General features: G+C 45.6%; 1 protein-coding gene across 1 annotated transcript; it reads left to right on the plus strand.

The window, feature by feature from the left end:
• The first annotated feature begins 20,978 nt into the window (after positions 1–20,978).
• LOC142765971 (uncharacterized) lies at positions 20,979–235,915 on the plus strand. The gene is made up of 15 exons (XM_075867779.1): positions 20,979–21,122; positions 23,401–23,448; positions 97,315–97,362; positions 109,250–109,288; positions 115,124–115,159; positions 126,674–126,721; positions 136,212–136,250; positions 136,945–136,980; positions 154,100–154,150; positions 162,915–162,953; positions 165,258–165,305; positions 184,022–184,069; positions 216,273–216,320; positions 221,807–221,984; positions 235,757–235,915. Exons 1-15 carry the CDS (start codon positions 21,033–21,035, stop codon positions 235,783–235,785), a joined length of 825 nt encoding a protein of 274 aa, XP_075723894.1. The 5' UTR covers positions 20,979–21,032; the 3' UTR covers positions 235,786–235,915.
• The last annotated feature ends 18,738 nt before the right edge of the window (positions 235,916–254,653 follow it).

Genomic DNA, 254,653 nt, shown 5'->3' on the forward strand with positions numbered 1-254,653 from the left:
CCCGGTACCTTTCAATAGTTCCGTGTTCACACAACAGCACGTTAAGAAACAAGCTGAAAAAACCTGCTACAGCAAACTCTTTGAGTATATATGTTAGTAGCAAAATAAAGGTTAACTATAGGCAAAAAGAAAGCAAAAATCTATCTTTTCCTGCTTTTTTACAGCTTATACGCATTTCTAAAAGTCATCGTGATTCATGTGGTCCCCTAAAACGTGTGTATAAGTTAGGGCAGTTAAACCAAATTAGTGATTTAGGCTTTGTTTCTCTATTTTTTTTACCGTGCCAAGGTGCTTTATGCTGGAGACACGCACTACATATTCAGAAGCGTGCACAATTGCCTTTGTTGTTATATCATGCTTCAAAATCAAATAGAGCACAATGTACACAGAAAAGAGAGAGCGTTCTGCTCATTGTATACTGTTTTTTTGTGCTGTAAAATAAAACTGATCCCATTATTCAAATCAATTTTCTTTGTGCAAGTGCTGCTGCGAAACACTCTTCATCATGCCTGTGGCTGATGATGTGGCACTCCAAACAGGAGCCTTCTTCACAATCACAATCTACAAAGCTCCTGTTCTGGGTGCCAAAACGTTGACGCATTTTAATTCTGATCTCATTGGTGTCCTTATCTTTTAAATAATTTCTTTGCGTACTGCAAGAACTTTTGGCGTCTACCTAAGTGCCTATGTCTCTATCTAATTACGCGCTTACGTCTGGGTGCTCTCGTCTGGTTGTCCTTGCCTTGTCGTGAACCAAAATTAGTATTATAATGTAAGATGGTTTGACAAACATGACGAACTGGTCAAGACATAAGTGATGTCACAATACCATGACGTGCATTGTCAAACACTTCACCCCAGACAGTTGAGCATAACCGCAGGTGCGTGTACCTAGTATGCGAGTACTTGCCACAGGTGATTGACACCTAGCATCTACCCTGCAACGGCGACTACGTGCATGGCTAATTTTAACGTGTGAGCGTTGCGATAAAGCTGACATCGGCAACGTTGACACGAAAAATACAAAAAATAAATGGCCAGGACCCAGAACTAAACCATTGTGTGTGGCAATCAAACATTCTACCACAGAGCCACACCAGGTCTCATGATCTATTTTAAAAGTAGTTCCAATGTTCGTGAAATATCAATAGACCCTTTCTGATATTTAGCGCCACCTACGGAATGAAACCGAAATTATCTTTTTTTTTTCGCCGTGTCTTGTTAACCCACCGTGATGCGTGCTTCTGATACCAGCACGCGGTTATCACTGCGTAGGTGGGTTTGTGGTTGGCAGCGGGTTGGCCACCCGAGAGGACTCACAGCAGGCACTTCAGTGAGAGGTGCCACTGCAGCTTTTGCGTGATCTCTAAGGACGGCGGATGGGCTGATATGACCGGCAGAGCAAAGACATGGCATCCAAGGGACGCTCAGTGGCGTATCGACCAAACGCGGTACACCTCCTGCTGGAACGCAAGCGGTTTTTGTGTATGCTGTAGGGAACGCTCATCGGCGTCGCTGGAACACACATCCCGCCAGCTCGCATCAGTTAATAGAATATGGCGGCAGAGCTCTGTTGCCAAACTGAGTATTCTAAAGGGTCTATTGTGTTTTAAGTACAGGCTATCCAATTTGATAAGCATTACGTATGCACTGCTGAGATACAGCCACCCAATTGTGCTAACATAGGTTCAATTTTACATTTATTAGATATTTCATTGTTCCTGAAATGTTTTATGTTTTATATATTGCACTTTTTGTATTGCCCTCCTGCTACGCTCTCAGATGAGAGCAGCAGTATTGGAAATAAATAAATAAATAAATAAATAAATAAATTACGTAGCAGTGTGCAGGGAATTCGGTTACCCACCCGTTACCTAATTTGCAATGTTTGACTACTGGTTGCTACTCTGCTGTTCTCAAAATGTTTATGACTCAATCTTACGCATTTCCTTCCCAACATCAAGCCTGCTTAAGGCAAGTTTTCAACGAACGGTTACGGACACCGGCGGAGATGGTGGGCGTAACCAGCGCTGCACGCTGACGCTTCCTTGTTGTGATCTCATAACAGCTTTCGTTGTAGAAGAGTACGAAGGTACGGGGTCACATCGCAGATCAAAACAGCACTTCCAAACGAGGTTATGCTTGAAGATCTTGTTGAAAAGAAGTCACCAATCAAGGTGACAGAGTTTAAGTGCTTTATTGGGATAAGGTCGCCAAATGGTTAACGCAAAGAAATATTACCGGGATAACCGCAATCGCATTGCACTTCATTCCCAGTTTCGGTTGCATCACACACACACTGAATAATATTTTGCACATGCCCAGCTATTTTATCAATGATGTCTAAAAAAACAAGGTTTTTCAAGAGAATAAAAAAACCTCAACTTAGAAACCGTCCTACCACGTTATCACCCACCGCAACTACTCATCGTTTCATCAGTTTCCTCAAACAAAGCCTGTGAGCAGTTCTGTTCTAAAAAGACTGCCACAAAAATTGGTGGCCAGTACCGCACGCTTCAAAAACGTTGACCTTAGCCAGGCTAATTTCAAATCAATAAAGTAGCTTTCGGAATAACATGATATGTGTAAAATTTTAGGAGGACTTCATCGGGCTTGATTTAAGGTGGATACTGATCGCAAGCCTTTGGTGTCAGTTGTTCCTACTGAATCTTTCGACAGCCTAAGATCAAGACTTCAGCCTCTTGGTTTACACATAATGTAGTATGACTGCGAGACCATCTTTATAGCAGACAAGCAGCTCATTAGAGCTGATGCTCCATCTCGTCAGTCACTCACAGCTCAGGACTCAGAAGGCGAAGTATCAACCTACGCAAGAGTTGTATTGGAATGTTTGTCAACAGCAGTGTCAAGCATTTAAAATCTGCCACGGCGAACACATGAAATCTGACCTGTGATGCTATAAACCCTTAACGACGATTGGGTTGCCCACGCTCAAGCGCAAGACTTCGAAAGACTACCGTACATACTGGCAATCGTAGCGCGTGGTCACAGTACATGACGATGTGCAATGATGGGCAATCGGCGTGTCATTCCCCAAGATTCATGGAATGCATCACCGAACGCCATGTAAGAGAGACGTGAGCGAGAAGTCAAGTGCTCGCTATTTTTCCAACAGACTTAATATGGACCTGGGATCATTAGAGCCACCAACTAACATATAGACCTCTGGCCCAATTGCATAGAGCATCGATAAAAAGAGTGAACTGTCGATGCCAACAGCACGTCCAAACCGACTCTGGCAGTAACATGATGTGGAGCTCTACTGCGCGAAAATTTTCACAGATTTCCTAGTGGCAGACTACTACTGCCGCTATTTCGAAATTGCGCTTCTCGAAGATGATTAACCTGCAAAAAGCATACAGAAGATGAAATTAATTTTTGCACGCCGTGGAATTCTAAATACTGTTGTATCTGACAGCGGGCCACACTTTCATTCTAGCAAATATGCGAGTTTTCAAAATTTCGAATGCGCAGCATCAAGCCAGAACTTCCCGCAGGGTGATGAATTCGCCGGGGCAGTATTTAAAATCGCCAAACAGAAGGCTTCTCTAGCGTTCCGTGGAACACCTCTTCAAAACGGCTATATTCGAGCACAGATATTATTCAACTGGCGTGTTCGCACCATAATTCTGATTTCTCTATAAACCCTGAAACCAACGCCCGCAAATTATCAGGGAATTCAAAAGACCAAGCAAGTAATGAAGCAGCGCCACGCAAAAAACAAACGTCGCCGCAGTGTTCGTCGTTTACCAACCCTGAAGCCAGGGCATGAAATCTGCCTAAAATACCTCAGATGCAGAGGTACAGTTATAAGACATGCTCACTTGCCGTGCTCATATTGGACCAGTAGGAAACGGGCAGTGTTGGTCTAAACAGAAGACGTCTCGTGAAAAACAGCGCAGCTGTGGTGTTGGAAAATTATCCGGCAAAACTTCACATGCCGTCTCAACAGTCTGCTTATGCTCCAAGCATGAGCAAGAGAGAATGACGTAGTCAACACCGGCCACACCACCCCCTCCGTCACCACGCACGGGAGAACTCTGTGACCTCTGGCACGGTTAATGGTACGTGTAGTGGCAGGAGTCACCTTAGTGCTCCGGTTTGCTTACAGGCGCCATCTCTGACGGCCGACGCAAACAGCTGATGGTCTTTATTCCTACTGTTTCTATGCGCCGGGTGAAATGTGAAAAGAGCGACACCCACAAACTCGCATCTGAGCTTGCACTGTTTTCGAGGATTGCAAGTATCTAGGAGACACGTAATCTACTAGGAGGCATTGTACGTTCCACACACATTGACGCATATAGGGCGTAGCCCACACATATAGCGTGCAAATCGAAATAAACCAGTTCAAATTTTAAGAATTTGCCCCGAAACTTCGCGGTTTGTCCTGCGGCCGCGGGCTATGAAGTACACCAGTGTTGCTAGTGTACTTTTCTGCGGTCGTCGCTAAAGGACACCGCTCCGGTCTGCTCTCCGGGAAATTCTATAAAGCTCACTAGAAGTTGCACCGCCACCCAAGGCATCGGGTTTCGAAGGCCCACGCTTTCGCCACCTCGCGACTACGTCCACTTCTTTCTCTTTGCTTTGTAGGCACCACAGAACGTGACAAGTTCCCATGATGAGTGTTACGCACGGCCACTGCTATCCTCCCAAGCCCCCTCACCGGCCTGCTCTCAACAGCGTTGCAGGACGCCTGATTACCTCCACGTCTGCCATTTATGAGGGTTAGTAATTTTCTAATAGCAACGGTGAGTATGGCATAAATTGGCATATTGTTAGTTTGCTGATCTACGTAGACGGAGTGGGCGTTTTGGTCTCCCAAAAAATTCGTCTTGCGGAGAAACGCCCCAAGCTTTTTCGAGCGAGCTCCTATAACATCAATCGCATTGTAAAAATCGCATTGATTTTTAAAGACGCAAAAACTTTGGTCTGTCTGTCTGTTCATTCGCCTATTTGTCTGCCCTTAACCCGAAACGGGTACTCGAAACAGCACCAGCCGATACCCGTAACGGCAGACCCCATCCGCAGCACCCACTAGTGTTGCTCAAAATTCAGCGTTTACACTTGTGTGATTGTCAATAAAAAGCAATTATTGCGTATATCTGAGACACGATAACAACATGTATGTATTCCGCATGTGCATCTTTTACTAGCAAACCCCACCGCGGTGGTCTAGTAGCTAAGGTACTCGGCTGCTGATCCGAAGGTCGTGAGATTGAATCCCGACTGCGGCGTCTGGATTTTCGATGGAGGCGCAAAAGTTGTAGACCCGTGTGCTCAGATTTGAGTGCACGTTACAGTACTCCAGGTGATCTAAATTTCCGAAGCCTTCCACTACGGCGTCTCTCATAGTCGTATAGTGGTTTTGGGACGTTAAACCCCACATATCAATTAATCAAATTTTCACTAGGAAAAGCATAGACAAGTAATTCTAAGAACCGTACCAATTATCACGCTTCGCTGACCATGCAAAGTTTGCACGAAGAAGCGAGTGTTTCCAACGCTTTGCTAAGGTGACACGTTGATGGCACCTACCCGTCGCCTTGCGTTCTACACCTTATTTCCTCTGAGACGGGCGCGCATGTCTGTCTCAGGGCCACGCGCATCATTTTCCAAAAAAAAATTGGCCCCGTATATGCATGTAATCTGCAAATGTCGTCAAAAGACGATAGTCTTGGGTGTGGAGAGAGCGAACAAAACATTTATTTGATGTTCTGCGCTAGAAAATCGGTGATTGGCATTCCGGAGGCGCTGCGTTGGAGTGCCTTGAGCGGGCAGCGAAGGCAAACGAGCGCATCGATGCACGTGAGCCACGAGCGCCATCTGACAGTTATCTCCAAAAACGAAGGCAGGCCTGCGTGCTATGCAGAAAGATGGGTGCATTCTCGAAGGCGATAAGATGTAAAACGCAAAGCGACGGGCAGGTGCCACCACCGTGTCGTTTTAGCAAAGCGTTGGTAAAACATTCATTTTTCAGCCCCGCGTGGCACTGTCAGGGCAGCGTGTTTAACGCTACAGTCCTTAGAATTGCTTGTGTGTGCGTTCTCTTGTATAAAGGCACACATACAAAACATCGACGTGTGGTTTTAGTACCTCAGATATGCGCAATTATTGCTTTTTAATTTAAAACTGCATACGTAAGAACGCTAATCCTTGAGCAGCATTGGTTACTGCTGCGCCGATAGGGTCGGCCACTCGGGGTATCGGTTGGTGCTGTTTAGAGTAACCGGTTCGTGGTAACGGTGGACAAACAGACAAATGTAGACTGACAGACCAAAATTTTTTCGTCGAAGGTCCCCAAAAAGACTATCGTCTTTAAAAAAACTGCCAGATGGCGCTCATGTCTCACGCGTGACGTGCCTTGATGCGCTCGTTCGCCTCCGCTGTACACTCGAGGCAGTCTAACGCAACGCCTCCGGAATACCCTCCACCGACGTTCTTGCACAGAACATCAAATAAATGTTTTGTTCACTATCTCCACACGCAAGAATATTGATTTTCGACGACCTTTGCAGATTACACGCAGATACGGGGCCAATTTTTTAACCCGATGGCGCATTCATAAAAAATATTGTTCAGGTAGCGGCGTTTGCAGTGGTTTGCGTAAAGTGTCATGTCCGTGTTTGCCCACCCTCTTTTTTTTAAAGCACAAGAACAACCTCTGAAATTGCAAAACTCAACGTATTATTTTCTATCGGCTTGCCCTGTTTTTTTCATTTGTGTTTTTTTTGTTATTCGTGACGTCAGAGTGGTGAGTCGCCTGACAACATTAGGGCAGAAACTCTTGATTGGTTCATGTATGGGAAATGTCAGTTCTCAATTTTATGCCACCAGGCTTTGCCATGCATTGGAACCTCTGCGTCCTGAAAGCGAGGCGTTAACTACTGAGCCACCCCGGAGCACATTTGCCATGCCTTGGCCCACGATCAACAGATTTCGCTTCATTTTGTGGATTTCTGACTGCGCAAGCAGAAGTAACAAAGTGTAGCCGACAAGTCCGAAATCCTGAAGCGCTAAGGGCTTAGCGATAGTATTGTATACTGTTTTTAAGAAGGCAAAATGCTTGAGGAGACGTCGCCTTTAACAATTTTAGTGAAAGCGGGAACGAAACCGACTGAAGACGCACCATGCATGTTCGATTCTGTTAACAGGTGAGCTCTACAGCGAAGGCTATGTAGCTGTCCAGAAAGAAAGCCAGAGTGCTTCCACACTTTCTGTGAAATTTTTTTATTGCGATAACAATGATAAGGAAACTCTGTATATGCTCGCATAGTCGCCGTTTTGCTCTCTATAAACTCCACAATTACAACTTTGTGCGCGCATTGCATACTGTACCCTCGAGTGAAAGCTTGTGACTTCTAGTGAGGAACACGGCTGAAGTCTAGCATTCGGCTAGACAGAATTTTTTTCAAAGATGAGTAGAGGAGCGCCTGCTTCATTTCGTGGTGCAGAGAGGTTGGTCACCCCATTAAAGGGTCATTTTTGTTCAGTATGCTATGGTAAAGTAATTTATTATTTTGGGTGGGGGGGGGGGAGGTGGCATGGGCTTGGGGTGCTACTTTCTGGCTACTCCATTTAAGCATAGATGAATGAACCTGCCCACCTCCACGTACCGCACGGAGGGCGTGTGCGATAACATCCCTCCATGTGAAAGACCTCCAGTAGATTGCTCCTCAATCAAAAAGAAGCAGCTTGCCCGCCTCTCGTTCGTTATAGAGACATAAAGGGACGCCAGGGTGGCCGTGTGGTGGTGCTCGAGCTGCTGCTGTGGACTTTGCCTATGACGGAGCGGCTGTGAGCGCTGGCGCACGAGCTGAATCGGTGGCCAACAACAAGTAGCTTTTACGCAAACGATCCTAATTCATTCCCTGGTGACTTTTGCACATGGAACGCTATCCGGGAGCACTTCGATCAGCTCAGCAACCGAAACAAAATACTTACCTCTACTGAAAAGTCTTATTATTTGATACTCTTTTAAAAGTAGAGGCTGTGGCAGCTAGAGTGGGGCTACCTACTACCGAAGGGTGCCACAAGACGCATTAGTCAAGATTGAAAGGCGCGTCAGAGACGAAAACCCTTGCAGTAGAAACGTTTCTCAAAGCTTCAAAGGCTTACTCGGGTGCGTTTTTCTAACGAATTGGCCAGACTGCGCAAGCTATACGACCAATTCGGATTGGAGTCTCTTGGCATTAGCAGGTGATTTTCGCATTAATAAAATGTTGCCTTCTGCTAAGGGCTTTACCACAAGACATATTTGTTGCCTACCACAGATCTTGCGCATCAGTGCCTGCGTTGTCCACTATTGACAACTATTAGGTTCAGTGCGCCACAGAAATATGTCGGCTTCTCCAGTTTGTCTGTATAAAATGGAGAGCCTCGAAAAGGGCCAATTTGTGGAGTATAAAGGATAAAATGATTCAGCTGATTCGAGATACCAAGATAAGCCCAACTTTCACTACACGATTTCTACGCCGTCATTGTCGAGTTTCTACTACACCCATGAAGTGCAGCTGCATCTTTTGTAAATCGACGCAGCACTTGACACACTTCCGTTTTATAGACCAACCACTATCAGATAAAAAGAGGCTTCGCCCCACTGACATGAGGTCCTTTCGTTGCACCAGTAAATTTTCCCACGCAAGATATTGCAGATGGAGAATTGAGTGCCTTGGCTGCAGAGGTCGCCATGCCTCACGCATATGCGACTCAGACAAGCTAAGATGAAAGCCTGCTGAAGAATTCAGTGGGACCTGTGAACTCACCAGACCAAATCAAGAGGAAAACACTAACTTAGAAACCAAGATGGGCAAGTCACAATTGGAGCTGCGCGAAGAACAGACTGCTTTCAAGTCGGAATAGAGTACCACGCCAGCATGGTAATAAAACTGCAGTGCATGGTTATGGATGACCGACTCATAGTGAAAACGTCAATTCCAAACTTGCAGAAACCACGAGTGCTGGGTTTCAGCACCAAATATAAAATATGTGGCCATCTGAACAGCTGACACAAACTCGAGAACTCAGACAGACGTTTATTAGCGTCTGCATTTATTCAGAACGTAAAGCCTACATCTCACCTTCTTCGAACAAGCTCAAGCGCTCGTTGGTACGGTGGCGCAAATCTCGTAGCTCTTTTTAGGGATGAAGTTCTTTACAGCTGCACCCGTTCGTCTCTCGTAGCCGTTTCAGTGTGTAATAAGTATAACATTTTGACCTTCAAGGTGCTGCCGGTGAGAGATTTCTACTGTTCGTTGTTGAACAATAAAGATAGTGCTCAATGTGCATGCTCACGGCTGCTAAGGGAGAATGACAGACAGAAGCATTCGGCTTTTAGGTAACGCGCACGCTGCGATCCCCATTAGCAGCCATTGGCATGTACAAAAACACTATCTGACAAGAAAGGTTGCTACATTATACTCGCTGGGTGTAACCTCCTTAGTCTTAGAAAGGTTTAGGGAGCGTTGAGCCGCAGTGCCTCGAATACAATGAACTGATATATACCATGAACTCGACGTGGTTAAAGGTGGGAAGTAGACACGAAGCGCAATTTTTAAGAAAGGAAAAGCCGAATTTTCCTGTCTCTCATTTCTCATTACCAGCCATTGGCATGTACATTGAGCACTATCTGACAGGAAAAGGTTGCTACGTTATACTCGCTGGGCGTAACCTCCTTGGTTTTAGAAATGCTCAGCGAGCGTTGGGCCGCAGTGCCGTGAATACAGTGAACTAGTATATACCATGAACTCGAGGTGGTTAAAGGTGGGAAGTAGACCCGAAGCGCAAGCCCTAAAAAAGTGTGCGTGTGCCACCTCTCGTTTCGCCCTTGGAATGTCCGCTGGATGGTGGTGCTTCTATATGGGGAATATATGATGAAAAGATGCGAGATGGTGGTCCTTGGAGTATTGAATAGATGGACGAACGGACACACAGACAGATGCATGGATGGACGCATGAACGGACGCAGGGGCGGTTGCATGGACTAATGCAGAGACGGACGCACGAACAGACGCACGAACGGACGAGCGGATAGACGCATGGACGGTCACACAGACGGATGCATGGGCGGACGAATGATTCGCCCCACTCTCTAATAATCACTCCGTCGATATGCTGCCATTTTTTTCGCAGGCTGGAAGAGGGAAATTCAAGAGGCCTCAACGCGCAGTGATCTCAAAGGTTTGTGCTTTGACCATTGATACGGCAAACTGCACAACAATCCTGTTTTGCAGGGAATGGGCGTATTCGCACACTCTAACGTTCTTGCAGTTTTGTAAGATCGGATGATGTTACAAAACTGCAAGAACGCTAGTTTGTGCGAGCACGATCATTCCCTGCCATAATAGGATCATTCCCTGCGAGCATTACTAAGTTACATTGTGACATCTTGCTATCGCATTCACTGCTTCGCCTTTTTAGGAAAAGGTAGTTTGGCCTTCAATGTTTTTTCAAAATTCAAGGACAAATTTTATCTGCCCACCAAATGTTGCATTTTTGATCCATCCCGCTCCCCCTCCCCTCTCAACTGCACCCACGCCAATGCGATAAAACCCGCACCATTTATGCACCGCCGGTTGAAGTGCAAACACCAGCCTGTCGTCGTCAGTGATTTTGGAACCGGCGCAGAGTTGTAGATCGTAATATTTATGTTGCCATTGACATTATTCGCAACTGTAAATAGCTGGATATAAAATACATATTCGCCTGCGTGGAGTAGCATGCTAGAGAATACTATCGCTCGGGGTGACCTTCACTGGTTTTCTTTATTTATTTTATTTTATTTATTTAAAAATACCTTACAGGCTCCATTACGGAGCATAGAGTAAGGGGGGTAGATAGGAAAGAATGCTAGTGGGTGATACTTCTGCCACAATACAAAGCAACTACAAAGCAAAGCAACTACAGAGCAACTAATAACTAATAACTAATAAAAATACAAAGCAAGTAATAACATTGGAACTAATAACAGTGGTTGCACAAACGACAAAGAGGGGCTTCAAGCAACAACAAGAATTTCCCAGCCGCAAAAAAGCACAAAGAACAAAAACAGAATTCTGGAGATTATACAATGCTATTGAGATAGATGTATCATTAATTGCTCGCAAAAATTTTCATGATTAGTTAAATTGACAATGACGTCGGATAGGTCATTTCAGAGTGCTATGGCACGAGGAAAAGCCGATGAATTGAATGATATTTTTTTCGAAAGATGCGTGTGATGCTTCGCTGATTGTGAAGTGGTTTAGACATGCGCAATCGTGCCGTTAGTGGGAAGGGTGGTGGCCTGGACGCGTGATTATATTTATCAAGCAAAGACAGGAGGGCAACTGTGCGCCGTATGTATAGATGCTGTAATGAAAGGTCATGTTTTATTTGTGTGACGCTCGAGGGGCGACTGTAAATATGTGAAATGAACCGTGCCGCCCTGTTTCGCACAGCTTTTAGCTGGTTAATGAGATAGGCTTAGAAGGGGGGACAATATGGGTGATGCAAATTCCAGCTGTGGGCGAACAAAGGTTAAGTAAGATTGTTTGCGGACGTTATTTGGCGCGTTTCGTAGGTTTCGACGTAAGTATCCCAGTGTTCTTGATGCGTTTGCAGATATGTAGGTTACATGTGCCCCTCAAGTATGAATAGAAGTGAAATGAACGCCGAGGTACTTATACGAAGACGACCGTGACACGTTGGAATTATTTATGGAGTAATCAAATTCAACAGTTAATTTTTTTCTACAAAAGGATATTACGTTACATTTTGATAAATTTAAAGTCATTTGCCGTGCACCACACCAGTTGTTAATGAGATTAAGGTCTTTTTGGAGAGCAAGGTGGTCATCGGTCTTAGTTATAGAACGGTATAGAATGCAATCGTCAGCAAAAAGCCGTATTGACGAAGAAATATTAGTTGGAAGATCATTAATGTAGATTAGAAAAAGTAGTGGCCCCAAGACGCTACCCTGAGGCACTCCAGAGGTGACATCGGAAATTGGGGAGGAAGAGGTATTAACCAGAGTGAACGGCTTTCGAAAAGACAAAAAGTTACGGATCCACGATAAGGTTAGCGAATCTAAACGGAGTTCTGTTAAGTTTTAAATCAGACGGGAATGAGGTACGCGGTCAACTGCTTTAGAAAAATGTAGTAAAATGCAGTCAGATTGTAAATTATTATCCATATTGAAGTGAAGATCAGTGGTAAATTCCAGTAATTGGGTGTCGCAAGAAAAACCTCGCCTAAATTCATGCTGATTCTCAAAAAAGAAGTTATTGGTTTCCAAATGACAATAAATGTGCGAAGAAATGATATGCTCAAGCATCTTGCAGCAAATGCATGTTAGTGATATGGGGCGATAGTTTTCTGGTGAGTATCTATTGCCACTTTTAAATAAGAGAACTACTTTACCTATTTTTCAATCAGCTGGCAGTTGTCCTGTCGATAAAGATTGCGTGAAGATGTGGTACAGGATTTTACTTTAGCATCATGACGTGTTTTTGAGCACCTTAGAATTAATGCTATCAATGCCTGAAGAAGAAGATAATTTAAGTTTTCCAATAAGCTTCGCAATCCCTTCAGTGCTGACGGCAATAGGTTCCATTAATGTATAATCAAATTCGGGAACTTCGGGCACTCTGGAATGATCTTCACACGTGAACACAGACGAAAAAAATGAGTTCAACACTGAAGCGCTATCTACAGCTGATAGAGGCATATGGTTAGCATCTTGTATACTGACAGATGTGGTAGCATTGTGAGGGGAAATTACTTGCCAGAATGTTTTCGGATTAGTATTTAACATGGAAGGCAAATCGTGTGTAAAATATTTAGATTTCGCTTTGCTTACAAGAGACCAGTACTCTTTCAAAGAACCCTTGTACTTTTCCTAATCTGAAGGGCTCGAAGTGCGTTTTGCAATTTTGTAGAGCCGCTTCTTCCTTGATCTATGAGACTTAAGGGTTTTGTTAAACCAAGGATTTTTATTGTCGTTTGAGATAGAAATTAGCGGAATATAGTTATCAACCAAAGTAATGATTTTGTTTCTGAAGATAATCCAGTTTTCGTTGACTGATCGGTACGGGAAAGATGGAAGAAAAACCTAATCGTAAAAAGCTTCCCATTCATTATCTATACCTTCGTAATCACCTCTGTTATAGTCCCGAATTTTTTTAACAATGCTATGTAATACGTGGGTTTGGAGGCTGTGAGTAAAGCTCCTATAAATATCTCTGGTGCTACTTCATAACGTCTTGCTCAATAAGAGAATTACAACACAGTGACCTTCTTTCTGCATGCTTCGCATAACATAACCTTTGCAAAATATCTCGCACTCGCTTTTAGGCTGCTGTACAATGGTGGTTCCTTTTTGCATACACAGTGTTATATGGGCAAGATAAAAGAGCAGACGGGTAATGGTTCCATCGGGCGAATGCTGCTTATTGAGTTTCGGGCGGTCAGATGGCAACTAGCAAGACGGTCTGCAACCTTTGCAGTAACTCAAATGATTATGGAAATGGCAAGCAAGTGTCACTGCCAGCGAAGTTTTTAAAGAGCTGTCCTGTTGAGCAGCTGAACCAAACCATATTACATTTTTCAGAAGAGGGATAACGTAATTTGACCTAGAAAGACAAAAACTTTGATTTACTAACCTATAATTTAGAAATTTACACACAGACATTTTATTGTATATAAATGTTAGCCACTGCAATATTGGGATCTATAAGTATCATTTTGCGAATGTATGCGAAGACTGTAAGATACAACTGGCAAGTATCCTATCGCATACAATTCTTACTCTAGTGTCTTGTATATGCATCACCAATACTTCTTGCCCGAGTGTCTTCTATTGTATCCTGATACAATTTCAAAGGACAATTTTCAAGCTTTGAGTGCAACAGACGAGCTTCAAGACGTATGCGTAGTATGTTTTTTCAATTGCGTATGAGTAGATGTCATAAAAGGGAGTAATGTGGCGTTTCTGTAGCCAATGTTCAGCTAGCCTGTACAAATATTTGTAAGTGTTACATCATCCCAATTTTAATTAATTATGTTAAACAATAGCTAATTGAGCATACGGAAAGTTATGAAAGAAAATAAACCACCGACCAAACATATGGTAAAAACTGGGGCACCCTTAAGCCTAATCCTTCAAAACTGTACGCGATGGCAATATGCTGTCCCTAGAGCGTGCTTCAAACACTAAGTGCATGAAATTTTTTCGAACCTGTTGTGCATTTACTACGTGGCCTCGAGGGAATCGATGCATAAAATTTATTGCGTTTTGTAGGGATTGATTGATTGATTGATTTGTGGGGTTTAACGGCCCAAAACCACCATATGATTATGAGAGACTACGTAGTGGAGGGCTCCGAAAATTTCAACCACCTGGGGTTCTTTAACGTGCACCCAAATCTGAGTACATGGGCCTACAACATTTCCGCCTCCATCGAAAATGCAGCCGCCACAGCCGGGATTTGATCACGCGACCTGCGGGTCAGCAGCCGAGTACCTTAGCCACTAGACCACCGTGGTGGGGCTGCGTTTTGTAGTGAGCGACCCTCTTTGAACCAGGATATCATTATAACCTTCACGTGTACTCTCACCCAATGAAAGTGTATGCCTGTACCACGCATTATTACTGCATCATTTCATGTTCAATTGGGAAGCATGTATACAAAACGCCTGTGTTCCTAAAGCATGAAGGTTACTTTCACATCAATTCTAATCATAATTTATTTTCACTCTATTTAAGAGCAGACACGTATTACCCGTTTTTCATTCAAATGACACGGGTTCAATCCCCACTCCGCCAAAGAACAATATTTTATTTAAATTTTTCATCATAATCAATTTTTTGGTGATGCACAACATGATGATTTTTCGCGCACAACCAACATAACGGACACCAACGCCGGAAATTTGGCAAAACGAGCGCTTGAACGCTGTCGAGTTGATAAAAATGAATGCAGTGCTCTATGGTATTCAACTTCTTATATTACCCCTTTCAGTCATGGAGTCTATATTTGGAGACGCTAATTTCAAAGGGACGTCACACACCACCTGTTTCTTCAAATGGCTTTGAGCTCGGCACGCATATTTCTGCAGTCTTCCCGAAAGGACAACTTGGGACCATTTTATTTCATTGTGCTCTATATTGCTCCAGAAAATCTCTTTGCACGAGGCACCTCCATGTTTGGCCATCAATCGACGTGCCGCGGTCCAGGACCAACGTGAAAAGTATTTTCCTCGCTCAACACAAACAAATACATGAAAAAAAAACAATCTTTATGCACTTCGGGCCTAACATTTGAGTTTTTAAAGCAAGTAGTGAAGCTAACTTGTAGAATCATGTAAGATAAATAGTATCCCACACATTTACATGAATCTGTGAATCTCACACAAATAACACATTCACTCATTTTTTTAGCGGTATGTAATAAAACTGTGTGCGTTTGAATATTGCCACGTGAATAAGACGTCTTTCTGACAATGACATAATTTCTATCTGAAAAATTTTTACCACGTATATGGCTCGAGAAAAACGCAAGTATTGTAATATATATGTTTATTGGTGACGTTTCGATTTCATACTGATCTTCATCAGACCCTTAGAAGATCAGGCAGCCATTTCTTGGTGTGCCAATAATGATCAAACTTGCTTCACCACTGCACATTCTCAAAATAGCTTCCTTAAATGTGTGATAAGGATAGGTCTCTGATCAAAACGCAACAATGAACACTTTTTCAGAAGCGTATACTTATTTTCCACTATATATATCCAATGTTGCTGTTTCGGAATACTTCTTGAGCACGACTTGATAAGAAAGTACGGCTCTGCAATCAATAGGATTTGAACAACTGTCAAAAGAATTGGTCCTCAAGCACTAGGGAAGATTGTAGTTGCCATACTCAGTCTGTGATTTCATACTCCAGCTGCGGGAGAATGCCTACAGCAGGTCGAGCAGCATTCTTTGCTTTTAAGCAAGCTATTGTGAGAATGTGCGGTGATAAATCATGTTTGATCATCATTACCACGCCGGGAATGGTTGTTACAACTGCTGACGATAGCGATGACGTACACAATATAAGATATACCAGGCGTAGTACTTGCTTTTCATAACACTGTCATGTGGAACTGAGGCGCAAATGATTAGCTCCCGTCAGTCTATCGTGCATAAATGAAGTATAATAGGATTACATCATACTTCATAAAATAAGTAAATGTAGAATCGCCAGGTTTAGAACCAAATGGTACAGAATTAAAAAACATCGAACCTACAAGAAGTAGACTAAGTGCTATAGATCTTGCTACTACTGTATATAGAAATAAATGAAAATGTTCACCAATGTCACTAGCCATCTACGAACTACTGTATTGAGGTGAGCAGATGATTACAAGAAGCATAACATAATAAAATAAATAACATGCAGGCAATATTGCCCGAAATAAATTGTCTCCTAAAGCGTCATTGTGTTTTTTATACAACCTTTTTTAAACGTAGTGGTAATGCGTATGTGGCGGCTATAAGTTGACATTTTGCCGAAAATGTGATGAATTTGCATTGTCATATCTCTGTGTAAGCCTTGAAACTCCTAATAATAGGTGGATGTGGCCAATTGTGCATTTTTAGCAAAAAATGTGGGGTTTATCATTTGATAAAAACTGTCCCATAGAAATTTCGTTGTTTTTATTAGCGGATCTACTTAGATGCTGCTGTCTTGACTTGACTGTCACCACTTGTCATGAAATACGAAGTGATATACAATGTCTAAATTCTTCCATGAGGATTTTCTAATTTCAAGTGACTCAATTAGGAACGCGTATACTCCCTTGAGCACATAATGCGTTCAAACTCTCATGTAATTCTCTTCTCGCAAAAAGACAACGTTTTATAAAGAAATATTTACAAAGAAACTTCCAGCGTTGTTGTCGCCGTTTGATTTTTTACCAATCACTCGCTACGGCATATTCATGGCACCTGCTAAAGCCAACATAGAAATTTTTTGGGAAACATTAAATGAATTGTGAACAGAAGATAGAAAGTTTACAAATTAGGTTTGAGAAAATGTTGGTAAAGGAATGGGCCACTTAGCGCGCATGATTAGAAAGTGTGCAAGTCTGCAATGAATTACGAAGTGGTTGTGGGTTCATTATTATGTGACGTCATCTACGCTACACTCTTTATTGTGTCGAACTTTTGTTGATTATGATGTGTTGTTTTACGTCCCAAAATCACCATAATATTATGAGAGACACCGCAAGGGAGGGCTCCAAAAATTTCAAACACCTAAGGTTCTTTAACGTGCACTGAGATCTGAACACATGCGTCAGCATTTTTGCCACCAACGAAAATTCAGCCGCCGCAGCCGGGATTCAATCCCGCGTTCTTCGGGTCAGCAGCCGAGTACCTTAGCCACTAGAGCACCGCGGTAGGGTGTAGAACTTTTTGTGGGTATTAGTGGGACGATTTCTAGTTTCCGGAAGAGTCTGCATAATTTGGTGCAAAGTGATGTTGCTTCTGAGTCAGGGCGACTTAACACTGCGTCCAAATTTCGTCCAATATTCATGATTCCAAAAATTATTACATAATTCTACCAATTCAGCTTTTCGGCTGCTACTGCTGAACTTCGTGTGCAATGATCTAGAGATACGGACACTGCATCTTAATCAGAATGATACCTCAAAATCACTCGAACACTTTTCCAAGATCAACCACTCATTATGAAGCAGCCATGCCTGCGTGGTTGGATGCAACTATATTAGTGCCCACGACTTCGTGTCTAAGCTAAATGAATTAAAAAATAAACTGAACAGTGGGATATAGGAAAACAAATTGATAAAGGTACACAAACAATCACGACGTCGTTGCGGAATCGGACAAAAGCACTGGTGAGTGGGTTCAGCAATCTTCAGTAATAAAGCACTTTCTCTGGAGTAAAAGCTAGTCCCATCCCCGTTCTCTGAGTTTTGTTGGAACCATGTATGGAAGAGATAACCGTTTTTTATAGAGGCGTGTTGAATCATAACAATACAGTGATTCTGACTTCTAAGCATCGTACGTCCTTATGTTCCAAAGTGCTGAAGATAGACTCTCTTCGCTGCCCAGTTACATTCGCAGGCAGGCACTGTTTTTCGCCCAGACCACTAGTAAAGACGCAAGAAAACAAAAGGAACACGGACGAGTGCTGACTCACGATTGTTTTTTCCCCAAAGAACGTATGTATGTAAAAAGCCATAAAAACAAGAAAACGTATCAACATGCGTAGAAGTGTTAAAATTGGATGCAAAAAGTTACGCAACATATCTCCTGATGGCACACGTTTTGAGAAGGTCAGCTAATTTGAAGGCTCGATGACGTCCCATGGGTGGGTCACCCAATCGGTAAATCTGGATTGCTTCTATCACTCATCTAGTTATCCTTGAATTATGCTATGAAAAAATGTCGTAATCAGTAGAACTAGATGAGCACCCTCACCCATTGAAAATGCGATGTCCGAGACGAAGCATTTGGATTTTTGATCAGTTTTTCGCCCTGGCTTAAGCACACATAATCGCATCAGCCCCTCTGGCCCATGTATGCCCTCCATCGTGCGCAAAGCGGATATATTTCTTATTGCTTTTACGTTCATGTGTTCTTCTAATGAAACTCTTTCATTTGTGAGTCGCTGTTCTCATCGTTCAGTTTTTGCTGAGTCCTTCAATACTTTTTCTGGTCTTCAAGCTCCGCCATAACTCCTGTGAACTTTGTACTCTCTGAGTGGAGGCCAAGACGCAGCGCTGCGCACTCGCAGTAAGCATCAGATCGCTGCCGGTGTGCCTGCTAAATACCGTTGAATGTCACTGGACACTTCTTACCGATGTCTGGTATTTTGTTTACTGTACTACAATTTAAGATTGGAAACGATGCCAAGTACCTGCTTCGTAGCTGGATGTCCATGCAGTCGTTGGAAAAATTACGAAAAAAGTGCCTAGATGTGACGAACGGTAAGAAAAGTGAAAACGTGGTATGCCGCGACAAGAAACTTGTGCTTTAACGACTGTTTTCCCGCGTTCGATTGCGCGTGAAAGGCACTTCATTGAAAGCGACGTCCTTAGAAGGGACATGTAGCTAATCATATGTGTTGTTGTGAAGTCTCTGTGCGGCGTTACGGAAATTTTCTGTGGTCTCCTGTCAATTTTCCACAGAGAGCTGGCGCATTTGTCGAGTGCAAAAAGGTCCAGAGCTCACCCACTCACCAAAGCGTGGCCGAGAACCATCCGCTAGGCTGAAAGCGACGTCCTTAGAAGGGACATGTAGCTAATCATATGTGTTGTTGTGAAGTCTCTGTGCGGCGTTACGGAAATTTTCTGTGGTCTCCTGTCAATTTTCCACAGAGAGCTGGCGCATTTGTCGAGTGCAAAAAGGTCCAGAGCTCACCCACTCACCAAAGCGTGGCCGAGAACCATCCGCTAGGCTGAATACAGTTCAGACCATACCGACACTTTACGAGCCCCTTTGACACGTCTACGGCGGAGAACAGCGTTGAGAATATAGGGGATAATACTGAAAAACACCACCAAAATCAGTTCGCTTACAGAAGCAGCCGCATTTACGAAACGATCATGCTGTTTACACACGACGAAGTAAGAATTGCCACTGTTTGGAATTCTGTGTATAATTGTGCGTTAATATTGTACGTCTCTCTTTGTGTTTGAGCAGCGCACATTATTATCGAGACGCGACAATCGCTGGCCCGCGATCTCGCTCTGTAAGCTCAATTTGTCTCTGATTTCTATTTGAGGTGACCACTGCAAGTTTAGAGCTGCTTGCCGATCTTTGCATGATATTCGAATCCGGTGCTGAAGCGTTAAATCCTTCACTCTCCTGGCAAAACTGCGCACAATGAAGTCTCGAGTCCCTTTGTGAAGCCACGTTTCATTATCTTGTTACAAAGATTTCTCGAGATAGGTATCATCAATACTTTCTCTTTTTCTCGTGTTTTTGCGATTATTTATTTGTTTTTTTCTCATGTTTACTGGCAGTATTCTGATATTTTTTCTTGGGTGATCTATTTGTATAGGCTGAATCACCGCCACTATTTATTGTTTCTTTAATTATTTGGTCCCTATTTAGCCGCTGTTATCTTCAAATGACCATTCGCATTGCACTTCCCATTTATTTATGCCAACATCACAAGCAGCGTCAGTGACACAACATAGCAAGTGTGCGACATGCAAAAAATGACGAAGTGCATTCGGCAAGCGAATGTCTTTTGATAGAGACATCAAATATATGTTGTCTGAAAAACTTAGTGTTGTTCATGTGACCTATTGTACACTATCTTTTTCTTTCAATGTCGGGCTAACTCTACTTTAGACCTCGATGTATCTTAGTGTATTACGGGTGCTTTTAAATGAAAATTTTTATTCTGTTGCACACAATATTTGACTGCCCGACTCTATAGTAAACCACCAAGTCAGAAATGTGTGCGTTTATAGATTTTCCAGTTTTTTCTTTTTATTAATATTTCCGTTTCGCTGAGCAATCACATCCAGAACGTATGACCGTATGGGCTTCATCAAAGTACCCTCAAGTAGGTGAGAAAACAAGCTGACTGAGCAAGCATTACCCACAAAAACTTCTGTTGAAATATTGATCTACTGAATTAGGCTACATTCAATGCATTTCTGCTTACGAGGCAATACAGTCTTTAAAACGTAAATATTTCGAAGATATGCGCCAACTTCCTGATGTTGCGGATATGTGCGCGGCTACATTGATCAAGTTTATTGCTGAAAGCACAATAAGAATAAAATAACTGCTCAGGAAACGTCTACTATCACGTTTTATGTCTCGAGCGATTCTCATTAAGATCACAGAGGTGATTCTTTTGCATCAATCAGCACAGTGCGACATATATATATTTTATTAGAAAGCACAGATGTCGGCCTAAGCTGGCGTGCTCTCGCGTGCGTTCCATGGGGAGTTTCGCAACAAGATTCTTATAAATACCTCTCAATAGATTATTTTTAGCTAAATATGAGCTCTAACGTTCGCTTCCTTGCATTTTACTTCACCATAATATGGCTGGAAAGCCTGGTGGGAAACACTTCGTGCTCAAGGAGAAGTGTAAGTATGCTTGAAAAACAAAAAGTAGGAAGCGCTAAGTGAATTCTTCCGCCCCTAATTATTGTTACGAGATGGAAACTGACTCGGAAGAGTTGACAGAGATATACATGTATACAGCTGCTTAAGCGAGCAGCGCCAGCGATAGAGATTAGGTCGCACCAGTTCATCGTCTTTGTCCTCTTCTTTTTAATGCCACTTGTACGCAGCATGACCCCAGGGGCAGAGGCACCATCCCAGAGCTTCAAAGGTTGCTATAAGATGCACTCTTGTAGGGCTTGAGCCGCGAGACGTTAACAACACCACTGGACTGTACAGCAAATGATGATGGGCACACATGCTTATCTCATTGGCTACAGGTGTAAGTTGACACAATACGCAATAAGGTCCCGTGTAACGAGATGGAAAGATCTTTTGATAGGCGAACCCGACATTAAGGAGACCAGGTTAACAAAAACGAACCCAGAAGCGAACCACCGACTCCTTTTTTTCGTCTGCGACGCCATTAGCCGAGTGGGGACGAGCTGATGGCCATGATTGGCTCGTATGATAGCGTCATGAGCATACTCGTTGCTGAACAAGATATGAGCTAAGATGACTGTGTCCAGCGGTAACGTCGACCCTCTTCTGTACATTAGGTAAAATGACAAAAAGCCCGCTGTGCCGTGAAGTGATTAATTGTACGCTAAAATAGCATAGCAAAGGTCAAGATCTCAGTCTCCGTGGTCGGGTGACACGTATGTATAGCGAGAATTATCGTGAGAGCATGGTTAAAGGATTCCGACAGTTCATTGGTATGGGGATGGTAACCTGTGGGGCTAAGTGAATTCACAAATATATCAGTGTGTGTTGCGTGGAATAGGAACGTAGGATGTAGACGATGTGTTGAGATAGAATGTATGGCCCAGGCCTGTGAGAAGTTGTTTTGTGGCGCCCTGCATTAATTGAAAATTCCGTAACAAGGAGTCAGCGACATCGGTTGCTCAGCTTGTCGGTAGAACTCGCGTAGTATCATAGCATGTGCATAATCTGTAGTCACGGCTATCCATTTGTTTTGCCATATTGATGTAGAAAGAGGACCAAGCAGGTTCAACGCAACTGGGTAAAATGGTTCCGTAGGTAAGTCGATTATTTGAAGATGGCCAACGAGTAGTGGCGATGAGGTTTTACGACGTAGACGCAACTCACGCGAGGTGCCGTATCGGCGTATAGAGCAGGTAAGGTCTGGCCAGAAGAAACGGTGCCTTACGTGCTCGTATGTGTGAGATACGCCAAGATGTCTGGCTGTGGGCGCGTCATGATGTTCAGTGAGGACACGGCGCCGAATGGCGAACATAAGGGACAGACCCTAACGTTGAACTCGTGACATGCATGTCATGTAAGTCATGATTGCACGGCACGCTTATGGTGCCCTCTAAATCGTTCCGTTTTTGTTACATATACCAAATTTGGTGGTACGTGATGTGAATGGACGACTAAGGTAGATGACACGTCTAAACATAGTAATCATGATATGCGGGTCATGTAAGACATTACTGCATGCTACGCTCACAGAACGCTGGCAGCCGCCTCGCTATCTTTACACGTACCAAATTTGTTAACACGTGACATTTTCAGACGAAAAAGGTAAATGGCATGCCGAAACATGATAATCATTACATAGAAAGTATGCATGGGATATTTTACGTCCGTCTCAAACGCTGTGCTGATTTTAAACTCACATATCCACTTTCCTCATTTGCACCTCGCATATTATCGATTCGCACTGTACGTGAGATCCGCCATTTTTTCTCTTATCTGTTTTTGTACCAGCTGCTTTCTATCTGCTTTTCTACCAATTTCTGCATTTTTCATTTTTATTAGTTTTTTGTTATTGCCTGTCTCTTCTTACTTCTAATTCATGTGTTTTTTGAAATCGTTCAGTTTTTTTTAATCGTTATACCTTTTAATTCTTGTAATTTCTTTTTCTATTTCCTTCTTGTCATCATTTTGGTCTGTGTCACTAAAGTGTGTAATGAGGTCCTCTTGGCCGAGCAAAGTTTTTTTTTGTCAACGTTCGCACCTGCTGTTTGTGGCGGTAGGATTTCCATACTCTTGTAGCGCCTACCCGTTTGTGTTTATCTTTTTTTTTGGACATGAAGTTACTGACAGTCGATTTCAACAGCTGCGCTATAGAAAAGTTGCTGTGGTAAATTTGTGGTAATATTTACTGCGCATACCGTCTTGTCCTTTGTAGACAAATTTCGCGGGTCCTGCGCATGAATTTTCTTTTCCTTTTCAGCGAGGTCGAGGCCGAGTCCGTTTACCTAGCCCTCTTAGCGATAGTCCGGTAAGTCTTTACTCCTAATGAAAATTGCGTTATGATTTAGGACCAAACTTCTTTCTTTAGTAGTTCCGTGAGTGGGCATGCGACGTCAGCAAAATTCCGCACAAATGTGTGAAATTGAGAGCAGAGGCCAGAAAACTTCGAAGGTCGTTCGCGAAGGTCGGCAGAGAGAAATATTTCACTGCACAATTTTTTTCAAGGTCAGGGTGAACACCAGAAGAATAAACAAGGTGACCGAGAACATTGAGTTGGCGGAGACAGAAGTGATATTTTTACAAGGTTATCTGAAGCCCTGCCTGCAGATGACAAAAAAAAAATAGTCGAGAGGCGCTAGAGGTGGGTCGCGAAAGTCGGCGAGAAAAAAATTATGTCATAAATGTAGCACACACAAATTGATCATACAAAATCATGAAGGAGAGCATTCATGATTCGTTCGAATGTACCTGGGACATCGCAAAACCTGAATTGCATTACTTTAAACTGATAGAGTTCGTCGGGAGTTGTAAACGCTGTATTTTCACGGTTCATGTCATCAACTGCTATCTGCCGGTAGCCGCAACGAAGATAAATGGAATAAAAATAATTTTCTCTCCTAAGACAATCAAGGGCATCATGTATTCGTGGCAGGGAATACACGTGTTTTTTCGTTACTTTGTAAGATTCCGGTTGTCGACACAGAAATGCGAGCTGTTATCCTTCTTTTTGACGAGGACGACAGGCGAAGCCCAAGGGCTCGAAGAAGGCTCACTGATGTTCCGAGCAAGCATTTTTCAGTTTCTTTTTTTTGGATTACGCGCCCCGCCGCGGTGGTCTAGTGGCTAAGGTACTCGGCTGCTGACCCGCAGGGCGCGGGTTCAAATCCCGGCTGCGGCGGCTGCATTTCCGTTGGAGGCGGAAATGTTGTAGGCCCGTGTACTCAGATTTGGGTGCAGGTTAAAGAACCCCAGGTGGTCAAAATTTCCGGAGCCCTCCACTACAACGTTTCTCATAATCAAATGGTGGTTTTGGAACGTTAAACCTCACAAATCAATCAATCAATTAATCTTTTTGGATTACGTGACATTCGGTGAACGATATCCGATAGGGCCGCCCATGTACCGGATATGCATCGCTGCTGTTAATCGGCCACTCACCATCCCACGTTTGAAGATGTTGGGGTGAATTTCTCCTCTCCTTCATACACACGATATATCCTCCTCACCCCTTAGTTCTTCGATGCCCGTGAACAATAACAGCACTGAGCGCTAGAGCTTATCAGGATTTTCCGCTTCTCCGCTGCACGCTGTTATGGCCGCTTGCGCAGTTAAAAACGCAAAAACTGAAGTTTGATTTATTGATTGCGCACAATGTTTGCATGAAACAAATAATAACGGATGAGCAGCTGCATGGCAAAGCAGTGTAGGAGACAAATCACATGTTATATTTCACGTATATCAGTCAATCGAGAGCATGTACGCTGTGGACGTCACGGGAACGTCGGACGCTACAGTAGTGCGCCAAAACGGACAAAACATATCAGAACAGTCTATTGCGCTTTTTTGTATTTTGGAAATTTGGTGAGTGGCCCTTTAATCTCAAAGTTTACGACGGTCGTTTGGCTTAGTGGCTGGTCGCGGAGATCAAAGACGTCTTGATACGATACAAGGAGGCCGCGAAGCGCGTTCCCGTGCTCGGTCGAGAGATCAGAGGCTATCACTTTTGTTATGCTATCTGGTGGAGTGCCCGACTCAAGACTGGCAGGTGACGGTGCATCCTCTGTTAAAGTGGAAATATGGTAGTCGCTGGCCTGGGAAAGGGTTGCAAGGCATATCTCTTGGGGCAGTACTTGTTATCAAAGAACAAAGTTCAGAATAGGGAGACGTGCCACGTTGTCCTTCATAGTCATAATCGTGTGCGGGAACGTTACACTGAGCGAATAGGGGACAGTAGGGTTAGGTGACACGACATATCTCTGTCCGCCACAGGCAGATAGAAAGAGACGTATATATACGTGACAGCTCGATGGAATAGGCAAATGTAGTTGACGGAGCATAGCTTTGGCGGCGCAGAAGCAGGAGGGTTAACGGCATATGGCAGAGCGAGTTGAACAGCACCAGCAGAACAATCAATTAAGACGGAATGCTCCGAGAGAAAATGTTCTCCCGGAATGATTTCATGTGGGCAGTGGTCCAGGACGTAAAACAGAACAGAAGTATGACATCCAGCCAAAGTGACGCAGGCTGCACATATACCAGTGACAGCTGCTGTTGCTCCATCGGCTACTCGGACTATAGTGATAGAAGCAGGAGTGAGCACTTTTTAGCCGAGCACGAAGGCTGGAGTTCATTACTGACGTGTGAGCGACGGTGCCAATAAGTGCTGTTGCAGGTGTGCCATCTACATTTGTGCTGATCTAATTCTTGTGACCGGGTAGCATGTGCAGAGGAATTTAGGGCCGGGTCGCCAAAGAAGGCTCAACTCTAGGAGCAGCACCCTTTAATTTTCCGAGGACTGGTGGTGGTAGGAGGTCTGGGAGAGCGACAAAGGGTAGGTGAGTGGAACAGGAGTCCGGATGGCAACCGCAAGTGGTTTGGTCAAGTGGGCATGGGTAGTAGAGCGTTGTCATGGTCAACGTGCATTTGCATGCGGAAACCATTACGTGGGAGCCGGGTGTTGGCGTATTGTGGCCAAGGCTGCAAATTTCAGGAATTACGGCAATGACGTGAATTGTGACCCACTCGTCCGCAGCAAAAGATCAGTCTGTCATCGGAGGTTCGCACTTCAGCCGTATTATTTTAACGGGGACAGTTGTTCCCGCCGCGGGACATATTAAGTACACTGGTCGGTTTTGTTAACTGCTCAGAGCGTCTGTACTCGGGCGTTGGCCAGTTCTTGGCGCACAACGGTCTGAATTAAAGAAATCGTTACATGAGAAATGTCAGCGGCACTGGCATGATCAGTAAGAGGAGAGGCGGCTTCGATTTCACGGCAAACAATGCACAACATATTGTCGGAAGCTGCAGTGGCAGGTTGAACACGGGCTTCTTCGCTGGTAGATGTGGCAGCTGTGTTGGGAAGATGCCAAACTAGGGAATTAATACGACGATTTTTTACATTATCAAAGCGTCGGCATTCACTGATGACGTCGTCTACCGTCGGAAAGTTGCGGAACACGAGATGATTCAAAGCATCATCCGCAATCACTTCAAGTATGTGCGCGAACATTTCGAATTCCAGCACCTAGTCGTCAACTGTGCGGCAGAGGGCGAGCAAATCCTGAATGTATCTCACGTATGACTCGGTGAAGGATTGCAGTCGCCACGCGAGTTTTTTCCGCGCTGAACGACGACGCCCAACAGGCTTGCCGAAGAGATCGATGAGTTTGCGTTTTCAAATGTCCCAACTGGTGACCTCTTCCTCGTGGTTGGAAAACCAAACATTGGCCATGCCTTCAAGGTAAAATATAACATGGCAAACATGAGAGTCGGGTCCCAGTTTATAGTGCAATAACCCGTTTGTATAGCTGAAAACATTTTCAACATCCTTGTTGTCGTTGCCGAAAAAAGATGCCTGAGTCATGTGGTTGGGTCAGAACGACAGTGTAGTTCGTGACGGCTAGACGCAACGCTCTCGGACGCTGTGTGGTGGGACGAGGCACAATTAGTGAAGTTTCTGACGATTCCTCGTTCTCGTCGTGATCAGGCATCGCAGACGCACGCAAGGAACATCCACTGCGCAGAATTGTCGTGGATGTTGATTCTGAAAAGAACCGCACCTCCACCAAAATGTTACGCGGAAAAAGTGCCTGAATAGTATATTTACTAAAGATAACCAGACAGGCATACAAGATACAGCCTAATCTTGTCTTGTCTTGTTTTGTCGCCTAGAATATCTTGGCTCATACCCACATGGGGGATTTGCCACACTGTACCTCATATTTGATAGTTTTTTTACAACGCTTGCTAAAAAAAGAAAGAGAAATTAGATAGGAACAATAATTATGTTACTTTAAAAAAACGTGAAAAAGTGCAGAAGAATGCGATAAACGAGAATATATAAAACAAATTAACAAGAATGAGGAAGGGGGACAAAGAATTGGATATATCTGACAGTACCACTAGCAGCGTATCCTTCCGGTTGCCTGAATGAATTTATGTAGCGCTGACAGAATAGCGCTGTGGCCCACACCCAACTGACTGGCTCCAAACGATAATAGGGTGGATGCATTGACTGGCAATCTGAGCATACTAATCGGTCTTTCATGAATTATTAGTCGCAGTGAGGCGAAGCGGCGGCATATGAGAAGAAAGTTATCTATTGTTTCTGGTTCATTGCAAACTGCATATAGGTTAGTTAGTGAAAATCCTGATTTGTTGAAAGAAAAATTTAACCGAGGAACTCTGCAGCGAAAGCTTGTGAGCGTCACCTCACATTGACGGAAAAGGCATTTTGCGGTGTTCCATGTGAATTGCAAGCACCGAAATTCTTCAGATTGTAGGAGAGATGTTTCGTTGATTTTTAAGAATAACAGGCGTTTGAATCGTTCGGCAGTAATAAAAGGAAATTGTGGGGCTACTGGCGCCACCGGGAAATTTGAAGATGCCGAAGTGAGCAAATCAACAATTTCATTTAGTACAATTCTAGCATGCCCGGGGACCCAAACAAACCGAACTTCTGATAGGCTACGCGGTACGAGAGACCAAAATATCCTGAGAAGAGGAGACTGCTTTGCGGACGTTAGATGTGTACATACAGACAAAAAGTCCGAATTAATAATAGCTTTTGATTGCTGATGAGCCTAATCTCTACGAGAGCTCAAACATCGTCTTCTTTGCTGTCAAGTTCATCTGTTGCGCCCGGTACGAATATCGATAAATTGCAACAGCTTACCTACAATAAAACAGGGATGAAGAAAAAAAAACATGAAGGGCCATTAAAGAGGCTACAACATTTTTTTATTGTAACTCCCAAAGAATCTCACTAAATTGTGTATAATGCTGAGGAGATACCGTGTTGTGATTGTCGTAACCTATATTTTCAAAAAAAAACTTTTGCGTCCATCAGTAGCGCATGCATAATCATCCTCACGCGTGAAGTGGCGCAATCATACCCACACATTGCTCTTACAAATTAAGTCTCTTTCAACAAACTGAGTCTACAACGCAAGCAAACTTACTCTAATATCGCTGAGCATAATAAAAGCGTTCTACGCATGTCACAAAAAGAACACAAGTACGTCAGTTGATTTAGCTCAGAGAACTTTATTAGAACCAGGTCCAGGGTAATTGGTCCAGGCTTATTGAAAAACTATGAGCATAAGCGCGTATGTGTGACAAAGTTGAGTAAATTCCACCACATACAACTTCCACTAAGCCTCGAGGACCAAGGCAAGAGTTTGTTCATTGAATGGCGTACACGTAAAGACAGTTGCACTATTGTCATGTGATACATTATCATAAAATGGTCGGGGAGATATACTATGTCAGCCCGATAGACCCTTATCTGCAGCACACACGGTGGAAGCAGGGCGAAGAGAACACACATGCATTGCCCATGCACAGAACGAGCGTCAGTGTCCGAAGAGGCCACAGAAGGTAAAAAAGTGCTGCCCGATGAAGAGGTAGGCGAAACGAGCACTTGGATTTTTCAGTGGCATGGCAGAGATAGAATACCGTGTCGTATCGGTCACGCTAGGCGCTATAGTTTTTTTTTTTGTCCGTGTGTGCTACAGAGCAGAGGCCCAGCTGGTTTGGGGCATCCGACAAGGCGAGTGACTGGCTCATATTCTACGGCCAGTTACTTCTGAGTTCGCTTTCCTGTTTTTACGTTGCGCATCGGCTTTCTTGCCGTTATGTTTTACGCAGTATGTTCCATTAATCGCCATTCTGCGGGGATTGCTCGTTCCGGCTATTTGGCCCTCCTGTGTGTGCTGGCGCATTCTTGTGCCGGTTCCGAAGGTTGGTTGTGATTCTCTTGGGTCGTGACTTGGAGGTGCTTTCCCAGCGTTGCTGGCTCTTGTCTTGCGAACTTAGGCTCACTGACATCCTAAGCCTTCACATCGCACCCCACATTGGACCCCAGCCCACGGCCCTAAGTTGAAGTCTGATGCTCTACCGACTTAGCTAGCCGGGCATGATATTGTCATGGGGTCATGACCAGAACGAAGGGATTAGACTCGAAGTCGAAGAAGGAACTGTTATTGTGAAACCGATGAAAAACCGATATTGTGGCTACGCAAAAGGTAAGTAGGACACTGGTACAGATAGCGGCGAACAGAGCGTCAGTCGTCGATTAACTGACAAGCGGCGAAGCGTTTCAGCATTTTTACACTTGCCATCGAACATTCTAGTGTTATCGCTCGCGGCGACGTAGGTTCCAGAATAATTTTAAAGGTTTACGAAGTGGGCGTAACCTCAACAAAACGATCGCCTAGAGCCGCGAAGCTTCTTGAAAACCGTAGGTGCGGACCCCACCGCGGTGGTCTAGTGGCTAAGGTACTCGGCTGCTGACCCGCAGGTCGCTGGATCAAAGCGCGGATGCGGCGGCTGCTTTCCGATGGAAGCGGAAATGCTGTAGGCCCGTGTGCTCAGATTTGGGTGCACGTTAAAGAACCCCAGGTTGTGGAAATTTCCGGAGCCCTCCACTACAGCGTTTGTCTTAATCATACGGTGGTTTTGGGATGTGAAACCTCACATATCAATTAATCACCGTAGGTGCGGTTTGCGCCGAACATAGTGTAACGAGGCGATAACAAAACGGGGGGAAAAGAATGTGGCACTGACCCTCTCTAAAAAAGGCATCATCTCGATGCTTTACCAAAGATCAAAGTACGAAAATCTAATGCAAGAAAGAGCAAGCAATAAATCGCGATAGAGCAATAACAACAGCAACAACAATAACAAAATGTACTGTTTCAGATTTTTGGCCTGTACAAAACGGCTTCAGGCGTGCGACTTGGACGACTTCAGGTCGCGATTACCGTCATTGAGAGTTCGCGATGCTGTCACGGGCAACCTCGTAATCCAGTTGGCAAAGACGTCGAGTTATCCTGTATGATCCAAAATACCGTCCCAGAAAATTCTCACTGAGTCCACGTCAGCTTATCGGCGCCCATACCCACTAATGTTCACCGGGCTCGTATTCCGCGAAGTAACGTCGAAGATTGTGACGGCGGCAATCTGTCGTCTGTTCGTTCTTAATAGGGAAGTGGACAAGTTGTTGGGGCCCTTCGGCGCGCTGAAGGTACTCGCTAACATCGATGTTTTCTTCGTCGGTGGCGTTGGTTGAAGTGCCGTTGAGCGCCGTTGCTGGGGTCTTTCCATTGTCCAAGTTGTACGGCGTCATCTGCGTCGTTTCTTGTATGTCGTTGTATGCGAACGTCACGTACAGAAAAATCGCACACCACGTTTTGTGTTCAATGTTGACGTACATGGCCAGCATGTCGGCAATGGTCTTGTTCAGGCGCTTGTTCAGGCGCTTGTTGAGGCCATCGGTCTCAACAAGCGCCTTCTCAACAAGTGGTACGCTTCGTAGGGTGGTGGCTTGTTTGGCTGTATGCTAAAATCGCTTGAGCTAGCTCAGCAGTAAATGCCATACCTCGGTCGGTGATGACAACCTCCGGAGCGTCGTAACGCGGGACGATCTTTTCGACAAAAAAATTGCCTACCACAGATGCAGTACCTTTGGGCAGGGCTTCTGTTTTGGCGTAGCTGGTAAGGTAGTCGGTAGCTACGACGATCCATATTTTTACCAAATTCAACGTCAAAAATGGCCCAAGTAGGTCCATCGCGATTTGTTTGAACGGTCGTTGAGCTAATATATTCCGCTGAAGAAAACCTTCTGGCACTGTCGGTGGTGTTTTGCGCCGCTGGCAGTACCGGTATGTCATCACGTAACGAGTGACGTCGGCGGTAAGGCATGGTCAGTAGTATCTTTCTCGTATTCTCGTGAGCTTGCGGGAAACACCAAGGTGTCTCGCCGTCGGGTCGTCGTGTAAGGCCTCAAGCACCTATGGTCTCACTGCTGAAGAAACCAATAGGAGGCGGTCGGCTGGAAGGGGTGAGAACTCCTTCGGAAAAACTCCATTTTGCATGAAGAATGACACCAGTCTCCTGTTGAAAACATTTGAAGCAGTCATGCTGTTTGTTACCCTCGAGGTATTCCACAAAGCTTCTGAGTTCCGGGTCAGCTCGTTGTTGCTCGGCGAAGTATTCGGCAGCTATTCTTCCTAAGAAGCTGTTCTTAACCAGGCCATCGGGCGTTGTTGGTTCGACGGGTGCACAAGACAAGCAGTCAGCGTCAGAGTTTTTTCTGCCAGACTTGTAAGTGACGGTAATGTCGAATTCTCGAAGTCTCAGGCTCTGCTTTGCGAAGTGACCCGTAGTATCTTTCAAGTTGGCTAGCCAACACAAGGTGAAGTGTTCGCTCACAACTTTTAAAGGCCTGCCGTAGAGGTAGGGGCAAAACTTTGACGCTGCCCAGATGATGGCAAGGCACTCCTTTTTTTTGTAGAATAGGTGGATTCGATCTCGCATACCTACCGGCAAGCATAACCGATAATCCTTTCCACGCCGACAGTCCTTTGCACAGAATGGTGCCGAGTCTTGCGCTGCTTGCGTAGGTTTTTACTTCTGTTTTGGCGTGCGCATCGAAATTCGCAAGTATCGGTGCCGCCTGGAGGTGTCATTTAGGTTCATGAAATGCTTGCTCTTATGCCGCTCTGACCATAAATTTGACGTTGCTTTTTGTCAGGTGGGTTAGCGGATCAGCGATCTGTGAAAAGCGTTTGACGAAACACCTGTTATAGGCGCACAATTCAAGGAATCGGCATAAAGCCTTCTTGTCAGTTGGGCGCAAGAATTCAGAGATCGGGGGTGTTTTCCGCGGGTCTGGATGGACTCCACAGTTACTTATCACGTGTCCGAGAAACAACAGCTCCTCGTACTCAAAGCGGCATTTTTCTGGCTTGGGGGTTAGTGCAGAAGTGTCGATAGCTTGAAGTACCGCTTCAAGGCGCCGGATATGCTCGTCGAAGGTCGAGGAAGACACGTCAACGTCATCCAAGTACACAAGGCAAGTCGGCCATTTCAGTCAAACCAGCATGGTGTCCATAACGCGCAGGAAAGTCGCAGGCGCTGAGCAAAGACGAAATGACATGACCCTAAACTCGTAGAGGGCGTCTGGTGTCAAAAAAGCCGTCTTCTCTTGATTTTTCTCGTCAATTTGCCAACAGCCTATTTTGAGGTACATCAAATGAAAATATTTCGCGCTGTGGAGTCGGTCCAGGTCGTCGTCTATACGTGGAAGAGAGTACACGTCCTTTTTTGCGACATTGTTAAGGCGGCGGTAATCGGTAATCAGCGCAAAAGGGCAGGGCTTTATCCTTCTTCTTCACTATTACCACTTTTGACGCCCACGACTCATGGACGGCTGAATGATGTCGTCGCTTAAAACTTTGTAGACTTGTTTCTTGACGGCGTCGCGTTCGCGTGTCGCAATTTGTTACGGGCTTTGTCGAACTACTCGGGCACTTTCTTTTGTTATGATGTGATGTCTCGCGACTGGGGCTTGTCGAATTGTCATATATGACCAAAAGCACGATTTGAATCTCAAAAGCCGGGACTTGAGCTGGTCTTGCTTGCACTTTCAAAGACTCTGGTTGACGTCGAAATTTAGTTCGGGACCTCGATTTGTCGAAGCAGCGTCAGCAGCATCGAAGAGAGCGAATCAATCGCCAACCTTTGCGAATTCATCGATGTAGGCGACTATCGTATCGTAGTTGAGGTGCCTGTATTCGTGACTGAAGTTTGTAAGCACCACCTCTGCTTTGCGTCACGCAGCTCAGCCATGCCTCTTGCGACGCAAATATGGTGGTTTAGAAAAACGGGCTGATAACCCTCGACGATGCCTTCAAGGTTTTCGGCTTTTTTGGTACCAACGCTGGAAAAGGGCGGCGCGTTGACGTGTTTTTCAAGCACATTCAGTGGGTGATTCCTTGGCAATATAAGGGTTACATGGTGTTTTTTGAGGTTAGTGTCATTGACTCAGACCTCCGGTGAATGACTGCGCTGTGTTGACTTAGAATGTTCACCCCAACTATCACATCCCTGTAGCAATTTTGTAAGATTACACAGCTCGCAGGATGAGTATGATCATTATGGTGACTCTTGATGTGCAGATTTCGATCGGCGTTATTAATTGACCTCCAGCAGTCCGAATGTCGGGGCGTTGCCATGCAGCCCTCACTTCTTTGAGCTTCATCGCTAAAGGTTCACTTATGACAAAATAGTCGGCTCCACTATCGAAGAGAGGAGTGACGAGGTGGCCATGGAATATTACGTCAAGTTCTTTTGTTCGTCATCGTGTGTTGCATTTGGGTCTTGGCGTCGGGTCACGGCTTCGCCTATTTTTTCAAATGCTTCCACGTTGTTAAGTCATGTCGTCTTCATGTTGCGAAGGGTCGATGTCAAGATCCTTTTTTTTTGCGGCGAATGCTTTCAATTTTGTTGCGGCATTGTCGTCAAAGGCGGTAGAGGGTTTTCGGTAGATCGTCGTACAGCAACAGCACCTTCATCGGGTGCTGCCCTTTTTTCCGGGTAATGGCTCGTCGATCAGCCACTAGCAGGGCCGGTGTAGTTCCCGTGTTTTGGTGAGGCGTAGTGACCTGGCGACGGCCAAAAGTCAGGTCGTCGGGGTGATGAATGCGCTCTCGCGAGGTAGTCGGTGATGTCATGCGGTCTTCCGCCACGTTGTGGACACGGCGCGTTCATGTCAAAGTGCCGTAGGCCCATCTGGCGGTAGTAGCAACAGCGGTAGGGGTCCTCGGCCTCGCCGCAGTGGTAACTGAGTGGGCGATTGTCAGGTGCGCGCAAAGCATCGGTTTTCCTCGGTGCGCTGCGCTGTCCCGCTGGCGGACGGTAGGACGGCGGTGGTGGCGTCTGTCAACGGAAGTGCGACAGAAAGGCGTTTTTGCGTGGGCGTCGGGGAAGGGCGTGAGCTGCAGCAGCATAGCTCATTAGTTGCAGCTGCGGTTTCGGAGGCTGAGTGTCACGAATGACAAGAAAAAAGAAAGAAAAAAAGAAGAAAAATGCAAGGCACGTAAATGAGAAATCGAATTTGAGAAATCGAACAGAGTCCATCGGTGCACAAGAGATTGGACGAGCGTGCGCACAGGAGAAGGTTGGCGAGGACGACGGAGAAGACGGGAGATATTCGAGGCAGCCTGGGTCCTGCCCCAGGATGGCAATGTGTTGGAGGCCGCCCGACTTTGTACCTCGGTGAGCTACCGTCCTCGTGGCTTCAGTGGTCCAGCTGGCGGGTGGTGCAGAGAATGGCTTGTATCGGTCAGTGTCACACCGCTGACCTTCAGCGAACCTGGGCTTGTGGACAGCCGTCTGCAACGTTAACGGTGCATGGGCCAGAGGAGCCTGGGACGTACCCGAAGTACCAGCCCGTACTACTTCGACCACTGAATGAGAACGACGTTCTCACACTTTTGAGCGTTTGCGGCTGGCTTTTTCAGTTCAGTAGGAACACCTAGCACGGACGCACGACGTCACCTACGCTCGTGTGTCAGCGCGACTGATACTTGTCGTAAGCTCCGGACACCGTACACTTTGTTCATCCGAGAGACGTTAACCGCTGAATGTGAATATAGGGACGTGCCTAGGACATGGCCTTAGAGGGACGTGTTAACTGTTGTAGGTTGGGAGACCGAATTGGTTCTAGTGACTGTAAGTTATCTGTGTATACTCTGTGTGTTCGAGTGTGTAATGAAAGGTCTTTTTGTGTCGCACCCCGTGCCCACTTCCAGCGTTCATTCCGCTTTACTCAAACAAAACTGAGCTGGGCGACATTATAACGTGACAATATGGCGAGCCTGCCAGGATTAATTACTTTTCGTCATGTGCCCTGGACCCTCTTGAGCAGGGGGATGAACCTTGAATGGTTGCTTGCGGCTGGAGATGCCGTGGATTTATCCCCAGTATCCATTATTGAGCTTTACCGCCAGGAGCAAAGTAGAATAAAAGAAGAACGTGCTAAGGCACGGGAGACTGCAAAAAAGCAGGCGGAGAACGCTAGAGCAGATGATGATGACGACGATGATGCTTATAGGCATTTTTTCATCATCATCATCATCATCATCAGCAGCAGCAGCAGCAGCCTGGCTACGTTCGCTGCAGGACAAAGGCCTCTTCCATGTTCCACCAGTCAACTCGGTCCTGTGCTTGCTGCTGCCAATTTATACCCGAAAACTTCTTAATCTCACCTGCCCACCTAACCTTCTGTCTCCCCTTAACCTTTTTGCCTTCTCTGGAAATACAGAGAAGGAGTTTTACAGAGATCTGTACAGTAGCCGGGACAACCACGGCTTTATACTATAAGAACTGGCAGTATCCTAGATGACACCCCACCAGTAATGATAGAAGAAGTCAGAAAAGCCTTGGAAAGCATGCAAAGAGGCAAAGCTGCTGGTGAGGACTAGGTAACATCAAATCTGCTGAAAGATTGAGGACAGATTGTGTTAGAATACAAGCCACCCTGTTTACAAGGGTCTCCTGACGGGAAGAGTACCACAGTCTTGAAAGAATGCTTACATCACACAAATGCATAAGAAAGGAGATGACAAGGACTCGAAGAATTACCGGCCGATCAGCTCGCTCTCTCTAGTATACAAGCGATATACAAAGGTAATTGCTAACAGAGTTAAGAAAACATTACAATTCAATCAACCAAATTAACAAGCATCATTTCGAACAGGTTACTCGACAATCAACCACATTTAATACAATCAATCCGGTGTTAGAGAAACGCTCAGTCCATAACCAACCACTATACATCGCCTTCATAGATTACGAAAAGGCGTTTGCATCAGTAGAAATATCAGCAGTCATGCAGACGCTGTGAAATCAGGGCGTTCACGAAACATATATAAACATCCTGGAAGAAATCTACAGGGGACCAACGGCAACCATAGTGCTTCATAAACAAAGCAACAAAACACCAATCAAAAAGGATGTAAGGCAAGGGATTACAATCTGCCCAATGCTATTGACCGCATGCCTCCAGGAGGTTTTCAGAGGCCTATAAGGGGAACAGTTGTCTGCCACGTCGCCGTCTGCCACGTCAACGGCACATGAACCAGAGGAGCCTGGGATGTGCCAGGAGTACCTGTCGGTACTAGTTCGACATCTGCATGAGAACGACGTCAACACACTTCGGAGCGTTTGAGGCGGGCTTTTCCAGTTCACCAGAATCAACTAACATGAACGCACGCGGTGAGCTACGCTCGGGTGTCGGCGTGACTGATATTCGTCGTGAGCTCCCAACACCCTACATCCTGTTCGTCCGAGAGACGTTAGCTGCTGAATGTGAATATAGGGACGCACCTAGGACGTGGCCTTAGAGAGACGTGTTAACTGTTGAGTGTTGGGAGACCAAATTGGTTCTAGATATTGTTCGTCTTCTGTGGTACTCTAGGTGTTTGAGTGTGTAATGAAATGTGACACCCCAGGCCACCTTCTTGCGTATAATCTGCTTGACCTAAACAAAAATGAACCGGGTGTCATCATAACCTGACACTGAGAAACACCTAGTGATTACTGGATCTCCTGACGTACGACGTCCGGGATGGAGTCCACGCGAGGCTGCGCTGACGAAAGCAATTTGCATGATCGCTCGATCGTGCAAATTGCTTTCTTGCATGATCGCTCCTCGCACGATCGCTGAGATCGTCTCACGCAAGTGAGTGGTTCTTAGCGCTTAGATGTCGGCTTGGCTTATAGACGAGAAGCTACGGTTGTATTGCCGTGTGTGCATCTCGAGCGTCTTCTTTATCGTTAATGCTTCCGAAATCAATTCGGCAACCGGCATTTGGGTGGTCCTGATCAGCCCAGCAAAGAGTCCTTGCTTGCCTCCTCACACGAGCAGATGGACCTCTTTCCTCTCGGACATGTCGGGGTCATCGTGGCTTAACAGGTGGTTCATTTCTCCCAGTAAAATGAGGATATTTTCATTGGGCAGCTGCGTCCGTGTCTCGAGCAATGCAGCGACCTTCTTTAGGCGAGCGACGCCCGTGATTGTTTGCAGAAATGTGCCGTAAAAACGTTCGCGCGTTTGAAGTGCCAGCTCCCTATTCTTGAACCACGTTCTTGCCGCGTCTTCCAGATAAAAAAGACTCGACGGAGCTGCTCTTCCGCGTTCCTTTGGTTGAGGGCCAGGTGTCCGGGACATTAAACGATGGCCCATTAAAAATCGGTTGTTCCTTGGCTACTGCATTACAATCGCAGGCTGTGGCGTAGCAGTCGTCATCGTTGCCCCGGTCACGGTCATGGCCTTGGACTTCCGAGCCTTGTCTTGTAGAGGCCCATACTCCAGAGGTAAACGCTGCTACCTGTGACTTATTCGGGGCTCGTGGCTGGTGTCGGTGTCTTCTTTGCGAGGTGGGCTGAATTCACAGCTTGACGCGGGTGTCCAGTAAATTAACGAAGCAGCACCTCTACCAGATGTCATGGGTCGTGACGAGAACAAAGGGGGGAGACTCCATGTCGAAGAAGATAGTGTTTATTCGGGCCGAACTTATGGCCATGCAAAAGGAATGTAAGACACTAGCACTGATAGCGGCGAATAGAGCTTCAGCCGTCAATCAACTGAAAAGCAGCGAAGCGTGTCGGCATTGACACACTTGCCATCGAACATTCTAGTGTTATAGAGCTAGCGGTGACATAGTTTCTGGAATAATCTGAAATGTTCACAAAGTGGGCGTAACCTTAACAAAATGATGGATTACAGCTTCGAATCTTCTCCAACACCGTAGGCGTGGCTGGCGCTGAACGTAGTGTTACGGGGCGATAACAAAACTTGGGTAAAAGAACGTGGCAATATTACGCTGTAGGTCCATAGGATTTTAGATGCAAAGCAGCTCTTTGGCTAGCCCGCGTAACGCTGTCCCTCCATCCACTTCCCTTTCCGCAGAAGGAGCGGTGCCTAGCCGCTCATGCCCTCCTAGCAGTGTGCGCTGCCATCTCTCTGTCTCACCTACCGCGCGCTGGCCGCGTGTCAGCTCACTCGCTTCCCTCTCTTTACCACTCTCAACGCTCGAACCTACTCCTTACTTAGCCATCGTTACAGCGGCTAGAATAGAGAAGTGTGATGAGTGGCAACGGCGCCTACGGAGCGCACTGAAGCCTCTTCAAAGGAGCCACATGGGGGCGCGCGCAGTCATTTATACGTTGTTTGCGCGTTCCCGACAGTTTCGTCGGGCGCGTTTGCCCTCGTTTCTTTTTGTGCGGTGACACTCTGTATTAGTGCTTCTGTATGCCCTCTCTTGGCACCAAAACAAAGTCACTGCTTCGTTCCGGGATGCACTAGAGGCTACAAGTCAGCTAAACAGAAGCATGCGTTGTTCGGCGTTCCGAAGGATGAAACCTTGTTAGCGCAGTAGCGGAGAGCAATATGCCGCGTCCTGACAAGCTGCTTCAAGAAAACTTGGCAGTGTGCAAGCAGCACATCAACGAGAGGCATGGCACTTAGAGCACACGGTGAACAGTAAAATTGCTGTTGTCCGTATTGAAAGGGATAGGCGTGCGCAGAATTCCCGTTCAGGAGGGTGAGGGTTGAATTTCATTGCAGCGCCCCTCGCTCCCTATTATATCGATGTATGGTACCCCCTTCCCCTCTTTTAGATGAATAAAAGAGGGCTCCACTGCCTACTCAATGTATAGAGCAGATTTAGCGCCCCCCTCCCAGTTGGGTGACTAAAAGGGGCTCCAGCCCCCTCTGCCCCCACGTGCCAACCCCTATGGGAAGGCCTTTCGGAGAAGGTCTTCGCATTTATAGACACCCTTAAAATCACTTGCTCAATGTTGTTTAGATACCATGAGCTTCTTAGTGACAGCTTGAAAAAGCTTGTTTTCTGTTTGCAAAAAAATATGGCAGAATGGGCTGTGCCCAACACGGTCCGAGCCTCAACAATCCAGTGACCAAGCTTTTTTCTGCGCTTCTGCGCACCCATTTGCGTTTTTACACAAAGGCGCTCCACAAGCGGCGAGCATCTTCCCGTGAAAAGAAGTACCTGACGCTCTGGCACGTCACCTGGCCAAGGGAAACGATATTCTTTGGTGCGCTTGTGAACTCTAAAACTTTCTTTCTGTGGATAAAAAAAGACGCGCTACCATATAATGAGAATGTAAAAAGGTAGTGAGTCGCTACTCGAAACGCGTTGTATGACTAGTGCACAGAAAATAAAATTTTTTCATGCAGATATCTCTTGTGATTCTCGCCTCAAAGTTTATGCTTGAGCCAAAGGTATTATAGTATGAAACTGTATGGCGTTAGCAGAAGTAGCTGTACCGAGCTATGCATGTCACGAATAATAAGGCTTTATTCACAGATTAGTGCTTGAGTAAATGATGGTTTACCGTGAAATGTGTTGCAAGCAATGACTCACAACTGAGTTCATCGTTCCAATTCACATCAATAAAATCTTTTATTCAGTCATGGACTCACTTTTTGCACCCTGCAGATATTTCATTTCAGTCGCGCACCCGCTTACACACAGACAGACACTGAACTTTATTGAGGACCTGAGGAACACCACCTGAAGCAGGTAGAGCATTGGGCCGCTCCCACCTCAGAACGGATAGGTCGAGCCTCACCGCCGCGTCATGGGCCCTCTGGACAGCCCAGCGGTGATGTGCAAGTTCTGAGCTCCTGAGCGCAGAGCTCCATTCCACTGCGGTCATGTCCCGAGAATCGCGTGATTAGGGGCACTGACAGAGAATGTGTTCTAACATGGATACGGCGCCACAATCCGGGCATGTTGGATCAGTGCTTTCAATAAACTGGCTGTGGGAACGAAGACTGGGGTACGACCTGGTTTGAGGCATGCAGAGGGTAGATGCCTGGGCCCTACAAGAGTTGCTTATGAGGAAGGGGGAAAATCCTGTCCAGCTGATAAGGTTGGGTCACTTCTTTGAAAGTAAGAACATCCCTAAAGACTATTAGGTTGGAGTGTGAAGGTCCCGCAGGCTGCCCAACACGGTGAGTTAGTTCGTGTGCTCGGGCGTGGGCGATCTCGTTTAGGTTTGCCATGGAGGCCAGATGTGATGCTAGGTGAGCCGGAAACCAAATATTGGCGTGTTTTGAACTATCCCTATTACCTAAGATGCGAGCTACTTCCGCGGATACCGATGCGAAGGCTCGCACTGCCGCTCGTGAGTCTGTATAGATGTGTTGCCGGTAGTCGTCAAGAAAAGCGAGAGCTATGGCTACCTGTTAAACTTTAGCGGGAGTGGTGTTTTTGATAGACGTGTAGTGAATAACACAACCTGCGTGGTCAACTTCAATGACCGAAAAGTTGGCTGTTCGACCGTATTGCGCCGCGTCTACGAAGCATGCTGACTCCGGGTTTGCAAGAACACTCTTGAGCAGTGCTTTACTCATGGCCTTCCGCCTGTTCGCGTTGTGCTGCGGATGTAAGTTGCGGGGGACAGGATGACCATTATATTGGCCCTTTGCTTCTTAGTGAGCGACTGACTACGTTCGTCTTTTACCACACTATACCCTAGGATTGTCAGAATGCTTCTTCCTGCAGCCGAGGAGGATAGCCTGGCCATCTGAGCCGTATGCTGTGCTTCTATGATCTCTTTCAACATGTGTTTACTCAACTGCTTGAGGCGTTCCGTACTTGTACCTGAAGGGACCCCTAGCACTCTTTTGATGCTCTTGCGGATGAGGAGATTAATCTTGGCCTTTTCATGACTTTGCCTGCAGTGCATGGCAGCAACTTAAGTAATATGGCTTATTAAGAAAGCGTGAACTAGCCTTAGTAAATTGCCCTCTCTCAAGCCACCTGTAGTGTTAGAGGCCCTAAGGATTAGCCGCATCAAGCTGGCCGTTTCAGCTGTGAGCTTGCTTATGGTCTGTCTATTCGTGCCATTCACCTCTATTAGCATTCCAATACTCTGATTACATCTACCCTTGGGTTGATATAACCAGAGCTGGTGCGAGTGATATCTGGAAGGGGGAACCCAGCCTCGAGGCTGTACACCTCTTCTATTAGGTCTGTGATGCAAAAGTTCCGACTTGGTTGGAGAGAGTCGTAGTCAAGTACCACCAAGAAAAGCTTCGGTGTAGTCTACATCTTTTTGAATGCCTCTTCTACTCTGCCCTCACTGCCACCCATGCACCAGACATTAACGTCTTCGACGCAAAGGGTATGACATATGCCTTGTGTTTGCGAGAGCCTCTTGGAAAGCTCACAGATAGCAATATTGAACAGAAGGGGCGAGGCCACCAAACCCTGTGGCGTACTTTTAGAGCCAAAAAACAAAGGATTCTGATTTCAGATCTTCTATCTTAATCATGGCCTTTCTGCTTTACGGAAAGAGCTGATGAATGCGTGGAATTTATGCCCTAAGCCAAAACTAGAGATGGATCTGAGAATATGGGTATTGAAGATATTGTCAAAAACTTTCTCTAAATCTAGTCGCAAGATGGCACAGAAATCTCTCGTTTGAACGTCGATAATCTTGTGTTTATAGAACTTCATTGCATCTTGAGTCGATTATGCCGGTTGGAAGCCAATCGTGTTGTACGGAAATAAGCCATGGGCCTCAATGTGTTGAGTAATGCGTCTATTAATGACGTGTTCAGCCACCTTTCCTATGCAGAGTGTAAGCGATATGGGCCTTAGAATACAAAGGTTCAATGAACGTCACGGTTTTGGGATAAAGATGACTGATGCAGCTTCCACGATTCCCGCTCAGTGCCCTGTTCCCATACCTTATTGATCTCGTCCTAGAGTATTTTTATTGGAAGCGTCGTCGAGATTACGCAGAATTCAATTTCAGATACCGCCCGAGCCTGGGGCTGATGGACTATTCAGTTTCATGAGAACCTCCCTCACATCAGCCATGCTGAAAGGTTCGTCTAAAGACTCCGCGTGTGTACCCTCGTAAGGGGTATAGTCGGCATTACACGATAGATCAACTGGCAGATAACTTTTCGCAAGGCGTTCGGAAGCTTTTTGTTCTGAGTGTTCTTGTTTGGCCATAAGGAGGTTTTTGTCTATTGCCACCCTCTGGTTGAAGTTCGAGTTCGATTCTTTTAACAAATGCTTCTGGAAGTTCCACCTGCCTTTTGTGTGCATCTAGTCATCGACCGAATTGCGAACTTCAACCCAATGATGTCAAAAGAGCGTCTGACAGTGTTCTTCAATCTGGGGATGCAGCTCAGAGATTTTTTTCCGCAGCCTACAGTGCAGTTTCGATCCCTTCCATCTGCGAAGAGGGGCGTTTTCAGCTTCGAGCAAATGCGCTAGATGGCAGTCCATTCTGTCATCCCTAAGATCAGTAACTATGGACTTGGTAGCTGCAGCTACACCCTGCTTGAGCTGTGCCACCCAGTGATTGATATAGTCTGGGGACTCCTCGTTCTCACTCTCCGGCGCCCTGATTTCGCGGAAACAATCCTAATGAGTGAACTGAAATTCCCTTGAAGGTCTGCTCTGTATTTCCATCGAAGTGACAAGACTTTCGTTGAGATTGTGGCAGGTTACCAACCCTGAGTTTGCCATGAAGGCTGGGTCTGGGGTAGTATCCTTGTAGCATGAATTTCCGATTCTAGTAGGGAATGAAGGATCCATGAGTAAAGTTAGGTTGTAGTCTGAAGCAGCTTGCCAGTGATCTCTACCTTTTGCGTTAGTCTGGTGATATCCCCACTCCTGATGTGAGGCATTGAAGTCCCCGGCAATATTGAGTGGGTCCCCAACTCGCTTTTCTACTACCCTGGATATTAGCGTCGTGAAGGGCTGTCTCATGTCCCAAGGAGTACTGTAAATGTTCAGAATGAAGAGGCGGTTTCAAAGCTGCCCGCTTGGTATACCCTCGACAAACAATTGATCAGTCTTACTATCACTCATGAAAAGATCGTGAAATATGGTGGTAAACTTCGTCGAGACAAGGGTGCAGATACCCCTCGTATCTTGCCGAAATAAGCAGTGGGACCTATAGCCTGATAGGGTAAATGAGTCCGTCAATGTTTCTTGGAGTAGGTAAATCTCCGGCTTTTAGTATGAGACCGAATTATTGCTGAAGGACCGGCTTCTTACACAGGGATTCTCAACTGTTCCACTCCCAAACAACCATGTTACTACTACTAGTCGGACCCTACATGATTGCGAATTTAGTTTCATTAGCCTTGCGGCACACTACGTATAAGGGCCTGTTTCAAGTCCTTTAGAGTGGCCCTAGCTTTAGAGATAGCCGATGAAAATGAAGGACTTGCCACTATCGAACCTGATGACCCACTATTACTCTTGAATTCAAGTGTTAAAACCCTCATGCTTAAAGCTAAGAACGCTCCGCGAAGGGATATGAGGTGTTCCTCAATTTGGCCTGAAATTCTTTCATGTCGTTTTTAAACTCGTTAGAGTCAGATTTAGGATCTTCCAGCCACTTATCTCGAAAAGGCTCGGACAGAGCTCTCTTCTTTGCGGGACTTTCGTTTGCAGGTGCCTCAGACGGCATCTCAATGGGCACGTCTGCTGTTCCCGATGAGGGACGCGACAGTGAGGGCGACGACGCAGTCTCAAATTTTAGTTCAGCTACCTATGCTTGAAGACGCTCAAAAGCGCTCCTTAGCAAAGCGTTTTTGCGTTCGAGTTGTGCAATTCTAGCCACGCCACGCTCTGACAGTGCACCCACTCCCCTCGTTGCCATGAGTGGCGTTCTCTTGACACAGTCGGCCCAGTGAGTAGCCCTGGCGGGCGGCGTTTGTAGTTGAACAGCAGATGGGTCCTTGGATCGCGAGTGTCCCTGTGATCTGGAGTGACCGATCTTAGATGATGACGGTAACGCTGGTTGTCCAGTGCGCCCTCTCGACGCTGATCTGCTGCAGCTCCGCAGGTGCTCGGTACCGGTCGGCGCTAGGGACTTGGTGCATTGACGTTCACGTCTTCGTCAGCGCACTACATATGGTATTTGAAAGCGTTGCCTGCATAGCCTGTCCGCTGTAGGGTGAGGCCCTCCACATAGGGCACACTCGGGGGATGCACACGTGATCCTTGGACGGCGACGCCTCGCCGCCACTTCTGCAAATCACAATTTATGCTGCCGGGCACGTGTCGGCGTGATGGCCAAGCCTTCCACATGCATAGCACACATCAGTTTCTCTTCGGTAAAGCGTGCACTGTAACATACTTCGCCCAGACATCACGTGGTTAGGCACTTTCTAGCCGTCAAAGAGAACTATGACTATTGTGGTGTTGTTTATGCGCTTGACCTCTAGTGCTCTCGGATTTTTTGGTTGCACAATCGTGCTGCTCAGATGGTCATGATTGAAGTCTAGGTCGACGTCTCTGACGACCCCCTTACAAGTGTTGTCTGGTGCGGCCAAGCGTGAGCTGACCTCATAGCTGGCCATCTCGACTGTGATTGCTTCGACTCTTGAATATGCTCGTGCGTTCTTTTCAGTCGGTGTACTCACGTCGAAAATGTTCTGCGTAGGGTTGGGGCACACAATGTCATCGTCCATCTCAGCCGGGCAGAGTTGTGATGCCAACGTCAAAGCATGGGCCACTTTTTGACTAACAATCTTGACGTTCATGCCTCCTCGGGGTCTGACAATGACTGTGCAGTGCTCCCTTGGTAGGCGAGGCAGTCTCGATGCAGCGATGAGACGCTTCTTTACGCTGGCAAGTGCACGACTTCCGCCGGAGATGCCACCACGTTGTACCGAACTTGCATGCGCGTCTTGCTCGGACGCACCGTGTTGCTTGCGCTTCCAAATGGCCTTTGTCCAGCCAGACTGAAGGTACTCTTCAGGGGAAATGTCCACCCCTTCTACACCAGCTTGCATATACATGTTTTTGTTCACAAAAGCATGGCCGTGCAAGAGGCCGCGCGAGGCGTGGCACGAGAGGCACGGGATGTGTTCAACGTGGCCTGGCAGAAAAGTTCCAGAAATTCCTCAGTGCGATCACTCACCGAGAGAATTCAGGTATCGGTGTGATCGGTAGAGCATAACTGCGTCGAAGGACTTGAAGCTCAGCAACAGGGACCGGAAAGTTATATCCTAAAATATTTAGTGAAACAGGAGCCGACGTTCACACAACTGCACTTCTCGGGGCCCCCTGCCGGACTCCCCGCACCCGCTTAGGCATCCAGTAATTCCAGAAGCTAATTAACATATTGGCTCGGTCGCCATTTGAAGCCGTGCACGAGCAACGAAATACACTTTAAATGCTTCACAATGCCCGCGCGCGTGTTTGATTCCCATCTCTGGGCAGCGCATCACCGCTGTGTGTGACGTGGATATATCGAAGGATGGATGGATGGATGGATGGATGGATGGTGGATGGATGGATACGGATGTACCCTTATATTAGGCGGTGGCTAGCGCCACCAAGCTGTAATACCTAATGAACCTAAAGCTAGATTTATTTTTTCCCTTAAATAGCGAGGCTGAGAATTCGTACTTTGCAGTGAATGGTTTAATTTTCAGTCGTGCCTTGACTTTAGCCACCAATCAGATAACCTCCTTCTAGTTAATTCTACCCGCCTAAAGCCAATTTCGCCCTCACTGTGCCTAAACTCCTGTGCTTTGAAAAACTCTGCGCCATCATCCACAACTCTAGGGTAAAGCCCTTTACAGAACATTATCAAGTCTTCGGCAGTTTCTTCTTCTCCACACGCACTGCATACCGTGTCTACCCCTTCGTATTTGGACCGATATGTCTTGGTTCACATTACTCCCGTCCTGGCCTCAAACAGTAGAGAACTACCCCGAGTATTATCATAGATTCTTTCCTTGGCAGTTTCCTGCCTAAAATATTGATAGATCTCTAGTGCGGACTTCTTAATCATGTCGATTCTCCACATATTGGTCTCAGCTTCCTTCACCTTCTTCTTAACCGATAATTTTTTTGGTTTGGCCCCCTGCATTTTTCTAAGTATTTACCAGTCAACTTTCTGGTTCGCATCCGCCATTTGGTATCGACATTTTTCGTGTACAAGTGCTCAATACCTTTCTAGCCCAACGCTCATCCCCCATGTCTCTCAATCGCTTCTCAAATTTTATCTTGCTGCTAGTTTCCCTGCCCTCAATTGATGTTCATCCCATATCACCTTGTACTCCCTGATTTGGTGTATTGTCGTGAGCTCCTAAGGGAAGCCTGCCTATTCCAAGTTGCTTAATTTCTAATCTTGCTTGAACTTCTGATCTCATGCGCAAGACAGCATTGCCGAACGTCAGACCAGGAACCATGACCCCTTTCCATATTCCTCTCACAACATCATACCTACTGCAAATCCACAGTGCCCTGTTTTTCATTACCGCTGCATTCGTGTTACCATGTCGACACGTATATTTCGTGTTCTCTTAGGTACTCGGCCCCATCGCTTATTCATACGGCCAGACATTTGTATTTATCTGTTAACTCTAGCGTGAGCTCCCGTATTCTAAATACACTATCTTCATTGTCACTAAAAATCATGACTGCTGATTTTTCCTTACTGAATCTGAAATCTAACCTATCTCCCTCATTACCGCAAATGTCCACCGATCAACCGTTCAAACGTGTGCCAGCGCTACCTAATGGTTTCCTCCCAAGGCACTACGCGCTAGCCGGCGCGTTCATCACACTCCCCTATTCTAACCACTGTACCATCGTCTCACCTGCGCCACCCCTCTTCATCTGCCAGCGAGAAGCCAGAAGCCATTGAGTGCGTGCGCCTCGCGCGCATCGGAAATGTCGTGGCGCCGACATTGTGGACAGCGCGCCGATGCATGCCGCGCGGCCGCGCCGACGGGTGTAACGCCTTCGTGGCTGCTTCCCCCTAGTGTGCGCGTACCATTCCCAGCTGTCGCCGGCGTGGAGAAGGTTAGGGAAGCCAGTGAGTGCGTGCGCCTCGCGCGCATCGGAAATCTCGTGGCGCCGACATTGTGGACAGCGCAACGATGCTTGCCGCGCGACGGCACCGACGGGTGGGACGCCGTCGCGGCATGCTTTCCGCTAGTGTGCGCGTACTATTCACAGCTATCGGCGGCGTGGTGAGGGTTAGGGAAGCCGATCGCGTTCATGTATGGCGACGTCAAAACCGACAGCGCGAACCAGGAAAGCCTAACGCAAGCGTCAGCAGTGGAAGACCAGCGACACTGACAAGGTGCGAGTCAAGAACACCGGTCGCGTTCGAGAATACAGTCAGTGCGCGGGTAGCACTGACGAACAGTTAGCCAAAGAAGCCGAGCACAAGCGTCTTCACGGCATCCCACCTCAAGTGTCCTTGCATTTCAAAAGACGCGTTTCCTCGTGTGTACACCACACCGAGTTTCGCTTCAAAGCGTTCTTCCAGCACCCAAAAGCCCGTTTCAACCAGGTCGATGCCATGCGCACCGCTTCTGCTTTGCATTTTATCAGGATTCTTTTAGGGGAGATTATTCATACTTTCATGCACTAAAGCAGGTACTGTACTAGATAACTAGTAAGTGCGTTTCCTTGAAAACAGTGACTGGTGTGTTTAACAATTTACGAGCTGTAATTTTACCGGAACAAAAGAGCATTCAGGTGAGCATAAGATATTGCGTTTCAGATAGGAAAACTGTACGAGTGCCTTTTGCGCACGGTTCACGTGATACCAAAGCGAGCTGCAAGTAAAAAAGTGAAAACTGAAAAAAACCTTGTAGAAATGAAGGACGAGTAGGTCAACTAAACGAGAAAACCAGGTAGGGCGGCAGATGAAGGCCCGTCTCAGCTCAGGGGGGTCAGTGAACTCAAATTTGCTGGACACTTCAACTACCACGTTAAAGGTACACAAAGAGTGTTTAAAAGTGGCCACTGATTCAACACATCGAAACATCTTAAGGAAAAACTTCTGCGGGTCGGTGCATAAGAAGGGTCAACATCTTCTCTCCAAGCTCAACAAAGCTTTGAAAGGCCTATTTCGTATGACAATGTACTCTTTGAAATTGTTAATAAAACATAATTATTATAAAACGAACTGTTAGATGTGGAGCAGATTTAGGCGAAGCTTCTTCTGGTTTGCGTAACGTGCCTTCCAGCGCACGTGCGACAACTGGCCCAAGAATTGCCTCAACACGCCCGCGCGCTCACGCCTGCGTCAATGGTTGTGTAAGAAGCTGTGGTCTCGCTTCTATACACTCTCTCTACAATCACGTGATTGCGTTGGTTATCAAGATTGTGCGGACGCGCGCTAAACCAAAGCGGTCGTGCGCGGTGGGGCAGTGACCCACTTGGTGTGCTCCCACAAAAGTACGGGAAGAGTAATAGCACCATACTCTACAGTGAATTCGTGATGTGCTGTTATGCCTGCGAGTCCACACCCAACGTCCATGCCTCTGAAAAAGGCAATCTGTGTCAAGGCCAGCATGCGAGCCCGCCTGACGCCAACAACTCAACCGCGTCCATCACGCGGCGGTGCCTTTCTGTCGCGCGCGGACAGCGAGCCCGTCGAAGCAATCGGCGCCTTCCTGTCTGCCGAGTCTGACGCAATGCGTGGTGACGTCACTGGTCCTTGGGTGCAGCCATGTGCAGCGCAGCGGCTCCAGATTCGATGACAATGACGCTGCCCAGCGGCGACCTCATTGGAAGATTCTGACGTCACGGCCAGCGGCGCTTCTGGTTGGACATTTGGTTACTGAAAGAATCCTCGCGCTGCATTTAAAAAAGCCCTGGGGCACGTCACGAGGGAGACCTATGCGTTAGAGAGGAGATCTCGGCTCTTCGGATCTCTAAGCTGTCCGCCCCAGTGCTGAATTTGTAACGCCTCTGTATATATGCTGTACATAAACCTTGTTTAACTCAACGTCGCCTCGTCCGCTCGTCTATCAGCTCTGCACAGAAGTAGTCGCGAGCTAAGAAACCTACGCTACCAAACGGCTGGTGACAGTGTCGGCGGAGATCAGAGCAGTGTCGCCTTCGGGACCGTGTTGGCGTCGCCGTCTTTCGTAACAGTGGTGGCAGCGGTGGGATTTCGTGGCGCCCTTCGTAACGTCGTCGGAGCCGCGCTTCGTAACAATGGTTGGCAGCTGCGGAATCGGCCGGTCTCAGTGACTTCGATGCGGTGAGTGCCTGATGGTTTCCCTTCAGTTCACCAGACTACTCTAGCTCTGGTTATAGTAGTTTAGAGAAGGGCTGTGTGAAGCATTAGAGTGAGCTTTGATCATTTCAAGCAAAGTCGAAGCGATTTGACACAAAATATTTGCGGAGGGGGTAAACACGGGATTGTTAAAAATTGCTTGCGCGTCTTGCTAGTAGACTTATATTGGGTACGGCAAGTAGATCCGTAGCAGGGCAAACAGCAACAAGCTAGTGTGAACGATGGGGAACTTTAAAGTGAAGGAACTCATCAAAATTTGTGAGGAACGCTGCATTACTTTGGGCCGTGCGAAACGAAAGCAAACGATCCTTGAGGTTATGAAGGATGAAAAAGTTTCGGCTGAGGAAGTCGATGAGGCTTGGGCGGATATCAAAGCACGCCGCGAGGAAGCTCAAAAGCGCGAACGCCGTGAGCAGGCCGAGAGACAGGAACGCCTCGAGTGGAAACGAATAGAACTGGCAATCCTACAGTGTTCGCAGGAACCTAGCGTAGCTTCTCCGACAGTTCAGGTCAGCGGTTTCAGAATTCGGGACCAACTGCCACCGTTCGTAGTAGGCAAGGACATGGCGAAGTATCTCGTCAAGTTTGAACACGTCTTTGAGCGAAATGCTTTAGAGCGGTTTCTTTGAGCGCAGAACCTGTTAGCTCTTCTTTCCGGCGAAGTGTCTGATGCGATAACTTGCGTGTCGAGGGAAGCGTTTGATAGCTATGACGAGGTCAAGGAAGTGCTCTTGAGACGTTATAAGTTGTCACCCGAGGCTTTTAGGCAAAGGTTCCGGTATGCGAAAAAGAGAAATGAGTCACACGTTGACTTCGCGTTTCTTCTTAAAGCCAATTTATTTGAATGGCTCAAGGGCGAAGGTGTTTGTGACGATCGCGATAAAGTGGTGGAATGCATTGCATTGGAGCGATTCTACCGCTCCATCGAGGAGAATGTCAAGCTTTGGCTGCAGGACAAATTTGGTGAAGTACAGCAAAACAAGGCAACAGAGTTAGCTGGGGAATATTATACTCACCGAAAGTTGCATAGCAGGGCAGTAGGCGTTGAAAAAGAAGAAAGGAAAGAGGGCTCTTCAAAGAAACCTGATCAATGGAAACCCACTCCACACCGTAATTTCAAGAAGAACCCTTCTCTTGCAAAGAACACTTTAGGGGAAGGGCAAAGAGAAGCGGAAAAATCGAGTGAGGTTCCTAAACAACGCACGGGAGTTTGAATCACGGTAGCCGCTAATCTGCTACAATTGCAAAAAAGAAAGGGCACATCGCGGTAAACTGTAAGGAAAAGTTTTCTTTTGCAACAATCCGAGAATCGGGAAAGAACATGCGGTTGTTAGACCCGTATCTCCAAGAAATTTGTGTGTATGGGAAAACGTTTCGAGCACTTAGAGACTCAGCGGCAACCGTGGACGTTGTCCATCTTTCATTGGAGTCTCCGGATAACTTTACAGGAGAATGCGCGTGGATCAGGCAAGTCGCCGAGAAGCAGAGTGCTTGCTTAACAATCGCTACGGTTGTCATTGAAGGCCCGTTCGGTAAGCTTCGTACCAAATTGGCTGTGTCTGTCGCGCTTCCCGATCGTTTTGCTTATCTTTTCTCTAACAACTCAGGGCAGCTTGTCAAAGAGCAGGGTAAATCGTTCTTCCCCAACTTAGCGTACATGGCCCTCACATGATCGCAAGCGCGGAAGCTTTCGCAGGAGCTTGATCTTGTTCAATGTGGTAAACCATCAAGTGACCTTGGCGATGAGTGGACGGAACCTCAGAGAGGAAATTCTGCGTAAGAGTCTTGTGAGCAGTCACTCGAGCGGCCCGTAGCCGAAGCGACTGGAGCGGTTTCCGTAGCAGGGGGAGACGACATGGCGCCATTGAGTCAGATTGAGAGAGGTGCAACGCTCTCGCCTATAGCGGAAAGTTGGAGTAAGCTGTCGAGGGCTGATCGAGAAACGCTCATTCGAGAGCAGCGTGAGTACCTCTCGATTAAAGCGCTAATGGAAAGCGTAAACATGGGAAAAAAAGACTGTTTCTTTTCTTTAGAAAGCAGGGCTCCTGTATTGGAGCTACACAAATGCGCAAGGTCGCAAGTATGAGCATCTCTTGGTGCCACAAAAGTATCGTAGCCAACCATTGGAACTGGTGCATGAAAACGCGTGGGCAGGGCATCTCGGCATAAAGAAGACCAAGGCTAGAGTTTCCCTTGAGTTTTATTGACCGAAATGCTGGAAGGATATCGAAGACTTTGTACGCTCATGCGACACTTGTCAGAGAGCGGGGAAATCCACGGACAAGTGGAAGGCACCCATGAATCTTGTGCCAATTATCACAGAAGCTTTTCGGCGCCTAGCAATTGATATTGTCGGGCCATTGCCAGAGTCAAGGCGAGGTTTTAGGTACATCCTGACGGCGCTCTGTGTAGCCACAAAATTTCCGGAAGCGATACCACTTAAGGAGCTCAATTCCTCCCATGTCGTGGATGCACTGCTATGTGTATTTGCACACGTCGGATTTCCTTCTGAAATCCAATGCGACAATGGTAGTGTCTTCACCAGCTGCCTTGCGTCTACCTTTATGGATAAATGTGGAATAAAAGTAGTGCACAGCTCGATCCATCACCCGCTAACTAATCCGGTAGAGCGTATACATTCTGTTCTGAAACGGATACTGAGAGCTCTTTGCTACGAGCACAAATCCGACTGGGCAGCGTGTATTCCTGCCGCTATGTTCGCTTTGAGATCAGTTCCTCATGAGAGCACTGGTTTTAGCCCTGCAGAGCTTGTGTATGGCAGGAGTTTGAGAATACCATTGCGAATGCTACACGAGTCCTCGGAGGGATTCGATGACGTTCCTAATGGGGTTACGTATGTTCTAGACCTCCTTCAGAGGCTTGGGAAAACGAAATATCTTGTAAAAAGCCACATGAAAGCTACACAAGTGTTTCGAAGGAGTACTACGACAAATCGGCGAAGAAGAGTGCTTTTGAAGTAGTAAACCAGGTAATGCTGCTGCGGCCGTCCAAAAAAAACAAGATTGAGGTTTATTGGGGAGGGCCCTTTAAAGTAATATTGAAGCTTTCTGATACAAATTATGAAGTGAAATTAGGAAGGTGGCCAAACAAAATTTACCACAGTAACTCGATGAAACCATACCTTCAACGTCAAGCGGTCGTAAATCTGCTGTTGAATGCTTCAGAGGAAGAAGGAGAAGAAATTTTGAGTTCTAGTGATGTATTCGAAAGGGGATCAGACGTAATCTTGGAGCAGTTTAACCTGGAGCCTAGGTTAAGTGAAGTCCAGATGGAGGACCTGAGAAGGATTGTTTCTGAGTTTCAAGACGTGATTTCGGACCGTCCCGGAAACACGACAGTGATCGAGCATGATATCGAGCTAACTCGTAAGGAGCCAATCCGTAGCAAGCTGTATTGTTGTTCCCCTATGCAAAATAACATTACGAAAAAAGAGATCAATAAAATGCTGGTGTTGGGAGTCATAGTACCGGGCTAGAGTGAATATACATCCCCTCTAATATTGGTTCAAGTGCCAGGAAACGATCTGAGGCTATGCAACGATTATCGGCGTCTTAACGCCATAACTTGAGACCAAACTTACCCGATACCAAACCTAGAGGAGAGGGTAGAAACTGTGTCACACTCCAGCTATATTTCCACGTTAGACCTCTTGCGAGGATATTAGCAAGTTACCCTTACGGAGCGTGCTAGTCGCTATGCCGAATTGGTTTCTCCATTTGGAACGTATCGTCCACTTAAGCTGAGCTTTGGATTGAAAAATGCGCCCTTTTGTTTTTCAGGCTTAATAGACCGCGTTCCTAAAGGCCTCTTTGAGTTCGCTCTGCCGGATCTTGACGATGTCGCCATCTTCTCAAACAACTGGGAAGAACATGTCGAGCATTTAGGCGTCGGGCTGAACAGGTTGAAAGAGGCTGGCGTTAACGCGAAAGTTACTAAATGTCACCTAGGGTGCGGCAATGTGTCTTACTTTGGACACGTTGTGGGGCGTGGCTGGCATAGACCTTCAGAAGCTAGGGTAGCCGCTGTCGTGAACTCTCCACGATGAACCACAAAATCTGAGATAAGGGCATTCTTGAGCCTTGCTGGATACTATCAGCATTACGTGCAAAAAACTCTAGCATTGCCAGCCCTCTAACTGACGCACTTCGAAAATCCGAGCCGGTTAAAGTAGTATGAGACTCAGAAAAGGAGAATGCGTTTTGCCAGCTAACGCAGGCGCTAAGCGAAAAGCCCGTTCTCATGGCACCCGATTTCTCTAAGAGATTTGCGATTCAATGCGGCGCGAGTGATCGCGGCATGGGAGCTTTATTGTGCCCGGAAGACAGTGCTGGTAACGAAGTGCCAGTTTTGTATTTACCTCAAAAACTCAGTAGCAGGGAAGAGGCATAAAGTACTTCTGAAAAGGAATGCGCTTGCCTCGTGTGGGCCTTTCAAAAGCTAGCTAGTTATGTCTCCGGTTCGAGGTTTTTGGTCGAAACGGAGCACTTTCCTCTAACCTGGTTGAATAACATGTAGCCTAAAATTGGCCGGTTACTGAGGTGGAGCATGATACTCCACCAGCACAACTTTGACGCTCACTACAAAAAAGGAACGCTAAACGCTAATGCAGACACATTGAGCAGTGCGTTTAGTTAGTACTTTCTCCACTTTTTGGTTTCTCGCCGGCGATTCAGGGCAAAATTTTGTCCTCATCAAGGCCTTACTGAGCGCTCTCGTCTAGAATGAGCTCAAGGAGCCAACTTTATGCTCTATTCTATTTCGTTACGTTGTTGTACGTGAAAAAAATTGAGTTCTCATTTTAAGAGTCTTGTGTTCCACATGTGCCTCTTGATGTAGAGGGAACGAAGTTCTGATAGACACGTAGCTACGTATATGTTGTAATATACTTTTTCTGGTGTCCTGTCGGTTGACCGAGCGCACTTCCTTGTGTCGTGTGTTGTCTGTTGTCGAACTGTTCTTGACAAGTTGCAGAACCATCGACAAGTGCTAAGACCAAAGATCGTCAGAAGAGACGAGCGAAGCTGGTCGACAAGTTGTGGCAACAAGCCAGTGAAGCTGGGATCCGTCCTCAAGAATGAGATGTGTTCCCGGAACAGAGTCTGGAGCTGCATTCTCCCCATGACCCTGGAGGTCAACCTGGAGGGACCTGGCGAACGAGCGGGCCTGACATCCAAGCCACGTGGAAGCAGCTCGTCTTTCCGGCGCATTGTCTGGCGGCGGGGGTGCTGTTATGCCTGCGAGTCCACACCGAACGTCCATGCCTCTGAAAAAGGCAATCTGTGTCAAGGCCTGCTCGCGAGCCCGCCTGACGTGAACAAATCAACGGCGTCATCACGCGGCGGTGCCTTTGTGTCGCGCATGCACAGCGAGCCCGTCGAAGCAATCGGCGCCTTCCTGTCTGGCGAGTCTGACGCAATGCGTGGCGACGTCACTCGTCCTTGGATGCTGCCACGTGCAGCGCAGCGGCTCCAGATGCGATAAAAAGGACGCGGCGCAGGGGCGACCCCACAGGAGGATTCTGACCTCACGGCCAGCGGCGCTTCTGGTTGGACATTTGCTTACTCAAAAAATATTCCTGGTGCATATAAAAAAAAGCCCTGCGGCGCGTCGCGAAGGAGACCTATGTGTTAGAGAGAAGAGCTCGGCTCTTCGGGTCTCTAAGCTGTCGGCCCCAGTGCTGAATTTGTAACGCCTCTGTATATATGCTGTACATAAACCTTGTTTAACTCACCGTTGTTTCGTCCGCTCGTCTATCAGCTCTGCGCAGAAATAGTCACGAGCTCAGAAACCTACGCTACTAAACGGCTGGCGACCATGTCGGCGGAGTTCGCAGCAGTGGCGCCTTCAGGACCGCATTGGTGTCGCCTTCTTTCGTAACAGTGCTCCGCTTGCAAGGGTGCGTTTGCATAGAAGAAGGTGCCCGTGATCAGTGAAACTTTATTTTGGCCTTCGCATAGTTTTTAGCGGGAAATGGTGTAATTGGACTCCGACATCAAAGAGCAAGAAAAAGTGTTTATTTTATTATTTAGAAGCAATCAACCAATATATCTGAAATGCTTACAAAGTATAGAATCGACTTTGCATGAAGAAAGGAGCGCCATCATCTTCATTATTTAAAGAATGTGTTTGCAGCGAGTTGGTGTAACACTGACGAAAAATTCACCAACGAACCAAAAAAAGCTACCGAGACACGAGCACAATGTACAGTTTGCCAACTTATGCTATAAATAGATAAAGTTGTTCAAGATAGTGATGAGGGCACTTGAATATCTCAAACTGTAAGCTATCAAATACATCCCCCAAACTCTGTTTAAGAGCAAGTACTAATAAATATAGTGCCGAGAATGCTACAAATGTCAAAGGGGGTCTTTTAACGTCATTGAAACAAAAGAAATCAATGGTTAACAATGCGACCAATGTGGATGTCGTACTTATAAACTGTATGGCGTCACAGCATGGGCATGGCTTTTCATGCTCTTGAGATTTCGTCTCATAACAGAAAATTATCACTGAGTACCCGCTGATAAAACTTTCACGAACATTAGTTTAACGGTACATTATTTGCCCTTCAATGCTAAGCCTTACAAAAATTTGCGCTCATTTCTTGATAATGTATCACTGAGGAATACTTTTCAAAAATACCATTGAACTCTCAATATAAACCGCTTTTTCATATCTAACATTAAATTTAGTATCTTCATGACCGTATATACGTGTTTGCGCTCGGTTTGTTTGTCGCCGGTTTTAAGGTTCGCGTGAACGTATCGTTGTGTACGTGCGTTGTATCCAGAGTTGTGTGGGTCTATATAACTTCAAGATGCCGTTATGTTGTGAGTGATGCAAACACGTCATTACTTTAGTACGGAGTTTCTTGGCTTTCTCCGCTCTGTAGAGCTAGAAATATATCGCTTGTAACCTCGACATCCACTATTTTACATTATTTAGCAAGCCTCAGATGTAAATATTATTACGTATATCTGACTCCCAAGTAAGGGTAAGGATCATCGTTCTCTACAATATCTATATACCAGAGTTTTCATTACTACTCAAAACGGCAACAAAATTAGATACTGCCTTAAGGGCTGTGCCCGTCTATTCTTTAGCACTTACAAGCTTTTCGCGTTTAATTTTCATGCAGTGAAACCGCCCGCGACCTATACGCTCGACGTGAGAAACACATGAATGTAGCTGATTAGCTTGCGAAAAGCAGCACGCTTGTCAGCTGACAGGAAATGTCAAGAGTTGGAGTACCATGAATGAAAATCAGACAAATGAGCGAGATTGATTGATTTACATGTGGGGTTTAACGTCCCAAAACCACCATATGATTATGAGAGACGCCATAGTGGAGGGTTTCGGAAATTTCGTCCACCTGGGGTTCTTTAACGTGCACCCAAATCTGAGCACACGGGCCTACAACATTTCCGCCTCCATCGGAAACGCAGCCGCTGCAGCCGGGATTCGAACCCGCGACCTGCGGGTCAGCAGCCGAGTACCTTAGCCACTAGACCACCGCGTCGGGGCACAAATGAGCGAGAGAAGAAGCTGTTATGAGAGAATACACAAGTAAGAAGGAGGCCTTTCAGAGCACTAAGCCGGCCTAACATCACAAGCTCAAAAGTTCGAAGCCACACCGGGTCAGTTTTAAAGACGATAGTCTATCTTGGCGACCTTCGACGCAAAAATTTTGGTCTGTGTGTCTGTCTGTAGAATTGTCTGTTTGTCCGCCCTCAACCGAATCAGTTACTCTAAACGGCACCAGCCGATATCCCAAGGGCTGACCCCATCCGCAGCGCCCACCAATATTGCTCAAGGTTCAGCGTTCATACTTGCGCGATTGTCAATTAAATATTATTATTGGAGACATTCGAGGCACCATAAAAACAAGTATATATTCTGCATGTGCCTCTTTTACTAGAAAAGGCATACAAAATACATACAAATAAGGGCCGTAGTGCTTATTGTAGTGTTCCTACTTAAAATAACGGAACAGCATTATAGAATGAGTATGAAACTGGCGTTAACATTATTCTGGTTTATTTTTAATTTCACCCTTCTCTTCTTTCCTGGCCCGGATCTCGTGCTTCTTCTCCTGTCCCAAGGCTTATACCACTTCACCCTTGCGGTTTCATTTGGTTACTCCTCTTAGGGTAATATTTAAAGACATTTCCAATTGGAGCACAGTAAACTGATCCACAATAACCAGTGTACCAGGCAGTCTCCGAAATTCTGTTCTGCGTGGCAGTCTTGGGCACAGAGTAAGTACCGTAAAAATTGGCACTGTCATGTCTTATTCCTCTTTTAACTTGAACGAGGTCGGTGACTTGAATGTCTGGTATGTCTGCTCGATGCTTCTTGTCAAAATTCTTCTTCATTCGTTTTCGGTATCCCTTCTGTGATTTTTCTTGCCTCTCCTGGACGATCTTGATGATTTGCAAGAGTCCCAACTCACGGTCTGCCTTCAGAATAGGGGTTTCACATGAAGAAGCGTACTGTGGACTGCACCCCAAGCCACTTGTATTGGATCGATTATGATGTTTCACGGTGGCTTCCAAAGAACATATCCATCTACCAGGAAAACTATCGCACATCTTGATGTACTGTTACATGTCCCGTATGACACGTTCTGTCAGCCCATCTGCTGCAGGATGGTATGGAGCACAGAACTTGATCGATATATTGTGATTCCGAGACCATCTTGCTAGCTTATCGCTCTTGAACGCAGGGCCGTTATCGCATACAATGGAACGCGTAGTCTTAAGCATGTCTCTTTCGAGGACGGTTATGACGCTCTTTGCATCTTCTTTTCCTGATAGTGCAGTCTTCTAATGCCAGAAGAAAAGCTTGCGTTTTATTGACTCCTTTTCGTTTCTTAATTAGTTCGGCGAAATCTAGGTGAACTACTTCAAAAGACATGTTCGAGGGGCAAGGTAGTATCACAGACTCTGTAGGCTGTTTATGCTTCACTTTAAGTACTTGACACACATGACAGAAACGAACGTACTGGCTGACCTCTTTCTTCATTTGAGGCCATGTAGATATCCTGACCAATTTGTTGTAGGTGCGCCAAAAATCCGTCGTGTCCTCCAGATTCTGGGCTATCATGGTACAAATAAAGGACTCTGGAAACAAGTGTTAGTGGGACTTCATACCGACCTTCAGTAAAAACCAGTTGTTCGGAACCTTCACACAACTGCACTTGATTGATTTCTTCAGACTGTTCTGTGTTGCTTCGTACCATCGGCTTTGATAGAGCATCTGCATATTTCACGTTCCTTGCTACGGCCTTGACTATTATACGTTGATCTTTAATTTCTTTATATCTGGTCTTGATAGTAAAAAGCCGTAAGTCACCCCCTCTACCACCAACATGTCGCTACCTGTTTTCTGACCCTTGAACTCTATGTTTACAAAGACCCTACTGATCATGTAACGTTACTTTTCCATCATAACCTTGTACCCGTATGACCTTTTTACTATGAACGCGACGTGCATCCACCATCTTGGCATGGATAATGGGCACAGATGCTGCGCTGTCTATGAGAGCCATCATTGGCTTGTGTGATGTAGTACCTTAAAATGCGAGCATAGCAGACGACAGCACCACATCATTTAGAAAATGAGAAGAATGAAGAGGCATTGCAGCGCCCCCATTGAAATAAAAAAATTGCCCGCAGCTTCCCTCGGGGGAACACTGAGGAGGATGCGGAGCATATAATTGGTTAACGGGGTGTTAAAGTGCGACTTACTTGGGTCGATGGCTAAATTGGTTAACGTGGTTGTGAAATGGGGTGTTAAATTGCGACTTACTTGGGTCGATGGCTAAATTGGTTAACGTGGTTGTAGGAGGGGGTGTTAAATGAGTGAACACGTACACACGTATGCGAAAGGACGGCGCTGGTCGAAGGGACGTCGATCATTGTGTTTGTGGATTCGTTGGAATTCATTTCACCGCGACCTTGGACGTCGACGCGCCGTACAAACCAACCGACGAGCGGCAACTGAGCGAGCGAGCGCCGACCTTGAGTATATATACAGCGCGACGGCGCATGCACTGTCAGCTGTTGAATGTTCTCGAAGGAGAAGCGCGCGCGCGGCACAGATGGCGACGGCGCGACGGCGCATGCGCTGTCAGCTGTCGAATGTTCTCGAAGGAGAAGCGCGAGCGGCACAGATGGTGGGCGACGGCGCGACGGCGCATGCGCGCGCGTCAGCTGTCGAATGTTCGAGAAGCGGTGCGGACGGCGCGGACGGCGCGGACGGCGCACTACAAGGCGCGAGTATAAGATGCTTCCGCATCTAAAAAGAAGAGGAGACGCTCGCGGAGAACGAAGCCGTACGGACGCCAGCAAGACGACGCAAGGGAGCCTAGGGCGAACCCGCAACTACGCGCGAGGTTCCAAAGGCCGGGTTCCTGTTCTCGAGCCATTGACGTCCTCGGGGCACGGCGTGTCGTCGTCGCCAAGCTCGAGGTCTCGGTGAGTGGTCCTGTGGACATCTCCGGTACGACGAGCGCCTTCGAAAGACCGGAGCTGCTGACCATGTCCACCGAGCCGACGTCGCTGACAGTGTGCGGCTACGCCTAGACCTGGTGATGGCCCTTACAGTGGTATGCTGACCTGTAACGCAAGCGGCGAGAACATCCGAGCACGCAACGGGTCCCACTTCAAGGCACCGGGCTACGGCGCAGACTGTGAGACTGTTTACTCTTTTCTTTCGTGTGTGAACTGCGTGCGTGTACGACTTATAGTACTGTATGTGCAATAGTTTTTTTTGTTCGTTCAATATAACTCCCGTTTGTTTTCCTCACTGTCTCCATCTTCCTCGCGTCACACGCCTTGCTATGTGACAAACATAACACACGACATATCTGGCGTCCGCGAGACAGGACTACTCTTGTTACATCTAAGGAGAGTATCACATCGCATATGTGTGTGTGACGGTCGATGATGGAGGCAGATAAGCTGACGGCGATCGGAAAGGAATTGGGGTTAAGTGGCTCAGCACTAAAAGAATGAATGGACCAAGAACGCGCACGCGAAAAAGAGGCACGTGATGCTTGTCTGGCTGAACAAAATGCCGCGAAAGAAGCCGAGGCAGAGGCAGTCGCTAAATTACAAGCAGAAAAGGAAGTTCTAGAGCTCAAGTTAAAGTTGCATCAGTTAGGTGCGACAGCAGGTAGCACAACTAATGGGCAGCTTACCGAGGGTGCGCAGGTAGGCAACACGCAGAGCTACCAAAGTCCACATAAACTCAACCCAGCCTTTAACGAGGAACGCGATGAGCTGGACGCATATATACAGCGATTTGAGCGCGTCGCTGCTAGTCAAGACTGGCCGCAAGACAAATGGGCCCTATCACTAAGCCTTTGCTTGACCGGAGAGGCCTTGAGTGTAGTTGGTAGGATGGCACCAGAACATGCCACGGACTACGTAACGTTGAAAAAAAACGCTACTACAACGCTTTAGGTTCACAGAAGAAGGCTATCGGACAAAATTTTGATCAGCAAAACCAGATAATTCTGAAACGGGCACGCAGTGTGCCGGGCGTCTATTAGGTTATTTTGACCAGTGGCAAGAAATGGCCAAGACAGACCGGACCTACGATGCTCTGCGGGACAAAATTGTCTCGGAGCAGTTTCTCGCACAATGCCATGAGAAACTCGCTGTGTTTCTTAAACAAAGAAACTGAGAAAGCCTTGAAAAACTTGCGGAGGCTACAGACCACTACTTGGAGGCCCAGGGGTTGATTAACCTTGGCAAATGTAAAGGCGATATCTTGAGCAAGCCTCCAGGTCAAACAAGAACGTCTGAGTGGCAAGATGACAAAGAGAAACCGCAGTGTTTCCTTTGCAACAAAAAGAGTCATAGAGCTGGTGATCGCTGGACCAACACAAATGGTCCAGGTACAAAGCCACCCTTTTGTGGAAAATGCCGCCGCACTGGGCATAAAACAGGTGACTGCTCCAAAAGGGCCAACAGCATTGAGAAGGCCTCATACTCTTTTCAACAAAGAGATGGAGCCAAGATAATCAATTTAGAGTCGCAGGCTTCGCTTGGTGTTCCTGATAGTCCGGAGTGCGCAGAAACGCACCCAGCCAAGCTGAAGGAAAAATTGATGCCCACGGGCGAAGGTGTACTCGAAGGATATCCTGCAATAGTACTGCGAGATACCGGATGTGATTCAGTCATTGTCAAAAGGTCTCTTGTGGCGGATAGCAAGCTGACTGAAAAGATTTCCTCGATTTACCTCCTGGACGGACGGTTGATGAAGATGCCTGAAGCACACGTGGAAATTTTTTCACCGTTCTTCACTGGCAAAACTCGAGCCCTTTGTATGGATACTCCTTTATATGATGTTGTCTTGGGAAACGTGGAAGGCGTTCGAGATGCTCACAATCCTGATAACGAATGGAAGAGCCGTCTTTACACCCAGAACCCTGCAGAAGAGTATTCTGGCGCAGAAAAATTTGGTTCTGCGCACGGACCCTTGTATGCAAAGACTTCAACAACGGCTGCAAGGAAAACACGTTTTAAGACAAAAGTTGCTGCAGTAAACCGACAGGCAGGAAATCCACATCTACTTCCGGCTCCAGTTATTAACCCCTTAGGCATCAGCCCACAGGACTTTAAAACCAAACAGGAGGAAGACAGCAGCCTGAGGAAATGCTTCGAAGCCGTTGACAAAGAGGCCAAGACAAGGTTTGGTAAAATATTGTTATTCACGAAGGACGGAATGCTCTATCGCAAGTACACCATTCACTCTAAGAGGCAGGTGAATCAGCTTGTGGTACCAAGGTGCCTTCGACAATTTGTTATGAAAATGGCCCACGAAGGCATCCTTTCGGGCCATCAGGGAATTAAACAAACTACCGACCGGGTACTCGAAGAGTTCTACTGGCCAGGGGTTCAGTCAGACCTCACACGATTTGTTAAATCGTGTGATATATGTCAAAGAACTATTCCCAAGCACTTGGTGGGTCGTGTATCTCTCGGCAACACTCCTATAATTGACACCCCTTTCAAGAGAGTAGCCATTGATATAGTGGGTCCATTATCCACGATATCAGAGGGCGGAAACAAGTACGTACTGACAATGGTGGACATGGCAACGCGTTATCCCGATGCTGTAGCACTGCCGAGCATCGGGACAGAGAAAGTCGCTGAGGCACTTCTGGAGATGTTTTCTCGTGTAGGTGTCCCATGGGAGATATTCAGTGACAGAGGCACGTCATTCTCGTCACGCCTAATGAAGGAGCTAAGCCGACTTCTCTCCTTAAAACAATTGCCAACAACCCCATATCATCCCATGGCTAATGGCCTTGTAGAGAGGTTCAACGGCACCCTGAAACAAATGATAAGAAGAATGTGTCAGGAGTGTCCAAAGAAATGGGATCAGTACCTGGCACCCTTACTCTTCGCTTATCGCGAAGTTCCCCAGTAAAGCTTAGGCTTCTCCCCGTTCGACTTGCTCTACGGCCGTTACGTCAGAGGTCCCCTGGCGATATTGAAAAAAATATGGGCCGCTGATCATCTTGATGATGATTTAAAAACATCCTACGGGTACGTAGTCGAACTGCGGAATCGTCTTTAAGACACCTGCCGTCTAGCAAAGGAGGAGCTTCAGAAAGCGTAGCTAGTACAAAAGAAGCATTATGACCAAAAGGCTAGACCACGTCAATTATCCCCTGGAGACAAGGTTCTGCTTCTGCTTCCACCGGATACCAACAAATTGGTTCTGACGTGGAAGGGACCCTTTAATGTCCTTGAGAAGAGAAACGATGTCGACTATTTATTTGACCTCGGTACCAGAAGCACGCTATTTCATATAAACCTACTGAAAAAGTATGAGGAACGGCCACCTGCACCACCGCATGAAGCATCAGCTGTTGGCCAGGCGGATGACACTGAAAGTGACGAGCTACCATGCGTACCATTCCAACGAAAGGAATCGTCTGCTGGCGTAAGCATATCGGAGTCACTTTCTCCTACCCAGCACGTGCAAGTCACAAACTTATTGACCAGGTACGACAACGTATTTGCGGATGTTCCTGGCAATACACACCTCGTACAGTGCAAGCTAAGATTGACCACGGATAGACCCGTAAACATATGGCCATACCCTATGCCATTTGCTACCCAAGAAGCGATACAGAAAGAAATAGCAGACATGCTGCGACGAGGGATCATAGAACCATCGGAGTCTGCTTACAATTCACCTGTAGTAGTTGTGAAGAAGAAGGACGGAACGATGTGTTTGTGCATCGATTTCAGACAACTTAACAAGATTATAGTCAATGATAACAAGCCTATACCCCGTGTAGACATCATCTTTGGTAAACTTGGACAAGCAAAATACTTTTCAAAGTTTGACTTCGCTAAAGGCTACTGGCAGGTTCCCATGGAACAAGACTCAAAACCAATGACTGCTTTTTCGACAGAATCAGGACTGTATCAATTTAGATTCATGCCAATTTATGCCGTTTGAAATTAAAACCGCCCCAGCTCTGTTTAACCGCCTCATGAGGAAAGTGGTAGCAGACATACCGCACGTTTATTACTACTTTGACGATGTGCTCATTGCTACTGAAACCTGGGCGGAACATACAGCTATGCTTGAGTCTTTTCTCAAGCGAGTTCGCGACGCTGGTTTGACCATTCGGCCAGCAAAGAGTGAGATTGGTCAAGAGTCAATCAAATTTCTCGGTCATCTCGTTGGGCAAGGCGTTATTCGACCGCGGGTCGAAACGCTCGACAAAATACAGGCTGCGAAGCGTCCACAAACTAAAAAAGAAGTACGCTCGTTCTTAGGCCTTACAGGTTATTACAGAGATTTCGTGCACAACTACTCTGAAGTTTCTTACCCACTGACCGAATTGACCAAGAAGAGGGCCAAACAAAGTCCTCTGGGGAGAACGAGAACAGAAGTCTTTTGATGAACTCAAGGTTTTGCTATCTACGCCACCCATTCTAAAAGCACCTGATTTTTCAATATCGTTTCTACTCCGCACCGATGCATCATCGAGAAGTGTAGGTGCCATACTCATGCAGCGTCACGAAGGAATACTGCATCCAGTGTCATACGCAAGCCATAGACTACAACCACGTGAAGCTGCTTACGCTACTGTAGAGCGAGAGGCCCTTGCTCTTACGTGGGCGGTTCGCAAATTTCACATCTACCTACTTGTACGCACATTCATTCTACAGAGTGACCACAAACCGCTTGTGTACATCAAGTCGGCCAAGCATGTGAAAAGCCGCGTGTTACGGTGGAGCCTCATTCTTATGGAGTACGACTTTTCGGTCGAGTATATCAAAGGCAGAGACAACATAGGCGCAGATTACATGAGCCGTTTGCCAACTCTGTGAGCAACATCTGTATAAAGAATCGATGCTCAGTGGTAATAATAGCTTATGATGTGAACCTTACAGCGCGATACAAGTATCATGACGCTTTAGTTCTGTGACTTGTTTCTATTTTTTTGTTGTTGATATGTGGGGTTTAACGTCCCAAAACCACTATATGATTATGAGAGACGCCGTAGTGGAGGGCTCCGGAAATTTAGACCGCCTGGGGTTCTTTAACGTGCACCCAAATCTGAGCACACGGGCCTACAACATTTCCGCTTCCATCGGAAATGCACCCGCCGCAGCCGGGATTCGAACCCGCGCCCTGCGGGTCAGCAGCCGAGTGCCTTAGCCACTAGACCACCGCGGCGGGGCTCTATTGTTTTTCTTTTTTTTCTAGTTTGTACTTCTGTGACCGAATGTGCCGAGTGTGCGGGGCTCGGAACTGCTATAGTGTGCAGTGGTGCTTACGTGTGTGTTTCCGTCTGCATACCAACGTGTCGCCGTGCCCCGTGCCCCAGTGCCCCCAAGTTCTTCTACCGGAAGAACTTTCTTAAGTGGGGGGTGATGTGATGTAGTACCTTAAAAATGCGAGCATAGCAGACGACAGCACCACATCATTTAGAAGATGAGAAAAATGAAGAGGCATTGCAGCGCACCCATTGAAAAAAGAAGAGGAGACGCTCGCGGAGAACGAAGCCGTACGGATGCCGGCAAGACGACGCAAGGGAGCCTAGGGCGAACCCGCAACTACGCGCGAGGTTCGAAAGGCCGGGTTCCTGTTCTCGAGCCATTGTTGTCCTCGGGGCACGGCGTGTCGTCGTGGCCAAGCTCGAGTTCTCGGAGAGTGGTCCTGTGGACATCTCCGGTACGACGAGCGCCTTCGAAAGACTGGAGCTGCTGACCATGTCCACCGAGCTGACGTCGCTGACAGTGTGCGGCTACGCCTAGACCTGGTGATGCCCCTTACAGTGGTATGCTGACCTGGAATGCAAGCGGCGACAGCATCCGAGCACGCAACGGGTCCCACTTCAAGGCACTGGGCTACGGCACAGACTGTGAGACTGTTTACTCTTTTCTTTCGTGTGTGAACTGCGTGCGTGTACGACTTATAGTACTGTATGTGCAATAGTTTTTTTGTTCGTCCAATATAACTCCCGTTTGTTTTCCTCACTGTCTCCATCTTCCTCGCGTCACACGCCTTGCTATGTGACGAACGTAACAAACGACAGCTTGTTTCTTACTTTGACAGGAACGTGAAGTGGGCTATAGCAACTTAAAGAAACAGTCTCAGTTGGAGTCATCGGGTGGGAATGACCACCCTCATTTAATAATTTTTTTCTGTGGATTCCTCCTGAGTTTCAGTGTCGATATGATTCACTCGGCCTCTTGGAGTAAGCCAGGTCAAGCTATTCGTGCTACTTGCGAGGTGGCTCGGTTCTCGCTGATCGCGGCTTGACCAGTCCACTTTACTCCGACTAAAAAACCTTGTTGAATTATCGGTTATTCTTGTTTCCGAAGTTGACGGTATGTTCTGAAGACACTCCAGGAGGTCATCTAGAGCTTTTGGTGACCGTATGTGTACCTGCTTCAAGACTTCAGTGTTTAATCCATGTATTATTAGGGTACTACGGCCGTAGATGGAAGCAAAGGGTCAGCTAGCTTTAAAAGATGGCGTTTCTTGAAGAAGTACTTGACAAGGGAGCTTTGCTTGGAATTCAAATTAAGTGCTGTACTCCATATCTGCTGAATCGCTTACGAATGCCGTCAAAACTTTCTATTTCCTCTGACTGCAAGAGTCAAAACTGTCTTCCTTAATGCATATTTCATACCACTTGAGCGCAACACCTCTCAAGTAAACAAGCATGTTAGTGATTTCATCCTCGTCAGAGAGCCACCTGTTTTTCTCAGTGGCGTATTCGTAGAGCTCAAGCGAAATTTTTGGACTTAAAGACATACCGTCGAAGGCATCAGGCTCTACGATATTAGGCACTGGTTTCTCAGCATTTAGAGAGCTTATAGGGATGACATATTTTGGTTCTGTTGCACAATCTGTTCATGTTGCAGCTGAAGGGCTTTGAATACGATGCTCACCTCTTCCGTCGAAGACCTTGATCCTGAGTCTCTTCGATGCGATGTTTCAAGGACTAGGTTGTAGAAGGTCGCCACACACAAGTTCACTTTTACAGAACCTTCCCGTTGTATTTTAGTAATGTCCACGGCTGCCTTTCCCACAACCAGGTTCACAAGTTATTCTAAGCAGAGCTTACGAGGTAGGTCCACCGCTGCTTCATCTTGAGCTTGGTACTTAGAAAAGATGATCTTGTCCACGGAGTTCTTTAAACGAAGAAAGTCACCCACGTGTTTGATATACGGCTGCGAAGACGTCATTAACATTCCTACCAGAATAACTAGCAGATTAGAAACCTTTATTGATCCCTGTTTCACTAATTTATCACCCGACAATCATCCAGCCGGAGCATTCAGCTCAGGAATAAGTGACCAGCTGCCTTGTTTGCAATATTAAGAATGCCTGAACTGCAGAATTCCCCCAAATATACGCGTAGAGACATAAACAATAGAACTGTCTTTCAATTTCGCTCACTAATGCTTCACTGCAACTGGGTTGACTTGTATCGAGAAACTTATCCATCTAAGACATATAACCTGTTCATAGCGATAAACGTTGGCAATTACAATACTGCTTTTCCATACGCTGTTGTAAAGAAACAGAAGAGAGCAAGAAAGGAGTGAATCACGCCGTTACTTCTTTAACGGATAAATGTGAAAAACACTTTTTCAGTGGTTATGAAAAACAAAAGATCAAACTGCTCTCACCGAATTTAAAAAGCTCCTAAACATTCTAAACAAGAACCTAAAGAAAGCAAAATAGATTTCTAATCCTACAAGTTTCCTACAATAATTGAGAATTCAAAAATGGTTTGAAATTCAGTTAATAAATTGATTGCAAAAAAAAAACAGGCCACCGTTCCTCACGATATAACGATAATCAATATTTGCTTTAGTGGCAAAGCGCTAGCGGACAAATTTAATCTTTACTTCATTGATGCGGGATCAACAAGTACTATCACGCAAATGTCTGACCTTAAACCGGCCAAATCCTGTATTCAATGTCCACGCGCTCATTCATTGTTTTTATCACACGTTACTGAGGAGGATGTAGCCACTGCTATATGCTCACTGAAGAATAGATCATCAGGTAAAGATGGTGTTGCCGTAACACCTATTAGGGCAATTACTGATATTTTTGTCGCTCTATTCGCTTATATATGTAACAGGGTCTTTTTGACGGGAATTTTTCCATCTTCTATTAAAATAGTTCGCGTAACAATTATTTTTAAAGGAGGCAATAAAATGAACTTCAAAATTATCGCCCTATATTCATACTACCCCTTTTCTCAAAGACCGCTGTACGCTTGATTTATGAGAGGGCGTATGTTTTTACAGCAAACGAAAATATAACTTTTGAAGAACAATTTGGATTTCAGCCAGGTGGATCAACCCAGACTGCCTTACTCCGTATTAGGGACAGCCTACTTCAAAACTTTGAAAAGAAGCTTTACACGTTAGGAATATTTCTTGACTTCTGTAAAGCTTTTTATTCAATAAAGCATGATATAATAAATAAAAAGTTATGTATGGAACACGCGGGATTGCGCTTAACCTATTGCAAAGCTGCCACTGGCAAGAAAAATAATAAGTGCAGCTTCATAATTTTAAATCTGACTTGGGTATAATTAAGTGTGATGTTCCACAAGGATCAATACTGGGTCCTTTACTTTTATATTGTACATCAACGACATTGTAAGCATTCCTTCTACACCAAATAGTCATGTACGGCGATGATACCAATGTATTCTTGTCTGGTTTACATCTCTCTGATGTTGAGATAACTGCAAATTATTCGTTGGATGAACTAAAGTTTGGTATGCAGTGAACCAGTTAGAAATAAATATGAAAACTACTAAATTTATGCTCTTCAAGCAGAAAAATAGATTTGCAGATCATACTACTACTTTATTCTTTAATGGTGAGAGTATTTTTCAGGTAAACAAAATTCAATTCCTGGGCGTTTGCTTTCAAAGCGACCTTAGTGGGTCCGATTATGTGAATAACCTTCGATTGAAGATATTGTGAGCGCGGCAAGCGAATGACTCTTCATTCTATTTAGATATCATCATCACTTGTACATTTTCATTCAACAATCAACATTTGACATTGTTTATTTGCAGGGAAAAATACAGAATTTTTTACTGCGGGAGGCAAAGACTAAGGGCTAAAAGCCTGACGATCTTTCACCCCCTATTAGCCAAAAAACAGTCTGCATTGCTGACATACACATTTACACATCAGCAAAATACTACTGTATACATCGGTTGCATATTTCATTGGTAGAAAATACTGGCATGTCATAATATATTTCTTTTATATAATAAAAAAAATCAAACATTCAGAACTTGCATTTTTGGTATATACTAACAGAAGAACATATTTTAAACTACGCTTCGTTCCACACACTGTTGGAGCAAATCCCTTATTACAATCACAGTGAACATTCATGAAAATACATAGAAAGAGAGCGTACCATTACTTCTACGTGTACAACAACTGTTTCCACTCTGTTTTTACAAAAGATGACGGGAAAATTCCGCAGCTTGCACACATGAATAATATTGGATTCAGCCCTATAGATGTAGTTGAGGAAGAAATATTTTCTCTTTTGCTCGACCTAGAACCCAAAAAATCTTCGGGGCCATATGACATCCCCAATCCCTTTCTTAAGCGATATGTCGAATGGTGCAGCAAACACCTTAATATGGTTTTCCGCAAATCTCTCGCCGTAGCAAAACTTCCAGACGACTGGAAAAAAGATAAAATAGCACGAATTCCCAAAGCAGAAAATAGCGATAATCCTTCAAACTTTAGGCCAATATCTTTAACCAGCACGTCATTCAAAATATTAGAACATATAATATTGAAACACTTAACCGTTTTTTTAGAAGGTAATGGCGCTTTGTCATCTTGCCAGCACGGGTTTCGCAGCGGATTATCGACTACCACGCAACTAACAGAAGTTGTGCACGATTTAGCATTACCTATTAACAACTGCACGCAAACGGATATCATACTATTAGACTTTGCAAAAGCGTTTGATTCCGTATGCCACAACAAATTAATTGCAAAACTTCGAAGTATTATTGGAGATGGAATATTAACAAATTGCGTTAAGGACTTCTTAACTAATCGTTCACAATATGTCCTGTATGACCAAGTACCATCAGAAAACTTGCCTGTTACGTCCGGAGAACAACAAGGCTCCGTTTTGGGGCCTTTGTTATTTCTTGTTTTTATTACGATATCACAGACAGTATCTCTTGCACCATTAGGCTTTTCGCCGACGACTGCATTTTTTACAAAGAAATTAACAGTCATTCAGATCACCTTGCACTAAGCGATTCTTTACACCATCTTTCCAACTGGTGCGACATGTGGCAAATGTCGATTAACCCCCAAAAAAACACAGTGTGCATGACGATAACCCGAAAAAAAGAAGCTATCCGGTATGACTACAGCATTAAAAGCACCAGGCTTGAAAAAGTGAATGCGCACAAATATTTAGGCGTCACGATAACGTCAAGCCTCAGATGGGATGCGCACATTTCTAACATTACTTCGGTTGCTCTGCGCAAGCTTTTTTATCTTCGCAGATGCCTTCGGTTGGCCCCTCACTCAACCAAGCATTTAGTCTATACTACTTACGTAAGACCGGTATTAGAATATGCTAACACAGTATGGTTTCCTTATACAGTCATAAGCATTCAAAAGCTAGAAAATGTACAGAGGAAGGCAGCAAGATTCATCTGCAACAAATATAAGCGCACTGATTCTCCTACAAATATGTTAGCAACCTCTGGCCTCCAAACACTTGCGATTCGAGCAAAACAAGCGCGCCTTAAATTTCTTTTTCAGCTACTTAACAATCATTATAAAATTGACCCATCATTGTACACCCGTCCGTCAGACTCCCGCGTTATTAGGCACAAACATTCACACACACTGAAAGAGTACTCTTACCGCAATGACACGTTCAAGCACTCCTTTTTTTCACTTGCCATAAGGGAATTGAACTGTTTGGATTCCTCCATAACTAGTGCGAAATCGGTATCCGACTATGCACTAAAATTAGACAATATGTTCTCTTCATGTGGCAATACTCGCATTACCAGAAGCATTGCGCCACCAGTGAAAGCGTATTAGTGGAGTGTACAATTGTTAACTGGAGTGTTTGGAAGTTTGCTATTTGTTTGCCTGTGTACCACTGCACTTCATGCAAAATTTCTCTTCTTTTTGGTGATGGTTTCTTTGTCTTTGCAGATGTAAACAATTTGTATATTTTTCGCTGTTGTACTTTGTGATGAGTGTCATTTCACTACATTGCTGTTTCTGTTTTCTGCGCTGTTAATATACCACCTGCATGTACAATCTGTACGCCCACCTGCTATGGTCTCGGAATGAGACTGGCAGTATTGAAAATAAATAAATAAATAAATGACTTTGGGTCTACAATGACGTCATTCGAAAAAAGAAGTGTTTAAGCTGACGTTTAAATGGTTCAGATTTCAGTGTAATATCAATGTTCGATTCGTGAAAGGTTAGTGATCATCTGTAAATATCATCACCAGTGTGATTTAGCTCGAGCCTGGCTGAATAAACCGGTTCCTCACAAGCGGTGTACGGTGCTTTTCGTTCCCTCAAGTCCTCTCGCCCGGTCTCGCTGGAGCTCCCCTCGGGTCGTCACATACAACCCCCAGCTATGGCGGCCCAAGAAAACCCTGGCCCATCCAACGTCGCCATCCTACTGCAGCCACCACCACCCGCTCCGCTCCACAACATTCGCCTGCGTGATCCACCTGTGTTTTTCAGTCTCTGAGGCGATGTTATCGAAGACTGGATCAAAAACTACGACCTCGTCAGGGATTTGAACTAGTTGGACAGTCCAAAAAGTTGCGCAGCGTCCCATTTTACTTGTCCGATGTTGCAAAAACTTGGTTTTGGAACCACCACCCGGATCTTCCCGACTGGGACACTTTCGAGCAGCAAATTTGTCAAATATTTTGTGCCCCTACAGTTCGGACTGAGGCAGCAAAGAAGAAGCTCGCTGAACGCACGCAGCTGCCGGGTGAATCTTACATCTTTTATATTGAGGGTGTCCTTGATCCATGCAAGCGCGTTAACATCGGCATGTCTCAGAACGACTAAATACGCCATGTTAATAAAGGTATTAACACCGTTGCCTTTAACGCCTTCGCCACGCAAAATCCTGCCACCACCCAGGATGTGATAACCATCTGTCAGCGACTTGACGAGCTTCAGTCTCTTCGCCTCTGCCACGATGCTACCGACATTCGTTTGCCTGCACCCCTCGACTTGCGTGCGCTCATTCGCGACATCGTTCGTGAAGATCTTCACAAGCGCTGCTCTTCCTGCGCTACGTAACTTCTCTCCCTTCTGAAAAAGATAGCTTGCGAGATCTGATTAAACAAGAGATCGCGTCCGCATCGCGTCCCACGTGTTCCGACGGTCCCTGCGTGCGCCAGACGCGCACGTACGCCGAAGTTGCCGTGCTCTCTGCCGCACCCACCAGTTCTGTGCCTACACCAGAAGACCATATGTCTGTGGCTTCGTTGTGACCGCCAGTGCGTGCACCGCCTTACTACGCACCTCAGCGCCCACCTCGACCAATCTGTTACTACTGCGGCTATCGAGGACAGATCGCTCGGTTTTCTCGAAGGCGCATCAAGACGAGCAATGCGGCTACACTCCTGAAGAACATCGAAGCTTCCATCCGTCCATGAACTACCTACGACCACCCTACCGGTCGTCCTATTAACGTTCACCGTCTCCTACCTACCACACTGACATGCCTGGAAATTCCCGTACGTCTCGCCGCAGGTCTTCTTCGCCAGGTCGCCATTCAGTGTCGCCTCTGCTGCCCGACTCCCGTTCAACGAACGCCCACGCGGAAAACTCCCCAATACAGTTTTTGGAGGGGAAACCGCGTCCACCAGACAGCTAACAATTCCTCCATAGCGGCCATCGAATTTGATAGTAGTGTTTGTAGAAGATGTACGCGTTGAGGCTCTTGTAGACACTGGCGCTGCCGTTCCGATGATTCGTGCTGATTTTTGTTTCCACCTTCGAAAAGTCACTTCGCCTTATGGCAGCCCACCTCTCCGTGCGGCGACCAACGCTCTAATTTGCCCACTTACACAGTGTACCTTTTGTGTCTGCATCGAAGTCACTCGCTATCACAACGCTTTCGTGGTACTTAGTGAGTGCACCTACGCTCTCATTCTGGGGTGGGAATTCTGGTCTTCTGCGTCGGCTTTCAGATCTTGTCATCAGCGCCCCTTGCATCTAAATGCCACCGAATCTTCTCCGCTTGATCACGAGGGACGCATGTCGCTTGGCAGGTGGGTCCCTAAACTTCACCTTGCATATAGTGATTTCGTTATTACCGGTGACTGCACTGGAATGTCTTGCTTGTGTTCATCACGTACCAAGCCTGTCGAAGGCTAATTCTTGGTGTGCTCGAGTTGTAAAGCAAGCTTTAAGCTAGGAAAAAACTGTTCCGCGATCACTGACAGTACTTATATCAAAATGTCTAGGTTAAGCGTAAAACGTGGGCGTGTCAAATGTGCAAGTCTGGCATGGGTTCGGGTCATAGCAATGGTTCTTTTGTTCCCATGTTATCTACTCTTAATACGAAATTCAACCATCTGACCAGCACTGTCGAGATGCTTGTGTCGAAAGTTGAGGAACTGCTCTCTTTCAAAGAAACCTGTGAAAAGATGGTGGGCACAGTGACAGAAATTCAAACATCTATTGACTTCCTGTCGGAAAAACACGATTCCATGCTCTCTACTATGACTTGTAACCAAGCCGAAATCTCTCATCTAAGATCTCAGGTGGAATCTGTTACGTTACAGTTGCCCATCAAGCTGAAGTTCTTGACAGAACGACAGTGCAAATAAATGAACTAGAGCAATATGGTAGACGTTGTAACTTTGAAATCCATGGTCTCCCTTTTAAACCAAGTGAAAACCTGAGGTCCTTTATTAGTGACTCAGCTGGACGTTTGAACGTAGTAAACCTTCAAGAAGATGAAATATGCAAGGTACGACGTTTGCCAACCTACGATAATTCTACACGCAGGCCACCCATTTTTGTGCAAGTACAGAACACTTCAATAAAAGAAAAATGGCTTCGAGCTCGAAATGGCCTTCGTGATCTTACCCAGTCTGATAACTTTCCTCGCTCGTACATTAATGAAAATTTGACATGGTTGAACTGAGGACTCTTCCGATTGACCCGCTCGAAAAGAAAAGAAAAAGGTTGTAACTTCGTGTGGACGAGGGACGGAAAGGTGCTAGCAAGAAAAGCGGAAGGAGCACCTACCATTCGCATTGAAAAACTATCGGATTTGGATAAGCTGTCCTAAACATGGCGGATATGAAAAGTATCACCTGAACCGACTTCGCGAATGCAGCTAAATTCTTGTCTGGTGTCTTACCCGCCGGCTTCAAAGTAGTGCATGTCAAAATTCATAGTCTTCGGAAACATTGGAATCAGTTCTGTGTCATCTCTTCATCATCTCGCCTAACTTTCGATGCTTTCGTCCTTACTGAAATCAACATTTCATCCGAACAATTCTCACAGTTTGCTCTGCCGGGTTACCAAGCCTTTTCATACACACGCCCAACAAGAAACAAATCCCCAGGTAGGCCCGTGCACTTTACGTCACAGTGTTAGAGAATCGGCCTATATACCTTCAATATCACATGAGGACTTACGATCCATCATTTTCAGTTTGAAGTGTAAAAAATCTGCTATATTGATGGTGTTTCTATAACTGACTTGCACCGTACATTTGAATACACCCATGACGTTCTGCTAGCACTACTAAATCACATTTTTTCTAGTGGAGAAGTTCCCATAAACTTGAAAACATCAATAGTTATACCTCTACACATATGCGGTGCGCGTGATAAACTTGATAATTATCGCCCGGTATTATATCTGCCTTCTATAGCACAAATCCTAGAAAAACATTTGTTGTCAACGATGACAAGCTTTCTCGATAGCCACAACATCTTATCGCCTTGCCAGTATGGTTTTCGACAGGGGAAAAGCACTCAGACGCCATTGGAAGACTTCTCTGATCGGTTGAATGAGGCGTTCGATAACAACAAAGTTGCCTGTGCGCTCCTTCTAGACTGCAGCAAGCTTTCGATAGTGTCCATCACACCTTGTTATTCGATAAACTTTTTCGGTTAGGGTTTAGGGGTGTTTCTGGTCTTTGTTGCATATTTCCTCCGAGGCAGGCGTCAACTTGTATCCGTTGAACAATCTCACAGCGCGTTCCAAATCATCAAAACCGGCGTTCCATAGGGATCATTTCTTAGTCCGCTGCTATTCAATATTTTTGTTAATGGCCTTCACAGAGCAATACCGGTTTCTCTGTATCAATACGCCGACGACACTGTGATCGTGACGACTGCAAACAACGTTTATGAGGCGATTACTTTGCTTCAGTCAGCTGCCACTAAAGTCATGGATTGCTTTCGAGATAACCTTTTTAATAGAAATGTGTCTGAAACTAATCTAATCTGCCTCCATAATCCATTGAAGAATGTAACCCTAGACTATCCTTTCATTTTGCATTGTTCTGACTGTTCATCCTGCTCTTGTAGTCCATTGCAGTATTCATCTGTTGTGAAATACCTTGGCTTATACATTCACAGCGACGTTTCCTGGAATAGTCATCTCGCCTATGTTTGAAAAAGACTTCGCGCTCTGTCACGTCTATTATATAACATAAGATACAACATGCTGTTTTCAGTACGTAAGATGATAGCACACGCTTTAGGTTACAGTATACTGCGCTACGGAATAACCATTTACGGACACTGTGATGTCCGATGGCACAAAAGAATAAACAGAATATTGCGTTCGATTTAAAAAAAGTATATCTTACTACCTGAACATTAATTCTGAGAAAGACATTTTCAAAACGCTCTTTATGCCAAACTTAAATGAACTGTAGTTCAAACGGTTGTTTTGAAACATTTGTGGTTCAAAGAATTTTTGGTTCCTTATGTTACTTCTTGTTCTTTAAGGCCTAAAGTACGTTACTGAAGGCCGCGGTGTTCAACAAAGTATGAAACTAGAATACAAGCCCATTATGTACCAACCTATTTCAAGGTACTTCACCCCAGCATTTTTTGAACAAAAACAAAATACAACTTAAAGAAACTGCTACGGCGTATCTGTCAACAATTTTAATGCATGTCGTGTTTTATTTCACATACACTCACTCGCAAGCATGATGCTGCACAATCATCCAGTGTGGTACTTTGCTTAAGAAGCATTTGCTATAATTCTTTCTCTTTTCCTTTACACTTTCTCACTTTCAATTGCTGTAACTATTGTATAATGCTTGTACCTGCTGCTTGTATGCCCTGTTGTTTCTAATCTTATATGCACGTTGTTTTTTGTCCTATCATTCCTCTTAGGCCACGAAATACAATCTTGTAACGCGTCCGGTTTGTTTTGCTGTCTGCCAGGCTCTGCCACTCAAGCCACCAATTGGCTTTGGCAGGCCTAGTCACATGTACTCTTTTATTTGAAGAAATAAAAGGTAATATTTTATTATTATTATTATTTATTATTATTAATATTATTATTATAACTATTATTATTATTATCAGCGCCTCCTGCATTTTAATGCCACCGACTTTTCTCCGCTTGAACATGAGGGACGCATGCGCCTTGTCACCACGTCAGATTATGTACTTCGGCCATACATCGAAGAAATCATAATGTTAATTGCACTGACATTGTGGATGGTGACGTACTAATTCTCCCTTACGGCCATATCATACGTAGGGGCACTTTGATCAAACCAGGGCTTATTCGCTTCTTCGATGGGTCTACCTACCTAACCGCCATAAATCAAACACACGAGTGTGTACTGCTCCCCTGTGGCTCAACAGCATCTTGCGCGGTCGACATTGAGCCTGTTTCGATTGTTACTCTTCCGAACAACAACCACAACGATGTCCCAAAGTCACAATCCCTGCCATACAATGCCTCTTCCACACATGTGTCGGCAACCATAAGCACTGATTTAACACCTGATCAAACTGAAGATTTGCTCGCACTTTTTAATAGACACCGTTCTCTATTTGACGTGAATACACCCGCCCTCAGCATGACTACCACCGCTACTCACACCATCCAGACTGACGGCTCTTGAAGTGTACGTCGGCGTCTATATGGCGTGTCTCAGACAGAACGCAGAATCATTGATGAAAACGTCTCAGACATGCTACGACGCAACATCATACGACCCTCCTCGAGTCCCTGGTCATCCCCAGTTGTTCTCGTTCAAAGGAAAGATGGGAGTGCGTTTCTGCGTTGATTACCGTGCGCTAAACAAAAGAACGCGCAAGGATGTTTATCCTCTCCCTCGGATCGACGGTGCACTGGATTCATTAAAGGGCGCAGAGTATTTCTCTAGCTTTGACCTTAGATCAGGCTACTGGCAGATATCAATGTCGGAGGCTGATAAAGAGAAGACCGCCTTTTCAACGCTAGGTGGGTTGCCTTTTGGACTCTGTAATGCGTCCGCCACCTTAGAACGCATGATAGACGGCGTATTGCGTGGTTTTAAATGAAAAACGTGTCTGTGCTATCTCGATAACATAGTAGTGTTTTCATCCACGTTCTTGCAGCAGCTGCAGCGTCTTGACGAAGTCCTCACATGCCTTGCAAAAGCCGGTTTACAGCTTAACACCAAGAAACGTACCTTTACAAGCAAGACAATCAATGTTCTCGGCCACCTGGTCAGCAAAAAGAAAAAAATACGGCCGGACCCCGAGAAGCTTGCCGCCGTCCTTGATTTTTCGCGTCCACTACGTCAAAAGGACCTGCGCAGCTTTTTGGGGTTATCTTCTCACTTCCGGCGCTTCATACGTGGCTTCGCAGAACTTGGGTCTCCGCTTCATCAACTCCTCGCAAGGGCTTCCCTTCATTTGGTCCGAAGACTGCGAAAGCACTTTTACGGCACTGAAGCAAGCCCTCACGTTGGATCCAGTACTGTGCCACTCCGATTCCACCGCACCCACCATCCTTCACACCGACGCAAGTAGTCATGGTTTAGGTGTGTTACTCTTGCAGTATGACAAAAACTCTCGAGAACGCGTCGTTGCTTACGCAAGTCGCGCTTTTACCGCTCTAGAAACGAACTACACTATCACCGAACAGGTGTGCCTTGCTGATGCTTGGACAGTGCGAAAATTCCGACCATATTTTCACGCCCGTCATTTTACCGTCGTTACCGTTCATAACGCCCTATGCGGCTTTCACCGCTGAAAAACTTATCGGGTCGCCTGGGTCGCTGGGCGCTTCGCTTGCAGGAGTATGATTTCGAAGTCACCTACAGATCTGGCAAGAAGCATCAAGATGTTGATGCTCTATTGCGCTGTACTTTTGCCTGCAGAAGCCACTCACCATTGATACTGCAAACTGACAGCACCTCTCCAATCGCAGCGCTAAGTTCATCACCTGCCACCCTACCCATGCTTGTCTCACAACAACGTGTCGACCCATACTGCCGCATCATTGTTGACTGCTTGACCGGCTCTACTACTCCTCCAAAAACGAGACTTCGTCGACAACCTAAACATTTTAAGCTTGGCGGTGGTGCTTCATACCGCTATATTTACCACATCGATGGCAACAAGTAGGTACCCTTCATCCCACATTCTCTGCAACGTGAAGTTCTGGAAGCCTTTCTTGATGATCCATCCGCCGCTAACCTAGGCTTTCACAAGACGTACGATAAAATACGAAGTCGTTGTTTTTGGCCTGGCCTCTCCTCAGCCGTCGGTAAGTACGTCGCCTCACGTATCCATTGCCAACGGCGAAAACGACCGACTGCTGCTCCGGCTGGCCTAATGCAACCTTTTCCTTGTCCGCCTTGCCTTTTGAAGTAGTTGGAATTGACTTGTAGGGCCCTCTTCCTATATCATACAATAGGTATCACTGGATTGTCACGGCCGTCGACCACCTTACCCGCTACGCAGTAACAGCTTCTATACCATCTGGAACTGCCACTGAGGTCGCCGATTTCTTTCTTCGCCACATCTTTTTGCGTCATGGAGCTCCACGCATTCTCCTGAGGGATCGTGGCAAAGTCTTTCTCTCTTCCATTGTCAAATAAGTTTTGCGTGCTTCGAACCCTGTTCACAAGACCACTTCTAGCTACCCCCGCAGACCGACGGATTGACTTAACGGTTTCGTCGGACGCTATCGACATGATCGCCATGTACATTCACCCCAACCACACCAACTGGGATGCAATTCTAACCTTTGTGACATTCACCTACATTACGGCTGCTCAACACACTACCGACTTTTCTCCATTTTTTTCGTCTATGGTCGCTCCCAGAGTATCGCTCTGGATGTCTCTTTCCTTTCGGTCCGGCTTCTCGACGGCTCCTTTCTCTGAAGAATTTTTATCTCGTCTCACACTGCCGTTACCAGGCCCATGTTAACAGCGGCCTCTCTAAAGACCCTCGAAAATCTCGCTATGACTCGTCTCGCCGTGTTGTGAGTTTTCCCCTTGGGGACGAAGTTCCTCTATGGACTCCACTAAGCGTCCCCGGCTCATGCGACAAATTCATGAGTCGCTTTATTGGGCCGTACACGATGGTCAAACATACATCCCCTGTCAATTACCGCTATTCTCCTCTTAGTGCTAATTATGATCATTGTTGCTGAGGAACAAAGATAGTGCACGTATCTCGTTTAAAGCCTTATGCCCAACGCATTGCATAATACTGTCAAGTGAGCAGGCAGCCGCTTTCAGCGCCCGGGGGAATTAGTGTGAGCGCGACAAGTGAACGACTCTTCATTCTCTTTAGATATCATCCTCACCTGTACATCTTGATCACCTGTATATATCATCACCAGTGTGATTGCCACAGGTCCCGTTAATTAGGGAGGCGATCGCCGGGCTAATTCCAAGGGCCGAAGTATCGGCCCCCCGAACCGCACCACGAAAGCGTGGACAATTTAGAAGTGGTCCTATTTGGAGCGCCAGCGGACGCCGGCTGTGGCCCAAAGAACAAGTCACTGCCGAGAGTTGATAAACAAAACAAAATTATATTCTCAGTTATGGCAGATAAAAACGATACACAAGTATACACACTCGACAATAGTTGAATACACTGTGTCACCAATCAAACAATGTACTACACAGTACAATCAGCCACACTCGAAACAACACAAAAAGACAACAATATGCCCTACAATGCAATCGCATGCATCGAACAACCAATACACTTAAAGACTAAAGAGTTAGGAAACTTATTCAGTCCAAAGTGCTTGGAGCAAAAGTCTGGATGATACTCTTCCGAGAATCACTCACTCAAAGTCCAGCGTTGTTGTTGTTCCGCTGCCCCCGAAGTTTCTCTTCCGGGAAACCTCGCGTCTTCAATTGACCGCTCTCCAAGCTCCAAACTTCTTCGCCGGAAACACGTCGGCTTCACACATGCAGCTGTTGCCACGCGTCTTCGCTCGATAGCAGTAGACACACACTCTTGCCTGTAGCTCGAGTCTTCACCCACCAGTGGAAATCCTCTTGTTCTCTTCCTTTGTCACGGAAGACAAAAGGCTTCGCCCACAAGGCGGAACACCCTACGCACTCTGGCGCATACTTTCTTCTTCTCCTCCTTTGTCACTAAGGACAAAAGCTTCACTGACAGACGCGGCGGAATACCCCACGCACACTGGCGCTAACTTCCTTCTTCTCCTGATCTCCCATCTCTGCTGCTCGGTTAAACACCTTCCGCGCGAGATTCCAGAAAATTCTCATCATTTTGTCGGCGCGATGCGCAGCGAAGGCTGGGGGATAGGGCGAGACTGTACGAGGGCCGTCCGCGACGGATGACGCAACCCTGCATCACCACGCCCCTTTCCATCGAGAACGTTCTAGGGCTGGCTCGGCCGCTGATGCCAGGAGGTTCGACGGTGAACCTACGCTTCCAAGGGGAGAGGGACGCGCGCTCGGGGAGTCTTTGAATGCTTGTTTTCTTTTTTTATCGTTCACCTCGACGAATCTCTACGGCCCCTTGTCGCGACAATTTGGCGGCACGCCCCTTTTGAGCGCTCGTTTTGTGACACTGCCCCCCACTTTAAGAATATTATCTCATATTATTCAAAACCACACAAACAAGCTCGAACAGTCCCCGCACTCTAAAAGACTGTAACCTAGTCCGTCGCTCATGCCACGTCACACTTACAATAGATCACTCAATACAATTGTAGATTGCAATTCAGTCTCACAACACATAGAAAATAGACACAGGTACGTCAATACAATACTCCATCACATACTTCAAGCAATACAAATGTACAAAAGTCTGTCTTTACAACAATTGTACCATAATATTGCCGCGAGGCGTATTGCGGATAGTGTTGCGCATGCCGATACCGCCGGCACGCGGCCTTATCGTGGTCCAGGATGCACCGCGACTCATCTGCGAAGATTATGGCCCGCACGTCGACCATTCGTTGATAACGAGATAGCGCCAGACGCTACGACGACTGTATCTCGGATGGTGAACGCGCCTTGCGTTCCAGTGGGACATTTCTGTTACCCGACGGCCGTCGAACGCGCCTTGCGTTCAAGTGGGACATTTTCTGTTACCCGACGGCCGTCGAACGCGCTGTTCGCCTCCCGCAAGGCCGGTGTGTCTGTTTTATTTCAGTGGGCGCAAGTCCGCCAAATAAACGGATCTCCTTCTATTTCTACTAACCTCCCGGTCTCCTGTCTTCGGGCTATCCTCACTCTTACGTGACATCTGGTGGAGGTGCGGGGTATGATCTTCGCAGATGAGGCGCAGATGGATCAAGCCATAAATTCATACTCGGCACCACACAATCGCGCAGCCCTCCGTGTGCTCGAGAATGACGTGAGCGTCCCACCCCGATCAACGACCCTAATCCCCGTAACCACTGGTACTGCCGAAAATGCTCATGGCGTCGTCGAATGTAACATACAGCTTTTGCTTGGCCGTGATATCGCAATCGCAAGAGGCATTGCGGACTTCCGGAATGGACAGGGCCCAGTGCTGCTAACAAATTTCAGCCAAGAACACCGTCACCTGGCCAAAGGCACGACCACTGCCTTTCTCGATGAAATCGCGGAAGTCAGTGACACCCTCGCCCTCTCGAATCCAGCGACCATCACCCCACAGACCCACAACTCGCAGCTGTCATTCGACATTAACCCTTCCTTGCCTCAATGCAAGAAGCAACTGCTCCAGAACCTCCTTCGACGTTATGACGACTGTTTCGCCACTTCTTCACAGGTCCGACACACTTCTCCGGCAAAGCATCGAATCATAACACAAGAAGATATCCGCCCTCTCCATCAAAGCCCTTATCGTGTGTCGGCACGTGAACGTCAGGCCATCCGAGAGCAAGTTGAGGAAATGTTACACGACGATGTAATTCAGCCATCGAAAAGCCCATGGGCGGCACCAGTCGTCCTTGTCAAAAAGAAAGACGGAAGTCTTCAGTTTTGCGTCGATTACCGACGGTTGAATAGTGTAACCAAGAAGGACGTGTACCCTTTACCAAGGATCGACGATACCCTAGATCGTCTTAGTGATGCAAGGTACTTCTCGTCCATTTATCTGAAGACAGGGTATTGGCAAATTCAGGTTGATGAAAGAGACCGAGAAAAGACCGCCTTCATCACGCCGGATGGATTGGATGAGTTCAAAGTGATGCCATTTGGACTTTGTTCCGCTCCAGCAACCTTCCAGTATCTAATGGACACAGTACTGGCAGGTCTCAAGTGGCAAATATGTCTCGTATACCTGGACGATGTGGTCGTCTTCGCCTCCAACTTTAGCGACCACCTGAAAAGACTCCGGACGGTACTGGACGCAATTAAGTCATCAGGGCTGACACTGAAGCAAAAAAAAATGCCATTTTGCCTATGAAGAACTATAGTTCCTTGGCCACGTTATAAGCAAGGATGGCGTAAGACCAGATCCCGAGAAGACAGCCGCTATCGCACAGTTTTCTCAACCGCAAGATAAGAGAGCAGTGCGCCGATTCTTATGACTGTGCGCCTATTACCGACGCTTCGTCAAGAACTTCTCACACATTGCTGCCCCTTTGACGCAGCTCACCAAGTCGGACGCCCCTTTCGAATGGGAAGCTGAGCAACGCGAGGCATTCAAAGAACTTCAATAACGTTTACAGTCGCCGCCTGTGCTGGGTCACTTTGATGAAAATGCCGAAACTGAGATACATACAGACGCCAGCAGCATCGGCTTAGGTGCCGTTCTCGTTCAGAAGCACAAGGGCTGCGAGCGCGTCATCGCGTATGCAAGCCACTCACTGTCGAAAGCGGAAGTGAACTATTCCACCTCTGAGAAGGAGTGTCTTGCGATAGTATGGGCCACCTCGAAATTCCGCCCTTACTCATATGGCAGACCCTTCAAGGTCATAACGGACAATCATGCGTTGTGCTTGTTGGCCAGTTTGAAAGACCCTCCTGGCCGCCTCGCTCGATGGAGCCTACGGCTTCAGGAGTTTGACGTGAAGGTAGTCTACACATCTGGTCGTAAGCACTCCGACGCAGACTGCCTCTCAAGAGCCCCTGTCGGCGCACCACCAAGCCATGAAGACGATGATGCCTTTCTTGGACCTATCAGCAGCAGCACCTTTGCATTACAGCAGCGCTCAGACCCGATCCTACAACAGTTGATCAACTACATCGAAGGAAAGGCCTCCATACCGCCTGCATTGTTCAAGCGCGGGATATCCTCCTTCTGTGTGCAAAACGGGGTGGTAATTAAAAAGAACTTCGCACCGAATAAGGCAGCTTACCTTCTTGTCGTCCCAAGCAGCCTCAGAGAAGAAATTTTACAAGCGTTGCATGACGAACCCACTGCAGGCCACCTCGGTTTTACACGCACACTCCACAGAATTCAAGAACGATACTACTGGCCCCACCTCTCCTCAGATGTTGCGCGGTACGTCAAGAGTTGCCGCGAATGTCAGCGCCGGAAGAGACCTCCAACAAAACCAGCTGGATTTCTCAAGCCAATTGAACCCCCATCAAGACCATTCCAACAGATTGGTATGGACCTGCTTGGACCTTTCCCCACGTCAACATCTGGTAACAAGTGGATCATAGTGGCCACTGATTACCTTACCCGATACGCTGAAGCTAAGGCCCTCCCGAACGGCACATCCGTAGAAGTTGCCAAATTTTTCGTCGAATCAATTCTCCTCCGTCATGGCGCGCCTGAGGTACTAATAACAGACAGGGGAACAGCGTTTACGGCTGATCTTACTCAGGCAATCTTACATTACAGTCATACAGATCACCGAAGAACAACTGCGTACCATCCGCAGACAAATGGTCTCACGGAACGCTTGAACAAGACCATTGCCGATATGCTCGCTATGTACGTGGACACAGAACACAAGACCTGGGACTTAATTCTGCATTACGTGGTCTTCGCCTACAACACCGCGGTGCAGGGGACCACTAAAATGACACCATTTAATCTCGTCCATGGGAGGGATGCCGTTACTACCCTGGACGCCATGCTGCCTAATTTCACCAATGAAAACAACCTAGACGTGGCCGCCTACTTTCAGCGCGCAGAAGAAGCCCGGCAGCTTGCTCGTCTGCGCATAAAAGACCAACAGCGAAACGACGCAAGACGCTACAACCTGCGGAGACGCGATTTAACATACAGGCCAGGTGACAAAGTCTGGGTTTGGACGCCCGTTCGCCGCCGAGGATTAAGCGAAAAACTCATGCGCCGTTATTTCGGCCCATACAAAGTCATCCGTCAAGTGGGTGAAGTGGACTATGAAGTGGTCCCTGATGGGGCTAGCTCATCCCAACGACGCCGCGCACGACAAGAAGTGGTACACGTCGCCCGTTTGAAGCCCTATCATGCGCGCTAAAGGAGGCTCCCTGTTTGCATCTCTTGTTTTCTTTATGTGTGCGTGATTCGTGCTTATTTGCCATTTACTTTCGCACAGGCTGTCCTTTTGTTTTGGTTTTATTTTAAACAAAGCATCGGGTCGATGCTTACGTTGAGGAGAGGAGCAATGCCGTGAGGCGTATTGCGGATAGTGTTGCGCATGCCGATACCGCCGGCAAGCGGCCTTATCGTAGTCCAGGATGCACCGCGACTCATCTGCGAAGATCATGGCTCGCACGTCGACCATTCGTTGATAACGAGATAGCGCCAGACGCAACGACGACAGTATCTCGGATGGTGAACGCGCTTTGCGTTCCAGTGGGACATTTCTGTTACCCGACAGCCGTCGAACGCGCTGTTCGCCTCCCGCTAGGCCGGTGTGAATGTTTTCCTTTAGTGGGCGCAAGTCCGCCAAATAAACGGATCTCCTTCTATTTCTACTAACCTCCCGGTCTCCTGTCTTCGGGCTATCCTCACTCTTACGTGACAATATACATCACATCACCGTAACAAAAATTTTGATTCACTCGACACACAGTTGTGACACAGGACAACAACCACATTAACTTAACATATAGCACTGTCAAACACATTCCGATTCAACCTCAATACCTATACCGTGTACATCGAGCTACGCTTGCATCCTTTCTAGCGGTGCTCGCTCGATCTCTTCTTCTTTTTTTTCCTTTTTCCTCGTTTTGTTCTGGCGAGCCCTTTTCACCGATGGTATCTGAGGCGGCGTCTCAGCCATCGTTGTCACTTCCAACATTGTTAGCGGGTCATAACGCTCAACCGATCTTGTCACCCGCTTGTTCATGTCAAGACATTGGGCCTGTGTGGCCGACTCCGTAACCTTTACACTGTCGGTCGGTTGAGGTCGTTGCGACGTATGTCCAGCTGCCCAGCACGTAAACTCATTCAACACGATCATTTTCTCATACACTGCCTCTTGCACCGCGGCTTCACCTTGGGCTCGAGTGAGATTCGTCATGGGATGCTCCTCCACTGTATCTCGCGGTCGCTGGGTTGGCGAAGACTCTATCTTAGGGTCTTTTGCCAAACGTTCTGGATCAATCGGCCCTCGCGCCCCGTCGATGTTTTTAATGACGATGTCGTTAAGGGGGTTCGTCATGCATAGAGCAGTAACCTTCCCGCTGAAGTACGGGGTTTCAACCTCAATTTCTGCTTCGGGAAGCATCCGAACCGTACTGTCAATTAGGCAAACCGGTTTCTTTCTGCCTGTCAACTCACTTTCCCGTAGCAAATTTCTCCGAACGATAACCGTGGAGCTACCGGTGTCTCTTAGAACAGTAATCTTCAAGCCCGCTACTTTTCCTGCATCGTTGGCATTCCCTTCGTAACACCGGTCAGCTGTTTTGTCAATACAGCACCCACAATAGGAAGTTTCTCCCCAGTGTTCAACTCCACGAATCCGTCGGTGACGGTATTATCATCGGATTTCGGTGCTGCTAGCACACAGGATACCTGGTGAGTTTGACTCGCTGCGTTACGACATGCGTCTGCTTTGTGCCCAGTCTGACCGCACTTGAAACATTTTTGACCGTGGGACTCGCAAAGTTGGTTCGACATTTGCTAGCGCGATGACCCACTCGGTTACACAGAAAACATCGTGGAACACTCTCCGGTGCACGCTTCTTTTGTTCGGGCGTCGATTTCTTCGAATCTTTGGGACTCCTTCTGGACTCTGGCCAAACTTGTGGCACCTTGCGCTTCCAAGAATTGATCAGCTAATTCAGGCATGTCTTCAAGTGACTTAGCTCTCATCTCTTTCAAGTACAGCGACAGGCTTGGGTGGCAACTAGTAAGAAATTGTTTTCTAATTAGGAGCTCTCTAAGCTCATCGTACTCGTGTTTTGTCCCTGAAAGTTCAATTCATTTGTCGAAATGATGGCAAAGTCGGGCGGCATACTGCGTAGCCAATTCACCATCAGCTGGCTTTTCTGTCCGAAATCTGTCCCGGAATACTTCCACAGTAAATCTAAACTGCTTCAGCAAAGCAGCTTTCACCTTTGTATAGTTGGCTGCATCGGTCGGCGTCAGCCTACCGTACACACTGAGCGTTTGACCACTCAAGCAAGTACTCAAAGCAGTTGCCCAGTTGCCCATTGATGTTCTGGCCACTTCTGGCTCCTCGCAATTGTCTCAAATCTGTGAAGGTGCGCGTCAAGATCGTCCTTCCTTTCATCAAACACTACGAGCAGCTTGCTTGGGTTCAAGCGGAAGCCGTGGTCCTCCCGTTCGCTGCTTTCAACTCTAGCTTGGACCAGACCTTCACTTCGCTGTTGCAAACGGAGCCGCTAGAGTTCCATCTCGTGCTGTCACTGCCGTTCCCTTTCCTCTCTTTCTTTTTTCGCCCTCTCGGCTGCCAGTCTTTCTCTGTCCAGCTCCAACTTCAATTACTGCTCTCTTTTTTCGCCCGCTCAGCTGCCTACCTCTCTCTCTCTCCAACTCAGCTGCTTTTTAGCCTTGGCTCTCTCAGCTGCCAACCTCTCTTTCTCTCCAACTCAGCTTCTTTTTCCGCTTTGGCTCTTTCGACCGCCAACCTTTCTTTTTTCAGCTCAGCAGCCTTTTCTTCTTTGGCCCTCTCTTCCGTAGTTTGGCGCCAGAAAGACCCATCTTCTCACCAAGAGCAACAAACTTTTCGCGATCCATTGTGTCTTGCGAATAAAACCTTGCCGCATGCAAAAAATATCTGTCTAAATCAGTCTATTCGAACACTCTCTTGCACTCGTTAACGAGAACACTGAGCAACACACAAAATCGTTCCGATAGCAATATCAATACCTCGAGGCTCTTCCTCACTACTTAGGACACACTGTGCACCAAAAGGTCCTTGTCGCGGGCGACAGAATAATTGTCACAGGTCCCGATAATTAGGGAGGTGATCGCCGGGCTAATTCCAAGGGCCGAAGTATCGGCCCCCCAAACCGCACCACAAAAGCGTGGACAATTTAGAAGTGGTTCTATTTGGCGCGCCAGCGGACGCCGGCTGTGGCCCAAAGAACAAATCAGAGCCAAGAGTTGATAACAAAACAAAATTATATTCTCAGTTATGGCAGATCAAAACGATAAACAAGTATGCACATTCGACAATAGTTGAATACACTGTGTCGCCCCGCCGCGGTGGCCTAGTGGCTAGGTACTCGGCTGCTGACCCGCAGGTCACGGGTTCAAATCTCGGCTGCGGCGGCTGCATTTCCGATGGAGGCGGAAATGTCGTAGGCACGTGTGCTCAGATTTGGGTACACGTTAAAGAACTCCAGGTGGTCCAAATTTCCGGAGTCCTCCACTACGGCGTCTCTCATAATCATATAGTGGTTTTGGGACGTTAAATCCCACAAATCAATCATCTGTGTCAACAATCAAACAGTGTACTACACAGTACAATCAGCCACGCTCGAAACAAGAGACACAGACAACAATACGCCCTACAATGCAATCGCATGCACTGAACAACCAAGACACCTAAAGACTAAAGAGTTAGGAAACTTATTCAGTCCAAAGTTCTTGGAGTGAAAGTCTGGATGATACTCTTCCGAGAATCACTCACTCAAAGTGCAGCGTTGTTGTTGTTCCGCTGCCCCCGAAGTTTCTCCTTTAGGAAACCTCGCGTCTTCAATTTACCGCTCTCCAGGCTCCAAACTTCTTCGCCGGAAACATGTCGGCTTCACAAACACAGCTGTTGCCACGCGTCTTTGCTCGATAGCGGTAGACACACAGTCTTGCTTGTAGCTCGACTCTTCCCCTCTATGGTGGAAATCCTCTTCTTCTCTTCCCTTTTCACTGAAGACAAAAGGCTTCGCCCACAAGGCGGAACACCCTACGTACTCTGGCGCATATTTTCTTCTTCTCCTGCTCTGTCACTAAGGACAAAACCTTCACCGACAGACGCGGCGGAATAACCCAAGCATAATGGCGCTAACTTCCTTCTTCTCCTGATCTCCCATCTCTGCTGCTGGGTTAAATACCTTCCGCGCGAGATTCCAGAAAATTCTTATCATTCCGGAAATTCTCATCAGAAAATTCTCAGATTTCAAGAACATCGTAAGGCAGGGTTGCGTCGTCCGACGCAGACGGACGACCCAACCCTGCCTCACCATGCTCTTTTCCATCGAGAACGTTCTAGGGCTTGCTCGGCTACCGATGCGAGGATGTTCGATGGCGAACCTACGCTTTCGAAGGGAGAGGGACGCGCGCCCGGGGAGTCTTTGAATGCTTGTTTTCTTTTTTTTTATCGTTCACCTTGAGGCATCTCTACGGCGTCTTGTCGCGAGAATTTGGCGGCACGCCCTTTTTGAGCGCTGGTTTTGTGACAGTGATTTATCTCGAGCCTGGCTAAATGAACCGGTTCGTCACAATATCAAGCGTTATCGGTTTAATTCGACGATTGCAGCATCTACTTCCAGGGAGTGTGAAACGACAGCTGTACTTTTCTTTTATCCACTCGAACATCATGTATTCCAGTCTCGGGTACGTGTAACAAAACAAACAGTTAAAATAGTATTCTTCTTGAAAAACATGCACTACGTCTGCAAACTCCCTCGGTCCCCCCAAATGCGTTCCTTTTTCGTCTGCACAACGTGATACCATTCCCCGAGTGCTACAAGGTACAACTAGCCATGTTAATCTATAAAATGTTTAAGAACGACTTTCAGAGTTTGTTTTTTACATACTTCCGCAGAGACCTTGCATACAATCTACGTACTGTGGCGTTGGTGGGGCCGATGTGCGATGTGTTGGACAAACTGTGGCATACAGTAAAACTAAATTGTTTTATTGTGCAACAAGATTCCTGAAGTAACAGAATACGTTAGGGAAACGAAAAACTGTACAAAATTTAAGAAGCAAATTAGGAATGTAATAATTCAAACCCACTTATATGGTGTGTGTGCTGAAGATTGGTAATGTATCAAATATATCTGTTGTAATCCTTGTTTCGTTATCATTGTTTACCATGAACACACAAATTGTATGTATTTCAATAAATATTAATAGTGCTGATAACGTCTTTGTATTTATCGCTAAGGAAGAGCTTTGTTTGAATCTTTAACCGATACTTTCTGTGCTTGTTTTAATGATAATTGTTTTTTATATTTTTTCTGTATAATCTTGAATATCCTATGTACTCTTTTGTTGTACTTACCCGAGGTGGCTCACGAAGAATGGGCCTAGTCAGGAGACGCTCTCTTTTTTGCCCCCTTCGTTGGCATTTTTGTAAAAAATGCCCAAATAAAATAAACAAATAAATTTAAAAAGTGTTGGTTCGATGGTTGGCTGCGCCAAAATATTGTAGTGTTCCTACATAAAATAACGAAAGAGCATTATAGCTTGAGTATGGAACTGGCGTCCTAATTAATCTGCTTTATATTTAACTTCATCCTTCTCGGATTTTTCTGCCTCGGCTCTCGTGCTACTACTTCTCTTTTCCCGAGGCTCATACCGCTTTTCGCGTTTATTTTCATTCAGTGAAACCGCCCGTGACCTCTACGCTCGACGTGAGAAACACATAAAAGTTGCTGATTTGTTCGCGAAAAGGAGTGCGCAAGTTGTCAGCTGACAGGAAATGTCGAGATTTGGAGTACCTTGAATCCAAATCAGACACTTTGAAGCCACCAATGTCGAAATTGAGCGAGAGAAGAAGCTGGTATGAAAGAATAAACCAGTGCGAAGGAGGCCCTGCAGAGCACTAAGCCGGCCTAATATCAAAAGCTCAAAAGTTCGAAGCCACACCGGGTCAGTTTAAAGACGGTAGTCTATCTTCGGGACCTTGCACGCGAAAATTTTGGTCAATGTGTTTGGCTGTACTTTTGTCTGTTTGTCCACCTTTACCGAATCGGTTACTCTAAACGGCGCCAGCCGATATGCCAAACGGCCGACCCCATCTGCAGCGCCCACCAATGTTGCTCAAGATTCAGCGTTCATACTTGTGCGATTGTCTATTAAAAATCAATTATCGTGCATATTTGAGGAAACATAAAACACGTATATATTCTGCATGTGCCTCGTTTACTAGAAAAGGCATACAAAAGACATACACATAAGGACCGTAGTGTTTTGTCCGCTCCGCTGACCATGCAATGCTTGCACGAAAAGGCGAGTGTTGCCAACGATTTGCGAAGACGACACAGTGATGGCACCTACCCGATGCCTCGCGTTCTACACCATAGCACCTCTGAGACGGGTGGGCGCGCACGCCCGTCTCAGGACCATGCGCTTCATTTGCCAAGAAAACTGCCGAACGGCGCCTATGCCTCACGTGTGACGTGACTTGATGCACTCGTTCACCTCCGCTGAACGCTCGAGACACTCTAAAGGCTGGTGCACACCGGCGACTAGCAGTGGTCGCGTGCCCATTTGCGACTGGTGACCAAAAAGCGACTCATGTTCACACCGGCAGGGGCTGTATGCGAGCGACCTGAAGGCGCAAAAGCGGAGAGTCATGTCCGGATCTCGTTATCAGCGAGAACTCCAGAGACGGGCGCCGATCAGCTGATCACTGCCAGCTGAGTGAGCAGAGTGAACCGGGCGCGCCGCATTTATTGTTTTCGTTCGTTCTCGCAACAGCGTTCCCAACAGCATCAAGTTCCATTCAAGCGAAGAACAAGACGTTGTCATGGTGCTGATGCACTGTGCCATGGTGTCAGCGCTCGCATCACTGATGCCTCAAAAAAAAAAAGACAGTAGTGGGTGTGATCGTCCTTTCGATCGCGGGAGTTGGCCGACCATGCAAGGCGCCTACCTCCCGAGCTGCGCTGAGATGACGAGGAGTATTTCCGAGAGTCGTACGTATTCACAAATGGTCCTTGAATTTAAATTGACTCGCCACAGCCTACAATATTGCCCAAACGCGTCTCGAACGCGGAGTCTCAAGTCGTTGCCAAGGCATGAAGCAGAAACGCGTTCCAAATGCGCTGCATTGAAGGCGGTGACAAATCAAGTTCAAGACAATATATTGGTTCTAAATACGGGGAAAAGATAGTGCACAATTTATTTCTCTTTACTTTGATGATGTTTACCTTCTTGCGAATACCACCACGCATGTAAATTTGACACTTTGCTCGAGCTGCTAGGCCCGGCCACCTCCAAGCCAAGTATTTCGTGGTGGCCTTGGTGCTACAGACCGAGAGGAACGCACTCATTTGTATCTAGCGGCAGGAAGACAGCGCAATGAAAAAAAACTCCCAAGCATTTTCCCGAGGGTGAACATGGTTAAGTGCGAATGCACGGGGTGATGCTATGAGGGGGAGTAAAGTTAAAATCCGTTGGCGGCGCTGATATCGGTGTCAATAACGCGCCTTATATCCAGATGGTAGCGTTGCCTCCGGGACATCCATCGTACGACCCGCTCTCGACGTAAGACTGAGAGAGAAGGCGGGCGCGCGAGAGAGAGGGGTGCGCGCGCAGCTGCAGCGAGCGAGGAGAGCGGAGGAGCGACACCGATATCAAGGTCGCGTCCGTGGCTTATTCGGTTGAGCGTCACGCTGCGGCCCGCCAAGTCCTCTTTCTTTTAAAGATAGAGAGAAAACTGCGGACGCCGCCGACGGCGGTGGATGGTTTGAGGTCGGTTATAAAGTGTATTCACACTTAAAAAACAACATAATTTGAGGATCGCTGATTAGTTCCAGCAGCTTTGCGACTGCAGTCACGCGACTGAAAAGTTGGTCAGGAAGTGACTAGTCAAAGCAGTCGCTTCACGACCCTTTGCGACCGTTCGCGTCTGTTTGCGACCAGTAGCAAATGGTCGCGCGACCGCTGCTAGTTGCCGATGTGCACCAGCCTTTACCCAGCTACTAGAGAGCTGGAAACGCTGATACCGTGTTTCTCGCGGCAGCAAAACGCAACGCGCGCTCGCGGCATGCACTAGGGGGTGGACGCTGCCACTTTGTCGGTTCTCTGCCTAACTGAGGTTGCCAAGCTCGGTTTCTTAAAACCGTGGTTAGCGGCATAACAGCAGTTTCGTGTGCCATGTAACAACAGCGAACCGTGGTTAGCGTACCCACGGTTTATAGGCTGGCTGTGCAAGAAGGGATTCCGATATCACTTTTTACGGTATTGTAAGAAGCATTAATAGCGCAGAAGTATTGTACACCTTACCAGAAACGACCATGGCAATATGCAAAGTCTTGGAGGAAGGAAAAAAAGCAAAGTCACGTCTGGTGAGAAAATGTAACGGCAGACCTGCTGAAAGATGGTGAAGATATTGTGTTTGGAGAAAATAGCCCACTTGTATACAAGAGTCTCTTGACGGAAAGTCTGCCGAATTCTTGGAAGAACGCCAACATCACCTTAATTCATAAGAAAGGAGACTTAGACGAATTGAAAGATTAGAGGCCTGATTGGGCTTGATTGCAGATTATGCTATCAATTTTATTTCATGCATATTTATTGATGTCAACTAGAAATTGCTATTGTGCGGTAGGCCCAGCAGCTCTATAGGGACTTCACGCTTTTTTGTTAAGAGGTGTGGCTGACCTACATTTTGCTAAATGCATCTCAATTATCGAAACAGAATTTATTCTAACGACAAGTGTTACGGCTAGTAAAAACATCGGACCCCGATTGTTGGCGCGAATCGCTCCGTCATTCATAATAGTAGCGTACCTAATATCATTACTCATTCGGAAAAATATGTTAAATTACGAGAACAAGCTAATTGCAAAGTTTCTCAATTTAGCAACACAAATTAGAGCCAGTCTCGTGTCTGTGTAACCTGATGAAACACCAGAGCGCGGTTAAGGAATTACTCCTATCTGGTGAACGCGCTGTGTTCTTTTTTATCGTCTTTCATCATTTCTTTTTTAATTATAGTTTTCTAATATAATTTGATATCTTATTCTGAACTTATTATTTCTTTTGGTATTAATGAACCTCTTTGTATAAAGGCCACTAGCCTTCTTTTCCTTTACGTAAGCCTCATATCACTCCCCCTCACCCTCACTTTGCGTTTCCGCACCTTGCTGTGTTATACTCTACATGTCTATGCTACGGTTCACCACCTCACCATTTCCTCTTCCTCAGTTTTTTTTCTCTTGTGTATATTCACATCCCTGTTTATCCCCTTGCAAAACTTGATTTACGTGTGCGGTTTAACGTCCAAAAACCACCATTATATAATGAGAGACAACATAGTGGAGGGCTCCGGAAAATTTGACCACCTGGGGTTCTTTAACCTGCACCCAAACCTGAGCACACGGGCTTACAACATTTCTGCCTCCATCGGAAATGCAGCCGCCGCAGCCGAGATTCGATCCCGTGACCTGCAGGTCAGCAGCCGAGTACATTACCCACTAGACCACCGCGGCGGGGCCCCTTGCAGAACTACACAATGGTAGTCTTTATTATGCTCTAACCTCCCTTTCCCTCTTTCTAGCCCAAACGCCATCATTTTTTTTCCCGCCCCCTTACTATACCTCTCAATGCACGCCTGTGGTAAAGTAGGAGTTTTCGTTTTCAACCTCCATTCCATTCTTCTATCTCTCACAAACCTTTTTCACAACCCTGCTGTACTATACCAGGCATGGTTCTGCTATTCTGGGAGTTGATTCATACATCATTGTTTTGTGTACCCTTCAACCGTTCTGTTTTCGAGAACGCTGTGCTTGTTACCGCTTGGGTAAAAACACCACTGCAGAAAAATATACATTTAAACAAACGCAAGATAAACATTTCCAAAAGAGGATCGACTAACGTCAAACGGTTAAAATTTGCTGGAAAAATTGTTGTCACCTGCAGTGCCATACACAAAATTGCTTAAGATATCAGTATGAAGACCAGCAAAGAGTTGCTTCCATGGTTGCTAATAAAGGACGTTTGACTTGCCCCCAAATAATTGCCGCAGCTATCGTACGCAATATTCATGTTTGTTTTTGCGTTCGTGAAATGTCGTATCGCAATATTGTGTGGCGACGACCATTATACAATGTAAACAAATTAGCTACGTACATAGCTTCAATACGCACTAAACAGCCCAACGCGCTTCTCTAGTCACCTCGTTAGAACATCTCTACGATAAATTGCAAAACGATGATCACCATCGGGGAAGTACCAATCTGTATTTGATGGGTGCACTGTCAAAAAGCGGAATTTTGTTTTTGCGCTCGCTGGTGGAGGACTGTAGCTGTACGCCACTAACGCGTTCTTTGAGTAACTGCAAGCTTCGCTTCAAAAATTCACTGGCTACCTCGAGCATCCACATAAGGCGGCGATACAAAACTCATCTAGGGTGGGATGGGAGGGATATTTGAACGCACGCTTTTTAGTTTACGTCTAACGAAGACTAAGCTTTCACGAATATCACCTTCGCTTTTTGAATTTCAATAAGGAACTGAGTATTGAGCAAACGTCCTTTGGTGATTAGTCATATTTACGTGCAGTGGTTCCGATCTTGTTACTTGTCTTTAACGCTGAACTTTAATATCTCATTACTAACAAAACAACTTTTTATAATGGTCATGTTATGAGCATTCAGCCAAGAACTCGTACTGCTAGGCTGCTTGTTTTATTAGTTACCATGAAGCCAGCACTGGTCCTCAGAAAACTTGAATGAGATGTGCTCGTAAGAAACAAAGCTCCAACGTATACGCGCTGCACTAGTGAATTGCCTATGCTTCACCTATTTCTAGACATGAAGGAGGAGGCGGGTGAATGCAACTTTTCAATCCCTCGGTGTCCGCAAAGTCGCACTGAACACAAAGCCGTCGGAACTGGAACAATGAAGCTGGGAATTTTTAAGTTCACATTACCAGTTTTGATAAAACGCGCACTATTTCGCAGTTCATAGAACTTGTAGCGAATACGCACAACCTAAACCTATTCGCCTCTCTTATGCTGCGGTTTTCTGGTACTCATGTGTCTTGCTCTTCGACATGCTGGCTTCTCGCCACGTGATATTTCTTACAAAGCAAGTACGGTTTTCACCTTAATTAGGAATAGTTGACAGCATGTATTTGCTTTTGTTCGTCATTTTTCATCGTGTGCTAAACACTTTCCAGTTTGGCAGCCTTCCTGGAGTCGGTGGTCCCGCCTTCAGCTCGCCAAGTTATTTTCTAGTGAACGGACTGCTTAGTGGTATAGTAAAAATTGTATTATGACGGTATGACATGCATCGGATACCGAAAAACGGTAGTGGATAAATTGAAGACCGCTCTACAGTAAATTTTTAATCGATTGTTTATGGGATGTTGAATACACAGGCCGTCTTACAATAACAAAGAGACCAAAAAGCTTTAGAGAAGGTGTACCAATGAAATTTCGTTTGGAATAACTCTGCAACTCTTCACAACAAATGGAGTGCATGAAACAGGACAGGTCAAGAAGCTGCTCTGTAGTTATGTATCTTGTTTTGCACATTTCCTTCTTTTACAGAATGGAGTCTTTAAGGGCTAGTCGATCCACGGTTGGGCACGCAAACTGCGTCAAGACGATCATAAGTCGAAGAAACAACTGCCTTCGTTGTTGTCTTGCACTACCTAAGCTGCGTGTTCCCTCGACTAAGTTCCGTCCGCGTTATTTTTACTCGGAGTATTGCTTTTTAGGCATATGACTCATGTTTAGAGCTTACTGCCCAAAGGATTAGCTAAAAATATACTTCAGGCTTCTGAATGATCATGTTATTTTTTAAATATTTTCAGAAGTTTTGTAAAATTTTCCATCCATAAGTTTGATATCAAGAGAATTGTGTGAAGTTCCAAAGCACGACACAGCACATTCTTGAGGCGCATAAAACTCATCACGATGAAATACAATACTTTAGGAAAGGTTGCCGAAAATGCGTTACGTGCTCAAATAATAGAAGCGCCAATAAACTGATAAATAGTCACTGACATTATAAACGCTTACTTATCAACATAAACACTAGAAACTGCTGGGGGCATCGCATTAAAATTCCGTCACCTTTAAAATAAAAGGAACGCGAATGAGTGCTCGTAACACGACCTACATAATTGAATGAAAATAATGCACCACGGGCTCAGAGACCCTGTGACAAAAAAAAAATCCCCAGGTAGTGCAACTACACCATCAAAAGTACACTATGAAAGTACTTACCGACAGTGGCCTTCAAATTTTATCAATATTTTCATTGAAATGAAAAATATCAAGCGTAACAATTGCAGTTGCAAATACTTTGTTTATGAAATGAGGCTTTTCAATAATATTGAGGATAGCACAAGTACTACAGCTTCTTCGTAAGTGGCTTTGTTCAAACAAGTAATCAGCTTAGATGTATTTCTTGTTAACGTCCACTTACTGTGCCCCCTGCGATCCCCTTTTCAGCCTTCTAGCCTACCAAGATTGGGCACTGTCGTCGTTCGTGGACATCCGGTAAGTGTTTCAGAGCAATACCAACACTACGACGAAGCACTCCACAATGAAAATAAAATGATGCTTCAGCTCCATCACGTGTAAGCTAGGGAGTGGCGAGGCACGTAATGTGCACTAGTTTTTTCCACAGCAAACTTCGACAACGCATCATCAGTGTTCCTACAAGTTTCAAGAAGGGAAGATTGAAACAGGGGGCTTAACAATATACGCGCTTTTGTGTCACTGGTTTTTCATAGGAAGCTTGAGTGGCTTGGTGAATTTTGTTGGCGTTGTCGAAATTGTCGCCACTGAGCAAAATGTTTTATGCAGTAGCAATGAACCAATACCATATGATATGCATGGTAGAAAGTGCTGGCGGGTACTGAGATTCACCCTTTCATGGCGCATAATTTTTTTTTGATGGACCTTCACCACACCACACGCCGACCACGGGTAGCATATTTTGGATGGCGGCCGTATGCTACCCGTGGTCTAGAACAGAAGTATTATATACCTTCTACCGGGTATTCAAATGAAAAAGTGCCCTATGCCAAAAGCAAAATAACTACTTTAGCTATATGGATGTCTGGTTTATAAATTATTGTGCGCATCACTTTACCTCACTGAAAAAGACGGTACACACCCTCGCTCTTGAAAGAGCAATAATAAAGAAGACACAGGAGTGATTTTCTATTCAAACACCTGAATGCCGACTTTCTATACCAACTAAAAAAAACAAAATAAAGACAGCAAAGGGTTAAGATCTGCTCCCACCTCTATAACATGCTTCATTGCGTCAAACCCCTTGTTTAAAGAGACTATGTAGTACCAAGCGCTAAACACAATAGAACATTCCATATTTTAACACACCAGTGACAAAGAATAAATAAATATATTGGGAACTGTAGAAGGTCATACAGGGAACGCTGAGGTAATTGGAATCAGGCAAACACATAGGAAAGGCTTGCGGCGACTTGCGAGTTGCAGTGTTTTCTCGAGAGGCTGTTTCAGTGGGCACTGCAGCTTGTATATTCGTAGAGGGAAGCTGACGTCTAGATACACAGCCGTCTGGTTTCGAGCAATTGCTTTATGAGCTATCGATAAACCTAAATAACGTTTGGTTATTTCCATCTCAAAACAATGGTAGGAATATGAGTGACGGAAGGTCTCCGAAAATTTTAGCCTTATGGGGTTTTATAACAATGTATCTTGACGAGAAAGTATTACTTTTATTCGGTAGAGGAAATCATCGAACAAGGAAAACGAAAACAGGAAAACAGAACAGCCAAACAGGATGAAAATAGTAAAACAGACTGGAAATGAAACAGGACTTAGCCGAATTTTCGTAAAAAAATTCCCCCATCTCCCACTGAAGGGGATCATGTGTAGATGCGAAGCAGAGGGCGCCAGTGCTTACACTGGTGCCAGCGTCGACGCTGGCGCTCACTGCGGCGTTGCATAGGAAAAATTGGCAGATCCACGTAGAGTAGAAATCAACGATATGCGAAGCACGAATGAGAAATGTAGATATGTTACTTTGAAACCAGCAGTAACGAGGTGAAGGTAAATGATGCCGTACATGTCTTCCGTGTCATGATTATCATGCTTGGATGTGTCGTTTACCTTCGTCATCTATTCACGTCTAGTGATACCCAATTTAGTATATGTTGAGGAAGCAAAACAGCCGCGTAGAAGAAAGGTGTAGAATAAAGTCGTGTTGGCTAGTTCATCTTTAACGTTCACGAGTGCTGTTGTGAAAGCTCGTTTATTTGACACGAAAGCCATGTCAACAAATGAGCGATTCTCAGCTTGACTTCTTAATATTTTTTTCAACCGAGAAGCTCGCTAGAAGACGCAGCCTGCGTAGGCAGTGCGGGGTGAGAAAGTGGAGCGTAAGGGAGGAGAGAGAGGAGAGGTTACGCGCATACGCAATGGAGGGGTAAACGCCGTGGGGAGGAATGTCTAGAGGAGGGAGAGGGGAGAGTGAGCGTAGGTTAGCAGACGCTGGCTCCTTCGGCGTTGAAGGCGTGAGAGAGGAAGGCGAAATGTGCGTGTGATATGGGTGTGAATGCCATAGGGAGGGCTGTCTAGAGATAGAAGAGAAAGCGAGCCTAGGTTAGGGGACCCTCCATGCGTCTGCGTTGCGAGGTGAGAGAAGGGGAGCGTAAGAGATTAGAGAGAGGGCGAGCGTGCGTGCTGGCACATTAGGAACGGTCACGACGCACATCGGACTAAACTCGACCCAAAGCTGCATCGCATTTATTATTTTCCGCAGACTTACACTCATGCACAAGCAGCGTATTGGTAAGCTGGCCGTGTAAGCCACACGACAGTTGCGAAACAGCAAAGCGGCACCCTTTTACTTTCCAACCATATCTGTATCCATATCAACTTGCTTAAACAGAAAGAAAGCCAATCTCTTAGCCAAAAAGAGCTAGTTAGGTGCTCTGTGTTGTTACACTTGACTTCCAATATTGATCCGAACAGCACTTCTGTTGAAACGAGAAAGTGATAATTTCACAGTAGCTGCTGCAATCGAGACGCCATTTTGAGAACTTCGTACCAAGTAAGGAGTGCAAATATTTTCTTAGTCATTGTCTTGTTTACAATTTTTAAGTGCTTCTGAGTGCAACAAATATTTTCATGTATTTTGCCTGTTTCACGCTTCTAACTGCCAACATGGAATTTGTCAGGTTTTGTAATAAAGTCATCTGTTCTGGCATCACAAGTGCTAACTCAATTATGCAAACCTACAGAGCTTCATAAATTTCAAAAAAAATGTGTCATAGTTTGACAAAATATTACTCACGTGTTGGCAAAATAAAATGAACTACACAAAACAACTAATGCAGAGAAATGAACACTTCATAAACTAAGGAAGGCACTTAAGCATCTCCAGCTTTCAGTGAAACTATACTATGTAAGTGCCACTGTCACAGAACGAGCACTCAAAAAGAGCTCGCCGCCAACTCCTCGCGACGAAACGCCGGAGTGACGTCGCGAGGTCAATGATAAAAAAAAAGAAAACAAACATCCAGACTCCCCGGGCGCGACTCTCTCCCTCGGAAGCGTAGATTCGCCGACGAACCTTCTCACCCTACAACGGCGGCCCAGCAAGCACTCGAACTTTCTAGATGGAAAGGGGCGTGGTGAGGCCGGGTTGAGTCATCCGTCACGGACGACCTTCGTTTCGTCTCGCCCTCTCCCCAGCCTTTGCTGCGTATCGCGCCGACGAAATGACAAGAACTTTCTGGAATCTCGCGCGGAGGGTATTTAATCGGGCAGCCGAAACGAAAGATCAGGAGAAGACGGAAGTTAGCGCCAGAGCGCGTAGGGATTCCGCCGTGTAGTCGGCGAAGGCTTTGTCCGTAGAGACAAAGCAGGAGAAGAAGATGATTTCCACCTGAGGGGGGACGACTCGAGCTACAGGCAAGAGTGTGTGTTTACCGCTATCGAGCGAAGACGCGTGGCAACAGCTGCGTGTGTGAAGCCGACGTGTTTCCGGCAAAGAAGTTTAAAGCTTGGAGAGTGGCCAATTGAAGACGCGAGGTTTCCCGGAAGAAAAACTTCGGCGAAATTTCCTGGAAGAGAAACTCGGGGGCAGCGGAACGACAACAACACTGGACTTTGAGTGAGTGATTCTCGGAAGAGTATCATCCAGAGTTTTGTTCCAAGAACTTTGGACTGAATAGGTTTTCTATCTCTTTAGTCTTTAAGTGTCTTGGTTGTTCAATGCATGCGACTGCATTGTAGTGCGTGCTGTTGTCTGTGTCTGTTGTTTCGAGTGTGGCTGATTGTACTGTGTAGTACGTTGTTTGATTGGTGACATATTGTACTCAACTATTGTGGAGTGTGCATACTTGTGTATTGTTTTTGATATGCCATTATTGAGAATATAATTTTGTTTTGTTTATCAACTCTCGGCTCTGACTTGTTCTCTGGGCCACCACCGGCGTCCGCTGGCGCGCCAAAAAGGACCACTTCTAAATTGTCCACGCTTTCGTGGTGCGGTTCGGGGGGCGATACCTCGGTCCTTGGAATTAGCCCGGCGATCGCCTCCCGAATTAACGGGACCTGTGACAATTAATCTGGCGTCCGCGACAGGACCTTTCGGTGCACAGTGTGTCCAAAGTAGTGAGAAGGAGCCTCGAATGTTGATAGTGCTATCGGAACGATTTCGCGTGTTGTTCAGTGTTCTCGTTAACGAGTGTAGTGGAGTGTTCCGATAGACTGATTTAGGCAGATACTTTTTGCACGCGGCAAGGATTTATTTGCGAGACACCATGGATCTCGAAAAGTTAGTAGCTCTTGGTGAGAAGATGGGTCTTTCTGGCGCCGAACTACGGAAGTGGGTAAGCCAGAAGGGGAAAGAGGCGGGGGAGAGAGAGAGGTTGACAGCTGAGAGAGCCAAGGAAGAAAAAGCAGCTGAGTTGGAACGAGGGAGGTTGGCAGCTGAAAGGGCCAAGGAAGAAAAAGCAGCTGAGTTGGGGAGAGAAAAGTTGGCAGCCGAAAGGGCGAGAGAAGAAAGAGAGGCAAAGGAGCGACAGCTGAAGGAAGAAAGAGAACAACAATTGAAGTTGGAGCTGGAGAGAGAAAAGTTGGCAGCCGAAAGGGCGAGAGAAAAAAGAGAGGCAAAGGAGCGACAGCTGAGAGAAGAAAGAGAGCAGCAATTGAAGTTGCAGCTGGAGAGAAAAAGACTGGCAGCTGAGAGGGCGAAAGAAGAAAGAGAGGAAAGGGAACGGCAGCGACAGCACGAGATAGAACTCGAGCGGCTCCGTTTGCAACAGCGAAGTGAAACTCCCGTCCAAGCTAGAGTTGAAAGCAACGAACGGGAAGAGCATGGCTTCCGCTTGAACCCAAGCAAGCTGCTCGTGGCGTTTGATGAAAGGAAGGACGACCTTGACGCGTACCTTCACAGATTTGAGACGATTGCAAGGAGCCAAAATTGGCCGGAACATCAATGGGCAACTGCTTTGAGTACTTGCTTGAGTGGTGAAGCGCTCAGTGTGTACGGTAGGCTGACGCCGACTGATGCAGCCAACTACACAAAGGTGAAAACTGCCTTGCTGAAGCGATTTATATTCACTGTGGAAGGATTCCGGGACAGATTTAGGACAGGAAAGCCAGCTGATGGTGAGACGGCTACGCAGTATGTCGCCCGACTTTGCCATTATTTCGACAGATGGATTCAACTTTAAGGGACAGCGCAGGAGTACGATGAGCTTAGAGAGCTCCTAATTAGAGAACAATTTCTTACTAGTTGGCACCCAAGCCTGTCGCTGTACTTGAAATAGAGGAAGGCTGAGTCACTTGAAGGCATGCTAGAATTGGCTGTTCAATTCGTGGAAGCGCAAGGTGAAACTAATTTGGCGAAGGTCAAGAAGGAGTGTCCCGAAGATTCGAAAAATTCGGCACCAGAACAAAAGAAGCGTGCACCGGAGAGTGTTCCGCGATGTTTCCTGTGTAATCGAGTGGGTCATCGCGCTAGCAACTGTCGTACTAACTTTACGAACCCTACGCTAGTAAAATGTTTTAAGTGTGGTCAGACTGGGCACAAAGCAGACGCATGTCGAAACGGAGCGAGTCAAACTCACCAGGTATCCTGTGTGCAAGCGGCACCGAAATCCGGTAGTAATGCTGTCACGGATGGATTCGTAGAGTTGAAAAATGGGGAGAAAATTCCTATTGTGGGTGCTGTATTGACAAAACAGCCAACCGGTGTTTCGAAGAGAATGCAAATGCTGCCTGGAAAAGTTGCGGACAAAAAGATTACGGTGTTAAGAGACACCGGTAGTTCCACGGTTATCGTGCGGAGAAATTTGGTACGGGAAAGTGAGTTGACAGCCAGAACGAAACTGGTTTGCCTAATTGACCGTATGGTTCGGATGCTTCCCGAAGCAGAGATTGAGGTTGAACCCCGTACTTCAGCGGGAAGGTTATGGGTCTATGCATGACGACCCCCCTGTACGACCTCGTCATCGGAAACATCGACGGGGCGCGAGGGCCGAATGATCCAGAATGTTTGGGGGAAGACCCGAAGATGGAGCACCCGCCGACACAGGGACCGCGAGACACAGCGGAGAACAATCCCGCGAAGGATTTCACTCGAGCCCTATGTGAAGCCTGGGCGCAAGAGACAGTGAATGAGAACATCATCGTATCGAATGAGTTCACGTGCTGGGCAACTGGGCTTACTTCGGCTCGACCTCAACTGACCGATAATTTAAAGATGACGGAGTCGGCCAGCCAGGCCAAATGTCGGGACATGAACAAGAGGCTGAATAACCGGACGGGATCGGTTTAGCGTTATGACCCGCTAACAATGTCGGAAGTGACAACGATGGCTGAGACGCCGCCTCAGATACCGTCGTTGGAAAGGGCTCGCCGAAAAAGAACGAGGAAAAACAAGAAGAGGTCGAGCGAGCACCACAAGAAAGGGCGCAAGCGCCGTCCGAAATGCACAGGATAAGTGTTGAGGTCGAACCGGAATGTGTTTGACAGTGCTGAGTGCAATATGTTAAGTTACTGGAGTTGTTGTCCTGTGTCACAACTGTATGTCGAGTGAATCAAAATGTTGTTGCAGTGATGGGATGTATAGTATTGTACAATTGCTGTAATGAGAGAAGTTTGTACATTTCTATTGTTTGGAATATGTGATGGAGTGTTGCATTCATGTACCTGTGGCTATATTTCATGTGTTGTGGAATTGAATTACAATGTCCAGTTGTATTGAGTAATCTATTGTGAATGTGAAGTGTCATGAGCGACGGATTGTGTTACAGTCTGTGAGAGTGTTTGGTGACTGTTCGCGCTCGTTTGTGTGGTTATCAATATTATGAGATAATAATCTTTAAGTGGGGAGCAGTGTCACAGAACGAGCGCTCAAAAAGAGTGCGCCGCCAACTCCTCGCGACGAAACGCCAGAGTGACGCCGCAAGGTCAACGATAAAAAAAAGAAAACAAACATCCAGACTCCCCGGGCGCGACTCTCCCCCTCGGAAGCGTAGATTCGTCGACGAACCTTCTGACCGCACAACGGCGGCCGAGCACACTCGAAATTTCTAGATTGAAAGGGGCGTGGTGAGGCCGGGTTGAGTCATCCGTCGCGGACGGCCTTCGTACCATCTCACCCTCTCCCCAGCCTTCGCTGCGTATCGCGCCGACGAAATGACGAGAACTTTCTGGAATCTCGCGCGGAGGGTATTTAATCGGGCAGCCGAAACGAAAGATCAGGAGAAGACGGATGTTAGCGCCAGAGCGCGTAGGAATTCCGCCGTGTAGTCGGCGAAGGCTTTGTTCTTAGAGACAAAGCAGGAGAAGAAGATGATTTCCACCCGAGGGGTGACGTCTCGAGCTACAGGCAAGAGTGTGTGTTTACCGCTATCGAGCAAAGACGCGTGGCCACAGCTGCGTGTGTGAAGCCGACGTGTTTCCGGCGAAAAGTTTAAAGCTTGGAAAGTGGCCAATTGAAGACGCGAGGTTTCATGGAAGAGAAACTTCGGCGAGATTTCCTGGAAGAGAAACTTCGGGGGCAGCGGAACCACAACAACGCTGGACTTTGAGTGAGTGATTCTCGGAAGAGTATCATCCAGAGTTTTGTTCCAAGAACTTTGGACTGAATAGGTTTTCTGTCTCTTTAGTCTTTAAGTGTCTTGGTTGTTCAATGCATGCGACTGCATTGTAGTGCGTGCTGTTGTCTGTGTCTGTTGTTTCAAGTGTGGCAGATTGTACTGTGTAGTACGTTGTTTGATTGGTGACATATTGTACTCAACTATTGTGGAGTGTGCATACTTGTGTTTTGTTTTCGATCTGCCATTACTGAGAATATAATTTTGTTTGTTTATCAACTCTCGGCTCTGACTTGTTCTTTGGGCCACAGCCGGCGTCTGCTGGCGCGCCAAAAAGGACCACTTCTAAATTCTCCACGCTTTCGTAGTGCGGTTCGGGGGGCCGATACTTCGGCCCTTGGAATTAGCCCGGCGATCACCTCCCTAATTAACGGGACCTGTGACAGCCACTTACCCTAATAGGTGGGACTTCACTTCTATAAACAAAGATATTATCAGAGATGCGGAAGTGAAAGGGTTCACAAGTTAAGACTACCTGGTCTCAGCGTCACTGACTAAATATTCAGGGGCAAAACAAATATATTATTATTATAAGTACGTCACCTTCTTTTCAGACATGCTGCCTGCGCCTAGATATGACGTAGCAAAAAGTTTGAACTCCTGTAGAATATTGTTAACCAAGGCAGATTTAATGCAACTTTTCAAACACACCTTCCAATCACGATTGGGTGGGCGGTTCTGGTTTTGCCCTTGTAGGCATATATCACTCCAACTTGCCATCCTTTACTGTTTACATCCTTGTAGACCATTTGACACAACTCCTGGTCAGAGAGGGTTATGCATGCCATTTTTATCAATATATAAAAATATTTTGCTTCAAAAAACGTAGCACATACCATTCAACAATTTGACCGCACGAAAAACACACACACAAGATGATAGAGAGAGGTACGACGACTCAGGCAGTAAACATGCCACTTGTTTATTCATTGAAAGACGTCACGGTAGAGAGAGAGAAAAAAACAAGAGGAAAGACAGGGAAGTTCACCAGATAAGTGGCTGGTTTGCTACCCTGCACTTCAGGTTGGGAATGGGGATTAAGTAGAAAAACAGAGGAAAGAATTAGAGCTCTGCACATACAAAGATGCACAATCAGTCAGTCACTGGGGCCGGATAATTTTCTGACTAAACGACATTAGCATTCAGACATGTGAGAGGGAAATTGTGGCCTTGGAGAGGGTCGCGGGCTATCCGTGGTGACTATTTATAGTGAAGCGCTGAAATATTGAATTGAGCGCCTTTACCTGTGTCAGGGCCTTTCATATTGACGGAGTATTTAGCTTATTCCAAAGCGCAAATATGGTGTCCAGGAGAGATGGTAGTGTCGCAGCGATGTCCTGGTCTTCTTCAGGCATAGTATTATTAACCAGCACTATCGTTGACTCAGCCGATGTAGGCTTGGTCTGCTGCGATTGTTTGATTCGCTTTGGATCGCCCTATGGCTTTGACTGTAGCTGTGGTTCTTTCTGTGGTCGTCACTCTAGCTGCAGCCTTAGCAATGCTGGACAAATATGAGTTTCCATGTGCTCTATGGGCGCCTTGTCCGCAGACATTGACGGGCACACTTATGGTCTTGGACGCAAAGGACATCGTGTCAGCTGTGAACTAAGTTTCAAAGAGTCTCTTGAACCACGATGGTGCCGGAAGCGCCGAATCTGACGACAGCAACAAATTCCCGACGAGACGAACAGTCTCACACCATATGCTTAAGAATGTTTTCTTCATTCTGTATCTTGGGGCAGACATTTGACGAAGCGTTATGGGACCCCAAGTAATTGCGGTATTTGAGTACCATGGTGGCCAGGAGTTTGCACGTGTGGTTTGGCACAGTGCGAGCAAATTATTGTGCTTCAACTCACGGCGCTGACGTGTACAAACCTCAAAGCATTGTGGCGTTCAAGTGGCTTTAGTCTTAATGGTCGCATAGGATGCCGAAACTGGCCCACCTCTACTTGCGAGGGCAGAAATTCTTTTTTGAATGTAAGTTTTATAAAACGCGTAGTGCCCATGCGAGACATATGTATGATATCAATGCCTGTGGTGAGTAAAAGGTTTACTCATTTGGATCAGGTCATCAGATGCACTCAAGATAGCCTTATTAATACAAAGAATATATTTAGAGGGGACGAGAACTGCATATCACACAAACGATCATCACAATGATACGAGGTCAAAGAGGGTATACCGGGAAGTTCCTGTCTACGCGAGACTACGTCTACATCTTAACACTCAGCCCTTTTCACTCCCGTGCCACGAAGGTTTCTAGACAACGCTGACATGCACCGTCGCTCCGGTTATCGTAGCAGAAGGAAACCTGGCATTGAGTCCGTTGCTGTAGCGTCCACGATAGAAACACGCCTTTTCGTGTAGCTCACTGGCTTGAGCGTACGTTGATCTCCCGCACCCTGACGTCTTGTTGGCGTCCAAGGCATGCTAGACCGGGGCGAGTGCCCAAGACACGGGGTCCAAAGCCCCGCCAACCATTGAAGCTGGTTGGTTCGTTGAACCCAAGACGAATGGCTCAACCCATTAGGGGGACGATGGTCACGCACGCTTCCTGCACCACTCTTCTTTTTTGTCTTCCAGTCAGTTTCCCACTCCGAACTGGCCCCACTGTCGCACTCGTCATAATTGTCATATTCTTCCCTCCTATTTCAGATAGTAGCACGCTTTTTGATTGGTCCTGCTGAAGTAGTTCAGATAGCGTGCAACTTCACGGTGCAGATGTGTCGAAGAATGTAGGGATGCATTCAGATCGGTACCTTTGTTGCTGATATGCATCAACTTCGAAGTACATAGTCGGGTCACAGTTCAGTTCAGAATTGGTCAACCAGGTTTGTAATATTCGTGCTTTTCTTCCATGTACTAGCGCAGAACCAGAGTTCTCTTTCCTATGTGCTCCTGTGTATCGTGGTGGCGTCTTGATGTTCATACCGATGGAGCAGTATTCAATCCTAAAAACGGTGTCTGAGTGCCAAGCTACGTAGTACAAAACTCCCACCAACTTACGGTCATCTCGAAGTTCATTTGGCTCCGAACGGTACGAAGTACCATGTTTCAGGCTCACAGCGTTCCTAGCTGCACTAGTACTGGGGGGTTACGGCTGCTTTTGCCCGAGTCATGATCTTCTGTCTCTATTTTAGGGTCTGTCGTTGCCACTCGCTTTGGGTTGGGCTTTGAAGCAAATCTTAGATACGCTTGACGTGCTCTTCGTTCGGCCGAGAGGTTCAAACTGACGACTGCAGAGACCACGCTGCTCCATACTGCTTTCACCTTCGATCCCGTTACATTTCTGCTTAACACATTCACCTGCAGACCATACACCCAGCGCAACATTATCACGTTTTCTAAAGTACACTTTTTCGAGTGTACCTGACAAAATTGTGTCAGCATCATGGTTGTCTTCTTGTCTTTGTGAGGCTTATCTTGGTTTTCTTCATTATTCTCAATAAGTGCTACCTTATTTTTTGCATCTCTTGGCTTCCCAAGAGAGCTGTGCTAATCTCAGACAACAGCTTCTCTCCTTCCCGTCACACATGCACACGCTCATTGTCATTTTTGCACATGTACCGCAGCTCAAAATAGTTCCTTTTCGAAGTCTTCTTGCAACATTCGTTCTAAGTCGTAGCAACACCACCGACTTAAAGTAACATAGCTTTCTAATATATTTCCAGGTCATCAATCGTGGTTTCTGCTCAAAATATTTATGCCCTGAAACTATTCTTCACATACGCAGCTTTACATTGCGTAGACAGGTGCTCCGAAATGTCATTCCTGAATTGTCGTCTGCGTGTTGTGGCTCGATCAATCAGGCACCACCTCGTCTGGCCTATGTAGGCCTTGCGGTTTGTCAGTGGTATTTCGAACATAACTCTTGTAGAGAATTCGGTGTAGGGCGTTGCATGGTTTTTATCACAGCCCCGCCTTCTTTCTCATTCCCTGGAAGTACAGGGGTAAACCACGAACCAGTTTTAAAGGCACTGAAAGTGCAGGGCGGAAACCATATCGTCTTGGTTCCACCCTTAAGTTGTGAATAACCTCATGTATGTAGGGCACAACTTTAAAGTGAAAAGTTGTCCCTACATCTAAACACAAGAAAATTTTTAAACACGCATTTCTTCTAAATGTCTCCTGAAATGCTTTTTTAAATGAAACCTAGAAAGAAAGTACACCAAAGCGTCACTTTCTAAATATTTTTCCCATACAATATAAGGTATGCGGCACTGATTATGTCAATGTAGCCAACTACACAGTAGATTTTTGTGGTATACTTTTTATAGCCTCGTCGTCCATTCAGCCCAACGCCTGGTCCAAGTGGAGTAAGTATGCCTTTTTGAGCCTTGCTATATTATTATTGAGGTTCACAAAACGTGTTTCATATCATTCGAAATACTCACTGCTTGAAAAAGCCGATAACAAAAGAAGGTACGATGACACGGACACTAAATTTTCATATTAATTATTCATAGAAAGACCTGGCAATATATACTGAGATATGAAATATGCGTAGGCGTGGTAGTGTAGTAAACATCGAGAAAGGTATATTTGTTTCGCACGCACTCATTAATTATTTTGATTTACATGCACCTAAAACAACACAATAGTAACTGCAGTCGAGATAGTGTGGGGAATACATTATCACATGCGGATGAAAACACAAATAAATAGAACAGCACAACAAAAACAAGCCATGGCACATAAGAAAAATATTGGAGCGCTAATAATGTTGCGTGAAGGTACACGCGAAACTGGGCGTTTGAACATATAATTACACAGCGCCAACGCGCAAGCCAAGATAGAGAACGAGTGCTGTGCCCTACACCAAAATCACGTCGTCTTTCTGCACTCCTATCTAACCGTTTTTGTGGGACGTTAACTCATAACATAACCCTGGGTGCTGAAGCACCGTCTCGGTGCTTTCTATGATGTTGCCGAGTGGTAACGCTTAAGGCGAGATACATGAACAATGCCTGTAGACAGTGCAGGGGAAGGAGGAAGAAGACTAGAGCGGGGCTATCTCGTAGGTCACATCTGTCACCTGGTGCAATACGCGGTAGGGTCCTGAGTAGTGGGAAAGCAGTTTTTTAGAAAGTCCAACTCACCTGGACGGAGTCCACAATAGCCCAAGAGAACCCGGAGTAAAGGAAACTTGGCGATGATGGGAGTTGTAACGCTGCCGCTGCTGATCTTGCGATGCTAAGAGGCGCTTATGGGCAACTTTTCGTGCTTTTCGAGCTATGGTAAGAGCATTGCGGGCGTATTCGGTCGCCGAGTCGACGGCTATCGGAAAGATGGTGTCAAACGATAAAGTTGGATCACAGCCAAACGCGAGATAAAAAGGTGAAAAACCAGCTGCATCGTGGCGTGAGGAATTATAGGCAAACGTAACGAAAGTCAATGCAACGTCACAGTCCTGGTGGTCGGACGATAAGTACATGGCGAGCATATTGGTAAGAGTTTGGTTGAATCGCTCAGCCAGTCCGTCAGTTTGCGGGTGGTAGGCTGGCGTAAATTTATGTTTTGTCTCGCAGGAGCGAAGAAGGTCGTCGGTAAACCAGGAATAGAAATAGCGCCCGCTATCTGTGAGGAGTTGGCCTGGTGCGCCATGATGAAGTATGACGTCGTGCAGGAGAAAATCGGCAACGTTCGTGGCACAGATAGTTGGTAGAGCCTGTGGAATGGCGTACCGGGTTGTGTGATCCGTCGCAACAGCTATCCACTTATTCCCAGAAGTGGACGCAGGGAAAGTGCCTAGGAGGTCAAGACCAAGTCGAAAGAACTGATCAAAGGAAACGGCATGTGGTTGGGGGAGTCCAGCAGGGCTAACCGAAGGTTTTTTTCGGCGTTGACACTCGTCGCATGAGGCGACGTAGCTGCAGAGCGAGCGATAAAGAGTGGGCCAGTAAAATCGACTGGCGCAGTCTTCGACCGAGACAGTCCGAGGTGACAGGCAGTGGGGGCATCGTGGAGTTGGCCGATTACGCTCGCACGTAAGTGGGAAGGTACCACAAGGAGCAGTTCGTTTCTATCAGGGCGGACGTTGTAACGGTACAATGTGCCATCGTTGAGCACGAACAATTGAATAGATGAATCGGGTGCCGCAGAATGAAGCTTCTCGATGATGTTACGTAAGACAGGGCCTCGGCGCTGTTCCTCACGGATGTTGCGTAAAGCGGAGAGAGACAGGACACATGGCGCTTCATAGAACGCCTCAGGTGGGTCCACTGGATTTCGAGGTAAGCTGTCAGCGTCATGGTGTAAGCGGCCAGATTTCTAGGACACCGAGTAGTTATACCCTTGGAGTCGTAATACCCATCGACCAAGTCGCCCGATGGGGTCCTTCAAGGATGCGAGCCAGCACAGTGCGTGGTGATCAGTTGTGACGGTGAAGTGTCGACCGTGTAATTAGGCTGAAATTTCGCTACTGCCTAAACGAGAGCAAGGCATTCCCTTTCGGTGATTGAATAATTCTTTTCCGCCTGCAAAAAAAGACGGCTGGCATAGGCGATAACGCGGGCGCTGCCGGTTTGATGCTGGACCAAAACAGCACCGACTTCGTGGCAACTGGCATCGGTGCGGACTTCTGTAGGAGCGGCATTGTCAAAATGGGCTAGAACAGGTGGTTCTGTTAGCAATGCAATAAGTGTAGAAAACGCTGTATCCTGCGCAGCAGCCCATGTGAATGAGACATTTTTTCTCGGTACATTTGTGAGTGAACGGGCTACTTCCACATAGTTGTTCACAAAACGTCGAAAGTACGAGCGCAGACCGAGAAAGCTGCGGACTTCCTTGGTGGAGGTCGGAATGGGGAAGTTCCGCACGGCTCGCACTTTATCGGGATCCGGGCGTACACCAGAGGAGTCAACAAGGTGGCCCAACATGGTTATTTGCTTGCGTGTGAAGTGGCATTTGACGAGTTCACTTGGAGACCGGCATTGCGAAAACAGCCAGTATTGAGGATAGGTGGTCGAGGTGCGCCTCAAAAGTCGGAGAAACGATGATAACGTCGTCAAGGTAACATAGACAAAATGGTCATTTGAACTCACGCAAAAGAGAGTCTATCATCCGCTCGAAGGTGGCCGGGGCATTGCATAACCGTAAGGGCATGAGCTTAAACTGGTAAAGACCATCGGGTGTGACAAAAGCGGTCTTTTTGCGCTCCATGTCGTCGTCGAAAATTTGCAAGTACCCTTATCTTAGATAAATGGACGAAAAATACTTAGCGCCGTGAAGACAATCCAGGGCGTCGTCTATGCGCGGTAGCGGGTAGACGTCCTTTTTAGTAATCTTGTTCAGATGTCACTAGTCAACACAGATTCACCAAGTGTTGTTCTTCTTTGTGACAAGGACTACAGGAGAAGCCCATGGACTACATGATGTCTCAATTATCTCTCTGGCGAGCATTTTGTCGACTTCTGCTTGAATTATGTGGCGCCAGGTTGGAGTTACGTGGTATTGCCGTTGATGGACAGCGGAGTCATCACCGGTGTCATTGCGGTGCTCTAGAGCAGTGGTTTGACCTAGCGGATGATCGCGACAGTCAAGTACGTCTGAGTATGACTCAAGGAAGTGAAGGAGTGCGTCAGCTTCATGTGGCAAAAGGTCTGACACGCTCATTTTTTTAACGTCAGTAGACGGGCTTGCTTGCGACGATCGAGCATGCGTGTAGCTACAGTGTCCAACATCGTTTGAAGACAGAGCTGAGATGATGCATTCGTCAGAGGGAGTCAGCATGGCGAGGGCAATTTCACGTGGGAGCACTTGTGGACAAAGAGAAAAGTTGAGCACAGCAATCAAGGCGTGGTTTGCACGTAACTGAATAACAGTGTGTGGTAAGGTAACACTGTGAGTCAAAAGAATGAATGTAATGGGCGCGAACACATAGTCGCCTTCGCATACAGGTGGTGAGGGCATAACGGTGATGCAGGTCACACTTTGCGGTGAAAAACGGACATCCTCAGCTGAGCACTGACGAGCTTGGGGTGGACTGGGCGGATCAATCGGACACAGTAGATCAAGTTGCACAGTACCAACTGAGCAGTCGATGAGGGCGGAATGAGTGGACAAAAAGTCAAGACCGAGGATCACATCATTGTTGCAATGAGAGAGAACAGTGAAGAGAAGTGAAGTTTGACAGCCGGCGATAGTGACGCGTGCAGTACAGACGCCAATAACAGAAGCTGTACCACCATCAGCAACACGAACACTGTGTGAGTGGCTGGAGTAAGGACTCTCTTTAAGCGGTCACGAATGTGCGAGCTCATCACAGAAATATGGGCGCCAGTGTCCACTAAGGCTTTAACAGATAAACCGTCAACTTCAAAGTCGATCAGTCTCCGATTGGTTGGCAGCGTCAACAGAGGAATTGGAGAGCAAGTCTTATCAACAGCGTCACCTCCCGGAGCTGCAGCCGTTAGTTTTCCGAAGAACACCGCCGAGCAGAGGATGGGGACGGGGAACGGGGCGGTGGCAGAGACTGGGAAAATCTACGTCGAGGTGGAGGTGAGCGACTGTACTGGGCAGTGGTCGTAGCGGTCAGGTCGTAATTAGATTAGCCATCACGCCGTGGTAGTTCCTGGCCCTAGAGATGGGCTGGTGAGTGGAGGTTGGAGATGCTTGAGTTTGCCCGATACGGTGAGATCCACCTGCTTCGGCAATGGCGGGAAATGGGCCCCACTCGTTCACATCGAAAGCAAATTGGCCTGTCGTCAGGCGTTATCAGCGCATTTGGGTCACGGTGACGAGGAGCAGGGCGGCGATAATGCTGTGGGTGGCTGGAGGTAGATGCACTGACAGCGTCGGAACAGTGCACAGAAGAGACCATGTGAATACCCGTGTTTGCTAGTTCTTGGCGAACAACGGTCTGTATTAGCGAAATGGTCGGATGAGGATCACTCGGTACTAGTGCTCTCAAGGGTGCGGGTGATATGGCCTCGATTTTGCGGCGTACGATTCTCGTGATCTCACCAGAGTGTGAATTGGGCTGGGTCGCTATGCGGAGACCCTCGTGAGTTGACGTCGCAGCAGTGTTGGGAAGGCGCGTAAAGTGGTGGGCAATGCGACGGCTTTTAGCTTCTTGAAAGCGTTGGCACTCCGAGATGACATCTTGTATGGTAGAACAGCCTCTGCACACAAGGAGGTTAAATGCATCGCCTGCGATGTCCTTGAGCACGTGCGCTACCTTGTCTGCTTCAGCCATGGTTCGGTCAATTTTATAGCAATGGGTCAGCACATCTTGTATATACGCCAGGCAAGACTCCGTGGACGTCTGAACACGTGTGCCAAGTTCTTTCCTAGCAGCCTGCTTACAGCCGGCACATTGACCAAACAACTCGGGTACCTTGGTCTTGCATACGTCCCAGCTCGTGATCGCGTCCACATTGTTAATAAACCATGCCTTGGCCGTTCCTTGCCAATTAAAGATGATGTTTGCCAGCATCAAGGTTTGGTCCCACCTGTGGTTTATGCTGTCGAGCTCATAGAGTTTAAGCAACTCATCCACGTCCTCGCTTTTTGTTCCCGAAAAGTTGCCGGGATCGCGAGTGGAGCGGCCACGAGAAAAAAAGGTGAGGTCGGCGCCGTTGATGCATTGGGTGCGGCAGTTGGCGAAGCGTTGCTGCCGGTGGACATGTTGAAAGCAGCGACTAGGCGTCCCCTCCGTAACTCCGTCGCGCGTTGTACCCAGCTCCTCCATCAAAATGTTACGTGAAAGTAAACGCGAATCAAGGCGTTTGAAGATATATTTACACAGCGCCAACGCGCAAGCCAAGATGCAGAAAAAGTGCTGCGCCCTACACCAAAATTACGTCGTCCTTCTCCGAACCTATCTAACTGCTCTTGTGGGATATTGTCCCATCACAATATGACTAGTGGCAGCCCGGCTCACATCAATTTTAATAAACTAGCCTCACAGTGCAAGAACTTAACAGTGTGGCGACTAGTTGATATTTTAGCCGGAATAAAGATGGTTATATTTGTTCTAATGAGTGGTTATCTGTCTGCCATCGTGCAGCCAAATTATATGGGCAGAATAACGTATTTTTCACAAGCATTGGTAACTAACGAGTTTTTACTGCTAGTTGATAATTAGCGTTTTTACAATCAACAGTTTCGTTGGAAGAGTCCTTGTGATTTGTGCATTTTACTCCTTTTAGACTGGGTCCTCAAGTCCTGTTCCTGGGCCAAGTGAGGCAAGTGTTTTTTTTCTAATTCAAATTATAAGACATGTGATGCTAAACCTACTTAAGGCTTAAGAAGGCCTAAATGGCGAGGAGGAAAATTTGTACTCAGAAGACAAGAGCAGGCACGGAGAATGAAAACAATATTGTATTTTGTATTTTATCTGGGCGTGTCTTCATCTCACAAGAAAATTAAGCTCAAGAACACATTACGCCAAACATGACCGAACAATACGGAACGTTGAACTGCCATATCATATTTTACAGCACATTTGTGTGTGATTTATTGCTCTGTCTTTCTGAGGGTTTGCTTGTCACAATGAGAACGCCTTCTGGGTAGGCAAAATACAATTTAAATGCTTCAAAATACACTTTAGAAGCTTCACATTGCCCGTCCGCGTGGTTGATTTCCGTCTCTGGACATCGCATCGCCGCTGTGGGTGACGTGCAAACGTGTGCCAGCGCTACCTTAACGGTTTCCTCTCAAGGCATTACGCGCTGGCCGGTTCGTTCATCATACTTCCCTATTCTAGGCACTGTACCTTCGTCTCACCTGCGCCACCCCTCTCCATCTGACAGCGAGAAGAAGACACAAGCCGGTCAGTGCGTAGGCCTCGTGTGGCTCGAGAATCTCGCGGCGCCGACATTGTGGACAGCGCAACGATGCTTGCCACGCGACGGCACCGACGGGCGGGACGCCGTCGTGGCATGCTTCCCGCTAGTGTGCACATACCATTCCCAGCTGTCGCCCGCGTAGCGAGGGTTAGGAAAGCCGATCGCGTTCGCGTATGGCGACGTCAACACCGACAGGGTGCGAGCCAGGGATGCCTAATGCAAGCGTCAGCAGTGGAAGACCAGCGACACTGACAAGGTGCGAGTCAAGAACACCGGTCGCGTTCGGGAATACAGTTGGTGCGCGGGTAACAGTAACGAGTAGTTAGTCAAAGAAGCCGAGCGCAAGCATCTTCAATGCATCCTACCTCACGTGTCTTCGCGTTTCAAAGCAAACGTTTCCTCGTTTATACACCACACCGAGTTTCGCTTCAAAGCGTTCTTTCAGCAAGTAAAACCTCGTTTCAACCAGGTCGACGCCATGCGCACCGCTGCTGCTTTGCATTCCATCAGGATTTTTTAGGGGAGATGATTCATACTTTCATGAACTAAAACAGGTACTGTACTAGATGACTAGTGAGTGCGTTTCATTAAAAACAGTGAGTGGTGTGTTTAACACTTTATGAGCTGTAATTTTACCGGAAAAAAGGGCATTCAGATGAGCACAAGATATTGCGTTTTAGATGGTTTGACAGTACGTGTGCCCTTTGCGTGCGGTTCACGTGATACCAAAACCAGCTGCAAGTAAAAAAGTGAAAACTGAGAAAACCTTGTAGAAATGAACGACAGGTAGGTCCACTAAACGAGAAAACCAGGTTGGGCGGCAGATTAAAGCCCCGTCTCAACTCAGGGGGGTCAGTTAACCCATATTTGACGGACTCCTTAACTACCACATTAAAGGTTCACAAAGTGTTTAAAATAGGCCACTGATACAACACATCGAAACATTTTAAGCGAATAATTCTCAGCGAGCCGGTGCAAAAGAATGGTCAACATCTTCCCTTCAAGCCCAATGACGCTTTGGCAGGTCTATTTTTTGTCACTATGTGTCTTTTAACATTGTAATAAAAGAATATTACTTTAAAAAAGAACTGTTAGATGCGGAGCAGCTTCTGGGGAAGCTTCCTCCGGTTTGCGTAACGTGCCTTACAGCGAACGTGCGACAACTGGCCCAAGAATTTCCACAACATGCCCGCACTCACGCCTGCGTTATTGGTTATGTAAGAAGCTGTCTCTCTCCTTTACACTTTCTCTACGATCACGTGATTGTGTTGGTTAACAAGATTCTGCAGACGCATGCTAAATCAACGCTGTCGTGCGTGGCGGGGCGGTGAACCCACTTGGTGTGCTCCCACAAAAGTTCGGGAAGAGTAATAGCACCATACTCTAAAGTGAATTCATGATGTGCTCAGGTTGCAAGGGCGCGTTTGCATGGAGGAAGGTGCCCGTGATGAGCGAAACTTTATTTTGGCCTTCGCGTAAATTTGTTTCGCGGGAAATGATGCAATTTGACTTCGACATCAAAGAACAACAAATAGTGCTTATTTTATTATTTAGCAGCAATTAACCAATTCATATGAAATGCTTGCAAAGTATAAAAACGACTTTGCTTAAAGAAAGGAGCGCCATCATCTTCATTATTTAATGGATGTGTTTGCTTCGAACTGGTGTAACACTGACAAAACTTTTACCAACGAACCAAAAAAAAAAAGCTAACGAGACACGAGCACAATGTACAGTTTGCAAATTTACGCTCTAAATAGATAAATTTGTTCAAGATAGTGATGAGGGCACTTGAATATCTCAAACTGTAAACTATCAAATACATCTCCCAAACACTGTTTAAGAGCAAGTACTAGTAAATACAGTGCCGGGAATGCTAAAAATGTCACAGGGAGTCTTTTAACGTCATTGAAACAAAGAAAATCAAGGTCAAACAATGCGACCAATGTGGTTGTCGTACTTATAAACTGTATAGCGTCACAGCATGGGCATGGCTTTTTATGCTGTTGAGATTTCGCCTCATAACAGAAAATTATGACGGAATACCCGCTGACGAAACTTTTAGGAACATTAGTTAAACAGTGCATCATTTGCCCTTCAATGCTAATCCTTACGGAAAGTTGCGCTGTTTACTTCTCAACGTATATACTAAAGATTACAATTAAAAATACCATTGAATTCACAATCTAAACTGCTTTTTGATATTTAACTTTGAATTGAATATTTCCATGACCGTGCTTGTTTGCGCTCGGTATGTTTGTCGCCGTTTCAAAGTGTCGCATGAACTTATCGTTGTGTACGTACGTGGTGTCCAGAGTTGTCGGGGTATATATAAATTCGAGCTACCGCTTTGTTGTGAGGGATGCAAACACGTCATTACTTTAGCACGGAGTTTCTTGCCTTTCTCCACTCTCTAGAGCTAGAAATATTTCGCTTGTTACCTCGTCATCCACTATTTTATGTTATTAAGCAAGCCTCAGATGTAAATAGTAGTACGTATATCTGACTCCCCACTTAGGATCATCGTTCTGTACAATATCTATTTACCAGAGTTTTAATTACTACTCAAAACGGCAACAAAATTAGATACAGCCATAAGGGCTGTGCCCGTCTACTGTTTAGCACTTAGAAGATTTTCGTGTTTAAGTTTCATGCAGTGAAACCACCCGCGACCTATACGCTCGGCGTGAGAAACAAATGAAAGTAGCTGATTAGTTAGCGAAAAGCAGCACGCTTGTCAGCTGACAGGAAATGTCAAGAGTTGGAGTACCTTGAATTAAAATCAGACACTTTGAATATAACAATGTCAAAAAGAGCCAGTAAAGAACCTGTTATGAGAGAATACACAAGTAAGAAGGAGGCCTTACAAAGCACTAAGCCGGCCTAACATCGCAAGCTCAGAAGTTCGAAGCCACACCGGGTCAGTTTTAAAGACGATAGTCTTTCTCGGGGACCTTTGACGGAAAAATTTTGGTCTGTGTGTCTGTCTGTACGATTGTCTGTTTGTCCACACTTAACTGAATCGGTTACTCTAAACGGCACCAGCCGATGTCCAAAAAGGCCAACCCCATCCGCAGCGCCCACCGATGTTGCTCAAGATTCAGCGTTCAAAGGTGCGCGATTGTCAATTAAAAATAATTATTGCGCACATTCCAGGCACCATAAAAACAAGTATATATTCTGCATGTGCCGCTTTTACTACAAAAGGCATACAAAAACATACAAACAAGAACCGCAGTGTTTATTGAAGTGGTCCTTCTTAAAAGAACGGAACAGCATTATAGCCTGAGTATGGAACTGGCGTCCATAATAATCGGCTTTATTTTGAACTTCATCCTTTTCTTCTTTCCTGCCCCGGCTCTCGTGCTTCTTCTTCTCCTGTCCCAAGGCTCATACCACTTCACCTTTGCGGTTTCTTTTAATTGGTCTTCCTGGGGTAATATTTGAAGACATTTCCAATTGAAGCGCATTCAACTGATCCACCTTCACCAGTGTACCAGACAGTCTTCAGAATTTTCTTCTGGGTGGCAGCCTTGGTCACAGAGTAAGGACCGTAAAATTTGGCACTGTCATCTCTTATTCACTTGATCACTAGTTCGAGGTCGGTGACTTGAATGCCTGGTATAATTGCTCGATGCCTCTTGTCAAAAATCTCCTTTATTCGTTTTCCGTATCTCATCTGTGATTTTTCTTGGCTCTCCTCGATGTTTTTAATGATTTGCAAGAGTCCCAACTCACGGTCTGCGTTTAGAATAGCGGATACTCCTGAAGAAGCGTACTTTAGACTGCACCCCAAGCCACTTGTATAGGATCCATTATGATGTTTCACGGCGGCTTCCAAGGAACATATCCATCCAGCAGGAAAACTATCGCACATCTTGATGAAATGTTCCACGTCCCGTATGGCACGTTCTGTAAGCCCATCCGCTGCGGGATGATATGGAGCACAGAACTTCATCAATATAATGTGATCCCGAGCCCATGTCGCTAGCTTATCGCTCTTGAACGCAGGGCCGTTATCGCATTCGATTGACCGCTTAGTCTTAAGAATGTCTCTTTCGAGGAGAGTTATGACGCTATTTGCATCTTCTTTTCCTGCTCGTGCCGCGGCCATCCTCGTGCATTCATCTATGGCGAGAAGCAAAGCTTGCGTTTTCTTGGCTCCTTTCCGTTTCTCATTTAGTTCGGCGAAATCTAGGTTAACTTCTTCGAAAGGCACGTTCGAACGGCAAGGTAGTATCATAGACTCTGTAAGCTGTTTACACTTGACTTTGTGTACTTGACCCTCATGGGAGGAACGAACGTACTGACTGATGTCTTTCTTCATGCGAGGCTATGTAAATATCTTGACCTATTTGTTGTAGGTGCGCCTAAATCCGTCGTGTCCTCCATATTCTGAGCTATCGTGGTAAGAAATAAAGGACTCTGGAAATAAGTGTTACTGGTACTTGATACCGACCTTCAGTAAAAACCAGTTGTTCGGAGTTTTCTCTGAGCCTCAATTGATTGATTTCTTCAGATTGTTCTGGGTTGCTTCGTACCATCGACCTTGGTAGAGTATCTCCATATGTCACGTTTCTTGCTACGACCTCGACTAGAACCACAGCCTCCCAGTATACGTTGACCTTTTATTTCTTTAAATCTGGTTTTGAGAGCAAAAAGTTGCACGTCCCCCCAACTACCACCAACACGTCGCTCTCTATTTTCTGACCCTAGAACTTGATGTTTACAAAGACCCACTGATCATATAACGTTACTTTTCTATCATAGCCTTGTACCCAAAGGACTCTCCCACTCTGCACGCGACGTGCATCCACCATCTTGGCATTTATAATGAACACAGATGCACCGTTGTCTACTAGAGCCATCATCGTCTTGTTTCCTACTTCGACGGGAATGTGAAGTGGGCTAGAGCAACTTTAAGAAACAATCTCAGTTGGAGTCATGGGGTGGGACTGACCATCTTCATATATTAGTTTTTTTAAACTAATATATGACTAGGCCTACGTACAGTAGGCCTAGTCAGGAGACGCTCTCTCCATTTGCCCCCTTTGTGGGCATTTTCGTAAAGAATGCCTAAATCAAATAAATAAATGAAAATTAAAAAAATTGTTGCTTTCAACGGCCGGCTGCGCCAAAAAAATTGTTGTGTTCCTACTTAAAAAACGGAACAGCATTACAGCCTGCGTATGGAACTGGCGTCCATATTAAACTGCAATATTTTTAACTTCATCCTTCTCTTCTTTTCTGTCCCGGCTCTCGTGCTTCTTCTTCTTCTGTCCCGAGGCTCATACCGCTTTTCGCGTTTAATTTTCATGCAGTGAAACCACCCGCAACCTATACGCTCGACGTGAGAAACACATGAAAGTAGCTGATTGATTCGTGAAAAGCAGCGCGCAAATTGTCAGCTGACAGAAAATGTCAAAAGTTGGAGTACCATGAATTAAAATCAGACACTTTGAAGCTACCAATGTCGAAATTGAGCGAGAGAAGAAGCTGGTGTGAGAGAATAAATTAGTGAGAAGGAGGCCCTGCAGAGCACTAAGCCGGCCTAATATCAAAAGCTCAGAAGTTCATAGCCGCACCGGGTCAGATTAAAGACGGTAGTCTATCTTGGGGACCTCCGACGCGAAAATTATGGTCTGTGTGTTTGCCTGTACATTTGTCTGTTTGTCCACCCTCAACCGAATCGGTTACTTTAAACGGCACCAGCCGATATCCCAAACGGCCGACCCCATCTGCAGCGCCCACCAATGTTGATAAAGATTAAGCGTAATACTTGTGCGATTGTCAATGTAAAATCAAATATCGTACATATTTGACGCACCATAAAACACGTATATATTCTGCATGTGCCTCGTTTACAAGAAAAGGCATACAAATGACATACACATAAGGACCGTAGTGTTTATCACGCTCCGCTGACCATGCAACGCTTGCACGAAAAGGCGAGTGTTGCCAAAGCTTCGCTAAGACGACACAGTGGTGGCACCTACCTGATTTCTTGCGTTTTACACCTTAGCACCTCCGAGACGGGTGAGCGGGCACGCCCGTCTCAGGACCGTGCGCTTCCTTTGCCAAGAAAACTGCCAAATGGCGCCCATGTCTCCCATGTAACGTGACTTGATGCACTCGTTCACCTCCGCTGAACGCTCGAGACACTCTAACGGCACGCCTCCAGAATACCATTCACCGATTTTCTTGTGCATAACATCAAATAAATGTTCTGTTCACTCTCTTCACACCCAAGACTATCGTCTTTCGACGACCTATGTAGATTAACATGCAGATACAAGGCCAGCTTTTTTAAAGCATGAATGCGCTTTCAAGCAGTATAGAAAATGTCAGGCGAACCACAAGTCATGTGAAGCTGAGAGCTGATAGACGGTCATGTCGTATTCTACAGTGCTAAAAAAGTACAACAGATCCCTTTGCTTGAAATTCGCGTTGCTTCTTACAACCATGTTACACAGGCAAGCGAAGCGCAGTTACGACAAACCACGGTTACCCGCGTGGAACCACGCTTAGCGCCAACCTCAGTTTGCCGATGTTACCCTGTTACTAGAGAGATGGAAATGCTTAACGCGTTTTTTGCGACAGCAAAACGCAACGCGCACTCGCGGCATGCACTCGGGGGTTGGCGCTGCCATTTTCTGGGATATCTGCCTAACTGAGGTTGTCAAGCTCGGTTTCTTAAAACCGTGGTTAGCGTCAAAACAGCGGTTTCGTGTGCTGTGTAACAACAGCGAACCGTGGTTAGTGTAACCGCGGTTTAGAAGCTGGCTGTGCAAGAAGGGATTAAGATATCACTTTTTATGGTATTGTAACAAGCAATAATAACGCAGAAGAATTCTACACCTTACCACCAACGGCCATGGAAGTATGCAAAGTCTCAGAGGAATGAAAAAAAGCAAACGCACTAGTGAGAAAATGTAACAACATACCTGCTGAAAGATGGTGGAGATATTGTGTTTGAAGAAAATAGCCCACTTGTATACGAAGTGTCTCGTGACGGAAAGTCTGCCGAAATCTTAGAAGAACGCCAACATCATCTTAATTCATAAGAACGGAGACGTAGACGAATTGAAATATTAGAGGCCTTATTGGGCTTCATTGCAGATTGTGCTATAAATTTTATTTCATGCATAAGTATTGATGTCAACTCAACTAAAAATTGCTATCGTGCAGTAGGCTCAGCAGCTCTGTAGGGACTTCGCGCTTTCTCGTTAAAAGGTGTGGCTAACACACTTTTTGCTAAATGCATTTCGATTATCGAAACAGTATTTATTCTAACGGCTAGTGTTACGCTTAGTAAAAACATAGTACCCCGATTGTCTGCACAAACTGTTCCGTCGTTTATAATAATAGCGTACTAAATGCCATTACTCATTCGGAAAAAAATCTATTATTTACGACAACAAACTCATTGCAAAGTTTCTCAAGTTAGCAACAAATATTAGGGCCAGTCCCATGTCTGTAGAACCTGATGTAACAGCAGAGCGCGGTTAAAAAATTACTCCTATCTGCTGAACACACTGTGTTCTTTTTTATCGTCTTTCATCATCTCTTCGTTTTGATCATACTTCTCTACTATATATTCAAATGTTATTCTGAATCTATATTTCCTTTGTTAGTTATCAATTTCTTTGTATAATGGCCACTAGCCTTTTTTTCCTTTATGTAAGCCTCAGGTCACCCCCCCCCCCCTCACCATCATTTTGCGTTTCCGCACCTTGCTGTGTTATACTGTACATGTCTATGCTACTGTTCACCACCTCACCATTTCGTCTTCGACAGTTTTTCTTTCTCTAGTGGATATTCACATCTTTGTTCATCCCCTTGCAAAACTTGATTGATATGTGGGGTATAACGTCCCAAAACCACCATTTTATTATGAGAGACGTGATAGTGCAGGGCTCCGGAAAATTTCACCACCTGGGGTTCTTTACCCTGCACCCAAACCTGAGCACACGGGCTTACAACATTTCTGCCTCTATCGGAAATGCAGCCACTGCAGCCGGGATTCAATCCCGCGACCTGCGGGTCAGCAGCCGAGTACATTAGCCACTGGACCACCGCGGTTGGGCTTCAACCTCACAATAGAAGTCTATAATATGCTCTAACCTCCCTTTCCCTCTTTCATGCTCAACCACCATCACTTCCTTTTCCCGCCCCTTTGTTATACTTCCTAATGCACGCCTGTGGTATTATAGGAGTTTTCCTTTCCAACCTCCATTTCATTCTTCTGTCTTTCAACACCCTTTCTCGCATCCCTGCTATATTTCACCAGGCATGGTTCTCCTATTCTAGGAGTTGATTCACACATCTTTGTTTTGTGTACCCTCCAACCATTCTGTTTTCGCGAAGACTGTGCTTGGGTAAAAAACGCCACTGGAAAAAATACACATTTTAAAAAACGCAAGATAAACATAAGCCAAAGTGAATTGACACGTCAAACGCTTAAAAATTGGTGCCACCTGCAGTGCTATACACCAAATGGCTTAAGATATCAATTTAAAGACCGGCAAAGAGTTGCTTTCATGGTTGCTAATAAAGCACGTTTACTTGCCCCCAAATAATTGCCGCAACTATTGTACGCAGAAGTGACGTTTGTTTTTGTGTTCGTGCAATGTCGTATCGCAATGTTGTGTGGCAACGACAATTATACCATGTAAACTAATTAGCTACGTCCGTAGCTTCAGTACGCACCAAACAGCACAACGCGCTTCTCTATAGCCACCCCGATAAATCATCTCTACGTTATATTACAAAAGGATGATCACCATCGGGGAAGTACCAATCTGTATTTGATGGGTGCGCTGTCGAAAAGCGGAATTTTTTTTTGCGCTCGCTGGTGGAGGACTGTAGCCGTACGCCACTAACGCATTCTTTGAGTAACTGGAAGCTTGGCTTAAAATATTCACTGGCTACCTCGAGCATCCACTTAAGGCGGCGATACCAAACTCATCAGGGGTGGGATGGGGTGGGGGGGGGGGGTAATTGAACGCACGCTTTTTAGTTGACATCTAACGAACACTAAGCTTTCACTAATACAGCCTTCGCTATTTGAATTTCAATAAGGAACTGCGTATTGAGCAAACGTCCTTTGTTTATTATTCAAGATTTACGTGTAGTGGTTGCAATCGTGTTACTTGTCTCTAACGCTGAACTTTAATATCTCATTATACTAGCAAAACAACTTTTTATAATAATCATGTTATCAGCATTCAGTCAAGCACTCGTTGACGTTTTTCTACACATGAAGAAGGAGGCGGGTGAATGCCACTTTTCAATCCCTCGGTTGCCGAAAAGTCGCACTGAACGCAAAGCCCTCGGGAATGGAATATTAAAGCTGGGAATTTTTTGAATTTTATACTACCAGTTTCAATGAAACGCGCACACTTCCGCACTTTATAGAATTTGTAGTGAATAAGCACAACCCAAACCGATTCGCCTCTCTAATACTGCGGTTTTCTGGTACTATATGTGCCTTGCTCTTTGACATGCTGGCTCTCGCCACGTGATATTTCTTACAAAGCAAGTACGGTTTTCGCCCAAATGAGGAATAGTTGACAGCATGTACTTGCTTTTGTTCATCATTTTTCATTGTGTGCTAAACACCTTTCAGCCTGGCCACCTTCCAGGAGTCGGTGGTCCCACCTTCCTTCCGGCAAGTGAATCATTTTTGCGAACTGACCACTTAGTGGTATAATAAAAATCGTATTATGACTGTATGGCATGCATCGAATACCGAAAATTGGCAGTGGATAAAATGAGAACTGCTCTACAGCAAATTTATAATAAATTGAATAGTTCATGGGATGTTGCTTACAAAGGCCGTCTTACAATAGCGAAACGACCAAAAAGCTTTCGAGAAGATGTACCACTAAAATTTTGTTTGAAATGACTCTGTGACTGTTCATAACAAATACATAGCATGAAACAGGACGGGTCAAGAAGCTGCTCTGTAGTTATGTATCTTGTTTTGCACATTTCCTTTTTTTACAGAATGGAGTCTTTAAGGGTTATTCGATCCATGGTTGGGTACGCAAACTGCATCAAGAGGGTAATAAGTCGAAGAAACAATTGGCTTCGTTGTTGTTTTGTACTACGTATGCTGCGTGTTCCTTCGACTAAGTTCCGTCCGCGCGATTCATACTCGTAGTATCGCTTTGTAGGCATATGACTTATGTTCGAAGCTTACTGCCTACAGGATAAGCTACAAACATACTTCAGGTTTCTGTAGAATTCTGTTTTTTTTTATTCTCCGAGGTCTTGTAAAATTTCGCGTCCTAAGGTTTGATATCAAGACAAATGTTTGAAGTTTTAAAGCACGACAGAGCACATTCTTGAGGTACATAAAACTCATCACGATGAAAGAGAATATTTTAGGTAAGGTTGCCGAAAATGATTAAAGTGCTCAAATATTAGATGCTCCAATAAACTGATAAATAGTGACTGACATAAAAACGCCTACTTATCAGCGTGAACACAAGAAACTTTTGGGGCATCACATTATAATTTTGTCACCTTTATAATAAAAGGAACGCGAATGATTGCTCGTAACACGACCTACTTATTTGAATGAAAAGAAATGCACCACAGGCTAGGACCCTGTGACAAGCGAAATCGACAAGTGGAGAAACTACACCATCAAAAGTACACTATAAAAGTACTTACCGACAGTGGCCTTCAAATGCTATCAATATTTTCATTGAAATGAAAAATTATATCAAGCATGAGAATTGCAGTTGCATATATTTTGTTTATGAAATGAGGCTTTCCAATAATATTGAGAATAGCACAAGTACTACAGCTTCTGTGTAAGTGGCTTTGTTCAAATAAGTAATCAGTTTAATTGATTTTCATGTTAACGTCCACTTACTGTGCCCCCTGCGATCCTTTTTTCAGCCTTCTAGCCCACCAAGATTGAGCACTGTCGTCGTTAGTGCACATCCGGTAAGTGTTTCAGAGCAATACCAACACTACGACGAAGCACTTCACAATGAAAATAAAATGATGCTTCAGCTTCATCACGTGTAAGCTAGGGAGTGGCGAGGCATGCAAATTGCGCTAGTTTTTCCCACAGCAAACTTGGACAACGCGTCATCAGTGTTCCAATAAGTTTCAAGAAGTGAAGATTTAAACAGGGCCCTTCATGGAAAAAACACGAATTGTAGGCATAGTTTAACCCCCCCACCCCTTAATTGTGGGATAATGTAGTTGGTGAATACTGGAAAACGTCCACTATGGCGCATGGTGAGATATGGTGGGTGCTGCAGTGCCGGCAACGCATGAGCGTGAAATGGCGTCAGATTACCGTGACCAGCTGCAACAAAAAATAAAAAATTGTGTAATAAACGTTGCAAAAAAAGACACCCATCCCGTAAAAAAACAACTACCACGGACGATTGAACGTGCAAGCTGTGGATTACCACTCGGAGACACTAACCACTGCGCCATACCAACATGACGTATGTGGAGTGTTAAATACCTAGTTGAGAAAGAATTTCACAGTTTAACTTCAGATTTCTTTGCCGTACCGCCGGCTTAACAACATACGCGCTTTTGTGAGTCTGGTTTTGCATGGGAAACTTGAGTGCCTTGGTGAACTTCGTTGGCGTTGCCGAAATCACCGCCACAGAGCGAAATGTTTTGTGCAATAGCAATGAACTAATTCGATATGATATGCATGGTATGGAGTGTTGGCGGTTACTGGGATTCACCCTTTTGTGGCGCATACTTTTTTTTGATAGACCGTCACCACATGGCACGCGGACCACGGGTAGCATAATTTGGAAGGCGCTGTTGCACTCCAGTTCCTCAGTATGCTACCCATTTTCTAGAACCGAAGTATTATATACTTTCTGCCTGGTATCCAACTAGTGTGTGCCCTATGGCAAAAAAGAAATAAGTATTTTAGCTATACGGATGTCTAATTTTTAAATTATTTTGCACATCACAATACCTCAATGAAAAACACGGGACACACCCTCGCTCTTGAAAGAGCAATAATAAAAAAGACACAGGAGTGATTTTCAATTCAAGCACCTGAATACCGACTTTCCATAAAAAATAAAGAAAACAGAAGAAAGACAGCAAAGACTAAAGATCTGCCCCCAACTCTATAACTTGCTTCACTGCGCCAAACCCCTTGTTGTTTAAAGAGACTATGAAGTACCAAGCACTAAATAGAATAGAACATTCCATAATTTATTGCACCAGTGACAAAGATAAAATAAAGGTATTGGGAACAGTACAGGGTCATACAGGGAACACCATGGTAAAGGGAATCAGGCGAACACAAAAGAAATGCTTCCGGTGGCTTGCGTGTGGTGGTGCATTCGCAAGAGGCAGTTCCAGTAGGCACTGCAGCTTGTATATTCATAGAAGGAAGCTGACGTCTAGATACACAGGCATCTGGTTTCGAGCAATTGCTTTATGAGCTATCGATAAACATAAATAAAGTTTGGTGATTTCCGTCTCAAAACAATGGTAGGAATATGAGTGACGGGAGGTCTCCGAAAATTTCAGCCATATGGGGTTTCATAAGGATGAATCTTGTGGAGAAAATTAGTACATATAATCAGTAGAGGAAATCAGTGAACAAGGAAAACGAAGACAGGAAAACAGAACAGCCAAACAAGATGAATATAGTAAAACAGACTGGAAATGAAACAGGACTTAGCCGAATTTTCATAAAAACATTCCTCCATCTCCCGCTGAAGGGAGTCATGTGTAGATGCGAAGTAGAGGGCGCCAGTGCTTACACTGGCGACCGCGTCAACGCTGACGCTCACTGCGGCGTTGCATAGGAAAAATTGGCAGATTCCACGTACAGTATAAATCGATGAAATGCGAAGCACGAATGAGCAACGTAGATATGTTACTTTGAAATCAGCACTTTACGAGGTGGAGGTAAATGATGCCGTACATATCTCCGGTGTAATGATTATCATACTTGGATGTGTCGTTTACCTTCATCTATTCACGTTACGTGATAACAAATTTAGTGAAATTTGGTATAGGTTGAGGAAGCAAAACGGCCGCGTAGAAGGAAGGTGTAGAATAAAGTCGAGTTGGCTAGTTCATCTTTAACGTTCACGAATACTGTTGTGAAAGCTTCTTTATTTGACACGAAAGCCATGTCAACAAATGAGCGATTTCCAGCTTGACTTGGTTAATAATTTTACAACCGAGAAGTTTGCTGGAAGACGCCGCCTGCGTAGGCGGTGCGGGGTGAGAGAGTGGAGCGTAAGGAAGGAGAGAGAGGAGAGGTGACGCGCATACGCAATCGAAGTGTAAACGCCGTGGGGAGGAATGTCTGGAGGAGGAAGAGAGGGAAGTGAGCGTAGGTTAACAGACGCTGGCTCGTTCAGCGTTGAAGGAGAGAGAGAGAAAGGCGAAGTGTGCGTGCGATAGGGGTGGGAACGCCAGGGGGAGGGCTGTCTAGAGAGAGAGAAGAGAAAGCGAGCTTAGGTTAGGGGTCCCTCCATGCGTCTGTGTAGCGAGGCGAGAGAAGGGGAGCGCAGGAGAGTAGATAGAGAGCGAGTGTTCGTGCTGGCGCATTAATAATGGTCACGACGCGCATCGGAATAAGATCGACCCTAAGCTGCATCGCATTTATTATTTTCGAACGACTAACACTCATGCACAAGAAGCGCATTCGTAAACTGGCCATATAAGCCACGTGACAGTTGCGAAACAACAAAGCCGCACTCTTTTACTTACCACATCTGTATCTATAGGCATTTGCTTAAATAAAAAGAAGGCATTCGCTTAGCCATAGAGAGCTAGTTAGGCGCTCTGTGTTGTTACACTTGACTTCCAATATTAATCCGTAGAGCACTTCAATTGAAACGCGAAAGTGATAATTTCACAATGAATACTGGAATGTAGACGTGATTTCGAGAAGTTTGCACCAAGTAAAGAGTGCAATTATTTTCTCAATCATTGTCCTGTTTACTTCTTTTAAGTGCTCTTGAGTGTAACAAAACTTTTCATGTACTTTGCCTGTTTCACGCTCCTAATTGCCAACATGGAATTTTTCAGATTTTGAAAGTATGCCTGACTTTGTAATAAAATCATCTGTTTTGGCATCACAGGTTCTAGCTCAACTATGCAAACCTACGGAGGTTCTTGACATTAAAAAATTGTCATAGTTTGACAAAATATTACTCGTGTGTTGGCACAAGAAAGTGAACTGCACAAAAGAACTAAGGCAGAGTAATGGACACTTCAGAAACGGAGGAAGACACTTAAGCATCTCCAGCTTTCAATAAAACAATACTATGTGACTGCCGCTTATCATAATAGGCGGGACTTTACTTATATAAACCAGAATATTATCAGAGATGCAGTAGTGAAAGGGTGCACAAGTTAAGACCACCTGGTCTCAGCATCACTGACTAAATATTGAGGGGCGAAACAAATATAATAATATTATGTCACCTTTTTTGCAGACATGCTGCCTGCGCCTAGATATGAGGTAGCAAAGAGTTTGAATTAGTATAAAATATTGTTAACTAAGGTAGAGTTACTGCAACTTTTTAAACACTCCTGCCAATCACGATAGGGGGGGCGGTTCTGGTTTTGCCCATGTAGGCACATATCACTCCAACTTTCCATGCTTTATTGTTTACATACTTGTAGGCCAGTTGAAACAACGCCTGGTCAAGGAGCGTTATGTATATCATTTTGATCGAAATTATAAAATTATTTAGCTTCTCAAAACGTGGCACATATTCAACAAATTGACCCCTCAAAAAAAAAACACACACACGCGATGATAGAGGAAGGTACGACGACTCGGGCAGTAATTATGCCACTTGTTTATTCACTGAAAGACGTCACAATTGAGAAAGAGAAAAAAACAAAAAGAGCAAAGACATGGAGGTTCACCAGATGAGTGTCCGGTTTGCTACCCTGCACTTCAGGTTGGCGGATGGGGATTAAGAAGAAAAAGAAAGGAGATAATCAGATATGTATGAGACAATCAGTCAGTCACTGGGGCCGGAAACGTTTCTGACTAACAAACTTCAGCATTCAGACATGTGACATCGGCTGCTGACCCGCAGCTCACGGGATCCAATCCCGGCTGCGGCGGCTGCATTTCCTATGGAGGCGGAAATGTTGTAGGCCCGTGTGCTGAGATTTGGGCGCACGTTACAAACACCAGGTGGTCGAAATTTCCGGAGCCCTCCACTACGGCGTCTCTCATAATGATATGGTGGTTTTGGGACGTTAAACCCAACAAATCAATCAATCAAATCAGACATGTGACAAAGAAATTGCGGCCTTTGAGAGGGTCGCCGGCGATCCGTGGTGACTATATATAGTGAAGCGCTGAAAGATCGGAGTGAGTGCCTCCAGCTGTGTCAGGGCGTTTCAAATTGACGGAGCATTTAGCTTATTCCAAAGCACAAATATGGTGTCCAGGAGAGATGGTAGTGCCGCAGCGATGTCCTGGTCTTCTTCAGGCATAGTATTATTAACCAGCACTATAGTTGACTCAGCCAATGTTGGCTTGGTCTGCTGCAATTGTTTGATTCGCTTTGGATCGCCCTATGGCTTTGACTGTAGCTGTGGTTTTTTCTATGGCAGTCACTCTAGCTGCAGCTTTAGCAATGCTGGACAAATATCAGATTCCATGTGCTCTATTGCCGCCCTGTCCGCAGACATTGACGGGCACACTTATGGTCTAGGAAGCACAGGACGTCGTGTCATCTGTGAACTAAGTATCAAAAAGTCTCTTCAACCGCGACGATCTTGGAAGCGCTGAAGTGTGACAACAGCAACAAACTGCCGACGAGACAACCAGTCTCACACCATATGCTTAAGAATGTTCACTTCCTTTTGTATCTTGGGGCAGTCATTTGACGGAGTGTGATGGGACCCCAGGCGATTGTGGTACTTGAGTACCGTGGTAGCGCAGGAGTTGGCACGTGTGGTTTGGCACAGTGCGAGCAAATTATTGTGCTCCGACTCACGTCTCCAAACCTCAAAACATTGTGGCCTTGAAGTGTCATAAGGATGAACAGTCGTATAGGATGCCGAAAGGGACCCACCTTGGCATGCGAGGGCAAAGATTCACTTTTGAATGTAAGTTTTATAAAACGTGTAGTGCCAACGCGATACACATGTACGATATCAATGACTGTGGTGAGAAAAAGGTTTACTCATTGGACCGCGGTCATCAGACGCACTCAAGACAGCCTGATGAATACAAAGACAATATTTATAGGGGACGAGGACTGCATATCACACAAACGAACATCACGATGATACGAGGTCAAAGAGGGTAAACAGGGAAGTTGCTGTCGACGTGAGACTACGTCTAACTCTTAACACACAGCACTTTTCGCTCCCGCGCCACCAAGGTTTCTGGACTACACTGACGTGCACCGCCGCTGCGGTTACCGTAGCAGCGGGAAACGTGGCACTGAGTCCGTTGCCGTAGCGTCCACGATGGAAACACGTATTTTCATGTAGCTCACTGGCTCGAGGGTACGTGGATGTCTCGCACCCTGACGTCTTGTTGGCGTCCAGGTTACGTTCGACCAGGGCGAGCACCCAAGAAACGGGATCCAAAGCCCTGACAACCATTGAAGCCGGTTGCTTTGTTGGATCCAAGACGAATGGCTCATCCCATTAGGGGTACGCTGGCCGTGCAAGCTTCCTGCACTAGTCTTCTTTCTTCTCTTCAAGTCAATTTCCCACTCCGAACTTGCCTCAATGTCGCACTCGTCATAAATGTCACATTCTTCTCTCCTCTTTCAGAAAGTAGCACGCTTTTCGATTGGTCTGGTTGAAGTAGTTCGAATAGCATCGAACTTCACGGTGCTAACGTGTCGAAGAATGTAGGGATGCATTTAAATTGGTACCTTTGTTGATGATAGGCATTCAGCTTAAGTCCATTGTCGGGTCACAGTTCAGTTCAGGATATGTCAACCAGGTTTGTAATATTCGTCCTTTTCTTCCATGTACTAGCACAGAACCAGAGTTCTCTTTCCTATCTGTTCCTGTGTATCGCAGTGGCGTCTCGATGTTCATACAGATGGAGCAGTATTCAATCCTAAAAACGGGGTATGAGTGCCAAGCTACGTAGTGCAAAATACGCACCAGCTTACGGTTGTCTCGAAGTTCATTTGCCTCCAAACGGTACGAAGTATCATGTTTCGGGCTCACACTCACACGAAGTATCATGTTCCTAGCTGCACGAGTACTGGGGTGTTCCGGCCGCTTTTGCCCAAGTCATGATCTACTGGCTCTATTTTAGGGTTTGTCATTGCCACTCGCTTTGCGTTGGGCTTCGAAGCAAATCTCAGATACGCTTGACGCGCTTTTTGTTCAGCCGAGAGGTTTACACTGACGACTGCAGAGACCATGCTGCTCCATACTGCTGTCACCTTCGATGCCATGCATTTCTGCTTAACACATTCACTTGCAGGCCGTATACTCAGAGCAACATTATCACGTTCTCCAAAATATACTTTTTCGAATCTACCTGTCAGAATTGTGCCAGCATCATGGTTGTCTCCTCGTCTTTGTGAAGTTTGACTTGGTTTTCTTTATTAATCTCGTTAAGTGCTACCCCATGTTTTTCAATCTCTTATTTTTCCAAGATAGCTGTGCTTATCTCAGACAACAGCTCCTGTCCTTCCCGTCACACATGCACACGCTCTTTGTCATTTTTGCACATGTACCGGAGTTGAAAATAATTCCTCTTCGAAGTCTTCTTGCAACATTAGTTGTAAGTAGGAGCAACACCACCCGACCTCCACTTCAATACAAAGTCGTCTTCGCACGTTAACAGGCATCTTGTGTGTGACGTACTCTCGGTGAAAGATGGTAAGTGCAGATCCTGACAAGGCTCGCCAATCGTGGTGAGTAAGGGGTTTACTCAAGGGCCCAGGTCATCGGACGCAATCACGACAGCCTCATGAACAGAAAGACAATATTTATATAGGACGAGGACTGCATATCGCAAAAACGAACATCGGGATGATACGAGGTTAAAGACGGTTTAAAGAGGAGTTCCTCTGCACGCGAGACGTAAATCTACGTCCTAACATTTACCGCACACCACCAAGTTTTCTAAATTACACTCACGCGCACTGTCGTTGTGGTGACCGTAGCACCGAGAAAAGTGGCGTTGAGGCCATAGCGGTAGCGTCCACGGTGGCAACACTCCTTTTTGTGTAGCTCTCTGGCTCGAGCGTACGTCGATGTTCCGCCACCTGAAGTCTTCTTGGCGTCGAGGTCACGCTTCACCGGGGTGAGCGCCCAGGACACGGGGTCTAAAGCCCCGACATCCATTGAAGCTGGCCGTGCATGCTCCCTGCACCAGTGTTCTTTTTTCTTTTAATTCAGCCAACTTCCCTCTCCGAATTCGTCCCAATGGCACCCTGGTTATAATCTTCACAATGCCATCAATCAATGGTTTCACAAGACTGGTCAAGTTTGTGTTTGAACAGAGATATAGACATCATAGATGACGCCAATAATAGAACCACTCCTCAATGTGATATACGAGCGAAATTTTTTGAAATCGAATCCCACAATTTTGCTCAGTGTGCTCAGTGAAGTCTCGTGTGCAATGTTGATAGCAAGAACAGTTTTTCCTGAGTTGAGTCTCACGTCGCTAACTTGGTTTGGCATCGCCGCCTCGAGAAGCACCGACACCGATTGTCTGGTAAGTCGTCTAAAGTTATCGATAGCAAGCTTTTGTACAAAAATATTCTGACAGCGGTATTTTGATTATTTATCGGTAGACTTCCATGAAGTCTGGTAGGACCCGGTTTTCCTGCGCTTGATCTTACGGCTTTTTGCGAGTTGAAAGTCGTACTTAGATCATTCCTCCCTGCAGGGCGAGTAGACGATGGTGTCGTTGCTGTCCGCGGCGCTACGAACACCATAGCGCTTTCTGGAAAAGGCTGCTGCGGCCGCCGTTATTGCCGGCGAGGGCGCGGGAACGCTTACACTTGCATCGATTTCAGAACGAGGCAGAAATCCAGAGGTGCACGCAGAAATAGTAAGAAACTAGCGCATCGGTCATCACAAGCGTTCTGTTTGTTTGTTTGCAGCCTAGAATCCATGGCTAATACGCACTCTAGGAGATTGGCGAAGAGAACATATAGTCTCATATAAGCGATACCTGTACTATATTGCTCAAAATGAAAAAAGTTGTAAAATGAAGACCGTATTTAAAAACAAAGATTTAGAGAAAGAGAAAATAAAGAACAAGAACGTAGGCACTACGTATTCCTTCCATATCGCAATATATACCATGTTGGAGCATGCGCAAGCATAGATAAAATCACTCATCAGTCTAGTGTGGGAACCAGTTATAAAAACGCATTTTTTATTCTAATAATCTAGCAGAGTTATCACTAACACATTTATCAGTTTTATTTCGAATAATGTAACATAGCTTTCTAATATCTCTCAAAGTCATCAATCGTGGCTTCTGCTAAAAATATTTATGCCCTGAAACCGTTATTCACACGCTCAGCCTTTACAATGCGCAGACAGGTGCTCCGAATTGTCATTCTTGAATTGTCGTCCATGTGTTCTGGCTCGATCAATCAGGCACAACCTTGTCTAGCCAATGTAGGACTTGGGCTTTGTCAGCGGTATTTCGAACATACCTCTTGTAATAAGTATGTGTACGGCGTTTCATGGTTTTTACCACATCCACGCCTTTTTTCAGGTTCTCTGGATGTACATAGGTAAACCATGCACCTGTTTTAAAGGCACCAAAAGTACAAGGCAGAAACCATATCTGCTTGGTTCCACCCTTAGATTGTGATTAACCTGATGTATGTAGGGCACGACTTTAGGTTTTATGAAAGTGGTAGCCGTCCGCGTGAATGCGTGACTCCTCAAACTTTTCACCTACTACCAGAGAGCTTTCAGCCCTTACGTCAACATTGAGTCAGGGAACCCAGCCGTAGTGAGACCGAAAACCTGATTGTAAAATGCGTTCTGCATTTTGAGAACATTTGCAACCTGAAACACGACTCTAAACAGAGCATAGCCACCCAATGTTTAACACTATTTGCTGGAAAGAGTTATGTGACCCCAAGCCCTTCTGTGCCCGAAGAAAATGCTTCCGGGATGCATGACCCATGGCAAAATAAATATTCAAGTTAAAAAGAGAAAGCTCATGAATAAAGCACTACCTTTGCAAAGACATCTGCATCTATCTAGAATGGCATCGCAGGTAAGTGAACAAGTACAAGATTGTCCATACATGTAAACATATGAAAATGTTTAAACACAAACTTCTTCTAAATGTCTCATGAAACGCTTTTTAAATGAAACCTAGAAATATAGTACACAAAAGCAGCTCTTTTTCAATATTCTTCCAATACAATATAAGGTATGCGGCACTGATTATGTCAATGTAGCCATCTCTAATGTAGATTTTTGTGCTACACTTTTATAGCCACGTCGTCCAGTCAGCCCAATGCCTGGTCCAAGTGGAGTAAGTATGCCTCTTTGAGCCATGTTATATTATTATTGAGGTTCACAAAACGTGTTCCATATCAGTCGAAATACTCACTGCTTGAAAAAGCTGATGACAGAAGGAGGTATGACGACAGGGACACTAAATTTTTGTATTGTTTATTTATAGAAAGACTTGGCAATATATACGGAGTTATGAAATATGCGTAGGCGTGCTAGTGTAATAAACAGTGAGGAAAGTATATTTGGTTCGCACGCACTCATTGATTATTTTTATATACATGCACCTAAACAACACAATAGTAACTGTGTCGAGATATTGTGGCGAATAAATTATCGCAAGCGGATGACAACAAAAATAAAGAGAACAGCACAACAAAAGCAAGTCATGGCACATGAGAAAAATAATGTATTGTTATAATATTTAGCTGCGGCCTGGCTCACTAAAATTTCAGGAAACTAGCCTCACAGTGCAAGAACTCAACAGTGTGGCAAATAATTGATATTTTAGCCGTAAAAAAGATGGTTATATTCGTTCTACTCAATGGTTATCTGCCTGCCATAGTGTAGCCAGATCCTATGGGCACAAGAAACGTATTTTTCACAGGCATTGGTAACTAAGGAGTTTTTACTGCTCGTTAATAATTAGCGTTATCACAATAAACAGTTTCTTTGGAATAGTTGTGGTGATTGCAGCCTTATACTCTTTTTAGTCTGGATCTTCAAGTCCTGTTTCTGGGCCAAGTGAGGTAAGTGTTTTTTTCTAATTCAAATTATAGCATATGTGATGCTAAACTTACTTAAGGCTTAAGGCCTAAATGCTGAGGAGCAAAAATAGTTCTCACAAGACGAGAGCAGGCAAAGAGAATGAGAACAATATTGTATTGTGTACTTTATCTCGGCGTGTGTTCACCCCATGCAGAAATTAAGCTCAAGAACATATTACGTCGAACATGATCTGACAATACGTAACGGTGAACTGGCATATCTTATTTTACACCACATTTACCTATGGTTTATTGCTAGGCCTTTCTGAAGGTTTCCTTGCGGCAAAGACAACACCTTCTTGGTAGGTGAGGTGAGCGTTCTTTCGAGCAGTTTTATGCGCTATTATTGTCACAGCTACTCGAAACAGCCCAACCTATGCGAACTGAGGAATTCGTAAGGCACGACCGAGAGGCTGTCTCTTGATCCACCTCGCTTCTAGTCGACAGTAACCTGTACTGAAACTCCGCTGTGGCGTTCTAGTGCCTAAGATACTCGGCTGCTGACCTGCACGTTGCTGGATCTAATTCCGGCTGTGGTGGCTGCATTTTCGACGGAGGTGGAAATGCTGTAGGCCCGTGTGCTCAGATTTGGGTGCAGGTTAAAGAACCCCAGGTGGTCAAAATTCGCGAAGCCCTCCACTACGGCGTCTCCCGTGATCATATGGTGGTTTCGGGACGTAAAAACCCACATAATATATATGAATGAACCTGTATTGAAGCAGACCATCAAAATATTTACCCGCAAGTGATAAGCCAGCAACACGTCGAGCCAGTATGTGTGGGTGGTGGGCGTTTAAAAGTGTTAAGGGTGCGGCTCCTTATTGGCTACTGCAGTCCTCCTATCCGGCGTAGCCAGCACAGCATATTCATATATAGACAGACAGATATACGGACAGACAGACGGATTGAGGGATGGACGCTTTGCACCCCTCATCATCATTAGGTCCGTGGATCCGCTGTGATCTTTTCTAGACTGCTTTTTAATGCTAAAATGAGTCCATTGCCACCAAGAGCTACACTTAATTTGCTGTTCACAAATATAAGTGGTTGGCCTCAAAGGCTATTTGACTCCTAAGTAATTTCGCTACACAGCCTTACGTGGTTCTTTATTTCGTCTCGTTCAAGTGAAAACATCCTCCAGTTGCTGTGATGCAGTGGACCAGCGTTCACGCAATGGGACCCGTGGCATAATCTTATTTCAGCTTTGCCGATAGCAACAATGAGTTGACTTTTTTATGACGACGAGAAGGTCTGTATTATCAAAGCAATTTTCAGTGAAAGTGCGCTTATAGGCGTCCATGATACAAAGGAGCGCGTCGAGTAACTCCTACTACTTTATTCTCAGGCAATTGCTTCATTCTATTCTTTATTGATTGTTTTATGGTCTGCTCTCGTTTTACTTGATATTTACTTCAGGCAGCGAACTTATTTGTGTACTTGACGTGAGTCAGCAAACTATGTGCTTTGAAATTGTGACTAGCTCACTGGATGTTTCACGTAACGCAATCTTTTTCACAGTAATCTTGCAGGGAATAATTGCACAAGCCCTTCCTGCCGCGAAATAAACATTTTAGTTTACGGCAGAAAGCGCAACGCATTTTGTGCGAATATATTTGCGCAGCAATGACAGATTTTGACTTGTATGAAGCATTGTTTCTGTCATGGCTCCTTTCATAACGTTTGTTACGCTAGTGTACATGCCTACTCTCAAATCTGCTTCGTTCCATGTGCTTGGGAGAGAAAGGCTCGTAAGCCACACTGTTGAGCAAGGTAAAGGAGACCGATAGATGAAGCACATGGTAGAGGCGTGTGTTAGTCATCAATGTGAACAATTCGAGAAATATTCAGCCAATCTCAAAGCTATTTAGCAAGGAGTGCCGTTTCAACAAAAAAATTGCCGTCTATTTCGGTGCTTTGTTGAAAAGTACGTCAAAAGACAATATTACACTGTCAAGAGGCACTGCATGACATATGGCGTCATCTGACAGAGGTACGAAGAAACGAAAGTGTTTTACAACGTAGAGTCAGTGGTAGGTGGCTGCACCGGGTCGTTACAATTAGAGCTACTATATTTGATATAGTGACGCCGCAGAGGTCCACGACCACTCGCCAAACGCCGCTTGCAACCATGAACTGCCGAGCAGCTGATGCACGGGCCGTGCCCTGAACACGTTGCCGAGCAGTTGAAAGCGGTTGCCGTCCACCTAGAATGTATCAAAGTAACCGTCGTCCACTGTGTGAAGTGTTAGCGGAGAACTGGTGCTCTTATTTTTTCTAGATTTACGTCTGCTAGTAAGCTTCTACAGGAATGTAATAACGTCGATTTGGCACTTTTTCTTAGAACAACAACTACTGAAGTAATTATTGCGGTAAGCGTAGTGTGTTGCGATGGGCGCTCCCGAAATGTAGGAGTACATATTTTATGTGTTTGTAAGTAGATTATTTTTCTTAGCTTGGGCCACTGGACGTGATGGCAGCGGTGGCGGTTGTTATTCGACAACACGATACGCGTTCGCGTTACTGGATGAGCTGAAAAACGCTTTTGTACTCCCGTAATACAGTCCAAATATCACGCATTTCTGCTTTCTTCGCCGGTCGTCGACACACCAGCCAAATCAACTGGCGATCGGCCACACACTTCGTTCAATGGTTACAAGCTTGATCAAGTCGCCTGCAAGAACAGAGTGGCCCATGGCTGCATAGTTAGAGTTGTTAGCCTGGTGAGAGTGGAAGCTATGCGCTACTCTAATCCTGTAGAAAGCGTATATATCAAGTTTAGTTTTATTTTAAGCTCTCGAATTTCTTAGCAAAGCTTAGAAAACAAGTGCTTTTTCGATCACTGTGTCACAATGCGTGCGCAGCGTAGTAATATTTTCGGTCTTTGTCATTACGTGTCCAAGCATGAACTAAACCAAAGATACTGCCCAACAGCTATGTAATGATACTGCGCCTCAAATATGCTCAATATTTGCTTTTTTATTGGCAATGTTTACAACTACGAACTCAGCCAACACATCAAGACGTTTGGACGTTAAGCAAGTGGTAAACCTTTCGCCGGGTGCCTAACCTGTTGGACAGAAGGGATAACAGACAGACAGACAGACAGACAGACAGACAGACAGACAGACAGACATACAGACGGACGGACGGACGGACAGATGAACAGGTAAACTGACATACCTAAATATATACGTTCCAACGAAATACTGTCATCTTAAAAAGTGTGATCACGAATGTTTTGATCGCCGCAAGCCTTATATTTCACAGTGTTTAGGTCAAATACAAGCTGCTCAACCTGCCACGAGGCGCGATACAGTAATAAAGTGATGCTGTCATATAACTGAACTTCGCGATGTGCATGGGTGTGGATGCGATCAAAACTGTCCGAAGAAGTGAAGAGGGTGTTTTGGCCGCTCAACCCTTTTCTTTTCTCCCTGTGTTACAATAGCGCGGCAGAGCGATCCTGCCTTTGTACCACGATGTAATGGTATAGTGGCTGGGGATGCTTATTATCAAGGTGTGTCGCATCTGCGAGGCATGGCTTCGCTCAATAGCCTAGATTTTCCTTCCAGGCCAATCTCTTTCCGCGGCTCACGTCGTACCTTTCAACGTTTTCGCAACTTTACGTAAGTTGCGTCGTAAGAATTTCGAAACATCAGCCCATGAGTGGGCAGGCGTACTCACGCGATATCCGCCCTATGGTCAATTACGACTCGAATGCGGAGCGTCTGTATTTTCTTCTGAGAGTCAGTAGAGAAATTTCAGCGGCTTACCTACCAATACAGCAATTGAGACGCGGCGCTCGGCAGAGCTCCGCGAGTGAACAACTCGCGTCCCAAACAACGACTGACTTTTTTTATCGCCCTTCGTCTCGAAGATAACTTTTTCGTGCGGGCGCATGTGCTCTCTGCCCCGCCACTTTGCGTCGCCACAAGAGTCCCCCGTTAGTGAGTGCGCGCACAACGGCCGCACTAGGACGACGCACTGCGGTTCATAAGTTCATGCAAAACTGGGGTCTCGTACACCGTCCGCTCCACGTGAATTGTTTGAGGGCTTGGTGGGGCTGCGCTACGTGGTCTGCCGGGGGTGCCTGCAAAGATGTAGCTCGAGCTGGTGCAGGTGCTCCGCTCTCGGAGTCCGCATGTGCTGATTTTACGCGGTATAAAGAAACCACGTCGTGACGACAACCTCTGTCGATTGCATTGTGCTTGTCTTCCCGTCGCAGCACCTTCAAAGGCCCGTTGTACGGGGGCCGGAGTGTACACTGCACAGTGTCATGCCTCACGAACACGTGAGAGAAGGAGGAGAGTTCCCGGAGCACGTAGACTGGCCGGGCTGTGGGCGGACGCGGTGGAACAGCGCGTAGCTTGCTTATGATGTCTCGCAGCCGTACGGCGTAGTCCACGTTTGCGTACGCGTTCTCTTCCTTACTAGGGGCGAAAAACTCCCCTGAGAGGCGAAGTGTTGTTCCGTACACCAGTTTAGTAGAGCAGCATCCAATATCTGCTTTCAGAACCGTCCTAACGCCCAACAGAACAAACGGCTGTGCGTCTACCCAGCTGTGACTCGCAGTAGCTGTCAGGCTCGTCTTCAGATGACGATGAAACCTTTTGACTATACCGTTGCTAATCGAATGGTAGGCCGTTGTTTTGATCTGGGAAGTACCCAAGAGCCGGGTGATGCTTGCGAATAAGGCGGACTCAAACTGTTTTCCGCGATCCGTCGTCACGGTTGTCGGTACTTTGCAACGGGCCTCCCAGTGTAAGAAAAATGCGCGGACGACAGCATCAGCAGTCATGTCTGGAATGGGCATGACCTCCGGCCATCGCGTGAAGCGATTGATGCAGGTTAGCAAGTAGCTTTGCCCGGTGACACAACGGCAGTGGTCCTAAAATGTCAAAATGCACTAGGGCAAATCGACAGTCCAGCAGAGGCAAGGATCCCAAAGGGGTCACAGTATGTCGCTGGACATTGGAACGCTGGCATGCGAAGCACTCTGGTGTCCAGTGTCGGACATCCTGGTTTATTCCTGGCCACAAGAACCTCACTGTTCATAGCCGTTGTTGGCTCAAATCCCGGGATACGCCAGGTTGTGCAGCAAGTCAAACATGCTGTGACCGAGGTTCGAGGGGATGAACGGTCGAGACCTGCCTGTAGACATGTCGCAGCATACAGATCCTGCGGGTTCTGCCAACCATTGCAGCTTCAAGGCGCTGATTGAAGATGTCAGTAGACGCTTCGATTCTCCATCACTGCGTTGAGCTTTCGAAAGTGTGGTGAAGTCCACGTTGCTCGGCAGGCTGATAGTATTCACTGGACCGCACGAAAGAGCGTCGGCAGCAGCATTATCTGTGCCACCAACATGGCGTATATTTGTCGTGAATTCCGCGATGTACGATATTTGGCGGAGCTCCCGTTCCAAGTGCGCACCAGAATCGTAGTTCGCGCGCAATGCGTAGGTGAGTGGCTTGTGATCTGTGAGCACAAAAAATTCTTGTCCTTCCACATACCGTCGCAAATGCCGAATGGCCGCATGGCCAGGAGTTCCCTAGGTAATTTGATGTTTCACTACGGGAAGAAGACAAAGAAGTTGAGAGCGCAGCCAACCCTAACCGCGATCTTCTATTTTCTTTGTTTTGTGTTATTTTCCGTCGTTCTCGCGAAGACGTCTGCGGCATCAAGAAGATTTTACCCTTATCGGGCCCATTCCGAGAAGACGCGACCGAAAGAAGGGTTTGATTTCGGGACTTCGGCCATGGCCCAGCCATGCAAGCGACCAGGACAGGCGCCTGATCCATCTCACACGCTGTCGAAACGACCAGACCAGCGAGCAGGAGGACATAACTGTGGCCACACCAATGAACCTACAACCGACGACCACGCATCCACAATAGAGGGACTAGACGAGAAAGTAGACGATTGGTCGGACATGGAAGACGACAACTTCAAGATGATAAGCCTACGCAAAAGCAGAACTGTGGGTTTCCAGTGATTATATCACCTGTAGAAAGCGAAAAAGACTTAAGACGGGTGAACCCTATTGCTTTACATTCTGCAGTGAGATCAGTCATTGACGCTGAGCCAGTTCGGAGTTATTTCACTGCTCAAGGTTCGCTACTGCTTGACGTGGCCACTGAAGATCAAGTGAACGCGCTTTTCAATTGTGGCAAGCTGTGTGGTGTACAAATTAGTGCTCGTCTACGTAATGCCTACCTGCGAAACACCTGCTTGATCAGAGGTGTCCCGAAGTGGTACACAGAGGCGGATCTTCTCGGATACATGAAGCTCAAGGTATGATCCACAACAGGAGCATTATTAGGAGAGAAGTTTTTTCTGCGAATGAGTGAAAATTTAGACCCACGGACGCGGTGGTACTTGCGTTTACTCCAAACACCGAGCGACCTCTGACTATTAACCTTGGCTTCACTCGACATGAAACAGCTGAATACACCGAGCCACTGAGGAGGTGCTTTAAATTCCAACGTTTTGGTCATGTGGCGAAATTCTGCAAAGGAGAGCTGCGATGTAAACGCTGCGGTGGTCCACATGACTTCAAAACTTGCAAGGCGGTCTTTAAATATACAAACTGCAAGACTTTAAATGCGCAAACTGCAACAGTGACCATCCCGCCAGGTATAGTGGGTTCCCATTCCTAGTGAGTGCGCTGCATAGACGAAAAGCCTTTCTTACGGGGCCTAAACGAACTGAACCAACTACTGCCCGGCCAGTTTCTCAATCACCTGAGGATTTTCCTCCATTGGTGAAAGAAAGAATATCAACTAGTATAAAGAATGTACGTGAGGTGCAATCAGAAGAATGCTTCCTGAAAACACCGGGCAATGAGAGTCAAGCAAAACAAGGAGCCATGCCAATTGAGTCTACTCAAAACATTTCTACACAAGCTACCTATGCCAGAGTACTGAGACAAGATTTTGAGCAGAAGACAAAGAGACACGAGGAAAATATCCACGACACTGCAGAGATTGTTCGAGTTCTGTTTGCCGCTCTACGTTCACACCTAGTGACAATGTCACCAGGTACTGCGAAGACCATGCTGCAGGCCATGCTGGCACTAGAATCAGTGCTGCTTGGTTCTTTCGGGCACAACCAGCAGTAGGATGCCGAAGGCCAAGCCTCAGTGCACGTTAAATCGCCGAAAAATGCTTTTCATAATGCAGTTGAATTCTGCCGGTATTGTTTCTCGCATGAATGAACTACACCTGTTTTTGAGAGAATACGAAATTCCGAACTTGGCTCTGTCGGAGTCTGGATTACCGAAATAAAGATCAATCACTGGATACGTCACTCACAAGAACCCCACCATAACGACTTTCCCAAATGGAAGTGCTGCTTTGTATATACAAAAAGAGATACCACACGTAGCACTCAATGTGTCGGACTTGTGCACAGATGTTATAAACGTTTCTGCGATCAGGGCACATATAGGAAACCGCAAAATCAGCATTGCATCGGTGTATGCGTCTCTTCGCAAGAAACTTTTGATCGAAACGTTTTTGAAAGACCTGTGTCACCGCTGCCCAGTTCCGCGCATCGATTGTGGTGATTTCGATGCGCATCACACGTCATAGGGGGACAAGAGTTCGGATGCACGTGGATGTTGTCTGGAAAAGGCTATTGATAAGCTAGACTTGTGCATTGCGAATGATGGCAATGTAACATTCTTTAGGCCCCCAGCTTGTAAAGTATTATTGACTTGACGTTGCATTCAAGTGACGTTCAACTCACGTGTTGCACAGCTCCGGACAAAATGGGCAGTGATCATTTCCCTATATTGGTCAACGTTGCTGGCTACCATTTGACAGTAACTAAATCCTGCAAAGTGACTGATTGGGCTCGCTACCGAGAGCATCTAGATCACCAATCGGGGGATATGTTTCAGGATATACTGGCAAGCAAAGCGGCTGCAACCACTATGCCTACGCTACCTGCACAATTTCAAGCCCCGGACTTAAAGCTCCGTAATTTGTGTACGGCCAGAAGAAGGCCTGAGAAAAGGCTTGTGCGAAGAGGTGGTGAACCTGCTAGCAAAACTCAGTTCAACAGAGTTAATGCAGCAATACGGCGATACAGCAACAAACATCGGAAGAAACAATGGGCAACGTTTTGTGAGAGTTTTTGTATTTACTCCAATGTCAAGGATATGGCGAGTAGTAAATAGGGTCGGAATCACGCCCGAGCCTTTGAGGCCGTTTATTGTCATCGCGCTATTCAAAAATACATCAATGCCCTCTCTAGCGAAAGAGTTTGCTGACGTGTATGTAATTGGAAGAGAAAGTGAACCACCTTACCAACTTTCGCCTCATTCTACATCTGCCATCGACGCACCTTTCACGCTGCGGGAACTTACGTCAGCCATAAGTTGTCTCCGTCAACGCTGTGCTCCTGGACCTGACGGAAGTACAAACCAAATGATCTCAAATCTGCCTGCAGAAGTGAAGAGGAGGCTTTTGATTCATTTAAACTATGTCTGGGAGTCGGTAAACATTCCTCAAGTCTGGAAATTGGCCTGGTTCGGGCCAGTGCTGAAGCCAGGTAAAAACAGAACAGAACTGGCATCATACAGATCAGTATCACTAACTTCGTGCGTAACGAAGCTGATGGAGAAGCTGGCCTGTGTTCGGCTGACATTTTGGATGGAAAATCACAAGTCCGTTCCAGCATGTATGACTGCGTTTCGGCAACGGTTTAGTGCACAGGACAACATCTTGGACGTGGTGAGTCACATAGAACACCAATGAGCATACGGCTTTTCAACTCTGGCAATATTCCTGGACGTTTCAAAAGCATACGACTACGTGATCCAAGGTGCGATAATTAGTGGTGTTGCATCTATGGGAATAACGGTGCACCTTTTACGCTTTGTTCAGGCGTTTCTTAGTGATCACTCGATGCAGGTGAAGTTAGGGACAGTGGTTGGTCGCTCAAGGAAAATCACCAGTGGAGTGCCACAGGGCAGTGTCCTGTCTCCAATGTTGTTCAATGTGGCCATGGCTGGTTTACCTAATGCTCTTAAGAGTGTGAGCAAGGCAGTACAAATATCAATTTATGCCGACGACATATGTATCCGATGTCTGGATATCAGCACAAGCGATTGGAAATGATTGGCCAAAGAGTTCTACTCTTCGCACAAACCTATCTTGAATATATTGGACTAACAATATCAGCTGAAAAGTCTGAATTTATGCTATTCTCAAGTAGGCGAAGGCAAGAAACAAGGATGAAAATATTACTTCCTAATGCATCAATTAAACAAGTTAAATACATCAGATTCCATGGAGTCACACTAGACACCAGGATGAATTGGCGACGGGCAGTAGGCAAGAGAATGTCAGCGCTGTCACCTCGTATAAACATTCTTCGAAGGATGGCAGAAACAAACTGGGGAAGCCACCCAACATATATGATAAAGGTACACGAGGCGTTAATTGTCAATCGTGTACTTTTCTAATTGCCTCTGATCTCTCCGAGTGAGTCACAGTACAAAACGGCTAGAAAAACTTCATCGTAAAGGCCTCAGAGTTGCTTTGAGAGTGCCAAAGTTTGAAGCGAGCATAAAGGTACTTCATGAAGCTCGTCTTCCGCCGTTACGTCTTCTTGCCTCTCAACGACTGCTGACACAGCTTTGCCGACTTGGCGAATCGAGCCCAGGACGGGCACTACTCAGTCGCTTTCGGCGACGCACGGAATCGCGAGCTTTCGTGGGCCTCAACAACCTTCGCCGTCTTATCATCGATTTTCCCAAACAAAAACAACTTCGACAAGACCCACCTTGGTCACATGAGGATGTCGACTGTCAGATTACCATTCCCCGGTTGCACAGCAAGCGTGCCACACTCACAGGAGAAGTACGCTCTTTGGTACTTGAGTATATTGAAGAAAAGTAGGACGATCATTTGAAAGTTTTCACCGATGAATCAGTCGACATAGTGCGCGAAGCAAGCGCTGCAGCGTTTGTGATCCCGTCTCTAAAGGCGTCCTGAGCAGCGCGACTCGAGTGCGTTGTTTCATCGACAGCATGTGAAAGCATAGCAATTCAGGCAGCCCTTAAGAAACTGAAGCTTTGTAGGCAGCAACAAGTCGTGCTGTTTTCGGACAGTAAGCCCCCTTTGCAGTGGCTATAACATGGATTGGTTTTAGATTGATGCACTGAAAAGATCACTGCGAATCCTTTAAGACTTGCGCGACGTTGATATAAGCATTAAGTTTCAACGGATTCCATCACATGTGAGTATAGCGGGTAATGAGGCGGGTGACAGACTTGCCCGGAATGCTCTGGAGCTTACGCCAACGATGAAGACTCCCAAAGACCATCAGCGTATCTCACGAGCGGCTGTCAATAAGCATTTGTACTCGTTATGGCTGATGCCTCAACAGCCATGTGTGACACAAGGGCTACCAAGGGAAGAGGCCTGCTTGCTTCATTGCATCTGAACGGGATCAGCGCGTACACCAGCACGGCTCCACAAGATCAGACTCTCCGCGACGGCCTGGTGCTCGATGTGCAAAGAAAACGGTGATATAGAACACTATTTGCTTAAATGTCGTGAGCTTAAGAAGGAATGACAAGGTTTACTTGAAGAACTGCAACAGTTAGGCTCGCCATGCGACAGCGTGACTGATATTGTGTTTTCGCGTTGTTCCTCAATATGCAAGAAATAGGTGTCACGACTTCTCTTGAAATTTTCGATTGCTATGGAGCTCGCATGTGACTGGTGATAAGTCACAAATATGTTTGGCGTATAGTGCAGCGAGATAGAGTACCGGAACAATACTGCAAGTTGAATAGGACAAAGGCCGCCGTGTTATGCAGGATTACGTCGTGCTATGCATGAATTTTATTTTAAAAGCCTGCTCGTGTTTAGGTAAAAAACAGAGGACATTAGCAACAACTAGCAAAGAGAAAACCAGCGGGGCAATTACCTGCAAATTATGCAAGGCTAGATCCGCCGGCTACCTACAACATCCTCAACATCAACCTCAACCTCAGTTCCATACCGAAGGTGCTGTACCTTCGTTCGATGGGCTCTGTTTTCTGGAGAAGAAGGAAATTGGTCCCCACACTCCGCTCACCCTCTGCTGAAATACGGCTCCAATTGTTGCATCGGAGGCGTCCACCATGACGCATCGAGGAACACTTGGCTGTGGGTACGTGAGCATGGTAACATTTGAGAGAGCTTCCTTAATCATCTGGTATGCTTTTGTGGATTGGTCGTTCCACTTATGGCTGTTGCCTTTGATCCAGATGCCGCAAGAAGGCTGTGGAGAGGGTGAAGATTGTTGGCGCATTTTGGGATAAACCTACGGTAGAAATTCACGAGTCCCGGGAACTCTCGAAGCTGGCGGAGGTTTTTCGGCTGTGTAAACTGCCATACAGGTTCCTTCCTTGTCCTCCTGAGCCTGTATTCCAGCACTTGTATTGCTGTGGTCCAAAAATGATGGCGTCGGTACCAAGCGCGCACTTTGCGTATATATAACGATGCCGTTCTCAGTCAGTCGCTAAAGTACGTAGCGCACATGCCGTTCGTGCACTTCAGGAATACTGCTAACAATCAGAGGATCATCGAGGTATAACTTGCTCAAGTCGAGGCCACGGACAACGCCATCTATAAACCGTTGAATATAGTTTGGCCGGCGTTGCGTTAGCCGAAAGACATGCGTACGAACTCGAGCATTCTGAACGGTGCTGTTATTGCGGTTTAGGAAATATCCTCTGGTACTACGGGTATCTGATGATATGCTCGCACTAGATCTATTTTAGAGAAAATGGTAGCACTATGCAGTAAGGAGGTCATGTCATGAATGTGCGGGACTGCGTAGCGGTCTGGCACGGTTACCCGGTTCAGCGTTTGATAGTCCCCGCTAGGGTGCCAATCACCATCTGTTCATTTTGGGACCATATGAAGGGGTGACACACATGGGCTGGATGAAGGGCGTACTATTCTGAGTCCCATAATGCGGGCAAACGCCTGTCTGACCAACCGCCGCTTCTCGGGTGATAGGCGCCGTGGTCGCGCATAGACCGGTTGGCCTGTGGTGTAGATGCGATGCAGGACGCCGTGTTTTACTCCTGGAGACGGCTGAGGCTGTCGCGTCAGCTCTGGGAACTTTTGTAGTATTGCGGTGAAGTACGCTTCTCCAGCCAGACTATGCAAGGCCGGGCTGATAGTGGGGTGCCAACACGGCGTGCCTTGTACCGCTCCCCGAGAAACAGGATCTTGAAGCCGCTAGTTGCGGACGTCGACCAACAGACCGAACAACTGGAGAAATTATGCGCCTAGTATGGCGAATTTGATATTAGCAGCTATGAACACCCAGCTAAACGTTCTGCCAAAGCCGAAGTTCAGCGACAGTGAACGATGGCCATATGTTAACACCGTGTTACTGACAGCTTACAAGGACGATGCACTATAGGTTTCTTTCTTTTAGCTTGGGACGCCGATATAACGCTTACCTCCGCGCCTGTGTCAACTAAAGAAACCTACTACGTTGTTGCGGTCGGTAATAAAGAATACCGAGGGAAGACTTAGAGGCAACGTAGTAGCACTGGTCGCCCTTAGTGCCTGTCGCGGCTGTTCCCCGAGTGCACGCATGATGGTATACATTTACGCGCACTACTTCCAAACCTCCGACGATACGAGCTGATATACTCTGGCTGCTTTTACGATAGCGGCGTATTAATCTCGACTATCGTTTGCGTGCTTTTGCTTGCATGCAAAGCTGATACTGTTTCGGCAAGTCCAGAAGTCTCCTCACGCACCTATTGAAGTTCGTTTAGAGGTTGCTGGGCTTGTATGGCAGCCATGTGTGTGGGCGGGGTCATTGCTACCAGTTTGTCAGCAAGTTCAGCGGCTGCGGTTAAATCCTGTGCTTTTAGGCAACGACGGCCATGTGGACAGCTGAAGGCAACTTATGCAAAAAAAAGTTCTCGGAGCAATGCTTATCTATCGTGGTTGATGTTTCGCCGAGCAACTGTTGCATGTGCCGCAAAAGCTGATTAGGACTACGGTAGCCGAGTTCCCTGCCACGAAGCAATTGCTGCAGTCGTTGTGGTTCGGAGGGCGTAAATGCTTGTGCGCACCGGCGACTAGCAGTGGTCGCGCAACCATTCGTGACTGGCGAGCAAAAAGCGACTGATGTTTACACCGTCAGAGGCTGCATGTGAGCGATCGGAAGTTTCCGCACCGGAGAGTCACGTCCGGATCTCGTTATCATTGAGAACTCTGGAGACCACTGTCGGTCAGCTGATCGCCGCCAGCACAGTGAGCAGAGCAGACCGAGCGTGCCGCATTTATTGTTTTCATCCGTTCTCGCACAGCGTAGATTGTCAAGAAGTTCGATTCAAGCGAAGAACAAGAGATTGTCATGGTGCTGGAGCATTCCGCCACGGTGTGAGCGCTGACAGTGCAGACGCCGCCAAAAAAAAAGGCGGTGGTGGTTGTGACCGTCCTTTTAATCGCCAGAGTTTGCCGGCCATGCAAACCGCCCACCTCCCAAGCTGCGCTGAGATGGCGAGGACTATTTCCGACAATCGTGCGTATTTAGAAACGATCTTGAATGTATTTTTTCTTGCCACAGCCTCCAATGCAGCCCAAACGCGTCTCGAATGCGGTGTCTTAAGTCGGTGCCAAGGGATGAAGCACAGACGCGTTCTAAACGTGCTGCATTGAATGCGGTGACAAGTCAAGTTCAAGACGAAAAAAACAAGGCAGCATATCCACGGAGTGAATAATGGAGAGTGTGACGAAGCATGCTTCTTCTGTCCATTCGATCTTGCTTCCGTCCGTTCATGCGTCCGTCTTTATGACCGTCCATACGTCCATCTGCCTGTTCATGAATGCGTCTGTTTGTGCGTCCATCCCTGCATTTGTCCATGCATCCGGCCCTGCGTCCGTTCATGCGTCCATCCATGCATCTGTTTGTGTGTCCGTTCATCCATCTATTCAACACTCAAAGTACCACCATCTCGCATCTTTTCATCATATATTCCCCACTTAGAAGCACCGCCATCCAGTGGACATTCCAAGGACTAAACAAGAAATGGCACACGCACACTTTCTTACGGCTTGCGCTTCGGGTCTACTTCCCACCTATAACCACCTTGAGTTCATGGTTTATACTAGTTCACATGTATTCATGGCAATGCGGCTCAACGCTCGCTGAACCTTTCTAAAATAAAGAGGTTACACCCAGCGAGTATAACGTAGCAACCCTTTTTTGTCAGATAGTGCTCAATGTGCACGCCAATGGCTGCGTATGGGAAAAGAGAGACAGGAGCATTCGACTTTTAGGCAACGCGCACGCTCCGAATTTTTTTATTGTTCAAAAACTCACAGAAGAAATCTCCCACCAGACCAACCTTGGAGGTGAAAATGTCCGCTATAACGAGTTTCACCCTTAAAACGATTCTGAATAAGGGCGAAAGATATATTGAACAATTTTTTTTCTCTTCATTTGATAGTGTTTAGCTTGCGAATGCCGCCATGTAAATTCGACACTTTGCATGAGCTGCTGCGCCCTGCTATCTCTAAGCCTAGTATTCCCGTGGTGGCATTAGTGCCACAGATCCAGAGAAACGCACTCGTTTGTACCTGGAGGCAGAAGGCCAGCGCAATAAAAAGAAAAAAAAATTGAGCATCTCTGATTGCTTCCAGCAGCTTTGCGACTGCAGTCTTGCAAATGAAAAATCGGTCAAGAAGCGACAAGCCAAAGCAGTCGCTTTGCGACCGTCTGCGACCATTCGCGACTGTTTGCGACCAGTCGGAAATGGTCGCGTGACCACGCTACTCGCCTCTGTGCACCAGCCTGAACTCGGCAAACAAGCGTTTCTGCTAGCGTTCCTTATGCGTTTTCGACAGGTGGAGCGAGCAACAGATCCCTGATTTCACTGGCTAGGGTGGGCGGCAGACTGCTCACTTTGTAGTGGTATTTTTAAGGTCTGCTGTGATTCATCTGGCTGCGAACTGAGATTCCGCTTTTATGAACCGAAGTTCGGCGTCCGCAGTCCAAAATGGGGACAGCCTACTGTCGACTGAGGAGACTGTCGGAGGGGCGTCGATCGTAAACGTTGAATCTTTATTGCGGCTCGTTCAACACTCCGGTCACTGTGTCTGTATTCCGGGTCACCAATGTTGAGACGGGACGCTCGGCACAGCTGCGCAAGTGAGGAACTCGCGCTCGAAACAACGACTCACTTTTATTATCACTCTTTGTCTCGAAGTTAGCTTCCTCGGGCGGGTGCATGCGCTCTCTTCCCTGCACACAGAAGTGCCACTTTGAGTCGCCACACATATCATTTTTGGTTTTCGGGTATTGGTGATAAACGCAACATTGGAAACTGTTACCGTTTTTTGCACGATCCCTCAGAACACTGAATACGCAACGTGATTTTGGTTACCCTGAATAGACATTTCCCTTGTACTGCACAGGAAAGTAACACCAATCTGCTTGCGCGTCGCCAGCATCTCTAAAGGGACACGTCGCTGTACCTTTCTTCTAGTCTATGAGAAGAATTATGTAGGCATCAGAATATGAGGCACATTTTTTGTTAGTAGGTATGCTACCGGATCTGATTTACCTTTATTTACAGTATACCCTCAAACGTTAAACGAACAGACTATGAGTGACCAGCCTGTCCAGTTGATCTTCGCTGTAACTATTTTATTTATCTATGCGATTATCTTCGCACCTACAGTAAATAATCATAGGACCGAACATCAAAGCGTTATTCACGGTTCTACACCGTCACTTTTTTTTTCTCAATACAAGATGTCTTCGGTGTTTGTCGCAATGGTTAAGTGAGATGAAAATGCCTTGCAAGCTACGGTACAGAATAATTATTAAAATAGTAAAGGACCTCACGAGACCCTAAAAGCACTTGTTTTAAAAAAAAATCTCTTTCGCAGTGTCACAATACAAATCACAAAAGCGTACTAATGCTTTAGAAACCAGTGGAAAAGTAACGCACTGATATTTTTGATGCGCAGCCACTGGTACGCCCCAAGACATCCAGCGTACTTCTGAAACTACTCATCACATTCAGCATGCGCTCTCAAATCATATTGAGGCTGGAAAATGGACATAGATGTATTCCCAATTCTCATATTGGCGGTAAAACACAAAAAAAGACTTTGTAAACCTAAGTTGGACAGTACACATGGCATATATTCTGTTACCACAGGAACAAGCTTACAATTTAGGTAAGCAGCAGCAAATTAAAGGGACACTGAAGTCAAATAACACTTTATGTCAGAGTGATAGCTGAATATATGACAACGTTTAAAAGGACATTGTTACGAACAGCAGCAGCCTACTTATCGAGAAATACTGTAAATTCACGCGAACAGTTGTGGCACGAGATCATTCAAAAATTGATTGCAAATATGCAAGAGTAACCACGTACAATTATTCACTAGTCTTCAAACTAGCTGCACTAAAGAACCTTCAGTGCATCAAGAGACGTAAAAATGCTGCTTTTTTGTTTTTGTTTCATTCATGAAAAAATAACCGCCGAAAGTTATTAGGGCAATGGCACAAGTGGTTCAAAAGTTCAATTTTTTCCTGGTTGACCTAGAGAGCTCATAAAATCTAGGGGGCCTAGTTGAACAAAACACCCCTGCCATTTTGGAGGCCATTGCAGGAAGTTGTTTTATCTCCGTTGTTGCTGCTGTGGCTCTCGCTACTTTCGCATTGCTGCTACTAGTGTCAGCGGCCATGCAGTAAGGCTGAGCGACGTTGTACACGGGAACAGTGACGTAAAAATTTTCACTTGAGGCGGGTAATTTGAAGTGTGGTAACGCAATGCACGCAAATAAAACCTGATTTTATTTAACGAAAAAGCATCTCCTTTGCACAAAAGTTCTACTAGGATATTTTTGTACCAATAATTTCGCAATCAAATTCGACTTAGTATATTTCTTTAGTGTCCCTATAATGTTGCACAATCTGTGCAAGTAATTTTCATTCCTAATTGCCTTTGTTGCTTCCATTTTGCTACATTGTAATTGTTTCAAAATGAATCATGTTTTCTGATTACCTGCATGCATGGGTTTTTTTCATATTTGTCACGCTGTATTCGTTCTAGCCTGCGTCCCTCTCAAGTCCTGAAGAGGCCCCTGTTCCTGGTTCGAAACGGGCAAGTACTTTCATCTCAATTGAAACATTGCTCATTTTAATGTTCGCAAACGGTACCATGCAATGATACACTCGTTCAGTGCTTGTTCGATCAATTCCTTGCGCGTTCGTTTCTTTAATGTGAGCCTACCTCACACAGAGAAGCATCACTCGTCATAGAAAACACCAAGGCGTGCGGAATTCAACCTATTGATCAGGAGAATGCTGTCAAGATTAGGTCCCTGGCCCGGGAAACGAAATTATTTCAAGAGCGAATGAGAGCTCCACAAATAAGGCTAAAGGGTTGGAGAAGACATTTATACGAGCTGATACGTTTCATAAAAGGGCAAATTATCAAAAACTAACGTTTGCGCACATTGCAATCATAATACAACATAAATTGTTCATGATGTTTGCATTTTAAAGACATTCTACCTTTTCTGACTTGATTATGTCATCCTTCGCAGCCAGAGCTACACAAAAATACTTTGATCTGGCGTAGAAACAAAATGAAACTCATGAATAGAAAGGATACGTTAAACTAACATACCGTGACCATTGTCTGAGTAATGTCACTTAGTTTTCGTCCCAGAAGATTGAGCGAACAGTTCAAATCAGAATCAGCAATATAATTTTGTCAAATTATTATTCATACTCGGTGGCGGTGGTAGTGGTGGTTGAGGTGTTGCAACAGGCGAGGTTAGCTTTGCCTAATCATTCAAGTTATCGTCAACACCTTTGGCACCATAATAACGATGTGCAAAACTACAAACAAAACACCACTCTCAAATTACATATTTGCGTGGCCCTCCCAAGACATGAAAACCAGATATTTTCAAGTCGCAAGTGGAAGTGCAGGAAACGGCATGTTGCTTCTTCTAGAGAGAATGGTGTAAGAACACAATGAATACAAAAGTGGTTTCATTTGGCAAACGTTTATTGCAACAACACCAAGGCACCATGGGCAAAATTGCTCTTCAAGTTATTAAGGCAAGGGCCACACTTCAAAATCTGGCTATAACGCTCACATGCAGATGATGCAGCTTTAACCAAACTCTAACCAGCTTGACTCAAAATGCAAAAAGCATTATGGAAACATTCACTAGTATTTCAAATAATTTATCCGGCAGACCTTGCGCATTGTCACAAGCGAGGTAAAGCGAAGTGGCAATCAAAGTGCTTCATTCACAGCCTTGTTTTACTTTCAGGCAAAGGAAGCCAGGCATGTCATGTTATGTGTTTCACTGTCGCATGTGTACCATGCATACACAATCTAGTACAAGCTAGGCTACTGGAACGTCTATTCTGGATTGTACATTGCAGAATCTATCATTCGTGATCATATTTACTGCAGCATGATTGACAGCGTCATGTCAATTATGCTGCAATTAAATATCCGTCTTGATTTTCATCTCGCCCTGTCGTGGTGGTCTAGTCGCTAAGGTACTCGGCTGCTGACCTGCAGGTCGTGGTATCACATCCCGGATGCGACGGCTGCATTTTTGGTGAAGGCGAAAATGCTTTAGGCCTGTGTGCTCACAGGCCTACAGCATTTTCAGGTGGTAGAAATTTCCGGGACACTCCACTACAGCGTCCCTCATAATCATATTAAACTTTAACTCCACATATAAATCAGTAAATAATTGATTTTGATCTTCCCACTGGTTGAGTTTATGTTTACACATGGTCGTGACGTGGACGAAGTCACAGGCTGAATGTTCCGATTAAGTTGTTTACTCTGCTGAACTTGACGCAACGTAAAGGGCAAGACAGATTACAGTATCACACTGGCACTGATAGCGGCGATCAGATCGTCGGCCATCGATCGACTGACAAGTGGCAAAGGGTGTCGCCATTTATACACGTGCAATCGAATATTTTAGCGTTTTCGTTAGAGGCCACCTAGGTTTCAGAACAGTTTTTAGTGTTCGTTAAGTGGGTGTAATCCTAACGAAATGATCTACTGCAATCCCCAAGCTTCCCGAACACTGCAGTCACAGTTCGCGCTGAGAATTACTGACAGTGAAATGGGACTATAACAAAACTTGAGGAGATTATGTTGCGATAGAGTGCAGTCGCACATTACAGTTTTCATTGTCCATTAGTATAGTAAAATGGCCACGAGGAAACCATGACCCGAGCTCCCAAATCAAGCGAGACATAACATGCATGTCGTGGTTTTCACGTTACCACCAGTCATTCATGTTTCGCATAAAGTCACATGATGCAATACCAACATTTGAATATATGAAGCTAAGAAACCGGCCTGTTTCTCACAATGAGCATCACATGAAACTCATTTCAGCCAAGAGGTGCACATCACAATTTTCATATTGCCACCTGCAGTTTATAATGGTCATTAAACAAGTCGCGCAATATTAGGTCAAGCTATTGAACTGATAGCGTGTGCGACATGACTCGACGTTGGGGTCTTATCAAACATAGCGTGGAGGTCATGACATTTATTTTACCACATGTCATTCATTTTCGTTGTCAACAAATGTTTCAGCATATCAATTTGGTGTGTAGAGAGCACTACATGACATGGCGTGTAGGCACATCACAGAAAACGTGTATTTAATAATTTTGATGTTGGAACCACCTAATATTGTTCGCCCTAATGAAATGTCTCAGCATACTAATTTGGTTTTTAATTTTGAATGCCGTACCGTCAAAATTTCCAGTGTCCTCCACTACGGAGTCTGTCGCTGACATATAGTGGTTTAGGCACGTTGAACCCCACATATTATTCTTACACTGCTGTCACAACACACAATTTCGATACACGTAAAAAAATAACCGCAAGAACACCTACACAGGCTTGGCATTGGAAGCATGCTGGTCGTAGCATGCATGTCACATTATTCAAGTGGTGATCTCTTATTTTCGTTTGTCGTGCAGTTAAGTCATTTCGTTAGAACTTCGTTATCTATAGCAACCACAAAACGGTTACGAGAGCCCCTAGACGTGAGCTGATATAGGATAGATAGATAGATAGATAGATGGTAGATGGATAGATAGATAGATAGATAGATAGATATATAGAAAGATAGATAGATAGATAGATAGATAGATAGATAGATAGATAGATAGATAGATAGATATGCTTTATGTCGCTGATGCTTGCTGAGAAATTCCTCACATATAACGCGTATTGCGCTTCAAATATACGAAAACAAGAAACTTAGAAGGCACCCGAATATGTCTTAATCAGGCAGCAGCACTTCAATGTACAATATTACTGTTGTGAAAGCAATGATTCGATTAACGTTGTTCTCAATATATTTGTTCCTCTAGTATTGGACATCGATCCAGCAGTTTTTCATTAAGTGTTTAGTTCGGAAACACTGTGTATTTGTGTTTGGATGTATTTGCAGAGCACTGAATAAAGAAAGCAGTATTCAATCGCTACACATCTGTGCGTTTCACGTCCCTCCTCCATAAAATGTTGACTATAGTGTTTTGAAACTTTTTCGATATGGCTCCCCTGGGATAAGCATGTACACCTGCCACGCCTAACTGAACGTTTTTGCCGGTATCATCTCACCGGATTTCTCCATGCATCCATGGTCTTAATAGCACGACATGCTCAAGGTCTACCTTCTGGCTTCCGGTGCTTCCGACTTTCAACCAGAGCGACGCAAGGCTCTCTTACCGCATAATTTGAGACCCATAGGCCAGCGTATCATCAATATTCTGCCTGTTTCACGGGCTGCCGAAAATACCATTGAAAAAGCGTGAAGTGAGGCTATGCCTCACGTGGATCACTACGCGGTAGCAGCCCTGGCGAGCTATTCTCGTGGTGTCCCATTCGTGCCAATTCGCTTTAGCGCGGTCAGTTTTAAATACGGCAAGTCATGCAGTCATGGATCTCCTGGTCACGTCGACGCACCGAACCGCCAGCACATTCCCAGTGTAAAAAGAAACAAAGTGCACAAATTTAACAGGAAAAGGAGTATCAAACAAATATGACAAGCTTGGACGTGCATATCAATGTGTTGAGGTGTTTGAAGAGTGATGCGTGGATTGCTTAACAACCATTCTGGGGCGTCAAGCTGGTAGCCATGCTGATGCTGAATCAAGGGCTAACTTGCTTATAGTCCACGCACTGCCTCAGAGTTGTGGAGACGGTTCCACTGTTAAAGGGAACGCCTGCGTGAGCAGCAGGTTTAGATTTTGCTATCTTACGGCGCATAAGGCTACCGGTGGTTGAAAGCTCCAACCCCTTTCAACAAACTATTGACTTGCATGGAGATAGTTTCTTAATCCACTTGTTCTTAGAGGGCCAGAAATATTTATGGTGTGCATAAATATTGTGGCGAAACGAATTCCGTCTTTGTCATTTGTGTCGAGAGTTGTGAAATCTGCGTGGTGTTATGACGTTGGAGAATAAAGACTGAAAACAGGCGGTGGGCTCAAGCCGATGAGTGGAGGCTGAATTCTGTGAGACACCGTGAGAATAGCTCCTCCCCTGGCCTATCGCTTCAAGACAACCTGCAACGTAATCGTCAAGAGCCACCGACTTCATTGTTGCATTTAGTTTCCGAGTGAGTCTCGTCAAGAATACGCGACCACGCTTACTGAGCTTCCCGCAATGCCTTCTTTTCTGTGGCAAGAAGAGTCGTTACGTGGGCAGTTTGATGCTGGTGTGTCTTCGCATAGCTTCGGAAACGTCTCCTTTAAGAAAAGTCTTCGCTTTCGTTCAACAAGGCAGTTGCTCTCACGAGTCAAAGTGAGCATGCAACAGAGAAAAAGAGCTTTCTATATCTGTGCATCTGTGCAGTCTCACGCGAAAGGCAGTTTGTCGTCGCAGCCACCACATTCCCGGTCCCATCCTCGCACTTTAGGTCAACGTGATGGGCCAGGCATGCATGCGAAACACCCTTTATCTCGAGATTGCTGTCTGTCGAATTCGCTGTAAATCGCAAGTTCCTCACACTGCTTTAGATGTGGTTCTTGGCAGCGTCGCGCGTCATAGAAAGTCTGCCCAAATGAAGGAAAATAACTCATTCTTTGTGGCTCTATCTTACATTTTGAAGATGTTTGCAACTAGAAGTCGTCACCAGCAACTTCACAAGGTTTCAGTAAAAAACCCTTCGCTGGATAAAACCGTAGAAGTTCTTGTGGTTCAGCAGCCTTTTACAGCTGTAATTCACAATATTATTCAAGTTGACCGGGTCTCGTATAAAGTATTGGTCGAATCCAGTTCGTTAGTTTCTTTTTTTTCAGAGCTGGTACTTGACCAGTGTTTTTTTCGTGTGCCACTTTTTCCCGTTCCCCGTGTGGCCCTTCTGGATTACTTGAAAAGACGAATTTTAGTTCAAGGTTGATTCTTTTTTGAGGTCTGTTTCGAAAATAGCACTACATTGCTCTTGTTTTACGTCGTCGAACAAGGCACTTCTTTTATTGCCTGAATGGCGGGAAAGCTTTGAAGCTGCACATTGAAGTATCCCAGCTGCCGTGTTTTCAGATGAGCAAGGTAGCAAATGCCGAAGTAACCCGCACATATCCGTTAGAAGCAATAATGCAGCTGCTATCAGTACTTGAGTAAACGTTTTGCTAGCTCTTGTCAAATGAGCAAGGTCTTGCTAAAGGTTTTGCTAACAATGTTAAGAGCCACTAGCATCAAAACTTTTCTTTCCTGTTATGACCACGCGTCTTCTGAACTGCAGTTTCGACATCATTTAGCGTATTGATGGGACATAACTGGTGTCCGCTATAGTGGTCATTCAAAACAAAGAGGGAAGTATTAGGCTCTGTGTAGATCTATGTGAATCTAACAAGGTCATCGTTGCAGACAGCTTTACACTCCTTCACATGGATGAGTTTCGTCAAGCAACTCATTCATGTGAGGTCCAACACTTTCATCAACTCGGCGTAGTGCCTGCCTATCACAAGGTTCGTTTGGATCCTGAGAGTCGGCACTTGACAGCTTTTAGTGCACACGAAGGGCTGAACCGGTTCAAAAGTGTTTGCTATGACCTAGCCTCCAAAGCTGCAGTTTTCCAAAAGATTATGTTTCTAACCATTCGCAAACGTGCGACTGATGTCTTTTATAATGGCGATGGCATGGTTTTTAGCAAATCGCCTGAGGATCACTTAATATTTTACAGGCAGTGTTACAGCGTATCAAAGACGCAGGCCTCAAACTCAGCAATAAATGCGTGTGTGCTTTTCAAGAGCTCTAATTCTTGGGCCACATGGTGACATGTTGTGGTATTTTGGCACATTCAGATAAAATGGACGTGGCTTCCAGCAGCCCCAGTTCCTTGCAATGACACTGAACTCCATTTTTTAAACTGGTGGATTTTACGTAACGTTTGTCCTACGCATGGCTGAGGCGGTAGACCACATGAGGGTTCTCTTTCAAAAAATGATAGCTTCAGCTGGTCTGCTGAGGTGGATAAAAGTTTCCGCGTTATATAGGCGATATTTTTTTTCAAATATTGTATTCAACACGTTTTATCCTCTGCTTCGAATCGTCATTTCACCTGATACATCTGAATTTCGTCTGGGGAAAGTATTTTGCAAGCAGCCCACCGATATTAGGCTTTCTTTTGTTGCTTTTGCTTTACGCATACTGTTCTGACTGAAATAAATACGCGGTTAGTGAGAATGAAGCACTTGCGTGCATTTCGGCATCAAGCATTGGCATGCATTACTCTGTGTGTTAGGAAGGGGGGGCTTCTAGCTGTGAAATTATTATCAGATACTCGTTTTGATTGTGACTTCGCAGGGCTCGCGCCGACACCCTCGAATAATCGCACGTTGGTGTACAAAGCTACTCCAGTACAAATTCGCAGTGGAGTACCAGAACGGCTCATCAAAGCAAGTAGCCGATATTCTTTCGCTAATGCATGTTCATATTGCAGATGAAAAGTTTACTTTTAAAGAAGAAATAGTTTCCATGGTTAAACAAACTTGGCTGACAAAAGAGCACTTTGAACAAGCGGTTATTGCCTACTCTATTTTACAGAACGTGAACGCGTACGTAAATAGGCCTTGTCCCTCGCGCAGGTACTTGCCTGAAGGTCTCCAATCTTATTTCACAGTTCGGGAGGAACTATCAGTGGACGGAGAGTCGTTGTTGTGTGTATAGCGGCGTGTTGAGCGGCTCGTAGCTCCTTCATTTCTTTGGGCTCAACTGGAGTGACAGTACATGAAACCTTTAAAGGTATCAGATGCAACAAAGCCTTATTCAGGGAGCAGTTTTGGTGGCCTCGTATGAACATCCACGTCGAAGAAGCCGTCCACAGTTGAAGCATAAATCAAGGCGCAAAAAAATCGGCAGAGACGTCCTTTACACCGCTGCATCCTGTCAGGTTACTGAGATACAACGGGAGAAACTTGCGATGTGTATTTGTGGTCCCCTGAAAACGGCGCGTTCAAAGTGCACATTCATCCTGATACTTGTAAACTAATTCTCAAAATTGCCTTAAGTACTGTTTTGCAAAGAAATGGGACCAAGTTCCTCCTCAACGTATATGTATGCGCAGGCTATGTTGACAAAGTAGCCTGTAATATGTGGTCTCAGTTTTCCTCAAAGTAATTTGTTGAGTTCCTACAAGAACGAGTCATAGAGCTGCTGCTTCCATTATTTTAATACCGGCAGGTAAGCGAATACGTCAAGCGTTTCAACCGCACGTTCAAGACTAACCTTCAGCTGTCTCGATTGGAAAAGCGTGCGCTGCGATCTGCTGTACGAGATTACCCCGCCATATACAGTTTTACGCCAAACGCCATTACAGGAGCGGCCCCTGCTGTACTTCTGCATATAAGACTGTCAATAACAAGTCTTCACATCCTCGGCTTATTGCCAGAGTCGTTCGCGAAAACGCCCAACAAAGAACTGGCAAAGCTTCGGCAACATGTCAAGCGCAGGCAAGTGGAGAGCAAAGTCCACACCGACAGGAGACAAGCGGCAAAACTGACAAACTTGGTGATAGAAGACATGGGGCTGGTAAAGTTACCATCAGTTTTCTTCAGGGGTGACCTTTCCATCTCGCAGACTAGGAAAGTCGTCAAGCAACAAGGTCCGACATACTTCGTTCTCGTCGACAGCGAAACATAGAACCGGGCGAAGCTTTGCAAGGTACCTGCTTGTCAAACGGGTCACAATGGCCTTCAGCAACAATGTGCAGTTTATGTATCTTTCGTTTTAACGCAATCACTGGAACGCGGAACTTCTCGTGGCAATATGGCAGACAGCATCTTCCAAGAAAAGTGTTTCTGTAGCGCTACCGCTGCTCAGTGCTGACCATGAACCTGGTTTGCCGACAAGGATAGTCAATGAACAGTTTCCTGCTTCGGAAACTGTCTTACGCCCACACGTTCATACCACATAATCACTGATATTGTGCCCAGCTCACTGTTGTGGTCAGCCGCACCGAGAGAGACGGCCACCTGGACGATATGGCAACTTAATAAGAATGTATAAATACTCATTTGTAATGTAACCTGCCTCATGTATTATTGAATTCTTTTGTATATGCATGGATAGTTTTGCGTAGGTATACTGAAGTATGTTCATTGCCGTTTACCCATTTCCCCGTGTAAACGACACGTGATTCACCTGTAACAACGTACATAGTCTTGTAAACCTGTACAATGTACTTGGAGTTTCCACTTGAATGTTAAAGTTAGCAAGGCTGTGTCCTTGTGCATTTACATATCTGTGAAACATCGGTTAAAGAAGACAGTGAGCAATCGCTACTCACGAGTGAGTGTCATGTCAATCCTTCACTACAATACCCTTATATCAGAATTGTCGTAAAATCTGTTTTCAGAAACGACGTCCACTGAAAAGGATCGTGAGACTCCCCCAGGCAAGTGTGCTGTCTTTTCACAGAGTTGTGTTTCTGGTTTTTGAAGAGGGTTCTGCAGCAACTCCACTCGTACACACAAGGCACAACTAAAAAGACACAGAAACAGCGGTGTTAACACACCTCGAGTTCTAATAGCTGGCTGCTTATATTTCAGTACCACCACACACAACCAACTGAACCAGATACGATAACCAAAAGCTACAACGCAAAAAAATATTTGCTCATGCTTCTTCACAAAAACTTCTTGATGCAAAAAACTAGTTAGGCGTCAAACGAAGCAATGCGGGCAAACTACACGCTTTTTGTGCGGCGAACTTTTTTTTAACAAGTTACTATGCTAAGCCTAAAAAACCATGGCAAAAATTCTGTTTCATGACTAAGAGAGAAGGATACTCATCGAACTAAATATACCTGAAAACAAAATAATGTGTGCCAACCAGTACGTGAGAGAGAAAAAGAACATAGGAAAGCCAAAGAAGGTTAGAATACGTTCAGTTCGCTACCTTAGATATTGCGTGGGAAATTAGTGAGTCATAAAAAAAAGAGTGGAGGAGAGACCCATTGCACACCACTAACACAGTTCAGCGCTTTAAGCGATAGATTAAGTGGCTTTCAGGAGTATTGAAAAAGCTCGTGTGACTCTCTGTGTCAAACCAGGCTGCCAAGACTATTTCCTCACCACAAGGCCTATCACCGTGTTTCGTTAAGGCGCAATGGAGATACCTTGCTCATATTAGCGAGAGTGACACCAAAAATGACCAGTAGTCTCCTCACACTTCCAGTTAGCACGATTGGATGAACCAGCCATTAAAATTCGATGTCTAAATGAATGGGTAAAATTTCCAACAATCGACAGCTGACATCGCACTGTCGCTTCACGTCGCGAATTCTGGTATGGCTGTCGTACGCAAGGTACTGCGGGGACCGATTGAAGTTCAGTGGATAAGTACACTGTACAAGCGTCGTATCTTGTGTGGTATGATGAAGTTCTTGTTGCGTCGAGTCTTAACAGAGGCACTCCGACGTTGGCGTACTCGGCTGCGTCATTGGCGAGGTGGTTATCATTGATCCCACAGTAACCTGGCATCTAGTGTGAGGTGTGTGTCATTCATTAGTAGTGTGATCACAAATTTCGTTGATTTGAGACCACAACGAATAGTATTTTCGAAGCCGCGTAATTGGATATTAATATTCTCACGCATTGAAGGGCCGCCTTGGTGTCACAGAATATTGCCAATTTACAAGGTGGCTCTTGGAAAGTAAAATTTTATTGAAGCTAGAAGTGCAGCAAGAAATCGCATCTGCTGCTCTAGAGTTGCTGCCGCTTGAACAAGTTGATCGTGGGAGTGAGAACTGCAGCGCTACCTAGTGAGCACAGCACTCCGATTACTAGCAGAACGCGCGTCCACCACTCTAAAGTTGCTGCCGCGTGAAATAGCTGGAGGTGAAAGCGAGTGCCACCGCACCATCTAGTGAGCACTCCGAATACTAGTGGTGGCTACAACGGACAACGCCGATCAAGCCCACACCCTAAGAAGTTTCGCCCCTAAAGAAAGCTTCCACACTCCGTGGCCGTGGTGCACTGGGTAGCGTGCCCAGCATTTGATGGCTCGCACCGAAAAGTTGCGGCCTGCCCTGCTGACAGAACTTTTTTCTTTTCTTTCTGATCCAACGTATTTTTCTGTCGTTGTTTCCGTGACGAAACTACGTCACTGAAGTCTTGGTGTGGCTCGCTGTAAATGCTTTTGTGTTAATAAACATGGGACCTATATACAATGTATTGTGATATGGTCATACCGAACGGCCGTGGCCTCTTAACTCATCATATATGAATGTGGTGCGCAATGTTATAAGACAATTTTATTAGGGAGACAATGGTGTTTGTTTTCATATTACAGGGGCCTCACTGCGTATGCAACAGTCGGGTTATCAAAAAAAACGTAAGCCAAATTATATAGTAGAATTGAAATATATATGAAAATAGGAGAGAAATCGCAGGTAGCTCTTGACTCTCAACAAAATTCAATTGACATGACAGGGCAGAAGCATCCCCACCATGCGGTACTTATCCTTTTCATTATTTATGGGTAAAAACGGTTTTCTTTCTTTTTTCCCGTGAAGGTTTAAAATGCTAGGGCTTACTGTAAGTATAACCCCCACACGCGACATGGCTTTTATAACAGAATCAGTATTTAAAATCGTTCATAGGTTCCTGATAAATGATTCACCAAACGTACACATTAACTTTGAACATGGCACTTCTACTCATTCTCAACGCTGATGGTCGTGTGATGGTTTTCACAGGATATGGGTGCTCACACGCTGGCACTCCTGAGGCCTGCTCCGGGTGAGGTAAGTCTGCTATCTTCAAGCTCGGTGCGCAACTTTTTTTGACCAAAAAAATAGCACATGCGTTCACGCAGGCAAGAGACATAATTCCAGGAGAATACCCTTAACTAAAAACAGGCAAGACGAACGAGCACAACGGTGTTTTTCTCTGATGGCATATGTGTACAATGAAATCAATACTAATTTCCCTGAAGAATGCTTCATTGTAACTGAGAAGTTCTTCCAGGCCCTGGAATCAAAACTCGGCCAATGCCTTGCCCGGGTGTGGACTCAACCGACCGTGGTAAATAGAAACATAGCCATTGGCATCGTAATGAGGAATCAGCGGATAATTTCAACCGAATGGACACGTAGCATGGAAGACGCTTTTTCCAGAATCTGCCATTGCAACGGAACGGTTTCTCATTTTGCGCCGCTTTCTGGCAAAATACGAGTCTCCGTTCGAACTATTTGCAACATCATGCATTACGTAAATGTGCGAAAAAACTTTAAAAAACTTGCTAAGGCACGCACATGACAAGGAAGTGTGTTTCACTAAGATTTGTCTTTCTTTTCCCATTGGAACATACTGAATGAATACAAACTTGTCCAGTTTACTGTACTTTTCAAAATCGCTGTCGACAATGTCTGAAGGCGACATCGTATCGACCTCAGCGCAGTGCGCGTCCTGCAGCAGCCACTAGCATCGACTTCGATGTACCATGCAGCAGAAGTTTGTGCCCCTCACCTGCCACGGCCTGACTTGGGGGATGCTGTAACCATTACCTAAACTCTCGAGGACCACCTTTCTGGCTCGCCAAAGGTACAGCAGACTGCGTATTCTCTACCAGATAGCCGGCAGACCACGCACTGGCCCACCCATGCACGTGCTTTTCTGAACTTACTTACCAAGCTACTACAGCAAATACGCCTTGCCAATCTTCCACAACTGCTCGGGATCGCACCACTATCAGTCGTGTCACCACGCTCTCCCACAAAAATTCGCGGTTCGCCTGCCTACGTATCAGAAAAGAAATCTGCAACGGCGAGTAATCTACTGTCGCCAAAGCTATTACCAATACCATCAGCATACCATTTGCGTTAACCACCATTCTCGAAGACGATTGTACTGGCGTATGGCTAAACCAACAACGTCACAAATAACTTCAGGCATCTTCACTTGCTCCTTTACTTGTGTGCTACGTCAGGCCAAGTGTCTGTCAGCCGCGTTTTTTTTTCTGTACAACGCGCAGAAAAACTGAAGGACCCTTAAGCTTCGCCATTAAGTGTTGAACGCGATAGTAAAATCCGGCCACTAGTGCACCCTTCAACTGCTAAGGGCGCACTTATTCGTATTTTTTTGTTACACACACACGTACACGGACAAACAGGCATACAGTATACTAGACCAGCGCGAGCTATTATCACCGGATGGGCTCGTTCTCGTCGTGACACCTGTCTAACAAAATGCGGTAAAGGGGGCCCTGATACACTTTTTCAAGTAACCTTGAAATGAATTCACTAGAAAAGCTCACTGCCTCACGAATTGAACACCGCAAAAAATTTTAAAAATTTGTCCAGTGCGAGTGGAGTTACAAAGGTTTGTCGCATGCTGCAATCGAAGTATCTCTTCCCTCGTCCTGACAAAAGCGCTGGAAGCTAACGGCGCCGGGAGGGGTGGCAGGGAAAAGAAACTACCACGCTTCGTGACATTAGGCGCTTTTTTTCTTCGAATACTGGTTTTTTTAGTGTGATCACGCGCGCACGTATGGACAAGTAGCGGCCTCCCATGGATATCTCAGTAACTAGATTTTTCGGTCACGCGTGCACAAACAATTTCTCGCTCACAACTGATTGGGCCAATGCCAGCGGCAGGTTTTCTGCGACGCGAGCTCTTTAATGCTATCTCGTTAAAAAGCGTTGTTTTGAGCTATGCAACGCACGACAGCTGTAATTGCCGAAAGAAATATTCTTTTCCTATCTACTGAGAATATTTGAACTCAACTATGATGAAGCCTAGGTTTCTCGTGAAGATTCACTGAGCAGTGGAGTGCGTTTTCAAAGGAACAGTGCTAAGAATGATATCCTTCTCAGAGTTCAAATAACCTATATTTTGCTTTCAGTGCTAAAAACTGCGCCTGTTTTGTTTTCTGTGCCTTGATTTCTGCGTATGAATGGGGTAGCTATTTTACGATCGCCGAGCGGTTCGTGTAGCAAGTTATTGCGAAAATAAAAATGACATTCTCATAATGCGGTGCAAAATCTAAAACATAAGCACTCAATAACAAAAATCTCATTTCCTTTCATTTCAGACGAAACGACCCGCCTCTCAAGACAGTTTCACGCGTATCAATGTGGCGTTTGTTTTTTTTTCATTTTGAACAACTTTAGGCGTAAAATCAATCTACATAATTAGGAAGAAACAAAGAGTAGCAGGTTGTATCTATGCGTGCTGTGTTTCTTGCGTAGCGCATTTAAAACTTCCGCTTTTTTTCTGGCGCACGCAGGTTTACAGCTTATCTGGTGTCATTTGGTTTCTTCTTCGAGAGTAAAACTACGCGCAAAGTGCTTCACTCGTGCCCGAGAGATCTTCTAAAATATACGACATAATATTCTGCCCCCATCACAGACTCTAGCAGAATTGAGCGGGATGCTCCGAAAAATACTGAAACGCAGCGTCTATGTGAACACAGGAGGTGATGCCCCGCAACCTTCGGAAAGACCTTAGCAATCCAGTGGGTGTTGGCTACACCCGCTGGCCTACATATACTATGCCTAATTACCACTCTATTTTTCCGACATCTTGGGCCGATTAAGCCCGTGTTCCCATTTCGTTGTGCTGCACTGCGGAATTTCCGAGCCTACAGATAATTTTATCCCTATTCGTTTTGCTCCCTTCTTCCAACAGCGTGCGTTCGTCGGCACCACTGTGGTCATGACGAATGCAAACGCAACGATGCGGACGTGCTTCACGTCGGGTCAGCCTTTTATGAACGTTTTCTGCAGTTTCGTCAAGTGGAATACCTGGAAATCGACCACCACTGAATAGAGCAAGTCCACCCGAACGCTTCGACACCAAAAACCTTGGTGAGAGACCTGTTTTGAAGCTTTTTCAATGTGAAAAAGTACCCGAGCTACATGTATGCTCAGTTGAGCCTACACCCAGCTTCGGGAAGGGTGATCAACGGTGCCCAGGTGTAAGCCAAGGAATCGGAAGGACCTCCTAAATGGACGTAGATTATGCAGAAGAGAGGGAAACTCCGAGTAATGATTCCGGAGAGGACGATAGCGACCCGACAAGACGAGACGCTGAAGGCGACGCGGAGGGCTGGATTGAACTCGCTTGTGAAAGGAAGGGCCGTGTGAGCCCTGGCAAAGAGACAGCACAGAAAGGCACCCGCTCAAGATGCTCGACGCGCCGAGGTGGGAAGAACATAGTGAGCAAGAGTTTACAAGCAAGCAAAATGCCATGGCTACCTGAATATGATCTCAAGGTAATCGTCAGACCAAGAGACGGGCTCAGCATTAGACACACGTGCAGATCAAGTCTTGAAGAAGCGATAGACCAAGAACCAGGGGTTCCAGATTCAATCCAGATCCAGATCAAGTCCAGGCTGGGAGCCTGAGAAATCTGTCACTTGGGGTCAAGGTCCAGAAGCAGACCCAGGACCAGGAGTGGGCCGAGATCCACCTCGAGGGGAAGGACGCCCAAAGCGACAACGAAGCAGCAAGGAAAACAAAAGACGCTAGCCAAGGTGAGCTGGTCAGGCGTAGTGGCCAATGGCGACTCGGCAAGGTCTGGTAATAATATTAACGTTAGGGATAATTACCAGAACGTAGAAAAACGCCTAGAGGAATATAGAACGGAAAACAGGCTACTCAGACAGGAGCCAGAAAAAGCAAAAAACCAAAAAATTGAATCAGCTAAAAATTGCTGAACTACAGCAAACACATATTTAAATACTCATAAAAATGCCGATACAGAGGTCACCTCTGTCTAACGCCATCGCAGCTGTCTCCACGCCAGCGACCAAAACCACAAAGAAGGGGGAGGTTGAGGAGGTAGAAATGGTAGCAGTGGAAGCTCATCAACCAGGCGCCAAGCAAAAAATCCCGCTGACGAAGGCCAAAGAGCAAAAGGACTCAGAAAAAGAGGTCAAGAAGCGTCGTCCTAGCACAAAAAAAGACGTTTTTTGAGGACAGGATAAATAAACTGTCGTAAAAATTGGAGAAAATGTTCGAGATGCTCGTCAGCGACTTAGCGACAGTGGGGCAGAAAGTAAGGCGCTAGAACTGAAACATGACAAGCGGCTCGAAGAGCTAGAGAAGAGAATTTTTTTGACATGGCGGGCACAAAAATGAGAAAACTCGTCATTTGGCAGTGGAGCTGCCGTGGCTTCTTTAATAAAAAGCATCAATGGCGCAACTTGTCAACATAACCACAAAAAACCTGACGTGATCATTTTCCACGAGACATTTGCCCACGCCAAAAGTGCCGAGTATGCCACCCACAGCCAACGCACACAAGGAAAGGGGAAAGACATAGTAGTGATGACAATAGTGAAGAAGGAGCTAGTTGCTATCCCACACATTACAAAACAAGTCACGGATATCAACCACATCTTTATAGAAGTCATGCCACGCAGCAAAAAGGAGAGCATCACTTTTGTCCTAAACGTATAACGCAGCCTGTCTAAAAAGTGCCTAACACATAATTTGAAGAGCTAACTAACGAAACGATGAACATCGCAGGCTACAATTGACTTCTCATTGGAGGAGATTTTAACGGTCCACACACGCAGTGGAGATATGGGCATTCGTCGAAGAAAAGAAAAAAACCTTACCGGCCTCATCGAAAAGACCCGACTAGTCATTCTGAATGAACCAAAGAATCAAAAGTGGGGCTAATTGGATATGCTTGGTGATACTGTCAGTTCAAGCGCACAAATAAACAGAAAGCACGAGAGGACAAGCGCTTTCTCGCAACTAAGCGATTTATTGGAACTCTTTAACACTATCGTTCCGATTAAACCGTTTAGGTGCGGGAAAGCGCTTGTTCTCTCTTTCTTTTTTTTTGTTTTTGCGCTTGGACTGACACTTATACCAGGAATGAGCCAGCCTCACACACCATAATCGGTGTAGGTCCTTACAGGGACACCACGCTGGACTTGACCCTCTGCAAGAACGCCGGACGAACCACGCTGGAAAACACCTTTGAAGACCTTGGAAGTGACCACAGAATCCTCAGCGTCGCCCTAGGTAATCCTCCTACCAGGAATTGCAAACGGACAATCAGGCGCGTAGATTGGGACAAATTCCGCAGAAGCAGAAACGAGAAAGAACAGGGACCCATCAAACACGTAAAAGAATTGAGCAGGGATTTTCTACGAGACGTAGAAAAAGCCACGACCGAAATGCAGTAGAGTGACTCGTTGCCTCGACGCGAAGAGGAAGGTGAGTGTTGCGGAAGCTTAAATGCGGATGAACAGTAGGCTTGCACAACTTTCCGCAGCCAAAAAAATCTATTCAAAAACGGTTGCGTAGACAAAAACACAATCGAAATCTAAGGAGAAAACTCGCCGAGCTGAACAAGCGCATCAAAACGCACTGTACCCAGCTATGCCATCAGGAATAGATTGAAGTTTGTGACGCCTTAGACGGCAACATAAACACAGTCAAGACATTAAACATAATCAAGCACCTGCTGAACCGGTCGGCAACCAAAATGGTGGTGAAAGCGGAAATGATCAAGATAGGACACACGTATAAAGGGAACATTCATCAGATGGGTGTGCAAATCGTCAATCTCTACCTCGGAAGACCCCCGGCAGTCGAGCACCAGGTATACTTCGGATCTCCCAACAAAGATCTTGACAGAGACTTTTCACATGAAGAAATCAGGGCAGTCCTGCAGACTATCAAGACCAAGACAGCCCCAGGTCCCGACAAAGTGTCCAACAAGATGCTACGGTATCTGCACGATAAGGGAACGAGCCGTTTGACAGACTTCAGTAGCGAGTGCTAGAGAAAAGGGGAGATACCCGATGAATGGAAGAAATCCGACGTGATCCTCAATCCTGAGCTGGGTAAACCCTTGGAAATCCAGACCATGCGGCCCATCTCCCTGACTTCTTGCGTCGATAAAGTAATGGAGCATGCTTGCCTGATCAGGGTTAACGGCTGCCTTGAGTTTAACAACGTACACCGCAGCAACATGATCGGCTTCAGAAGCAGGCTCTCCACACAAGATGCTATGATACAACTGAAGGAGCAAGTCATAGACCCCATTGGACGAGGCATGGGGGCAATAATCGGGCAGGATCTAAGGAAGGCCTCCGACATGGTCGAGCACACTGCTATTCTAAAACAAATTGCGCAATTCGGGCTAGGCGAGCGCACGTACAAGTACCTCAGAAAATTTCTTACGGGAAAAACTGCCACGGTCAGACTGGACGAGGAGAAGAGTATCCAAGTGGAAATGGGCAGCGCTGGCACACTGCAAGGGTCCGTTGTGTCACCGATGCTTTTTAACCTCGTCATGACTGGATTATCAGAAAAATTATAGTCAATCGAAGGCATTATACACACAATTTACGCAGATGACATTACAATTTGCACCACGCGAGACACCAGTGAAGGAGTGATGGATAATAGACTTCAAGAGGCGGTGGATGCAGTCGAGAGTTATCTGGAGGGCATCGGATTGAAATGCTCACCAGGAAAATCAGAAGTGCTACTATACCACCCCAAGACACTAAACATACAATTGCACAATTGCAAATTTGTAGCAGAAATACACAAAAGAAGAATCAGAATAACCATTAGAGATGGCACGGCAATGCCTTTGGTTCAGAAGATCAGAGTCTTGGGTCTGTGAGTCGAAGCCAGGGAAAGCAATGTGCAAAGAATAACCCGCCTAGAAAAGAAAGTCATGGTGGCCGTTAGGCTAGTACAAAGAGTATCCAATAAAGGAAGGAATAAGTAAAGAAGTATTGAACGACTCGTGAAAGCCTTCGCGATCTGACATGTCGCGTACGTGGTGGCGTTCGTCCATTGAAACAAAGCCGAGGAAGACTAAGTCGACGCGTTGAATAGAAACGCGTACAGAGCTGCGCTGGGTCTACCGCAGTACGCAAAGAACGAAAGGCTGCTACAACACGGTGTACATAACACGCTTGACGAGATCGCTGATGCACACAGGGTAGCGCAACTCGTTTGGTTGTCTGGAACCATGGCGGGTAGAAATATTGTGGAAAAGATCTTTATTTCTTACCACTGAATAAAAGGTTCCAAGACGCAGATTCACCCAAACGTCTGGTCTGCGATAATTACGGAAAACATTCCAAGAATATGCACCCTGTACACAACGTTGAGAGACGAAAATGCCGCCAGAAAATGCTCCTTAAAAACTACGGCGTGCTGGAGGGTGTGCTTTTTTAAGATGCCACCCGGTATGCCTGAAATAATGATATGAGTAGTACAGTTGTGCTTGGCTCCATCTTCGCTATGGTGGTCATACACACGAAAAGGAAGACTGTGACCGCGGGCTTCATAAGGACCACATCATTGGAGGAAGCGAAAGAAATGGCCATTGCACTGGCCGTAGTCAGTGGTCTAAAACACGCCAGACTAATAATAAGTCACTCCAAGATGGTCATCAGAAATTACACAAAGGAATGGGTCGCCAGCGAAGCAGCCAAAATCTTGAACCACAGAGCAGAAGGCTTCTGGAATGGCAAAATTGTACCCAAATACCTCAAGTTGATCCCGGCGTACATGGGGGAATTAAACATCGAAGACACGACCATTCCTCAACAACTCAATGAGATGGCCCACCGAACCGTGCGAGAACTAACCCACCCGGCTAGGACAGCGATAGCCCAGCCCCCCGCACCAACCGCAGGAGAGGACGACTCCGGTAAAGGCGATAGGGGCGATGGAGGTGATGACAATGATGAATATGCGGTGGCTGCATTTCCGATGGAGGCGGAAATGTTGTAGGCCCGTGTGCTCACATTTGGGCGCATGTTGAAGAACCCCAGGTGGTCGAAATTTCCGGAGCCCTCCACTACGGCGTCTCTCATAATCATATGGTGGTTTTGGGACATTGCACCCCACATATCAATCAATAATGAATATGCGATACAAGACTACAGAGACAGACTGGCCACGTATCATGACATATTGGCACACTATAAGCGACAACGAGAAGAATATCCGCCATCACACAAACATCCAGACAGATTTCAAGAAATAGATTGGCGAAGATTCCAAACAAGAATCCTTTCAAACCTAGTAAATCTGAACAGAGTAAATTTAAGACAATACCCACAAACAAGCTGTACCCTCTGTGAGCACGAACACGCGTATATGACTCATATTCTATGGCGATGCAAAGAGGGCATAGAAGAATACCGCGAGGACAATATAAAACCGGACCTTCTCAAGGAGCGCGAACTAAGTGCGCCGACTAGCTCAGATGTGCACGACCAACAGTGGGCAGTTCAATGGGCCCGGACAGTGTTGGAAGGCTACGCCTTACCGCACAAAACGTGGGGCTGGCCTTTGCCCGGGCCGGTAACCCTGCAGGGTTTCTTTTTAAATTCTTGAATCTTGGTTTTCCGTCCGTCCGTGAGCACCACCCGCGGAACTGCTCCGCCCGCCAGATACCAACTTGTTACCAACCACGTTGAAGACTTGGGCTATCACGGCCCCTTTGGTTTCGTGACGTGAAAACAGTTGTATATATGCCCCCTTAGTCGTTCAATTCTCGTTTATTTGAGCAGGGGAGGGGTGGTGTCTCTCCATCGGAGGACATCACCATCATCACTTTTAGTCATAACGTCGCGCCTCTCGGACCATTGGCGCTGACAGCCGGAGCCGCGTGCTAGTCAGAGAAGAACGAGTTCGGACGCTTGGTGCTACAGACGCTGTCAGCCACCAGCTGCTTTTGCCCTGTAAAATAAAGTGGCGAAATCAGTGATGCTGCGGAGCATATAAATAAATAAATATATATATATATATATATATATATATATATATATATATAAGGCCTCTAAGCAGAAGAATAACTTCGGTTGGCGCAAGGTTATAAGCACAAAAGTAGATGAGCTTTCACATAACAACTTGTTTATTCAGACGATGTTTCGACAAGAACCCCGTCTTTTTGAAGGCATAATACTATTTACACATTTTCGTGCCTTCTTTTAGCTTTTCAAGACAACTGGGAATGGGAAAGAAAAGATATTACCAAAAAAGAAAAGAAGAAAAAAAAGGGGGACGAAAAACTTCAAAAGGAGCAAGAGGGGCAAGGCAGGATTGGGAAGGAACAGAAACTCGACAAAGGCGAACGTAAACACGCTATGGCATCTTTGTCAACTGTACCTCCCGAGCACCCACAATTCCCCCAAGTGGACATTTTGACCACCGTTTCTCTATTTCACCCTCCGGTGCATACCGCTGGCAACTTGCTATTTTTGCAGTTTACGACAAATCGGTGGGAGAGCTTAAGCGCTTAAAGTGCATGTTGGTGACTTTGGAAGATATGAAATAGCCCGTGATTGTGGCTCCACTATCAATATTCATTATATGAAATTGCTCCTGTCAATGAAGGAACAGAAGAAAAAAAGGCAAGAAAAAATAAAACGAAAAAAGAAAAAAAAGAAAACATATATATAGGAAAGAAAGAAGAACAAGTGGAAATTGTACGGCATCTGAGACCACTTATCTGTTCGTTCTGGCTGTGTTTGAAGTGACAACCTATTTTTTTATTGTCAGATGTATACGTTAAAATTTTTTAGGGGGTAATATTATTGTTGTATTAGAAGGCTAGGGCAGAGTTTTGATTGAAGACAGCGTTTGCGTTTTTAAGTGATCGTTACGCTGACAGAGAGCATTGGTGTTCATTTATTCTAGTTTTGATAATGTTAAATTTGCAGATAAGGTAAGATTGCCGTTGTTGCCGCTCTCTGATTGTTCAAAAATTGCTTTTCATTAGAGTAACTGTGATGTCATCAAATCTGTGGTCTTTTAATGTTCAGTAATTTGAAAGTGGAAGGCCTGGCAGGGAACCTTTATATGCCCTATGGTTGTTGAAACTAATTCTAAACGGTTTGTCTGTCTGGCCCACGTATTGCACGTTACACACCACACATTCTAGGAGGTATAGGACGTTATTTGAGTCACAGTCCCGTGCTCCTCTAATTATGTGCTTAAAGTCCGAGTGGGTGCTTTCCGCCACTCTCGTTGTCTGCATGTGTTTGAATACTTTGCATCTGCTCTTTCAGCGAGGGCAACACCCTGTTTGAGGTTTCACGCCTAATTTTGACTTCATCAAAACATACCTTATACTTTTCAGCCGCCTGTATACCACACAAGAGGAGAAGTGAAAATTTTGGATATTGGCACGCTCTGTTCCAATATGTTAAAGTGTTTTCTTAGGACCTTGTTTATGTTAGGTGGGTTGCTCCTGAAAGTTAAATGCAAACTTCGGTTACGGTGCTGGTTGGCATCTTTTTGGTGGTGTAGAAGAGGTGGCGGTCCAGATTTTCCGCTTTTTTGATGGTATCAAGAATGATAGCTGACAGCTAATCTTGATTAAGGAGTACTTCGTGCATATGTGTGCTGTTTTTGTGGAAGTCCTCGGTGCGGGAGCAGGTTTGTCGGAATCTGTGTGCTTGGGAATAGAGAATGCTGGTCTTGCAGTGTCGCGGGTGGCAGCTTTTGAAGTGCAGGTATTGTTGCCTGTCCGTAGGTTTCCTGTATACGCTAGTTACCAACGCATCATCGTCCATTCAATTTGGTACAGCGAGAAAACCTAATTCAGTGTTGGAGTAGGAGTGTGTAAAATAAGTGCTGGAGTGTACATTGTTAAACGCCTGTATGAATGTGAGCAGCTCGTTTTCCGAATGTTTCCAAATTATAAATATATCGTCTAGAAAGCTTTTATAGAATAAAGGATTGATATCACAAAATGAATGAAAATTGGGCTCAATATGGTGCATGAGTATTTTAGTATAGTTTGGGGCCAATTTTGTACCCATTACCGTGCCGTTGATTTGAAGGTAGTATCCATTGTTAAATTCAAATCTAATCAATTAGAGTACAAATCTCGTTAAGATTTCTGTTACTTTTTTGCATGGTACGCGATAGAGTTGTGGGTGCCATACGATTCAACAAGTGCCCTCACGCCATCGTCATGTGGGATATTTGTTTAGATTGACTTAACATCCAATGTTACGAGGAATGCACCATCTGGAATTTTCACGTCCTATATTTCCCGAAAGAAATAGCTTGTGTCACGCAAGATGGACTCATGTGTGAGTAGTATGTTTTTCACCAAAGAATCAATATATCAAGAAATGGGTTCCGTCAACGTTCTCGTGCCTAATATATTGGGTACGCCAGGGTTTCTCTCCTTATGGATCTTCGGCAGCATGTAAAAACGACAAGGCTCCGAATGTACCGTAGTAAGTGTCTTTTGGAGCTTTGAATCAATGGCGCCTTCACGCGTGAGATCCTTAGGGTTGTTACAATGATCCATTTGTGCTGGATGGTATAGGGTTCGAGTTGAGGTGTTGTAGAATTGTTTGTAATGTAGTTGTTGCCTGCCTTTCTTGATGTAGTCAGTATAATTCAGAACAACAATCGCGCCTCCTTTGTCTGCTGGTTTATTTACCAGATCTTCGCGATTGTTCAACACAAGTAGTGCCTCTCTTTCTTTCCTAGATTGGTAATTCATACCTGGTTTGTGCACCTTGTACGCATGTATGACATCTTTTTGAACCGCGTCAATATATAGATCCAGATGTAGATCTCTGTTGGCGTCGGGGGTCCATTGCCGTCTGATTACCCAACGAAATAGCGGGTGGTCTCTTTGCGGTTTATTGAAGAAATATTCCTTCCATCATAAATTTTGTGCGAAGTCGTCTAGGTCTTTTAGATCGTGAATTCATCGTATTTTCGATTGCCAGGGAAGAGTGTAAGTCCGCGTCATAGTAACCTTAATTCTTCGTTGTTAAGTTCTTTATCTAAAAGGTCAATCACGTTTGGTTTTTGGGAAGTGGTTGCAAATTTTTCTTAACGTGAGGTGGCCTGTTTTTTTTTCTTGTAGTCAGCAGTGGGTATAGCTTGTGGTGAGAAACTGTCGCGCATAAATTTCTTGCTCTTAAGTTTTTCTATTTCTTCCGTTTTTCGTGCTGAAATATGGCGAGCTCTTAGCCTCCCACACCTAAAGAGAAAAGTTATTTCTTATATCCCGCTCCTCCTCTGTCAGTGCGTTAAGAGTCTTTCTGCAGTGTTCAATGGTGACCTTAGTTAGCTCCTGTGTGGCGTGATCGAGAATTTTGTTCTATTGTTTCAATTACCCTTTGTAAAGATTATGCATAGATGGTGTTAGCAACAAGCGCGACCCCTTCGGAGTTGTACCCGCAGGTACATTTTTCTCGAAACTACGCACGTGAAGTTCGTAGCACATTCGTTTATCAACCACTTTTCTAAGTTTAAGAAAATTGGGACCTGTTCTGTGGCCTAATTCCTCTGAAGCGGACGGTGTTTGCCCATTTGCACAGCCTGTATGTCACTTTGCACAGACCCTATCAAAGAGTACGCGACCACCATCATGCGTACAACAGCTGTTGACGGCGCCTGCGAGGTACACACCGAAAAAGACAACGAAGGTTAATCCGGGCCAACAACGACGGCTAGCTGTACCACAATCATCAGCAACCAGTGGCCAGAATCAACCATCCCACAGCAGCAAAAATCTACAGCAACATTAGTCAAGAGCAACTAGCAACCTGCAGCAGCCATAAGCAGTCGCCTACAAGCCAGCTCGTCACGTGAGGCACTACGAGATGGAGTTCCTACCCAAACCAGGTACGACCTCCGGGTACCTTGCGGTTATACTCGCCGCGTCTGTGCAAAGTGACATACAGGCTGTGCGAATGGGCAAACACCATCCGCTTCAGATAAATTAGGCCCCAGAACAGGTCTCAATTTTCCTAAACTTAGAAAAGTGGTTGATAAACGAATACGGTACGAACTTCACGTGCGTAGTTTCGAAGAACATGTACGTGCGGGTACGGCTCTGAAAGGGTCGCGCTTGTCGCCTCACCATCGATGCATAATTTTGACAATGGGTATCGAAACAATGGTACAAAATTCTCGATCACGCCCCACAGGAGCTAACTAAGGTCACCATTGAACACTGTATAAAGACTACGAACGCATTGACAGAGGAGGAGCGGGGTATAAGAAATAACTTTCCTTTTTTGGAGTGGTAGGCTAAAGAGCTCGCCATATTTGAGCACAAAAAACGGAGGAAATAGAAAAATTTAGGAGCAAGAAATTTAGGCACGACAACGTCTCACCAGAAGCTGTACCCACTGGTGCCTACACGAAAAAGAACAGGCCACCTCACGTTAAGAAAAATTTACAACCACTTTCCAAAAAGCCAAACGTGATTAACCTTTCAGATAAAGAACTTAACAACGAAGAATTAGATGTCCCATGACGCAGAGTTACGCTCTGTCCTGTCAATGGAAAATACGATGAATTCACGCTTCTAAAATACCTAGACGACTTCACACAAAATTTACGATTAGATGAATATTCCTTCGATAAACTCCAAAAAGACCACCCGCCATTTCATGGGGTAACCGGACAGCAATGGACCCCAGACGCCAACAGAGATATACATCTGGATCTATATGTCGACGCTGTTCAAAAAGATGTCATACATGCGTACAAGGTGCACAAACCAGGTATGAATAACCAATTTAGGAAAGAAAGAGAGGCAATACTTGTGTGGAGCAATCGCGAATATCTCGTCATTAAACCAGCAGACAAAGGAGGCGCGATTGTTGTTCTGAATTCTATTACCTACATCAAGGAAGGCAGGCAACAACTACATGACAAACAATTCTACAACACCTCAACTCGGACCCTACCATCGAGCACAAAAAGATCGTAGTAACAACCCTGAAGATCTCACGCGTGAAGGCGCCATTTATTCAAATCTCCAAAAGACACTTACTACGGTACATTCGGCGCCTTGTAGTTTTTACATGCTGCTGAAGATCCATAAGGAGGGCAAACCCTGGCAGACTCAATATATTAGGCAAGGGAATGGTAACAGAACCCATTTCCAGTTATATTGACTCTTTGATCAAAAACATATCACCCACACATGAGTCCTTCTTGCGTGACACAAACAATTTTCTTCTGAAAATATCAGACGTGAGAATTCCAGGAGGTGCATTCCTTGTAACATTGGATGTTAATTCACTCTACACAAATATCCCACATGACGATGGCGTAAGGGCACTTGTTGAATTGTGTAGCACTCACAACCCTATCGCATATCCATGCAAAAAAGTAATCGAAACCATAACGACACTTGTACTCGAATCGATCAGCTTTGAATTTAACAATGGGTACTACCTTCAAATCAACGGCACGGTAATGAGTAGAAAAATGGCCCCAAACTACACTAAAATACTCATGCACCATATAGAGTCCAATTTCCTTTAATCTCGTGATATCAATCCTTTATTTTATAAACGGTTCCTAGACAATATATTTATGATTTGGACACATTCGGAAAACGAGCTGCTCTAATTCATACAGGCATTTAGCCAAGTAAACCCCAGCATTTATTTTATACACTCCTACTCCAACACTGAGTTAAGTTTTCTTGATGTACTTATTCGGATGGACGATGGTGCGTTGGTAACTAATGTATACAGAAAACCTATGGACAGGCAACAATACCTGCAGTTCAAAAGCTGCCACCCGCGACACCGCAAGACCTAGACTCCCTATTCCCAAGCAGACAGATTTCGATAAATCTGCTGCCGCATGGAGGACTTGCACAAAAACCGCACCCATCCGCGTAAAGTAATCCTTCACCTGGAATACTCGTCAACTATCATTGATGACACCATCAAAAAGGGAAAAATCTGGACCGCCAGACTCTTCTACACCATCAAAAAATGCCAACTAGCACCGTAACGAAAATTTGCTATTACCTTAACGAGCAACTCACCTAACACAAACAAGGTCCTAAGAAAACACTTTAACATATTGGAACAGAGCGCGCGACTATCCAAAATTTTCACTTCTCCTCTTGTGTGGTATACAGGCGGCTGAAAAGTATAAGGTATGTTTTGATGAACTCAAAAATAGGCGTGCAACCTCAAACAGCGTGTCGCCCTTGCGGAAAAAGCAGATGCAAAGTATGCAAACACATGCAGACATCGACAGTGGGCGAAAGAACCCACTCGTACTTTACGCACATGATTAGAGCTGCACTGGACTGTTGGAATGTTGGGTGTGTAACCTGCAATACGAGGACCAGACAGACAACCGATTAGAATTAGATTCAAAGACCATGGGGAACATGTACCTCCGTGCCAGACCTTCCACTTTCAAAACACAGTACATTGAAAGATCACAGCTTTGATGACATCAAAGTTACTTCAATGGAAAGCGTTTTTCGAACATTTAGAGAGCGGAAAAAATGGAAATCTTAATTTATGAACAAATTCATTACGATAAAAAACGGAATAAATGAACAAGCAGGCACTTCGTCAGCGTTACAATCACTAAAAGACGCTAACGCCCCTCTTTAATCAGTACTCTGCGCTAGCAACGCATTACAACAAAAAATTACCCCCTAACAAATCTTTTAACGTATACATCTGACAATAGAGTGGGTTGCCAGTTCGAACACAGCCGGAACAAACAGATAAGTGCTCGCGGATGCCGTACAAGTTTCACGTTTTTTCTTCGTTCTTTTTTTATCTGTTTTCTTTTATTTCTTTTGTTTCTTTTGCTTTTTTTCTTGCCTTTTTTCTTCCTTTCCTTCACTGACAGGAGCCAATGCATATAATAAATATTGATAGTGGAGCCACAATAACCGGCTCTTTAATATCTTCCAACGTCACCAACATGAACTTGAAGTGCTTAAGCTCTCCCACCGATCTGTAGTAAACGTCAAAAGAGGGCAAGTTGCCAGCAGATTGCACCGGAGTGTGAAATGGAGAAACGGTGGCCAAAATGTCTCCTTGGGAGTGTGGCAGCTAGGGCTAGTTGCTATGGCATGACGATAGTTATAGCGCGAGAACAAAACGACGACACAGAGACAAGAAGGTGTCTTTTGTGTCCTTTTTGTCTCTGTGTCGTTGTTTTCTTCTGGCGCTATAACTATCATCATGTCTACTTGGGGGGAGGGTGGGTTCTCGGGAGGTACTGTTGACAAAGATGGCATAGCTGGTTTACGTTCGCCTTTGTCGAGTTCCTGTTTCTTTCTAGTCCCACCATGCTCTTCCTGCTTCTGTCGAAGTTTCTCCCCCCTTTCTCTGTCTTTTTTTCTTTTCATTCTTTTTATTTTTTGTTTTTCTTCTTTTTTTATTGTTAATATTTTACTCTTGTCCCCTTTCCTCCTGTCTTGAGAAGCTTTAAGAAGGCACGAAAATGTGTTTATAGTATTATGCCTTGAAAAAGACGGGGTTCCTATCGAAACGTCGGCTGAATAAACAAGTTGTTTTGTGAAAGCGCATCTACTTTATACATACATACATATATATATATATATATATATATATATATATATATATATATATATATATATATATATATATATATATTTATATATATATATATATATGTGTGTGTGTGTGTGTATAAGTAAAAGAAGCGTATACCTAAGGGCTCGTTTGTTTTTCGTGTTTTGACACAACAGTAATGAGATCTAACAGACAATAATTCCAAGGGTTGTATAGGAGATGTTATTAGAACCAATGTAATGTAAATAAAAAGAAAGAAATGTGGATGAGAAAATAACCTGCCGTGAGCAGGAATCGAACCTACGACCTTCGAATCACGCGTTTGATGCTCAAACCACTGAGTTATCACGGCGGCCATCCCCCATCCACTTTTTTTGGTTTATATTTGAATTTAAACGTGGGACTGTCAGTCAGCGCTTCTGTAGCCAAGCGGCGAGTGTGGAACACCCTTTGATGATTCTTTGTGGCGTCACGTAGCACGTGAACTTATTACAAGTGGGCAGCTGACCAATTGTCCTTCGTATACAACCTAACGGCACCAAGTCTGCCAGTGTGAGACCCTCGTTAACGAATAAGGGAAAGAAGTGTATACCTAAGGGGTTGGTTTTTCCATGTTTTGACACAATAGTAATGGAATCTAACACCCAATAATGGCAAGGAATGTATAGCGGAAGGTGTTGAAACAAATGTACTGTAAATATATAAATTTATATTAAGTGTGCTGGGTACTCAAACCTGGAACTTCGAAGCCGGAAGCTGCCCACTGCATCAACAATGTCTGATCAGACATCAGACGACCGAGCAAGGCACCCCCCTGCAGAGCACGGCCTCATCTCAACTGGTCATCGTACCTACTACCCAGCATTTCCACCACTTTGCAAGGGAGTTTAACAGCGACGCCATGTAGTAGGCAGGCAGCTGGTACGGACAGAAATGCTCGAGCAGTCCAGCGACTGTATCTCGTGCACACGCTCGTGCTTCGCACTCCGAGAGAAATGATCCCACTAGTCAGTGCCTCGCGAATTCTCCACTACAATATATATATATATATATATATATATAATTAAGCTTGGGATTGTCAGTCAGCGCCACCAGTATATATATATACATATACTTGTACATATATATATATATATATATATATATATATATATATATATATATATATATATATATATATATATATATATGTGTGTGTGTGTGTGTGTGTTTGTTACTTTTGTTTGTAACGGCTTTGAGGAAAGGGACAATCATTGCCAAGTAATGGTGATAACAACTCCTTTGTTTCTTTTTATTGATTTCAACATGCAAAACAAAAAGTGGTATTGAAGAAAAAAGTTGTTCAGAGTTATTTTGCACCAACAAACAAGCAATGGTAATTAGCCTATTAAAGCAGGGTATGGGACATATCATTCGTCGACTTAACAGTAACTTTAGCTGCGACTGCTACGATGCATAAAGGTTCTTATGTCGACAGAGTATGAGCTTCTGGTTGGCGGACCAACAGTGGACAACATAACACTGCGTGAGTAATGAAATATAAAAATGTGACGCAAACTCGCAAATAAGATGAGAAGTAAAAAAAAAACAAAGCTTGCTTCAATAAATGCTTACTCATGCAATAAGGTAAAGAACTTGCACGAAATAGAAAAGAGGACTATGAACGGCATTTCGAAAGAAAAAAATCATGCCCAAGTAAATACACAAAAAATTTGTAAACTGAAAAGAAATAAAAGAAAATAACTATAATTAAAAGACGGCGTCAGGGAGGCATACCCTAAAATATTTGTGCACATCTCAAAAAACATTGCATGAACAACGTCCTAAGCAGTAGGTCCGCATAAACAAACGTTCAGAAGACCTATAGGTGAAATTAATTTTATTTTTTCTGAAAAATGAATTTTCACATATATATGAACTGCTATCATAGAGTAGCGTATTTTCTTCTCTATAAACAATCATTTCCAAATTATAAATGAAGGGTTACTATTCTAGGCCTTTCGTTGTGCATCTGTTGGCGCATCTATTTGTACGGCGTGGTTTATTGGTAGAGCAGTAGCGAAAATCTAATTAAGTACTCCTTCAGAAATTAGATTGCAAAAACAAAAATTTATTTGTATATATTCCTGCGTGCAGGGTGCACTCTTGATTTTGTCACTGTTTTCGTTTCAGCCTGGGTCACCAGAGAATCCCGGAACAATGACTCCTGGTCCAACTCAGGCAAGCGTTCTATCTTGCTGTAAATTTAGTTTTGATGACAAAAAAGTGCACCTGTAATGCTTTATGCCTTCGTGGTATACTCGCAAAACTGGTCATCGAAGAGATGACGAGAGACATTCCCCGCAAGATAGGGCTCTATGTGGCAGAACCAGCATAGCATAAATGGGAGAGGTTGTAAGCGAATACGAATGTATGCAATGATTTTTCGTTGTAAACGGCTTTGCCCAGTGTTGGTCGGCAAAGAAAGCGTGTTGAGTGAGCGGAGAAGCCTTCGCTAAACACGGAATACAGTCACATCTAAAGGTGGAAAAACGGCCTTTATAGAGCGTGTGGTAAGCTTCCTTAGTCCTTATAATACTAGTATGAATTCAAGTCACCCAGCACTTCATAAATCATCGTAAGTTTCATCAAGTGGGGAAGCATAATATGCCACTATTCTTTGTTCAGCGGAGCAGCTTACGCACCGGTAAGACATTAGAGGCGCTTTCTTTGTGCTGTGCCCGGTGATGGTGAAGAATCATGGCTGTATCGCGTAGTGTGTTGGAAGCAATGAACGACCTACTCGTTCCGCAAATGCATTGCGTGGTGGCTGGTTAGCCTTTTAATCTATTATGAAGAAACATTGCATATCTTTACGCAATTGCTTACTAGTATAACAGTTAGAAAAGGCATTATTGCATGGAGTTTCAAGCACTAGCGCTGTTCTGTGGTAGAATACTTAATTGCCACGCATAGAACATCACTTGAAATCTCTTCTGTATTTGCATTGCTTTTCTTTTCATTTTTTTTATTTCGTGCGTGAGCTGTTACGGACACAGTGGCGGCTTTTGTATTTAAGAAGCAGTCAACACTACTTCACGTTTCAATGAAGTTGCTAGCGCAAGCATAAATATTAATAAAAGTAAAGGATTTGTGCTAGGCATGTGGGCCAAAATTCCTTCAGTTATCTCATATATTCATTGAAATGCGACTCATATGATGTAGGTGGGTGTACCTCTCAAAAAATCTCGTAATAGCGGGCCAAACTGAACCTCTTCGATACAAAAGTGGCACATCCCACGTACGGTGGGAATCAATGATATGCGAAGCACGAATGAGAAATGTTGATATGTCATTTGAAAATCAGCACAATCTTACGAGGTGGAGGTGAATGAGGCCTTACGTGACTTACGTGTCATGATTATCATGTTTTAATGTGTCGTTTACTTTCGTCATCAATTCACGTTACGTGATACCAAACTTAGTATATGTCGAGTTTGCGAAACAGCGCGAGCTTGCTATGAGCGCGGTATGTTGCAATGTTTTTACATGACATGCTTGTTAGGATTTACATGTTTGCACCAATCATATACTTTTGTCACCCATTGACGTGACGTAAAACCGAATTTGGAATATGTACAGCTAGCAAAACGGCCTCGAGCGCATTATGAAGGGCTCACTATGCTCGAATGTAGCGTTGACTCGCGCGCTCGCTGGCCGTGCACTTGGCACACCGAAGCTACCTTAGCAAAACACGAGTACTCTATAGTTGACGCCCGGCGCGACCGGCATGACCAGTGTCCGTCGGCACGGCCTGACGGCAACCATTACGAAATGCGGCATGCTGCCTTTCGCGCCAATGCGCTGTGCAGACAACACTGCGTTTCCCTCTTTTCGTGACGGAAGGACGCCAGACGTGCTCAAACGCGCATGCATCAAAGCAACGCAGCGTGGTGCGCGTCGGCAAATATATGGCAGTACCGGCGCCTGGCGTGGCAATGGTGGCGTGACGCGACGAAATGAACGCTGGCGAGCAAGCGCACTGCATCACGTGTAATCGTATTGGCACCTTGACTGTGCCATGTAGTCATGTTCACACATGGCACGCATCCTATGATAATCGTGTTTTCACCAGTCACACACCTTCGTTATTCATCGGCATCACGTAATACATAATTTGGCCTATGTGAAGCTTGTTGTTACATGACACGCATGTCGTGATTATCATGTTTATATGTGTCATTTACCTATGTCGTCTGTTTGAGTCGCTCAATACCGAGTTTGGTACATGATAAGTTAGCGGAACGGCCGTGAGCGCATCATGAGCGTAGCATATAGTCATCTTGTTACACCACAGGCATCTCATGTTAATGACGTTTGCGCCAGTCGCATACCTTCGTCATCCCTTCATGTCTCGTAATACCAAATTTGGTGTGTGTGACGCCAGCGAAAAGGCCGCGAGCGCATGATGAGCGTGGCATGTAGTCATGTTGTATGACACGCATGTCATGATTTTGGTGTCAATGTCTGTGGCTTGTGTTTTCCATGATATCATGCCATATCATACCAGTTTAGCAACATGCCACGTGAATGAAACCACTGCAAGAGCTACAGGACCACGAAATGTAAATTATGAGATTCATGACATACATGTAATATTTTTTTAGGTATGACTAGTCAAATATGTTCTTCGTAGTGTAATGTTATGCCATGCCATTTTTAGTATCAATACCATTATTGAAACGGTCAAGAGAGCTAAAAGATATAGGCGGCTAGATAGATAGATAGATAGATAGATAGATAGATAGATAGATAGATAGATAGATAGATAGATAGATAGATAGATAGATAGATAGATAGATAGATAGATAGATAGATAGATGCGCTCAATGTCGGCAAAGATTGCTAAGAAATGCTTCGCATTTAAAATGATCCTCCCAAACCTAGAAACATGGCATGGATTGCACGATGCGCCGCATTGTACGATGCAACACGCTGACCAATGCTAGGCAAGTCTACATCAGTGACTCGGAGAACGGTTGACCGAACGAATCCTTCTAGCTTCATTTGATCACACCATATATAGAGCGCATGGCGAGTGGCGCTCTCTGCATCTCTCTCCCGAAATAGGCACACAACAAAAATTGCCCGCAGCTTCCCTCGGGGGAACACTGAGGAGGATGCGGAGCATATAATTGGTTAACGGGGTGTTAAAGTGCGACTTACTTGGGTCGATGGCTAAATTGGTTAACGTGGTTGTGAAATGGGGTGTTAAATTGCGACTTACTTGGGTCGATGGCTAAATTGGTTAACGTGGTTGTAGGAGGGGGTGTTAAATGAGTGAACACGTACACACGTATGCGAAAGGGCGGCGCTGGTCGAAGGGACGTCGATCATTGTGTTTGTGGATTCGTTGGAATTCATTTCACCGCGACCTTGGACGTCGACGCGCCGTACAAACCAACCGACGAGCGGCAACTGAGCGAGCGAGCGCCGACCTTGAGTATATATGCAGCGCGACGGCGCATGCACTGTCAGCTGTTGAATGTTCTCGAAGCGCGACGCCACATGCGCGTCCACTGCAGAATCAGGAGAATTGTAGATGTCGAACGCGGTGTGTAGAGGAGGAAGGGTGCACAGATGGTGGAGGAGTGAAGCGCGCGCGGTGTGTAGAGGAGGAAGGGATGCACAGATGGTGGAAGAGTGGGCGACGGCGCGACGGCGCATGCGCGCGCGTCAGCTGTCGAATGTTCGAGAAGCGGTGCGGACGGCGCACTACAAGACGTGAGTATAAGATGCTTCCGCATCTAAAAGGCATCACAACACAAGTAATGTGTTTTCGGAGTCTTAATTCGGCGACCAAACTTTGTGACTTTAACTCCGCCTTCATTGGAGACTTGCGGTTTCACTGTTCCCGTAGCGTCTGTGCTTGCCCTTCGTGTCTTTCGTTGTTCTCTCCTGAAGGTGGCTCGTTCACTTGGTTTGTCGCTGGATCCGGATAGGGCACTAGATGCATTCTACTATTCACAAACATTACGGTAAGCGTTTCCATGACGTACAAGCGAGGCTTGGAGGCTGGGCTTAGAACGCACGCTCTTTCTTTGACGTCTCGAACGCACACCGGTTCTCCAGGCTGCAGTGGAGGAAGGACCGTCACGGAAAGAAGACGATCGAAGTCTTTCTTCTGTCATCTTTTTATCTGCTTGTTTTGGCACTTAAAAACTTCGGGTTCAGGCCAGTGCGGTTGGAGGCAATCCGCCGGCTTGGGAAGTCTTGTTTGCAGGCTGCGCCCCTTGAGGAGCTGCGTTGGGCTAAACCCTGTAACGCCTGCAGTGTCTCTGTATGACAGAATTGCCAGAAAAGCACCTTTTGCTTTCTCAAACAAGTTTTTGACCGTGCGCACCATCCTCTTATTTTCCCCGTTAGGCTGCGGGTAGCTTGGACTTGAGGTTATGTGTTCTGAAACTAACAACTGATAATCTGCGTATATTGTCTAAAACTGAAATGTTAAATCGGATGGGCTGATTGTGTTGTAAATGAACGTTGGGTGATACCTGTAATGGTGTTCCAGTTTTTATTCTTTCATGCATTGCTTTGTTATGAGTATTTTTGTACGTATTTTAGAGTTGTCATTTTATTATTTGCTGTCATGGGCCACATGCGTGTTTCTTTTTGTAATGTCGCTTTCCGCTGCCTGTAATGTTTGTTTTTTTGTAAATTTGTAGTTTAAATTTTTTTCTGGGTGAAAGAACCAGTCAAGCTGTGAAATGCAGCTTTTTTTCTTCGCACCAAACCACGTATACATTGTATTTTCGTGTACTTGTCACGTGGTTGAATAAACTCAAACTCAAACTCAAACCATAGTGCTTCGCAAAAGTAACAAATGCTCGTGAAGCGAACTGTGGTCCATCATCGCTTCATGCAACTTAGAGGATGCCGAAACGCGCGAAAATGCTCTTGACCACATTGATGACCGCTTCAGAGTTCGTGCTTCGCATGTAGATGACTTCAGGATAGCGAGAACGATAGTCTACCACTAGAAAGCAGTTGTATCTTCTGTGAGTGAACAAGTTCCTTCCGACATTTTGTCACGGTTGCGTTGTAGTTTCCATCATAATTAATGGCTCACTTCGTTGTGCTCTTGTGGTTGCGCACAGCCTACAGCGACTAACTTTGTCCCGTATTTGCTGCGAAAGCCCTTACCACCATACGAAGTCTTGTGCTCTCAAACGGCATCGGTTGATACCTTGGTGTCCTTCATGAAAAACTTCGAGCGTATTAGTTTGCAGTGAAGCCGAGATGAAAAAAATGGCAGCATATCCACGGAGTGAAAGATGGAGAGTGGAGCGAAGCATTCCTCCGTTCATTCGTTCTTGCTTCTGTCCGTTCATGCGTCTGTCTGTGTGACCGTCCATGCACCCATCCGCCCTTCCATGCGTGCGTCTGTTCGTGTGTCCACCCTGCGTTCGTCCATGCATCCACTCCTGTGTCCGTTCATGCGTCCATCCATGCATCGGTCTGTGTGTCCGTTCGTCCATCTATTCAACACTCCAAGTACTACCATCTCGCATTTTTGCATCGTATATTCGATGGATGGATGGATTGATATGGCTGTACCCTTTAGATCGGGCGGGGGCTAGCGCCACCAAGCCGCAATACCTAATGAACCAAAAACTAGATTTTTCCCTTAAATAGTGAAGTTGAGGATTAGTACTTTGCAGTGAAGGCTTTAATTTTTACACGTGCCTTGACTTTAGCCTCCAATGAGATAACCTACTTCTAGTTAATTCTGCCCGCTTAAAGTCTGTTTTGCCTTCCATGTCCCTAAACTCCAGTGCTTTGAAAAAGTCTGCGCAATCATCCTGAACTATAGGGTGAAGCACTTTAAAGAACGTTATCAAGTGTTCGTCATCTTCTTCCTCACTACACGCACTGTATACCGTGTCTACCCCTTCGTATTTGGCTCAATATGTCTTGGTTCGCAATACTCCCGTCCTGGCCTCAAGAAGTAGAGAGCTACCCCGAATATTATCATAGATCCTTTCCTTGGCAATTTCCTGCTTAAAAGTTTAATAGTTCTCTAGTGCGGACTTCTTAATCATGCCACTTCTCCACATATCGGTCTCAGCTTCCTTCACCTTCTTTTTAACCGATAATTCTCTTTGGTTTGGCCCCCTGCTGTTTTCCAAGTAATTACCAGTCAATTTTCTGGTTCGGTTCCTCCATTTTGTATCGATATTCTTCATGTACAAGTAGCTGAATACCTTCCTAGCCCAACGCTCCTCCCCCATTTCTATCACTCGCTTCTCAAATTTTATCTTGCTGCTAGCTTCCCTGCCCTCAAATGATGTCCATCTCATATCGCCTTGCACTCTCTGATTTGGTGTATTCCCGTGAGTTCCTAATGCAAGTCTACTTATTCCACGTTGCTTAATTTCTAATCTTGCTTGAACTTCTGATCTCATGCACAAGACCGCATTGCCGAACGTCCGACCAGGAACCATGACCTCTCTCTATATTCTTCTCACAACATCATACCTATTGTAATTCAACAGTGCTCTATTTTTCATTACCGCTTCATTCCTTTTACCTTTAAGCGACACGTATATTTCGTGTTCCCTTAGGTACTCGGCCCCATTGCTTATTCATACGCCCAGATATTTGTATTTATCTGTTATCTCTAGGGTGACCTCCTGTATTCTAATCTCACTACCTTCATTGTCAATAAAAATAATGGCTGCTAATTTTTCCTTACTGAATCTGAAATCTAACCTATCTCCCTTATTACCGCAGATGTCCACCAATCTCTGCAAATCTTCCTTGTTGTCGGCCATTCGCACTATATCAAATACGTACATCAATGCTGGTAGTGCCTGTTTAATGAGGTTTCTTTGTTCGACGGAAGACAGGTTGAAGCCCAGTCTACTTTTCTCTAATTTGGCTTCTAATCCTAGTAGGTACATCATGAATAATAAGGGTGACAGGGCACACCCCTGCCTAAGTCCACGTTGTACCTCTGCAGGCTTGGACACCTGTTTTTCCCACTTTTTAATTACCTTATTATCTTTATAGATATCCTTTAAAAGATACGTGACTACATCTTCCATGCCTAGCGTGTCCAGTATTCCTCACAATTCGTCTTCAACCACGCTATTGTACGCTCTCTTGATGTCTGGAAATGGTAGCCAAAGGGGCCTGTGTTCCTGTTCTGCTATTTCGATGCACTGCGTCACTGAGAAGAGATTGTCTTCCAACCTCCTGTGTTTCCGAAACCCATTCTGCAGTTCCCCCAGCATTCCCTCATCCTCTATGCATGCCTGCAGTCTTTCCTTTATAATCTGCATCGCCAGCCTGAAGACCAGTGACGTTACTGTTTAGGATGGTAGTTGTTTATGTCAGCTTTTTCCCCCTTTCCTTTATAGATCGTGCTCATCTTGCTAAGTTTCCATCCATCGGGAGCTTCTCCATCGAATAATATTTTGCTGACTGCCTCTTTCAAAGCCTGCCTAGACTTCGGACTTTAATGCCTTTACCTTTGCTTGTCCTTCCTCGGCGGACTTCAACCTTTCTTTCATAGCCCTCGTTTTCTCTTGCTCTGTCGCCAACGCAGTCTCGAGCTCGGTGATTCTCATCAGTAGGTCACTCGGGGTAACCATTATTTTCATCATTTTTTGTTCGACCTCACATTGCCTACACTTCGCGTAAGCCTCTTCTCCTTCCGCTTCTACACTTGGGTTTACTTTCCAACCATCCCCACATCTTGAACACTTTGCAGTCTTTTTCACCATGTCTTTCCGACACAAATTGTCCTTATGACTTGTCTCAATCGATAATTACAAAACTCGAGCCCTGCCCTACGAAAAAGAGAAAGTTAAAATTATACTACAAATATTTGCGTTTTCAATGTACGTGCACTTCCCCCATGGGATGGCAAAAGAAAAAAAACAAAGAAACAAAAAATTAAACACACATACACACGCACAAACTAATAAATACCTGGTGACTCAACCCCGAAAAAGACGTACAATATTATAAGTGCTACAGGAATTTTAACTGCTGCCTTTTAGTTGTAACGACAAGCTCAAAACATTCAAAACAACTTATCTGCGCAGTCGATCGGGAGTGCTCAAAAAACACGTCCATCTACCGTCACAGTCCGAACCGAACCGCATATAGAAGCACCACCATCCCCATATAGAAGCACCGCCATCTAGCGGACATTTCAAGGACTAAACGAGAGGTGGCACACGCACACTTTTTTACGGCTTGCTCTTCGGGTCTACTTCCCACCTTTAACCACCATGAGTTCATGGTATATACTGGTTCACTGTATTTATGGCACCGCGGCCCAACGCTCGCCAAACCTTTCTAAAACCAAAGAGGTTACGCCCAGCGAGTATAACTTAGCAACCTTTTCCTTTCAGATAGTGCTCAATGCACATGTCAATGGCTGCTAATTGGAAATGAGAAACAGGGGAATTCGGCTTTCACTTTCTTACGGCTTGCGTTTCGTATCTACTTCCCACCTTTAACCACCTGGAGTTCATAGTATATACTAGTTCATTGTATTCATGGCACGGCAGCTCAACGCTCACTAAGCTTTTCTAAAACTAAGAAGCCTACACCCAGCGAGTATAACGTAGCAACTGTTTCTTGTCAGATAGGGCTCAATGTCGATGCCACTGGCTGCTAATGGGTAATGAGAGACAGGAGAATTCGGCAATTAGTTAAGGCGCACGCTGCGAATTTCTTTTATTGTTCGACAACACACAGAAGAAATCTCCCACCGGCACCACCTTGGAGGTCAAAATGTAAAACTTGTTACACATTACTACTACGACTACGAGGGACGAACGGATGCCGCTATAAGAAGCTTCACCCCTCAAAGCGGTTACCCTTGAACAAGACGCCGCTGCTCAAAGAGAGATGTCGTTGATGGTTCCAGTACTTATTAATGTGATCTGGAAGCCTGTGTCAATGAGGCCAGCCCGGGGTGCAATACTTGAAAAGGTGGAGGGATTTTCCGTCCAGTTCTTGGTGCCTGCGGACATCCTCTAGAGTAACCAGCTTCGTGTCAGTGACCACTGCAACGTGCAATTTCACAAACTCTCCTACCACATCCAGCGGACTAATCGATGGCTTCTCGTCTTGGGCCCTTTTAAGAGTATCGGCAGTGGCTAGCTCTTTGCGCGGAACGTAGACCACGTTGAATTGGTAGCCCATGAGTTTAATGCTGAAACTTTGAATTCGTGGAGGCATCGTTCCCAGGTAAGCGTTTCCAAGTAATGCCACCAGGGGCTGTTGATCTGTTCCCACCGTGAATTTGAGGCCCTGCACGTACTGGTCAAAACGGTGCGCGGCGCATGCTACCTCTAACGCTTTTTTTTCCGTTTGGCTGTAGCGTTTCTCCAAGTCAGTTAGCGACTGTGATGCAAACGCTTGCGCGCGTTGCACCACCGATGGTTGATCCTGCGAAGAACCGTTCCCGATCCAATTGAGCTTGCGTCGCATGATACATTTGTATTGCGACCGGGATGATACTTCCCAAGGGAGAGCTCTAACGTGAACATCACCTTGATCCCATTAAAAGCGATCTCTTGAAGTGGTCCCCATTCCCATGTATTCTGCTAGCCTAGCAATACGCGAACAGGAGCGTTTGCTTGCGAAAAATTGGGCAGCAAGTGACAAGTGTGATTAACCATACCGAGGAAGCGTCTAGGAAGGACTATGAATGAGTGTGTGCACGTGTGCTCCCGATGGTGCTGTGTTTATCTCTCGTCCCTCTCTGCTCTCTATCTTTCATCTCCTCCATCCCTCTTCTATGCGCAGGGTAGCAAACCAGCTGCCTATAGGCTGGTTAACCTCCCTACCATTCTTTTTCTCCTATTTTCCTTCCGTCCAGCAACGTCCTTCAGTGGCTCTACGTTGCGTTGGGCTGCGTGTTTACTGGAGCTCGGCGAGGTACCGTTGGCGTCGATGACCACACTCAGAAAATCTACTCTGTCTTTACCGAAGCAATAATTCCACTTGTTCAGTTTAGCTCCGGCTCTGCTCAGACGCTCCAGAACTTCCACAACTAGTATGCCGTGCTCTTCACGGTCTTTTCCAGAAACAAGGATATCGTCTTTCATGTTGCCAAAATTCGATTGTAACTCTAGCATGCGAGCTATTTCTCGCAAAATATAACCTGGTGCAGAGGTTAGGCAGAAAGGCAGACGACAGTAGCAGTAGCGTTCGATTGGCGTGATGAATGTGGTGTATTCTTGGCATTTGATTAAATCCTGCTTTCGCGTCCAGTTTTGAGAACAACTTTGCGTCGCCAAAATGCCCGAGAATCCATTCAACTTTTGGAAGCATGGGTTTTTCATGGAGGACTTCATTGATGAGCTTTGTTGAGTCCACACATATTCGAAAGCCGCCGGATGCTTTCGGTACAGTGAGTAGACCTGCACACCACAACGTTGGCCTTCTAATGCGCCTGATGACCCCTGTGTTTTTTCATCTTGTTCAGCTCTTGCTTGGCTTGGTCGTACAGGAGAATTGGATTTCTTCGAGGTATACTGTGAGCAAAGGGCTTGGAATTCGGCTTGAGGCGAATAGTGTACTGCTCTCCTACGAAGCCAAGTCCATCGAAGATATCCTGGCTATAGTAGCGTCGCTTGCAGAGTATGCTAGCTAGTCAGGTCAATGTGCGGCGTCGACGAATTTTGCGACTGCCGATGCCGCGATAGCAGGGTAGCCTAGTAAAGGCTTCTACTACGAAGGCATGACATAAACTAATTGTACACAGGTTCGGCTCTTCCACTCCAGCGTAGCTATGAATTGGCCTGGCACATTGAAAGGATATTTTCTTGACCCTGTGATATGACCCTCCGGTTTGTCGAGTTGTGACGGTACACCCGAAAAAGTGCTTGGAACGATGGTAACATCTGCTCTTTAGTCACCTTAAACTTGAGTGGAACGCCGTTCACGTTAAACCAAATGAACTTGGCGTTTCTTCACGACTGGTGTTTCTTCCCGACTTGGCGTCTCTTAACGACTTGAAAAAAATTTCGTTGATGTGCCTCTCGTCCACAGAATTGACGCGATCCACGCGTCGCGTTCACGAAGGGGGTCTCTCTTAATGCTGATGCTCGCTTACGTAACTTTGCGCTGGCGTGCGCTTCGCTGCATCTACAGGGACCGGCCGAGATGACCGGTTTTCGCGTTCCAGCTTTTCTCATTCAACGTCTTCGTGTAGCCGTGCATTCAGAAGCGCTTCGTCGGTCAACTCGGAATTGCGGCAGAGTTGTTGCAATAACCTGCTGCGCAAAAAGCCAACGACGAATTGGTCTCAAACGAGCCTATCCTCAATGAACGCTGAGTCGCAGTTTCATGTTTTAACCATGTTTTTCAACGCGTCGTAATTAGCAATAACGCATTCGTCCGCTTGCTGTGTCTGCTTGTGAAAACGGTAACTCTCGTGAACTTCGTTTATTGAATGAACGAAATACGAGGAGAACTTGCCTTTCATGACGGTGTACAAAAGAGCTTTTTCGGCCATGAAGTTTAGAGACGCTAGCACGCGACGACCTTGAATACACATGCAATATAGAAGTGTTCATTCCCAAACCTCATTGGTAGTTTGGCGCATGCCTGTTGCGTAGGCATAGTCCTTGAATTGCTCAATTCAGGTTCACCAATGACTTGTGTCGCTGAAGTCGAAACTCGGTGACTGTTGGAGTCGAGGTACCCCAGCAAACACAGCGTCAGGCTCCAATTTCGAGAGTGAACGGTGGTCACTTCTGACACCAAGTACAATGCTCCGCCATGTACGAAGCAATATACAGACCATTGCTAGGCGCGTCTACATTAGTGACTCGGAGACCAGTTGAACGAACGAATCCCTCTAGCTTTATTGGACCACACCATATAAAGAGCGCATGGCGCGTCGCGCCTTCCATCCACACGGATGAGACGATTTCATTTTCGCGAGAGCGAAAACGTGCAGCATATTTCTTGCATCAAATCTTATGTTCTTCAGGTGCTCTGCTGGTCTCGTCTGCACATGCAAGCCTTTTATAATATATTGAGGTTTTTTGTAGTTGCTAGGAAGTTATGAGAAGAGACAACCTTTTTCTTTCTCTGCAAAAGGGTGGCCTCGGCCTGGTGCACTTGCTTGTGCGACAGTTGGTGTTGCGATCTTTTTGACCTCACGGACGAGTGTCATTCCTTTTTTTTTTTAGGGGTCCTCGAAACCGTCTGTGTTACCACATTATCTTTATTTATGTCACAACAAGGTTTGGTAAGGAATGGTCGTTTTGGGAATTCCTAAAAGAAATTGCTAATATGGTATCATTTTTGAAAAGCAGATTTATTTCTGAGTATTTCTATATTATTGACAGGACCACGCTGACTACCGCACTTGTGAATAACCTTTTCCCGTAACCAATCTATTGACTGCCTAATCGCTTTTGTCTCGCTGCGATGTATTTGTTATCTATGTGGAATTTGGATAGCTTCTTAGAGAAAACATTGTTATTTATTCTGCACACTTCCGCTCTACCAGTGAATACACCACTATATGAGCCTTTGACAGTGAATACATATATAAAATATTATTATGTAAGCCCTAGGCAGTGAATTGTACACTCTGCAACCAAACGGAGACGATATAGCATTGTTTTATTTTTTTGTTGTGAGCCAATTTCTTTTTCGGACATTTCAAAAATAACAACAAGAATTGAACTTCCAGTAACTACTCGTGATATCAGATTTCGTATTTTAAAAAAGCCTGACCGATAATACTCCTTATATTCTGTTTGTGTTGCTGGGACTTTATTCGCTTTGGAGAAGTAGTATGATTGATAGACACACTGAACCACCACGGTCGACGAGATTCATTTTTCGAAAAGAAGGTGATTTATTGCGCAAAGTTGCTGAGACCTTTGACTCCGTTCCAAAGCAGATGCCCATTTTGAACGCTTGCGTGAGTTTGCTCACTTAGAGTGAATTATGTTATGTGTAGTTCACAACCACTGGTGATGATTTCATGCATTGAAAAAACAACCATGGCGGATAGAAGAAGGTGGCTGCTTACCACTGATTAGGTGAGTAATGAGGCAAAGCATAGTAATACAATCATCACCGGCGGTGTGGGTGGCTCAGGTTCTGGCCATTGCCAAATATTAAAAGCGAGGTTCAGGGCATAAAAACTCACCTGCTGTGCTTAGGCTTAAAAGGTGAGGGCTGGTATGATGATGGCCGAGGTTGCTAAAAACTTTTTGTCAATTAGGTTTTTTTTGTATTTTGCACGATAGTGTTTACGAACGCCGGCGATGGACAACTATCCCACTACCACTGTCGTTGGGATGTGATAACAGTTTTCGCTGTAATACATGTGCATATAACACGTTTTACGTGCCTCGTGTACTGGGATAAGCGGACGTACAACAAATAAAAAAGACATATTCGCCATGATATATGTCTATAGGTTGCAGCACCATCACCACCTGATTGTGAATAGGGGAGTGGGCGTATGCAAATGCAAGAAAGGTGCCTTCGTTGTGAACAGATAGAGTTCAGTGTTGGTCAGCACATAAGCATGTTCGGTGAGAGCAAATGATGATGTAGACCGCCTCTAGTTTTACATTGACAAACGAAGCCATCCTCACGTTCTTATCCTTCCTGGGAGAAGTGTGATCTGTCAAATACTTGTAAAGCTGGCCTTTGGTCACTGTGGCCATCTGCGCTGTGCTCGATGCTTTTACTGTGAAAGTTATCAGATAACAACAACAATTACAGTGGAGTAGTGGTACGCCTCAGACTCTAACGCCGGTCTCCTTAGCCGTTATCACACAACATAAAAAAATGATAGCACAAATAATTTCGAAGATCGCCAGCCCCTGCTACCAACAATATTGTCAATCAGCATGTTAACAAAATGAAATCGAGCTGTCTTCTGAGGATGTGCACGACGTATGCACGCGTGACAACATATTGTGGTTAACACTAGATAAATGAAGTATCCAGATGGCAATTTACTGTGCGCTCACTGGTATGTGTATGCTGTGTTCGAACGCGTGTCCAACATTACCAAGTAACCATGCTCAATTTAATATACATGACGACATGTGACAATCATACGTACACGAGTGATAAAACGCCGAGCAGGACCAAAATAAAAAGCAGAATATGGCACACAATGGCCGCAGCCAGCTGCAGTGGTTGCTAGGCAACCGTTCAGCGTGTGGTCCGGTCACCACCACAGCGAAACAGCGAGAATACTACAAACTAAGCTCTCGCTTAATATCTCTGCCCAATTTTCGGCGCGATAGGTGAATATAGTATGCCACATTGTCCTGTGGCATCCCGTTAAGCATATTGTAGGAGTGACCACGAATCATAGTAGGGCGGCAGTGGTTTTGGCTCGCTTCACCAAATCGTCTAGGAAATCAGTTAGTGCGTATGAATTGTTAAAATCTGCACACATGCCGGCTTCTCCTCAAGGTCAGTGCTTTGATTCACACAGTGTCAACGGCTATGAGGGCAGAAGGCTGATATAGTGTAGTACCTTCCGGCTAAGTGACGGGGACGCATAAGTGTCTCTGACTACAGTGTTCACACACGAGCCTTTACTCACTAAAATGTATCTCGCTATATTTTCGTTAAAGATTTCGCCAGCATATGAGTATGCGGCATATATAATGTGTGACATTGAGAGGCCTGTAGAAGAATTGGAAGTGGTATGAGTCTTGGGACAGGAGAAAAAGAAGCACGAGAGCCGGGGCAGGAAAAAAGAGAAGGATAAAGGGAGGAATAAAGCAGAATAAGATTGACGTTAGTTCCGTACTGAAGCTATAATGCTGTTCCATTCTCTTGAGTAGGAACACTACAATATTTTGTCGCAGCCAGCCATCGAAGCCAATACGCGGATGGCTTAGTAGGATTAGACAGAACAAAAAACTAATAATTGAGGGTGATCAGTTCCACATGATGACTTCAAATGAGACAGTTTACTTAAGTTGCTCTAGCCTACTTCATATTCCCGTCAAAGTAGGAAACAAGCTGATGATGGCGGTCGTAGACAGCAGTGCATCTGTGTTATAATAAAGGCCAAGAAGGTGTATGCAGCCACTAATAACACGCTACACACATTCTCGACACGCAACAGGAAAGAAATAATCTACATTTACGACATCAGGTGGGAGTGTGGCAGCTTGGGCTAGTTGGTATGGCATGACGATAGTTATAGCGCGAGAACAAAACGACGACACAGAGACAAGAAGGACACGAAAGACATGACACAGAGACAAGGATACGAAAGACACGAGCGACACAGAGACAAGAAGGACACGAAAGACACGAGCGCTAGTGTCTTTCGTGTCCTTCTTGTCTCTGTGTTGTCGTTTCGTTCTCGCGCTATAACTGTCGTCATACCAGGTGGGAGTTGAGCATTGTAAAATCCCACCTGATTGTTCCTGTAGTCGCAGCAACGCGTCAAAAATGCATCAAGGATGACGGGGCAGCAATTTATCATCAAAAGGCCACTCAGTCACATCGTATTGCTCTGAGCAATTATTAGTGAGATGATGCGAACATCATGGCGAGAAATCGGGGTCCCGGCGAAAGGATAAGCATCATTCTTGCATGCAAACGCGGCCTTGCACGAGCTTACTGGGCAGCCACAATTCGTTCAGACAGCAACTTGCAGGTGGTCGTTCATGAAGCATAAAATTAGGTTAACTTCTATGCAATGCCACTGCGAAAAAGAACTGATAACATCAAAGGTGATCAGGTTATGAGGTTGTGTGCGTTCCAGATCGACGTGCAGTTTAACATATAAAACGGTTTTAGAAATAAACAGAATTTCTGTGTATCCGAACACTCAACATCGATTCAAAGTGATGTTATACGGACACTACCAGACCTCAGAAATAAGCGTTCTTTTAAAGAGAAGTGTCTCTTTACAAGAACGCTCACTTCTGCGCTCTGTATTTTTTAGTGAAACCATCGCTTTTTCGAGGTGCCTCGCCTCCCCGTCTTGCGTTGATGGCCATGGAGCATGCCAGAGGCTGGCCTTGTCAGAGGTCCTCACACCCGTCAACCTCAAGGAAGCGAGCTGGCTCCCCCAGTGACACTGGAGACACTGACTTGTATTCGATGTCAGAAGACGACACATCCGATGACTGCTTTATACCTGTCCGGGATAAAAGGGCAAAGAGAAGGACAACGAATACATCAGCATCAGCTCCTGCAAGTACAGCGACTGTACAGTCAAGGCCTGCGCGCTGGCCTCACGTCATCATCTTCAAGCCGGAAGATCCTTCAAGCAACCTCAGACTTCTGAACAGGCAAGCCCTTTCAGTTGCTCTGGAATGTGTGGTGCCAGATTTTATTAAGGACGTTAGAGTAAACCCAAGGAAGAATATTCTCGCCATAGACGTGTACGATGTGAGCACGCTAGGACAGCTGCAGCAAATGACTCAGCTAGGCGGCCTTAAAATGCGCCCCTTTATCCCGTTAGATGATAAATCAATTGCTGGTGTGATTTGTGACATCGCCATTGCCATTCCTAACGTTGACTTGCCTACCATTATCAAGCCTGCAAATGAGGGAACTGTCATTACGCAAGAGCGGCGCCTTAGAAATACGCGCTGCGTAAAAGTGTTTTTTCAAGGAAGATTGAATTCCGCCCCGTGTTAAAGTTGGACATTTCCGACATCTGGTTCAACCATTCATCCAAAAGCCACATCAATGTCATCAGTGCTTGAGGATAGGACACGTCAAGGGCGAATGCCCAACTCACGACTGTGTCCCCGTTGCGCTGAACCTCATGCCGAAGACGCCTGTTGGGCGCCTACTCTGAAATGCTCCAACTGCAGCGGTCCGCACGCTGCCTCGTCGAAAGACTGTCCTCAAGTGCAAAAGGAGCGCGCGGTTCTCAGACAAATGGCCGGAGACAACTCGACACACAGGGAGGCAGCCGAAGTAGTGCGGCATCAGCATCAAGGTCGGCATCATCGAAAATCTTCAAAGAAGGTACTTAACCGAAATGCTAGTTCCCCCTCTTTAGCGATTTCGCTCAGTAGCACCGCAAAAACACCCACCACTTCTATGAAAGAAGCGGAGAAGCCTCCTTCTCTGGAGGAACCCGCTATTCTGCCAAGGAACCTCAGCAGGTTGCAGCCACACCAGAGCCGTCTCCAGCCATGGGAGATTTGCCTAAATCAGATCGTCAAGTAAATTTGGTGCTGCGTTCCCTCATAGAAGCCATCCGAGCGATATTAGTCGACATGAAGACAGCATTTGCTCGAAGCGCATTTGGAGTATTGGACGCCCTATGCCCAGTGCTTGAATCTCTGAACTAGGAAGATGGCTACTCACACTTCATCATTTTCTAAAGAGATCAAGGTTGCATCCGTCATCCCATAGAACGCCAGAGGACTAAAATCACGCTTTTCAGATTTTCGTCAGTTTGTGTTTACCAATGTAATTCCACTCATCGTCATTTGTGAATTCGTCGAAACCAGTAAGACTTTCGGGGTACGAAGCTGCCATGTCTTCAGCAAATGGTACGTGCAGCAAATACATTGTCTTTGTTCGTCGTGAATTGACGTATATTGTGTAAACAATAGCGCCTCACGATGACAATCAATATGTCTGCATAACTGTGAAAAAGAACAAAGGCTTGTTTACTCTCGTAGCCATTGATATATATCAGTTGAATAATGTCTATTTCAGGAAATTAGCGGACATTTTGAGAGTGTGTCCTGCACCAAGGGTCACCATAGGTGATTACAATGCGCACCATCACACATGGGGAAGTACACGGACAAATTCAAGAGGACGCAGGTTAGCAAACGTCGCATACAACTATGACCTTACTCACCTGAACGACGGTAGCCCCACTTTTCTTCGAGGGGTGACATACAGCAGCTGTCTCGACCTTGCTTTTGTCTCCAACGCCCTCGAGAGATACGTCCAGTGGTTTTCAGAAGTTGAGACACGAGGAAATGATCACATTCCAATCTACCTTAACATCAGAGGCTTGTCTAGTTGTGGTCCACGGACGATTATTCGAACAGTCCAATGAACCAACTTCAAATCTGACGTGGAAGATGCTTGCAGCGATGGCCTACGTTCTGGATTAGAGCAAACAATTAAGAGCACAATTCAAAACGCCACTCGCACGGTGACGATATATTCCACATGAAGTGACTTTGACATGGAGTTGGAGCGACTCCAAGCATTTCGACGCCGGACGGATTGTCAGTATTGGTGTACAAAATCAGTTTACAATCTTAGGGCAACCAGGAGTATGCAAAATAAGATTCGGCGTCGCATGGATAGACTAGCGTCGGAACGATTGACAATGATTTGCTAGTCACTAGACCCTCGCAAGTCACTCTCACACATTTGGAAAACGGTGCAAGGTCTGCGTCTCCCTACAAACAGCGTTTTTCATTCAAAGCGCTCGCGCTATTTCAAGGGAGGCAAGACAGCGAAGTCGCAGAAGATTTCTGTGCGCAGATCGCCAACCAAACTACTCGTCCAGATTCTCCAGTGTGAGGAGACGTCTCCCGCTTCTTTGACTACCACATTAACCTCCCTTTTACAATGAAGGAGCTCGAGGCGGCACTAGCTCTCTGCAGGCGTTCAACTTCTCCGGGCCCAGATGGTATTATGTACAGAGCCTTGTGCAAATTGGGGAAGGTGCAAATAGAGAGAACTGCTGAGCCTTTACAACATCTCGTGGCACGACGGCAATTTTTCTGACCACTGGAAAGTAAGCCGCTTGTTATCCATCTTGAAGCAACGCAAATCCCTACTCGAACTCGCCTCATACCGCCCAACATCACTGGCCAACTGCGTAGGGAAGATAATGGAATGGATGATACTAGGCCGCCTGGAGTGGTATCTTGAATACTACAATATATATATATGAATTCCATGACTGGTTTCCGACAGGACCGCCCTTCTATTGACAATGTCGTTGATGTAGTTTAGTACGCTCAGCACGAAAGATTCATTAAGCGGCTATCTACAGCTTTGTTTCTAGAATTTAAAGGTGCGTATGATAATGTACTTCAGGAAGCCATTTTTGGTGCCCTCTTGGTGGTTGGCCTTGGTGGTCGAGTCTTTCGGTGGATTTCGAGTTACCTGACTGCAGAATCATTCTTTGTGTTAAAAGAAGATGGCCCAGCTACGTGACGCTATACTTCCAGGGGGTTTCCTCAAGGCGGAGTTCTGAGCCCGACGCTATTCAATCTCGCACTAATTGGCCTTGCTGAATACTTGCCAAGTAACATTAAAATCTCAATATATGCAGGCGACATTTGTGTCTGGACTTCGGCTGTCACACGTCCTCAGATACGTTCACGGCTTCAAAAAGCAGCAACTATAATTGCCTACTACTTCTTAAAACAATGTCTCAGCATATCACCAGAAAAATTCGCGCTGGCAGCCTTCTCACGCAAAGCAATGGCCCCTTATGTCATCTCAATCTACGGCCGAAAAATTTCTTACGCCAGAGCCCACCGGTTTCTGAGCATCAATTATTGAAGGGCACCTCTGTTGGAGTCCGCATGTGGCCTATATGAAGAGGTGCCTGACTGCCATTTCCCAATCGTTCAAGCTTCTGGCAGGAAAGACGTGGGGGATGTCCGTAGAAGCACTCATGGAACTCTACAGAGCCCTGTTTCTCAGTTTCCTGAGATATAGCTTGCCCCTGCTTAGCAATACCTGCAAGCCCAATGTTTGTGTTCTACAGGCAGTACAAGCCCAAGCACTGAAAGTGTGCCTTGGTCTGCCCAGGTGCACGTCAACAGAAGCAGCAATTTCAATTACTGGTGAGTATCCGACACAAACTCACATTGTTGTGTAAGTCCTTAGAGCGCACATCAGACACTTAACACTTGTTCCCTGTCATCACCTTGCACTGTTGCCTTCGTAGAGGCCCCAAGCATCGTTCGCTAAAATATTGTGAAGTGCAACGAGAAGCTTCCCTCGGGCTTCACTCCTGCATCTAAACCATCGATACCCTCTTGGTGTCTTATTCCAGCCACAGTGCATCTTAGTGTACCATGGATCCGGAGGAAATCTGAGCTTTCGGCGCTCGTGCTGAAAAAACTGTCTATTCTTCTTTTGCACGACAAATATTTAGACAGTGTACTTATATGTACCGATGGCTCCAAGAATCGCCAGTGTTCGTCAGGTGCAGTAATTGTCCCAGCAAGAGGTGTTACCATGAGCTTTAGGACTGACCACTCCACGGCATCTACAGCAGTGGAACTACCTGCTTTGTGCGCTGCACTTTGTGTGATCAATCGAGAACCACCGCAACAATGGTCGATTTTCAGCAACTTAAAGCTGCCCTACTATCTGTGCTCTCGGCACTGCGTCGCGGGCCGTATGAACAGCTTTTTTTCGAAATTCGATGCCTTCTCCACTTTTCACACGAGAAAGGGCATCTTGTGACGTTTCAGTTGGTGCCAAGTCACTGCGGCCTCTCAGGGAACGAACATGCCGATACTGCCGTGCGGAGCTCTTGAAGGAACATGGGAAGAAAAAATACCACTTTCACGGACCGATGCAGCCAGCAATCTTTGACGACTTGCGCGTGAAGTCACGTTTTCACTATGGTTCCCACTAACAAATGAGACGAATCATCAGCAACACCTGGTCTCTTTGATGGCTCTCCGCATGCCGACTGGGCTTGACTGAAGAGAAGCCACCCTATTTTTCGCTTATCGCTAGGAGTGGCACTTACAAAATCTGATTGCTTTGTGATAGGAATGGCAGACAACGCTCTCTGCGATGCCTGTCATTGCGAAGAGACGCTACACCACATTCTTTGCGACTATTCGTTGTATGATATGCAGAGACAGTCGCTGGAGTCCGTTTTTGGGCGCATCGACAAGAGCCAAATGCCTGTGTACACCATTCTGTCAAGTGCCCGAGAGAAGACATTGCAACAGAAGGAGACAAAAGCTCTGTTAAAATTCCTACGCGACACGGGCTAGAACAAGCGGCTGTAACAGAAATGTCACAAACCACAAAAGACAAGACTGCACTATGACTGTGTGTGCGCGCTTGTGTTGCCGCAAGTGGTGTGTTTATCTCTCTTCCCTCTCTCCTTTCTATCTTTCATCTATCCCATCTCCCTTCACTGTGCAGGGTAGCAAACCGTCTGGTTAATCTCTTTGCCATTCTTTCCCTCCTATTTTCCTTCAATTTCCTGATGATGATTTCCTGGTGAAATGATATCCATTCTTTCCATTGGAAAGAGCACTAAGGAAAAATTCACCTTTTCAATGCGAAGCATTTCTTAGCGAACTTCGGCGACTTTGAGCTTGTCTGTCTGTCTGTCTGTCTGTCTACTATCTATCTATCTATCTATCTATCTATCTATCTATCTATCCATCTGTCTATCTATCTATCTATCTATCTATCTAGCCACCTACGACTTTCAGCTCTCCTGGCCATTTCAATTATGGTATCATAATGAAACTTTCTTGTTTAATGGATCCCAGTTTGTTATTTTTGAACATTTTGCATCAGACACAGCACCAAGGGCGTCAGGAGTGCCCCAAGGCTCCGTGCTTTGACCCTTGTTATTTCTCGTTTATATAAATGTTATAACTACTAATATAGATAGTAAAATAAAGGTATTCGAGGACGACTGTATCGTTTATCGAGAAATTAACAATCAACGAGATCACCTCTTTCTCAACAAGTCTCTTAATACTGTTGCAGAATGGTGCTCTCATCGGCGGATGACAATCAACGTAAAATATGCTGCATGCATGACGATAACACGGAAAAAAGAACCCTCTATCTTTCACTATAACATAAATGGTGCTGCTCTCACGAATGTACAGAGACATAAATATCAAGGCTTAACAATAACATCAGATCTAAGGTGGGACGCGCACATTGAAAATGTTACTTCTTCTGCTATGCAAAAACTATTTTTTATTCGCAGATCCCTCTATCTGGCACCCACCTCGACGAAACTACTAGCCTACAAAACATTCATTAGGCCAATTCTCGAATATGAAATTACTGTATGGTTTCCTTATACCGTGACTAACATAAAAAATAGAAAAGGTACAAAGGAAGGCCATAAGATTCATACATAACAAATTTAAACTGGCTGATTCACCCACTACCTTTCTAGCTGTTTCTGGGCTTCCCACGCTCGAAACACGGGTGAAGCAGGCACGTTTGAAATTTCTTTATCAACTCCTACGTAATTATTTCGAAATAGATGTCTCAAACTACGTTGAATATTCGCAAACACGAGCTACCCGGCACCAACATAGAAATACTCTATTAGAATATATATATAACAATGTTGCGTTTAAATACTCTTTTTTTCCATTTGCCATCCACGAATGGAATTTGTTAACCCCTTTCACCACTAATGCCCAGTCATTGTGCGATTTCTTATCAAGAATTGAAAATAACGTTTTTTAGCGTCCTTGATATGTCTGCTTTTCTGTGAAATGCAAACCAGCATTCACTTGTATTTAGTGTGTATGGTGTGCATAAGTGCTGATTGTATGCTTCTAGGTTGCTGATTTGTATTTTTACACATTATTTACCAATTTACGATCCTGAAAATGTTAAGTGCTTTTTGTAACTGTATACTGCAGTGCCCACCTGCTATGGTCTCTTTGGAGACTGGCAGTATTGCGAATAAATAAATAAATAACTTGGTATGACATAAATTGACTGTATGAAGAACATATTTTACTAGTCACACCATGAAAATCATGACATGTATGTGATGAATATTGTGATTCACACTACATGGTTCTGCAGCTATTGCAGTGGTTTCCTTCACATGGCTTGTAAAACTGGTATGGTATGACATGATTGCATGGCAAACACAATCGACAGACCCTGACATAAAAATCATGACATGTCTGTCATGTAAAAACATGACTTCATGCCACGCTCATGATACGCTTGCGGCCATTTCGCTTGCGTCATATATACCAAATTCGGTATTACGGTGCGTGAATGGTTAACGAAAGTATGTGACAGGTGCAAACTTATTAATCATGAGAAGCGTGTCTTGTAACAACATCGCTACTTGCTACGCCCATGATGCGCTCGTGGCTGTTTTGCTAGCTTCACTTGTACAAAACTCAGTATTACACGACGTGAACGGATGACATAGGCAAATGACACAGTCAAACATGATAATGACGCCATGCATGCCATGTAACAACAAGACTACATGGCACGCTCATGATGTGCTCGCAGCCGTTTTGCTAGCTTCACGTATGCCAAATTTTGTATAACGTGACGTCAGTGAATGGCGAAGGCAGGTGACTGGTGCGAACATGAAAATAATGAGTTGTGTATCATATGCATGACTACATACCGCAGTGAAGGCACCAACACATTCTGACGTGACGTGGAGTGCGTGCTCACCAGCGTTTATTTTATCGCGTCACGCCGGGGTCGCCACCCCAGGCGCCGGTATTGCCATGTACTCGCAGGCGCGCGCCGCACTGCGTTGCTTTGATGCATGCACGTTTCAGCGCGTCCGGCGTCCCTCTGGCACGAAAAGAGGGAGCCGCTGTGTTGTCTGGGTAAGGCAGTGGTGCGAAACGCAGCATGTCGCATTTCGCGCCAGTTGTCATTGGGCAGCGGCGACGGACGCTGGTCGCGCCTGGCGTCAGATTATGCAGTGCTAGCGCTTTGCTAACGTAGCATCACCGTGCCCAGTGTGCACGTGCGTGAACGCTAGATTGAAGTATATTGGGTTCTTCATGATGCACTCGAGGTCGTTTCGCTAGCTGCACACATACCAACTTGGGTGTTACGTCACGTCAATGAATGACGAAAGTATGACTGGTGCAAACACGATAATCCTGACACGCATGTCATGTAAGAACATGACAACATACCACGCTCAAAGCGTTCTCGTGGCCGCTTGGCTAGCTCAACATATACTATATTTGGTATCAGGTGACGTAATTAGATGAAAAAGGAAAACGATGCATCAAAACATGATGATCATGACATCGAAGTCATGTACGGCATCATTTATTTCGACCTCTAAACGTTCTGCGGAATTTAGGAGAGAGAGAAAAAAGAAACTTTATTATATTTAATAGAGGGGTATGTGGGTGGTGGCCCGGTGTGAGCCACCCCTCACAAACAGTAGGTGGGCTCCCAATTACAGAAGTTCATTGGCGTCCAAAGTGACTCGTGCTCGGTTGACCAGGGCCTCCTGGCTCGCTAGGTCGGAGCAGCTGAGCAGGGCCTCCTCCCAGTTCTCTCGGGTGGGGTTTGCTTTCGGGGTGAGGCGAGAGGTTGACTGGCTTGTCCACACCATGTGGAAGAAGTCCAAAGACTACTCCACACAGTGTGGGTATTTTCCTGTACAAGCAGGATCGATATACTTAAAAACTACCGGGCAAATCAGTATTTTGGTGTAAAGACGGAGGAGTAAATGCTCCTTCGGCTTTGTAAGACCCTTACCGGGTTTAGGATCAGTTAAACGGCCGAATCAGTAGAATTCAGTAATTGCTCAAAATGTTAAGGCCGGATCGGTTTCGAGATCCATTCCGGAAAGCTTCGAAGGCGTTACCCAGAAAGTGAGCTCACGAGTTGTGGATTCAGCCGTTTCATTGTCTTCGAGGCCCATGTGACCTGAAGACCATTATGATCCTTTGGGATGCTGGGACCCTGACGTAATTGCTGTTTTGTAAGATGTGGCACGCCAGGTGTGGGACATTACCACGTTGAATATTTCGGCAGGCCCCTGTCGAGTCTGTAAAGAAGATGTGCGAGCCCAGGTCTGCAGCAGCTAGTGTGATAACGGCCTCCTCCACATATGTTATGCCCTGTGCTTTGAATGGAGGCCATTCACCACGACATTTCGGTGGACGACTGCAGCCGTGTACCATCCTCCATGGTAAGGGCCGGAGGCTTTAGCGTAAAAGATGCCGTGTTTCTTCCCATTGTGGCGGGCCAGTACCTCTGCCTGCGCAAGGCGCTTGCCACTGTGGTCGTCACCAGTCATTTTGGCCAGTAGAGGGGCACATGCAGGGCGTATTTCCACACTTCTGGAATGCGTACGCGCTCCTCCGTCTCTCATGGATGGTAGATGTGTAGTCGGGCTAACAGGCAGTGATCCGACGGAGTCTTTGAGAGTCTCGTGTATTGATTGGTCAAGTGTGCCTCCCGGAGCTGTGAAAAAGTGTTTACCATCCCCAGGACCATAAGACGCTGGTTGGACGTGATTATGGGGAGATTAAGGGCACGCTTGTACATCTTGCTGAGAATCACCTCAAGGGCGTTCTCGTCGAACTTGCGCAGGTAGAGGTAAGGAGCCGAGTGGAAAACTTGACTGGTTACGAATACATGCGCCAGCCGCAAGGCGTCTCTGCAACATAACCTCCCGCGTTTGTTGGAAACCCGGCCGACCATAGGGCCCACCTGGCCTCCCACCTTACGCCGTTTTGTCAATGTTGTATCGACTCGGCGATGTTTGTGAATAAACAGACCCAGTACTTTGTTCTCATCGTGTAGTGAAATGGGTCTGCTTTGCAAGGACAGTTCAATTTTCGTAGTGCACTTTGGTGAAGAAGGAACGTGGACAAATTCTGATTTAGTCGGAAAGCATTAAAGGCCGCAGCGGCGGGTGTAGGTATCCACGATCCCCGCCATTTGCGGCAGGTTGGCTTATATGTCTCGTACTAATCCGTGTGTAGCCCATATGATAATGACGTAAGCATAAAGTGCGTGTTGTATGCCTTCAACACTCTCCATCTTAGCCGGTAGGTCCATCATAGCCATATTAAACAGTAGGGGTGAGAGGACCATGCCCTGTCGGGTACCTCTCGTTTCTGATTGGTAGGGGCCATTCTTCATTTTGGATTCGGATGTATGACTGTCGGTCAGAGAGGAATTGTCTATTGTATCGAAACATGTTGTGTCTACAGTTGGTTTGGGAAAGGTGCGTCAGAATGATGTCATTTGTGACGTTGTCGAAAGCTCCTTTCAAGTCGAGAGTGAGTACTGCCTTGTCATGAAGGGGGTAATCGATGGGATTTAGAATTTCGCCCTCTAACTGAAGCAAGACATCTTGCGCAGACCGGTGCGAGTGGAACCCAAACATGGTGTCAGCAAATACGTGTTGGTTTCATAAAAACTCGGATAGCTGGTGTCGCACCATAGTCTCCATCAGCTTTCCCGCACACGACGTGAGAGAGTTGGGGCGAAGGTTATCCGTGTGCAAGACTTTGCCGGCTTTTGGAATGAAAGTGACCAGGGCAGTCTTCCTTTCGATTGGGAGCGGTGTCACACCAATCCAGATAGTGTTTATGTACGCGAAGAGTGCGTCGGAGGTCTGGTCAAGGAGATTGGCAAGTAATTTCACTGTCACTTTGCCTCTCCCTGGTGCCGTTCGCGCTTCATTTTAGCCAGGGCCACCGTCAGGTCATGGCGGCGCAACGGCTGATCTAGCTCCTTGTTCTCAAAACCTGCATACGAGTACGATGACCCTTTTATGTCACGTCGGACACAGAGGTATGATCGCATAGTTTGCTTGCTAACTTTAAAGAGTCTTCATCGAAGGCATGAATAGCCCGTTGGAAATGTTTTTTTGCCTCCGTTCTGGTTTGGGTCGGATCAATCAAGGCGTGAAAGAGACGTCAAGTGTTCCGGCTGGACATTTGTCTAGCAGTCGTGCTGCATCGTTCATCCTAATTCGCGTCGGCCAGCGGTTTCGCGTACTCGGTCGCTGGTTAGGTGAGCTCGGCAATGCGAATTTTCAGCTTCCGATTGTGTCTATGGCGGCACCATCTTTGGACGAGACTGGGCTGCGCCTCCCAGAGGTGAAGGAGGGGGTTGCCCACCCCTGGCGTAGCCTCTGAGATTTTAACTTGAGTTTTTGTCGAACGCAGGTGGGTAACCAATTCTTGTGACCACGCGTGCTAATCTGTTTCGTAAATCGGGGCCAGATTGGTGTAGTTTTTCAGGAACTTTGTCGAGTCGGGTAGGTGGGCTTGGGCGTGGGGTCGTGCCAGTCGTGTTGGGTTGACGTTTGTGTTGAAAATGCAGTGGCGCTGCCGAGGGTTTCTTTGGTGTTGGCCCAATCTGCGTGTGTAACGTTTTTGGTGAAGGTAAGGTCCGGACACGCGTCCCGAGTCACGAAGTTACCCACTCGCTTTGGATATGCAGGGTCAGTGTAAAGAGGGAAACCCAGCGTGGACGCAAGTTCTGCTAGCTTGCACCCACGCTTTTCATCACGCACGTAACTCCAGTGTGCTGTGAACTATCACAAGGGGATCCCTGCCCATTATCTTCAGGGCGCGACTGACGAGTGTTCCGAAGTTTTGTTTGAAGTTTTGGAGAACCGTAGGTGTTGAGTATGTGTAATGGTGCATCTCGTTTCTTGAGTGGAAGGAGGGTGACCGTCACCTATGAATAATCAGTATTAAGTTCACAATTCACGTGGTTGGCTGTATAAATTTTGTGCACGAATATACAGGAAGATGGGTCCTGTTGGAACGTGAAATAATTTGGAAGGCTAGTGCCGCTCCATTGCTCTTAGAGGGAACCACTGCAGGAAGTGAAGCGAAATTTGATAGAAAAAGCCGGACTGGAGCCCGTTTGGCGCGGGAACGAAATCCCCGGCGATTCCATTGAGTAATTTGAATGGTGGTGCCCGAATTTCAACATAAAAAAGTGTCTAACTTGAGGGTTGCCCGCCATGGTCATTCAAGTTTTAAAAAAAGTTGGCAGCATATCCATGGAGTGAATAATAGAGAGTGGGGCGAAGCATCCGTTCGTTCATGTGTTCTTGCTTCCGTCCGTCCATGCGTCCATCTGGATGACCGTCCGTGCGTCAAACCACCCGATCTTGCGTGCGTCTGTTCGTGCGTCCACACGTTCATCCGTGCGTCCGTCCCTGCTTCGTCCATCCATCCGCTCTGCATCTGTTTCCGCGTCCATCCACCGTGTTGCCATCCATGCGTCCGTCCATGCATCTGTCTGTGTGTCCGTTCGTCCATCTAGTCACCACTCCAAGTACCACCATCTCACATCTTTACATCATATATTCCCCATATAAAAGCACCGCCATCCAGCGGACATTCCAAGGACTAAATGTGAGGTTGGACCCGCACACTTTCTTACGACTTGCGCTTCGGGTCTACTTCCTACCTTTAACAACCTCGAGTTCATGGTATATACTAGTTCACTGTATTCAATGCACTGCGGCCAAACGCTCACTAAAGATTTCTAAAACCATGGAGTTAACGCCCAGCGAGTATGACGTAACAACCTTTTAATGTCAGATAGTGCTCAATGTACATGCCAATGGCTGCTAATGGGAAATTAGAGACAGGAGAATTCAGCTTTTACTTTCTTACGGCTTGCGCTTCGTATCTACTTCCCACCTTTAACCACCTCGAGTTCATGGTATAGACTAGTTCACTGTATTCGTGGCACTGCGGCTCAACGCTCGCGAAACCTTTCTAAAACTAAGGAGGTTACACCCAGCGAGTATAACGTAGGAACCCTTTCTTGTCAAATAAAGCTCAATATACATGCCAATGGCTGCTAATAGGGATCGCAGCGTGCGCGTTAACTAAAAGCCGAATGCTCCTGTCTCTCATTGCCCATTAGCAGCCATTGGCAAGTACATTGAGCACAAATTTTTATTATTCAACAACGCACAGAATAAATCTCGCACCGGCCCCACCTTTTTTATTTCTTATTTATTTATAATACCTCAAGGGCCCCAGTCAAGGGGTGTTACATGAGGAGGTAGACATTCACAAACTGATGATTTGTTCGATGGCTTCTTTGAAATGGGCGATGCTGGAGTGGTGCACGATGTCAGCAGGAAGATCGTTCCATTCTGTTGATGTTTGCACAAAAAATGAAGAGTGATGGGCAGTGGTATGCGCACGGGGTGGATAAACCGCTTTCGAATGGCTGATACGGCATGGTTTCGGCATGATATGGAATGGCTGATACGGCATGGCTGAAATAACATGGTTTAGGTGCAATGCATGATAAAATGTGTGAAACAAACACAGTCTTGAAATTTTGCGGCGTGAAGCTAAGTTAACCATGTTAGCTTGTGATTTAAATTTGGTGACGCTGCTAAGATAGGAATAGTCAGGATAAATGAATCTGGCTGCACGATTTTGGACAGTTTCAAGTGTTTTATAAAGAGTTATTTGATGGGAATCCCAGATGGCAAATGCGTATTCTAGCTTCGGGCGGACTAGTGTTAGATAGGTTAAAAGTTGGTGGGGCTAGACGTAATTTTCTTCGGACTTAGCCAAGCACGCGGTTGGCGTCATTAGTGATGTTCCTAATGTGGGATGACCAGGTCAGATCTGCCCCGCCGCGGTGGTCTAGTGGCTAAGGTACTCGGCTGCTGACCCGCCGGTCGCGGGTTCGATTCCCGGCTGCGGCGGCTGCATTTCCGATGGAGGCGGAAATGTTGTAGGCCCGTGTGCTCAGATTTGGGCGCACGTTAAAGAACCCCAGGTGGTCGAAATTTCCGGAGCCCTCCACTACGGCGTCTCTCATAATCATATGGTGGTTTTGGGACATTAAACCCCACAAATCAATCAATCAAATCAATCCAGGTCAGATCTGAAGTTAGAGTGATACCGAGGTATTTACATGAATTAGCTGCTGTTATTTCAGAATCAAATAGGAAGTATTTATCGGAGGAATAGGATAGATGGCGATGGAAGGAAATGACACAAGTTTTCTTTATGTTAAGGAACATCAGCCATTTTCCGCACCATGATTGAATCAAACAAAGATCAGACTGTAGGATGACAGGGTCGTTAGAATATTCAATAGGACTATAAATGACACAGTCATTTTAATGTCAAAATGTAACAATTGTTACACACTACAACGGTTACGAGAGACGAATGGGTGCCTCTTTAAAGAGCTTCGCCCCTAAAATCGGTTGTATGGACGCAGCTGCGGAGCCAGCTCTCCTGGTGAGGGTGGTGTCCTCAAATCCTGTCAGCGTGCAGCTGTCATCGTCATCTACATCATTTTCTATGCCGTGACGCGAGGTTTTGGGATAGCGGCCAGACACGTCTTTAATCAGATCACCGGATCGTTAGACACTACGCGACGATTGTGCCAAGTGCTGGGCGATGATTTTGGGGATCGTTTCAGTTTCGCAGGGGGGGGGGGAGGAGGGGCGGCCCTGCCTGTACCGCTCACCTGCGTTCCATGTTTTGCAACTTTGGCCCAGGTCCTGGTCTCGTTGCGTTGTGGCGTCGTCAACAGTTTTCCGTTGTTGCCTTGTGGTGGTGGCTGCGTCGGCGGCCACTTGCCGGCATTGCCAGCGGATGGTGCCTGCTTCGCAGTGTTGCCATCGTCTCGGCTCGGTGACTTACCGGGGAGGCCTAAATGGCGGTTCTTCTTGGCTCTGATTTCATTTTCGTCCCACGCTTTGCGATGACCTTGTGGGTATGGAAATTTTCTGCGCACTCTCGCGAGTTTGTTGCATGTTAACCCCCACATAATCAGCACCGCGGAACACACTCGTGAGGGGATTGCACCCCTTCCACAAGCGGAGCTTCTTGGCTGCAGAGTCCGCACGTGCTGGGCTGCGTGTTGGGACATGCATCTGCTCGATGACCGACGGACCCACACAAGCCGCAGGCTGGAGCAGTCCGTTAATATTTTTGCATGGGAAGAAGCATAATCTCGTAATGCACAAAACGCTGCTTCAACTTCCCGGCAAAGGTGACCCGAGCCTTATTAGAGGATCATTTTCCTCATCTCAACGTTAGTGCTTGCTCTCCATTTCACATAATCTCAAAGCGATTCAGTGGTGTCCGAGTTGCTGACAACAATGACGCAAGGCACACACCGTGGCTGTCTCGTCGCAGGTATCCATGAAGTGGGATCACCCCACGCTCAGTCTTCACCGAAAATTCTCCGAGAAGCAGATCCGCCGCATCCGGGTTCGTGGTGTGGATGAAGACGAGGTTTCCGTCAAGACAAGGCACAACCGCGACCGACTTCCCCAACTCGCGTCTGAGGTAGGCCGTAAAGGCGGCTCCGTAGCAGTCTCCAAGAAGGCTTGGGGTAGCCAAAGATGTTCGCGTGGTTTCAGCATGACCACGAAGTCATCTGGGCCTGGTTTTGAGATTAGGTAAGACCTCCAGTTCGTAATAACCTTGCCTTTGCCTCCTACAGCGTCCGATACTGGAGGCTGCGTCTTGCCGGCCGGTGTTCCGGAGGCCGGGATAGCATTGGACGCCGCTGTATTTGCTTGAGCGGACACGCGACACGCGTCTGCTGCATTTAGCGATTAGTGCCGAAAACTCGGAACTGCGGAGTTGTCGTCTTGAGAGACTAGAACTCTTGTCCAGGCCATGCTAGAGGGATCGTAATGCCGCAGGTGAGACGCGGTGGCTGCCTAGTTACTTCGGGTGGCCGGTACGACGCCGTCGGCGTTCCAGGCCACCAGTTTCCAGCGTCGCCGTTAGGCGTAATGACGGTACCCCCTTGGCTGGGTGAACTTCGGCCGTGAAAACTTGAAACGTGGACTTGCTGGGTCAAACTCGATTCCAATGTGCTCCAAATGATTCGCTGCATCAATGGACGTCAGGTTTGGTGGAGTGCAGATGATTGAGCCGTGGCTCCAGCCGAAAACCGAGGGAGCCGATGCGCCACACGACTTGCATCGTCGCGCACTCGCAGTACCTCCCCTGCTAACTTTAATGTGACAAATAAACCTTTCTCATTCGTGCTTCGCATAGCATTGATTCCCACTGTACGTGGAATAAGCAATTTTTTAGTTTTGTTGCAGTTGATACAGGTAGCGTATGGCCCACTTTTAAGGGCTGAAAAGCTAAATTGCGTGAGTTCAAGACGTTCATTTTCAGTGATGTTTTTAGAGGGCCCATTCTCAGTTTCGGTTTCAAATAGCACCAAGTTAGGCAGGAGGTGTCACGGTTGTAACGTGAACACAGAATGCCGCGTGATTACGCAAAAATTTCATCTAGCACAGGGTGCGACAATGTACGAGAATTGGTGGCGGGCTGAGCAGCCAACACAAATTCACGATTCGCAATTGTGTATGCCCACACTATGTTGCTGTCAGCGTCACTAGTTGTCCTGCATCCCGTTTACTCATGCTCTTTCACAACAATACTGAAAAATTTGCTTACTATACTGAGCTTTGATATGCATTAGATATTGCTTATATATCCGCATAAATTTATCCCACTCTCTATCGAGTTTGAAAATTTATCTCAGTGCTCCTTCAACTATAAATCACTCCAGGACAAGCAGATTAGAGCAACTCGTAATATGCTCATGAAATGAGTTGATGACACTGCGTACAACTCAATTCTACCACATGTTATGTATTGTTTGGTGAGCTAAACCATGGGTTTGACCATTTCTGCTTTTTCATTGACCTAACTTTAAATTTCAGATTTGGTTCGCATCTGCATTTTATAGAAACCTTATTCCCATAGAACAGGTAAGTTTAGCAGACTTTTGAAAATATAATGATCATTATTGTTGAAAAAAAAGTTAAGGATTGATCAGTTTGGTCTAGAAGAAGAACCAGGCGTACAATGAAGGCGGAGACAGATATGGTACCGTCAAAAAATCACACCATATCCACGCAGTGAAGATGATGTGTGGGGTGAACAGTCCGTCATTTATCCGTCTGCGCATGCGCGAATGCGTCCTATCGCGTTCGAGAACGCAGATGGTGCGCGGATAAGACCCACGAAACGCGAGCCAAGAAATCCGAGCGCAAGCGTCTCCAATGCGCCTGCCGCTCTGCTTCGTATGCCTTACCAACTATTTGCCTCGTACATCGAATATACAGCAGACTGAGCGAGGCACTCGTTCTCCGCTACCCAGACACAGCCCGTGCCACAGCCGATCTGAGAATAGTGCTACAGCGACATCTAAAATATCCAGACTGAACTGCAGCTTGTTTGTATTTCTATAAAACAGCACCGTCCATTACACAGTCCGGTAGATACTGTCTTATTTTCTTTGTCGTCTCTGCTTCTCTAGGTTACGCGTGATGCATGACAAGGTTAAACTAAGAGCATCTTGAAGCTTAAACTTTACTATGAGCTATGTGGGGTCAAGTGGTATTTATCGTAAGCGAAAAACTGCATAGAACCCGCAAGAAAATCATGATGCATTGTCATTTAGCGCAAGAAAAACTTTAATTATGTTTTTACCAGTGAAGCAGAGAAGTGGCCCACGCAATCGAATTACAATATTCAGTCCAAATATTTAAGATTGGTTTTCAATTATTTAGAGTCAGTTTTATATACAGGCGTCGATGCAGTTCATCTATTTGAGACCAGCTGTTTACAGCTCAATGTTGTTCTTGTTTTGTTTAGCGACCATGAAGGAGTGTAGTTTTTTGCTGCCTTTTTAAAGGAACGCAGTGGGCTTCTTAAAGAATGTGACATGTAATTGTGGCACTCACCGCTACAGGCACATTTTATACCGATAACTGTGGTTACTTTTCACACGGCATTACTATTTTGAAAACGGCTTACAAGCAAATTCACCCAAACCTAGTTCTTTGAATGTTTATTGACGCAATATAAGTGTGATAGGGCCTGTTTATTCATAAGATAGACGAGACGCGTTCAAAGAATACAAGCGCTGAAGTATTGTGGTGCTGAGTCTTTATGCTTCGTTTGCGTTGTGCAACCTATTATTTTTCAAGTTCATATGCCTATTTACAAGGTCCACTTTTCAGTCCTGGATGCCTATCATGTATATTCAGAGCATTAAAAGTATCTTTATGCATTGGCGATTAGAAAAAAAATTATCTAGACAAACTGCACAATGCATGTTACGTGTTCTAACAGTGAAATGAATAATCAATTTCAACACACGCAAGGGTCCACGATGTATTATACGTAGTACCACGCAAACAAACGTAATCCTAAGAGCATCCCGTCTTGCCTGTACGCGGTGTCTCGTGTACAGGGCTGTGTATTAGTCCTTGTGTTTATTGTGGTATCTTTGAAAGACCTGACACTGGTGATTTCAGTGAAAGTGTTGAGGAAATGACAACATAAGGAGTGCCAACAGTGATACTGTGTGGTATTTTATCTTATGAAATAGCAAAACGAAAGACTATAGTTAAGTGGAAAAGCTTCGCCGACCATACACTGCAATAAGACACTCCGCGTTTAGAACCTTCGTAAGACATTAAAATTGTTGCATCAAAACTTCAATGCTTTGCGCGTATACTGGCATTGAACGTGAACACTAGCATTGATTCCAAGAGCATGATTCAATGCCTCAAATTGACTAAAGGCTTGGCCCTTGTTGCCCAGTGGAGAAGAGATATCAGACATAAGTAGTAAATTAGCCTTGGGGTCTTCAATACTATGCCCATGAGTCTGAGAAGCCACACCGCGGACCCGGTTATGATAGCTCGTAAGCTTTATTTACATGGAGTTTCCATAAACATAAATATTGTACCAAAAAAGATGCCTCGTGCAGGGTTATACGAGCGCAGCTTATACTAACTAGGAAGCTTCAGCGGTCGTGCCTGAAATGAAGTACAGAAGTGGATGCTGTTTGTTTTGCCGGTAATTGCAGCAGGAAAGAAAGGTGAATGTAATGTAACCGAAACATTGTACTCACCAGACAATAACGCGTAACAAAAGTGGTATGAGTCACCTTGTTAGAAGGCGTCTCATGTGGAGTATATTATTCTGGCAAAAGCAAGGCCGGAGCATTCACTGAGCACTAGAGCCGACTATTCGGCATTGGGTGTTACTGTGTTACGAACGGCTATATCGGTGTAGGCTGGTGTATTTGATGTTGTTCCGGAAAACATTGTGTTTATATCTGGGAGGTGGTAAGTTAACTATCAAAGTTTGTTTAACTACTGCTAGATCACCTGCACTATATAAGCATATTATTGGTCTTCGCTCCAGCTGGGCTTACTTGGCAAGCTAGATAATCTTGGCCGTGGTTTTGTCATCTAGACTGCCTGAGCAGACTGGATGACACCCAACCTAGGTACGGTTCGTTCGGCAGACTAATGAACATTGAGTGCTTTATCCCACTTCCGTTTTATCCATGCTGTACACACTGAGCACAGAGCAGGGATTTAGACTGCCCTCTTTGAAAGCTCGTGTAATGGCTCCGCCGTCAGGCTGCTCTTCACAGTGGCATTGCTACTCTGTCATGAAGATCTAAAAGGAGACAGCGTTGAAGCCTTTAGTCAAATGAAACCTGCGTGCTTCGGAAGTAGGGGCTCGAGCATGGCTTTTCATAGGTCACGTTTAAACGTGTGATTGGGGTGTCACTTTTTTAATTAGGACATTGTTCAAGCATTTAGGCCGAAGAGTAATACTTTTGGAGTGTTACAAACACCAGTTAGGTCAGTGATGCTGCATGCAGTACTCCAAAGCGCCAAGCCACTCTTTTCAGATGCATTTCGCAGTTCTACTAAGTCAGAAATATGCGAAAATAAAGGAGTAGTTGTTCTGTTGTGAACCTTTTCGATTTCTCAGTAGTGTTTTGTTCATCGTTCGTATTCGTTTTCGTTGTCTGGGACTATGGTATTCGTGTTGTCGAGGTGCGTAAAATGTATTGAAGTGGCCACGATGGCACGCGCGTCTGTCTCAGTAATTTTTTACGTTTCCCGCTTTTGCTGTCTTCCTCCATTTCAATGCACAGTTATCAATCATTCACAAGTGAGATATTAACATCATTTATGTTTTTACTGAAAACCAGAATGTACCGTGCGACGTGTACAATCATGCACCATCAAACGCGATGAGGAATAGTAGTGAATGTGTCTTCTTGCCTTTCTTGCTGTGTTTTTTCATGCTGTGCTCTGGATGTCAGTCTAGTAATGATCTCGAGTAAATAAATGAAGTATCGCCAAGATTGATTTGAAAGTTTCCACCTCTAGTAACGCGTCAATGTTTGGGGTAGGTATATAATATCACAGGCTTGTGGCACTGACACTTTTGGACATGTACTCATTTTTATTATCTCCATGTAACCAAATATCCTTTACGTCCTCTAGGAGCTTTTACAATGTCAACTTTGTTGACAACGTCACACAAGCTATGTTCAAGGTAAACACTTATGCACGTTGGCCAACTGTTCCAGCTCCATCAAATCGATACACTTATGACCTTTCTGTAGCAAGACTTTGGAGTAGCATGCCGTGCTCTGGAGCCGCCAGTCTTCTTCACGGGAGTGCATGCCACCATCTTGCAACATCAATGTTATAAATATGGTGACAAATAATTTACTTCTCCTCGACTAGCTTCTACAATAGCTATGGTGACTAGCTTCTACACTAGCACTTGCGTTCAGGTACATGGTGGGAGATGGCAAACTTAGGTAGCGATGCGATAGAAGGTGACAGTGTTAATGAATCTGATCGCACCCATGAGTTGATGCTGGAGATCGAAGTGTTAAAGCTCAAGTTTGAGCTTGAGAAAATGGATTTGTCGCGTGCCTTATCAGGGGAGCAGAGAAAAAACAGAACCAGCAGAAGGTATCGGAGGATACTCGAAAGAGCTGATTTGACCGATATGTGGGCTTTAACGTCCCAAAACCACAATATGATAATGAGAGACGCCGTAGTGGAGGGCTCCAGAAATTTCGACTACCTGAGGTTCTTTAACCTGCACCCAAATCTGAGCACATGGACCTACGACAGTTCCGACTCTATCGGAAACGCAGCCGCCGCAGCCAGGATTTGATGCCGCGACCTGCGGGTCAGCAGCCGAGTACTTTAGCCACTATACTATCGCGGTGGGGTGATACGCGAAAGAGCTGAAAGCAGTCCTTGAGCCTATGCCAACTAATGAACCTATGATTCCCGCTTAGTTAAAAAAACACGTGGACGCTGTTTTTGCGGCATTGGGCTGGGACTTGGGCAGACGCATGACACTACAATAAGGCGTGTCTTCCCCAGACTACGGTTCTTCTTTCGCACTTCACCCGAGCACTCGTGTATTAGAGAGGCAGCCATTCCAAACCTCAAACACCTTCCCTTCTTAGCTAGTGCAGAAACTAGTCGAGGAGAGAGAAATTGACCAAAATATTCATAAAGTTTGACTAACAATACTGTATCTACTTACATGCTCTCGCTACGGGTGTTACGTACCGATCCTCAGCAAGAATCGTAAGCGGAAACGCAAGCGATGTACGGAGCTTGTTCTTACGTTGTTGTATTTAGCGTCAATTACGTAAATATTTCCGAAATTGTGAACTTCACAAGTACTAATGCAATGGTTAAGCGCTACCAACGAGAAAAGAAGCTTTGGTTTTCACTTTTCATGGACGGATTGCCCGGCCTCCCCACCACGTTTTCATGCCCATTTTGAAAGCAATGTCATCTCTTTTCGGTTCAGTTGGTTCACCGGACTAGAGGGAGATTCAAAGACCTTTATAAGAGCGCATGCCGCGTCTCTTCTATGGGCCAATCAGGCGAGCCATGGCTGAGCGCGCGAACTGTGCTAGGCTGCAAAAATTCTAGTGAGGACATGTCACACATCCAGAACGGTGATTGCCGCATTGTAAAATAAAGGTTTAGTGCTGAAGAGTTTTAACTGAACGTACGTGGTCTCCAGCTACGCAAACGAAGGACACAGCAGATTCACGTGCCAAGAGCTAATTTCTCGGGCGTGTGCTCACGTTGATTACCTGGCATGCTTTATCATCGGTTTCAATATGTCTCCTGGCTTTTCCTTGTGACAGAGGGCACTGCCTTCTCCGTGACAAGACAGCATTCTTTGGTCAGTTTGCTTTTACAGCAAATCAACCAAAAGTCAAGCCGGAAAACTGTACAATACAACTTGTACTTATGCCGCGGTCACTACATGCGGTAAACTTATGAGTTAGACTAATAGAGGACATTATAACTGAGGCCACCAGCACGCTTTTATATCACTTGTGTCGTTGCGATATTACGATGTTAATTTTCTGCCTCCGTAACTATAGGTGAGACGCATGAACGAGTATTGCAACGAGAAGACAATCTGCGAAGACAATACATGCTGCCTGACGCACGGACACACGCCTAGACGATGCAAACCACTTGGCAAGCGTGGTGAAAATTGTTCGCCGAGGACTCTGTCACACGTGTATTTCACTCACTGCCCGTGCGGTGTAAACCAAGGTAAGATGCATCTTATACTAGTGTCCAACTTAAGAGCAACCATGACCTTATCCTAATGCCTTGCTTTTTAAAGTTTTACATTTAAAATGAAATCAGGCGTAGTGTTCATCTTATCTTGCCTACCAACTTCACAACAATTTTCGCAAAAATGAGACTTGCTACGCTACTCATTAAAAAAAGAAGCACAAATTAATTACAGAGGTTTTCGTAGTGTTTTGTAACATCATAAACAGAAGTTGTGCCTTTCAAAAAGAACCTATATTAGGTCACTTAAAAGTTCAACGGAAAGGGCAGCTTAACTTTTATAAAGTACGTGAGCAATTATAAAAATACGCCGCCTCCCCGAAGGGGACTATGGGATGATGCTGAGCATCGTGGTTGTGCAGCTCGAGCAGCCGTTTTTATTTTTCAAACAAGTAGGTTTCAAACAAGCGCCGGCGTTGCGAGGAAGGAGTGGGGGAACGTAGGAGAGGACGGAGAAGGGAGGGGACTCTCATGCGGAATAAAGGAGCGAGCGCAAACAAATGGTAGCAGAGACGTGGAGAGAGTAATGTACCGCTGTTGGCGACAGGGAAGAAGAGTCACACATGCGTAGTGTGAATGCGGACTTTGAACGCGTGCCATACCCGCGAGCAACACATATTCGCTATATAATAAGCACATTCACGCATTGGTTATTCATACACTTTCAGTCAGGAGCCAGATAACGAACGGCATGTAGGCGGCGCACTCCTACGTACTGACTAAAATCTTGTCTATAGGAATCCCAGCAATTAAAAATACCCGTGACAGCCACGTGGCACGGAAGTACTTTCGATAGCCGGTAAGAGCGGGCGTGAGAAGGAGAAAAAAAGAGAGAGAGCCGCCGCCTCTGACGTGCCAGCCTTGCACTCGGAGCCGGCATCAGCTTACGCAGACCCGTTCAGCGACGGGCGCGAGTGCGGAAAAATAGAAAAGAAAACGAAGAAAAATGCCACCCCCACTTTGAGCTTTGCCAGCTTTTTCCTATGTCAGAATTTTTCTCAGATTGCTATTGCAACAGATGCATCGCAAACTGCGAAAAAAAGCTGGCATAGGAACATTCTGCCCTCAACTTGACTGGTCTATTTCTTTATGACTGACAAACTTTATCCCAATTATTATAGCTGAAATTTATAGCTATAATAATAACTCTCCAGAAGTTATCTAGTTTAAACGCAGTAGTAGCAATCACTACTGACTAATTATCTGTGCGCTCCTCTCTCTTCATACGGTGAAACGCATCGTCTAAAGCTCTTCAGAATACTAGTTTCGCTGATTCTTTAGCAAAGGCGGTGCTTGTAATGCCAATCATTCCAATTATCCAACTGACAACATACTCTACAATTGCATGAATGCACGCCATAACTTTAAGGAAATGCTTATCATACTATGTCTTGACAGCTTCTCCAGAATATAAGCAGATATTATTTATTTGGAAACGCGAGTTATCTCGGCCGAGATTATAGAAAGTGGTCATAACCAAACTTCGCTGCCGGGTTACCTTTCTCAAGTTTTACCTGCATAGAGCTGGTCAAACGTTATCTCCTCTGTGTCTCTTCTGTAAGGAGGAGGAAACAGTGAGGCATTACTACCAATCCTGTCACTGGTATACTTAATTGAGAAGAAGATTCAAAGCACCACCTATTCAAAAGATGGATCTAAAAATATTCAAATCAATTTTCCTATCATTCGGCGCCTCTACTCTGGGCTACAGTCACAGGGATGTTTACTACGCCATTGAGGAACTTATCAGTCAGACTAAAAGAATATTGAGCTAAATTTTACACCTTTTTACACATTTAAATGTTTATGTTGAGTAATTATTTGTTGTGTTACCTATCTCTAGCATATACGAGTAGTAATGCGAAGAAACACACACACACACACACACACACAAAAATTCGCCATAACATGGCCAATCCCCTGCATTGGGTACGAGCCATGATAAGAGGAAAAGAAGAAAAAGACGACCCCCCTCCCCGCGTCTCGCCAGCTCGGCGCCGGGATCACCTTACGCACCGGTGTTCACCATCGCCTGCCGTGGCATTTGCGAGTCGCTGTTTGATCCTGCTGTCTTGTAATGGTCGTTTTTCTACAAATTGATCTGTGACGGAAGCATTTTCCCGTGCCTTACGGCCCACTATACCTTAGACTTCATACATCTTCCTCCATTTGGGAAAACACTGGGATTTACAGTCCCAGTGTTACTCGTTTGATTTCCGTAAAAGAATACAAACAACTTTCCGTTTATCAGTTTTGGAGAAATGACATTGTGTTATGCGCTAAATTAAATAGCGCTAGTGCATGCGTGACAGGTTACTGAAACACTGGCCTATGCATGTTGATACTCGAGTTCTACAAAACAGGTCGAGCTCATGATTTTAGGAAAGCAAGGCAAAAAAGAAACAAACGGGATACAGCGAAACAGAGAAAGATCAAAATTAAAAATCCGTTGGTTGATGTTTGATTAGCGGTTGCGTAATTTGAGGATGAACTTGAACATCAAGTTCAAAAGTCAGAAGTCCGGTGCAGAAGTCAGCAGGAGAGCATATGCCACCGAATTGTGCTCACTCTTTTGAATATTAAGTACCGTTCTCATATTCCGGCATTGATTTGTAGCAGTGAATCATGGTCAAGAAAGCCAGTGTACTGGTCTGCTTATAGTGTACCAGCTAAAAAATCCCCATTTTCTAAACAGCAACGGCATGCAGTAACAATGAAAATTTTGAGGCTCGTTCGGCCCCATTTCTCGACTTCAACTGCGCGCAGACAATCCCGAAAAAGATGTGCCGAAGCTATATTTATTTAGATGAAGACGAACCTCTCCGTTACTAATTTGTGTGTATACGTCATACTTGACCTTGGCGTGCATTAAAACATTCCCTTGTACAGCGGCGTGATGCTGAATAACGGCAAGATTAGCCACTCTCCATAAATGGCATCAGATAAAGACTGAAAATGAGTAAGAAGCACTCTATATTGCGAAATAATGCGCAAAAAAAGTTGCGGAATTAAGTGCGGAAATAAGTGAAAATATGCGGAAATAAGTGAAATTGCAGAAATAAGTGATCGTCCGAATTTAAAGAGGCGCTGCTGCCCCAGCCTGCAGCACGCGGCAGTTTACGTGTACAAAATGCAAATGTTAGAGTGGGCACGCTAAAATACCCATGCAACGTTTACGTGTGCAAGCGCGTTGTCTTCAAACAGCTGAGAATAGGCTGCTGTCAATGACACGCGTGTAGCTCGCGACACAAGTAAGCAAAATTGCTCACAGCACACGCACGTGCGAGAAACATACGTAGGTTTCGACATCCAAACACCGCCTCGTAACGCTGGTATCAGCGAATTTCGCTGAGCGAAACATCCCCGCTTCACGGGAAAGCACTCAAAACGACGTACGATCACACGTTACAAGTTTCTGCGGAACGGCGCGCCACAAACTGAAATTGAAGCCGAAAGCCTAAAGCACTGGCTGTCTTCAGTTCATGAAGAATTACAAACTATTCGCTGATCAAATGCATGCGCTAAGAAATGCATATGGCACAAAAAGGGAGTTCAAGATTCCGGCGATGGTTTGCAAAAAGCCACTTGGTAGATATATAACCCCGCGAAAAAACTTGGCTTCGTGCGGTGGCGCTGTGGTGCAATGGGTGAGACATCTGCTTTACATGCACGCGGTCTCGAGTTTGATTCCATTGCTGAGTGTGCTTCGCGTAATTGGATAGACACACAGAACGCTGACGAGCGCTGAAATTGCGCTGAAGCCTATCCAAGTATATACCAATTCGCCAAAGTCGAAGTGCCTTACTGCATGTTATTCGTGCAGGTATAGATATTGTGGTACTAATGGTTTTCTAATTACTCACAGTCATATTATGCAATACATTATCGGCGAGAAACCGCTCTCGATTGCGTAAAAATAATGAGGTTTTTTTTTTTTTGCCACAGCGTCAGGGCTAGCCCACCCACGGAAATGTTGCGCCTAACCGCAGGCTGTATCTTACAAGGAAAAATTTGACTTAAAATCCCGGCTAACCCTTGCCCGGCTATTCTGAAAGCCCCTTCGAATCAGGCCGATGTAAAGTGGCCAGAACAAAGCCGCGAAGAAACTGCCATATTTTGACACTATCTCTTGCTTGGAGGTGGGTAGTCTAGCCAGGATTCGACTAAGAGAGTAGTTAATTATTTTATGGCAATTCTTACAATTGAATAACTGCGGTCGTTGAGCCAGCAACACGCAATCTTTGAGTGTAATATTTTATGACCTAGATTCATTCAAGATACATCATTTTAAAATAGTGAGACAAAATTAGTGGTATTTCAGGTGACTGTTGTACTTCAATGCTCACAGCAGCACACATGTAAATAGAAAGTGCAATGGATTTTCGATGCAATTCCTTAACAAAACACTCGTGGAAGATAGCTGGTTCTTGATCGACAAGCATGTTAGCTTTATTTAGCTTGCAGGAGAAGCAAACGATTGCTTGTCGCCTAAGTGACGCAGGAAAAATATGGGTCTGTAGGTGGTAATAAAAATTTTCACGAAACCATATGAGCAATCTACACTGTCTTCAGATATTGAAGATTTTCCTAGAGGTCATTCAATTATGCACGCGCATGATCACGATTTGTTCACTAAAATTGTGATTTGTGTTTTTTTCTAAGACACCTATCAGCAAAATCACTTTAACACTTTAGATAGATGGTCACTGCTCCCTGGGGTCTTCAATAAAGTAGCGTTCACCCGAGGCAAATGCTTATTCTGTTTTCAGTCCCTCTTAAACTGACACGCAAAAAGCCAAAGGATGAGCTAGCGGTGAGAGGGAAACTATACAAGTTCAGAGTTTCGCAACAGATTCACGGCCCTAAACAAGGTAACCGAAGCTGGGATTCACACAATGAACGACCATCAATGTGAGTGCATAAGAAAGGGGTGGTACGTTCACTCGACAGGAAACTGGAAAATTATCCTAGAAGACAAAAGATACTATTAAAGACGACAAATCATGAAAGCTTCAAATGCAACCGACAAAATAGAGCTAATGGAGCTTTCAAAGTTAATAAGTAGGCGTAAAGGTGCCGACATCAAAATATATAACATCGATAGAATTTCGCAGCCTGTAAACTACGACAGAAGCCTAAAGGCTGCGAAGGCTAACCGGTGCATACGCAAAAATCTGATGTATGCATAGGAGCCAAAGAAAGCAATAACATAAGACTCATAACCGAGCAATATAGAATTGTTGAGGTTGCGAAGGAGTTCCACAGAGAGCTGTACACATGCCGAAATAACCAGAATAATATGGTAAAAAGCAGTAATAGCCCAGAGATATCCAACAACTTACCAGTAAGGACAGGAGAAGAAAGGAAAACCCTGGCAAGAATAGAACAAGGGAAAGCCACTAGTGAGGATAAGGTAACAACGAACCTGCGCAGAGATGGCGGAGAAATCGTGCTCGAAAAACAGGCCACCTTTTTTGCGAAGTGTCTTTTGACGGAAAAGGTACCAGGATCTCGAAAAAGCGGCATCATCTTGTTACGTAGAAAGGAGACCTCAAAAACATCGAAAATTACCGGCCGATCAGCGTATACTGTTCGTTTTCTACAAAAAATTTACAAAAATATTAGCTAACAGAATTAGGACGACATTACAGTTCAATAAACCAAAGCACCAAGCAGGATTTCGTACAGGCTACACCACAATAGATCATAATAATACTAGCAATTAGTTGATAGAAAATTGCGTGGACTACAATCAATCCTTATACATAGCCTTCACAGAATACGAGAAGGTGTTTGGCTCAATCGAGACATCTTCTGTGATGCAGGCACTAGGGAATCGTAGAATGGACAAACCCTACATAAACATACTTGAAGAAATCTACAGCGAGTCAACCACTACCGTATTTCTCCCCAAATGAAGTGACAAAATTCTAATGAAGAAGGGTGTATGGCATGAAGACATAATCTCTTTATCGCTATTCACCGCGTGTTTGCAGGAGGTTTTCAGGGCCCAATACTCAGAATAGTTAGAGATGAGAGTCATTGGAGAGTATTTTAGTTACCTGCAATTCGCTTATGCCATTGCATTCATTATTAACTCAGGAGACAATACACCTCAAGATTACTGAACTGTACACGGAAAGCAGAAGAGTAAGTCTGAAAGTTATTATGCACAAACGTAATATGCAGCAGACTCGGCAGAAAACAGCACTTTGTGTTAGGTGGAGAGACGCCTGAATTTATAAAGACGTGTGTCTACGTAGGACAGGTAGTATCCGTGTAGCCCAACGTGAGAGTAAAATAATAGATGAATAATGATGCGGTGAATCGCATTTGATCAACATTCTAAAATCATGTGTGGTGATCCGTCACTAACCCTGAAGACGAAGGTATATAACAGCTGCGCCATCCCAGTACTTATCCAGGGAGCAGGAAGCTGGAGGGTTACTAAGAAGGTTCCCTCTAAAGTAAGGGCGACGCAGCTAGCGAAGGAAAGGAAAATCATAGCTTTACCCTTAGGAGAGAATAACATAGTAGAATTGGTCAGGGAATGAACTTGGGTATATCTTGGTTGGAATGAAGAAAAAGGGACAGTCATGGGCTCAGCACGTAGCACATGGGCAGGGTACCCGCTGATCAATGAGAGTAACTGACTGGATTCCCAGCCAAGACAAACGCACGAAAAGGAGGCACCAAGTTAGTTATGTCGATGAGATAAAAAAAATTGGCCGCGTATCTGCATGTAATCTACAAATTTTGTCGAAAGGCGATCGTCTTGCGTGTAAAGAGTGTGAAGAAAACATTTACTTGATGTGCTGCGCAAGAAAAATGGTGAATGGTAATCCGGAGGTACTGCGTCAGAGTGCCTCGAGTCTGCAGCGGAGGTGAACGAGCGGATCAAGTCACGTCACGCGTGAGACATTAGCGCCATCTGGCAGTTTATTGTGGAATACAAAGCGCGTAGCCATGCGCACTCGTCTCAGAGGTGAAAGGGTGTAGAACGCGAGGTGACGGGTAGGTGCCACCACAATCTCGTCTTAGCAAAGCTTTGGAAACACTTCCCGATCCGTGCAAGCGTTGCATGGTAAGCGCAGCGTGATAAGCGCTACGGTCCTTAAAATTACCTATGTATGCGTTTTCTGGAAAGAGATGCATATGAAGAATATATGTGTGTTGTTATGGTGCCCCAGACATGCGCAATAATTGCTTTTTAATTGACAACTGCGCAAGCATGAACGCTCAACCTTGAGCAACTTTGGTAGTTGCTGCAAATGATGTCGGCCGTTTCAAGTACCCAATGCCGGTAAGAGTGGACAAACAGACAAATGCAGTGGCATACAGATACACCAAAACTTTTGCGTCGAAGTTCCCCAAGAAAGATATCGTCTTGAAAAAACACCCGCCTTCCCATCCCCTTTCCGCGTTCACACCAGCTCGGTGCCGGGATCCCCAGACGCACACGCGTTACCATCGTCGGCCGTGGCATTTGTGCGTCTCTGTTTAGTCCCGCTATCTTGTAATGGTGGTCATTTTTCTATGAGATGGTTAGGAACGGAAACATTTCCCAGTGCCTTACGGCACACTTTATTGAAGATATCATACATCTCCCTACATTTGGGCCAACACTGGGATGTGCAGTCGCAGTGTTACTCGCTTTATTTCAACAGAAGAGTACAAACAACTTTCCGTTCATTGGTTGTCAAGGTATGGCATAGTGTCATGCAGTATATAAGAGAGCACTAGTGCATGTGCGACAACTTATTGAAACACTGGCCTATGTAGATTGATGCTCGTGGTTTACAAAACAAGTTGAACTGATGATTTTAGGAAAGTATGACGAAAAAGATACAAATGAAAGGCAGCAAGACAGAGAAAGATCAAAATCTAAAATTCATTGGTTGATTTTCGATTAGTGGTTACGTAATTTGATACTACTTAACATCAGGTACAGAAGTCAAGAGTCAGGTGAAGAAGTCAGCAGGAGAGCGTATGCCACCGACATTCGCTAAATCTTTTGAATATTAACTACTGTGCTGAAAGTCCAGCGTGGATTTGTAGCAGGGAATCACGACCAAGACAGCCACTGTACTGCTGTGAAGATAATGTACAAGCTATCAAAATCTCCATTTTCTAAACAGCAACTGCACGCATTAACAATAAAAATTTTGATCTTTGTTCTGCACCATTTCTTGACCCCAACTGCACGCAGACGTTTGGAAAAGAGATGTGTCAAAGCATTATTTATTTAGAGGGAGACCTACCTGTCCGTCGCTAGTTTGAGTACGTCATATTTTACTTGGCAGGCATTTCGGAATTCTCTTGAACAGCGGTGTGATGCTGAATAAAGGTAAGAGTAGTCACTCACGATAGATAAGATAAGTTAAAGACTGAAATTGGCTAAAGATTACTGTAGATTGTAAAATAAAGCGCATAATTTTTAATTGCGGAAATAAGTAATTGTCGAACTCCTAAAAAAAACCTGCTGCTCCAGCGTGCAGCTCGCGGATGTTCGAAGCAGGTCTCGCGTACAAAATGCAAATGTTTGAGTGGGCACGCTAAAATACTCATGCAACGCTGACTTGCGAAAGCGCATTGTCTTCCAACAGCTGAGCATGGACTGTGGTCACTCACACAGGTGTAGCTCGCGACACAAATAAGCGAAATTGCTCACAGCACATGCACGTTCGAGAAACGTACTTAGGCTTTGACAGCCGAACACAGCCTCGTCGAGCTGGTATCAGCGAATTTCGGTGAGCAAAACACCCACGGTTTACGGGGAAGCACGAAAACGACGCACGAACACACGTTAAACGTTCTTGCGGATATGTGCACCACAAACTGAATTCAGAGCCGAAAAGCTCCGCGTGATTGTCTTCAGTGTATGAAGCCCTAAAGACTATTCGCTAATCAAATACATGCGCAAACAACTTTATATGGCACAAAAAATTCCAGATTTTTTCCGACGGTTTTCAAAACGCCACTAGGCAGATATATAATCCCGCAAAAAACTCGGCTTCCTATGAGGGCGCTAAGGTGCAATGGGTAAGACATCTGCTTCACGTGCATGTGGTCCCGAGTTCAATTCCAGTGCTAAACATGCTTTGCATGACATGCTAATCGCGCAGATGTAGAAGATTGTGTCACTAATGTTCTTCTAATTACCTATATTTATAATATCAGATGCATTATTGGCGAGAAACCACTTTCGAGTGCGTGAAAATAATGAGTATTATTTGTCAAGGCCACGCCGCCTACGGAAATCTCGTGCCTGACCGCTGGCCGCATCTTGCCAGAAAAAATTTGATCTAAAATCCCGGCTAATCATTGTCCCGGCTTTTCTGAAGGCCACTTTGAATCAGCCGCTTTCTCTAGGACATCACTATGGAGCCGTGTAGAAGACCCCACAATTGGCTTGATTTCCTGCCAGCAGGCTTGGGGTCTAGCCAGGATTTGACAAGTGTAGTGAAATATCTTATAACAATTCTTACATTTCAATTACTGGGGCAGTTGAGCTACTAACACGCATTCATTGAGTATAATTTTTATGAGATAAGATCACTCAAGATACATCAATTTAAAATAGTGAAAGATAAAAAGGGTATTTCCGGTGACTGTTGTACGCAAATTCTCACAGCAGCACACATGTAAAACTAAAGGGCAACAAGTGTTCGATGCAATTCCTTAACAGAACACTCGTGGGAAGTAGCTGGTTCTTAATCGAGAAGCACGTTAGCTTGATTTAGCTTGCAGCAGAGGCAAACCATTGCATGTCGTCTACGTGATGCTGGAAAAATATGGGTCTGTTTTTTGTAATGAAAGTTTGATGAAATCAAACGAACAATTTGCGCTGTCTCAAGATGTTGAAGAGTTTCCTAGGGGTCACTCAATTGTGTACTCGCAGGATCGCATGGTACGATATGTTGACTAAAATATGATTTGTTCTTGCTAAGACACCAATCAGTAAAACTAGTTTAACACATGTATATAGACGATCACTGCACTCGAGAGTCTTTCAATAAAACAGCGTTCACCTTAGGCAACCTAGGCAACCACATATGCTGTTTTCAGTCCCTCCTAAACTGATACGCGAAAAGCCAAATGATGAGCTAGTGGTGAGAGGGATACTATAAAAATTCAGAGTTCCGTAAAAGATACGCAGCTCTAAACGAGGTAACTGAGTTCGGGGTTCACACAATGAACGATCATTAAAGTGTGTGCATTGAAAATGGGCGGTACGGTTGCGAGACAGGAAAGCGTAAAATTATACTAAAAGACAAACACTACCAATAAAACACGACAGACCATAAACTCTTGAAATGCAACCGATAAAATAGAGCTAGTAGAGATTTCAAAGTTAATAACTAGGCATAAAGGAGCTGACATCATAGTATATATTATAGATAGAATTCAGCAGGCTGTAAAAAGCGGTGAAGCCTAAAATTTGCGAAGACAAACTTGTGCTTACAGAAAAATCTGATGTATGCAGTAAGGGACAAGAAAGACCATGCCATAAGGCTCATAACGAATATTGATAGGATTGTTGAGGTGGCGGAGGAGTTCTACAGAGAGCTGTACACAAGCCGAAACAACCAGGATGATATCGTAACAACCAGTAATAGCCCAGATAATCCAACATCTTACCTTAAGAACAGGGGAAGTAAAGAAAGCCCTACAAAGAATACGAAGGAAAGCCGCTGGTGAGGGTGAGTTTACGATGAACCTGCTGAAAGACGGCGGCGAAATTGTGCTCGGAAAACTGGCCACCTTATATACGAAGTGTCTCTTGACGGGAAAGGTATCAGGATCTTGGAAGAATGCCAACGTCATAGGAGATGTCAAAAACTTAAAAAATTACAGACCGATCAGCTTACTGTCCGTTCTCTACAAACAATTTACAAAAATAATATCTAACAGAATTAAGACATTACAGTTCAGCAAAGCAAATCACCAAGCAGGATTTCGTACAAGTTACACCACAACAGACCATAATAATACTATCAATGACGCGATAGTAAAAGGCGCGGACTACAAAAAACCCCTATAGGTAGCCTTCATAAAATAAGGAAAGGCGTTTGACTCAGTAGAGACATCATCTGTGATGCAGGCACTATGGAATCGTAGAATCGACAAACCCTACATAGACATACTTTAAGAAATATACAGCGAATCAACTGCTACCGTAGTTATCTTCAATGAAAACGACAGAATCTCAATAAAGAAGGGTGTTAGGCAGGAAGACATGACCTCTCTATGGCTATTTACCGCGTGTTTCCAGGAAGTTTTCAGGGACCAATAATGGGAATAGTTAGAGTCGAGAGATATTGAACAGTATTTTAGTTACCTGCAATTGAACAATTACATTGCCTTCATATATCTCAGGGGACAAATTACACCTCGTGATTACTGAAATGTACACGGAAAGTAGAAGAGTAAGCCTGAAAGTTATTATGCACAAAAGTATTGTGCAGCAGACTCGGCAGAAAACAGCACACTGTGGTAGGCGGGGGCACGTCTGAAGTTATAGAGAAGGGTATCTACTTAGGACAGGTAGTAACCGTGAAGCCAAACCATGAGAGCAAAATACCTTCATGAATAAGAATGGGGTGAATCGCATTCGGCAAACATTCTCAAATGATGCGTGAAAAGCTGCCACTAACCCTGAAGCGGTAGGTATATAACAGCTGCACCTTTCCAGTACTTACCTACGGAGCATAAACCTAGAGGCTTACAAAAGAAGGTCCAACCTAAATTAAGGACAATGCAGCTAGCGATGGAAAGAAAAATGATAGGTGTAACCTAAGGAGAAATGAACATAGTACAGATGGTCAGAAAATTAGTTGGGGTAATGGATATCATGGTTGAAATAAAGAAAAAAGATTATACATGAGCTGGGCACGTAGCACGTGGGCAGGATAATCACTGGTTATTAAGAGTAACTCACTGGATTCTCAGAGAAGACGAACACACAAAAGGGAGACAAAAAACTTAGGTAAGTCGTTGAAATAATAAAGTTAGCATTTTTAACGTGACAGTACAAAACAGAGAACCAGGTGGATTAGCGCATCATAGGAGACGCCTATGTCCTGAAGTGGGCGTAGTTAGGCTGATGATGATGATAATCTTCATTAACTTTCCGGAAAGCTGCTTCTATGAACTTTTGAAGCTGTTTCTATTCACATCCGAAGAAAATTTGACACTAGTATTTGGTGCGCTGATACATATAAAGGAAGGACGGGCTTTTTTGAACATGGATGTTTAAAAAGTCAGCCGCCCCAACGCTCCCCTCAAAGACGATTATTCAATGCTTCACAACACCAAAAGCAGCCGATTAAAGTTGTCCCGTTAGATAGTATTATCGGTGAACCTCTGTTTTGCAGTATCACCAGCACATTTGAAATGCAGTGATGCGCGACTTCATCCGCTGTATGTCCCTTTCCCAAGTACTTTATACAATTAAAATTGGCAAAAAGCACATCGTTGAAAAGAACAGTAGCATAATGTTTCAAAGAAAAGGAAGGATGATTCTGGTTTATTCATTAGAAGTAAGCTGTAAGCAAGCGTAGTTGATATGGCCTAATATTAAAACAAAAAATTGGCCCTGTATCTGCATGTTACACTGCAAATGTTGACGAAAGACGATAGTCTTGCGTCTGAAGAGAGTGACCAAAACGTTTATTAGATGTTCTGCGCAAAAAAAATTAGTGAATGGTATTCAGTAGGCGCTGTGTTAGAGTGCCTCGAGCATGCAACGGAGGCGAAGAAGCGCATCAAGTCATATCATACGTGAGACGTGAGCGCTGTCTGGCAGTTCTCATGGAAAATGAAGCGTGCGGCGTGCGGACCCGTCTCTGAAGTGATAAGGTGTAGAGCACAAGGCACGGTTAGGTGCCACCACAGTGTAGTTTTAGTAAAGCGGTGAATACACTTGCCTTTTTGTTCAAACGTTGGAGGGTCAGCGCAGCGTTATACACGCTACAGTCCTTAGAATTTCTTATGTATGCAATTTCTAGTAAAAAATACACATACATACTATTGACGTGTTGTTATGGTGCCTCAGATATGCGCAATAATTGCTTTTTAATTGACAATTCCACAAGTATGAACGCTGGACCTTCAGCAGTATTGGTGGGCACTGCAGATGGGGTCGGTCATTTGGAGTATCGTTTGGCCATTTTGATGCCGTTTAGAGTACAGTTAAAGGAAGACAAACAGACAAATGTACAGACAGACAGACAGACAGACAGACAAACAGACAGACAGACAGACAGACAGACAGACAGACAGACAGACAGACAGACAGAGCAAAATTGTTGCGTTGAAGGTTCCCAAGAAAGACTGCCATCTTTAACTTTCGCCTTTATAAGAGAACAGCCCGACAGCACATTTCTCCCACTGTCAGTAAAACATGTCATTTTTCCGGCTGCTGGATGCTACTTAAACGCACTCCTAATAAGTGACGAATCGTAGACCGAGCACTATATGAAGATGAGAAAGAAATTGAGAAAAAGGTACAAACTATTTTACTAGAATATACAAAAGTTATGGCTCATTGCACAGACTGCCAAGGAACGACTACATGGATGACCTCATCGACAATGGCATGTCTTACCTTTCTGTAGAGTTCAAAAGTAGGCCTGGCGAATATTTCTCTTACAGTGCTTAATCTATTGCTAATATATTATGCACCCGATTCGCTAAAGTATTGGTGTGTTTTCAACTTTATTCTACATCATTTGAATTTGTTACAGGTACATGCGATAACGGTGTTTGCACATAATGGAAGATGTTTCACAGCATACAGAGCGGAAAAATATATACTTTATATTTTTCAAAAGAAGATGTCAGAATCGGAGTCACTGCTTCTCCCCACTTCAGATTTTTCTCTAATAAACCTGTTGCTTTCATATGGGTGCGAAAAAAAGAGATTTCTGAGTGTGCTTGGAGCCTGGGTAATGATTGTTTCGTTTACATTGTAATTTTTAAATAACTAAGGATCACACTAAGTAGCACGTTATCCTGAAATATGCATGTTGTCACATTCTGATAATATACATGTCGTTCAAATAGAAAAAGAATAACCAGCGCGTTCTAATCAAACCTCTTTGTTTGGCGGAACCTATGCCCATGAAGCGAAAACGATTGCAAGCAATAATCGCTGTAAACTGACAGCGGCGTACAGAGCCTGAGCCGTTGATAATATGATCTGTAGTGAGGTGCATGGGCGGCTACATCTGGACAATCCAGCATTCGAATTTGTCTTTGGTGCTCCCTAAGCTCTCGAGTAAACTATTCTACTGGTGTCGTGCGTGTATTCTTAGGCGAATAAGTTTTAACATTCTCGTATCTTCTGAAGTATTGCAGTTCGCCCTGCGCCAGGCGTATCCAAAAGTCTGTGCGTGTGATACCTCATAGCATGAGATGGAAGCAATGAATACGCATAGCATATCATTACGCTATATATGCGCAGCATTACTTTGCGCATGCTCACGTCTCGTGTGGGCCCAGAAAGACACCTTCAAGACGGTCGCTCCCCTCCCCCTCTCTGGCCTTGCAAGACCGACGCAGGCAGCGTCTGCTAGTAAGAAAAGACTGCTGCAACACCGTTCACTGGCCACACTGTATATGTAGGCACTGAATCGAGCGTTCAGAATCCAGTCAAGGGGGTCTTTACTTGGTCTTCGCTTGACGCTGACGGGAAAACTTCTCCTTCATTCAATGAATACAAATAAAAGATGAAAGAACATTAAAGCATTCTTCAAACGAGAGCCATTACGCGAAATTCATGTGATGCCGCCCCCACTCTGTTTTTATTAAATGCGAAGCATTTCTTAGCGAACTTTGGTGACTTTGAGCCTATCTATCTATCTATCTATCTATCTATCTATCTATCTATCTATCTATCTATCTATCTATCTATCTATGTATGTATCTATCTATCTATCTATCTATCTATCTATCTATCTATCTATCTATCTATCTATCTATCTATCTATTTATCTGTCTATCTATCTAACCACCTACGACTTTCAGCTTTCCTGGCTTGTTAAATAATGGTATTGATACCAAAATTGGTATGGCATAAACTTACTGCATAACGCGCATAAGTGACTAGTCATAACATGAAAATAAGATGTATGTCATGAATATCACGATTTACATTTCATGGTATTCCGCCTCTTACGGTAGTTTCGTTCACATGACATGTTGCAAAACTGGTATGGTATGATATGATTGCATGGCGAACACAAGCAACAGACCCTAACATGAAAATCATAACATGCGTGTCATGTAACAACAGGACTGCGTTCCACGCTCCTGATGCGCTTGCGGCCATTTTGCTAGTTTCTCATATACAAAATCTGGTAATAAGGAATGTGAATGTATGACGAAGGTATGTGAATGGTGCAAATAAGATAATCATGAGATGCGTGTAATGTAACTGCATGACTACACGCCACGCACATGATGCGCCCGCAGCCATTCCGCTAGCTTCACTTATACAAAGTTTGATATTACGGGACGTGAATGAATGACGAAGGTATGTGACTGGTGCTAACATGGTAGTCATTAGATGCGTGTAATGTAACAACATGACTACATGCTACGCTCATTATGCGGTCGTGGCCATTCAGCTAGCTTCACAAACACCGATTTTCATATTACGGGACGCGAATGGACGACATAGGTAAATGACACGTCCAAACATTAATCATGAGAAGCGTGTCATGCAATAACATCACTACAGGCCACACTGATGATGCGCTCGCGGTTATTTTGCTAGCTTCACATATGCTAAATTTGGTATTACGTCACGTGAATAAATGACGAAGGAATGTGAGTTTTTAAAACATGATAATCATGAGATGCATGAGATGTAAGACCATAACTATATGTCACACCCAAGGCGCCTATACATTTAGATGTGACCCAATGCGCGTGCGCGCTGGCGTTCGTTTCATCGCGTCATACCGGCGATTCCACACCAAGCACCGATCTGCCAGCTATATACTCGAAGGCGCGTGCCACGCTGTGTTTTGACGCATGCGTGTTTGAGCGTGCCCGGCGTCCCTCCGTTACGAAGAGAGGCCGAAGCAGTGCTGTCTGGAAACGTCGTTAGCGCAAAATGCAACATGTCCCATTCTGCACCGGCTGCCACTGGGCCGCCCTGACGAAAGCTGGTCAAGCCTGTCGCGCCGGGCGTCAGACTTTGGAGTGCTCACGTTTTTCTAGCGTAGCGTCGCAGCGGCCATTGTGCGCGCGCGTCAACGTTCAGTCGGAGTACATTGAGCTATGCATGTGGCGCTCGCCGCCATTTCGCTAGCTTCACATAGCCAAACTTGGTATTACGGGACGTAAATGGATGACGAAGATATGTAACTGGTTCGAACAGGACAATCATCAGATGCGTGCAACGTAACAACATAACTACATGCCATGGTCATGATGCGCTCGTGGCAGTTTCGCTAGCTCCAGATGTACCACACTTGATATCACGTAACGTGAATGGACAACGATGGTAAATGACACGTCCAGACATGATAATCAATATATGCATCACATGTAAAACATGACTACATGCTACGCTCATAGTGTGCTCGCGGCCGTTTCACTAGTGTTTCACTAGTTCCACATATACCGAAATTCGTAATATGTCACGTGAATGGACGATGGATGTAAATGAAAGGTCCAAACTTGATAATCATGATAGGCATGTCATGCAGGACATGACTACATCCTACTTTCACGGTGCACTCGAGGCCGTTTCGCTAGCTCCACATATAACAAGTTTGGTGCTACGTGACGTGAATAGGCAAAGTAGTAAATGACCCATCCAAACATGATAATCATGGAATGCGCGATATGTAAAACTTGAATACATGCTACGCTCACAGCCCGCTTGCGGGTGTTTCGCTAGCTCCACATATACCAAATTTGTTTTCGGATTACGTGAATAGGCGGCGAAAATAAATTACACGTCAAAACATATTATTCATGACATGGGAACCATTTACGACATAATTTACCCCCGTTTTGTAAGTTTGTGCTGATTTTAAAGTGACATATCAACCTACCTCATACGTGCTTCGCATATCAAAGATTTCCACTGTGCGTGAGATCTGCCACTTTTTTTTTCTCGAGTTCCCCTATACCCCCGACGTGCGGGCGGCAATTTTTCACATTCCTCTCTCCACTCGCGTTCTCTTATATCATACCTTTAAATATAAACCTAGACAATTGTTCGTTCACTTATTCCTCATAACTTCTCGAACCGTGCGATTGAAACTGAGGCATTGTGATGCATCACCTAAAGTAGAGTTGTTTTTTTAAGACATTGAGAAAACAAAATTTAAAACGGACATTTGTCTCATTGTACGAGTTTATAAAGAAGGACATTTGCGAGAGCAAGAACGCTCGGAAGCAATTTTTTAGGGTGAAGCAGCAATACCATCAATACGTTATTCAGAACACGGATTTCGAAATACAGGGGTCGAAAGCATAAAATACGGTTGCGATACATTTGCCTTTGACTTAACTGGTTGTAATGAATATAATTTAACGAAAGGATGAAAAATCATTGCGAAATACAGATACAACAATACCAACACAAGAACTTCATTTTATTTTGGAGATGCTCGTATTCTACAAAGACATATGTTCAGCATAATGTTGGAATTGCAGTTATGGCGTAAGAAGACTTGCTGTTCACCTAATCATCTAATAAAAAGTTCTCAGTGTCGTCAAGGAAAGGCAAGGGGCATGATGAAATATAAAATCGCTAATCATTATATTTTACACCAATCAGTTGTAACAAAAGATACGGTATTTGCCAGCAAGAGTAACAAGCCTTTGATATTGATATTTACATACAAGGTGACAACGAAATGAACGATGTTAGAAATAGCATACTTCAAGGAAATCACTAGATCACGGAAGTATTGAAAAGTAGTCACACTAATAATTTTCGGCTCCGCCCATTTTAAGGATGCATAAGAAATTCCAACTTGCCGAAATGTCAATTCTTCTGCAAATCAATGGAATCAGAAGGTAACACCAACTCATTGGCAAAAAGTTTTCAGTCGTTTCCACATAACGTCTGCCTTGACGAGACAGGCGTTGTTAGCCTCTCTTAAACAACAAGAGCTAGCCAAGTATGCTGTCTTCTAAGCAGGATCAGTGCTACCTCAACAAAAAAAACAGAAAAAGAGAAAAGTCTCTCTAGCACTGTAGACGAGCACAAATTCGTGTTCCAGAAATGAACTGCCGCCTTAATAGTCGAATAGGTCTGCGACGCGGCACTATCACTTCTCGAATCATCTTGGTAACGGATCCCTTCAGCCTTCGCGCAGTTCTATTCTGACTGCTCAGAAGCTGGAGTTGGTTCTAATCTGCTGCTTCTTATTCACCTGATCTTGTTAGTGACGCACCAGATAGATGACGGTTCCCCTGCTCAATCGTCTAACCATAATTACGCGAACCCGATGCGCATAATAGGTGAAACTGCAAAATTCAAACACTTGCTTCCTGAAATTTTGTTCTTCTGGTATGCGTGGTTATAAGCTTTCCCAGGTCGCTCCTGCCTCCCCTCTTAGAAGAAGTGGAAACACAAACAACTGGTCAGAGTGCCTGTTCAGAAACTACAGCAAGCATTTTTCAGCTCAGCCAAAACGGTCGTCCTTGAATAAGTTTGTCAACAATACTGACACTAGGAGCCTCAATCTCAGGGAAGATCAACACGTGAAGTGCGCTTCGGTGGTGGGGAAGCATGACAGTCCAAAATACCTTTTCACGATTTTAAATATTTAGGAGTTGAATTGGCTCACTGCACTGGCCTTCACAGGCAGTGACAGTCATTGGCAGAGGTCGACAAGACTACCACAATTTTGCCTATCTGGCATGGTGCGCTTTATTGCAAGGATCAGTTTGTGCCTAAAAGGAAACCATCACCATCCTACATATATGTCATCGACCACCTGCATGCCTGTGGTGGTCTTGGCACAAGAAACCCTGAATCCTGCTTTGTAAGCAAGTCTCAGGTCATCTTTCACAAAAGAAGACTGAAGAAATACCATTGTCCTGCATAGCATTGTGATATATTCAATTTATTGTAAACGTATTTTATTGCAATTTAATTTAATGAATCCTGAGGATAAACTGACAGGACTGCGAAACGAAGGGAAGGGGCAATGTAACTGCTGGCAGCTCTCTTGTAGAGGACATAATGCATGACGCTCGTTCTTTCCTGAGGCCTCTGATTATTTTGGGCATATTTAGAAATACATTTCTCCGATGTATATTCATGCACAAATAAAAATACCTACAAGCACTTCCAAAATACAGTGGTGATACCCTTGTATCGCGGTACTTCCCAGCCCTCTTTACCGTCTGTAAACCTGAAGGCACCAAACCTGCCAGTACGAGAACCTCGTTAATGAATGAGCGAAACAAGTGTAAACTTAAGGGCTCGTATACGAGGGACTAAGGGTTGTATACAAGGGACTATTGGTCAGCTGCCAATTAGTAATAAGTTTACGTGCTACGTGACGCCAAACAGGCTCATAAAGAGTGTGCCACACTCGCCGCCAAGGCTTCTAGTGGCACTGAATGACACTCCCACGTTTAAAATTGACATAGATACCCAATAAACTGGCTGGGGGGATGGCTGTCGTGGTAGTTCAAGTGGTAGAGCATTGAACGCGGTATTCGAAGGTCGCAGGTTCGGATGCTGCCCACGGCAAGTTATCTTTTCACCCACTTTTCTTCCTTCTAATTTAGACTAAAATTGGCCTAATAACTTCCCCTATACCTTCCTTGGCCTTATTGTCTGTTAGATTTCATTAATATTGTGTAAAACACGAAAAACGACCCAATAGGTACACACTTGTTTCTCTTATTCATTAACGAGTGTCTCGTACTGGCAGACTTGGTGCCTTTCGGTTGTATACGAGGGACTATTGGTCAGTTGCCTGTTAGTAATAAGTTCACGTGCTACGTGACGCCAAACATGCTCACAAGGAGTGTGCCACACTCGCCGCCATGGCTACTAGTGGCGCTGAATGACACTCCCAAGTTTAAAACTGACATAGATACCCAATAAAGTGTCTGGGGGATGGCTGTCGTGGTAGCTCAAGTGGTAGAGCATCGAACGCGTTATTCGAAGGTCGCAGGTTTTGGTCCTGCCCACAGCAAGTTACCTTTTCACCCACTTTTTCACCCATTTATATTACAATTGGCCTAATAACTTCCCCTATACCTTATTTAGCATTATTGTCTGTTAGATCTCATATATATATATATATATATATATATATATATATATATATATACATATTTATATATAATGAAGTCTTGGTTTGGATTACCTTTTTAGGCCCGAGGAAACGGCAGCTGACAGCTACGATGAATGAGCCAAGATGATGATGCTACACGACAACGTTGAGGATGCATGAGCCACACCTGATAATGATGATAATGTACCGGTGAAGAGGATGCGTATACTAAATATACTAAATGCCCACACCAATTCCCCCCACGTGAAAGTGGCCAGCCTGCCTGGCCGCGAAGGGTCAAGGGGACAAAGAACGTCGCATGAAGGGCTTCATACGGGAGACATGGGCTACCTGTGTAGTTCAATAACGGCGATCTGCTGGGGCTACAAGTGACGTCACGCGATATTTCACTGGTGAAGTCTCTTCAAGAACTGTGTACGGCCCGATAATCGAGGCTGAGATTTGTCACACAAACCAGGAGTGCGAACAGGCGTCAAAAGGAGCACTTCGTCTCCAGGTTGGAAGGATACAGCACGATGCGATTCATCATAAACTAGCTTTCCGTCTTGCTGTCGGGCTTCAGTGTTTATACGAGCACGTTGGCGGTACTGTGCGAGTCGTGAAAAGTATTCCTCTGAAGAGGATGGAGATGAATTCGCTTGGCAGGTAAAGAAAGAGACGTCCAGGAAATAAGTAGGGGAGCGTCCATAAACTAGGTAAAATGGCGAGTAGCCGGTTGTCCGCTGAATTGCTGTATTGTAGGCGAAAGTGACGAATGGTAGAACGACGTCCCAGTTTTTGTGGTCTGGTTGAGTATAGGCGGCGATCATGTCAGCAAGAGTACGGTGGAATCACTCAGTGAGGCTGTTAGTCTGGGGATGATAACTAGAGGCAGTCTTGTGAGTTGTGCCGGAGGCGTGAAGAAGTTCGTTCACTAGTTGTGAAAGGAAGGCCCTTCCACGGTCACTGAGCAACACACGTGGAGCACCATGGCGCAGTTTAATGGCTCGGAGGATGAAATCGGCAATTTCAGAAGCTGAACGAGTAGTAACGGATGCCGCCTCGGCGTAGCACGTCAAATGTTCAACGGCTGTTACTATCCACCGGTTTCCAGCAGCACTGACTGGGAGGGGGCCATAAAGATCGTCGCCTACAACTTCGAATGGTGTGGCTGGGCACGGAAGAGGCTGTAATGTACCGGCGGGAGCAGATGTTGGTAGTTTTCTACATTGGCAGGTAGTGCAGAACCCGACGTGCGAGCTACACTAGTGGTAATGCCTGGTCGATAAAACCGTCTTCGAAGGCGATCGTAGGTTTTATGGTAACCAAGGTGACCAGCAGTCGGACGGTCATGAAGCGCTCTGAGGACTTCGGACCGAAGCGATCGGGGTAGAACGGGAACCCAGCGCTAACCATCAGGATGGTAAATTTTGCGGTAGAGCACCGAGTTGTCCAGCTTAAATTGCGAAAGTTGGCGACGGAGCCTTGCATTAGGTGGACGGGAGCTGGCAGTGAGGTAGCCTATAATACGTCGACAGTATGGGTCAGCCAACTGTCGAGAAGGAAAATCGGGGGGGTTGTCCGAAGGCAGCTGGTTCATAGAGGCGAGAGAGGAAAACACCGTGGACGTGGACTCCGAGGGCGTGTTGTACAAATTGATTGCAGAAACTCCGAGTGGAGTCTCTGGTAGTGGGCAGTGGTAGTGGAGAGTAGTGCCCCGTGGCAGTAAAATTTTATCTTATGTGGTGTCGGTAGCAGAGAGGACAGTTGATCCATTGTTGAAGTGAGCCACACCTGATGCGAGAGCTATGCCTTTATTAAGGCAACGCGGTGACGGAGTGACCAAAATGTCACCAGAGTCGTTGTCGTTGGACAAAACTGTGACTAATTGATGTTTGTTTGGTGGTAACTCGATGTCTACAGCAGCGATGAGTCGAAGTGGCCTGTAGGTTTCGTCGTTGAGCAAGTGGTCCGTGTCAGTAAGATGGACGACACGTTGTGCGCAACAAATAGCCGCAGAAGCAGAGGAAAGAAAGTCGCAGCCTAAAATGAGTTCATGGGAGCTCGCGGACAGCACAGCAAATTCTATATGATGAAGAATTTCGACGATTATAGTACACGGGCAGTACAGAGAGCGGCAGGGCGAATCATTGTTCCCTGGGCTGTAACCAGTGTCGGTCCATCATAAGGCGTCGTGACTTTTCGAAGACGGGCACACAAATCAGCACGAATAACAGAAAACGCCGCCCCAGTGTCCACTAAAACATCAACATCCACTCCCTCAACTGTGACCGCAATCATATTGTATGGGCGCACTGAAGGAATTGGAGTCCTGTGTTGGAATGCAGTTTGTCCTCCAAAAACTGCATCGCTTAGTTTTCCGGACGCCGATCAGAAGTAAGGGAAGCAGGCTGAAGAGGAGAAAAGGAGCAACGGTAGGGCGACGGTGAACGGCGGCTGGTTCATCGGTGACTACTGCGCAGTTCACCCGATGCTGGTGGAGATGGAGACCGACGCGGCGGTGACGAATAACGGCGGCCCTGGTACAAGGCTCCTGCGGTATAGTCCCGTTCGAGTATATCATACCCTCGGCGCTCATCTTGCTGGCGCTTGCGGCAAAAGCTTGAAATGTGACCACGATAGCCACAATATTAGCACGTAGGCCGAGTCGATTGATAAGGAGGGTAGTAGCTTGCGCTAACTGCACCGGGGGAGAGAGCAGTCAGAGGGACAGATGACGGCTCAGGCGGTGGGGATGAAAAGCTAGTGGGCAAGCTTGTAGGAGGTGCGGCAGCAACCGACGCGTACGTTCGTGGCGGGGACGTCGAGCTGACGGTGCCTGGTGGCGCGGCGGCGTTGTGCGGGAACGATGGGAGAGTAGGAGAGACAGTGGGCTGAAGGTTGTCCATGTGGGTCATGGACGTGAGCTTTTCCCTGATGCCATCCCGCATTGACATTGAAGAAGACTGAATGGGACACACTGAAGGTAGTGTGAATCCCATTGATTCTAATTTTTCGCGTATAATCGCCCTTATCGTGTCTCGCAGGTTTGGATCAGTCGTAATACTGGCCGCGTCACTGTCTGGTTGTAGGCGCATAGACTCAAGTTCTTTGAGGCGTGGACAGGTTGTTGCAACGGCAGCAACGGCAGCCGGATTCTGGATTGCAAGGGCATTGAATGCGACGGGTGCAATTCCCTTAAAAAGCTGGTGCACCTTGTCTGATTCTGTCATTGGTGTGTCAACCCGGCGGCAAAGTGAAAAAACATCGTCGATGTAGGATGTATACGACCCCCCGATGTGCTGTTTTCGAGTCGCGAGAGCTTTCTTTGAGAGAGCCGAACGAACAGCCGGTGTGCCAAAGACATGGCGAAGCTGATCTTTGAAGGCTGACCGCCGGTGCATCATGAGCGTGGCATGTAGTCATGTTGTTACTTGACACGCATGTCATGATTTTCATGTTAGAGTGTGTCGCTTGTGTTCGCCATTGAATCATGCCATACCATACCAGTTGTGCAACATGCTATGTGTACAAATCACCGCAAGAGCGGCAGGGCCATGAAATGTATATCATGACAATCATGACATACATGTCATAATATTCATGTTGTGACTTGTCGAAAATGTTCTTCATACAGTCATGATATGCCGTACAGATTGATAGATAGATAGACAGATAGACAGACAGATAGAGAGATAGATAGATAGATTATTAGATAGATAGATAGATAGATAGATAGATAGATAGATAGATAGATAGATAGATAGATAGATAGATAGATAGATAGATAGAGGGATAGATAGATAGATAAATAGATAGACAGATAGATAGCTAGATAGATAGATAGATAGATAGATAGATAGATAGATAGATAGATAGATAGATACGCCCTAAGTATATATATATGCCCTAAAAAATATAATGGGAATTTCTGGCCCCTAAATTTACAGACCTCGACATTTGTTTACAGACTGTCAGTGTAGTCAACGTCACGATGATTCCTTTGCAACATACTTTACTGGTCATAAGTTTATAATCTGTAAAAGAAACGAGTCTTTACACTCGTCTTTGTACTTAGTGAAATAACGTATCTTGAGTAAAAAACGCATATAGTTCATTCATCGTGAACTAATCTTCTTTAAAAAGAAACGAGTCTGCGAGCTCTTCAAGGAGCGCAATTTTTTTATTTGGCAAAAGAACATCTTATATTTATATATACTGTATAAGATTCATGAAAATGTATATAGCGAAACCACTTAAAAATAATAAACTTCGTGTATGTAATGTGTATATTGAAACCTGGTCATGTTTATATATGATGGTAGAAACTGTTTACAAAGGATTCAATTGTTACCCGTTCATCTCTGAACAAGCTCCTCTTACATCATTCACTTTGTGAATATATGGCATAGATTTTTTTAATTACCGTGCAACTTGCCAATTGCATACATGCAATCTGCTTCCATATTTTTTTGCAATTTCGAGAAACATTTCGGACACGTTATTGTGGTTGAGCACTTCCACAGTTCTTGTCATTTCTTCGAGTAATAAAATCTAGCTAACGTGCTGAAAGGTAAAATACCTTCTCTCACTGTAGGAAATGGTCCTCCTCGTTCTGTTACCGACAGTCTTTTTACATACCAGAATGCTCTTTTCGCATAATACGAAGTGGTACAGGATCGCTTGGAAGTCAGAGCCATGGACTCGCCAAATTATCTTGAAAAAAAATTCAAAGCTATTTTATGGAGCTTCAGATAATGTCTTGCTGAAAAACAACAGAATGAGCAGCTCGATTGTAAATGCTAAAGTATAAATACTTTTTGAGTTGAAAATATTAGGCTGCAAGTGGCTTTCTGTATTTTTTGTTCTAATTTTTAAACCATCCTGTTTTCAGAAATGGCTGGCCAGAGCATTTTACGGTGGCTTAATTTCTTTTCAAAGGGCAAGTCTTTATTTTTTCACTCTGTACATTAAATTGACGATCAGAGAACGCACAGATGTATGTTTTTTGCTAGTATACATAATATATAAACATTGTGTTATATAATATTTGTCACCACTTACAAATGCACACCAGTAAAACAATACACAACCAAAGAGCTGTAAAGAGGATGTGGCAGAACAATCTTAAATATACGGACTCTTCTACTTAAAAATACACACTTCTTTTCATCACCAACAGTGGCGATGGGTGGCCCGCAACATACTCTATTTTCTTTGATTTCTTTTAACTAAAATGCTAGGGTGGACTCTATTTTACTTAGATATGTTGATACACTAGTTGAAATCCTATAACCGCACACAGGGAAGTATCTGTCCATGGCATTATAAAAAGTGCTGCAAAAGGCTATCATATACTTATTTTCTGTATTCATGCATGGAAGTAACTTTTCATAAAGGGCAGGGTTTGTTTGCGCTAGGTGCCATTGAAGGTAATTTTTTGTTTTTTTCGAATGGTGTAGATGGTGGCTATGAACGACATGTCAACATTGGTTAGTAATAGATGTTATGCTAAAAGAGCAACGTCATTTAGTGGGTGCTGTAGCAATCACTGGCGCCATTTAAGGTTATGCGAGGTGGAGCAGACGACGTCTTGTGCGGAGTACCACAGCACATGATTTTGCGTACAGCGTCGTGACTTCGGCAGCTGTATGCGTACAGTTCAATTTAGTCACAATGATGGAGATGCCACAACGCTGCTGTGTCCTTTTTTACAATCAACGTAGAGTGACCGATAGTGAAGTAAGGAAGGTATACGCGTCGTTTTGATATGGGTCTTTTGTTGACGTTCAGAGCGAATCAATAAAACATTTGCTTTCTCGCAGTGATAATAGCGTTTTAAAGCTTTTCGTTACATTGCAGTGATGTCACTGTGATTAATTTTCATGTGCTGTGAGGCCCAATGGTCACTGCGCTAACCAAGGGCTATCATTAAGATAACAGCGCCCGACAACACCGGTAGACCAGCCAGCTGGTCCCATAATCCTGGGGCTCATGGAAAGGAGATTGGTGCAGCACTTCGCTGGTGGTGTGGCCACATGTCCTGAGCTTTACCTAAAGCACAGCTTATCCGTGCACAACTTGTAGGCTTCCGAGCTAATAAGCAAGTCAAACCTCGAACAGAACGACTTTTGCAACCATCTCGTAGCCACTGCGGCCACTCCTCACACAGCTGTTTGCCAGCTTTCCAAGTCTTCTGTTTTCTTCCACACAGTTCTCCATACAACTGCATTGCTTTGTCATGCTCTCTAGGAGCAAAGTCGTCACGCAGCAAAAGATCACGTTGATATGTGTTAGTGTTGATTGAGCATGCATTTGAAATTTTGTCTAGGTAATTATAAAAAATCATGCATCAACAAAGCACGATCAGCTAAGTGGCCGCAGCAAAGGATTAAGTTCAGACTAAGCTTCCTTTTTTGATCGTGGGGACGACCCTGATGAGAAGATAAATGATATGACATTAAAAGTGAGCGCAGTTCACCGGAGTCTCAGTTCAGTTTATCTGAGTTTCTTTGTTATCAGCTGGCTGGAGAAGCTCGAGTGTTGCAGTTCCTGTGGCCACTACAAAAAGCCACTGAAACCATCGATGCCATCGTAGGAATATGGAAGAGCATAGCGCCCTTAAAAGCCGCTGTATAAATGGCAAAACCAGCCATGAGCCATCGCATACAGCATAAAATATACACTAAGAATGGCAAGGAGGCTGGGAACCATGGTACTTACCAACAACGCCGGTAATCGAGATTTCCCGCCATTTAAAGGGAGAAGGATGTAAATTCATCGCCGTGGGAGAGGGGTGCTTGTGATGCTGATGAAAAGGCTGGCATGTGAGCTCATCGCGTGGTTCTGCTTCTACCAGCCACATTACATCCATTGACCCGAAGATCAGGGCCTTATTGTATTCAAACACAGAGGACCGATGCATCTGATGCCTGAACATCATCTTATTTATTCGAGTGCACGCGCTCTCATCCTAGACTTCATTTATATACTACAAGCACTAGCAGAAGTGTCTCGCTCAGAGCATCGTTTCGTCGGTGCTATGTGCCCCACAAGGGCTAAGTTTTGGCTAATGTTCTGTGTCTCTGAGCCGTCATTGTTTCCTCACAGAGCAAGTCTTACATATCAATGGCTGAGGCAGCGTACCCCTAGATGTGTTCACCCCTGCCAACGATTCAATTTTCACGCAAACCTGTCAATGGAAGAGGAGAGCATAATATTAGGAAGCCTGGCCACTGCCAGCAAGATGATAAATGACTAAAGACCCAGCGTGGGGCACACTCATACATGGCTTGCTCGCGCTCGACACCACTCTTGTCCCCAGATATATGGCGCTAAAGGTGTTTGCCGTTGTTTTCTCTAAGTTCTTGTTCACGGCTCTGGCCGGCCACCAGCTTTTTGCCCTGAATGCACAGGTCACATTATAATCAAGAGACAAGCTCTGGAAAGCCAAGAAAACTCGATTTCCCATCATGCCTTGCATTACCAGCTTGCACAATAAAATTGCTTCTTTCTGATTTTGTGGACAAGGGTTGTCATATTTGTGCCAAATTACTTAGCAAGCCAGCCCCCACATTTCCTTGTCAAATATTTTCGAATAATATAGCAAGTGCGCCAAAAGCATATCTGTCTGTAAAAACTTCAGCCGCGGCTACAATCTTGTGAGACAAAAAAGTGAAAAGCTGGGTGCACTCAAATAGGACAGTTAAGGCCCCCGGAGTAGGTACATACGTTCGTCATACTTACCATTGTCAAATTCTTCGAGCGTCCTGCCAACAATTTATAAGCTACAGATGTTGGGGAGGCCAGTGGTGAAGTCCTCTAAAAAGACGACAACTTCGAGTGTACCGCCGTGAAGTCTTCGAAAAGTAGCCCTCAAAATTGTGCCGTTCAGGTGCGAAATTGTTTGCTCTATTTCCAAAACGAACAATGCTATCTCAATCGCAGCTTCGTGCATAATCAGCCGCGTCCCACAACAAAACTTATCTTGTATTGATGTCACTTGTGCGTTCACGTTGGCTAGCTTTAGTGCTGCCAGGATGGAAACTCGTGACAATAGTTGTGACGTGTAGCAAGAGAAATATTTTGCTTCTTCACAGATGGGTTCTCATAGGGCAAGTCTACTGTTGAGCCAGCTTTGCAATTAGCGATAAAAAACAAATAGTATTGTACGCCAGTCACGCAGATGTACCGTTTCGCTTACATCTCTTTACCCATAAGGAACAGGCTTGTAATCTTTTCTGGCAATGCACCGAGCTACGTCGCATGTTGGTGTTGCAGGATAGTAATGATTACTCCTTGAATTTATCACGTTTGTAGGTCATGCTCAAGTTCTTTCGTTTGCTCGTTCAATAACTACATCTGTAAACTTTGTATTAGAAACACATTATTAGTAAGAGTTGGCGATCTACAGGCCGTATTCTTGGTTATCATAGGTTTCATCTCTCTCGCACCTAGAAATGTCTGATCCATCTTAGCAAGTGTCCGACATGATCAGGTGCTTTCAAACAAAATATTCACCATGACCGTAGATGCTTATCACCAATGACCGCAGCGTTATACATTGAAAATCTCAACAATTTTGAGCAAAACAAATGACAGCACATCCACGAAATGATTGATGATGAGCGGAGTGAAGTGTCCGTCAATCTGCCGCGCTTCCAACTTTGCGTTTATCTGTTCGTTCATGCGGCCATGCGTCCATGCGTCAGTCCATCCGTACACGCACTCATTCAAGTGTCTTATTGTGTATCCGGCCATGCATTTGTCTACGCGTGCGTCACTGTATCAATGTGTCCATCCATTCGTTCATGTGCCCATCTGTCCGTCTGTTCGTCTGCTTGTCTATCTGTCCGTCTGTCTATCTAGTGAACACTTCAAGTGCCACTGTTTCACTTCTTTTCTTATCATATATTCAACATATACAAGTACCGACATCCAGCGGAAAGTGCTAAGAGTAAACGAGAGTGTATACCACATTCAATTTTCAGCGCTTTGTTAGCACCGAGAGCATGGTAACGACGCCATGCTCTGTTCTTCGGAACAAGTGGACATGCAGATATGTGCCCGAGGGCGGGTATGTGGCACAGGTTACGCACTACGACAATGGAGGACGCACAGGCTACGCCATAAGGAGCTTCACCCCAAACAAGATACCCATTAGTATGTTCTGGCCATATGGAAAGCGTCATTGTCACTAGCCGCAACTTTTTGTTTGGCCATATACTGAGGGAAATATCTGGCACGCTGGTGCCTGGTACAGTTATACCTTTATGTATATTGTTCTATGTGTATTTGGTGTCGAAATATATATTGTGACGATGGAACGAGTTTATTTACAAGATGGGTAATGCAGAGGTGTAGCTCAGCGAAGGATGCACAGCATCGCTCGCGAGCCAGTCGAGCCTCTTCCTCCTCTTCGTCGAATTTTCGCTAGCGCGTTTCACTTCCCGGTTCGCAGACGATGCCCTCTGGGCGAGTCACTCAGATGGTTGATGGTGGCACAGTTTAAGGCGCGCAACGTGTCTCAGTTGTGTTTTGCTAGAGCGGCGACCATTGCATGGGACGATCGAGATTACATACGTGACGTCGCTGAGGCGGTCAAGAATGAAGAATGGACCGGAATAGTGAGCCAAGAACTTCTGACACAAACCACGTTTGCGGACTGGTGTACATAACCATACAAAATCGCCCTTACTATAAGATACGGAGCGTTGGCAGGCGTCGTAACGTTTCTTAGAACGCTGCTGGGATGCCAAGGTTCTGAGGCGTGCGATGCGGCGGGCTTCTTGTGCGCTTCAGAGCGTCTCGGCTATCGAAGTTTCCACGTCTAGTGTAAAAGGTAGTATAGTGTCGAGACAAAATCGTGGGGAGCGAGCGTACAGCAGGTAAAATGAAGAGTAACCTGTAGCCTCATGTTTCGCCGTATTGTACGCGTAAGTGATGTAAGGTAGCACTTCGTCCCAGTTTTTGTGCTTAGAATCGACATAAATAGACAGCATGTTCGTGAGGGTCCGGTTCGTGCGCTCCACGAGACCAATGGTCTGCGGGTGATATGGTGTGGCATGGCGGAAACGGCAGGCAGACAGGCGCAGGATCTCTTCAACGACGTTGACAACAAGCTGACGTCCGTGGTCGCTAATGACAACGCGTAGAGGACCATGGCGGAGAACTATACAGCGAAGCATAAACTGCGACATGTGCATGGCCGTTGCAGCAGGTATTGCAGCAGTTTCTGCGTAGCGCGTTAGGTGGTCAACACAGACGACGACCCATCGATTGTTACTGCTCGATCGTGGAAATGGACCGAGCAGATCGACACCAACAGTCTCGAAGGGAGAGTTAGGAGGTGCAACAGGATGGAGAAGTCCTGGCGGCGTAGCCGTAGGACGTTTGTGTCGTTGGCATTGTTCGCATCCTGCAACGTACTTTTCCGTGTCGCGTCGCATCTTGGGCCAATAGAACCTTTGCTGGATTCGTTGAAGCGTTCTGGCGAAGCCCATGCGGCCGCAGGTTGCGTCGTCGTGTAAGGACCGAAAGACGTGAGCCCGTAAAGTGCATTGAACAACTAGAAGCAGACGGGCGCCTTGTCCGGAATAATTCTTCTTGTAAAGGACGCCGTCATGAACCACAAAAGAGCTTGGGTTTGCATGTTCGTTTGCGGAGGAGAACAGAGAATCTAAGGAGCGGTCTACTTGTTGGGTTGTCCGGAAAGTCGCGAGATCAGGGAACTCAGAGGAAATAGCGCCGATATACTGGTCGAAGTTGTCAGCGTCGCACTCCGTCGTCAGTAGAGGAAGGCGCGATAGGCAGTCGGCGTCTGCGTGCCCGTTCCCGCTCTTGTAGCGTACTGTGAAGTGGAACTCCTGTAAGCGCAAAGCCCATCGCGCCAGTCGTCCAGATTGGTCTCGGAGGCCTACCAACCAGCATAGAGAATGATGGTCGGTGATTACCGAGAAGCGACGGCCGTAGATGTATGGGCGAAACTTGTGCACTGCGAAAATGACTGCGAGGCACTCCTGTTCTGTGACTGTGTAATTTCGTTCTGCCTTGCTCAACGAAAGACTCGCGTAAGCGACCACGTGTTCAGCATTGTCATGGCGCTGAACGAGCACTGCACCAAGGCCGAGTTCACTGGCATCTGTGTGAATTTCACTTTCAGCAGAAGGATCGAAATTGCGTAGTACCGGTCCTGAAGTCAGTATGAACCGAAGCTGCTTAAAGGCTGCTTCGCAATCCGGTGTCCAGTGGAAAGGGACATCCTTTTGCAGCAAGTCAGTCAGTGGTTGTGCTTTATCAGCGAAATTCGGAAGAAATCGACGAAAGTAAGAACACAGGCTCAAGAAGCTACGCAACTCCCTGGGGGACTGCGGCTGCTTGAAGTTGCTGACAGCGGCGACTTTCTGCGGGTCCGGTCTCACGCCTTTTTATCCACCAGGTGTCCCAGAACCAAGGTTTCACGTTCTCTAACGCGACAGTTTTTTGAGTTCAGTGTAAGCGCAGCTTCCTCGAGACAGGTTAGAACAAGGTCAAGGCGATGATTATGTTCTTCAAATGTTCAGCCAAAAATCACCACATCATCCATGTAACACAGGCAAATTTCCCATTTGAGGCCCCGTAAAACGGTGTCCATATATCTTGCAAACGTGGCGGGGGCATTACACAAGCCGAATGGCATAACATTAAACTCAAACAGACCGTCGGGTGTTACAAAGGCCGTCTTTTCTTTGTAAGCCGGATCCATGGGAATCTGCCAATACCCGGATCGCAAGTCCACCGATGAAAAATAGGACGCTGAATACAGGCAGTCGATGACATCATCGATACGAGGAAGCGGGTACACGTCCTTCTTAGTTATAGAGTTGAGACGTCGATAGTCAACACAGAACCTCCAGGACCCATTTTTTTTCTTGACCAAGATGACAGGCGCGACCCAGGGACTTGACGATTCTTGAATAACGCCAGAGGTTAGCATCTCGCTGACTTGATCTGAAACTACCTTGCGCTCTGACGCGGAAACTCGATAAGGTTTCTGTCAGAGGGGGTGCGCAGATCCGGTGTCGATCTTGTGACGAGTGCGTGTGCTGGGCGTCTGGGGTCTATGCGACTTCCGTGCAAAATCAAATACTTTAGCGTGCCTGGCCAGCAGTGTAACCAACACTTTGTGCTTATGCGAGGGAATAGACTTGCTAACCATCTTATAAAATTCGTATTCCGGGCCGGATACATCAGCATAGTCCGAATTTGCTGTATTGCTGAGAGCTCCTATGCAGATACTGCACTGCCCTTCAAAGAGGGCAAGGCGCATTCCCTCTGGTAGTACAACAGACTCGGATGAGCAGTTAACTACCCATAATTGAGTTTTTCCCTCGGTGAGAG

This window comes from Rhipicephalus microplus, chromosome 6 (assembly GCF_043290135.1).
Source record: "Rhipicephalus microplus isolate Deutch F79 chromosome 6, USDA_Rmic, whole genome shotgun sequence".
Taxonomy (NCBI): domain Eukaryota; kingdom Metazoa; phylum Arthropoda; class Arachnida; order Ixodida; family Ixodidae; genus Rhipicephalus; species Rhipicephalus microplus.

Excerpts from the sequence above, each read along its gene's own strand:
- LOC142765971 (XM_075867779.1), top strand. The coding sequence starts at position 21,033 with ATGAGCTCTAACGTTCGCTTCCTTGCATTTTACTTCACCATAATATGG. Across the intron at positions 136,981-154,099 it reads CTGTTTCTGGGCCAAGTGAG|CCTGCGTCCCTCTCAAGTCC; the intron begins GTAAGTGTTTTT and ends TATTCGTTCTAG. Across the intron at positions 162,954-165,257 it reads GGATCGTGAGACTCCCCCAG|GATATGGGTGCTCACACGCT; the intron begins GCAAGTGTGCTG and ends TGGTTTTCACAG.